Source organism: Anabrus simplex, chromosome 12, assembly GCF_040414725.1.
Source record: "Anabrus simplex isolate iqAnaSimp1 chromosome 12, ASM4041472v1, whole genome shotgun sequence".
Classification (NCBI taxonomy): Eukaryota; Metazoa; Arthropoda; class Insecta; order Orthoptera; family Tettigoniidae; genus Anabrus; species Anabrus simplex.
The window spans coordinates 51,327,021-51,574,057 of NC_090276.1; the positions used below are offsets into that span (position 1 = coordinate 51,327,021).

General features: G+C 39.9%; 2 protein-coding genes across 6 annotated transcripts; one reads left to right on the plus strand and one right to left on the minus strand.

Moving 5' to 3' along the window:
* Positions 1-13,702: 13,702 nt before the first annotated feature.
* jef (major facilitator superfamily domain-containing protein 6 jef) lies at positions 13,703-140,749 on the minus strand. The gene is made up of 11 exons (XM_067156047.2): positions 140,349-140,749; positions 63,004-63,361; positions 58,646-59,140; positions 53,654-53,809; positions 50,028-50,141; positions 44,080-44,176; positions 34,781-34,942; positions 33,381-33,511; positions 20,484-20,652; positions 16,950-17,065; positions 13,703-13,816 (listed from the first exon to the last, which is right to left on the minus strand). Exons 1-11 carry the CDS (start codon positions 140,747-140,749, stop codon positions 13,703-13,705), a joined length of 2,313 nt encoding a protein of 770 aa, XP_067012148.2.
* Positions 140,750-166,093: 25,344 nt separating this feature from the next.
* Positions 166,094-243,997, plus strand: LOC136884034 (stAR-related lipid transfer protein 7, mitochondrial). 5 transcript variants are annotated; one of them, XM_067156048.2, is made up of 8 exons: positions 166,094-166,559; positions 166,691-167,206; positions 171,645-171,799; positions 189,406-189,492; positions 196,596-196,756; positions 218,119-218,301; positions 236,644-236,728; positions 242,652-243,997. In XM_067156048.2, the coding sequence occupies exons 1-8, from the start codon at positions 166,537-166,539 to the stop codon at positions 243,203-243,205; spliced, it is 1,764 nt and encodes a 587-aa protein (XP_067012149.2). In that variant the 5' UTR covers positions 166,094-166,536; the 3' UTR covers positions 243,206-243,997. The 5 variants fall into 5 exon arrangements, with proteins under 5 accessions (XP_067012149.2, XP_067012150.2, XP_067012151.2 ...); XM_067156049.2 differs by having other exon boundaries at positions 171,648-171,799; XM_067156050.2 differs by having other exon boundaries at positions 166,096-166,597.
* The last annotated feature ends 3,040 nt before the right edge of the window (positions 243,998-247,037 follow it).

Here is a 247,037-nt window from a genome sequence, read left to right on the forward strand (position 1 = left end):
GTGAGCCCATTGTACTAATAGCCTATAAAATAACAGAGTGAGTCAAGGCCTTGGAAATGGTTAGGATGTACCCCAAAAGCAACCCCCGGTTCCTGGTGTGCTCATCCCATGTGAACTGTGGAAAAATAGAAAACAGTGGAGGTCCTTGATTCACAACCTGACCCATAAGAATGGAAACAGCAAATAATGAAGGAGAAGAAGAAGAATTGAATTACATAGATAAATAAATAAAATAATTAAATAAATAGAGTACAGCATTTCATGGTTTTTTTTTTTTTTGCTATTGGCTTTACGTCGCATCGATACAGATAGGTCTTATGAGATAGGAAAGGGCTAGGACTGGGAAGGAAGCGGCCATGGCCTTAATTAAGGTACAGCCCCAGCATTTGCCTGGTGTGAAAATGGGAAACCACGGAAAAACATCTTCAGGGCTGCCGACAGTGTGGTTCGAACCCACTATCTCCTGAATACTGGATACTGGCCGCATTTAAGCGACTGCTGCTATCAAGCTCGGTCATTTCATATTTAAAGATATGGAAATGGTCATACCCCTCAAACAGAGCAACTGGGCACGTGGTTTGGGTCACATAGCTGTCAGCTTGCATTCAGGAGATAGTAGGTTTGAACCCCATTGTCGGCTGCCCTGAATATGGTTTTCCGTAGTTTCCCATTTTTACACCAGGCAAATGCTGGGGCTGTACCTTAATCAAGGACACGATCGCTTCCTTCCCCACTTCTAGCACTCTCCTATGTCATCATCGCCGTAAGGCCTGTCTATGTCGATGCGACATAAAGTCAACTTACAGCAAAAGACACACCCGTTAATGTGGAGAAGTGGATTAATTAGAAGTAATTATGGATTCCCAATCCACTTTCTCAGCTAACAATGTCATGAAGCAAAAGTATTACACAACTCAGTACCTGATAGAGTTTAATTTGTAATAAAATTACAATCGATAAATTATTAACCAGACAGACTTGTGGTGGTGCTTGTCCTCCAATAGATTTGATGTTCAGAGTCGATGAGCTTAGTTCAGAAGTAACTCCACATTTATTGTTCTGCTTTAGAGGTATAACACCTAGACACCATTTAAGTACATCAATATTCATTCTAACTTCAACCAACATTACAAATAAAACATGTGCAATAAATCAAGTTGAATAAGGAACTAGTAGGAAGGATGAGTAAGTTACACTCTTAGTGACAAAAAACAGCTTGAACCATCAGAGAGGAAGATTAGGTGAGGCGTTGGACAAGGAAGTACTTTTGAGGGAATATTAATAATAATAAAACAACAACAACAACAACAATGTGTGAGCTCTGGATGTCTATAGGTGACCTGTGTACAGCTTTCAGTTTGTTAACAATAGCTTTTATTAAACACAACACCTGGTCTACAGCTTTGAACAAGGATGATGATACATGGTACAATACAATACCGTACACTCATATTTGCTACAGGAGGTGCTCCAAATGCCATTACAGGCTTAAACATATGCCATTATGAATGAATGGAGCCGTGGAACTGTCAAGGTTATTGGACTCAAAATATCCTTAAAGTTGGATATACAGTGGATCAGACACTTGGTAACACCACAGGAAAAGCAGACATTGAAACTCTAGTATGAATGTCCAGAGCCTGTTTCCAGTCATTCGACCAGGTCAGGAATGGAATGGATGAAATCCCCCATCTAGCGACGAAGATAGAAACTGTGCTGGCTGCTGACCCCCTTTACATCTCCTAGGGCAGTGATTCATGACTGACAGAGATGAAATGATGTTGGAGAGTGTTGCTTGAATGAAAGATTACAGGAAAAACCAGAGTACCCAGAGAAAAACCTGTCCCACCTCTGCTTTGTCCAGCACAAATCTCACATGAAGTGTCCAGGATTTGAACCTCAGAACCCAGCGGTGAGAGGCCGGTGCGGTGCCGCCTGAGCCATGGAAGCTCTACAGAACCTCTAACAAGGAAGATAAATGATTGTCTTTCATGCCTTTGTCTAGGTAATTTAGTCACCCCCTCTATTTTTTTTTTCTATATACCAGCTTGATTTATTGCTTGTATTCTGCCCTTGCTTGACAATCAACTAAATTTCATATACATTCACATAAACATTATTAACACATATAATCTCTTTGTAAAACTTAAGATATAAAACAACATTCTTCTTCAACAAGTTTTCAGCATATTGCTTCTTTCCCTTACATATATCATTCAGAATAGTTCTTTTAACACACAGAAGTTCTTCCTGATAAATTACTCTTTCTCCTCTTCTTAGTAAGTTAACTGTTAACAAGAATTTCAACCAGTGTATTTATATAGGTGAGACTATCTTATCCTGCTATAATAGATTTTTCCTTCAGTTTCCTGTAAAATTTGCTTAATTAGATGGACATACTTGGTAGAGGTGGTACTTAAGATTATTCTGGTGTAGGTTTTCATGGCCGATGTCAGCTGACAAGCTTTGCTTTTCTGAGGATAAGGTTTATATCAGGACCATTGAACAGAGCATTAATATTAGGCTGAAATTGTCACTGTCTCATTTAACTTGAAAAATCTTTTGTGAAATGGCATGCCACCCATTTCCTTGAATATGAAATAAAATCTGAAGAAACCATAGCTTTGTGTACTTTCTAGTAAGTCTTCCAGGTGTTTAATTATAATTCCATTCAAATTTTGGTAGCGTGCAGCTGTGAGCTTGCATTCATTGGTGTATCAAAACGGAGTGTCCAACACGTCTGTCAGCAATGGTGTATCGCACACATGTACTTGGCATTAGAACAGTGGTCGCTGAAAGATCCTAACCGAGAGGGACCTGAGGTCAATGTCCCACTTTGTAATTGAAAATTGGTTTCAAACCCAGCAGGAATTGCTGCATTCCTGTAATGCAGGCCCAGCGAAACAATTTCTGAAACAATGAGAGGAGAACTGCATGCGAAGAACATTTGGAGTTGAGTACCTGCAAGTCGTATAAATATTCACTTTTCAATGGCAAGAAATAAAGTTTTAATTTACCTTTTCTTAGTGCTTATCTTAGTTCCTAACTAGATAGGTTGACAGCCTTGTCTACCGCTCGACCACATCCTACGCGAGAAGTAAGTGAACAACAGTCATTTCGCGCATAGATTTTAGTGATACAAATTGGGATACATGGGATATGGTATTGATGGTAGCAAACCCTTTGATGTTGGAAATGAAGACACTTTAGCCTACCTTAAACCTCACTATATCGACAGTATGGATAGTAAGGAAAGAGGAGTGTACAGAAGTTGGAAATGAACTAACACTCAACTGTACAACAGTGACTTATCCCTCTCAGCTACGCACGACAAGTGTTCGTAAGTATTTTCACAACTTTCAACATTAAATATTAATACAGGTACATTCAATTGTCACTTTTGGAATTTACTCCAACTAAGCTCCCCAGATGAAAAATATGAATGGATTGGAGTGTAACACCTTGAAGATTTACCTTGTAAATATGAGGACTATTTTGTTTTCAAAGTCCAATTGGTTGGGAAATTAAAACCATAGTGAAAATAAAAAATCTTTTATTTGCAACATTTAGCTACACTGTCCACCTGCTTCTCTACATGATGCCCGCTCCTACATAGACATTTGTTGTAGCGTGCTACCAACTTTCCAATACCCTCATAATAGAACTCTGTAATTCGGCTTCTCGCTGTTTTGGTTTCCCAAAATAAATAAATAGAAGGCAGCTGCCTGTGCTTTCAGCCACCTCTCTATATTGGTTTACAGCTCACTGTCTGTGCCAAAATGTTGACCTTCTAGCCAGCGTTTCATGTGGGCAAAGAGATGAAAATCAGTGGGAGCCAAGTCCCCCCAAGTCTTGACTGTATGGTGGGTGATCAAACACTTCCCATCAAAAATGCTACAGGAGCATCTTTATTGCAGTTGTAGTGGGCAGCCATGCATTGTCATGAAGAACTGACGATTTTTTCAAATCGCCTGATCAACTCGCTGAATAAGATCATTGGTTGTAATGGTAGGCATGTTTACGTCCTCACTGTGCGCTCAGAACTGACAAGTGTGATGTGACAGGGTCGACGGGTGTACCAGAGACACTTCATCGGATTTTCACTGTGGTTTTAATTTCTTGACCGATCGGACCTTGAAAAAGAAATAGCACTTGTAGATTTATCTAAATAGGAATGAGGTAAAAATGATAGATGTATATAGAACCCAAGTCCAAATTCTTCCCAGACAAGTATCATAGTCTCTCATGTAGTGACCACTCTTATGAAATTGTTAGAATTTCAGCCCTACTTGACACTAAATTCTTCTCTGCTTTACTAAAATGTCATTCCCCAAAACTACCAGAGCATTGCTACTTTCGGGATGTTTGGACCAATCTGACTTTGATATTGTCAGTACTTTCAAATAATGCAACACAGTATAAAATATGAAATTCTTCAACAAACAAAAATCTTAAACTCTAGATAGGCTTGTCTAGTGAAGGATATCTTGTATTCTAAGTTCTAACTTAATTTCTATGTTTTCCAGATCATTGTACAGTAAAACTTTTGTCTATGTAATTATATGACAGTTGTATCGGCAAGTTAACTGAGGAGGTTTAAAGGTAAGATTACACACAGTTACATTTGCTATGCAGCTTTCGTATTTCACCGTTAAAGTTACAGTGTACGTTTGCAAATAACACTGAAGCAGCTTGCAGTATGCAGTTGTCTGTAATTTATAATCATGAAACTTGTAGAGCTGTTTACACATAAAGCACTGCTTTTGCCCAGCTGCCTTCCAGTGCAGTATTTTATCTTTTAATCCTGCACTATGACAGTGTTGGAAGTCCTAGTCGCAGCCCGCTTGTCTGTTATCTTATAAAAGATAAAGGAATTGTTAGAAAAAAGAACAGATTAGAAAACAAGTATATTCTAGTGTTATTAATTTCTTTTGGGAATTACATGAAGGAGATTAACCATTCAACAGAATGAATGATAGCTACCTAATAAGTATCAAATTGAGACACTTTGATGAGAAACAGTATAGCACTGGCTGAATGCTAAGTCTTAACACTACATTTTTTTTTTTTTTTTTTTTTTTTGGCAATGGGGTAAACGACATAATCATATTGTTTATTTGTCTATATTTATCTTTTCTTTCAAATATTCATTTGTTTCTTCTGTGGTTGTTTGTCTCTCACTGAAATTGTGATAGTCTGCTCTTTGGATATTCCATAAATACTGTATTCTTTATCACAAGCAGCACTAAAAGTTATCTCATCCGATGTATTCACCAACCCTAGATTTGAAAGTATCTCCACACTGACCCCCCCTGATCCCCTGTGGTTGGGGGTGGAAGAATAACACCAACAGTATGCCCTGCCTGTCATAAGAGGCGACTAAAAGGGGCCCCAGGTGCTCTCAACTTGGGAGCTTGGTCGCCTTATACTTGCTTGTGCCAAGCTCATCATTCTGACCTCCCTTGGCCAACTCTTGTTCTTTTCCGACCTCAGGGGTACTAGGTTGCGAACGCTAGGGAGTCTTTCATTTTCACGCCCTTTGTGGCCCTTGTCTTCCTTTGTCCAATACCTTTATTTTTCAAAGTGTTGGATCCCTTCCGTTTTTTCTCTCTGATTAGTGTTATATAGAGGATGGTTGCCTAGTTGTACTTCCTCATAAAACAATAATCACCACTACCACTCTCCACACTGTACTTGGTACCAACCAGATCACAATTCACTGGATCCAAGGGCACACCAGACATTATAGAAATGAACCAGCCATTTTTTAAAATGAAAAGTTGATTCCACAAGACAAAGATAATCACATATGATGAGTTGCTATTATCCCTAAGAGGCTTATGTACCTCTGGCAGCCAAGCATCATCTGTGCAAAGAGATTTCCGAACCCAGAACAATTAAGTTTATGCATGAAATACACCAGATTCTAAGCAAATGTCTTTCATTTGCACCCTCGATGTTAAGTATCCTGTGGTATACCCAAAAGGAAAAATGTGGGAGTTAAAAAGAAGAACAGTACACTTTACTTTCAAAAATTAAAATAAAATTGATGATTTATTCTTAGTTCCAATTTACTTTTGAGCTCAATTTATGGCACGTGTTAGCTGAATATTGCACATGTAGTCAGTCACAGCAAATGTTTTAAATAAATAAATAAATAAATATTCTTTTTTGCAGCATCTGCAACCTGTTTACACTCAGCTACTTCTAGACTGCACAGTAAGACCGAAAGCTGCAGGTTGCATGTTGCAAGCCCAAGCCTGTGATGGTGTCTGTGTTATGTACTTGTTGAGTAGTGCAGTATTTCTGGTTGTGCTGCAGCAAAAGTAGCTACGTGTAATTTTACCTTAACTGGATATAGAAAAACTGTCAACAACAAAATAATCAAACACCTCACATAATTGTTACATGTAGAAGGAGCTTCCATCTAGAGTCCCACAACATGTTGTGGTCCATTACTATATAATGACAAAGGTACATACAAGAGTAAAAGACAGAAAAGTGAGAGCCAGCCCATCTCAAACCCCCTTTGGCCACGACACTCACACAGACGTGCACACAGACTTGTAGGCACCAAACACAAAAACAAACAAATCATTCTCACTAGTCTCTCGATGTACAGAATGTTTAGCATAACACTTATACAATGTCCAACATTAGCATAATGTTGTCAGTATCTCTCACTTATATATGAAGCTCAGGTTACATAGTTGACATGGCTTATTCAGCTTCAACTTCAAGTACAATGAGACTTAATGATGGTTTGAGGTAAATATCACCCTTCACACTCATGAGTTAGGAATTTCAGTATGGTCCATATTGATAATTGTTCACTATCAAAGGGTAGAGAAATGTCCACCTATTCAATATCATTAGCTTAATATTGTGTCCTATATACCTAATTGGTTCTAGTTTCGACCCTACATACATTGGGTCATCTTCAGCCATGATCTAATTGGGCTCTTAAGTTGGGAGCATGAGTTGGCGGCCCTCAGCTGAGTCCTGACATTGTTTCCACTTGTGTCATGCTCCCTCCTAACAGTCAGTCTGGCATTGGTGTCCGTGTCAAGTGCATACAGTTGATTATGATGATGAATGTTGTTTAAAGGGGCCTAACATCTAAGTCATCGGCCCCTAATGGTACGAAATGAGACAAAATGTAATGACAATTTAAAAGTCCAAAATTATCCACCGACCAGAATTCAGAATATGATAACGAAGAATGAATGCATGGATATTAATTTAAAACAATCAGCGGATCCGATCCGCATGTCCCACATTTCCAGAAACTAGCGTTAAACAATAGCAGTACTGACCAAGGGACTGCTACTAAAGCACAACCCTGAATCTATGATGCTTGTAGTCTAAAGGGGTCCAAAATCCAGGTTATCGGCCCCTCATAATGGTACTTATCGCTAGGCAAGTAGAACCATGGTATTTGTCATGTTGCGGTACTAATCAAAAGTAGCGTAGACTTGTGGTATTCCACACATTATGGTACTACTCACAGGTAATGTAATACGCACATGTATTGCAGACCTATAGTGTTTCTCACATTGCAGTGCCATTTACAGGCAACGCAAACCATTGGTGTTCCTCACATAGGTGTACTAATAACAGGGAGTCGTACTATCCTGTGGTGCTCTTCACATAGTGGGTACAAATCATAGGCAAGGCAGATCCATGGTGTCGCTCATATAGTGGTACTAATCACAGGTACTGTAAAACCCACCCTGATTCACACACTGTCATTACTAATCACAAACCTTTTGTGTACCTAACATAGTGGTACTACGTGCAAGTAAAGGAAACCCATGGTGTTCCCCACGTGGTGGTACTAATTACAAGTAGTCTCATGGTTCTAATTTGATCATCCCTTGGTTGCCCCTTTTAGTCACCTCTTACAACAAGCAGGGGATACCGTGGGTGTGTTCTTCAACTGCGTCCCCCACCCACAGGGGGTAGTGCATACAATTTATGAAGAACATAAGGACATTCACTTCGAACTGAATTACACAATAGATCACTACTTCTGATGAAAAGGAACACTTAGATCAAGTTGTGAATGTCCCCTTCAAGCTACATATGAACCATTACTTACTATACTATTCAACAAGACGTAATTTATAAATCAAATGGCTCAACTATACAGATAAGAAATACCAACTCCCAGATCGACTCAAAAACACTTGGTTACTATAAGGACATTGACACAGTTCAACCACAGCAGTTTTAATGTGTCATTTTAGTTTCAATCGTCAATGTGTAGTCTGTCTTCATCAATGTTTTAGACTTAGATTTTAAATTAAGACATACCAAATTGTATTCTTTATTATTGGTTGTATGTAAACATATGTTTCCAATTGGATTGTGGCTGAAGATGACCCAATGTATGTAGGGTTGAAACTAGTACCAATTATATACGACATTACATTAAGCTAATGGTATTGTATAGATGGACCTTTCTCTACCCTTTGATAGGTATCACCCTTCAATTGTGTGATCTCTTTTTCAGAGATGTATAATTCCACCTTTTCGATACAAATTATGATTTATCAAATCACTAAAAATACACAATCATACTGTAAAGCACAGCTCATCTAACAGGGAAGTCCTCTGTTATGTCTGGTCAATCAACAGCTTCAAATTTTACCATATTCAATCTTTGTTCTGGAAAGATGGCCAAGACATGCACTGGAAAGATGGATGACAGGAAAGAGGGTACAAGGGAGACCAAGATTACAATGGATGGACTCTGTGAAGAACAGCATAGGACAATGGAACTTGGACTGGAACACAGTGTTGGATGAGGCATGGTGGGGAGACGGAATGAAGTGGAGAGGAACCTTATTTGCCCCCATCTGGTGTCAGCTGTAAAAGAGGAAATGATGACGATTACTTCAGATTTAGTTCCTTCTTACCTACTGCTACAGTAGGATCTTCAAGAACAATGCCGTTCAGTATCCTGCCAACAATGTTCTCATTTTCCACCATATACTGTATCATAAGCATATACACTACCTAAAAAAAAGTTATCCGTGCAGAAGGAGTGCTCCAGTATTATCCCATTTTGGTTCACAGGTTTACCATTGATGTATGAGTAAATGATTAGATTTACAAGGATCTGTCATGCGTAGAAATCCCACCAGAGTGCATTCATATGGCACTGTCCTGCTGTCGATAAGTTGTTACCAGTCAATTGCTGTGAGTCGGACAGTTAAGCAAGATGTGCAGAGAGGACTACATACAATATGAAGCACCCGCAATGCCTCGGAGACACGTTAGACAGCCTATCCTCCAACTGCACCATTTGACAGAGGCCGCATTGTGGGACTGCATGAGGCTGGTTGGTCGTATTGTGCAATTGCCAGGCATGTGGGCCATTCAGATGTCACAGTGGCCCGATGTTGGACTCAGTGGATACATGAGTGCACCCAATCACGTCGTGCTGGTTCGGGTCGACCAAGAAACACCACCCCGAGGGAGGATCGTCCTATGGTGAGCCAAGCATTGTGGGATCCCATAACTTCGGTACCCACCATCCGCGAACATGTACTGGAGACTCTACAACATCCTGTGAGTTCGCGCTCAGTGTCTCGATGACTCGCATCCGCCAGATTGGGGTCCTACCGCCCTATGCATTGGTTGCCATTGACACCAGAACACCAATAGCTGCGTTTAGAGTGGTGCCTTGCCCAGGAGATATGGACAGAGGATGACTGGCAACGCATCATGTTCAGTGAAGAGTTCAGGTTCACCATAACCTCCGATGGCCATCGTATGCAGGTTTGGCAGCATTGAGGGCAGAGGGCAGATCCTGCCCATATTGTGGAAAGACACACAGGCATAATCTCCCTGGCATCATTGTGTGGGGAGCTATAGGATATGCATTCAGGTCATCTCTAATAGTGCTTCGGCAGACTTTGACAGCACAGCGATGCGTCACAGACATTCTGGTTCCGCACATCCTACGCCTTATAGCACAGCAACCTGGGACAGTGTCCCAACAAGATAATGCACGTCCACACACAGCACATGTGTCTATGGACTGCCTAGAGCATGTTGAGATCCTACCTGGCCAGCAAGGTCCCCAGACATCTCCATCATTGAACACATGTGGGATAACATTGGAAGGGGACTCTGTCCCAGTACCAACCTGCGGGATCTAGAGGGACAGGTGCAACAACTGTGGATTAACTTGCCTCAGGAGAGGATCCAAAGGCTGTTTGACACCATTCTGAATCACATAAAGGCATGCGCTGTGGCCCGGGGGGGGATATCCTACTGACCTGGCGCCAACATTCCACCTGTAACTGCCAACGACCTTGTCTCTTTCATCCCATATTGTAATCAGTTCAGTAAAGGCACATGGTCTTTCAGCGTATGTAGTTTCATTCACTTTCAACCATTCCTTCTGGGTGCTTAATATTTTTTGTCAGGCAGTGTATATTCACAGTTGCTTCAACAGAGATTATTTTAATATCCAGTGGTGACTTCAAGACATTAATAGATCATTCTATCTTTGGAATATATTTGTCTTGTATTTCAATGTGTGTCTGAAGACAAAGATAGTGTTTCCTTCCATATCATATTCACACACAGTGCACTTTTTATATGCATATTTTTTATCATTGGAATTTATATAGGAAATTCTATGTAGCTGAAGATGCCGCAAATAAGGACAAAACATATCTTACAAAAGGAATTCAATATGACTGTGTTTTTTAAGTGATTTGATAAATCATAATTTGTATTGAAAAGGTGGAATTGTACACTCACAGTTGAAGAAGGTCAAATAATGACCATTATAGTAATTATAACTTGTTGGGTATTGTGAGTTGGCAAATATATACTATTCCATTTAAAGGAATAATTATTTTGTTACTCAAAATCAATACAGAACCAATATGATATTCATCAAATTTACATCTCTGAAAGAGTGATCATTCATCGTCAATATGGATCCAACATGCACGTGCAACTTCACTTGAATGGTAACCGCTGGATATCAAGACTACCAACAGAAATATATCCTGAGTTGGGATAACAAATAAAGATAGAAATCTAGGGAGGATAGGACCTCATACACCGGAGAAAACCATTACAGTGGGTCAGGCAGGCTAAAATGAGCAGAGGGAGCAACGGAAAAGAAGGATGATGACAAATATGAAAACTTATAAAGACAAGGACAAACTCCTCATTCCTCACATACTGTGATCTTTGTAGATGGGTTTTCCCATCCCCAAGCCCAGTTCCTTCATATATATTTCTTTCAATCTCATTTTTCTGCTTCCCGACTTTATCAGAGTGGCATTCTTGAGAATTCGTCTTTCTTAACATGGATATGTTATATTAGAAGAAAGCTGAATAAATACATATAAGAAATAATTTAGAAAGAACTGAGACAAATGAGCATTATTATTATTATTATTATTATTATTATTATTATTATTATTATTATTATTATTATTATTATTATTTTTTTTTTGCTAGGGGCTTTACGTCGCACCGACACAGATAGGTCTTATGGCGACGATGGGATAGGAAGGGGCTAGGAGTTGGAAGGAAGCGGCCGTGGCCTTAATAAAGGTACAGCCCCAGCATTTGCCTGGTGTGAAAATGGGAAACCACGGAAAACCATCTTCAGGGCTGCCGATAGTGGGATTCGAACCTACTATCTCCCGGATGCAAGCTCACAGACGTGCGCTATTATTATTATTATTATTATTATTATTATTATTATTATTATTATTATTATTATTATTATTATTATTATTATTATTATTATTATTATTATTATTATTATTATTATTATTATTATTATTATTATTATTATTATTATTATTATTCCAATAAGGAGATGGGTTGTCCCCTTTATTGTTTAATCTTGTTTTGGAAAAGTGATTAGGACTTGGGAAAAAGAAGTTAAAGGAATACGTGATTCTGTGAAAACAAAATTAGCTTGGCCTTCGCTGATGAGTTAACAGTGTTGTCCAGTAAAAGACAGGAAAACCGGGCGAGTTGGCCGTGCGTGTAGAGGCGCGCGGCTGTGAACTTGCATCCGGGAGATAGTAGGTTCGAATCCCACTATCGGCAGCCCTGAAAGTGGTTTTCCGTGGTTTCCCATTTTCACACCAGGCAAATGCTGGGGCTGTACCTTAATTAAGGCCACAGCCGCTTCCTTCTAACTCCTAGGCCTTTCCTATCCCATCGTCGCCATAAGACCTATCTGTGTCGGTGCGATGTAAAGCCCCTAGCAAAAAAAAAAAAGACAGGAAATGATTGCATCAGTCGAAAAACTCCATTAAAGTGCATCCAGAACAGGACTCCAGATCTCATATCAGAAAACTCACTACATGGAAGGATCTCTTTGGTACCTAGATGGACAACCAATGGAAAATCAATATGGTAAATTATACCAAGGGTCTAAATTCAAATGCCTGAGAGAAGTCATCCAACCTTCAGGACTGAATCATGAAGCAAACAAAGAAGGGGTCTCTAAAGTAGAAAGAGAATAGCCAGACTCTCTTGGAGCAGATATAATAAAAAATCGATATCCCAAAATGCAAAATGAAGACATTATAAGAGTGCAATCTAGCCTGAAGCACTATATGCATCTGAAACACTCATCATTGGGGGCAGATTATTGATTAAAGATGTAGAAAAGCAAGAAAGAAAAATCTTAAGGAAAATTTTTGGACCAGTCTGTACGGGGGGAATCTGGATGATAAGGAAATCTCATGACCTGTACCAACACTCAGAGAAAATCTCAGATGCATTTAGGAAAATATGTTTGGAATTTTATGGACACATTCACAGAATGAGTAATCAAAGATTGACCAAAAGAATTCTGAACCTTGCCCTATCAATGAAAGTAAAAAACAATTTGCAGCTCGAAGTTGGAAAAGTCCTTCAGGAAATAAGTATCACAGATATGACATTGTGTTAGACAGATCTATGTTCAGAAAATTAGTCGACAATCACAGCTTTAAACATCATCCCTGCATTACCACCAAGGAAACCTGGTCAGAAGATCGCAATAAACGCCACAGTGAGAAGATGAAGAGATTTTGGGAGAAGAAAAAGGCAATGACATCAGCTAAATAAGTTTAATCGTGCTCCTAAGTTGGGCATAATGAAGAAAGAAAGAAAGAAGATGTTTTAAGACCCATTAATTAACTTTATGGCTTTCAGAGAATTTTATCCCACAGGTGTTCTTTTATGAACCAGTAAATCTATTGATATTAGGCTGGCATGAGCCATATCAAAACCATGAAGTTGGACTGTGAAAGCCAGTGCTCTACCATCTGAGCCACTCAGCCTGGTGACAGCACTGTTTGAAGGTGTGGAGTTTGACCCTGTCATTATGTGTTTTCATGTACGTATTTTTAAATTCTTGCCATTGCTTCCTCTGTCCATGCTAGCGTGTCGCTGTGTTCTTCCCTGTACATATTCCAAACCTCCCTGCTAGCTTTCTATCTTTGATAATTTATGTAAGTACTTAAAAAGCTAATTTTAAGATAACAGAGCCACATTTTTGCCCTCCTCCTTGCAAGGTAGTTTCCCTGTCCTTAATCTCAAAAGTATGGCACATCTTAGGGCAACTTCCTCTACAGTTATATCTGACCTCATCCCATCAGTTAGTTTCTTCATTGTGGGTTTGAGATGGCTGTCCAAGCACGAAGGATTCACCATGATTGTATTACCAGTCGTAGGTTGCACTGGCTGGGTGTGGACCAGGTTGTTGGGTGTGCAGTCTGGTGATTGCTGGTGGGACTTTGGGTCCACTGTATTGGGCCAGGACCTCGCTGTACATCTGAAATATAAGACACATATAACTGAGGAGATTGAATCAATGAAATCCAGAAAAAATAACTAAGGACTGGATTTTTAAAATATATTTGCTTTACATCATACCAATACAGACAGGTCTTATGGTGATGATGGGATAGAAAGGGGTTGGGAATGGGAAGGAAGTGGCCATAGCCTTAACCTTTACATTGCTAAACTTGATGCAATATTGCAACTGCAGGGAAAGGCCACTACTGTGTTGCACCCGTAATATTACCAGCAAGACATACATCTGATTATAACTATGCAATGCTCGCAATGTTTACATCAGAAACCATTCAATCTTTGTGGCTGTATACAGCCATCTCTCTGCAGTAGATAGAAAGTTATGTAATGATCATTTGTCGATTTGTTCACGAGTTATTACTATGACACTGTTTTATCATCTGTGGGATGTCCAGCGCACAACCTGGCAAGGAACGCATCAGGGATAGGTAAGTTATGTCACCATCTGCCAGCAAAGAGCGCAATCTTGCAAAATCCGAAGTTATAAGGGTTTTATCCACATTGGAATCGGCAGATTAATTTTGATTTTAGTGATTTTGAGGATAATGATGATAGTAATGGCACTGATTATAATGAAAGTACAGATATTGACCAAAAAAATTTAAAAAAATAAAAAAGCCGTACCTATACTCTGATGTTCTAATGGTAGGATAATGTTTTTAGTCCAATCCTGTACGATTTTGATGACGCAAATAGTATTATTGCTCCAAGTCTGGTACAAGAATGAACCAACAGCCTAGGATATTTTCCAGTTATTATTTTGACTCATTCTTATACAAGAAATAGCCATTGAAACAGATAAATATTACAAGTTTGTCTTGGAGAAAACACTGCAGATATCAAAATCACGTTTGCAACAGTGGAAAGACACTACTCCAAACACTTTCAAAGAAGACATGCGTTTTTAAGTCCACATTCGCCCATAGTGGTTAATTTCTTTATGGAGCATTTTGAGGAAGAGGCTATTACTTTGGCGCCTGTCAAACCTATGATATAGTGGAGGTATGTTGATGATACATTTGTGATCTGGATAGAAGGTCCTGTGAAATTTCATTTATTTCTAAACCACCTAAATCAGCAACATCCTTCAATTAAATTCACTATGGAGATGGAATCGAACGGATGCCTTTCTTGGATGTTCTAGTAAGAAAGAAACCGGATGGCTCCTTAGGACATACCGTCTATTTTAAGCCTACCTGCACAAATCGCTATCTTCATGCAGAGTCTCACCACCATCCAGCACAAAAACAAGGCATTTTCACGACACTCACCATGAGGGTGAGATGAATTTGTGAGCTATCAAATATCCAGGTGGAGATGGGCACACTCAAAGTTACGTTCAAGGGTAATGGTTACAGCGATTTGCAGATTCATAGAGCCCTGCATCCCAGAGAAACGACCAAGCAAAGCTCACAGAAGGAAGAAGTGAAGGGAACTGCCTACCTGGCTTACATTCACAACACCACAGATTGAATTGGCAAGGTGCTCTGCAAACACAATATAAAAACCGTGTTTGGCACTGTCACTAAAATTGCTCACAGTCTGGGTAAAACCAAGGACAAATTGTCCCCACTTTTACATCCTGGGGTATACAAAATTCCCTGTTCTTGCGGTAAGGTTTACATCGTAATACCAATATAATGGTCCGTTATTGGACATTATAAATTTTCCGGCTAACTCATTCATTGGTTGCCTGCGTTTCGCCCTCGTGTGCTAAGTTAGGCTTGTCAGTTGGGACATAGCACACCACCCAAGACACAAGGCTAGTGCATACCGTGGAGGCCACTGCATAGGCTACTTGAAGCCACCAGCAGTGCCAATGCACTATGAGAGCTATGTCTAATTTCCAAAAATTGATGCCTGCCTGGCCATCAGATGATACAGATGTTGATTCCCATAGGGAACTTAAAATGAATGAGTTAGCCGGAAAATTTATAATGTCCAATAACGGACCATTATATTGGTATTATAAATTTACTCATTCAGGACAAATATTTTAAGTTCCCTATCGGAATCAACATCTGTATCACGGTTTACATCGACCGAACATGCCGGTCCATTGGAACTCATATCAGGGAACATGAACATAAAATTCGTCATAACCAGCCAGGCAAATCAGCAATAGCTGAGCATGCTCTATTGTCGGATCATGATGTTATGTTCCAAGATGCTCAAGCTCTTACCCATACTAGACACTACAGGTCCAGGATTATACAGGAAGCTGTGGAAATACATAGAAATCCTAACAATTTCAACAGGGACATGGCTATCAATTAAGTAATACCTCATTGCCAGCCATTAAGGATTTATGTAGGTAGTTCCCTTCCCTGTCACTTCACTATTGGTATTTCAGTGTTTTCCAAATTCGTACGTTCGTCATCACCAGGTGTTTCATTCCAGGCTTGTGTCAATGTCGTAGCTCCATATGTACATACACCTGTTATGTTATGTGATCCTCACAGACTGATTCTGATGGTTCCATCAGCTTCCACTTTGAACGTTAGCTCTGTACCACATCTGGGGAGCCATCTGGTGATGAATGAATGTACCATTTCCACTTCATTTATAAATTCTAAATTTCAGCTCATTGTTTAAGAAGCCTTTCTCATGGACAGTTAAGATTTTCTTCTGATGACACAGAGCAAAGTTCTCTGCAAAATGTAAAGAATTTCACTTTTTTTTTTTTTTTGACATGGCATAAGCCCAAAAGCATATATCATGTCCATAAGTACAGGCCGTGAAAGCATCAATGGCAAGAATAATAATGTTATTGGCTTTACCTCCCACTAACTATGTTTGTGGTTTTTGGAGAGACCAAGGGGCCAGAATTTAGTCCCGCAGGAGTTATTTTATGTACCGGTAAATCTACTGACATGAGGCTGACGTATTTAAGCACCTTCAAAAACCACCGGACTGAGCCAAGATCAAACCTGCCAAATTGGGGTCAGAAGGCCAGCGCCTCAACCGTCTGACCCATTCAGCCTGGCACTCCAATTAAGCTTCAGCTCTTATGTTTATGAGGAGTAATGAGTGTGAATGCTGTTGTGAAAACTACTGGGAAAGAACTGGTTTAAAGTCGCAGCAAGCCTTACCTGGAAGTTACGTCGTATGTATTCTTCCTCAGCACTTCGGGTGGACTCCGTGGGATCTGCATGTCGATAGCTATAGCCCCCACCACCGTTCTGCAGGAAGGGGTTTGTTGGACCACCTGTTATGAAGGAAGAATAGTGGTTGAAATACAAGGAGAGAAGAAATTAAAACTATAAATTAGATAAATCATTTGAATGTTTTAATGTATTCATCGATCCTTCATCACAGTCTTTTTCAAGAAAATTTTCTATTTATTTCTTTGGCCCATATTAAAGTGTGTTTTCACTAGTTTCCAGAAATATATAGTTTATACATGTTTTCTTGTTGTTTACTTTATTTGTGTTTGAGTCATCGGTCCATAGACTGGTTTGATGCAGCCCTCCATGCCAGCCTATCCTGTGCTAACCTTTTCATTTCTACATAACTGCTGCATCCTACATCTGTTCTAATCTACTTGTCATGTTCATACCCTCGCCTAACCCTATCATTCTTACCGCCTACACTTTCCTCAAAAACCAACTGCACAAGTCCTGGGTGTCTTAAAATGTGCCCTATCATGCTATCTCTTCTTCTGGTCAAATTTAGCCAAATCAATATCCTCTCACCAATTCGATTCAGTATCTCTTCATTCGTGATTCAATCTATCCATCTCACCTTTAGCTAGGATTACCACCTGTCCTATATTGTATGGGACATCCCGTATTTGAGGTGAAAATGTTGTTGTCCTGGAAAAAATCCCATTTAAAATCTGTATTTGATTTGAGTGCCATTGAAGTTCAAAGTAGCTCCATGATTTTTGTCTCTTTGGAGCCTCAGAAGAAGGAAATCTCATGATGACACCCCATTTGCTGGTAAAGCTGAGCATGCTGGGTTATTTATCTCGTCTTCTGCCGCCTGCTTCTGTAGGTCTTGCATTCAAATTTCCAACATTATTGTTCATGCTGTTTGAGACTAAATCTATGTAAATTACAAAGCTTCAAAGTTCATCGAAGACATCAGTGTTAAGATGTCAGATCCATTGTACTGTATGTACTGTTAAAAGAGTGTAAGGTAGTTTCTTTCATGCATTTCAATAATTATCTTATTCTGTTAATGAAACTAATTATAATCTAATTGAAATTGGTACCTAACATTTGATTTCCTAGTATTTATGAACTGTCCCGTATTTTTGTGAAAAATCCCATATTTTTAAGTAAATGTCCCTTATTTCTTATATCAAAACCTGGCATCCCTACCTTTAACATTTTTCTGTAACATCACATTTCAAAAGCTTCTATACTCTAAGCCAGTTATTGTCCCTGTTTCACTTCCATGCAATGCCACACTCCAGACGAAAATCTTCAAAAACATCTTTCTAATGCCTATATCAATGTTCGAAGTGAGCAAATTTCTTTTCTTAAGAAAGGCCTTCCTTGCTTGTGCTAGTCTGCATTTTATGTCCACCTTACTTCTAGAGAAATGAATTTCATTTTATAAGTCCGTATTGAACTTTGATTAAATCAAATAAAAATAATAAGTGGAATAACTCACTTATTATTTTTATTTGGTTTCACCTTACTTCTGCCATTGCTAGTTATTTTACTGCCCACGTAACAATATTCATCTACTTCCTTTAGGACTTAATTTCCTAATCTAATATTTCCTGCATCACCTGACTTTTCCTAGAAATGGTTTTCCATCTGTATTCTTTTCTGACCTCTTCATCTTTTGCATTCTTGTACTTTCGTCGTTCATCAATCAGCTCCAGTATCTCCTGAGTTATCCATTGAATCTTAGTTCATCTTTCCTTTCTTCCTAGCATTTCTTCAGTAGCCCTAGAGACCTCATTCTTCACAACTGGGTTTCTTTCAGCCTTTCCATAGTTCTTGTGTAACATGTTCCCTCATACTTTTTTTTTTCAACATGTCTAGATCTCATCTCCATTTATTTATATTCATTTAAATGATCGGTACACAGCTTGATATTTCTTGTTTGGTATTTCAATATTTTTTTCATTTGAAGGGCTGGAGAAAAATTTGAAGGGCTGGATATATTTGAAAGGTTTAGTTCTCATACTCAGAAGTTAGTTGTCCTGGTGGGTAGCAGATGGCAGAACTAACCAGGTTGTATTTTTGGCTAAATATTTGCATGGGAAAACACAGAATCCCTATGAATTGTTCAATGGCTTGTTTTGGCAACCATGTCCAAAGGGAAAATTTTAAGAGTGTTTGAGTAAAGTCCACCTTTACAATACTTTTAGGTGTAGTTTACTCAAACACTCTTAAAACTTAGTCAAGGTTGACTAATACGGATTAATTTGTTATCGGTTTGCACCAGACAAATTAGCATTTATTTTCATGAATTGGTAACACAGACCAGACATATTTATTTTACTGTAGTACTTACAGTTTGCAGTATTAATATTTAAGAAAGTTATACTATTACAAAAATAAAAGAAACATTTCCCTTTGCGAAAAGCTAATGATCATGAATATGTCTTTCAATAAATGAAATTCAACATTATATCAAGGAGAACTGCAACTCTACGTCAAAGGAACTCAACTAGTAGTTAGAGCATTTTTGGCGACCAAGACATACGGTAACGACTAATGTCATTACATAAAATGAATTTCATTGCAAAACCTGTCTTGTCGATAGTATACTTTTTAAGGGCACAGTAAAATATTGCACATTTACAAAACTAAAATATTGTGTTTAATTAGAATGATATTTTCAAGTTTTGGGACATGTTTCATCCTTCTTTTTGGACATCATAAGCCCAAAATTCTTGTAAGTAAAATAGAAAGGTCACAAATTGATACACATTAAAATATATTTCCGGATACCGAAAACATGAAGATAAAATACATAATATAATTTGAAAATGTTCTTAAAATGTTGAAGCTCAATTGCTTTTTTTTTTGTTGTTGTTGAATTCTGGAAGATAAAATAATTGAACACACACAATAGTTCCATTAAAAGTTGTGGTCGATGATTGAGTTCTTCTTGTATTGAGTTGACAATTGTGATGAATTGTTAAAATTCTTTTTTTAAAAATTATAGGGCAAGCGTAATATTTTACTTGAAGTGCACGAAAGAAGAAAGATTCTGCTGTAAATGACAAGTCCTAGAATGAAAAATGAGGGCTACTAGCAATGTTAAAAGTAAGCAAAATTGAAGCATCTTGTACTGACAAGTGGAATTTAACTAGTATTAAAAAAAAGAAAAAAAGATTAATGTGACGTCACTGATGGTACACTTTCTGTTTCAGCACACTCTAGTTACACAAGTCCATAGCCACAGCATCTTTGGCACCCAAAGCCTTCGGTAACAACTAATGTGATGTCACTTTCGTCACACATTTTGTTGCATCACACAAATTTTCGGATGACCCCCCAGCCATACGACATGTCAGAAAACAGTTTTCAAAATTTTCCTTCCTAAAATTAGGGTGAGGTGATCATTCACATATACTGTGTGGCGGAAAAATCACTACACACTTAAGTGAAGCATGTAGTGAATTTTGCACCATCCTGTATATGATAGATCTGCTGTACCTCCTGGCTGTGCTCCTGGAATGTCTAGGTTTCCGCCGGTGGTCTGGTACGTTGCTCCATATCCCCCTTGATCTCCGCCCAGCTCGTTGAGCCGATTACTCGACAGTGCTCGAGGCAAAGGGTTGCTCGGCACACCGTGAGGGGCAAGGTGGGCAGTTTCTTCAGCCACCTGTGAACAACAAATTAACATACAGTAGCAGCTAAAGTTTGCAACACTGGACAATTAGTCATACAAGAGTGAAAATGATAATGAATCATTCTAATATAGAAATATAATCCTACATATTTTTGTTTGTTTGTTTGTTTGTTTGTTTGTTTGTTTGTTTGTTTGTTTGTTTGTTTGTTTGTTTGTTTGTTTCAAAAGAGGCACCTGAGTCAATACTCATAATGGTGCAGTACAATTAATTACATTGGTCAACAGAGATGAAATTTGAGAATATCAGCTTCTAGGACAAAAATATACTGTACAATGAATTATAATATTAAAGTATCATAGTGACAGAAACCAAATACTTAATCAGTACTCTATAAGCTAGATATTTTTACTTTTCGAAAATTAACAAGCTTGGTTTTAAAAATTGGCAATTTAGTAGCTTCTCGAATATGCTCAGGAAGGCTATTGAAAATCTTTACAGAATAATGCCATAAGGAATTAGTGCCATACTTACTAGACTTTGATGATTTACAGTGAATTTTTGTAGATCCTCTTGTACTGTATGAATGTATATCAGAATTCAAGTTGCATAGAGTGTTGGAATGAGCTTGCCCATTTTTCAATTTACACAGCATGATAGCTGAAGCTTTTTTATGAAGACCATCTAGAGATAGCATGATACAATACTGGTAGACCTGTATGGTTGGTATTAAGGTGGGTAAATTGAAGAGTATTTTCAGTACTCTTTTCTGAAAGAGACTGACCTTTTCAAATTGTTCTTTGTTGCAACATGCTCATTTATGAATCATGTAATTCAGGTGGTTTTCAATTAGAGCATGATGAATACTCTTCAACAGTCCATGAGAAACTTTGTATTTTAATCAGCTGAGTACACCAATAGCAGGAGTCACAAAACATTGTGATGTGATTCTCCCATGTTAGTGACTCATAAATTTGGTTGCTTGAACTCGAGGTATCACCTGGTCATAGAAACGTAAATTGATGTCCAGAGGAGGTGTTCATATTGCTTTGTGAAATATGATATAGTTCGTTTTAGTATGATTAATTCTTAGTCAGTTGATAGTAAGCCAAGTCTGAATTAAAATTATGTCATGTTTCATAATTTCTTCAATATTATAAATACAATTCCCTACATAAAGAATATTTGTGCCATCAGCAAATAATGACAGTCTGCCAAAACAACGGTAAGTTCCCGATATCATTGACAAATACAAGAAATAATATTAGTCCTAGAACAGAACCTTGAGGCACACTGGATGTTATAGTCTGTAATGTGCTTTCTGCTCCCATACAACTAACAAACTGTACCCTGTACACTAGCCCAAATGTTGCAACATACTATAGTTCTCTCCATTCTTTTCTCTATGAAAGCTGCATTAGCAGTCCTTTTTGACATGCATTGCATGCAAGCTGTGGGAAAGCATTCTTTCTGATTATATTAGACATGTTTGAAAAATTAATAACTGGTTTGATGGAAGGCAGTTTGGGTTTAGGAAAGTTTATTCCACTGAAGCCCAACTTGTAGGATTCCAGAAAGATATAGCAGATATTCTGGATTCAGGAGGTCAGTTGGACTGTATCGCGATTGACCTGTCTAAGGCATTTGATAGGGTAGATCATGGGAGACTACTGGCAAAAATTAGTACAATTGGACTTGACAAAAGAGTGACTGAATGGCTGGCTCTGGTTCTAGAAAATAGAACTCAGAGAATTAGAGTAGGTGAAGCTTTATCTGTCCCTGTAATAATTAAGAGGGGAATTCCTCAAGGCGGTATTATTGGACCTTTGTGTTTTCTTATATATATCAATGATATGTGTAAAGAAGTGGAAACAGAGATAAGGCTTTCTGCAGATGATGTAATTCTGTACAGAGTAATAAATACGTTACAAGATTGTGAGCAACTGCAAAAGACCTCAATAATGTTGTGAGATGGACAGTAGGCAATGGTATGATGATAAACGGGGATAAAAGTCAGGTTGTGAGTTTCACAAATAGGAAAAGTCCTCTCAGTTTTAATTACTGTGTTGATGGGGTGAAAGTTTCCTTTGGGGACAATTGTAAATACCTAGGTATTAATATCAAGAAAGATCTTCATTGGGGTAATCACATAAATATGATTGTAAAAAAAGGGTTCAGATCTCTGCACATGGTTATGAGGGTTCAGATCTCTGCACATGGTTATGAGGGTATTTAGGGGTTGTAGTAAGGATGTAAAGGCGAGAGCATATTTGTCTCTGGCGAGACCCCAGCTAGAGTATGGTTCCAGTGTATGGGACCCTCACCAGGATTACTTGATTCAGGAACTGGAAAAAAATCTAAAGAAAAGCAGCTCGATTTGTTCTGGACGATTTCCGACAAAAGAGTAGCTTTACAAAAATGTTGCAAAGTTTGGGCTGGGAAAACTTAGGAGAAAGGAGACGAGCTGCTAAACTAAGTGGTATGTTCCAAGCTGTCTGTGGAGAGATGGCGTGGGAGGACATCAGTAGACGTGTAAGTTTGAGTGGTGTCTTTAAAAGTAGGAAAGATCGCAATATGAAGATAAAGTTGGAATTCAAGAGAACAAATTTTTGGCAAATATTCGGTTATAGGAAGGGGAGTTAGGGATTGGAATATCTTACCAAGGGAGATGTTCAATAAATTTCCAATTTCTTTGCAATCGTTTAAGAAAATGTTAGGAAAAAAACAACTGATAGGGAATCTGCCACTAGGGCGACTGCCCTAAATGCAGATCAGTAGTGATTGATTGATAGCTATGATGGTCACATCAAAGAAAAGTACAATAAGTTCCACCTTTTCAATACATTATATTATGTGACAGTTTTACATTACAGTTAAACCTTCACATTTTTATACACTCGGGACCGGTTTCGACAGTATACCTGTCATCATCAGCCAAGAACAATTAATCGAGGACAATAAACCTTATAATACTTCAGGTATGATATAACAGTGAATATAAAATTATACATTATCTATCTACAAAAAGGTGTGAACATGTCCAGGTAAAAAATCGCGATTTAAGAAAAATCATAGTCCTGTAGGGTGTACACTTATAAAATTTCTAATTAAAATAACGTGTTAAAAACCTGCTGTTATATTATAGCTATAGCAGAGATGTGTATAGGTGTAAATCTATGGAGTTTTGGCACTCAAGACATATAGCTATGTTTGACAAGTTAAAGTGTTCAAACATTTAGTTAAATGGTGTTCCACTTAGAATATGTGATACAGTTCAGCTGAGGTTATAGTAATATGTTTGTAGGCTTAGTTTTGGTATTTTTAACACTCGGGACATATAGCCATGTATGACAAGTTAAAAGTTGATAAAACATTTAGTTAATGGTGTTCCACTTAAAATATATGGTAAAGTTCAGCTGAAGCTACAACTTGGACTTGAGGAGCAGATAATTATGTAAAATATCAATATAAGTAGAAATGAACAATTTGAATGGGTCACTGCTTGTTGATGTAGATGATCAGCGAGTCCTATTAAACAATTATACATGTCGACATGTGGTTGTATATCATCTTGCTGAGAAGTAACAAAGGTCCTGGCTAAAATGGTGCTTGTAGATCTTATGTTGTAGGTTGTGATTACATAAATTGACTAGAAGGGATCCTGATCCAAGTCGGAACCTATAAGAAATAAAGCGCGATATAAAGTTACCGTATTTAAGAAACGAAAGGGAGTTAAATTTCGCGAAGTATTGGTGAATGAGAAACTCACCTCAGGTGCCAAGTTGATGGTAGACGGAACGTAGTGGAACTGACAAGCTGAGGAGAGACGAGGCCTAGAAGGGAGCAGGGAGGGGCGGAGTTACTGAGTTAGGGGAAGGAGGCAACGCGGTAGAGGCGGGACTGTGATCAGGTGGGCGCGTGCGATGGTAGGGGAAATATGTAAGCGTGTTGTGTATTGTTTTGAAGATGGATCGGTTTTTTGGTATTTTAAGAGTGTTCATTATTTTGATAAAAGTGTCAAAAAGTATTGTAGGTTTTTCGGAGAGATCGTTAAGGTTAAAATTTGGGTTATGGTATTGATCGAGTGAGATGTAGAATTGTTCGGTGAAATCGAGTATGGGGCCTTTGTTTATTATTTCAATGATGTCTATGTCGTTATTCATACCATAAAATTTATGTTTATAATCATGTATATGTTGGCCTATTGCGGAAAATTTTCTGTATTTTATCGCATTTACGTGTTCAGTATATCTAATTTTGAACGATCTACCGGTCTGTCCAAGGTAGGTGCTGAGACAGTCGTTACAGTGAAATCTGTAGACGCCTGATTTGTCAGAAGGGTTAGAGGTATTAATTGAGTTAGAATTGTATAGGATATCTAGATTTCTGTTATTAGTTTTGAAGGAGATGTTAATTTTCTGTTTCTTAAATATATTTGTAATTTTGTGAATATTACGGTTGTAGGTAAAGGTTGAAAAAGATTTCGGTTTAGTAGCTTCTTTAATTAGGTTCGATTTTGGGCGATGTCTGAATTTACTGATTATATTTTCTATAAAATTCTTGTTGTATCCATTATGAGCTGCGATATTGCGTATGGTATTTAATTCTTTGTTGAGGTCTGATTTCGACATTGGGACATTAAATGCTCGATGTACTAAGCTATTATAAGTGGCCCGTTTATGGCTTAGGGGGTGAATAGAGTCTTCTTGTATTGTAGTGGCAGTATGTGTAGGTTTTCTGTAGACATTATATTTGAAGGAAGATAGAAGTCTGGTGATAGTGAGATCAAGAAAATTAATAGTATTATTGGCTTCGGATTCCAGTGTAAATTTTATGTCTGTATCAATAGTGTTAAGGTGCGTTAAGGTGGTAGCTGCGTCTGTAGTGCGTTGGTCCATAATAATAAATACATCATCGATATACCTGGACCAAAGATGTATATTGCTAAATGTTATGTTATTGTCAATTTTTGTATGTTCTAAAAAATCTAAATATATTTCTGCTAAAATGCCGGAGGCTGGGGATCCCATGGCTAGGCCGTCTTGCTTGTATATTGTTTTATCGAAGGTGAAATAGTTGTTATTGATTAAAAGTTTCAAGATAGACATAAAGTCAGTGATCTCAAGTTGACTAAGTTGACTATGGTTATGCAAATTTTGAGGGATAATTTTAAGAAGTTTTTCTGGTTTAATACTAGTGTACATATTAGTGATATCAAACGAATGTAAAGAGTGGTATGGTTGAAGTGTAAAGTCATCCAGTTGTTTGATAAGTTGTAGTGTATTCTTGATAGATTTTCTAGACTTAAAGGTGTAGTGTCTTTTAAGAAATTGTTGAGTGAATTGTGCTACTTTGTACAATGGGCTCGGTCTGTAGTTTACTATAGGACGTATCGGGATATTAGGTTTATGTATTTTAGGTTGTGCTTTAACGGTGGGAAGTCCTGGGTTCATTTTAATTAGTTTGCTTTTTTCACTGTCGGTTAAAAGAAATGATGTGTTTTTAAGCGTCTGTTTTAATTGCCGTTGGATAGTTTGTGTAGGATCTTTGTTAATTATTGTAAAAGTGCTGTCTGTGAAAAACATTTTGGTTTTGGATACATATTCTGTTTGATTCATAATAACAGTGGTGTTGCCTTTATCTGCTTTCGTGACGATAGTATGAGTATCTTTAATTTTATTTTTAAGTTGAATGATTTTATTTCTATCTTCGAGTTGAGATTTGGTCATGTTTTGGGTAGGTGATGTAAAGGTTTTCTTAAGCTGTTTGTTGGCTTCGTGTCTGAGTTCATCTTGTATATCATGAGGCATTTTCTTTATCGCTGTTTCCGTTTCTACTATTAGTGTTTTCGCAACATTTAATGGGTTATAATTAGGCCAGTTGTGTTTAGGGCCTTTTGACAAAATAGTGATCTCTTCATCAAACACAACTGGCCTAATTATAACCCATTAAATGTTGCGAAAACACTAATAGTAGAAACGGAAACAGCGATAAAGAAAATGCCTCATGATATACAAGATGAACTCAGACACGAAGCCAACAAACAGCTTAAGAAAACCTTTACATCACCTACCCAAAACATGACCAAATCTCAACTCGAAGATAGAAATAAAATCATTCAACTTAAAAATAAAATTAAAGATACTCATACTATCGTCACGAAAGCAGATAAAGGCAACACCACTGTTATTATGAATCAAACAGAATATGTATCCAAAACCAAAATGTTTTTCACAGACAGCACTTTTACAATAATTAACAAAGATCCTACACAAACTATCCAACGGCAATTAAAACAGACGCTTAAAAACACATCATTTCTTTTAACCGACAGTGAAAAAAGCAAACTAATTAAAATGAACCCAGGACTTCCCACCGTTAAAGCACAACCTAAAATACATAAACCTAATATCCCGATACGTCCTATAGTAAACTACAGACCGAGCCCATTGTACAAAGTAGCACAATTCACTCAACAATTTCTTAAAAGACACTACACCTTTAAGTCTAGAAAATCTATCAAGAATACACTACAACTTATCAAACAACTGGATGACTTTACACTTCAACCATACCACTCTTTACATTCGTTTGATATCACTAATATGTACACTAGTATTAAACCAGAAAAACTTCTTAAAATTATCCCTCAAAATTTGCATAACCATAGTCAACTTAGTCAACTTGAGATCACTGACTTTATGTCTATCTTGAAACTTTTAATCAATAACAACTATTTCACCTTCGATAAAACAATATACAAGCAAGACGGCCTAGCCATGGGATCCCCAGCCTCCGGCATTTTAGCAGAAATATATTTAGATTTTTTAGAACATACAAAAATTGACAATAACATAACATTTAGCAATATACATCTTTGGTCCAGGTATATCGATGATGTATTTATTATTATGGACCAACGCACTACAGACGCAGCTACCACCTTAACGCACCTTAACACTATTGATACAGACATAAAATTTACACTGGAATCCGAAGCCAATAATACTATTAATTTTCTTGATCTCACTATCACCAGACTTCTATCTTCCTTCAAATATAATGTCTACAGAAAACCTACACATACTGCCACTACAATACAAGAAGACTCTATTCACCCCCTAAGCCATAAACGGGCCACTTATAATAGCTTAGTACATCGAGCATTTAATGTCCCAATGTCGAAATCAGACCTCAACAAAGAATTAAATACCATACGCAATATCGCAGCTCATAATGGATACAACAAGAATTTTATAGAAAATATAATCAGTAAATTCAGACATCGCCCAAAATCGAACCTAATTAAAGAAGCTACTAAACCGAAATCTTTTTCAACCTTTACCTACAACCGTAATATTCACAAAATTACAAATATATTTAAGAAACAGAAAATTAACATCTCCTTCAAAACTAATAACAGAAATCTAGATATCCTATACAATTCTAACTCAATTAATACCTCTAACCCTTCTGACAAATCAGGCGTCTACAGATTTCACTGTAACGACTGTCTCAGCACCTACCTTGGACAGACCGGTAGATCGTTCAAAATTAGATATACTGAACACGTAAATGCGATAAAATACAGAAAATTTTCCGCAATAGGCCAACATATACATGATTATAAACATAAATTTTATGGTATGAATAACGACATAGACATCATTGAAATAATAAACAAAGGCCCCATACTCGATTTCACCGAACAATTCTACATCTCACTCGATCAATACCATAACCCAAATTTTAACCTTAACGATCTCTCCGAAAAACCTACAATACTTTTTGACACTTTTATCAAAATAATGAACACTCTTAAAATACCAAAAAACCGATCCATCTTCAAAACAATACACAACACGCTTACATATTTCCCCTACCATCGCACGCGCCCACCTGATCACAGTCCCGCCTCTACCGCGTTGCCTCCTTCCCCTAACTCAGTAACTCCGCCCCTCCCTGCTCCCTTCTAGGCCTCGTCTCTCCTCAGCCTGTCAGTTCCACTACGTTCCGTCTACCATCAACTTGGCACCTGAGGTGAGTTTCTCATTCACCAATACTTCGCGAAATTTAACTCCCTTTCGTTTCTTAAATACGGTAACTTTATATCGCGCTTTATTTCTTATAGGTTCCGACTTGGATCAGGATCCCTTCTAGTCAATTTATGTAATCACAACCTACAACATAAGATCTACAAGCACCATTTTAGCCAGGACCTTTGTTACTTCTCAGCAAGATGATATACAACCACATGTCGACATGTATAATTGTTTAATAGGACTCGCTGATCATCTACATCAACAAGCAGTGACCCATTCAAATTGTTCATTTCTACTTATATTGATATTTTACATAATTATCTGCTCCTCAAGTCCAAGTTGTAGCTTCAGCTGAACTTTACCATATATTTTAAGTGGAACACCATTAACTAAATGTTTTATCAACTTTTAACTTGTCATACATGGCTATATGTCCCGAGTGTTAAAAATACCAAAACTAAGCCTACAAACATATTACTATAACCTCAGCTGAACTGTATCACATATTCTAAGTGGAACACCATTTAACTAAATGTTTGAACACTTTAACTTGTCAAACATAGCTATATGTCTTGAGTGCCAAAACTCCATAGATTTACACCTATACACATCTCTGCTATAGCTATAATATAACAGCAGGTTTTTAACACGTTATTTTAATTAGAAATTTTATAAGTGTACACCCTACAGGACTATGATTTTTCTTAAATCGCGATTTTTTACCTGGACATGTTCACACCTTTTTGTAGATAGATAATGTATAATTTTATATTCACTGTTATATCATACCTGAAGTATTATAAGGTTTATTGTCCTCGATTAATTGTTCTTGGCTGATGATGACAGGTATACTGTCGAAACCGGTCCCGAGTGTATAAAAATGTGAAGGTTTAACTGTAATGTAAAACTGTCACATAATATAATGTATTGAAAAGGTGGAACTTATTGTACTTTTCTTTGATGTGAATTCTGCTTCAATACGGAACCTAAATATGAAGTTCTTAACTTTAAAAAAGCTATGATGGTATCACATTGGGCAACAAACACAAAGGTAAATGAATTTTACTGGAGAAAGCACCCCGTTCCTTAGCTAACCTGAAGAGTTGTTCAGTGTTTTTGAAGCAAGTCCAGTCTTTGATGTTTTGGAGCCATGATATTGGTGGTCTAGCAGCTTCTCTCTTGCCTTCTATCTTGCCTTGTAATATAAGGTGTAGAAGCTCGTACATTCCACCTCATAAACATGGCCAAAATAAGCTGTTTTTCTAGGTTTGATTATGTTTACCAGCTCACGTTCAGCTCTAGCTCTCCTTAACACTTCACTATGGTTACAAAATCTGTCCAGGCTATTCTGAGCATTCTCTTAAGTAAGCACATTTCAAAGCCCTCTAATCTGTTCATGGAGGAAGCGTTGACAGTCCAGGTCTCTACTCCATAAAACAGTGTTGACCAGATGTAACATCTCAACAGCTTTTGCCTTTGTTTGAGGTTTAGAATATCATCACATAAAAAAATGACCTCATCTTTTGGAAAGATGATCTTAAAATCTCAGTATGGCATCTGATCTTTTTTGGGGGGTCCATATTGTCTGTTATGGTGCTGCTAAAGTATGTGAACTGACTTACTCATTCAATGTTTTGATTATTTAATGAAATGGAAGCAGTTTCATGGTTGCTTCTGCTAAACACCATAAACTTCGTTTTTCGTGGTATTAATGTTTAGACCTTCCACTGAAGTGAATTCTGCTGAGTAGTCCTTGAAGACCAGGGACCAAAATACTGGTGAAAATCCCTGGACAACCTCTGAAAAGTTGTAGGTAGAGTTTGCTTCCACCCTAACCGAACAAGTTAGCTCAGTGCATGTGTAACCCTACACTCAGGTCAGTTTGAGTCTCCCGTCACCCATCCTCGGAATTACTTTCTATGGTTTTTCATTTCAAATCCAGGTAAGTACTGAGTTTGCACCTTACACTCTTACACAGCAGTATATAGAGCTCACCTCCATGAGGTGTACAGGGAAAATCGGCTACAGAGCTGGTCAGGCAAACATGTCCTCAGACACTCCCTGCACTAAAAAATCCATACACTAAAAAATAAAATAAAATCTTCCACTTCGTATGAGATTCCACCTCTTGCTACAGTATGGCTGATGACACACGGAGCGGTTTTCACCGAGTCGGCAGCCGAGTTGGCGCATGTTTCTATTGTATCAGATGGGATGAAACAGACAGAGCGGTGCTCGCCGTCAGGCGGCAGATTTGCCGACTCGGCCTGTCGTGTAGCTGGCGGTGCAGCGAGGGTTTTGAAGACTTTGTGCGCGCTCTAGCGCCATAGATTTAATACATTCAGCTGAATCACGGCCGACTTGATGCTTCACTCTAGTCGGGCGTGGCTGAATTTACGCGGCGATTGCATCATTGGTAGGTATTCTTGTATTAGATATCATCAAGTATCTTTGAAATTCAATAATATACACGTAAAAGGACATATAGAGTAAGTAGACTTTCGGAATAAGAATAATAACAATCCTTTATTTTTCGGTAATTTTAGCTAGCTTCCTCACCTAACGTCACGCTCACTAATGTGTTTTGTCCACTGCCTGCTCGATACGCACCTGATGACTGCTTATAAGCAGTCATTTTAGATGCACTTCGAGCAGGCAGTGGTTTCGTCACAGTCGGCAAAAACCGCTCTGTGTATCAATCACAGGCGGCGGCCGACGCGGCTGCCGACTCGGCAAAAACCGCTCCGTGTGTCATCAGCCTTCTTGATGGATGCAAAATTTTGTCATATTTTTCTTGGCAAAGGTCATACATAGATACATATATAGATTATCCTTATAGACTGTTATGTCTTTCAGCGTTCAGTCAGCAAGTCTCTGTGAATTTACTAGACGTCGCCACAATCCTCTCTTTGCAACTAGTGCTGTGGCCTCATTTAGTTCTGCACCTCTTATCTTTAAATCGTTAGAAACTGAGTCTAACCATCATCATCTTGGTCTCCCTATACTTCTCTTACCCTCCATAACAGAGTCCATTATTTTCCTAGGTAACCTATCCTCCTCCATTCGCCTCACATGATCCCATCGAATTCATTCCTAAATTAGCATTTATATCCTCATTCCGAGCACCCTCCTCCCATTGTTCCCACCTGTTTGTACCAGCAATCATTCTTGCTACTTTCATGTCTGCTACTTCTAACTTATGAATAAGATATCCTGAGTCCACCCAGTTTTCGCTCCTGTAAAGCACAGTTGGTCTGAAAACAGTCCGATGTAAAGATAGTTTCGTATGGGAGCTCACTTCCTTCTTACAGAATACTGTTGATCGCAACTGCAAGCTCACTGCATTAGCTTTACTACACCTTGATTCAATCTCACTTATTATATTACCATCCTGGGAGAACACACAACCTAAATACTTAAAATTATCTACCTGTTCCAGCTTTGTATCACCAATCTGACTTTCAATTCTGTTGAATTTCTTACTTAATGACATCAATTTAGTCTTTGAAGATATAAGTTGCAAGAAATTGAAAGAAAAAAATGAGTGTATCCACAAAAGAGTTTCAAGAAAATGAAAGACGTTCTAGAGCTAGTAAATATAATACCAATCTAATTATTATTATTATTATTATTATTATTATTATTATTATTATTATTATTATTATTATTATTATTATTGAAAGAGCCTCTGTGGCTCAGGCAGCAGCGCACCAGCCTCTCACTGCTGGGTTGCATGATTCAAATCCTGGTCACTCCATGCGAGATTCATGCTGGACAAAGAGGAGGTGGTACAGGTTTTTCTCCAAGTTCTCCGGTTTTCCCTGTCATATTTTCCTTTGTTGGATGGGGGGCAGTAGACTAACACCCAGGATATCCCCTGCCTATCGTAAGAAGTGACTAAAAGTGGCCCCAGGAGCTCTTAATTTGGGAGTGTGTGTTGGTGACCACGGGTTCCTCAGCTGAGTTCTGAAATTACCTCCACTTACTTATGCCAGGTTCCTCACTGTCATTTATCATATCCGACTTCCCTTGGTCAACTCTTGTTCTTTTACGACCCCAATGGTTTTACATATGGAGGCCTAGGCATTCTTTCATTTGGCCAATACTTTCATTTTCCGAAGTATCGGATCCATTCCATTTTTTCTCTCTGATGAGTGTTATATAGAGGATGGTTGCCTTCATTTTCCAAAGTATCTGATCCGTTCCATTTTATATAGAGGATGGTTGCCTAGTTATACTTCCTCTTAAAACAATAATCACCAAATCCAGGTAAATACTGAGTTTGCACCTTACACTCTTACACAGCAGTATATAGAGCTCACCTCCATGAGGTGTACAGGGAAAATCGGCTACAGAACTGGTCAGGCGAACATGTCCTCAGATATTCCCGCCACTAAAAAATCCGTACACTAAAAATAAAATAAAATCTTCCTCTTCCACAGGCTCATTAGTGGCTGTGACAGTGAAGAAGCTACTAAGGTATGAGTGATTCTGAGTAATAACATTCCGAGCATGATAATTGAATCTGGATGATACAGAAGGTCTTGCTCATAGAATCTGTTGTGCTGAAATAGTTCTTTCTACCCCATTGACAATAGCAATGGCAAACAGCTTTCCTTGAATGTCTCATTACAGTGGCCCTATCGGTTTTTGCAATTAGCTTCCAGGCTAATGACTTAAAAGCCAAATATGTGAGTAATGTAGTTAAATGCAGTTCTGACCTGGTGAGGATCTTCAGTGGGTGGTAGTTCTGAGACAAAACCAGTGTCTTTACGATAGAAGTTTATGAAGACAAAGGCTGCCAAGACGAATATGCAGCTGATACCATAGCCACGGAATGTAGCAGTCGTACCTGTAACATGCCAGAAACAAAATGAACAATCTTGAAGCAGTATCTGTGTTAACCTACTGGTCTGCACCTCCTGCCTGATGACCATTAGCCTGTTCCAGTCCCATTGGTTGAAAAAAAATTCAATTTTAAGTTTAAACTGTAGTAACTTCCAGAGGGAAACTATAACACATTAAAATAGTAAAGGTCTATATGGAATGCCCTGTGAAAGTGTGCATGTATGTGTGTGTGTCCGTCTGTCCAACATTTGTCCCGTTTCTGTACTGAAGTGAGACGAATCTTTGTAGTAAACTTTCTTACGACCAGATGCCCTTCCTGACATCAGCTGTGACAGAGGAAAAATGAATTAATGAAATGAATTGAATGATGTGATATATGATAGTAGTAAGGGAGATGGTGAAACCCAGTGCCTTTCGAATAGCACCAAGGGGTCTGCTCAAAGTTTTATGTTCCCATCCAATGGACAAATCACCATCAATGGCATCACCTACCCTCACTCCATATGAAAGCTGCAGAGAGATTTGGAATTGAATCTAGGCTTTTGGCACGCAATCTAGTGATTAGAAATGGTATTACCACAAATGAAATTCTATTCTGTTCCATACTGAATCACAATTTTAAGAACAAAGAATTTGCACAAGGGCACGCAGCTGAAAGCTTGCATCTGCAAGATATTGGGTTCGAACCCCACTGTTGGCAGCCCTGAAGATGGTTTCCAGTGGTTTCCCTTTTTCATACCAGGCAAATGCTAGGGCTGTATCTTCGTGAAGGCTGTTTCCTTCCCACTCCTAGGCCTTTCCCACCCCGCCGTCACCAAAAGATCTATCTGCGTTGGTGTGATGTAAAAAAACAAATTGTTCAATACAGTACAACTAATTTAGTTATAAAATATGTGATTATGTGATTTAATCTCAAATTTGGGCATGTTTCAGTCCTTGTATGGACCATTTTCAGTCCAAATGCCCTAATTTCAGATGAAAATGCATAGTTTATTACTAAATTAGTTGTACACTATTGGAAAGGTGGATGTTTATTTAAATACATTATTTTTGTGGAAATTCTTTGTTCTAAAAATTGTATAGCACCACCTCTTCTACCATGCTGGCCAACATTCTGATGGATAATATTTTTTTTCCACCAACGGAACTCGAACCACTCGACACCTTAACTATCATGGCTACCAGGCAGGTTTATGTATCCTGTGAAAATGACTGGGCATACATTTAATGGAACTTGTCATCTATTTTACATCAGCTTTAGGATGTCTCATACCAAAGTAGTTGACGAAGATGCCTCCTATGACGGCACCACATCCTCGGCCCAGTCCGTGGTGAAGTCCTTGAAGTACTCCCTGAGCCGAGCTCCGCAGCTGCTGTGGTGTGTTGTGTGCGATGTACGAGCAGCAGGCGGCCCACACCGCAGCGTGGGTAATGCCTGCACAATACAATCATTGTCAGAGCTCTGCCAAAATGAGTATTATACTGAAATAAACCAATTATCTAAGATAAATTGATGGAAAGGCAATAGTATATTGTTTGATGCACCTATTTTGTGCTAGCCTTTTCATTTCTAAGTAGGTAATGGAATGCATTCTACGTCTACTTGGATCTGTTTGCCACATTCATCCCTTGACTATCCCTACTGATTTTAGCTCTTACACTTCTCTCAATCACCGGGCGAGTTGGCCGTGCGCGTAGAGGCGCGCGGCTGTGAGCTTGCATCCGGGAGATAGTAGGTTCGAATCCCACTATCGGCAGCCCTGGAAATGGTTTTCCGTGGTTTCCCATTTTCACACCAGGCAAATGCTGGGGCTGTACCTTAATTAAGGCCACGGCCGCTTCCTTCCAACTCCTAGGCCTTTCCTATCCCATCGTCGCCATAAGACCTATCTGTGTCGGTGCGACGTAAAGCCCCTAGCAAAAAAAAAAAAAAAAAAAAACTTCTCTCAAACAAGCCCTTGATTTCTCAAATTGTGTTCTATCTCTTCTTAGAGTCAATTTTCACCAAATTGTTTTCCTCTCACCAATTCCCCCTGAGCGTGGAGGCAGTAGAATAACACCCACGATGTGCCCTGCCTCTTGACAAAGGCAACTAAAGGGGCCCCAGGGCTCTTAACTTGGGAACGTGGATTGGCGACCACGGGGCCCTTAGCTGAGTCCTGGCATTGCTTCCACTGACCTTTGCCAGGTTCCTCACTTTCAACTATCCTATCCAACCTCCTTGGTTAACTCTTGTTCTTTTCTGACCCCAACGGTATTAGAGCATTTGAGGCTTAGGGAGCCTTTCATTTTCACGCCCTTCATGGCTCTTGTCATTAAGCCCCCTGAGGGTGAGGGACGCAGACGAAGAATACACCCACGGTATCCCCTGCCTGTCGTAAGAGGCAACCAAGGGATGATGAAATTAGACGCATGAGACTGCTTGTGATTAGTGCCATTACATGAGGAACACCATGGGTCGACGTTACTTATGATCGTTACCACCATCTGAGGAGCATCATGGGGCTACGTTACTTAGGAGAAATACCATTATGTGGGGCACACCACAGATCTGGGCATTACCATCGTGTGCATTCCACAGTGGCAGGTGAGCAGGTGCTCAGTGGCGTAGACTAGCGTCTAGCGAGAGTGGGTGCCGAATACTCCGCTCGAATGATTTGGCTCCATTGTCTTCACAATGGGTCTGCATTACCTACAAGTAATACCACTATGTGAAGAACACCAGGGGTCTGTGTTACCCGTGAGTGGCACCATTATGTGTGACATACCATGGGTTGACATTACCTATAATTAGTACCATCATGCAAGGAACACCATGAGTCTGCGTTACCTGTGATAAGTACCACTGTAGAAGAAATATCATGGTTCTGCTTTACAAGTGATTAGTACCATTATGAGGGACCAATAACCTGGATTTTGGAACCCTTTAGATAAGCATCATCACAGTAATTAAGGCATTGTGAACTGGATTCACTGATTGTCTTGGTTTCACAAACATTTTTTCATCATCATTCATTTTAGATTCTAGTCAGTGGATACATTTTGAAGTTTTCATTTTCATTTCATTGCACCTTGTACCATTAGGGGCTGATGACCTATCTGTTAGGCCCCTTTAAACAACAAACATCATCTTTCCTCAAAAACTAACTCAACAAGCCCTGGGTGTCTCAAATTGTGTTTTATTAATCTATCTCTTCGTACAGTTAAATTTCACCAAATTGTTCCCCTCTTACCTATCTGACTTCTTTGATCTGAACTACCCTTTCCACCTTCAGCATTTTTGGTAACACCATATTTTGAAAGTTTGTATTCCCTTTCTTTCTGAGCTAGTTGTTATCCATGTTTCGCTTCTATACAGTGCCACATTCTGCCTAAAAGGCTTCAGAAACATATTTCTGAAATGTGCGTCTATGTTTGATGCGAGCTATAACTTCTTTTCTTCAGAAACACCTTCCTTGCTTGTGCTAGTCTGCATTGATGAAAATGAAAACCTACAACCTATTTTCCAGTCGGTGACCAGATCAGGGATGTAATGAATTATATCATCATCATCATCATCAGTTTTCCACTCCAGTTGCCCGGATGTGGTTTACGAGCACTCTCCACTTCTGTCTGTCCATGTACCACTCTTCTCTCAAGATGACATCCTAGCTGACTCCTCTTGTTCCTATATCCTCTTTCACTTGGTCCAGCCAACTCTTCCTAGGTCTGCCTACCGGTCGTTTTCCGGCCACAACTGTGTGTAGCCATTGTTTTGCTGTCCTTCTATCGTCCATTCATTTGACATGGCCAAACCATTTCAAACGGGCCCTTGTCACTTTTTCATTCAGGGATGGGTACACACCAGCTTCCTCCCTTATTCTTTCATTCCTTAACCTGTCCCTTTTTGTCTTCTGTACCATAGTTCATAGGAACTTCATTTCTGCGGCTTGTAGTTTGCTATCCACTTGTTGGGATGTTGTGCAGGTTTCTAGGCCATATGTTATTATGGGGGTGAAGTATGATTGGAATGGAATCTGCTTTGATCTTAAGGGAACTTGTTCGTTCCAGAGGAGGTTCCAAACTTGATGAATTATATATAGGCTATTATTATGATGGGGTCGCCACTCCCAAAGTGATATATATTAATAAATGATAGATGCTACAAAATGATAATGGAGAGTGTTGCTGGAATGAAAGATGACAGGGAAAACTGGAGTACCCGAAGAAAAACCTGTCCAGCCTCCGTTTTGTCCAGCACAAATCTAACATGGAATGACCGGGATTTGAACCACGGTATCCAGCGGTGAGAGGCCGACACGCTGCCGTCTGAGTCATGGAGGCTCACTATCCTCCTTAAATCTACCATCTTTAGTTATGCTGCTATCCAAGTAACAATATTCATCTAATTCCTTTAAGATTCATTTCCTAATCTGATACAATCGAAACCGATTATAACGACTCTGAAGGACTGGCAATTAACAGTAATTATAGGCGATGGCCACATAAATTTGTTGTTGTTGTTGTTGTTGTTGCCAAAAATGTAATATCTGTAAGTTTAGGTTGCACATTTACATGGTTGATTAACAAGATAAAGTTACAACTTCAATAAACGTAAGTGAAATAAGTACTGTATTTGGAGTACAGTAACTTACTTGTGGAGTGGGACTGAGTGGAATTTTTCTTCCAATGTTTACACAGTACGAACAACAATAATATGTCAGCAAATTATACAATAATAAGTGAGGGAAGAAGTAGCATCAATGTAAATTGATGTAAATAAATAAGTGAATACTGGATTAAAGCCACTATATTTATTTAATGAAGCCGAACTTTCAGCCAAATTGCATTGGCCTTCATCAGGGCATGTTAAGTTCTTCTTCCGACAGTGAGCAAAGAAACGTGGAAGTCATGACCATACTATCCACAGCCTACCCCACTAATTGAACTGCTGTGATTCACCGCCCTCTGTCGATGGTTTCGTGAGTGTGTCCCGCTGTTCCATGCTGGTGTTACTCATGTATTTCTGCAGTACAGGTCTCCATGTATTTGATAACTTGAAGCCGTCTTCCCTGTTGATGTTATTTGGGCGCAGCTCTATCTCTATGGCTTCTCTCACCAGTCGAGCATAGAAGTCTTTTACAGGCACGATGACCTTTGCCTGGTCAAAGAGGATTTCATGGTCTGTGCTGTAGAAATGTTCTGCTATGGCAGACTGGCTTATGGCATTTTCCCTGGAGGATGAAAGAGCGACATTCTTTACCGACCTAATGTATTCTTTCACCCTGGTGCTGACAAGCCTTTTCGTCATGCTAATGTATGAGCAACCACAACCACATGGAACTTCATACACGCCCGGTGTTTCAAGATGTGGTTTTTCTTTGAATGGTCGAAACAGGGATTTGAGCTTCCAGTCTGTGGTGAAAACTGGAATTTGGCTGAAAGCTCGGCTTCATTAAATAAATATAGTGGCTTTAATCCAGTAATCATTTATTTATTTATGTTATACTATGAGCCATGAAGACCTACGTTCATTAATGTAAATAATAATAATAATAATAATAATAATAATCGTATGGCCTCAGCTACCGTGTGCAGACATTTCAATTTGACGCCATCTGGCTGTCTGCTCGTCAATTTCGACGTTCCGTTTTACTCTAGGCCCCCACTAGATGGCAGACCGAGTAAACCGAAACTCTCTTGGGCGTCTATGGCTGAGATTTAATGAATTTTGTCGGGTAAACACCAAATGTGTCACCAGAGATCTTTTACATGCCGACATCGTACGACATGGAGCATCGAATGGACTTTTTTCCGCCCTTCAAAAATCCGACTACCTCTGCCGGGTTTGAACCCGCTATCTTGGGATCCGGAGACCGACACTCTACCGCTGATCCACAGAGGCAGCTATTAATGTAAATTGATCTTGGCTAATATATAAGATGTTCTCTGTCCTTTCGAATTGTAGAAATCATTGAGTGTGATGCACCCAATTGTTTCGTGATGCTGACGTTTGTTTCCCCATTTTGTAATTGCCATATTATATGTGACTTTTCTTCAGTATTAAACACTTTCCCTTTCTTTTGCATCATTTTCAAAGCAATGCTTGCCTTCACTATTTAACAGACAGAATGATTTGAAATCTATGATCTCCTGAAAACAAGAGTTTGAAAATAAGCTTTACATTGTTGTCAACAATTCCCAAATATGTAACAAAAAACAATCAACATTGGATGTTATAGTGAATAGATTTCTCTGAAAATGTGATAAAAATACACTTTTTAATACGATATGTCATAATGAACCTACTAAGCAATTTTTTAAAATACAATGTTTAAGATGAGACAATTAGATTTTTGTCATTATATCCAATACATTGTTAAAAGGGATGTTGGAATAAACAGTTTTGACTATATTTCCTTCCATCTCCTGACTTTATTTGCCTGCATTCCATTACCTTTTTTGTCTTGTTCTCCTCTTCCAAGATGGTATCCATACTATTCAGCAGTTCTTCCAGCTCTTGTGTACACTTAGAGATAAAATAATAATATCCTCTAAATATCCCAGAATTTGGCTCCTTTTTGGATGGCTGATTCTTTCTCATATGCCGGGCTGAGTGGCTCAGATGTTTGAGGCACTGACCTTCTGATCCCAATGTGGCAGGTTTGATCCTGGCTCAGTCTGGTGATATTTGAAGGTGCTCAAATACGTCAGCTTCGTGTCGGTAGATTTACTGGCACGTAATGAACTCCTGCTAGACAAAATTCTGGAACCTCTGCATCTCCAAAAACTGTCAAATTAATTAGTGGGACATAAAAACAATAACATTATTTTTATCTTTCTAATTCCCTCAATTCTTATAATGCAGACTGATTTTTGTGAGGTTGCAGGTAATGCATTGTTCTCTATATTTGATCGCTGTTTGACCGTCATCGCCTTCAGAATCTCAAATAGCTTGGTCCTATCAATTTTTTTGGTGCCTTTTCTTGAACTACAAATGCCATGCACTTGATTTTTCCCTTCTTAATTCAATATTCTAAGATCAAATATACAATCAATATTGGTTGGTGTGTTTCTGCATTTCTTCAGAAGACAAACTGTTCTTCTTCCATCTTGGCTTTAAGTTGTCTCTCTATCCTTCTGTGTTATAGGATGTGTGATAAGTCATAGAAAAGAAACCAGTATAAGTTGTTGTTGGGAGTGTGGAAGAAATCTTGATTCAACTTCCTCTCATCAGAGGTTGCCAAGTAACAAAGTATGGTGGCAGCATTTAACAATTAGTGCTAGGTACAAAACAATGAGGTAGGTAGAAGGTAGGGACCCTCTTTGGAGGCAGCCATACCCAGAGAGTGGCGCCCCTACCTGTGTGAGTCCCAGAGCACACTGACCTAGTGTGTAACATCTGGTAAAGATCCCAGCTCAGGGTTACATGGGAAGACCTCAACGGCATCTTCGGCAGAGAAGGTGGACTTTGGTACAGTGGGGATGGCGGAAGAGGCGACCCTGGACTCAGGGATAATTACGAGTACAATCTAAAGAGGCAAATGGCTTCAGGCAAATGAGGCTCTTCAGGGAGCTGATGATCCCTTAGTGGAGGTAACACCACAAAATCCATCTAGCAGCATCTGAACTCCACGTAGAGGCAGCTGCAAAAGGCGTCTGTTTCCCCATATTAGGGGCGGCCTGAAAAAATTCTGGCAGTAGGTATAAAATGCCTTTGGGTTTGGTGAGCCCATCGTACTACCAGCTTATAAAATGACTGAGAGTGAGTCGAGGCCTCGGAAATGGTTAGCGCGTCCTACAAAAGCGATGCAGATTTCCTGAGAGATGAAGAAGAAAAAGACAAAACAATCAGGCCGTTGAAATAGGTCACCATGTAGACATGATACGGGTTTTTTGGCTTACACCATGTAAAGAAAACAAGGTGAAACTCTTTACTTGAGATTTTCTTCTGAAGACGCAAAACAAAGTTCTCTGCAAAACGTAAAGAGTTTCACCTTGTTTTCTTTACATGGCATAAGCCCAAAGTGCAGGCCGTAAAAGAATCACTGTTAACAGGTCATCATCAATTACTGAATTTAATGCTGATGTCGATGGCTGTTACTCGTGTCAAAGTACGGGATATGAATCCACTATTTCCCAAATGCAACCTTACAGCCTACATTCCTTGAACTGCATAGTTAACTCTCTTGGTCACACACAGTGCAATTCATACACAGACTTTTGGTGACTATCCTCTTCTTCTTTAGCATTTGTGTTGCTCCAAAATATGGTCCGCTACTTTGGCTCATGTTGTCATTTGATATGATCGTGGGCCTGATCAGAGAGTTACCGCTCTCTTGGTCTTCCTACTGATCTTTTATCATCAACTTAGAGTGCAAAAACCCTCTTTGCCACAGCTGGTTGCTTTGCTTGAAGCAGACGTCTTTTTCATTATCTCTAAGACCGGAGCCACTCCATAATACCTGCATACTCCGTCGTTTGTCACATGGTCAACAAGTGTCAGGCCAGAGGTCCACTGTAACATCCTTGTTTCCATCATAGTGAATCGTTGCTCCACTCCCTTGGGAACTGACCAGCATTCTGCACTGTATGGAGCAACTCGTCAGATGACAAAGTGGGGTATAATCTTTATTTATGCTTGTCTGTAAATTCCCATCACAGAGGACACTACTCGTAGTCTGCCATTTAAGCCAAGCATTATTTCTGGCTGAACAGTGCCATCCTCAGCAGTTGTCAGCTAAGGTATTTAAAAATCTTGGTTTTCAACAAGTTGATACCATTGATACTAACAATATCTTCTGCGTTCAAGTCTGTGGTAATGTATTCTGTTTTTTTAAAATTCAGCCACAGGTTAAAGTCATGGAGGCTGTTTTTCCACATTTGTACTTGTAGCCAAAGCTCCTGCTTGCTCTCAGTAGCCTCTAATATTTTATCAGCATTCAGCACAGGCCAGTGCATTTTTGCACCCATATTGTCATACCCTTTATTTTCTTCCATCCAAATGAGGAATCTATTTCTGAACTTTTGCCATTGAATTTTGATACTCACTGTATTTGCCCATATATCACTCACAGTCAGCTCTTCTCATCTGAAGCAATGTCCGACTCATTGGCTGAATGGTTAGCTTACTGGCCTTCGGTTCAGAGGGTCCCGGGTTCGATTCCCGGCCGGGACGGGGATTTTAACCTTCATTGATTAATTCCAATGGCCCGGGGGCTGGGTGTTTGTGCTGTCCCCAACATCCCTGCAACTCACACACCACACATAACACTATCCTCCACCACAATAACACGCAGTTACCTACACATGGCAGATGCCGCCCATCCTCACCGGAGGGTCTGCCTTACAAGGGCTGCACTCGGCTAGAAATAACCACACGAAATTATTATTATCTAAAGCAATTACTCCTTCCACTTCTATATGTGGACTACTGGGATGTCCTCCGTCATCAAGATGGTTTCAGTCACTACGTTGTTATAGAGCATCCTTGGTTCTGTGCGGCAAGAACTTTCCTATTCAGCATGTTACATCATGCTGCTTGACATGCCCAGTCCAGTGGAGTTTTCTCTGCTCCAGTTTCTCACTGATAACAGTGATTGTATACTCGGTTGGTCAAAGTAATGCCTGCAGACCACTGCAGCTTTCTCATTTCTGTGGCATGCATTTGCTGATTATGCCTGGCACAGTAGCTATAAACCATGCTTTTTTTTTTTCCCATTCTACTAGCACTTGCTCAGACTTATAGAATAACATGTATTTACAGTCTGACATCCTCAATCTAGATATTGGCAAAATTTTGGTTATGCTTTCATTTGTAAATAATCCTTGATGTGTTCAAAGTCATTGAGGATATTTCTGGTTATATGTATATTACTCAAAGGAAGTTAGTTTAAGGTTGCATCATGTTTATCACTGTAAGTAACCGCCCATGTTTCCGAAGTTGCTCTGGAAAACCCTACTTGTGTGTGTGTTGTTGTAAGTGAGCTCCAGAATCTTCATGTACCAAGGACATGTTGTATAATATTCCATATTTTTGTAGATATCTTTGGGTTATGTACCATACTGACAAACTTGTTTCAAGATAATTCTAGAGCAGGTACTCACCAAGGCCTTCCCAATGTTATCATAGAATCTGCCAGGTATCTTGTAGTAATACTGTATTGTAAGAAAGCAGAATTATCTAGAATCATAGCCAGTATATATTTATATATGAAGGGTGTTGACAGAAGGAGTGCTTGTTATACAGAGATGCAAGTCAGTCGATGATGTTATCATGGTAAAGCTGTTTTGATATCATGACAGTAGCAGATTAATCTTTTTTTTAGTAATCTATTGCCAGTCACTTGCTTATGAAGCAAGCAATCTTAGATCAGCCGTACCATATTGATACTGCTTTGTTGATCAATTATAAATTATTGTGTATATATTTCAAGATAGTGTTATTGTATCTGTGTTGAGTATTATATATGTAGCCAGTGATATCAGTGATAGTATTACTTTTACTACATTGCTGTTGGTCCATAACTACAACACAAAAGTTGAGATTCATTTATCATAGTGAAATAATCAAATGAGTGCATAAGAACTTACCCTGCATGAACTCGAACGGCAGCACCCACCAGGGCTCGGTCAGCCACGAGATATACAAGAAGCGCAGAATGTTGCCGACCAGCCCCAGGCACAACACCTGGAACATCACTCGCCAGCCTGCAATATCCCATTGTACATCTCTCGGTACACATTAATTAATACACTCTCTACACTGCCACGACTTTGGTCTTAAACTCTTAATATATTGTGTGGTTTTAGCTTTCTCTGGTTGGGAGTTTCCTAGTTATCTATGCACACCCTGGTTTCTCCTCTGAGCAAGGAGTTTAGAAAAATATAAAGAAGAAATGGAGGGAATGTCAAAACCCACAAGATGAAAAGATGTAGCATATTGGAAGCATTTAAATATTTTTATTTTACAAAACGGAGAAGAAGAATAAGGAAGTACTTCAACTTGCTATAAATTAAGAAGAAGGATGATCACATCAAAAACTTCACAGAAGACTTTCTAGGAAACATAAAATGTGTGAAAGAAGTGCAACTGGTTGAATATTTGTTATCAAGCTACCATGACACTGGATGCATCATGTCGATGGCGAAATTAAGACAATACAGTATTTGCAGGCTATTGCTGGCACTTGAAACAAAACAGGTCACAAGGTACATGCAAAATTAACCTCAATGAATGACATTTCAGTCTTGTCATAACTTTCCAGATTTGCTTTCTTGTGTTTTGTTGTATATATTTCCACTTTCAATGTGCATATGAATTATTCAATATGTTATATCAGAAGTAATTATGATACTTGAATAATTTTTCACATTGCAATTTAGTAATTATACTCAGAACTCACTGTAGAGATTAGATTTTCTCAATAGCATCAAAATGTGACACAACAAACTTTTTATATATGCTTCATAGGCCATAAATCAGTTGTCAAAAATCTGTTTGGTGCAATAATACTAAACAAATGAAAAAACAGATTTATTATCAACACAGAAATACATTGAGAGTTCAGTGGAACTACAAAGGATGCTCAAAGTGGGTTCCATGCTGTTCTAAGCAATCATTGCATCTTTTCAATACTGATTTACAAATTTTGTCGCAGATCTTCCAGGACTGTAGGTTTTCAAATTCTGATTGTGAATACCTCGTCGAGATGATGGTTGGGTGTTCGGACAATGTTCCACAAATAAATCACGAACATCACTTTAATTATGGTTATGTTTCCACCATATTTGCAAAACAAATACATGCTGTTCTGTAGTTAACTTTCTATTCATTGTTTCTCAGATAACAACAAACAATACAGTCTAAAACTGCTAGAGTCAACTGACTTATGGGTACTACGCCCTAGCCACGTTCACAACTGACTGCCACTACGGTGAGCGAAACAAAGTCTAAGGATTGCTAATGACAACTGATTTATGGCTCACCCTGCCCATAAATTATTTGTGTAAAAGCAATCAAAATCTTAAATATTTGATTTGCATATTTCTCACAAATTAATCCTAACAGAAAGAAACTGATTTCAGCACAGTGATCAACAACACCAATATTCACACATTTTTCAGAAGAGAAAAAAGTTTAAAATATGTAATCTAGCAATCAGTGACTTGGAAGGTATGAATGCAATTGGTGTTACGCATATAGCAGAGAAAACAGCATAGTTTACATTTTCAGAACAAGTTTCATCAGTAGAGGAGAGAATAAAAGTGCATTTGTTGTATTGACAGAGAGTCAAGGAAATGATGACTTTGGCTAGAAACAAGACTTCGGGTATTTGTAAATATGGTAAAGATCTGTCCTCAGCGGAAACTCAAGGGGCCAGAAATTTTCCGGCTGTATGCAGGATTCCGTTTCATAAAGGTGGTTAAAAAATAAAATAAAAATCATAAGTACGGTACATACCTCTGTTAGATAATCCAGCAGTAGATTTATATGGTTTTGTGCAGTAGTAGATACAAGAATGACACTATAATCTCACCCTTACAGTATATACAGTCTTATCAACACTCACACAAATCTAACCAAAAATATGGCTTCGGATTGAGATGGCTAAATAAAATTCAGGAAACTCAATCATCAAAAATTACCAGTGTTTTTCCCCAGTGCAGCATGGGCTCATCAGTTGGATACTGCACCTTCCCAAGGCACTGGCTGGCTAGCACACCATGGCCGTCTCAATTGGAAGCCATATTTTTGGTCGTACTAGCCCATGGGGGTGGGGGTGGGGTATTTATAACAAGTGGAAATGCAATTCTCCCCTAGTACGTCGGCACTGCATTGTGCTTATAACATGTATAGTTTGCAGAGGTGTTGCTACCGGTGTGCTAGCTGGCCAGTGACTTGGGAAGGTGCAGTATCCAACTGGTGAGCCCATGCCGCACTGGGGCAAAACACTGGTAATTTTTGACGATTGAGTTTCCTGTATTTTATTTAATTAACACAAATCTGTTCTTGCTTAAAGCTTCCAATAGTAATACTGTACAATAATGTTGTTTACTTCTTCCAGTAATCCAGAATTCTATGCTGGACTCAGCTACCGCTGGTAGCACACTTCTCAAATAAAATGCGGGCCTGGCAAATAATGTTGATCAATTTTGCATCATTTTTCATTAGCAATGAAGACTGAATGTCCTTATGACTGACAGAGCATGTTTGTAGGACTTCATGCTACATAAACCATCTTCTTGATCATCTTCGTTCTCGTCATCATTGCCATCAATTTGTTTTCTTTCTTTGGAGGTGATGGGTTATGAACTCTTTGATGTTTTCTAATGCTGCCTCTCTCTCAACTTCTAGATCAATGGCAAATTAATATCCTGCATTGACGTTGATATAATTACACTCTTTGAGAGTTTGCTGTAGCTCATCAGTATTTTTGTTTATTATGGTTCCTTCGGCAAGGTTAGATAAACTTGGCTTTGTGAAAGCAATGATGTATTGTATTTGGCGACACTCCTTTCACTGCTTCTGCGATCCAAGTTACAACAATGCTATCTCGGCCATCTTAGATCCATTCAGAATACTCATGTACTGAAAACAGTTAGGGAGGGAATTTACATATCTTTTTCATTACAGTAGGCCCTCACAAAATTTCCTTCCATTTCTATGTCAGACAGGTTCCACTAAATACAGATAAGCTTGCATGAATATTAAACCATAATTCATGTTATGATCTGGTGAATAATCTGAGGAACAAGTACAATCAAGACTCAATGAATGGAAAGTTAAGTTCCAAGAGTTCAGTCTCAAGATAAGCAAACTCAAAACAGTAGTAATTGCAATAAATAGAGAGGGACGACCAGCAAACATCATGCTAGGAAACCATCCACTAGAAAATGTGGAAAACTTCACGTACCTCGGCAGTGTAATATCTCAAGATACGTTAGCCACAAAGAAGGTGGCAAATAGAGTGCAGAAGAACTCTCACTTTTACCAGCAAGTACGAACACTCCTCTGGTATCCCAGTCAAAGCTGGTGATGTTCAATCGGTACTTCATACAAATCTTAACCTATGGTATTGAAACCCGCACCCTCACTAAGAAAGACTCATCAAAGTTGCAGGCATCCGAGATGAAGCTCCTTAGGTCCACAATTCAAAATACCAAACTGGACAAGTTAAGGAATGATGTGGTTAGGAAGGAAGCTGGGACTGTTACATCATTGTTGGATTGGGTGCGGTGGTTTGGACATGTAATGAGGATGGAGCCAACAAGGACAGCTTACAGTGTTAACTTGGAGAGACATGTGGTAGGAAAATGGATGGTGGGAAGACCTAGAACTCACTGGATGGACATTGTAAAGATGGACATTGCAGATTGGGGAAGGACACTGGAGATGTCACTAACAACAGAACATATCTCAGTAAGACAGAACGGAAGAGGCCAATAGTACCAGGGAAACTGGAACTGTAAAATGATGATGATGATGATGATGATAATGAATTCAAGGGACCAGGAATATTTTCTGGTATGGACAGTTGTCCGGTTCATAAAGGTTCCGCTAAAGTCAGGTTTTACTGTATAAGCAGTGAATAAAGTCGCTCTGATTGCTGGTCTGTATAAGAAATGGAAAGGAATGAACAAGTGAAGAAACAAGTCATATACAGATTGTGACAATAAAGTAGGCCATTCTTTGAGGACAAATTCCTCACATGTAGAAGAGGAAAATATGTTATATGAACATGGGTCCAGAAACTCTTTATTTCTATGTTAGAATTCATTTTCTACAACTCTACTTAGTACGAGGGGGGATCAAATATAAACAGGATTTTATTTTTTATTTAAATTCATGTATTGGAAAACACAAGGCAATTACAATTTTTTTTTTTTTTTTAAACATAGTTTCCTGCTTTGGAAATGTATTTGTCCAGGGTATGGGCAGCTCATCGTGAAAAGAACAGGGTCGTGTCACCAGCCAGTTGCGCACAAAGTCTTCCACACTCTCGTCATCTTCAAATCGTTGCCCTCCTAGAGCTTCTTTAAGTGGTCCAAACAAATGGAAATCGCAGGGCAATAAGTCCCGGCTGTAAGGAGGATGATCAAGTGTAGTCCAGTGCATTTCCTGTAGCTTGGAGACAGAGCTGCAGTATGGGGCCACGCATTGTCGTATCGGTTGGTAATACAGATGTTGATTCCCATAGGGAATTTAAAATATTTGTCCCGAATGAGTAAATTTATAATACCAATATAATGGTCCGTTATTGGACATTATAAATTTTCCAGCTAACTCATTCTTGGTTGCCTGCGTTTCGCCCTCGTGTGCTAAGTTAGGCGAAACGCAGGCAACCAAGAATGAGTTAGCTGGAAAATTTATAATGTCCAATAACGGACCATTATATTGGTATCGGTTGGTCTCGTATTTTGCGGCGATATGCAACCCTCGCCTTGTTCAACAGCTAGCAGTAGTAAGCAGCATTGATTGTGCATCGCTGATGCAAAATGCCTCGCCGATCGAAAAAACGGTTTCAAGAACCTTGCCACCTGACAGTCGAGTCTTGGCTTTCACTGGTGCTGCCTCCCCTTTCCTCTGCCACTCCTTATTGGCTTGTTTGAATTCGGGAGTGTAGTAGTGGACCCATGTTTCGTCACAGGTGACGATCTGACTCAGAAATGCATCACCTTCTTCCACAAACCTTGCTGTAAGCCTCTGACAGACCTCCAAACATACATTAATCATGGAAAACACACAGGAACAGAACCTGCCAGCACATTTAATCCCAGATGCTCTGATGTATCCCTGGAGTATTACATAGATAAAAGCATTTGAAAAGTGAATTTGGAGAAAGATGGAGGGGTGAGTTGGAAAGATAGTGTGAGAAATGAAGAGGTACCAAGAAGAGAGGGAGAAGAAAGAGAGATGCTACAAACCATACAAAGTTGAGAGATAAATTGGCTTGGACACTGCCTGATGACACATGCGATGGAAGGAGAATGAGAGGGAGGAAAAGGTTTCAGCTGGGAAACAACATTAAAGTGAGAAGAAGGTATGATCTACTGAAGATGAAGAAACGTGGAGGAACGACATTGAGAATACCTGCCATCTGGCAGAATGATGATGATGATGATGATGATGATGATGATGATGATGATGATGATGATGATGATGATGATGATGATGATGGTGGTGGTGGTGGTGGTGGTGGTGGTGGTGGTGATGGTGGTGGACCTCTCTGTATAAACATAACCTTGTTGCTTATTTTTACAAGCCCATCAGCCACAAGCATATTTCCTCATCTCCTCCACTGATGTTTCTACTGAAAGATTTTCACAAATGCATAGTTTTTCTTTTATGTCTAGGCTGTCAACCAAGACCTTAGTTGGTAAAATGTTATCCTCCATCCATTACTATGATTACTACATAAGAATGTATCAGGTTTTTTTTTTTTTTTTGAGTAAGAGTACAATATTGATACTAAGCCTGCCTATTTAGCATTTTTCTAAAATAATTCTTAACTTATTTCTATGGATAGGAATAGTCTTACCTTAACATGGCCAATTTGTTTAATCAGCCTAAAGCTGAAGAAGTATGCAAATATTTCCGAGATGTGGTTGATGACTGATGCGACACCAAACAGAGTCGGCGAACCTTCATAATCCTGTAAAATGGAGCAGTCTGGATTCAATCATACGTAAGTAAGATTTCCTTTTTTTTTACATTGACTTAACGTTGCACCAACTCAGGCAGGTCCAATGACGATGATGGGCTAGGACTGGGAAGGAGGTGACCAGGGAAATTGGAAACCATCTTCAGGGCTGCCAACCATGAGGTTCAAACCCACCATCTCCCAAATGAAATCTCACAGTTATGTGACCCAAACTGCATATCATATGCATGATCAGATCGATAGTATTACTTAATATATGGGGGTCATTTTATAAGTCTTGGCAAGTGGGTTATGTCGTCTGATAACGCTGAACCACAGAAAATCTGCAAGGACAAGGAAATGTGCGTCTCAATGGTAGCATCAAACGGGGTCGGGATACAGGAGTTAACAGAAGTGGGGGCTATCAAAAGACACGTACAAAGAATGCAGTGTTGTAGTATTTTCTTATGCACAACCTAAACACACACATGTGTTACAAACAGCTAACATCCTTCAGAATAGTCTCCCAGGGTGTCAATACATTGTTGCCAACTATGGAAAAGGCACTGAATATCATCAGTATATGGCACATAATACTGGTCTTACCATGCTGCTACCGGTATATGTTTGGACAATTTAAACACCATTGCCATGTCTTATCTACATACACGGTGGCACACAAATTCCTGACTCATTTACAAAGCAAATTACTTTTTAATCATAGGTCGAATACCATTCAACTTTCATACACATGGCTCGACTTTTTCCTGGAAAAATATGGAGAGGTCATTGTTGCAGACCTGATCGCCAACTATCTTGTTCCAGTTGTGTTTTCACCATGTCAGATTACAGTTGCCTAGAGCCTCTGTGGCTCAGGTGACAGCACGCTGGCCTCTCACCTCTGGGTTCCGTGGTTCATATTCCAGGCACTCCATGTGAAATTTGTGCCGGACAAAGCAGAGGTGGGTCAGGTTTTTCTCTGGGTACTCTGGTTTTCCCTCTCATGTTTCATTACTGCAACACTCTCCAATATTTTGATTTCATCTGTCAGTCATTAATCAATGCCCCAAAGAAATACAACAAGCTTTGGCAGCCGGTACAATTCCTATCATCGCCGCTAGATAGGGGCTTCATTTATTCCAACCCTGACCCAGTCAAATGACTGGAAACAGGGTGTGGATTTTCATTTTCAGATTGCAGTCACCTGTCTGTTCAAACAACATGCTAAAACTGTAGTGCTTTAAGCCGAGACTGTGCGTCACGGTGATACAAAGAAACTTTTGAGCCATATTTCAGGTTAAGGTTCAGATTCTTGTGACTTCTTTCTGTCTTGAACACTGGGACTACTACAAGAAGTTGGAAAATGTGAGAGTCTGCACAAGCGAATTTTGTTATTCCCAGATATTCCTCTGTACTCCAGACGACTTGCATCTTTTCCATTGTCCATGGGCTACTATTATTTTAATTTCCTGTTCACAGCCACCACTATCTCTCAGAAGTGAGCTTAGATAAATATACTCATGGACCACTACACTATGTCTGATAAAAATATTGAAACTTTCAGTACTGTATAAAAATTACTGTACAGAAATGAATTAACTTGTAAAAAATTTGTGTTGTTCTCTTGTTTCAAATGACACATTCTTGATTTTGCAGATCAATCCCTCCACTTCTTTAACCACAACTCATCCCTGGGTGTTGCTGCTGGATGTTGTTTGAAGCAATTCAGCGTGACCTCAAAATCTATCCTTGGCTGCAAAGTGACCAATCTTTTTGTTTCCTTCTTTATCTTTATCTTTGTTGTGTGTCCTGTCTTCATCAACATCAGCCTGGGAACAGCAGTAATGATTAGGTCATCGTTAGGCTCTTTGGGTGAAGCAGGCAGCCGGATATTCCAAGGTTGGACATGAGAAGGTGTACTGTACTGTACTTAGAACAACCAACAAAAACAATTCCAGCTGAACTGTTGTTGGTGAAACACCTACACAATCATGCTGTGCACAAACGCCACATAAATTTGATATAAAAGAAACTTGCACAGTATTTCAGTAAAATGTAACTTAAAAGATTTTCAGTCTGTCATAACACATAAGTTCAATATAAATCTTACACTATAACATACCTATCAAAAAAGCCCCCACGCTATTAACCCTTTCACTCCGGCATAGCGAGTACGGTGGCGTAACCCTCTGGATGTGAGCAGCAAGTAGCTCACTGAGCCCGCTGTGCGGAGTACTTGTTTCGCTCCGCTCTCCCATCCGCATAAGGCTCGCAACGTGAGGAGAGAACAGGAAGAAGTTAAATGTATTTTATTTTACTTTTAATGCAGAACTCCACCTGTAGTCATCTTCTCAGAAAAGTATCTATTAGTTCCTTGCACAGGAAAGTTATGATACTCATGTTAAAAAAATAGCTGAAAGAAACTTAACATAGTCCACTAAACTTTTCAGTCCAGAGTTAGCTGCGTCAAAATTATGTTTCTTTGGATTCACGTTCTTCTTTTTCCAATTTAGTTTCCTGCTCAGTGATTCAGGCACTGGTCTTCATCCTCACTATCCTCATCTTCAGTTGAATCGTCAAAGTAGGCCGACCTTTTAGACAACGAAGTGGTAACTGAAGTAGAAAACATGCCTGAAGTAGAAGGTGTGATTGAAGTTGTTCCGTCACCAGAATCAGATAATAAATCACTATCATCGTCATCTTCCTCAAAGTCGCTACCCAATATGAAGGCAAGTGCTTCCTCCACCATCAGGCCTTTCACAATTTAAAAGTAATTGAATGCTAAATTGAGAAGCACAAGCAGGTCAGCACAGGGGAGCAACTAGGCACAAAGTGAGTGCCATACCGGGCACGTAGCTTTTGTGTTTGAACTGGTTACTCCTGTCATCTGGTGATCATAGCAGTAACTATAGATTCCCAAGTCAGCTATGAGAGACCTCCAAGGCCAAACTTCCCCAGCAGTCTATCGTAGCAAAACGGAAAACAGCGGAAAGACGCACGACTTCTACAGCAGTCGACCGGCTATGAGGCACAGCTCCAGCACCCTTCCTTCCTCTCTCGAAGACGAATAAGAAGAAGCTCTCCGAGAGAAGGAAGGAAGGAAGGAAGGAAGGAAGGAAGGAAGGAAGGAAGGAAGGAAGGAAGGAAGGAAGTCAGCAGTCCACCAAGTGCGCAACTCAGCTCCCTCCTGCTAGAGCAGTCGACCGGAGTGAAATGGTTAACAAAGGAATAAAAATAGTATTTATAGCACATATTTTTATTCCTTGTTTAATAGCGTGTGTGTGTCTTTTTACATTTAACTGAGCTGACACTGGAAAGTTTGGCTTCCTTCTTGACATTACTTCAGTAAATAAAAAGGTGTTTAAATGCCTAAAAAGTGTATTTTTATTTCTTGTTTATGTAGAAATAAAGGTTTGTATTAATTTGTTTCCAGGTTATCCCAATTTTCATTAATGCAAATCACTTCTAGCCTGGAAAAACAAGGTGCATGTGAACGTAAGAAGACAAATGAGTAGAACTCTTACCTGTAAGTGCCAGAAAAGGAAGGTGAAGATCAGACCAATTCCAAAGCCCATGAACCAGGATACAAATAGGAAGGATGCACACTTGAGGTTTGCAAACTGTTTGAGGACCGTCACCCACTCAGGGATCTCACGCGTCGTCTGTGCGAACATCTTTGTCTGAAAAGGGCACAGTACTCATTTTTAGTTAAAGGTTCTGCATTTTTGAATTTGATGTCTTACAATATTTAAGTAAACAACTCCCTTAACAGAGCCCATCTACTTGAAGATAGTAGTGCATAAGATGTGAAGATTATCTTTGTCCTGTTGACATAAAAATCTCTTATGGCTGGGAGTCATCCTAAAATGTGTGTAATGTGATGGGGCAAAATGTGTGACAAAGTGTAACTATAGCAACCGTGCAGGCTGTGGTGTAAGGTATGGATGGATGGTCAGGCAATGTTACCTAGCAACCGTGCAGGCTGTGATGTAAGGTATGGATGGATGGCCAGACAATGTTACCTAGCAACCGTGCAGGCTGTGATGTAAGGTAGGGATGGGTGGCCAGACAGTGTTACCTAGCAACCGTGCAGGCTGTGATGTAAGGTATGGATGGATGGCCAGACAAGGTTACCTAGTAACCGTGCAGGCTGTGATGTAAGGTATGGATGGATGGCCAGACAGTGTTACCTAACGACCATGCAGGCTGTGATGTAAGGTAGGGATGGGTGGCCCGACAGTGTTACCTAGCAACTGTGCAGGCTGTGATGTAAGGTATGGATGGATGGCCAGACAGTGTTACCTAATGACCATGCAGGCTGTGATGTAAGGTATGGATGGATGGCCAGACAATGTTACCTAGCAACCATGCAGGCTGTGATGTAAGGCAGGGATGGATGGCTGGACAATGTTACCTAGCAACTGTGCAGGCTGTGATGTAAGGCAGGGATGGATGGCTGGACAATGTTACCTAGCAACCATGCAGGCTATGTCTTATGACTGGTTGCCATCAGAAATTAGCAGCCGCTGATGGATGTCATAACTGGGAGACATATTTACGATTATTTGATTTTCGCAAAGGGAAAAGTGCATTTCTTTTTGTTCCTGTGTTTCCCCTTGTTTTGCACACTCTGATGCTCCCTTTTTCCTCATTAACATGTCATTCTGTTTACCCTATTATGTGTGTGTTTTCTTGTTCCTGGAGAAACAATGTGAACCAGATATATGAGCATTAGAGAGATGGTCACACTGATAAATAATTTGAAAATCAAAATTGATATCTTGCGCCATTGTAATTTTATCAGCTGCTGGAGGTGGCCAATCAGATCGCTTCATGGGAGAATTCAAATGGGTTTTGCGAACCGGTCTTGTTAAATTAGCACGTGGATTAAAACAGGCTTAACAGCACCAGTCGAAGAAGAAACTTTGCCAGAGGAGAGATTTGAACTTGGACCTATGAGCTGACAAGATCCCGCCATAACAAGTACACTGGCTGAAACGCACGGTGTGTTTGTGTTGGACGCTGATTTCTCACCATGGCTCTGAAGCTGGTCTTAAGCCACATGCAGATTTAGCAACACTGCCTCGCAAAGCCCTTTTGAATTCACCTACAAAGTGCTCTCATTGGCTAACTTCAGCAGCTGATACTGAAATCAAACCATTAGATGGACACCATCACTTAAACAATAAGGAAACACAGCAGCTAATTGGTATTTCTACTGACCCAGAACAGAAAACAAGGTCTGTAGTATTTAAGATGAATATCTGACAATTATCACTGCAGGTCTTGATTCAGTTTGCCACCTCTTTACTGTACTAACTGTGTTTCTTCTGCAATAGCTATAATAAAGTCAAAGTAGAGAGCTAAACTCAACATCAGAAAAAAAATTGTGTTGCAATATCTACAAAACACCAAGGTACCACGAACTAATGAACATTCTTCTCATTCATAATTTTCATTTCCCCTTGTCCAGCTCCTGCCAGATGGGGGTGTTGATGGCACTTCTTCCACCATTCCTCTTCAGTAATTGTATTCCAGTCCAGTCTTCTTTTCCTTATACTGTTCTTGACAGAGTCCATCCATCTTGCTGTGGGCCTCCCTCTTGCCCTCCTTCCCTCCATTTTAACCTACAACACTTGTTTTGGTATCCTTCCCTCCTCCGTCCTCATAACATGTCCAAACCATCTCAATTTATCCTTCTCCATCCTGTCACTCAGTTTTTCTACCCCTATATCTTTTCTGACCTCAGCATTTCTTACTCTGTCTCTCCTTGTCTTCCCTATCATACTCCTCAGGAACTTCATCTCACTGGCCTGAATTTTACTCTCATCTCTTGCTGTCAATGTCCAAGTCTCTGATGCATACATTAATATAGGAGTATAGTACATCTTGTACATTATCTCTTTACATTTCATAGCAACTTCTCTATTCCACACCAGGTTTCTTACATTCTGGTAGAATGTATTTCCCACTAGTATCCTTCCGCTGATCTCCTTATCCAACCTTACATCTTGGATTATTTCACTTCCCAAATATTTGAAGCAATCAACAACATCAAGCATTTGTCCTCTGATACTACAATTGATTTTCCTTCTCTTTCTCCTCTTGTCATCATCACTGTTTTGCCCTTCCCTACACTGATTTTCATATCATATCATATTTCTCAGCGTTGTCATTTAAAGCCTCTAGTAGAATTTGCACTTCTGACTGTTGACTCCCCACATCACTACATATCCACAAACAATAATATTTTCTTATCCCCTTCTATACGTTGCCTTTGTTTTTTTTAGAATTTCATCCATAACCATTATAAATGTATTTGGAGACAATACACTTCCCTCTGTTAGTCCAGTTTGGTTTCTAAACCACTCTGTTCTTCCTACTGGAGTCTGGACACAACTGGAACAGTTTTTTTATACATTGCTTTCACTAGATCAAGGAATACCATCACAAGAGCTTTTCCATATCTCCACTGTTTATCCATCAGTAATCTCATGGTAAGTATAGTGTCTATTGCTGATCTGCTTAGCCATACTGCTCTTCTTCAAAATTTCTTTACACCCTTTCTCTCATTCTCCTTTCTATTATTCTCTCTAGTATTTTGGCTACTTGTGATAGTAATATATTTCCTTGATAACTGACACATACCTTCTTGTCACCTTTCTTAAATACTGGTATTATTACCAGATGTATGCATACGTTTTTGCTGGATTTTGTGGTAAAGGAAACACATAATTACAAGGGAAATTAATTTTTTTGTTTATTCAAAATATTGGCCATCGGCTTCTACACACTTTGCCCATCTTTCAGGTAAGTTATGAATACCATGCCAGAAAAACTGCTTGTCTTTTGCGGAAAACCATTCATTGAGCCATTTTCCAACTTCCTCGAAATTGCTGAAGTGCTGCTCTGCAAGTGCATGCTCCATTGATGCGAGGAGGTGATAGTCAGATGGCACCAGGTGGGTGTGGAAGGATGTCCCATCCAAGCGATTTCAAGGTGTCTGAATGGTTTTGCTGTGTAAGACGGTGCATTGTCATGTAACAAAATCACTTGCCATGTCTTCTGACCTATTCCGGTCATCTTTCAATTGATGTGTGATTTAAATTAATCATTTGTTGGCAATAGCGTTGTTCATTAATAGTTTTGCCGGGCTTCAAGAGTCTTTGTATTTTTGTGGTCTACCAGAGCGCTCACTGTCTTTCACAATGAAATCACCACGTTTAAATTATCAAAACCAAGTCTCACATGTTATAAACAATGGAGCGTGTTCACCATATGTTTCTACCAGCAAATGATGACTTTCTTTTGATTAAATTAGAAAAGCAAATGTTCTTTTTCAGGCACAAATGTCAACATGATCACTGAACGATACAACACAGACGCTAGCGTTTGGTGGACTTAACTTGTGTGTGTTGGTAGGTTAATGTCAGACGAACAAACTGACGTATGTGTCAAATTCATACGCTGCGTACTGTTCGCTAGCGCCATCTCTTAGTGAAACTGGAAAAGACTTATGCATTACACCTGGTACACTTTCACACCAACCTTCAGGCACTTCCATTTACCGCTATACACACCTTAGCAGCCTATATAACTAGAAGATATAACCAGAATTTAGAAGATGAACAGTACGGTTTTCGACATTCTTCTCATTATGTCTGTGAAATTGAATACTAATATACCACGGGTTTGTAATACCAAATGTTTTGTTTAAAAAATGTATAACTGACATTTTGCGTTTTATGAGATGAAAATTGTTGTTTGTTTGTTTGTTTGTTTGTTTGTTTGTTTGTTAAGAACTGTGATATCGAAGATCAGTGCACATGGCCATTTAAAAAGTCATTAATATCCTGTAGGATTTCTACATTAAATTATTTTTATATCTTTACGTTGCTGAAATTCACTTCTCTAACTAAAGTACCAGTCTGTCCAAAAATAAATACAAGAATCAGCCCCAAGAGGCACTGCTGGATATGATCAGCTGGGAAAGGAAGCTGCGGTGTCAAAAGTCTGAGATTTATGGGTTATATGGTTATCAGAACAATGAACCAAACGACCAGGAAAGACAAGATTAGAAATGAAGCAAGCAGGAAGGAAGATACAGGTTACACCGGTTTGGACATGTTATGAGGATGGACAGAACAAGAACAGCAAGGAATTACTTTGACAGAGAAGTGAAAGGGGAGAGTCCAGTAGGGAGGCCAAGGAATCGATGGATAGACACAGTGAAATTGGATGTCAGCAAGAGGAATGTCAAGTGGGAGAGGATAAAGGAATAAAAACTATTCTTTGACAGGAAGAACTGGTGAGTGCTTGTACACCACATCCAGAAAATTGGAGCTGGAAAATGATGATGATGATGATGGTTATAAGAAAAAAAAAAGAAGAGAGAACTAAGGCAAGATTAAGAAAGGAATCCAAGTGGAAAAACTTCATTGCAACTTATTATAGAATTACCCATAAACAAACAATCATTTAAACATATAGGATGTTAAAGATATAATTGAGATCACCTTGCCAACTAGTGGTGCTGTAGATTTGGTTTCAAGTGGAACCTTGGTTGGTTCAGCAAGCTGAGGCAAATTGAGTTGCTGGGCCAACTGTTGCTGCATCGTGTCCTCATACGACATCTCCGGAGGTTGTTTCTCTGGCTGTTCGATTGTCTGCTCCGCAGGGAAGTCATAGCGGAACGTAATCTGTGTGGCGGTAATGATGGCGCACCCCATGAGCACGGAGAATGTAGCAAAACATATCGTATAGTTCTTCTCTCGCTCGTCTGGTCCACATGGATGATCCGGGAAAGACGTGGAGTGGTCGAGCGCAATACCCACAAAGAACATGGCCAAACCCCAGCCCAGGGAGCCGAACATCCGCTGATGTCCATAGAGATCTGCGTCCTCACCCAGTAAGGTTATCACCGCAGAGTCCGCTAATGTTATAGCAGGAGCACTGAAGAACTCACCGATAATTACCAGAAGTAAAAGAAGGAAGAAAGCTTTCTCTATATCCTGAAAAAAATTAAATAAAAAATTTCATACTATTAATAAAATACAAACACAGATAAGAGCTGAAACAGACATATAATTTCTATCAAGTTATTTGTGACAACAGAAAATGCCATTCACCTCTACATAGAGGCTACCTAATGGAAAAAACATTCCATATATACATGTCTTATAACTAGGGTCTGGATTTTTATCTAATATCAAAGTGTGAAATATGTAGCCTACATAAAAATGTACAGGACCGGTCAAAAGTTTAGGACCACGTGAAGAAATCACGAAATGTCATATAGAACCTAATAAATTTTTTCAAAGCAGTGCCAAGATGGTTGATTTTTCTGTCTTTGTCATGTATGCCCCAAGGTCTCGGGGCGAGCTATCGGTGTCAGACTTATCTGCCGTGAGGGTTTCATTTGCGCTCTGCAGATGGCATCCAAGAACACATTTCTGATGCCGATAGTTCACACTGGGATCTATGACAAGAACAAGGAAAAATTGACCATCTTAGCACTGGTTTGAAAAAAAAAAACACTGACACACACAAAAATCAGTGCTACTTTTTTTTTTTTGCAATTTTTTAATTTATTTATACCTGTTGCTATTTCTACAAAAGAATCTTGGTGATGATACTTGCAACCAATTAGTTCTTATGAGTTTTGACTTGACATTTTAGCGCTGCCTTTTGGCGGAGGCTAAGTGAATTAATAAACATTTTTCTTTATGATTTTGCGTTCTTTTTATTAATGTTTTCAATATCTGCTTTCCTGTTCAAAATTAGCATTTCTGATCCATAAAGATATTCTGGTTGATTGACTGTATTGTAATGTCTTTGTTTTGTGTGCTTGGAGATGCATTTTTTGTTGTAGATATTTTGGGTTAGTTGGTATGCATTTTCCATCTTTTGGTGTCTAAATTCATTGGCTTTTGTATCGAGTCCATTTTCCGGAATTGTTTCACCAAGATTATTTGATATATTTTGTCTCCATGTAGTACTACTAGTAGTAGTAGTAATAGTAGTAGTAGATGATTCTTTTAATATTGGAAGACGTTAACCCGCCAGTGGTCGCTAGGATGAAAGTAACACGAATGGTCGCACATTGAGCAAAATGCTCACGGTATAATATGACGTGTTTACATGTAAAATACCAACCGATTTCAAGCCTAAATATATTAACACAATAAATGAACATAAGAATAAATCTCAAATGGTTATAAAGAACACTATAAATTATAAATAAAATTATAAATAGTAATACATCTCAAATGGTTATAACTGTATCTGGAAGAAACAATTCCCAACTTTCTAAAATAGTGTGTGCGTCTTTTGCAATGCCCTTTACACAAGGAGGGTAAGTCACTATATTTTCAGCCAGATTTAAATTTCTACCAGTACTTGGAAAAAAACGCGGATCTGCAAGGAAGGTAACCGTTATAATATGGAGGTGGACTGTAAAATAAATAACATTATTATGTTCTTCTCCTTTTTCTTCTTTCATTCTTTCTTATATTTTCAACACAAGTATGTGACCGTGGATTTCTTCTTGGTGGGTGTCTGCCCCACTTTGTCACGTTAACTTTCCCTGTTTGAACATTGTCACTAAACATGAAATTCTCATTTTCCTCCAACATATGTTGTTCATCAGCTACAGATTGCTCTCCAGGTACGGTTCCATCAGCACGTTCTTCGGGCTCGGCCTGTTCAGTATCCGTAGGCCTATCATGTTTGCTGTGTTCACTTTCACTATCCGAGTCACTGTTTTCGCCCTCGAGTTGATCACTAGGAATTTCATCAAACCAAGCTAATATGCCACGAGTTGAAGCCATCGTCACGCACTAATTACATAACACATTAATACAACAAGTTGCAAAGATCTGTTCTAACTATGAAACAACATACAGCAATAGCAAAAGTATAACACACACAGAAATTAGCGCCAACGTGACTGGTTGCGTGTGAAGCAAAATGCTCACCGTTGACAGTTGCTGTCCCTTCTCAAGGTCACAGATGTGCGTTTCAATACATCCGTCCCTCTCTCAAAACTGCAGTGCAAAGGTACATCTGGGATCAAGTTTGAAACTACATGCTGTATACAAGAGCAGATGATTTTCAATGACCATAGCATTTTGCTCATCTAGTGACCACTGGCGGGTTAAGCAAATAACTCAGTCAAGTCTTCAGTGGGTTCTTCTTCTTGTTCCAATAGGCTTTGATTCCTTCCGAGAAGGCTTGTTTACGTTCTGTACTGTTTTTGTTGTGGTTGCTCCCAATTGCTTACTTTGTGTCTAAAGATGTTCCTTGCTGGAATGTCTGTTGAACTTACGTTTGTGTTATTGAGGTCCTTTCAAAGTTCAGCAGGCCTGGGTGTTGAGTTCTTAAGTGTGGTTTAATCTATTAGCCCTTTTGTCAATTGATTTTCTGCTAATCTAGTGAGATGACTGAAGAATTTCATTCATATTTTCCTAAAGCAATTTTGATGTTTGAGAACTTTCCTGTTGTTTTGATTGATTGTAACCTGTAACCATCTTGGGTGTATCTTGCTCCTAAGGTTTTCCTAATGATCTTCCTCTCTTCTTTTTTTGATTTCTTCAAGTTCTTGTTTTCTGTTGAGTGCCAGTGTTTCAGTTGCGTAAAGGACTTTTGGTTTTATGACTGTGTTGTAATACCGAACTTTTGTGTCTATTATTATTATTAGCATTTCTTAATCCGTTTATCCTCTAGGGTTGGTTTTTCCCTTGGACTCAGTGAGGGAACTCACCTCTACCGCCTCAAGGGCAGTGTCCTGGAGCATGAGACTTTGGGTTGGGGGATACAACTGGGAAAGACGACCAATACCTTGCCCAGACGGCCTCACCTGCTATGCTAAACAGGGGCCTTGTAGGGGTAGGGGAAGATTGGAAGGGATAGGTATGGAAGAGGGAAGGAAGCAGCCGTGGCCTTAAGTTAGGTACCATCCCGGCATTTGCCTGGAGGATAAATGGGGAAACCACAGAAAACCGCTTTGAAGATGGCTGAGATGGGAATCGAACCCCCTCTACTCAGTTGACCTCCCGAGGCTGAGTGCACCCCGTTCCAGCCTTCATACCACTTTTCAAAATTTCGAGGCAGAGCGTGGAATCGAACCCGGCCTTCGGGGGTGGCAGCTAATTACACTAACCACTATACCACAGAGGCGGGCATTATTATTTTTTTTTAATTTTTTCTTTTTTTACATCATTATGCCCTACTCAGGAGCATGGTTGAACTTGGTTAGCTGATGTGTTGGCCTTCTTTTCCTCCCAAAATCTCTTCATCCTCTCGCTGAGCTTCTTCCTTCGTTCTTCTGTCCAAGTTATAATAGCTCTGGTGTTGGGTTTGTCTTCAAAGTGGTGATTGCCGATTTTGGTTCTGAATTTACATCTGTCCTGTACAGTGTCTTCTGAGATGTTGATTTCCTGGAGATCAATTTCACGAAGCCAGCTGTTCTTGGTTTTATTATTATTATTATTATTATTATTATTATTATTATTATTATTATTATTATTATTATTATATGTGTCCGACTCATTGGCTGAATGGTCAGTATTGAGGCCTTCGGTTCAGAGTGTCCCGGTTTCGATTCCCGGCCGGGTCGGGAATTTTAATCGTATTTGATAAATTTTTCTGGCTCGGGGACTGGGTATTTGTGTTTGTTCCAACACTTTCCTCGTCATATTCAGACACACTACACTATCAACCACCACAGAAACACGCAATAGTGATTTCATCCTTCTATATAAGGTTGGCGACAGGAAGGGCATCCGGCCGAAAAGCAGAGCCAAATGCACATGTGCGACACAGTTCGCACCTGATTTAAAGCAGAACCATTCAAGGATGCTGTGTCGTTGCTTACCTGTGTGCGGTACACAATGGAGCTAAAGAGCGGTGAGACCCAGCTCTTGTGTTCGTCCTCGTTGTAATTGGAAGCATAGCGCACGGTGACGGGGCTCTGCCCCACGGGGATGTGAGGTCGCGGCGAACGGATAGAGCGAACAAGCTTTGGGCTCTTGAAGTCGTCAATGAGGAAAAGCACAGGCGGAGCTTCCCTCTTCACAAAGTTGGCCTGGGCGTTGTCTGGCTCCCTCAGAACGTAGGTGAAGTTCTTCTCGAGCAGGCACGAAGTGGCGGGCGGCTGAATGAACCCTAGAGGTAGGGTGAAGATGATCCAGGCTGACAAGGATGCAAGTAACAGCACCTTCCCCTTCTGCCACCTGCAAACAGAAAATCACTGAGACTCTTCTCTTCATCGGTGTATGTATGTATGTATGTTGGGTATTCAGCCCGAAGGCTGGTTGGATCCTCAACAGGTCCACCATTAGCTGTCATAGATTGCCTAGGTGTCACTGAAGAGGCGTACTAGGGAAATGAGGAGTGAGGTAGTTTCCCGTTGCTTTCCTCGCTGGGCCAGAAGTTGCTATTGCATATCAGTCTGCCAAGCCCACTGAAATGCGTGCACCAACCGACCCTATGAGCAACATTTTCACACCATTCATAGCAGGGACTGGCTGCATAAGGAATGGCATTACTAGCATCACTCACACCGCAGCCACTTTCATATTGTCAAAGCCAAGGATGAGACTCAGACAGGTAAATGAAAGTAACAAATTTATTCTAGCCCAAACCAGAAGACATAGTGCACTGTAAACACTACATCGGTAATCAATACAATGTGAATGTGATAAAGGTAGAGGAATGAAGATCAGACAAATCTCCCTCACAAGAAAGTTGCGAGATCTTCCTCTCGGTCGGCGGGTGCAAAGTGAGTCTCGGCCTACACCCGCTGGTCCGTGGACGGACAGCTCTGCACTCCGAGTGGCCAACCGAGCAGAGGAGTGGTGGCCACGGCTGGTCCGTGGTCCGACAGCTCTGCACTCCGACCGGCCAACCGAGCAGAGAAGGGGTGGCCACGGTTGGTTCGTGGTCCGACAGGTCTGCACTCCGACCGGCCAACCGAGCAGAGGAGGGGTGGCCACGGCTGGTCCGAGGTTCGACAGCTCTGCACAGTGACCGGCCAACCAAGCAGAGGACGAGTGGCTACGACTCTACCGTGACTCTACGCCTCTGTATTTGTGAGACTGAGAGGGCTGGTCCCCACCGTCGGCTGCCTGAGAATGGTTTTCCGTGGTTTTCTATTTTCCTGCATTTTTCAGGACAGTTCCTAGCATAGGCCACGGCCGCCAATCCTCTCACCTTCTCCGATACAAATCTCTTGGCTTTTTAGAAGGCGTCACCGTCTAAAAGGCCCGTCTCCCCCTTCAGGAGAGGAACGAAAACATTTTAGTAGTACCCAGTAGTATCTTCCTCTCCTGCTGTGACCGCTGGCACCTCAAACTCAACCCCTGCAAGACCCAATGTGTTCTCTTCCGCCGTAAACGACGAAAAGCAGTAGCCCACCAGCAACCCAGACCAGCTCAAAACACCTCGATTCGCGCCCAGCCCACCTGAAATACCTTAGCATCCTCTTCGACCAATATCTTACTTTCCGTCCCCTTTTCCTAAACCTAAAAATCAAGACTGCCACTCGTGCCCGACTGGTTCGTTTGCCTAGCCGGCACTCGGTGGGGTCTTAACTCTTCCCTCCTCCTCGTCACCTACAAGACCTTCGTTCGACCTCCTTTTACCTATGTCTCACCACCTGGGCAGCCAGAGTCCACTCCAACCCCAACCTCTACAACTTTCTCCTCTCTATTGTACACCGTACCGTACGCCATGCCCTCTGGCTGCCATTCCTTTTTCATACCTCCGACTTCTACGATATCTTTCCCTTCCCTAAACTCGACTCCTATGTCCTAATCCACTTCGAACGTGCCTTCCTTCGAGCCCTCAACCGAGACCACCTCTCCCTTAACCAATTCCTACATGATCCACATCCTCCTTCCCCATACCTTATCCTAACTCCTCTACATCTTTATCGGTCCGTTCCCCCAGTCCAAGGTCATGTTTAACTGTGATCTGTGACGGAACGCCCTAAACCGTGTTTTCCTCCCATCTCTCGCCAAAAAGATAACAATATGATCCAAAAAAACAATTGTTATGGGAAACTTTGTGTATGAATGTAAATAGACACGTAAAACCAAATATGTATTATGAAACTTAAATTGTGAATATTCCAAACCATGCACTTTGAATAACAATAACAAGTAAAGAAATAAACTTACAAAATAAAAAAGAACAAATATGATTAGCCAATAGGCCAAAGCCCTCCTATCTCCTTATTTCCACACATCCCTTTCGCAACTCCTAAATACCTCTCTTCAGCTTTAACCCTCCTGGATCTCCTGGCCAGAGAGAAGGCGTTACCTTCTAGGTGGCCCTCCTCCCCCCTTCAGGGGAGGAATGATAACTTGCTTACAAAATATCTTGAAATACAGTACATGCAGGGCAGACTATGGCTAAATAGCTAAGTTGGGCCATAAATCTGTTATTACGAGAAAGAATGGATTAATAGTGGTAATTAGAATATTAATTATTAGTATTATTACTGTTGTTTTGTCATTGTTATTTACTTAATGTAATTCATTATTAAATTGCATGTGAATTTGTCGCCCAGATGGCACATGCCCAATCTGTTGTTTACCTAGTCTTTTCTTAAACAACTGCAAATAATTTGGAAATTAATTCTTCCGAGATTAGGGATGCCATACGTCCTGAAAAAGCGGGATTGTCCTGAATTTGAGCATGTGTCCCGACGTCCTGACTGTATTTTTAAAAATCCCTAAATGTCCTGAATTTTAAAAATCAGAGTAAATTATTTTTAAAAGTTCTCAAATGCTTTTGAAAGGGAATGTCTCATCTGTTACTTAAAAATCTATGCAAATAATATTGAATATTATATAATTTCGGAGTGGTCTGTAAAGAAGGTATTTTAGCCAACTTAAATTATGATTTCCTCATTATTTCTCTATTTGAATTTTAACGTTAACATCGTACCGGTATAAAAAGTGTGTCTTTTGGTAATGGATGGGATGATTCACATGGAATGACCAAAATACACTCGTGGGAACCATAGGCGCCAACTTTTGGTCTTGAGCACGGGGCAAGGACGAATATATCAAATATTTTTACGGGAGCAAAAACACGATTGCGTCCCCGTACCACTATATGCATGGGGGCAAGTGCTCCCGTGGAGTCGGCACCTATGTTTGGAACTTATCGATGTTGGTGTCCTGAATTTCATCCTGAACCTTATAGCAACCCTATCCGAGATGTCAGTACAGAGATAGCATGGAAATGACATCAGTGGACGAATCATTTCAAGTGGTGTTTTTAAAAGTAGGAAAGATTACAATATGAAAATAAAGTTGGAACTCAAGAAGACAAATTGGGCCAAATATTCGTCTACAGTGGCGTGCACTGAACCCCATCCACCCCAGCACTGCTAGGGTAAAGAACTTTGTATTAATATTTTCTAGTTATTCCTTAGAACGCTTTTTATAATGTTTGAAAAATTGCGAATATCTAAGCCAAGCCAAGTACAGCTGTCTCGAACGCTCCCACTACCGTAGTTCAGCTTCTCCAGCGCGCTGGGTTTCCTTGCCGGCGCAAAAGAGAGCTACCCCAGCGAAATTTAAGGTTGCCTGGGTGATGCATACACTTGAAGCTTCCTTGTCCTGGCAGCGGGGCGGAGCTGTAGGCCCTCCCCCGACAGCAATTTACGGCGACAGGCCAGCTAGATTAGGTAAGGTAATGTTAGTTTTAATACTTGACACTGGAAGTCTTCAACGCCACACACTAGAGACTGCAAGGAAAATATCATCATCTTAACAGTATAGCCACTTGCACATCGTCTTGCTAATAAAAATAGAGCCAGTATGTGAAATCAATTGTAATATAGAAGAATATATTTTAGTCTTGGGTTTCGGTATGTATACAGATTTTTCTAGCAATTCATTGACGGCACGTGTAGAATATGTGTTCCGATAGGCGCAGAAAAATATTTAGGTTGCCCAGCATGAACACAGAGTTAAGTACAAAATAAAATAAATTTGTATTTGGTTGTCTGTGATGGTGGTATACAATGAATTTTTGTAATGTTCCTCTTGGATTATAGGTGAAGGTTTCGCGAGTTCTGTGGCATTCTTCATGAATATAACGTGTGTTATACGTCGTGACAAATATTTTCCCTCGTTTGTCGTTGATACACGTGCACTCGGTATGCGAGTGAAACTATCAAACTTCAGCGACGGTAAAATACCAGTTACATTTTGCTGATTAGTTTAGATTAGGCTTTTGAAGTAAAAAACAAATAGTTAGTCCCAATGTATTTTTGTGAAAAACATGACTGCACTATTACGAAGCGTCACCGAATGAAACTGTAAGTACTTTGTTTAAAATCTGCTATAGATTAAGTTATGATGGTGTCTTCACTGCCGTTGATATAGATTTGGAAGTATGTGCGAGCGTGTGGTTGAAAATATTCTTGAAAGATCTTTCTCAGATACCTTTCCACGAAAAACGCAGCCTTATAAAATGGTAATTGTGACTTTAGAGAGTGTAGTGGGGCTACGATTGTTTATATTTAAAACACTTTTTTGCAGCTGGGGTAATGAATATGTTCACCGCACGCCACTGTTCGTTTATAGGAGGAGTAATTAGGGATATCAATGATCATTAACAAAATGTCTTATCTCTGATTCGATTTCCTTACTCATATCATTTATTTATATATACACTAGTGTCCAAAAGTTAAGCATAATCACTAAACGAGGCCATACCGCCTGATAGGAATGTCAGACGGATTGCTGAACAAACAGAAGCCGAATCACACACCATATGTCACGCAACTTTACCACAAAAAAAAAAAAAAAACCAGTGTCAGAAAGGTTCTGATAGCTAAGGAACACCTTTGACAACAACTAACAAAACTTGGCAATGTCTTCCACAACAAAATATGCTGTTAATAGGGTGTACGGTTACCCCTAACGGCCACACATGCTTCGCAGCAACGTGGCATGTTCTCTATCAGGTGGTCCAAGAGCTCTTGTGGCAGTCGATCCCATACCTCCGAAAGGGCAATGCGAAGGTCTTGGAGGGTCCTTGGTGGAGGCTGGCGGGAAGCAATTCGCCTCCCCAATGCATCCCAGGCATGTTATATAGGATTCAGATCCGCAGACCTTGCTGGCCAGTTCATGCGATGAATGTCTTCGCCAGCCAGAAATTCATCCACCAGAGCAGCGCGGTGCGGTCGGGCATTATCGTCCATTAAGAGGAAGTCTGCACCAACCGCACCTCTGAAAGAGTCGAACATGTGGTCTCAGTACCTCGTCCTTGTATGTCCGAGCGTTAACAGTGTTCCTCAGACCACCCATGAAGATGCAATGCAATTTTTTCGAATCGCCTGATCCACTCGCTGAATAAGATCATCGGCTGTCACTCGCTTTCCTCCATGACCGCCTGCATCATGAACGTCTGTACGTCCTGCTTTAAAGTTCCTGTACCATTGCCGCACTTCGCTGTCACTCATGACAGTTTCACCGTACATTTTTCCTTTGGTCGATGAATTTCGGCTGCATTGCACCCCTCAGCATGAAGAAATCGAAGGACAGCACGCACATCACACTTGGCGGGAGACTCTATTGTCCTAGGCATGTTTACGTGCTCACTACGCGCTCAGAACTGACAAGTGTGTCGTGATGCGGTCGACAAGCATACTAGAGACACTGCGCAACACATCTGCATAGCGCTTCATCTGATTCTCACTGTGGTTTTAATTTCGCGACAGATCGAACGTTGAAAAAAATAGCCCTCGTAAAATCCGTGGACTAGTGAAACGGACCTTCATTTTAAACAACTTTTGTAATGTAGGTACACAATTTTGTTTACTCTTCAAATGACGGAGAAAATTAGTATTTTCTGCGGGTTTCGTGCTCTGCATTGAGTGAACGACAACGAACCTACCGATTACCATGGCAACGCCTCCGGCTGCTTGCCAGTAGGTAAGTAATGTAATGCCGTTTTCGTCGTAATTCCTATAAACTCGTGGTTGGTCGTTGGGTAGAAGGCAAGAGAGACGCCAAGCTTCCATTCTGAGGTATACTTCTCTCTTTATAATGAAAACTCCCCATCTCCATTGTGAATGGTATTAGGCAATCTGCCGTTATAGTGGAAATTCCCGAACTGGATTGTGAATAGCAGCAGGAAACATGGTCTGTCATTATCATCAAAACTTCCCAATGAGCACCGTACATCGGAAGCAACGTATGCGGTGGTCCCGTGGTTTTCCTCGGATAATACTAAGAGACATGCAATTTAGTGTCATCTTTCTCACTGCGTGTACAGTACTGTAATTTGCGTTGAAATCCGTATACAATATAGAATATCGTAGCGAAGCACGGCTACATTTGCCAGTCTATGCTTTAGTCTATATCAGTTTAAAATAAATGTACAATTCTACTGCACTTTATTCATTCTTATTTTATTGTTACCTCTATGCGAATGCGATTTTTAGTTTCATGTTAATATTATACTTTTGATGAATGAACTCATATTTCTGTCTTTCTTCAGAACATTACAAAAAGCTCATTCAAAAATGTATAACCGCTAAAAAATACTAAATTTAAGACTTCAAAACGCAAATATATTACCAACCCCACATAATTATAATCTTTCCTGTTGATCTTGAATAATAAAGACGATGTTAATATCTTTCATATTCTGGTGGTGTTGGTGGCTATTGTTTTAAGAGGAAGCACAACTAGGCAATCATCGTCAATATAACACTAATCAGAGAGAAAAAATGGAAGGGGTCCGATAAGTCGAAAAATGAGGGTATCGGCCAAAGAAAGACAAGAGCCACGAAGAGTGTGAAAATTAAAGACTCCATTGGCCTTCGGAATCTAATACCGTCGGGGTCGGAAGTGACCAAGAGTTGGCCAATGGAGGTCGAATAGGATAGATGAAAGTGAGGAACCTGGCACCACAAGTAAGTGAAACAATGTTAAGACACAAAAGGGCCCCGTGGTCGCCAACCCACGCTCCCAAGTTAAGAGCCCCTGGTAATTTCATGTTCTTGTACAACAGTAAGATTCACAGGCTCTTACTGAAAAGAATGGATTAATTTACGGATACTGAATGACTATTGAAATTAAACGTAATAAGCGAGAACTAAAACCTGTACATATTATGTTAAAATTACGTTAAATTGAACATATGATTGCTTCTGATATAAGGTGAGAGGGGAACATTGTATGTAGCTATGTAAGAAAGTATTTGAATTTTATGGGGCATGCATATGGACTCTCGGGTCGATGAAAGCTTCGATACGGCCTGTGTATCACGAAGGAAGTGCTCTGAAGAACTGGAAATAATATTTCGGTTCAGTTTTTGGAAGCTTGATATGTCAGACTTGTTTCTAAGGAAACGTGCAAACTTATTATTGTCACAAAAACGTATTAATGTATGAGGAAATAGCAGCTTGTAATACATGCGATACATAGTCATCACTGATCATTGAGCGTGATGCACCATCTACAGGATTGAGATAGTACCACTACTACAGTAATTTATATCCTTAAAGGAATAGTCCAGAATAGAATGCGAGAGCAGGAGTTTCACAGCCCAATTCAACAATCTTCCGGTAGGTAACAATATAATATACGAGAGAAACTCAGTTCTTTTTTCTTGCGACCTTATTTCTTAGTGTAACATAATTTTAAGATCTGGTAGAAAAAATGGGATTGGGAGAAGTCTTCATTCTGCTCTATGATTACAACACATTCGGTGCACAGTCAACACCAAGAGACGACAGAAGCATACTATTGTTGAACAGGTCGTTTACTGTGCAGTCCGCATTCAGTTAATATAAGAAGGGTAAGGAAGATTTTCACTATTCCCCGTTCACCCAGCACGCGTCCGTAAGGATTCCGGGGGCGGTCAAGCGTGCTGACTCTTTGGATGGTTGCCACGGGTGATGGCGGGGAGGGGCCATCACTACGGGGAAGCCTGCTGCGATCGTAGCTAGTACTCCCCCACTGTACTTGTTAATATCGTCGGGGTGACAGCCGAACTCGACACGAGGTCACTGCTCCTCAGAACAGGGATTTTTTCTCTGTTTGAGGATTCAGTCCCGAGTGTCGGCAATGGCTGAAACTTCGAGGATATTAGCAAATACGCGGGATGAGGTGCGCGTCCGAAAGGATTCCGGGGGCGACAAAGCGCATCGACATACTGGATGGTCGCCACGGGTGATGGCGGGGAGGGGCCATCACCTCTACGAAAGCTTCCTGCGTTAGGTCAAGGAAGCAAGACACCCTCATCGTATCTGGTGGTGTCTTTGGGGTGACTGCCAAATTCCAGACGAGGTCAAGGACTGTTGATCTGTTTTGAGAATCAGTCTGCGACCGAGGCGCGGGGATGACTCAAGCCTCAGAGGCATCAGCAAATAAGTGTACCGTAGGGTTCAGATCCGAAAGGAAACAAAACGCAATCCCCACCCACTCTCTGAATGGTAGACACCATTGCAAATTGCTGCATTAGTTAGGTCAAGATTGAAAGAATTCTCCTTGGTTGATTGGATATGTCCTCATAACCTACTTCCTTTGGCTGCGAAACCGCTGGTTTCTTCCAGCTTCCTCCTAACTTCCACATTGGCGTTCGAAAACATTATGGGAAAAAAAGGCTCTGAATGTCTAAATCATCTCCACGGGTAAGGGCACGGACCATCTTCACAATGAAGACAGATATATCAGAGTATCTTTCTGTCACATCTTCCGGGTAGATCTGCTGAAAGGTGTTGTGTAAAATGTTTCTTCACTGCTTTTGTCTGCTATAGTTGCAGCTGCTGCTCTTCTGGATTTATCACATAGGCTACTACAGATGAGACAGAGGGATTTAGAAGTTCTACCCACTATTTGACAAGAGGGAAGAAACGTGCGCTGAATCGACAAAAAGACGCATGTTGCTGTGAAGAACTTCAATTGTAAAATTTTGGTATTCGTGGATGGTCATAAAATCTATGTATGGATAATTTTATCTATCCCTATGATCATCATCATCATCATCATCTAAAGGCTTCGCCTTGTCGCTGCAACCATTGATCTCTTCTCTCTGCGATCCTTTCCATCTCTCCATAACCTTGGCATCCCATCATCTCAACTACCTCTTCAATGATCTTCTTCCGTGGTTTCCCTCTGCCTTTCTTTCCCATCACCTTGCCTTCGAACAAGTTCTTTATGAAGTTATGCCGGAGAATGTGACCGAAAACTGATGCTTTTCTCCTTTTTATCGTTGTTATTAAATGTCTCGGGGTGTTTATGGATAGTACGTATCCCTATGATATTGGCTAAATAAAATTCAACATCACTGTTCTTAACTGCAGTATTCTTTAATATTCAATATATATATAATAACATGTACTGACTGACTGACTGACGGATTCATCATCGCCGAGCTAAAAGTAGGCTACTGGACATAAGAAAGGAAATGTTGGGGATACACTTACATTAAAGTGTAGGTGTTCACTAAGGGAGGAATATTAGATATTCCGACGTTAAGGGAGTGTAAAGGGGGAGAAAATGGGGTGATTTTTTTAAATGAGTGTATCTATAGCCTATGTCAAAAACTTGACAGTTTAAAAACGTGAAAGTTGGGTATTTGGAGTCTCCTTTAAAAATAAAGAAACACGTATTTTATGTTTTTGGAAAATCCAGTTAATGGGGGTAAAAATAAGTCAAAAAGTGTTTGCATCCTTTTTATGAGGATACTTATATCTCAAAAACTGAAGATGCTACAGACGTGACAATTGGTACATGGCATCTTCCTTAAAAATAAAGAAACACGTATTTTTTTGTTTTTCGAAAATCCAACTAAGGGGCGGTGAAAGGAAGTGAAAAATGAGTATATCTCCAAAACTGAAGATGTTATAGACGTAAAAATTCTCCTTTTAAAACAAAGAAACACACTTTTCGGAAAATCCACTTATGTGAGCGGAGGTGGAAGGACTGATAAGGGGGTTGAATTTCTTTTATTGGGATACTTACATCTCAAAAACTAAAGATGTTACAGACGTGGAAATTGGTATTTAGAATCTCCTTTAAAAATAAAGAAACATGTATTTTTTTTGTAGAGTTCTATGCCGCATGGTCATCTTAGCCCCAAAAGGCAATACCACAAACGTGGTTTACAAAGCTGTCCTGGGTTAAATGAAACTCAATTTTTCGGTGAGTTTTGGTACTTTAGAGATTTACCGCGGAACGATTTCTTATATCAAATTACGAATTCCACGCGAGCGAAGCCGCGGGTAACAGCTAGTCAAATATAGAAGGCTAAATATATTTACACTATCTGCACCACCCGTGGCTGATGGGTTATAGAAAAACTCACAACCAGAGGGTTAGCAGGAGATTTAAAATATAATAACCATCTCCCATAATCTCGGACACCAAATATCCGGGTGAGGGTATTGATTATTTTAATTTTCGATACATGCAGTTTACAAAACTGAATATTGTATAATTAAAAAACATGCAATAAAGCACAAATAAAAAATAACGTGTCCGGAAAATATCATGAATCAAAATTTAACATTTGTAAGTGATTTAGAAATGGAACAGAGAAAGAATGGCCTGAAAATGTGGTAGAAACATTATTGTAAGAAATGAAACTCCTCGGATATGCCATCGAGTTTCATTAAATATCCAGGAAACATGATCCCCAAAGAGGTCACCAGAGTAGTCATCCTCAGTAGCTGCACATCATGTCCGATTCCTGAAATGATTATTAATATTGACTATCGAAAGAAAAATAAAATACATGCAGATTAATAGAACTATGACGATAAAAAAATAAATGAAATGTTGTATGGCTTTTAGTGCCGGAATATCCCAGGACGGGTTTGGCTCGTCACTTACAGGTCTTTCTACTTGACTCCCGTAGGTGACTTGCGCGTCGTGATGAGGATGAGATTATGATGAAGACAACACATACACCCAGCCCCCGTGCCATTGGAATTAACCAATTAAGGTTAAAATCCCCGACCCGGCCGGGAATCGAACCCGGGACCCTCTGAACCAAAGGCCAGTACGCTGACCGTTCAGCCAACGAGTCGAACAAAAAAAATTATATTCTATAACTATAATCTACGTACCTAACTCCTCTACTTTTCAACAGTTATATTTTCTAGGCTGCCTTAGACAAAATTCTGTTACTAACTAGCATGTATCACTTCTTTTCTTTCAACGAATTTACTACTCCACATTCCCATAATAATTATTAATAATTTTGGAATTCCTCTGTTCAGTAACTTTACAATCGTATTACAGCTGATTTTCATTACCAATTTTCCCGTTGATTTTTTTCTATTTGTTTTACGTCGCACCGACACAGATAGGTCTTATGGCGACGATGGGACAGGAAAGACCTGGGAATGGGAAAGAAGCGGCGGTGGCCTTAATTAAGCTACAGCCCCAGCATTTGCCTGGTGTGAAAATGGGAAACCACGGAAAACCATCTTCAGGCCTGCCAACAGTGGGGTTCGAACCCACTATCTCCCGGAAGCGAGCTCACAGCTGCGCGCCCCTAGCCGCACGACCAACTCGCCCGCTCCACAGTTAGCTGTACAACTGGGTAGTCCCATAATTATTTTAGCAAATCTACTCGTAATTGTATCAAGAATATAAACTTTCCCTTCAACTCACCAGATCTCTGCTTTAAAATTTGTTTTATTCACTCTGTAATCAGTGTTGGGCATTTTTTATTCGAAATGTTAATAGCTGTCAGTGCTCAGTTTAGCTCTTTTTATTTGTTGTGACCATTTTCCATTTCCAAATATCATACCCAAATACTCTACTTTCTTGATAACTTCTAATCTCGTCTCACCCATCTACCATTTTTCATTTTTTGACAATTTATATCCTTTTATGGTTTTCTGTACATTAGTTTCTAATTCCACCCTTTACAGTAATTTACCACTTCATTTATACTTCCCTGCATGCTAGCGGGAGTCAATCGCAAAAATGAGACTTGGAATATCCTGCTTTTCATGACTTGGGTAAACCCTTTGACTCGAAGCCTTTCGGCTGAAAAATAGCATTTATCTACATAAATAAAGTTCTAGAGGGCAGGATGTCTGTGATTTCGTTTATTTTGCCCATTTTTCAGATATTCATCCTTTTTAGGCCAACTCAAGACCATATCAGTAGTTTTTAGTTTTCGTGTCTGTATGTCTATTCCACCATCACGGCAAAACGGCTGGATATAACTCCACCAAGCTTCATATTTAGAGTATACTCATCCAGGAGCAGATATAGGTATGCATACGATTTTAAAATCACGGAACAGACTGGAGTTTATAGGGAGATCAACGAGTTATTTGATATTTTCTCATACAACATTGATTTTCTGTAAAATCTGCAGACTACATGTGAAATTCCCCTTCATTTTAAATATATTTTATCTCTATAATTTCGCTTACTCTTCAGATGACTGATAAAATTACAATCCTCTGCGGGTTTCGTGTTCTATCGCAGGCCAACGAACCTATCGGTTACCACGGCAACGTCTCTGGCTGCTTGACAACAGGAAAGTAACATAATTTTCGTCATAATTCCTGAAAACTCGTGGTTATTCGTTGGGTAGAAGGCGAGAGAGACGTCAAGCTGCCATTTTGCAGAATATTTGCGGAATACCGTTGGAGGTTACAATCGTCTTCGAATAGCACTAAGGGTGGCCGTCAATATTTCAAAAGTACCGCAGAGTGTAGCCCATTGGCAAAAACAGTGGCTGTATTCGAGCCAAAGTTTATGATTTTAACTGTCACGTAAGTATGCAAAAAATAAAGCAATGTGTGAAAACTGTACCCAAATTTCACCTCATTAACGGTTTCTAACTCAATCAAACGCATAAATAGTGGCAATACGAGAAAATCTCATAGGACCAACCATGTCGATCACTAAAAGAGGGGTATGTTCAACAAAACTCACCAAAGTGCACTTTACATCGGAAAGAAGGTTTGGGGACCTCCCCGTGGTGTTTCCAGGATAACGCTAAGAGATATACAATTTAATAAAATCTTACTTTCTGCATGTACAGTAATTTACGTAGAAATCCGCATACAATGTAGAATACCGCAGCGAAGCACGGGTGGATTTGCTACTTAAGACATATTTGCCACTAGTATTATCAAAATTCGATCCTGGCTCAGTCCGGTGGTATTTGAAGGTGCTCAAAATACGACAGCCTCGTGTCGGTAGATTTACTGGCACGTAAAAGAAATCCTGCGGGACTAAATTCCGGCACCTCGGCGTCTCCGAAGACCGTAAAAGTAGTTAGTGGGACGTAAAACAAATAACATTATTATTATTAGTATTGTCAATTAGTTATTATAGGTACATCTTACTCATTTTCTAGATAATAGCAAAACATGAATTATTTTTTTTAATTCACATAAGATTTCAATACCATCTTAACTGACCTATAATATAGTTCTACATAACATAAAATAACACATAATAGCATAAAAGCTGCACAGTATTTGTCATGATTATACTTTATATGAAACATACTTACAAACGGCAATAATATGCAAACACTCACAGTCAAAAGAGCTTACAGAGAGTATAGTATATTTCATTTTCTTGAAGCTGAAGCTGTCTGATTCTTGTGTCATCAGCAGTCCTATGTTTGATTCTTGTACATAAGTTGTTGGATCCCACAGAACTCGTGGCTCGAATAAGTTGATGAACATCAAACTAGATGTGTTGTGTAAATACCTGTCGCATACATGTTTTTGCAAAAGCCTTGCCGTAATGACGCAGTAAGTGCTTTAAAGGCGACTGTAGCTTGGTATACGGCAAAGAAAAATCGACGATCACCCCTTTGACGTTCGTTGGGATGCCTAAAAGCAGAAACGTCAGGCGCGGATGACTCATCCGGTATACTATTAGAAGTATTTATGACGATATTGTTGCCGATTCATCTAAAATAACTGACAATTTAGAATCAGCTGCAACTATTTCCTCGCATAACATTCATACAATTAAAAGTACTGGAGGATGATACAAGACTTTGGAGGCCTATACCCTTTTCCAGTCCACTGGCGTACCGTACCTGTATATCTATTAAATTAGGGTATTTGTTATATCATATGAAATGCAGCATTTTGCTGCGCTGTATTCTTTACTGGACACTTTATTGGTATCTGCCTGCTGTGTACTGAGTTGTTTACCAGTAAGGTGTTGTAATTTCTGCTTCTCTGCAAGGTTAACTTTATCCGAGATTGTTCTGTTTGCATTTTATGATTGACATATTTTCTTCCCCTTTCTTGCTTTCACGTTCTTTTGAAATATAGAGCTCTGATTCTCTTTCAACACCCAAACCAAGTTCTATTCCCTTTTCGACATCCATAGGGTATGTATTCAGGAAGTTTTCTGATTGTTGAGCAGTGCAGTATTTTGGATATGAAGACAAACTTTCGCTTGCAGATGCTGCACAGTTAGAACAACAACTGGTATCTGAACTTAAATCACATACAATAACCACTTGGCCATCATCTCTAACTTTTTTTTGTGAGTAGGTTCTCCAGATTCCTTACAGTCCACCTGTTTGTTAAAATAACTGAACAAGGTCTTCTTCATCTTCGTGAAATAGACATCTGCTGTTTAAGTTAGCTTTTTATATACTTTATAAACTTGATCAAGACTCAAGATTTCCAGAAGCATAAATCCGACGCAAGCGGGATCAAGGAATGAAACAAAAAAGAAAGAAAGAAGGAAAGAAGAAAGGAAGAAAACGAAAGAAACGATACTACTGAAAACGGCTAGTATATTTTCCTGTTAATTTAAAAATTAAATGTTCTGCCACGTTTAGAAATTTGAAGTAGGTAATATTCAGAATCACGTATTCCAGAAATTTGATGAATAAGTGTAAGCAGTGGTGATTTGACACAGAAGGTCCTCACTATCGGACTTTGAAATACTGTGGGATATTTGAAACATTAAAATGTTATAAAAGAAAGAAACTTCAGTCAATTTAAAGGGGAATATGTTTCAGACTGCGTTCCTCCTTCCCAGATAGATTTCAAACTCCGTTCCGGCACCACTGCATCCCTGGTCACTCTTTTATCTAGTCCAATATCCCTCATTTTTGTCAGTAGTCTCCCATGGTCTAGCTCTAGACTATCATATGCCTTGGATAGGTAAACAACTATACAGTGCATTTGACCTCCGAGTCTAAAATATCTGTTATATATTACCTTGTACAGTAGTGGCGATTGGGTGTTAGAAGTGTGTGGGCAAAATATGTACAGACAACACATATCAAAACGAATAAAAAAGCGACAAAATGGTACCGTAAGTTTTTTATGCTCTCTGAGCGAACTTCGACGGAGAGGTAAATGTTGACAGTTTACCAACTTAAGTGCGGGAATAATAGTTTTTTGAGATTTTTATTCAATATTATACAATAAAACTTTCACCGAAGAAACAACATTACACATGTATTACAATTAAATAGAAGTATGGCGTGATTATACAATTAAACATTATTTAGTATTTGACTACACACTAAGAAACTAACAGACACTAAAGGGACTGCCAGACTGACGAATGCGCGGGGCAAGCGGGTGAATCATACAGTGGGTAAAATAAGTATTCATACAATGCATGCGCGGCTTGCCACATATCTTTAATACAACCACAAATACGCCATGCCCTAGTGTCAAGAACCACCTGCGGATAGAAATTATGCAGTCTTTACAACAAAACAAAATGAATATAATTTTCTGTCCGCAAAATTAATATTCATATATATTGAAATAATGTGTTCAAACACACGCAGTTTGACAATCAGAACTTTGTGCGCATTCCCTAGGCATCGATAACTGCTTGAAGCCTTCGTGACATGGAGCTTACAAGGTTTGATGTGCTTTTGGCATCAATTTTCCACCATTTTTTTCAGATGATCGAGAAAGCCTTCTTCCTAGGAGCATGTCCGTTTTCTTACTCTCCGCTCCACCGTATGCTTGGGATCGTTGTTTTGTTGAAAAAACAAGCGAGTCCTCGGGATTTAATTTCGCAACACTGACCAGATAATTATCACGGAGTATGTTCACATACGCAGTGGCAATCATATGAGGCGTTCAGAAGCCAAGCCGACTAACTCCAAAATGTTGACAAGTGCAAGTAATAACATGGTTCGGTAGCATCACTGAATATTTATCAGTGGCCAAAACAACTAACTCCACAGTTAAATGTTTCGCCGTCAGAACGCGCTATCTGCTCTGGCAACGGAACATTTTTCCAGTGGTTTCAGGGGCCAAAGTGATTAACTCCACAGCTTTTTCTTTTATTAAAGAAAAAAGGATGTAATGGACCCCTTGAAGTTTGTACCTCCTATTCATCACCACTACTATGAAAACTTGAAGACTGCCAGAGATGAGCCTGTCAGTGATGACGACTGCATCACGTATCCAGAATAGAGGCAAAGAATGACGTATTTGTATATTAGGCACTTTTTAAGCGTACGGTATTTTAAATACTACTTAATGACTTATAATAATACTAGTTCATTGTTCATGTAAAAGGGTTTTGTTTGTGCATATTTGTTTAATAAAATGTCTTGTATACATATCACTCAGAATACTGTGTCAAAACTTCCAGTTGGCAATGTGACTAACTCCATAGAAAGTGGCTTCTTCAGGGGGGGAAGAGACATTGAAATGTTTTTATATACTTATAAAGTGCTGAATACATAACCTTAATTGTAAGAATGTAAATGAGTGTATTGTAAATATGCTGAAAAATAAATAGAGTTTTTTTACAGATCAATAACTTAAACTGTTTGTACTGAACATTTGTATTTGATGGAGTTAGTCGGCTTGGCTTCTGAACGCCTCATATTATCCTCAACAACAACCAGTTCTCCCACCCTAGCGTAACTCGTGCATCCCCAAACCATGACATGAGCTCCGCCATGCTTGACAGTTGGTACAATGTTCTTAGGGTGAAATTCTTGATTTAGTTTACACCACACATACCTTCACCCAATACATCCAAGTTCATTGTCAATGTTGGGGACCAGCCATCCCGCCCTAAGAGGTTACTTTACGTTTATAGAACAAGTAGGCGTATGAAGGTACGCTCCTGTTGGCTGAATACATTGAATATATTGCTTCACTCCTATAATTCAGTATAGATGTCATTGCCAACAAACGGGGCACAGAAATATATCTTCACTATTGGTGATAAATTAATATGTAGATACACTTAAGCGAAGTCTATCTCCTTAGGGCTGGATGAACATAATTCAATGCGTGTAAGATTTCTGACGCCTTACCGAGCATATGACGTACCCGGTGAGGAGAAAAGAGCATCGTCCTCTGTATCCAACGCAGGGCGCTATCACGTGTTAGTTGGTGTGACGGTGCTGACGTTCTGCCAGTGTGCCAAATGCAAAAAAAGTCGGCAAGTGAAAGTGCAAGATTTTCTAATATTTTGAGGAGACAACTTTTGGAACACCCGGTGGAGCCACGCGCTTTCTGAATCCCATCCGACTCTCCGGCGACAGCAAGAAATTATTTTTAGAATGTAATCGTAGAGACTGGAAAATTCCATTTTAATTTTATTGGATGCGGTGGTCTGTCCAGTTTGAATTCTGCATGTTGATTGGTCATTGATTTTTACTGATCTGTGAGTTTGCCTGGTGCTAGCCGGGGTTCCTGCTTGGACGCTCGTGTTAGCGTGTGTTTTGTGGAACAGTCGAGTTCCCGTGCAGCGCTTTCGCCACAGCAAACACTGCCTGGTTCAATGGGACAAATAAGTGTTCTTGTTGACGTAAATATCCATAAACTTGCGTAACATGATATTGAAAAGTAATAATAATAATAATGTTATTTGTTTTACGTCCCACTAACTAATCTTTTACGGTTTTCGGAGACGCCGAGGTGCCGGAATTTAGTCCCACAGGAGGTCTTTTACGTGCCAGTAAATCTACCGACACGAGGCTGACGTATTTGAGCACCTTCAAATACCACCGGACTGCGCCAGGATCGAACCTGCCATATTGAAAAGTATGATTTCGAGAAAACCCTAACTAAACGAGATGCGGGCTTGTCCTGTGGAATTCCTACAAGAGGACTACTTGATAGAGAACTGGAAAAAAATCCAAAGAAAAGCAGCACAACTTGTTCTTGGTGATTTCCGGCAAGGGAGTAGTGTTACGAAAATGTTGCAAACTTCAGGCTGGGAAGACTTGGGAGTAAGGAGCCGAGATGCTCCACTATGTGGTATGTTTCGAGCTGTCAGTGGAGAGTTGGCGTGGAATGACATCAGTAGACGAATAAGTTTGAGTGGAGCTTTTAAAAGTAGGAAAGGTAAGGTTGGAATTCAAGAGAACAAATTCAGGCATATATTCATTTATAGGACGAGGAGGAGTAAGGAATTAGAATAAATTATCAAGGAAAGTGTTCGATAAGTTCCAAGTTCTTTGAAAATGTTTATGAGAAAAGTCTGGGTGAACAATTGATAGGGAATCTCCCACCTGGGCGACAGCCCTAAATGTAAATCATTGATTGATTGATTAACTGAATACAAGGCTTTACATTCTGGAAGTGTTCATGGCCAGTATGGGGTAGGGTTTGTGCTTAATTGTACTTCCTGTAAAGCCCTCCTCGATGCTGAATCTATAGAATAATCAAAGCACGTCTCTCAGCAACACTTGTAAGCCTGATTCTTGTGCAGGTATTATGCCGACGTCCGACAATGAAGGTGATGACACTGAAGAAATATACGATAAACTAGAGGAATTAGTCTAGTGACAATGTTATCAAAGGAGGATCTTGTTGTTGACGAGTATGGACGTCTTCTTGAATTTTGTGAACAAGAGGATTTTCTCATAACTACTACCTGGTTTAGAGCACCAAAAAGACGTAGATATACTTGGAAGACACCAGACACCTCACCACATAGGTATCAGATTGACTATATCGTTGTTAAACAATGGTACAGAAATAAATCAAGTGAAGAAACCCATGGCTTATCCTGGTGCTGGCACCTGTTCCGATCACGTATTCGTAATGATTCATTCATTCATTCATTCATTCATTCATTCATTCATTCATTCATTCATTCATTCATTCATTCATTTCAATTAATTCTAACAAGCCTGCAGGCTCCTACATAGGAATTGTACAGGACAATAAATACTGACGGTCACTTACATATCTAAATATAGTTTGTATATATAAAATTATTAATAAATAGTTGAGCATATACACACATACATTATATGAATTACGTACATCAACACTACGAGGATTACAGGAATTATTTCTGACTGTATTTACAGGGTATTTACATTACATAAGAGTTGTAGAGGTACAAGAATAGATCCGGACACTTTGCAAGATTGTTTGGGAGAATGATCTAAATGAAAACCAATATTTTATTTTAAACAACACTGTGCCTTTCCCACAATTAGGGCTTAACTCTTTGTTTGAATGTTGCCAATGTTGGTGCTGGTTTTACCTCCACAGGGATGTTATTAAATATTTGGATTGCAGAGAACTTCAAGCTGTTTTTACCATATTTATAGGAACGTACACTGTATAAGGCTAAGTCATTTGTGTACCTAGTGCTATATGAATGGTTGTCAGAATTCAGGGTATATGTAGTATTATGGTGTACTGATTTATGTTTCATTTTATACACGAGTATAGCTGTACTGAATTCTGTATTCATGCTTAGAGGTGGCCTCTTAGTACTTAGATATAGATATTTGATTGGTATTAACTAGGAAAGGTTAAGTATATTTCTAATAGCTCTATTCTGTACTACCATTAGCTCATTCAAATCAGACTTCTTACAGCGCATCCAGATAGCATTCAAATATTGTAGGTGACTATGAACTAAAGAGTAGTAGATCTGTTTTTGAAGATGTTGTGGAATAAAATACCTAAGTTTCTTTAAAATTCTTGCAACAGGTGTGATCTTTTTAGTTATATATTCAACATGGTCTGCTCAGTTTAAGTTTCTGTCAATTATCAGTCCAAGTATTCGCTAGTTTTTACTCAGTATTGTGATCAACGGGATAGTGAAACTTAAACGCAAGTACCACGGAAAATCATCGAAGAAATGGAACCTCGAAGCTCATAAAAACGAAGAGATTCTACAAAAGTTGGGCGAAAGAATACAATTTAAAAACTACCCTTCAGAACTAGGCAAAATCAATTACAGAGTATTAAAGAAATTGACTGGCTCTATAAACGTGTAGCGGAGAAATCTACATATATATTTTCTTCTTCTTCTTCTTCTTCCAGAATGGTGTGGTTGGACTCATTTGTTATCGTCCAGTCACGAAACCAGATTAATGACAATGACACATATATCACTCGTAATGAAACGTTAAAGGTATAGCTGATAAAAAAATAGGACTCACACAAAAACATGATGACCTCATATAAGACACAGGTTAACGTGATTTATATCCCACCAAAAAAATGACAAACATTTTGCAATGGAAGAGTGAGAATAAAGAGGCTTTTAAAGGATTATAATACAATATGTGCATCATCAAGAAACTGAGTTATGCTGTTAACAAGAGTAGGAGTTAGAAAGGATAGTAAACACGAAATACTTGTGGGGAAAGGGATGTTCATGTTAAGTAAAGAGGATAGGAAGCACTGGCGGGGAACATCAAAAGCAGGACATTGTAGCAGGAGGTGATTACCTTTTTCACAAAAGCAAAGCAAGCAAATGATGCCAAAACAAAGCAATCGTGCGATGAATAACAAAGGACGCGTTTTAATTCTTCTTTAAATTTAATGGGCTTCGCTGATAGCGGTTTACCCAGTCACTGGCCCTATAACTAAACACCTACAATGGAGGAAACTTTACAAACTTAGGGAGCAAAATTAGGCACAGAGGAATATAAATCTACCACAAATATACTATATACAGGAATTTCCCAAGGATAAAAGGTGCAGAGCTTCAAGCCGGAGCGATCCTTCTCGGCGACTTACTACCACACGAACATGACTGGTTCAACATACAAAGAGAAGTGATAAAATAAAAGTGTTGGTTTCATAAAGGGAGTTAGATAGAGCCACCGCCGTGCTGGGCGTAGGATGTATTAATCAACATGAGATTTGAAGAGATAAGGAGAAATGCTTCCGAAAAAGCGGCTTCAACCATTTTAATCAGCTAGCTTCGAGCAGCGGACATTGAAACTATATATAGTTAATTGTACCAACCAAAGTATTACATTTACATAGATTAGACTCTACTACTAACTTAATTTCATGCGATATAATTGATCAGGTATGCACATGTGATTGAGACGCAATCGAATAATATTCGTAATATGACGTCGAGAATAATAATGCCGTTTAAAACAATTTGATTTTGGGATAACTGGAAAAGCGTAAACACAAGCGTTTACAGGAGGGGTTACTCCAATCGTCTTGCCACAATTGTCTAATCGCATCTCAATGCGTTTCAGTTCCGGTCTTTAAGTCAGTGACAGTCTTCTGGAAACTTATCTGATAAGGCATGTATCCTACAGAGGTAGTAAAGAATACAGGGAGATGCGTTGGAGCTCTGGGAGTGAAGCCCAATGGCAGTGCTCTATATAGGGGGCGTAGCCGTATTTGGGCGCGAAACGCATGTTGTATTTTTGACAGGCAAACCCACCACAGCTCATTGAGGTGAACGCAAATTGTAATTGCGGGAATTTTCAGACGTGAACACGGCATGACACACTAAAACGTAAAATATACTAATATTAATTTGGTGTTGTAATGTTGTGTATGCGGTTGCACGAATCGGAAAATCAAAAATATTCCTAGAATAAAATTTCACAGCTAAGATTCAAAGTATGTAGTACGGTATATTATATTACTTCATTGTTATTGTGCTAGTATTTCGGAATCCCAGAATCACCGTCCGCATTTCGTAAGAATGTTTAGGTTACACTTACTTATCAGCTCTAAAATGTGTATCCCGTTGTGGATGTTAGCGGTAGAAAAATCCCATAGGATCCACTGCCTGTAGTAAAAGGCGGGCTCTTAACTTGGGAGTGTGGGTTGGTGACCACGGGGCCCTTAGCTGAGTCCTGCATTGCTTCCACTTGTGCCAGGCTCCTAACTTTCATTTATCTTATCCAACCTCCCTTGGTCAACACTTGTTCTTTTCCGACCTCGACGGTATTACGTATGGAGGCCTAGGGAGTCTCATTTTTACGCCCTTCGTGGCCCTTGTCTTTCTTTGGCAAATACCTTCATCTCTCGAAGTGCTGGACCCCTTCCATTTTTGCTCCTCTGATTAGTGTGAATAGAGAATGGTTTACTTGATGGTTGTATTTCCTATTAAAATAATAATCATCATCACCACCACCACTCTAAAATATGTAGTAAACGATTTTGCTGAGCCCAGTTTGGTGATTTATTTAACATTCCCTTCAAGCATTCAGATTGCGATATGCTGTTATAAATAGCCTACTCCTTGTCTTTACCGATACCTGGTGAAGATTTACATTTCCTATTTTCAAGATACTCATTTTATAGCACCGATAGTCAAGTAAAGAGAGAGTGGATTTAAGCCTGCGAATCGTGAGAAACGCTTCTGTATAGCTTAGTAAAAATCATTAATAGGTCTGTTTTGGCCAGAGAATTTTGTTACAGTTAATGGCCGTGTTATTTTGAAAAACATTACACACAATTGTGCCATTCGAAGTTACTCTACTCCAGAGGAAATGTCTTAGTTTGTATATACACACCGAGCCACTTAAGAACTGCCATGTTTTGTTGACCATAGGGGGCGTGGCCGTTGGCTTCAAGCGATAGCCGCATAGAGTAGTGTAGGGGGAGCTCCCTGTATTCCTTATTCCCTGATCCTACATGCCCATGTAACACATTATGCAAGGTACTATTCGAGAAGGGCGTGGACACTTCTGCTACCATCACACTATTGGGTGGAGGGTAGAGGTGTGACAAACGGTTATTTTTGTGTAACTGCTATAATAAAGTAATTGTGAAATGTAACCGTTAAAAATAACGTGCAACGTTACTTACCTTTTATTGGTCACAGCCTGGTCACGGCTTTAAGCTTGTCTCCTTACAGCTGTGTTGCCTAGTCCCATTCATTCACTCGCACATGCGCGCACGCATCACTTCACTGTTGAAAGTCGGTGCAGCAAAACACGTATTCATATTTCCTATAAAGTTAACGAGAGGAAGAGAAGGGATGAAATGAAAAGACAACATAGCGTCTTTTCTGAAATCTAGAAGAGTGAGTCTGACAATGCCCCGATCAAGGATAGAAGGCAAGAAAACATGATGATCTGTCTGCAAAACCACGACACGAACCGGTACAAGAAGATCGCTTACGGTAAGTAAAATGAAGTAATGTTATTTTTTTTTTGCTAGGGGCTTTACGTCGCACCGACACAGATAGGTCTTATGGCGACGATGGGATAGGAAAGGCCTAGGAGTTGGAAGGAAGCGGCCGTGGCCTTAATTAAGGTACAGCCCCAGCATTTGCCTGGTGTGAAAATGGGAAACCACGGAAAACCATTTTCAGGGCTGCCGATAGTGGGATTCGAACCTACTATCTCCCGGATGCAAGCTCACAGCCGCGCGCCTCTACGCGCACGGCCAACTCGCCCGGTGAAGTAATGTTATATTATCTATAATATCAATATGGAAAATTAGCATCCTAATTTATTTGTGGTAGAAGAAAAATTATACGGGTGTAAATTATAATAATATTACAATGTAGGTAGCTCTGCGCAATGTCCGAGTCAATGATTACCCCTGAGCAGTTGAATATGTCATAACAGTTTACACTTTAGTTACGAGATGACATCAGCAACTTAAATAAATACACTCTACAGTATATTATACCATTTTGTTATATTATATAGCGTATTTGACTTACGGCAATCTCCCACGAAAGCGCACTCACTTGGAAGAAATGCGTACTATCTGGACTCTGAAGGTCACATTCTGTGTCTGTAAGCTGCTACTAGTGACAGTTCCCACTTCCCAGTTACTGTTTTCACTAGTACATTATTCTGTTTTCGTTACTCAGTAACCTGTTATTTTTTGTCCTCGTTACATTTGTAACAGTGACAGGCATGTAACTGGGTGAGATTAAAATAGATTGAAAAAATATGAAATGAGATCATATGAGACAGTGGAAATATATGGCCACAGAACGAGAGACAAAAAAATTGTGTCAAATTTCTCTGTTGGAAAATCATATGATCATAAATATATAAATATGTCTCTCGGTCATGGCCTTCCATCAATGGTTGCTACGTTACACTTCCGTCACGCATTTTGTTACGTTCACTATTTCCGTTACACAAATGTTTGGGATTATCGCCCAGCTAAAATGCATATTTATGTCAATAGTGTCCGGAAACATTCTCCGGGACTCCAAAACAAAGGACAGAAACCTGGGACAGACTCAAATTTTGGGACGATTGATCACGCTAACTAAAAATGACCACAAACACCAGTTATGATCATATACCAAAGCAGAGTGTTGAGTTCCTTGGTAGTAAAAGAGATATAACTACTCTTAGGCTATTGGGTCATCGGAACTGAAGATGAATGTTTGCTGCGATCAATGCTTTATCTAGACTTCTTGCCTGTGACCTCATTCAGCGACCCTTCTTCGCGTAGTAGAAATTCCTTGTGAACAGAGAGGAGGAGATGCCTGGCTTCTTGCCAACTGGGATCATCTCACTGCAGTCTCTCATGCTGCAGAGATATCATACACAATAGGTGACCAGCGAATCTCACCTGGAATGACTGCAATGGGGAGCTGCCTAGTGGTTGAAGTAACTTCTATAATTTATTAAACAAGAACACAGCTGCTTCAGTATGGATATGTTTGGGTGATGGGGGTCTATATAGAATTAGCATGGGTAGTTTTGCGTTGACAGTTTTCCGACACCGCGGTAACCATGGCAACCAGTATACGTCATATACAGGGTGTTCCACGAGGAATGGTCGATATTCAGGGATATGATAGGAACGGCCATTTGAAGCAAAAAATTTCATATGGACATATGCCCCATTCCGAATGGTTTTCGAGATGGAACACATTTATTGTACATTTGTTTTTAGGTCAGTGGCGCGCACTTGTGTTGAATAGCCTATCCACGAAAAGGAAGTATATTTTTACACCATGTAAAAAACTTTCAGAAACAGTGTAGTTGCTAAATAACTACATGGAAGACATACAAACGATTACAGATTAGAACAAGTCGCATGCATGCACATACGTCGTTCGAAAGCTTGATTCGCCCTTCGTGTGGCTTGCATGAACTGCATGTGTTGTGACATGCACGGTATTTGCTACGCGTGATCCGTGAGCGATTTACATATTTATATTAGTAATTGCACCAAACATCGGTACGAACAGCTGATGGAGTTTGAAACAGGCTGCGAACGGAATGACTCGTTGTCGGGCTGTTCGGACACAGATAGTGTTGGGAAGGCCTGCTTACCGTAGCATAACAGCGAAAATAAATGAAACATAAATTACGTAACAATAAACAATTATTTTCCGGGATTAATTGGTTCTATAAAACAATCGCGTAACACAAAATTGCTGAAAGTGAATTGAATTAAGCTTGGGTGAGATGGAGAAGGATAAAAAGGTATGAACATCTTTCACCTGACTGCGAAATAAATTTTAATGAAAATGATTTAAAACGTGTTTTTGTTCTTCGGGTCATCAGTCCATAGACTGGTTTGATGCAGTTGTCCATGCCACTCTATACTGTGCTAAACTTTTCATTTCTACGTAATTACTACATCCTACATCTGCTCTAATCTGTTTGTCATATTCATACACTCCCATTTTTACCACCTACACGTCTCTCAAAAACCAACTGAACAAGTCCTGGCTGTCTTAAGATGCGCCTTATCATTCTGTCTCTTCTTCTTGTTCTCCTCTCACCAATTCGATTCAGTACCTCTTCATTTGTGATTCAATGTACCCATTCCACTTTCAGCATTCTTCTGTAACACCACATTTCAAAACCTTCTATTCTCTTTCTTTGTGAGTTAGTTACCGTCCGCGTTTCACTTCCATACAAATTGACTCTCCAGAAGGAAGTCTTCAAAATCATCTTTCGAATTCCTATATCATTGTTCGAAGTGAGCAAACTTCTTTCTTTAAGAAAGGTCTTCCTTGCTTGTGCCACTCTGCATTTTATGTCCTCCTTACTTCTGCCATGATTAGTTATTCTGCTATCCAAGAACTAATATTCGTCTACTTCCTTTAAGACTTCATTTCCTAATCTAATATTTCCTGCATCACCAGACTTCATTCGACTTCACCCCATTACATTTGTTTTGAATTTATTTATTTATTTATTTATTTATTTATTTATTTAGTTATTTATTTATTTATTTATTTATTTATTTATTTATTTATTTATTTATTTATTTATTTATTTATTTATTTATTTATTTATTTTCATCTTGTACTCCTACTCCAAGACGGTGTCCACAGGTAATTATTGGGCACGATGAACAAAGGCATGTGAAATGAGGAACAGCTATTAATGCAAACATTGCTATAAACAATAAGTTATTCACAAACAAACAGAAAAAGCAGAACAATAATAGAGCTTGTTTCTCAAACACATTTTTGAACGAGTCTTGTGTACGGAGTTCTCAAGAATATTCACAAGTAAACAGAAAAACAGAAATTAATTCATAAATAAATATTTTGAAGGAATGTTTTATGAACGAAGCTATAAAAATAATCGCAAGTAAAACAATTAGAACCTGCTTCATAAATACATTTTCTTAATAAATGCCCTATAAATGTATATTATGCATTTCATAATGCGAAATGTGAAAAGTTCTATTACCAGGTACCGCCGGAACAATCTCCATTGGGAATTGTAGTTCTCTGAAGGAATGCCCACTTTCTAACCTCATTTCTTGGTATAAAACCATCTACTACCTTCTAACGCCTTAGCAGCCTACGAAGACTACCTCCCACACTCCATGTTTTAAGGGGACTTAACATCTAGGAGGAGAATTTTTGTAGGTGAAAAATGGATATCTGATGGACGGAAAACACACTGCCGGCCAGTCCCAAAGTCGGCGCCGCTGTGTGTCCATTCCATTAAGCAATTTATCCAGAACTACTGCAAACTCAGATAGAATAATAATTTCATCGGTAAAAAACCCACACATTTTAATGTCTCTTCTGCTGCCCTCCATCTGCACTAGAAGGCACTTCTGCTGAAATTACAAATCTCTAATCCTTCAACGACGGCTACTAACAGCTAGTATGATATACTCATTAAAAAAAACGCATTCCAAAATTACGAGAGCACAACACCAAACATAACCTCACGCCATAGCGTGACAGGGTTACAATGAATAATGAATAAAACTCATATGTGACTACAGTGGTAACAACTCAGTGACCATTGATCACTCGGATGTCGCATGTCGACCTACACGCCATATGGCTCTGCTTGCCAGAAGATCGATAGCAAGGGGTCGAGATATAGGCCAGCGAGCACAACACGCTGTCAAACATCCACACTCAATTACAGGCGTACTGTGAACGTAAACTGGAAGAGATGCAGGAATTTTCATTATTATAGTAAGGTTTACTGCTATCACACTTCATCTATTTGAAGGTTCAATAATATCTAGGATAACATATTGCGAGATGCTCAGTTTGTCTCATAAAACCGCAAACATTTAAATGAAAAATCCACAACAATTCACGGTAGCCTAAATTTCGTATCGCTAATTCCAGATGAGCCCTGGTCATAAGACATATTTATGTCAAAATAATTTTATCCGACTTTACTATCAGAGGAACTCTCACTTACCCAAACAACAAATTACCAAGGGTTTATGTTCGGAGTTTTTTTATTAATAATAATGTTATTTGCTTTCCGTCCCACTAACCACTTTTAAGGTCTTCGGAGACGCCGAGGTGCCGGAATGTAGTCCCACAGGAGTTCTTTTACGTGCCAGTAAGTCTACCGACACGAGGCTGTCGTATTTGAGCACCTTCAAATACCACCGGACTGAGCCAGGATCGAACCTGCCAAGTTGGGGTTAGAAAGCCAGCGCCCTAACCGTCCGAGCCACTCAGCCCGGCAGTTCTTTTATTAACATTACGCAAGTATTTACGAGGGTTGTAAATAAAGTAGTGATATTATTTACGGAACACAATGTTTAATGAACTGAAAGTACAATTGCATTACACTCCTTCAAGTTAGTCACTCGCAAAGTCCTTTACCTTTTGCCAAATGTCTGTAAGCCGTTGTGGACCGTTGGCAAGGCGTTCTTTGTTGATGACGGTGACGGAGCGCCCTAGTGCGCGGAGTACAGATACAACGTCTGGAAATCGGTGGCCTCGGAGGGGTTCCTTGAACATCGGAAACACGTCGAAGTCACAAGGACCCATGTCCGGTGAGTACGGAGGGTGTTCCAAGACCTCCCAATGCCACCGTTCCAATAAGAGCTTGACATTGCAACATGACAACGTGCGTTGTCATGCAACACCATAGAGCGATCGTCTCGCATTAAACGCCGCATAGCCGGACGCAGAAATCGGCAATATTAGTCACTGTTGACGGTTTGTCCTTCAGGCACAGTATGGGTAAGAATAACACCCTCGTAGTCGTCGGCCACAATCAACATAAGATTCACCCCACTGTGTTCGTGTCGAAATTTCTGTGGATGTGGCGAACCTGGGTGACGCCATTCATTCAATTGACGCTTTAATTCAGGTTCGTGCCCACATCATATCAATAGCGACAATGCGCTGCAGAAATGCGTCTCCTTCGTTGTGGTATCTATCCAGATGGATACAGCCAGTGCATACCGGTGTTATTTCTGTACGTCGGTGAGTTGATGTGGAACACAACGGGGCGCGGTTTTCCTCATGTTAAGATATTTCGTCAGTATATGCCACACTGTTTGGTGACCGACACCGAACCCTGCGGATAATTCCAGGGACAGTCCATCGATGGTTTACGGAAACGAGACCATTCACGAAGTCAATCTGATCTTGAACAATGGACGGCCGACCTGTGCGGTGCAAATCCGCAGCCTCATTCCGACCCGCAAGAAACGCCTTGACCCATCGTGCAACCATCGTATACGGTAATGCTTTCACGCCACACGCATCACGTAATTCTCGATAACATTCTGATCCATTTTTGCCATGGGCAACCTCGATTTTAATCCATGAAAGCAGATCACCTTTTGAAAACATGCTTTCGAGCGGTGAAATCGACACTCTTCACTTCAACGCCACACAGCAACAAAACTCCAAACTGGATGACCGTCAAATACACACTACACATAGACAGCAGCATCACCGGACCACTCCCATATCCTATTTGCGCATGCCCGATCTCCTGCGAGTGTCTGGACTACTTTATTTCCAGCCCTCGTGCAATGTGTTTTACCATTACTATTTTATTCCAACAGACAATTGTTATGAACAGGGGACGTAGTGGCCATGCTAGGTGAGTAAATCAAATCAAATCAAATCAAATCAAATCAAATCAAATCAAATCAAATCAAATCAAATCAAATCAAATCAAATCAAATCAAATCAAATCAAATCAAATCAAATCAAATCAAATCAAATCCAATCCAATCCAATCCAATCCAATCCAATCCAATCCAATCCAATCCAATCCAATCCAATCCAATCCAATCCAATCCAATCCAATCCAATCCAATCCAATCCAATCCAATCCAATCCAATCCAATCCAATCCAATCAAATCAAATCAAATCAAATCAGGGATGCTATAATTACTACCAAACAATTTGATCACCCTTACACGATGAGAGACGTCGTCAGTAACCAACAACTCCAACTGGTGTATTGCAGATGACATGATTTCCCGTTAAGCTACCGGTCTGTGATTGCCATCAAGGAATCTCGTGGACTACGAGGTCAGCCGCAAGCCAAACTATATTATGTGTGCAAATCCCATCAGAGCAGATACGTTAGCGTGCTTGTAGGTCATCTGCATGTCGGAGATGGAAGATTGTGATAATTTCCGCGTTGCGTGCCTCCCACGTTTACACCCCCCTCTCACACACACACACACACACACACACACACACACACACAACTCGACCTGACGTGATTTCTCCCTCCACGTGTCGTTAAATGTCATATGGACGATGCAGGACGCTAATCGCGATTGTTCTAAATACCGAATAATTTCTCTCTCCCCCAAACTCACCGAACCTAATAATAATAATAATAATAATAATAATAATAATAATAATAATAATAATAATAATAATAATAATAATAATAATAATAATAATAAAACTACCAGAAAATTGGACAAACGCCCTCCTCGTTCCACTTCACAAAAAAGGTGACCGAACAGATGTGAACAATTACTGGGGAATTTCCCTGGTGCAAGTCACATACAAAATCCTCTCTGCAGTCCTCCTCCAAAGAACACAGGAACAACTAGAACCACTCATAAGCGACTACCAAGCGGGCTTCAGGCCCCACAGATCCTGTGCAGAACAGAAACTCAACCTGAAAACCATCTTGAAACTACGACACACAAGAAAACAACCCACAATCTGCACCTTCGTGGACTTCCAGAAATCATAAGACTCCACTGACCGGCAATCCCTCTTCCAAACACTGAGTGAGTACGGACTGGACAACAAGACTCAATAAATCATCAGACTAACTCTCACCAACACAACCTCCCAAGTAAAATTCATGGGAAATATATCTGAAAATTTTCAGACAAAAACCGGTATCCGACAAGGAGATGGACTTTCCCCACTACTCTTTAACATAGCCCTGGACAAAATCATGAGAGAATGGGAACAAGCTCTAAAAGCTCAAGGAAATTGGTAACCATTAAGTATGAGAAGAAAACATGTAAAAATCTCCTGTCTCGCTTCCGCAGATGATCTCGCGATCCTTGCAACAAACGAACAACAGGCAATCAGCCAAATCGAAATCCTAAAGAAATGCTCAGAAAAATTCGGCCTACAAATCTCCTTCTCAAAAACCAAGGTCATGTGCAATCACTGCAGCCTCCAGAATTTGAACACGAAATTTGGCACAATCGAAAAAGTAACTGAGTTCCGATATCTCGGAGAAATTATAGTACCAACAGGAAAAGGACAGAAGGCCCTCGAGGTCCGCATCCAGAAAATGAAGAGAGCCTTCGGCCGAATGCAAAACATTTACAACAAAAAATGCATTTCAATCTTCACCAAAATCGACATTACAACACTGTGATCAAACCTGAAATACTACACGCGAGTGAAACACTGGATCTCCGCAGGGAAACAGTACTCGAAGACAACCTGAAAGAGGAACGTAAAATCATCAGAAAAATTCTCGACCCAAAACTGACTGACGAAGGATACCGACTGCAATCTCGTACAAAAACCGAGGAGCTCTCAAACCTTGCGGCCGACATCAGAAAAAGACGCCTGAAATTTTACGGACACATCAAACGCCTTCCAGAAAACAGACTGACAAGAATCTTACTTGAGACAACAGAAAACATCAAAACAAATAGGTGGACAACGGAAATCCGCCAAGACCTGGAAAAATCAGGAATCAAAGTGGCCGACATCGCTAACCGAACCTGCTACAGAACGAAAATCAGCAAGTGGAAGTAGAGTCAGAGAGAAACCAGAAGAAGAAGAAGACGGGAGCTAAGTGGACAGAAGAACGAAGAACCACGATGAGGGAAAAAGTGAAGGCTGCCTGGCAAAGAAGGAAATGCACAACTTCTAAGTGAGCTTTGCGTGATCAGTTTTCTGGTCTTTTTCGCATCTAATAATAATAATAATAATAATAATAATAATAATAATAATAATAATAATAATAATAATAATAATAATAATAATAATAATAATAATAATACACATTATATTCTCTGATGATACCGGATGGACTAAAAAACCGTTTCGTTTATTATCTCCAAAATTACAGCCAAACATCCAGCCTGTCATTTCGCCTCCAGGATAAGGAGTGTTGCGGATGCAACAGTTCGAACATTACGGTAGAATGGGTAGCCTCTTCTGTGTGTTGCAGGCGCTCCCAATTGCGCGTGGGGAAAATTTGAACGAGGTGCATAAATAACTAGGCCATTACTACTAAAAATGTTTTAATTCCTGCCCTGGAGGGGGAGGCTGGCCTCTTAGACGGTGACGCCGGGGGGTTTTTTGCGGTGAAGGAGATGCTCAGAGAAAGTGAGGGGGTTGGCGGCCTTGGCCTATACGAGGAACTGTCCCGGCATTCGCCTTAGTGCAGGAGAATGGAAAACCACGGAAAGCCATTCTCAGGATAGCCTACGGTTGGGGCCAGCCCTTTCCCGTCTTCCGAATGCAGGGGCGTAGAGCCACGGTAGAGCCGTGGCCACCCTTCCTCTGCTCGGTTGGCTGGTCAGAGTGCAGAGCTGTTGGACCACGGACCAACCGTGGTTACTTATGGGCCGGACCCACTCTACATCTACCGACCTTAAATAACCCTATCCTATTCTGTATGTAATGAGATTACCCTCATTATACTTTTCTGCATCCTCAACAACAATATTCCTGTATTGCTTTAGCGGCTTGAATTCTCCACCGCTTGGTGGCAAGGTTTGCAAAATATGCACTTGGCGCGCTAGGAAGTAAAATATTAACAATAAAATTGACTGGATACTTAACTCCAAAATTGAGCATTTCCAGATATTAGCAAATCATAAATATGTCTTCCAATAAGACGTGTGACGCGATGTTACTTAGCGCCAGAGTTGCCAATTCATCCATTTCATAGCTATTTTGAAGTCATTTGCTACAGAATTTTGACATTAGCTATTAGCTACAGTTTTAGCTATGAATTTTCGTTACATGGACTAATTTGGCTATCCACCTTTTTTAATGCTTTTCTTTAGTAATTAATGTACTTTTGTAAATATTCACGGTGAAGGACACACGAGTCGTACTGCATGTTCAAATTATAGGCGACCTTTAACGAAATGGTGCAACATCACTCATTACACTTTGGTTTGAAGACTACATTGCATCATCATAGGCTACCAACCAGTCCATCACTCAGTAAACTCCTGACTTCTATCGGTTATCTTCCTAGTTGGGTGAAAGTCTCATATTCAGATTGAGACGACCTTTAAACAACTGCAGTTGTTAAATTAGTGAAGTTAACGACTGAAAGTGGTGGTGAGTAGTGTAGTTTTGATAAATAATGAAAATGCCTCCTAAGTGAACGCAACAGTATAGAAAAGAGTGGTAATCTTGAGCGAAATTTAAAGGGTGCCTTCAACCTGTTTCTAATGATAACACTACCGGATTACCGAAAATGCCGGACTATCGGGCGGTACCTCTTACTACGATACAGGTTAAGGCGTACAGCGAGAACAGCTGTAACACGGCGTTTTGTAATAAAATGTTGATCAGCAGAATCATTAGTTTAATAACAAACTCCTATTTTCAATCGTGTTGTTTCTTATTGCCATTCCATAATAATGCCGAAATTCATCGATGTTTTTATCTGTAAGTCTCCCTTTGCCATTTAGCGTCTTTCCATCTACAACTTCTCTTTTTCCTCTGTCCGCTTCAGTTTTTGAAGGCATGTTCCCATCCGTTTTTGAACGTGGCCCATACATTCAATTTTTGAAATCTGTTTTTTTTTTATCATATGGTTGGTATTCCAGTACTCAGTGTAGCACACAGCCTTCCAGACTGAATATTTCCAGTGATAGAGATATTTAAGTAAGTCAATGCATACCAACTGGATTGTATCAGATACATTTGCATTATTAACTTTGAAATAATAAAAAATACACTTCCACTGCTTTCGACAAATAATGCATCAAATTGTTCACGAGAGATCATTATTAAGGGATAATAACATTTAAAAAATCCTGAACATCGGACGTTCCGGACTGTTGGATGCCGGACTAATGGAATTCTTCTTCTTCTTCTTCTTCTTCTTCTTCTTCTTCTTCTTAATATGTTTACCCTCCAGGGTCTGTTTTCCCTCGGACTCCTACCGCCTCAAGGGCAGTGTCCTGGAGTTTCAGACTTTTGGGTCGGGGATACAACTGGAGAGAATGACCAGTACCTCGCCCAGGCGGCCTCACCTGCTATGCTTAACAGGGGCCTTGTGGAGGGATGGGGAAGATTGGATGGGACAGGCAAGGAAGAGGGAAGGAAGTGGCCGTGGCCTTAAGTTAGGTACCATCCCGGCATTTGCCTGGAGGACAAGTGGGAAACCACGGAAAACCACTTCCAGGATGGCTGAGGCGGGAATCGAACCCACCTCTACTCAATTAACCTACCGAGGCTGAGTGGACTCCGTTCCAGCCCTCGTACCACTTTTCAAATTTCGTGGCAGAGCCGGGAATCGAACCCGGACCTCCGGGGGTAGCAGCTAATCCCGCTAACTACTACACCACGGAGGCGGACCTAATGGAATTCTACTGTATGAAATACAATCAAAGTTGTTTGATTTAAGATCACATGCACGACGCGATAAACAACATAAGTGTTAAGCTCTGGAAATACTTATGTTGTGTGTGAAATTGTATATGATTATGTTGGGTTTAGAATGTTAAACTAGTAGTATTTCTTGTAATATTTTCTCTCCGTCTAATTGATTGTTGTATTTTTATTGTTGTTGTTGTTGTTGTTGTGTAATTATGTTTTAATTTTGCCGTATTATCACACCACTGATCTCGACAGCTGCAGTCGCTTAAGTGCGGCCAGTATCCAGTATTCGGGAGATAGTAGGTTAGAATCCCAGCCGGGACAGTTCGTAGTGTAGGCCACGGCCGTCCACCCCCTCACCTTCTCCGCGCATCTCCTTCACCGCAACAAATCTCTCGGCCTGAGAGACGGCCTAACCGTCTAAGTGGCCCGCCTCCCCCTTCAGGGGAGGAATGAAAACGTTTCGTAGTAGTAGTAGTAGTAGTCGAATCCCACTGCTTGCAGCCCTGAAGATGGTTTTCCTTGGTTTCTCATTTTCACACCAGGCAAATGCTGGGTCTGTACCTTCGTTAAAGACACGGCTGCTTCCTTCCCACTCCTGACCCTTTCCTATCTCATCGTTGCCCTAAGACCTATCTGTGTCGGTGCGACGTAAAGCCAATTATTGTAAATATATATATATTATCACAGTATTTTAAGTTTCCATTACCACCGGGATATTTCCCAATTGCGATGTATTTTTAATAATAATAAAATATAAGATTGGCCAATCGGTTCGCCTGCCAGCGTCAGTGAACAGTAGACTTCCACACTACAAGCCAATTAGGCGTACGTGAGGCAGAAAGTAAAGTGTTTTTGTCCGAACATTGTGCTCTTCTCGCTAGTGGCCGCTTGTCGGAGCTCGGTGAGTTCATTTAGCCTTTTTTAAAGCTTTTTTAGTCTGTAATTTTAACAATTTTTAGCTATACGTAGGTCGAGTCGTAAGTCATGGCAACTTTTTTTTTCTCACGAACAGGAGACAACACGGAAAATCTAAGATGTGCATTTGGAAACGTATGGTATGTACTTGCGTATGATGCCACTAGATGGTGTATGTAAACAACAGTGTGGGTCTAAGCATGCCCCCGAGTTCAGTGTGTGAGTGAGAGCGTCACAAAGTAGAAGTCAACAAACAGGAGCAACGATCGTATATTAAAATAACAGTTTTCCGCGGCACAAATGCACTCCAATGCCATGCAGAGCTGCGGGAAGCATTAGATGTGCACGCCATGCCCTATAGAACAGTGGTGAGGTGGGTGGAGATGTCAAACGGAGTAGAGTATCAACGACCGATTTATCTCGCCCAGGCCGTCCAGTGTCCATGAAACAAACGTCCAGATCTTTTGGACAACGCCTTAATCCTACATGATAACGCGACAGCTCACACATAAACCATCGTTATGCGTCGCTTACAACGGTGAGGATGGGAGGTTCTTTCACACCCGCCGTACTCTCCTGATCTGAGCCCATGTGACTATGATCTAATCCCCAAAGTCAACAAGCCATTACGGGGACAACGGTCTGCTATCAAAGAGGACATCGTAACAGCATTTCGGAGAGAGGTGTCACACGTTAGCGATACATATGCAGCGAATGGTATTCAGCGCCTGCCCCACCGCTGGCAACGCACAGTGGAAACCTTGTGTGATTATTTCGAAGGTCTGTAACCAGTGGAGACCTGTCCTTTGTACGAAGTCTTGTGTATTTGCTGTCTATACCATAATAAAACAAATGTTTACCAATGGCCTGTGTTCTGTCACTTTCCTACGAGAATCTCCTGAAGTCAGAATTTGTCTTCAGGCACTATGCATAAGTACATGCCCTATATTTCCAAATGCATATCTTAGATTTTCCGTGCTGTCTTCTGTTCGCGAGAAAAAAAATAGTTCCCATGACTTATGACTCGACCCTCGCATATTTAATACAGTTTAGCTACTTTTTGTGTTCATGAGTTGGCAAAACTGGTCCAGGCTGTAGACGGCCATGACATACAGATCCACGGCCTGGCAGCTCTCAAGGTACTGTTGCTAGGTAAAAACACATTTTGTCGCATGATATTAAGGTAGAGGAGGGTAAGTGTGCGCACTTAAGGTTTAAGCCCTTATAACATTGTTTTCCATAAATATGTTTGTAACTTTAATACATATTTTGGTAGAAGGGAACATGAAGAATATTTATATATTTTTAAAATAATATACAGTGATAATGATTTATTGTGACATACGAGTTTAGACAAGTTTACGTATGCGAACACTTAGACGACATATGCGGGTAAGTGTGCGCAGGCTGTAGTCTAAGTGTGCGCATTTGTTTTCTCATTACATTTCCTTTCATTTCGCTCAGTCACAATTAATTATAACAACTTTTCAACAATGATCACAAACAAATCCTCCATGTCCTCCATATCAAGTGCACAACTCATGCCACCATTCCCCAAATTCACTGCATTGTACCCAATCATCGTCTTCACATGATTCTTGACACTCAGAACAGATGTAGACATCCGGAGATTGTTCACCTCTGGATGTGCGAGGCATGTTAGCTTTTGTGAAGATGAATGTCTTGGACGGACACCTTCATATTGTTTACCATCTCTTGCAATTTTAGACATCTGAGAATTTATTTTTGCAAGTTGTTTTTCAGTTCTTGCTTTCATCCTTTCTTCCTGTTCCTTAACATTTTGTTTCTCCTCAAGGCAATTCTCATAAGAAGACGATGTTAAAATCTGAGATTTCTGACCATTCCTTTTCCTTTTGTTGTTATTTTCACACTTAGGTAGGGGTGAATGTTTGTGATTGGTAATTGAGGTGACTCCTGGTTTGTTCCTTGGTCGTTCGTAACTACTTCCTCTCCTTACTTTTTTTTTTTTTTTTTGTCTCCATCTTCGTCCTGCTGATCACCGCTTACTGACTGATCAACATGTTCACCACCTCGTAAGGTCGAAATAGATAATTACAAGATGAGGCACCGTAAACTGAGCTTCTCATAACAGCAGCCGTGTGGCGGCCAAGTGTACGCACGCTCGAATTACGTACGCACACTTGCCCGGCTGTTAATTTCTTTTGTTTGATTCACAGTAGATGGCACTAGTGATACTATTTTTAAATGTGAATGATGGAATCCTAACCAACATTAATAGCATACTTCACAGCATTTAAGTCAAACAGGTGCCGTTATTATGGGCAACTCAGGGGCTTATTTTACTTCATTAAAATATTATAGTACGTTTCGCGAAAAATAATGTCTTACCTTTTCTGAATTATGATCGTACAGATAACTCATCCAAGTTGCTGATACCACATCACCACACTACACTCTCAGCTGTCGACCAGTGATGCCAAGGGCTGAAAAAATTGACTGCGTATACTTAGCCGCCTGCGTATACTTACACTCCACCACCTTATCTTGTAACACAAATTTTTGGATGACCGCCAGCTATAAGATATATTTATGTCAAACATATTTATGCGTTCCACAGTGCATGAACACAGCAGAACAACATCATGCCATGCAATAACAGATGGAACTTTGGAAATGAACTTAGTCCATATGGTTATTTCTCCTGCACTTGATGTTGTAAATTTAGCGATAACGTGTTTTTTTACATAACTTGCTTTACGTCGCACCGACACAGATAGCTCTTATGACGACGATGGGATATGAAAGGCCTAGGAGTGGGAAGGAATCGACCGTGGCCTTAATTAAGGTACAGTCCCAGCATTTCCCTGCTGTAAAAATGGGAAACCACGGAAAAAAGTAATATTTATCCAAATTCAAAGGAATATTATGTGTAAAATAAGTCTGATGGCGAACATACATAGTAAAGCATTTAACAAAATCGCACATTGCTCTCAAATTTATATTTTAGACGACTATCCCTCTGTGAGTGGGGGCGGTAGAACAGCACCCACGGTATCCCCTGCCTGTCGTAAGAGGCGACTAAAAGGGGGCTCTGAACTTTGGAGCTTGGCTTGGCGACCACGGTTCCCTTAGCTGAGTCCTGACATTGCTTCCACTTACTTGTGCCAGGCTCCTCATTTTCATCTATCCTATCCGACCTCCCTTGGTCAACTCTTGTTCTTTTTTTAGGAACTTGCTTTACGTCGCACTGACACAGATAGGTCTTATGGCGACGATGGGAGAGGAACGGGCTAGGAGAGGGAAGGAAGCGACCGTGACCTTAATTAAGGTACAGCCCTACCATTTGCTTGGTGCATAAATGGGAAACCACGGAAAACCATATTCAGGGCTTCCGTCTATGGGGGGTTCGAATCCTTTATGTCCCGGATGCAAGCTGTCAGCTGCGCACTCCTAACCGCACGGCAAACTCGCCCGATAACTTTTGTTCTTTACCGATACCAACAATATTAGAGCATTCGAGCCCTTTTATTTTCAGTCCTTTCGTGGCCCTTTTCTTTCTTTGGCCGATACCTTCATTTTTCGAAGTTGCGGATCCCTTCCATTTTTTCTCTTTCATTAGTGTTAATAGAAGATGGTTGCCTAGTTTTACTTCCCCTTAAACAATAATCACCGAGCTCGATAGCTGCAGTCGCGTAAGTGCGGCCAGTATCCAGTATTCGGGAGATAGTAGGTTCGAACCCCACTGTCGGCAGCCCTGAAAATGGTTTTCCGTGGTTTCCCATTTTCACACCAGGCAAATGCTGGGGCTGTACCTTAATTAAGGCCACGACCGCTTCCTTCCCACTCCTAGCCCTTTCCTGTCCCATCGTCGCCGTAAGACCTATCTGTGTCGCTGCGACGTAAAGCAACTAGCAAAAAAAAAAAAAACAATAATCAGCACCACCACCTTTAGATGATGCCAAGTTACGCCTGACAGCTGATGGCGTAGCCATTGAGGATCCGACCGCCTACTGTTTACTACAGGCTACAATTTTCTGCAGAAATGTTAATGCTATGCAAATGTGATTTCTGTGTATTCACGGATAAATCTAAATAATTTCAGATGTGTTCCCTGGGTGCTCTATTGAAACTTGGGAGGAACTTCAACTCTTGTGTGGTAAACTAGACACTGGGTCCAACTTCGTCATTAATAAAGGCCTTATGTATCTTTAACTGGGCTGATGATCGAGCAGTGGCCGGGTCCTATACAATATTCCTGGTAGAAGGTGCATCCAGTAGGCACAGGATGGCTTTCTTGGTCCTACAAGTTAAGAAAACCGACATTCGTTGTTTCAGTGAAAGATATGCAGTACTGGACCTCATCTTGAAAGGCAAAATTGAAGAAGAGTGAGGGGTAGGCAGAAAAAGAACGCCATGTCTCAAGAACACTGAAGACTGGACTGGAGTAAGAACCGTCGAACAATTCTACAGTGCTGCCGAAGATTGAAGGACTCTGTCCATATTGATCGCGAGTGTCAGCAAGACTGAGCACGGCAAATAGAAGTAGAATTTACATGAGGTCATTTCTTTCTGCGTATCACTTTGATATGTCTTTGCTGGCAAGACCTAATGTTTACAGTGCACTATGTCTTCTGGTACGGGCTAGAATTTCATTCTCCAGTCTCAGCTTTGACAGTATGAAAGTGACCGAGGTATGAGTGATGCTAGTAATGCCATTTTGTGTGAAGCCAGTACCTGTTATGAACGGTGCGAAAATATGGCTCATTTCAGTTAACTTGAGAGATTATTTAATTTCGTTTGGCTATTTCTAGCCGAGTGCAGCCCTTGTAAGGCAGACCCTCCGATGAGGGTGGGCGGCATCTGCCATGTGTAGGTTACTGCGTGTTATTGTGGTGGAGGATAGTGTTATGTGTGGTGTGTGAGTTGCAGGGATGTTGGGGACAGTATAAACACGCAGCCCCCGGGCCTCTGGAATTAACCAATGAAGGTTAAAATCCCCGACCCGGCCGGGAATCGAACCCGGGACCCTCTGGACCGAAGGCCAGTACGCTGACCATTCAGCCAACGAGACGGACAACTTGAGAGATTGAGATGTATTAGCAACTTCTGTCTCAGGGAGGAAATCAACGGGAAACTACCTCACTCTTCATTTTCCTAGTACGTCTCTTCAGTGACGTCTGGGCCATCTAAGATGGCTGATGGCAGAGCTGTTGAGGTCCAAATCAGCCTGCGGGCCGAGCGCTCAACATACATACATTACTTTAATCTAAATTCATTCCTGAATTTTTTGCTAGCGGCTTTACGTCACCGACACAGATAGGTCTTATGGTGACGATGGGATAGGAAAGGGCTAGGAGTGGGAAGGAAGCGGCCGTGGCCTTAATTAAGGTACAGTCCCAGCATTTGCCTGGTGCGAAAATGGGAAAGCACTGTAAAACCATCTTCAGCGCTGCCGACAGTGGAATTCGAACCCACTATCTCCCGAATGCAAGCTGACAGCTACGTGACCCAAATCGTGCGGTCATTTGCTCGGTACCCGTTTGTTTTCAGACCAATTCTGCTGTACTGGTGTGAAACGTGTGTGGACTCAGGAGGATATCTTATTCTTAAGTTAGAAGTAACAGGCATAAAAGTAGCGACAATCATCAATGCTACAAACAGGTGGGAACGATGGCAGGAAGGAGCTGGTAATATGAGGTAAATAGTAAGCTCAAAATTAACTCGTTTGGTGAAGCTGTACGCATAAAACGGCTTTCTCGGTGGGGTTATGTGAGGCGAATGGAGGAGGATAGGTTACCTGGGAGAATAATGGACGGATACTTTAAGAAATGTTAAGCTAGAAATTCGAAAAAACCGAAAGTGAATGGATATTATTTTTCATAAAATGAATGCATCAAACTGTGTCAATGTAACTAAGAAATCCAGGATGTCAAAATTGTGGTCTGAATACCAAAAATTGTTTTTAAAAATACCATGAAAAATGATATTTTAAAAAATCAAAATTTAAGAACCAAAGAAGTTCTGAATTTCAAAAGTTTGGCATTGTTACATATTTACATGATAAAGAATATTTCAAAATTCGGTTGAAGTCGACTTAGTAGAAGTAAAGTTAAATGTTAAATATTAAAAATATTGTAAATATTTTTCCTAACAGCCTATTCCATTTTCAACATGTCTTTATTGAACAGCTTCGTCTGTGCGTAAGTTCTAGAGCGCTGACCCCGGAGGGTGGTAAAGGCTAAGGTTTGGTCCTGCATTATTGTTACACGCTGTTCGATCTGTCTACCTCATGCCGCTGCTCATATTTAGGCCACACTTCACCTCTGGCTTCCGTTAATTTGCGCCACTATTGTTCTGCTATTTCCGCACCGTTCTTAGTTATCGATTCTGCTGTCTGCTGGTGGGACGATGCCTTATTAATGACATCCGAGCACTAGACGAGAGAATTCAGCACAGGTGTGTTCCATGAACAGGCTAACACTACCTGTGTAGATACGTAATTACAGGGTTGCAAACTGACAGGTAATTTTATGAGGTCTGAATATTTTGGAGAGTCCTGTGAAAAGTAGGTATTTTTCGGGCATTCGGATAAATATTAGGTAATTCAAAAGGTAAAGCAATGCACACACTTCTGTACACAATAATTCTACAGTTTTTTTAATGCGGAAATGTGGTTGGGAACGTATTAATTCATTTATTTATTCCTCTGTGGATCAATGGTAAAGTGTCAATCTCCGAATCCAAAGATAGCGGGTTCAAACCCGGTAGAGGGAGTCGGATTTTTCAAGGGCAGAAAAAAGTCCATTCGACACTCCACGTCGTATGATGTCGGGATGTAAAAGATCTCTGGTGACACATTTGGTGTTTACTCGACAAAAGCTCAGCTCTAGACGCCCAGGAGAGATTCGGTTTACTGTGCCATCTAGTCGACCTACGAGTAAAACGGAACGTCAAAATTGACGAGTTGGCAGCTAGATGGCGTCAAATTAAAATGTCAGCACATAGATAGCTGAGGCCATATTTATTTATTTATTTATTTATTTATTTATTTATTTATTTATTTATTTATTTATTTATTTATTTATTTATTTATTTATTTATTTATTTATTTATTTATTTATTTATGTATTTATTTATTCGCTGAAGCCATCAGGGACCACGTTAAATCTTGTTATATTTGGCAGTGAATTTTGCTTTCCTTTGAGCCCAGAATTCCCTCATTTTTCTGACATTATTATTATTATTATTATTATTATTATTATTATTATTATTATTATTATTATTATTATTATTATTATTATTATTATTATTATTGGTGTGAATGGGTGGACTGTGAAAGGATCAAAGTACAAGTTAAAGCACTGAAATTTTATTTCTTTTGTTTCCTTTTTTTAAAATTTGTTATATACTCTGAATGAGCAACAACAAATTAACATTAACAATGAGCTCGTTAGCTCCCACAATAACAATGATTTAAAGTAAAAATCACGTACAATAGAGAAAATTATTGACACAATAAGTTGCAAGGGGCAATGCGTGTCCATTCTAAATGGCCTTAATGTACAAAATAAAAGGTTTAAGACGATTCTCCATGAACAAAAGGCTAGGAACACTCTTGACGGGAGAATGCCTGTACACACCCCAATTTTCATTGGCTGGAGAAATATACACAAAAATTCCTGATTGTTTAATAACTAAGGAAGAAGGAAGCCGCAGAAGTGCTAATAACTTCAGCACATTAAAAAAATCTACAAATACTTAAGGTTTGCAAATATTGAAAATAGAAAATTCCCTTAAAAGATAATTGTCCGTAATCCCACCAGAGGGGGGGGGGGGCACATAGGCCGATAGTAAAGACATCTAAAGGTTAAAGGTCCAAGAAGCCAGTGATACATTGTGTAGGACTCACAGCACAGATGGCATTCTAGAGGGCGCGCAGTTCAAAGGGAGGGAGAAGGTGTACTCCCGGTACAATTATTATTATTATTATTATTATTATTATTATTATTATTATTATTATTATTATTATTATTATTATTATTATTATTATTATTATTATAAGGCCAGATTAATGCACTATTTTTAGAAAGTTGTTCACGACAATATAATATACATACATAACTAAATTAAGATGATGTTATTTATTGCTGCACATGAAGGAGCTTCATATGCTGGCATCAGTGCTACCTACAATTACACAATGACATGATCAACACTGCTAGGTCATAAATCTATCGGGCAATGGAGATATTGTGTAGAAAAGTGTTAATCATAACTAGAGCCTGAATTTTTAGGCAGTAATGGGTTAAAATGCAAACCAATATGGTTAGAAGGAAATGTAGACCAGCCTGCTCTTCCGTAATGTAGCAAGAGTAACATAATTTCTGAGGGTTCTAATAGGCCGCGCCCCTAATGTTTATGCAAATCTCGTAGCAGAACTGTAGTCCGGGCTAGAGATTATGACCAATGTATTCGTGGTTTTCGGTGACACAAGGATGAAAAAGGGCTAGAACAGTGATGGTAGCCTTAATTAAGATTTCACTGGTGTGAAAATGGGAAACTACGGAAAAACACCTTCAGGGCTGGCGGCGGTGGAATTCGCAAGGTACCTGACGCGCAGGGTATTTGAGAGTTTCTTTATATTCTTTGAATGTTTCCCATCCTAATCCGCATAAAGAACGGTACAATTGAAGTGAGATTATAGTAGAAATGATGGAAGGAAAATGGCAACATTTGAAATGTTTTAATTTACTAATTAATTAAGCTACAGTGAATACGCTTTTCCAGCTGCGTAAAGGACCTGATTCTTGGAGGCATGTGAAGTGATACATCCAAGCTGTGGCCGGAAGGACCTGGGGAACTTTATTACTTTCTGAACCAGTGGAGTGGAGCGTGTCTCTTACGTCTCGTGGTATGTCCCAAGTGAGCCTGAAGCAATTTGCCGGGATCTCCGAACAAAAGATGTGGATGAGTGGCTGTCGCGCAATATATTGGACGGAAAGAAAGGCTTTTGTGTTGAACTTCATGAAGCAAAGAATAAAATAATAATGGGGATGATGATAATACATATACGCTGGCGGAAAATAAAAATCACCAAGAAGATATTAGTTTACAGGATTGCAGTTTAGGCTAAGCAATATCTAGGCATGGACGTAGCCAGAGGGGAATTACTGGGGGTTAGACCCTCACCCCATGGACATTTGACAAACAGAAAATAAACAGAAAGTGACAACCAACACAATAAATAAACATTCAGACACATCATTCTAAGACCTTGAAAACTGTTAGTAATTTCCGATACCTCGGCATCGTTCTTCAATCTAATGGAATCTCTTAGAGAATACACGTCACAGAAAGAACGGCAGCAGCTATACGAGGAATCTACGACATAGAAAACCCCACCATGATCTCACTAGAAACAGCCATGCTTCTCTTCCGCAGCAAAATTCTCCCTATTCTTACCTAAGGTATTCAGCTCATTTGGGACCACCTTACAATGACCGATGTAGAAACCCTAGAAATAGTAAAAGCCAGATTCCTGAAAAGAATACTGGGGATAGCAAAAACAGCGCCGTCTAGACCAGAAAAGAAGATTTGAGGTACATCCTACAGCTACCGTCTACGCCAGAAGCAGACGAAGTCCTTAGGAAAAGAAGACAAAAACAAGAAGAAATACGGCCAGAATTTTTCACAACAGAGACCATGCTAGACCGAAGATTGAGTGGAGCAAACCAGGTTTTGCGAAGTGCCATCACAAGACCATCTGTCCAAGGATTTCATCATAAGATGTGCATGAAAACATACTTCCATGACTCACGTGAAGACTGCTTATGCAAACTATGCAACAAAGTGTGTGAGCCATATCACTTTAAAATTTGTGCAAAGAGGCACAAGTCTCTAAATGAATATAGCAAAAAATAATGTATTTTGTATCTATTTGAGCATTGTATGCTAATTTTATGCATGTTTGTGCGCGCTTTCCTTAATAATAATACCTAATAATAATGATGATAATTCTAGAACTAACAGATCAGTTGAATGTATTTTCTAAGAAGGCTCGAAAGTTAGATCTTAGATTGTAAACTGAACATACCATTCGTTGAAAAACGGTTGAACTTGAACGTATTGTTCTTTTTTGTATTTTAATATAAGATATTGTAGAATACCAGTACTGCAATCTGAATGTCAAAAAATTAATGCCACGGCAGCTTCTTTCCCATTCCTAGGCCTTTCCTGTCCCATCGTCGCTATAAGACATATCTGTGTCGGTGCGACGTAAAGCAAATAGAAAAAAATGAATATCAACATAATTCACTTACATGCGCGCATCACACTCACACAAACACCTTCATTGTGTTCTATCATCATTTTGTAACTATAACCTCCCCCCCTCAAAATCGGCCAATATTGGCTACGTTAGGGTGTTGATTAAAGTCTCGTGGCCACAAGCTCAAATGTGCGCAAGAAGACATGTGATGTGGCGTTAGATTAATAATCGTTGTAGTCGCCGCGATTTTGAATGCAAGCATGTGCCGTATGTCATTTTGTAGGATGGAGTTTCATGCCTGTTTCACTTGGTCGGTCAAGTCAGCAACGGTTAATACTGGTACTGGATGACGCTGGGTGTCGTCCCACAACGTCTCATACGTGCTCAATGGGCGAAAGGTCTGGTGATCTCGTAGGCCAAGGCAACTGGTCGACACTCCGTAGAACAGGTTGGGTGACAGCAGCAGTTTAAGGACGAGCGTTATCCCCTTGAACACTGCTAATGAATGACAGCACAACCAGTTCAATCTGACGTACAAATCCGCTATCAGGCTTCTTGGGATAACGAGGAGTGTGTTCTTGATCTTAAAGGCAACCGCTCCCCAGAGCAGAACTCCTAGTGAAGGTCCACAGTGTCGACGCCGCAGACAGCCTCGTTCCGAGGGTCACCTGGCCTCTTCCTCACCTGCCTACTGCCATCGCTGGCACAAAGACAGAAATCACACTCCCATCTGAGAACACAACACATCTCCTTTCCGCTCTCCAATGAGCTCTAACTTGATACCACCAAGGTCACAGATGGCAGTGATTCGGAGTTAGTGGCATGAACGCTACAAGACGTCTCGCTCGAAGTTGTCCCTCAAATAATCGATTTATTACAGTTCGCTTTGTCACTCTGGTACCAACTGAAGCTCTAATGGATGAAGCAAATGCAAAACGATCCACCACAGCCATGCGGCGAATACGGTCTCTTCCCTCTCCGTAGTGACCTGTGTGTTTCTGGACCCCGGTCTTCTTCAGACAGTGCCTTCCCGTGACCATTGCTGCCCACACCGATGCAGATAAGATACATCACTGCCAAGTCTTTCTGCAATATCGCGGAAAGAACACCCACCTTATCGTAGCCTTATTACATGGCATCGTTCAAACTCAATAAGCTGCTAACATTGCCTTCTTCCTCTTCTTGAAGGCATCTTTAACTCAAACCTGCCTCACAACGTCAACACCGGACGATGTGTACTGCGAGTAACTTGCATTTCAAGGTCATAGTGGCGCTAGTAGCACCACACTTCGTCGACTAGCCCGCAAATTTAAATAACTGTCAACTTTCAGATGTGCAAACACGCCTGCTGAATTTTGTTTGTCTAGAAAACTCCTTCTTGGTGCTGGGATTTTATTTTCCACCAGTGTAGGTACATACATTTCAAGTACTACTCACCCACTGATCACCATATTTAAGAAACTACCAAACTGATGACAGTTAAAATTGGCGTACAGGTCCCTATAACTAATAACTAAGAATTAGAATTCGAATCATGGATACGTTTTTGGCTTAGAAGACGGGAGAGCGACTACAGATTCTCCAAACACAGAAGAGATAAAGAGTCTCGACAAATCCAAAGAAATATATAGCATCAAGATCTACGTCCAACAAAATGGTCGCTGATTTAGCGCACCGTTGTATGGTCATAAAATATTCCCAAGATATGTATTATGAGAAATAATAAATTGTATCATCCTTCCGCAGTGTTCCGAATTTTAAATAACGTTTTCCTGTTAAAAATAATTCGCCACTGTTTTGTTTACAGCCCGGCTTTAATGTCCAACATCAACATCTTACAAAAAATATGTCTTTCCGTCCACCAAAATCGCATCGTTCTTACGCTACTGTCGGCGCAGAAAGTATGTGCGGTCGAGTTTAAACGCTAATAAAATTTAAATCAGTCCACCAATCTAGAATATAATCACACCATCGGATATCTTGTTTTATTCTGCGTTATTTGGTGGTATTTTCATATTTTTATTACGTTTCTTGTGAAAGTTATATTAGGTGGAATGCAAAAGTACATATTTTCTTGCCCGTTTTTTGTAAACAACAAATTTGTAGACATGATATAGGCTTTTGGGCTTATGCCGTGTCAAGAAAATAAGGTGAAATTTTCTATGTTTCGCAGAGAACTGTGCTCTGCGTCATCAGAAGAAAATCTACTGTCCACGAGAAAGGCTTCTTACATTCACAACATCACAGATCGAATTGCCAAGGTCCTCCGGAAATACAATATAAAAACCGTGTTTGGTACCGCCACTAAAGCTGCTCACAGGCTGGGTAAAACCAGCGACAAATTGTCCCCACATTTACATCCTGGGGTATACGAAATTCCCTGTACTTGCGGTAAGGTATACATTGGTCAAACATGCCGGTCCATTGGTACTCGTATCAAGGAACATGAACGTAATATTCGTCGTAACCAGCCAGACAAATCAGCAATAGCTGAGCATGCTCTATCGTCGGGTCGTGATGCTATGTTCCTAGATGCTCGAGCTCTTACCCACACTAGACACTACAGGTCCAGGATTATACGGGAAGCTGTGGAAATACGTAGATATCCTAACAATTTCAACAGGGACACTGGCTATCAATTACGTAATACCTGGTTGCCAGCCATTAAGGTTTTAAGTAGATAGTTCCCTTCCCTGTTCACTATTGTTATTTAATATTGGTGTTTTCCAAATTCGTACGTTCCTCATCGCCAGATGTTTCATTCCAGGCTTGCGTCAATGTCATACACCTGTCAATGTCATATGTTACGTACGCATGTGATGTGACCCTCTTAGACTGATTATGATGGCTCCGTCAGCTTCCGCTTCGAACGCTAGCGCTGTACCGCGTCCGGCGTGCCATCTGGTGACGAATGAACGTACCACTTCCACTTCTATTATAACGTCTAATTTCAAAAACTCATTGTAGTTGTGTTTAAGGACCTTGATTGTAATAAGAAGCCTTTCTTGTGGACAGTCGAGATTTTCTTGTGATCACGCAGAGCACAGTTCTCTGCGAAACATAGAAAATTTCTCCTTATTTTCTTGACACGGCATAAGGCCAAAAGCCTATATCATGTCTTTAAGTACGGGCCATCAAAGCAACAAATTTGTAGTACCGTTACATGAAAACGCACGGTCCGATTTTCATGAAATTTAGGTAGATTATGGAATGCACTATTTTAAATGTGTTTCTGAATTTTAATTACTTTACACACTTTTGCAAGCAAGTTGTTACTGTTTATGTAAAAGGCTGTCTGGTTGATAATGGGCGGTCCTCTGAAATCGAGATTGAGTTCTTCAGAAAGGGTTTTTCTGTTTCAAATCGTTGTATACCGAAAACGTACAACGATTTCTGTTTTTTACACAGATTTTTAATGAAAGCGAGCGATAGATGATAGTTGCCTGGTTCCGGTGTCGATTTGTCGATGTAAAACAATCGATGCTAAATTGCTTACGCTAATTTCAGACAGACACATATACACGTTAATAATAATAATAATAATAATAATAATAATAATAATAATAATAATAATAATAATAATAATAATAATAATAATAATGGGGAGGATGACCTTCGATGTTAGGCCCCTTAAAACAACAAGCATCAGCAATAATAATAATAATAATAATAATAATAATAATAATAATAATAATAATAATAATAATAATAATTTGCCGATGATATTGCTGTTCTCTCAAACGACATAGAAACCGCTAGAGCTCAAGTTGAAATTTTAAAGGAAATTGCCGAACAAACTGGTTTGCAGATATCGTTTGAGAAAACAGAAGTAATGACTAACATCAAAGAGGCTCCACCAAAACTCCATACAAAATACGGGGACATCACCCGAGTAGACAAATTCAAATACCTGGGTGAGATCATCATGAAAAATGTACTGGACAAAGAAGCACTTCAGGCGCAAGTACGCAAACTGGAAATAGCCTACCAAACATCCCGCACAATCTACAACAAAAAATGCCTTTCCCAAAACACCAAAATACGTCACTATGAAACAGTTCTGAAGCCAGTAGTTCTATATGCAGCCGAAACCCTGTCTCTAAATGCCAACAAAGGACTCCTTGAAGAACTGGAGAAAAGAGAACGCAAAATTGTGAGAGGAATCTTGGGATCAAAGTACAGAAATGGAATCCATCAAAAGAGATCCAACAATGAAGTCTACAGCAAAATAGAGAAAATTACCGACACAATCAGAAAAAGACGGGCACGATTTTACGGTCATCTGAAAAGAATGGACGGAAGAAAGTTAACTAAAGAAATCTTTCACTTTTTTGATTCATACCCCAAAACCACAATTCCCTGGTTTAGAAATACCAAAGAAGACCTGCAAATGCTACATATCTCAGCTGAAGACGCCCTTAACAAAGATCTCTTCCGCAAGAAAATATTGACGAACGGGCTAAACCGAGACGAGCAACCGAAGAGAAGACACGGTGCCCCTTGGATAGAGGAGCGTAAGCAGGCCCACTCACAAAGAATGAGGGAAATTTGGGCTCTAAAGAAGGCCAAGTTCAGTGTCAAATGCAACAAGACGTAACGTGGTCCTTGATGGCTCCAGCGAATTATATATATAATAATTTTAGTTATTTCGTATGGCAGATCAGTACACTGTTACGAAAGTACAAATATGTGCAAATTAGTAGTAGGTTTAAGTATTTACAAATTACGACTGATCGATGAAGCAAGCCACTGAACAACGCTGTAATTGCACATTTTTTGTCAAGTAGAATGTATGGCCGAACTCTGACGTATAGAGCATTCTGCGCACCCCGATGCATGAAACAAGGTAGGATGTTATTTACAAGCACCTCAATGCGATTGTATAAGTTTGTCACCAGGTGGAACACCGCTGTAACGGCACGGTGGAGCGCGAGAGATTTTGTGTTGTGTCCTAGTAGTTAAAATTGAAAATAATTGATAAAGAGATTCAACCTACTCAATACAAAAGAATAAGAAATGTAGTGAATTACATTCCCATTTAATAATTGGTAGAAATGGTACCGGTTTCGACCCTAGTCCAGGTCATCATCAGCCGATTAAGACGAAAAACAATGCATAGGATCAGTAGAAGAGGCGATATAAAAATGAAATGGGGGTAGACACTGTAAAACTTAGAAGAAGTAAAATGCAAATCACTCAAAAGAAAACAGTGCGCAATTCTCTAAGCGGTAGCATAGCACACGCAGCACTAGGCAAAGTCCCACAATGTTTACGAATAGCGGAGAACGGTTAAATTAGCCAGTTTTTAAATACTGTCAGGCATAACTGTTCTAAGAATTCTATAGGAGCACAATTACTTATTCAATTATATTGAATTGTGTTATATTTATCTATATACTTACTTTCTCGCGACCGAGGAAAATTACTGGATCGTCAAGCTTTTCTCCATTTTACTTTGGGCATTTGAAACCACAGTGCCTGATACTGAATGCGTCGCGCTGATCACCGGGAGCTGGCAAGTTGCTTCAATGGATCTACTCATCTTCAACTCCTGCACGATTACGGATCTTCGTACGTGTTCTATTGTGATGTGACTTTATGGCTGACAGTATTTTAAAACTGGCTCATTTAACCGTTCTCCGCTATTCGTAAACATTGTGGGACTTTGCCTAGTGCTGCGTGTGCTATGCTACCGCTTAGAGAATTGCGCACTGTTTTATTTTGAGTGATTTGCATTTTACTTCTTCTAAGTTTTACAGTGTCTACCCCCATTTCATTTTTATATCGCCTCTTCTACTGATCCTATGCATTGTTTTTCGTCTTAATCGGCTGATGATGACCTGGACTAGGGTCGAAACCGGTACGATTTCTACCAATTATTAAATGGGAATGTAATTCACTACATTTCTTATTCTTTTGTATTGAGTAGGTTGAATCTCTTTATCAATTATTTTCAATTTTAACTGTAATATTCTTCAATACGGAACAATGAAATTTTTAACTTTAATTGTCTCCTAGTAGTTTAAACGGACCGAAGAGGTCAAGAAAACGTAAATTTAGTGCAATGATACTAAGCGCAAAACATTGGGGGATTAGGGGAAGGCATATATAAGTATACATTGGAGGAATATCCCTGACTAGCAAGATACCCGTGCTTCGCTACGGTATTATACTGAAATTTATAATTGAATGCTTATTGTCTTAGATATATAATCCACCGAAATTCGCGATCTGATTCGTTTTCTGCGAGAATTCACCAAAATTCCCGATCTGACTCGTTTTCTATTAGATTACGGCACGTTTCCTCCCATTTTTCAATCTTCCTTTCCAGCAATCGATTTCGTACTTCCCGGGCTAGGCTCAGGTATTCCTCCCGGTCAGTTGGGTCCGTAAATCTTTGCCATCTTTTCCTATAACTTTTTAAATATGGATGAAATCCTTCAGGAGATCCGGCGTGGTGTCATATTGGGTGACTTGGCGGCACTGAACCCGCGGCCGGACTGCATTCTTAGTCATTACCCGTCCAGGAGCCGTTTCCAGCGCGGTCCGCACATTTGACGACGGTCCAGAACATTATTATTATTATTATTATTATTATTATTATGTGTTGCTGGAATGGCTGATGACAGGGAAAACCGGAGTATCCGGAGAAAAACCTGTCCCGCCTCCGTTTTGTCCAGCACGAATGTCACATGGAGTGACCGGGATTTGAACCACGGAACCCAGCTGTGAGAAGCCGGCGCGCTGCCGCCTGAGCAACGGAGGATCCTTATAAAACCATTAAGAACAGTAAAATCAGTTGGTCTCACCTCCTTCTACCCCCCACCGCCGTTAAGTTTATTTACCGCCACCCTCCCCCCCCCAAAAAAATACTAAAAGGAGGCTTGTTTCTTTATGTTTAAGGGAGATTCCAAACACCAATGTTCACGTCTATTACCTTCAGTTTTGAGATATAAGTATCCCCATAAAAATAATTTACTTTTTCACTTCATTTCACACTACCCCCCCCCCCCCCAAGTGAACTTTCCCCCAAAAAATACTTGTTTCTTTAATAGTAAAGGGTCTTCAAAATACTAATTATCACGACTCTAACTTCTTCAGTTTTTGTTTTATTTGTCCTCATGAAAGGAATTCAATTCCTTTACACTCCCGCCCTCCAAGATGTGTTCCTCCCAAAACGCGTTTTTGTTTTTTGTTTTTAAAGGAGATCCAAATACGAATTTTCACGTCTGTAACAACTTTAGTTTTTATTAGATGTATGTATTCTCATACAGTTAAGTCAATTTTTCAATTCTTTCACCCCCCCCTACCTTCATTGGATTTTCCGAAAATACGTGTTTCTTTACTTTTAAAGCAGATTGCAAATATCAAATTTCACGTCTGTAACATCTTCATTTTTGAGATATCAGTAGCCTAATTAAAAGAATTCAACACCTGTGTCAGTCACTTTTACCCCCCCCCACCACCACCACCAAAGTGGTATTTGCGAAAACTAAAAATACACGTTTCTTTATGTTCAATAGAGATAAAGATAACAATTTTCACTTCTGTAACATGTTAAGTTTTTTAGATATACTGTAAAAATTCTCATTTTAAAATTTCACCCCTTTTGAGTTCCCCTTAAGTGGAGTTTCCCAAAACAAATCACCTATGTTTCTTTACATTTACAGGAGATTCCAAACACCCACTTTTTATGTCTGTAACATTTTACGTCTCCAAGATATTCTGTAGATATAGTCTTTCAAAAAATTCACCCCAATTTGTCACTCCTGTTTAACCGCCATTAATTGGATTTTCAAAAAACTAAAAAATACGTGTTTCTTCAGTTTTAAGGGAGATCCCATATACAAATTTTCAGTTCTCTAATATCTTTCGTTTCTGAGATATATGTATCCTCATTAAAGGCATTCAACAAATTTTTCACCCTTTTACACCCATTGGTATTTAGAGGAAACAAAAAAAATACTTGTTCCTTTATTTTTAGAGGAGATTCTAACTACCAATTTTTACATCTATAAATTTTAAAGTTTTAAGATGTAGACACACTCATTTAAAAAAAACACCCCCCTCCTTTTCACCCCCCAATATTTGCATTTTCCAAAAACGAAAAAATACGTGTTTCTTTACTTTTAAAGTAGATCCCAAATACCAATTTTCAGGTCTGTAATATCTTCAGGTTCTGAAATATAAGTAGCCTCATTAAAGGCATTCAACCCATTATTCACCCTTTTACACCCTTCCTATTGGGATTTTCCGAAAACAAAAGAATACGTGTTTCTTTACTTTTAAAGGAGATTCTAAATACCAATTTTCACATCTATAAACTTTAAAAGTTTTGAGATATAGATACACTCATGTTAAAAAATCACCCCCTTTTCACCCCCTATAATTAGATTTTTGAAAAACAAAAAAATTTGTGTTTCTTTATTTTTAAAGGAGATCCCAAACACCCATTTTCAGGTCTGTAATATCTTCAGTTTCTGAGATATAAGTATTCTCTTTAAAGGCATTCAACCCTTTTTTCACCTCTTTTCACCCCTCCTATTGGGAATTTCCGAAAACAAAGAAAGACGTGCTTCTTTATTTTTAATGAACATTCTTAATACCAATTTTTACATCTGTAAAGTTTAAAAGTTTTGAGATATAGATGCACTCATTTCAAAATTTTACCCCCCTTTTCACCCTCCCATTAATTGGATTTTCCAAAAACAAAAAAAAATGCATGCTTCTTAATTTTTAAAAGTGAACAAAAGTTCCAATTTTCAGGTCTGTAATGTCTGCGGTTTCTGAGATATAAGTACCAGTATCCTGATTAAAAGGCATTCAACCCCTTTTTCACCCTCTTTCACCCATCCTATTGGGATTTTCTGAAAATAAAAAAATACGGGTTTCCTTATTTTTAAAGAAGATTCTAAATATCAATTTTCACATCTGTAAACTTTTAAAGTTTTGAGATATAGATACACTTATTTTATAATTTCACACCCCCTTTTCACCCCCTTAGCGACGGAATATCCAAAAATCCTCTCTTAGCGAGCATCTACATCTTAATATGAATATATCCTCAAAATTTCATTCATTTATGTCCAGTAGTTTCGGCTCGGCGATGATGAATCAGTCAGTCAGTCAGGACAAGTTACTTTATATATATATAGATAAACAGCATCCCAGCCAAGTAAATGGAACAACACGGTATTGTTTCTCAACTGATGATTCCTATCCAGTGGAGTACGCGATTGGGGAAGCATCTCTGAACAAACCATTCACAGTGGCTGAAATCCAATAGACTGATTTTAAGGATTTAACTGAGGTCGAACCATGCATAAACTGAGACTGTGGACTAAAATTAAAGAAGGTTATGTGGCTAAAATTGTCCAGTGACGATTCAACTGAGCAGGCGCTCTGCCATATAATATTCCTGCCTGATATGTAAGTCCACTTCCCATCACCAAAGAAAAGAAAGAAAAGGTTACTAGACATGTGCAAGTATCTGAACACGGATACAGGAATTTTTAAGAAAATCTCCTCTCTGAAGACTAGTATTGCTTTTTTTACTTCGTGCACTACTGTGTATCTTGACATGGTTGCATTCTTTTATTTTTATTTGTTTCTTATCGGTGATGAATGACAGTTTAATGATTTAGTTGTCCATGTCTATTTCATTTTTCCATTTTAGCCAGACACTTTTTTTGAAGTATGACGATATTTTCAATTATTTTCAATGTAATACAACCTGTGACAATAAAGTTCGGTGAATGAAGTCAGAACGGTCGATCCAGCAAAACTGGCGACACGCAACGCTGCACCTGCGTAGCAGCAGGTTTTGATCACCTGCTCCGAACGTTGTTCAGTTGACCATCGTATGTGTGCCGTGTAAGACCTGTTTGACACAGTGCGTGTTGTTTAGTGCGTTGGTTCTGAACTGCGAACAGGAACATGAACGACCAAAAGAGCAATGTACAGTTTTGTTTTAAGCTTGGCAAGACACCGAAAGAAACGCATGCGATGCTGGTACGTGTTTATGAAGATCAAGCACTGTCCTTGAAGTGTGTGTACGAGTGGTTTGCCCATTTTCGAGGAGGCCGGGAAAGTGTTTCTGACAACCCCCGTAGCGGAAGACTGGCGACCGCCGTCACTGACGAAGACATTGAGAAGGTGAGGACATTAATCACGAACGATCGGCGATTAACTGTGCGCATGATAGCGGATGAACTGCAGATTAACCGTGAATCCGTGCGACAAATAGTTACCCAGAAGTTAGGGAAGAGGAAAACGTTCTCGCCTTGTGCCTCATCACTTGCCTGACGATCAGAAGCAGGCACGTTTAGAGGCTTCACAGGATTTTGTCGAAACGGCGGATGCGACAGCAAATTTCTTGAACTGTATTGTCACTGAGGATGAAACCTGGTGTCTGAGGTACGACACTGAAAAGAAACGGCAAAACATGGAATGGCCAGATCTCAATCCTACAGACTTCTTCCTATTCCCACGACTCAAACTCGCTTTGAAAGGGAAGATATTTCTGACATCCAACGAAACGTGACGAGCCATTTGACCACCATCCCAAAGAAAGCCTTCTTGCAAAGTTTCCAGGACATGTATCGCCGACCTCAGCAGTGCATAGTTATGGGAGGGGACTATTTCGAAGGACAGTAAGGTCACTGTCGTGCATTCTTCATCTATGTTGATAGTACATGACTATTCCCCGAACTTTATTGTCACAGGTTGTATCAACAATTATACCAGACATATTTAATATTAACCGATAAATATAGTGCAGTATGTATTGGGTTCATGTAATAAAAGTATTTTCTGTGTAATTAAGTACGTTAGAAAATGAGTTCTAATATTATGTTCACGAACGTTGTGTCTGATATGGAACAGCGCTGTATGGGCAGTTGTATACAGCATTGTTCCACAATACGGAGATTTGAAACATGTGTTGCACAGTCACAAGAGCAGCATTATGACATCTGGTAGTTGAACATTATGTGTTATTCACCAATAATTACGTTTAATTGTTTTAAAGTCGAAAATGAATATATGTGCCATGAAGAAACTTTTTTCCTGTACATTTTTATAAAAGTGCCATACAGCATTGTTGAGTGGCGTGCTTCAATTAAAGATGAATATCCAGCTTATAGTTTCATCTGTGGCTTCGTGGCTTTCCTTCATTGTGCTATTAAATTTACGGAATGGGCACTCAATGACGATCTTCCATTTGTGTTTCCAGAACTTACATCTGCCATCTGTTAAGTGGCATCCCAACTTTCCTTGGTAAGCTGAAATCAGGAACTTGCTCAGCTGGATCCAAGATTAGACCTAATCTGTCTGGGTTAGAAGCTTTCCACCTGCCGCCCCATGCTGCATTTTAAATGTATCTTGAACCAGTCTCTTGCTTAGTAGTCAAGGAGGTATCTTAGATTTCAGCCTAAGATCTTCATATGAGCAACATTGATGTAGCTTTACTGAGTGTGGTTTCCTCGCAGATACTGGTATATGTGTCCTCTGTCAGTTCTGGTGCTGATTTCAGCAAGATAACATGACTGCTACAATTGTACATAAACTAACTCATCAATGAGCACAAGAACTATTTCTTCTTCTTCCCTCTTCTGACTGTTGGTTGTAGGAAGGCTCTTACTCGCTCCGTATCGTAAAACACTATTGCTAGGCTCTGTTGTTAGCAAGCTCCACTCAGGGAAATAGGTCAAATGCCTCATAACTCTGGCATATTAAACAGCGGAATGACTGCGCGCCTCAATTTCCATTCTGCATTGTGTTCGTCGTCAGCCGCGCTCGAGAAATTATCTTGGTAACTTCATCAAGAGTGCAATAAGACGGGTTCAAATGTCAACATTACTTCTATGACTGAAAAAAGATTAATAGGGTCACACTTTACGATGTAAATGTATTCCAAAGTGGAATGTTATTACGGATTTATTGCTTACTTACGTATGTAGCCTACGATGTGGTCTGAGGAGAGAGAAATATAAACCACTTTTTCCTTTGCGAAAATCAAATGATCATGTATATGTGTCTCAGTCATGGCCATCCGTCAACAACCGCTAATTTCAGATGGCAACCAGCCATAAGATATAGCCTGCGGTTGCTAGGTAACATTGTCTTCGCCATCCGCCCACACCTTACATCACAGCCTGCACGGTTGCTACGTAATATTGTCTGACCGTCCAACCATAATCTTACATCATAGCCTAAAAGGTTGCTATGTTATGAAGAATCGAAAAAAATTCTTCGGGGTTTTTATTACAAAAAATACATATATAATATAATCATATCGGGAAATAATTTCATACAAATGGTTAATGAAGGAATTTCAGTACGAAACTTTATAACACTGCAGGGAAATTTTGCTCTCCTTTAAGACAGCCAGATGTGCACTTGATAATTCCGAATTCCTTGAATAGATAAGTTTTAACAGAAAGAAATCTAATTTGCAAGTACGTGAAATAACTCCTTCTGAACAAAATTCTGGCATTTCGGCGTCTCCAAAACCCTTAATAAGTAGTTATTGGGACGTACAGTCAATAACATTATTATTATTATTATTATTATTATTATTATTATTATTATTATTATTATTATTATTATTATTATTATTATTATTATTATTATTATTATTATTATTATTAAATCTACCCACACGGGGAAAGTTTAGTTGATAACTTTCAGCACTCTACCACCCGAGCCGCCTCAAGCCGGCTCGTGATATAAAGGGTAGCAGGTAGCCTTCATTGTAATACAGTAAAAAATGTCTAAGTCCTAGCCATGTAGTTCACTGTGCGCTAACCCGGACAGGCAATTTCCCATCCACCACTGAGGAACAAGTAGTCTACCTACTCAAAATTTACATTAAAGGAACACCGTCAAAACAGTTTCTAAGTCCTAGCCATGTAGTTCACCGTGCGCTAATCCGTGCAGGCAATTTCCCATGCATCACGGAGGAGCGGGTAGCCTACATGGTCAAAATTTAGAGAACAGTGGAGCTAAATCTTCACGATGCAGTACACACGCAGGTGGCCGTTCGTGAATAACAGCCGGGAGATTATCCTTTATAATACAACTGCTCTGAATACAACTACTCTGTGTGTAGTTAGAATATACATCACATCCAGCGGTCAGGGAGGAGAGAATGGCTAAGCCTGACTTCCTTAGCTCCTAATTCTCCCTTCAGCTGGTATAACAATGGAGCCTCTGGCACGACTCCCAGGACGCAATTAGTAAAGTTACCTCCCCCCACCATATCAGATGCAGTCGATAATCCAATATCCAGCCAAGAGCTTATCGAGCTGTGCCCGAAGTCATTGCTTCGAAATGGGAATACATTGGAGGTCGTTTGTTGAAAAATCATAGAGCACATATTGGGTGTACTTATTGTTGTTGTTGTTTTAATGGATAGAACAACTAATTCGTCATCATTTCCTAACAAGAAAGCTAGAAGCCTAAATTTTTGAAATAATGAAGGCGCTGGTTAAAGAAATTGAAGAAGCGTGAGAGACTCGTTAGATTTCTCGAAAGATTCGCACTGTTGAGATCAGAATAGAAGGTGATGCCTAGAGCACGGACACTTAGGCATTCATATTTTAGAATGCAGACATACTGTACTAAGCGACAAGTATATTCTAACCCGGACAACGGTTCTGCTATGAGAGATTTGTACAAAACATTAGGTCCCGGCCTCTAAAATCCCCTAAAAGTTATGTTACTCTCGTTACGTTACGAAAGAGCGGGCTAGGCTACATCACCTACTCGCCAATTTAGTTTTCATTCTAACCTATTACTGGCTAAATATCTGGGCTTTATTGATGTACATGAAAATCGGGTCAGGAATGGAATGAATGAAGCTCTCGTCTAGTGGCCAGGATAGGAATTGTGCCGGCTGCCGAAGCCTGTTGCACTCCTCCCGGTCAATGATTACAAGACTGACAAATTAAATGAAATATTGGAGAGTATTGCTGGAATGAAAGATAACAGGGAAAACCGGACTACCCGAAGAAAAACCTGGCCCGCCTCCGCTTTGTCCAGCACAAATCGTACACGGAGTGACCGGGATTTGAACCACGGAAACCAGCGCTTGTCACGCTGCCGCCTGAGCCACGGAGGCTCCTTTAGTGATGACGATGATGATGGTGATTATTGTTTTAAGTACAGTATAATAACAATTAGACAAACATCCCGTTAATATTCCAGTAGTGATGAATATTATTATCGGTGTGCGTCCCGGTAACTATTTTTACGGTTTTCGGAAACACCGAGGTACCGGCACCAGACTTGTGTCCCGCAGGGTTTCTTTTATCTCCACCGAGCTCGATAGCTGCAGTCGCTTAAGTGCGGCCAGTATCCAGTATTCGGCAGATAGTAGGTTCGAACCCCACTGTCGGCAGCCCTGAAGATGGTTTTCTGTGGTTTCCCATTTTCACACCAGGCAAATGCTGGGGCTGTACCTTAATTAAGGCCACGGCCGCTTCCTTCCCAGTTCTAGCCCTTTCCTGTCCCATCGTCGCCATAAGACATATCTGTGTCGGTGCGACGTAAAACCAATAACAAAGTAAAACTTTTAACTCCCGGTAAATCTCCCAACAATAGGCTGGCGTATTGAAGCACCTTCATATACCACCGGACTGAGCCGCCAATTTGAGCTCAGGAGGTCATGGAGTAATGAAAGGATTTTCTTGCACCATTCAAAAATCCGACTACCCTTGCCGGGTCTAAACTCGCGATCTTGGGGTTCGGAGACTGAAACTCCGCTAGTGGGAGCTATTGTATAAAATCAATAATATTTTTTTTAATGCATGAGAAGTTGCCTCCGCCATCTCTCAAACGTCGAATATATCGCTGGCATTATTTAGAACATGTTTTGACAAGTGCAGTCATTTTTTAATGTATGAGATGTCTCCCGCGCGGGCTAACCAACTGTGAACTGCTTCGCAAGCTTTTAGAACAAGTATTGGGAATGTAGGCTACCCCCTGCTCTTCCATGCATGATAAGTTGCCGGTGCGGTCTATCAAACGGCGCCCTGCATCGACAAGATCCCACATTGAAAATACAGGCTACCCGCAGCTCTTAAATGCATGAGAAGTTGCCTGCAGAGTGTATCAAACGTCGAACTCCAATAAGATCTTGACCATTACAGTATTTTGACACAGTTGCTCTTCCATTCATGAGTAGTCTATCGAACGAAGGGCTTTATCATTATGATTAGAGTGCGGATTTCAGAAGACTGATAGCTTGGAATGCAAACTTATTTTAAGGAGTAGCAAGTGACTTCTATCCTACACAACGGTTCTGCTGTAAGATATACATCAACATTAGGGATAAAACGTATTAGATTCCCTAAAATGTATGTAACTTACCTACGTAACTGTACAGCGGAATACTCAACAAATCGACAATCATCTGTCATAGCTTTACTGGAGAGGTGTGCTAGGAAAATAAGGAGTGGGGTAGTTTATCCTTGTTTTCTTAACAGAACCCAAAGCTGCTGTTACATATGAGTCAGGCAAACCCACTGAAATGCATACACTAGGGGACATTATGACAAACAGTTTCACACTATTCATCACAGGAACTGGCTGCATAAGGTCTGATGCGACGTTGTAGATAGGGATGGGACAGATGGTTACTACCTAGTATTATGTCCCTGTGTATCCGTTCCACTGTAGTATTAGGATATAAAAGTAACATAATACAGCTTGCAGATCAATTTTAAGTAGTAACATTCAGTATACCCGTTACCTCCTATAGCCCCTAACCGCACCTTAGCAAGTACTTATAAATAGAAATACTATATCTTCATCTCGCTTTCTTCTCTCCCACTATCCCTTTCGCCAGCTCGTCACTCAAACTCTTAACTATTCCTAGAAAGTTTTTTGGAATGACCCATTTACACTCCGAGAACTAACACTTCGAGACCTTTCATGAAAAGCACCGTGGCTGTTACGTAGCTCTGTATTCCTAGGCGTACAAGATTCTATAGTTTAACAGACACTGGGACCCGAAATTATAAAATATGTTGATGATCAAATCTCATATGCAATTCAGATGCTGTCTGAATGAGAGATACTAAAATAGTCCTATCAGGCAAGACGTCATCAGAGTTCCCAGTACTTCATTTTGCTACTTGGTCTTTCTTTTACGTCGTACCGACTAATGATTTTACGGTGACGATGGGATAGCATAAGGCAGGACTACGACGGAAGAGACCGTGCCATGACTGAGGAGCATCCCCAGTATATGTTTTGTGTGAAAATGGGAAACCACCGAAAACCATCATCAGCACTGCCGACAGTGGGTTTCGAACCCCTATCTCCCGAATAAAAGATAACAGCTACGTGACCAAACCGTGTAGTCAACTCGCTCTGTAAATCCAGTATAGGTAAGGGTTATTCTGCCCGAAGGCAGGTCCGAACCTCCGCAGAGGTGTTCCTGAGCCGGAGTTTACGTGCGGTAGTGTGGCCAGTTCCTTTCCGCTCCTCCATTCCCTTACCCCCAACCAACAGCGCGTGGCAACCCATCCAACTCCTGACCACGTCCAATGTTGCTTAACTTCGGAGATCTCACGGGATCCGGTGTTTCAACACGGCTACGGCCGTTGGCAATCCAGTATAAAAGGGTCCAAAGTCTTCGTCTTCCACTATAGAAAGAAGGGTCGGAATATGCGGTGTAAGTGGGTTGTCCATCGTCTTTTCCTGTATATCATTCCTTTTCCTTTGTACTGGCAAAATTCATTATAGGAGCTGTTGCTGCACTACCTTACAGGTTGCTGGCTTTTCAGCACCTAATATTTGAGTACCATGTACATTATCAGAACTACATGAACTGTTAGATTATTTTAAAATTATATTTTATTATTATTATTAATATTATTATTCCTATATTATTCTTATTTTTATTTTTATTTTTATTCTTATTGGGTACCTTCTTTCAACGCGTTTCCGCGGAACCGTTTTCCTGACATTGAGTTTTTGTCCACATAAATTGTATCGTGTCTTGTGCTTATTGTCCAGAGCACGGAGTGAAACACGAGATGCGAAGTGGGAAGACCACGCGTAATAGTTTTGAGGAACTTTGAATAAGTAAAAAATATCTGTAACTCGCCAGCAGGTAACAGGTTAGGAATATCAGTACTCCCTCTAAATTGTTACAAAATTGTCGCTCGCACCTGCACCAGAGTGCGCGCGTAAAGCGAGCTTCTATGCTCCCTAATATCCGTTAGTCAATCAGAAACTCCTTACCCTTCCCTTGATTTCACTGTAACAGTTACTTTTTTATTAGGATTTCCGGTGGAAGATAATGTTTCTCGAACAGCTTACTATGATGGAATTAGGTATATTATCATGTTACGGTATGTAACCCCCTTCTCTAGTTTTAGAACAAGTATTGAGAATGTAGGCTACCCGCTGCTCTTCTATGCATGAGAAGTTGCCTGTGCGGTCTATCAAACGGCGAAATGTATAGTGTTCGAGAACAAATTGTTACAGCATATTGGAAATGTAGGCTACCCGCTGCTCTTTATTGTATGAGAAATTGCCTACAGAGTCAATCCAACGGCGAACTGCATCGATAAGAACATACAATATATTGACAACGGCAACTCTTTCACTCATGAGAAGTCTATCAAGCAAAGGGTTGTGTCATTGTGACTAGAACGTGAATTCTAAACATTAATAGATAGCAGCACTGATACCTCTGTCAAGGATGACACTCAGGGAGATAAAATCGGCGGAGGCGTGAAAACGTCTGGTCTGGAACACTAAATGCCGACCGACCGACCGATCGACCAGTATTATCGATACTATCGTCCATTCCACAGGCGCACTCGATTTTGGGTCCCATTTTGTTTCCAATTTATTCCTCTTATCAATGGTGTAGTCGTTGTTCAAAATTGGGCTTCATGATAATTTGTCGAATCTTTCACAACATATTCTTTTCAAAGAGACGTCCGTCGTTTCCGGCTCCATAAACTAAAATTATTATCTTGTTTTGTAGGATATTATATAGGTTTCCAAAATCATACTAACGGTTCAGAAATTAGAACGATTGCCTTTGAGCGTGGTACCGCCAAAATGGGATCTTATTTGGTGACCAACTTATTTGACTTTTAATAGTTCTGTTTGCAACAATACAAATATAATTGCGATATGATTAATAGATGCACAGATTTCAGAGGTGAAAAATAGCGCCACATTTTGTAACGGGCGTTTCAGCGCTAGAACACGCGTCGGACGAAAAAGAAAGACGTTTTCACGTCAAAAAACAAAGTAACAAATTTGATCGAGACCATACCACGACATACAGTCGACCTTGCCTCTGCAAATTGTATTTCTGGACTAGACTATCATGCGATATGTTGTGTCTGTATGTTCATTCAAACAACGTACTGGAATATTATACTTGCACCTGTAGGTTACCCGCTGTTCTGCCATGCTTAAGGGGAGTCAAGACTGAAATTTTGAACTTATACAATTTACTAATTGTGAAAAACCAATTTTAAAATAAATCCCATATTAATAAGATATAGCCCCACACAATTTGGAGCTGATTAATCAATTATTGACAAATAATTTTTAATTTTATATGTTGAATGGAAAATACTCCACGCGGCAACGTTTTCATTTTTTGGCTATAATTTGGCAAACTTGCGAAAAATACTCACAAATTTAAGAAACACTCTGGGTTTTGTAGTCGGGTATAAACTATTGGAGATATCATTTTCAATTTTACATTATTCATTAAATAGCCTAATTTAGGAACAAATTATAATAACATAGAGATCTACTTTTAATTCCTGTACACATTCAAATGCCGTCTTAAAATTTCAGGTGAAACTGATAAGACTGCATCGCAAGAAGCATTTTATAAATGAAAGTTATAAAGTAATTGGAAAGTTTTAAGAAACTTACTACCATTAAAACTGCCCTGGGTTGTAAATAACTCCCTCAGATGTCTTTCTCGTCTTATGCACAGTGTAGGCCTACTACAAGATAAATATATTCCAGCGGTGTTATTGAAATGGTAGACCGAAAGAATTTTGAAGGTAATGTTATCTGACAGCGTGAGTGAAAGTGGCGTGGGCTTGCTCTGTATCCGCCGTACTCTTACCATTTAAACACAGCATTACTTAGATATTTAAAAATGGCGTTGGGGAAAAGCTGATCACGGGATTGAACAGAGGAAGAATTTGGGGATTTTTTAAGATTAAAAATTGAAAATTGGAACTTTTTGGTCGAAAATGTAACATTTCAGTCAGAACTGCCATTAAATATTTGCAAGAATCATCTATCGACAGCGTACCGTGTCTGTAAGATTTGGAACAAGCGTTTAGACATTGTAGTCTACCCCCTAATATACTGAATACAGCTGAAGGGTTGCATGCGATGTTTAACTAATATAATGCTGTCAATTTGAAGTTAAAATCAACTTGGAGGATACTGACACTGAACGGTCTAGGGACATTCGTTTCATGGACCATAAGTCAGTGGAAGGAAAAGGGGGAATTTTTGACGTTTTCCTCTAAACAGGTTATCTTGTGATAAGGGAAGGAAAATATGTGAACATATATCTTCTAATCGTTACCGGCTACCGCTATGGTAACCAGAATTCTTAAAATCCACTACTTTATGTGCAAATCACGGCCTGATATAAATACATTTATATTCTTCTAGTTGAATCAATCCATGCTAAAAGAGCCTCAGCCTTAAAATTAGTTAAGGCTATAAGATTATTATTATTATTATTATTATTATTATTATTATTATTATTATTATTATTACTAAAATTAGCTAAAACGATTTAATTCAGAAAACACGTCCTGGAGGAGGTTAGATGATTCATTTTATGCTGAAAGACTTCGATCTGCTGCGTGTTTAGCATAGAAATAGCATGTAAACAAAGTTTGTTTTAATTTTACAGGTAACTGTAATTCAACGCAATTACTTTTAAGCACACACACATATATATAAACACATTTGGGGGGAGGGGGGAATCGGGTGACTATTTGGAATTACCGGCATTAGTTTCCAGGACACCATTGTAACCATGGTAACCAGTCAGTAGCTTATTTTTCTCACTGTGCGCTTTCTTTCTGTAACTAAGAGCTTGAGAAAATCTCGTACCAAGTGAAACCCGTTCTACTGCTCAGTCAGAATTAAAATCCTTGAACTGGCCGGAAAACGAACCCATAACCTGGGATTAAGAGACAGGCAGTCTACCTCTACACCAGAAGACTAGATGATGATGATGATGATAATAATAATAATAATAATAATAATAATAATAATAATAATAATAATAATAATAACATTATTACTATTATTCATGATGTCATAATTTTGTCGTGTCATTAAAATATATAAACTCACTCAACGCGCGTTTCAAAAGGTACCTTGTCTTTCTTAATGAGGAGAAAACAGAAAACGGAAACACGATGCATCAACATAACAGGCGTATCGGACTCCACCGATCTGATAAATCAGCTGTTGCTGATCATTCCTTAACACCTGGTCATGATGTCATGTTCCAAGGAGTGGATCTTCTAGTCCGCAAAAAGCAATATCGCCTCAGAATCATCAGGGAGACGGTTGAAATACGTGAAAATCCAGATACTGTCAAGTATCAGAACCATGAGAAAGTGATTCTTTACTGCTGCCATTTGTTGTCCCTAGCATGGAGCTAAGGTGGCGTCCCTATCACATCTTAGGGCACTATTTTAAGTTCTCCGTTGCTTTCTCTTAGCAACCATTGACGTGTCGTGTTTCCGTTTTCTGTTTTCTTCCAATGAAGAAAGACAAGGTACCTTTTGATACGCGCGTTGAGTGAGTTTATATATAGATAAATAACACCGCAAGTGTTGCATCATGCACAGTTACACGAGCAGTGATAATATTAAAGTGTGACCTCGATATATCGAATCACCTCGGGAGATTTTCGAGCCATCGAAATGTCGAGATACAGAGAATACCGTTTTTGAGCATGTATAGCACATAATTGAATCATATGTATCTACGGGCTTATACTGAATACATTATTTTTAACAGTACAGGTATTTAAAATATACAGACAAACTCTATTTTAGAACATAACTTTAATTATAACCCTTATTACAGTCACTTTTTAGAAGACAGGATACAGTACATACAGCAGTGGAGCAAGAAACATACCTCGGTTAACACCTTTGGAAAAAAATCTGATAGTTTCTTCTGTTTGTTACGGTTAACCTTTCCTCCCTTCACGTTGAAACTTCTCGGCAGTACCACGCAGCCGAGATTCGTAAATGGAGCTTGTCATCCGCGACTTCGGGGGTTGGTTTTGTACGTGACCGATAATTAATTCGCACCGGAGAAACAGGGAGGAAGCTTCGCCGATTTTACGATCACTAAAATTTTCATTTTTTCTGTTCCCGTCATATTAGCTTCCAGCATCACTGTAAACGTTTATTTACCTGTTAACTGTTTAACACAAACCACAAATACCGTATTACACAGTTAATGTTGTACAAAATTCGAGTTGCAATGTTTGCTTCGAGAAATCGATAAATTCGTGTAACCGAATTTCGAGAAATAGAGAAATAAATACAGGTGAAGAGTAGGACAAACGGCCGGGAAATTTAGGTTACTTCGAGATACTGAAAATTCGAGTCATGGAGTTTCGATATATCGAGGTTTGAGATATCGAGGTCCAACTCTATTATTATTTCACTTTCTTACATTTCACGAGTCTTACCATTACCTTGTAGATACACTCATTTTCTTTTCGATTTATCGCAACTCTTTACATCCCCTGCATCTCGTAGGAGGCTACTAAGAGGGGAGCAACCAAAAAATCTGTACTCGCTCTCTCGTCTTTTACAGCGAAAAACATATCCACGATTCTATGCTTTTCCGTGTACCGAAGTAAATGTGCGAGTACGATTTTTTTACTGTACTCTTCCCATTACTGGAGCCCCATCAAGAGCCGAGGTTACGGATAGTGGAATCCTTTACCTTCCACCCCTCCACGGGCCTCTATGGTATGGGGAATGGAGAAGGCTGCATACACACCGAGAGTGTATTACTCATTTTAAGTTGCGTGTAGCGTGAAATGTCATGCACAGCACCATATTTGCTTCCTGTTCATATCGAATTCTTTCTGTCATGCAGTCATCCTAGGCTAGCACGAGACTGTTAATTTGAAGGCTTTATGAATGGATGTAATCATTGCTTGAAATTCAAATGTAGGAAGCAGTTCCATGACCTTAATAAAAATGACAATCCACAGCCTGTTTCCAGCCATTCGACCGGGTCAGTAATGGAATGAATGAAGCCCCCATCTAGCGGCGAAGACTGGAATTTTTCCGGCTGCCAGAGCCTGTCGCACTGAATTATCACTGACAAATGAAAATAAATGATATTGGAGAGTGTTGCTGGAATTAAAGATGACAGGGAAAACCGGAGTACCGTGAGAAAAACCTGCCCCACCGCCTCTTTGTTCAATACAAATCTCACATGGAGTGAGTGGAATTTGAACCACAGATCCTAGCGGTGAGAGGCCGGCGCTTTGCCGTCTGAGCCACGGAGGCTCTCCTTGACCTTAATGAAGAGTAAAATTCACTTGGAGGAATTCAGAATGCGTATAGACCTGTAAGAATTAATGAATTTATTTATTTATTTATTTATTTATTTATTTATTTATTTATTTATTTATTTATTTATTTATTTATTTATTTATTTATTTATTTATTTATTTATTTATTTATTTATTTATTTATTTATTTATTTATTTATTTATTTATTTATTTATTTATTTATTTATTTATTTATTTATTTATTTATTTATTTATTTATTTATTTATTTATTTATTTATTTATTTATTTATTTATTTATTTATTTATTTATTTATTTATTTATTTATTTATTTATTTATTTATTTATTTATTTATTTATTTATTTATTTATTTATTTATTTATTTATTTATTTATTTGCGATAGCATGAAGAATTATACATTAAAATATTATTGATTGCTACTGGTTTAACGTCGCACTAAACATCGAAGGTTTTCGGTGTCGGAAAGGTGGGAAAGGGCTAGGATTGGGAAGGAAGCAGCCGTGGCCCTAAATAAAATACAGCCCCAGCATTTACCTGGTGTGAAAATTGGAAACGACGGAAAGCCGTCTGCGGGGCTACCGATGACGCGATTCAAACCCACTACCTCCCGGTTGTAAGCTCACAGTTACGCGATTCTAACCGCACGGTCAACTCTCTCGGTGAAAGAAGGAACATTTCTCTATAAAAGGAACTGCGCGTGTTAAATGAATCAGGCGGCTATTGCATCATCCACTCGCCCAGACACGGCACAGCGAATAACCAGCAATTTGACCAAGGCTCGTACTGTACATTGCGAAGCGCTTTCGAGGATATTGTCCAGCCTGAAACTACTCAAGAGGCGAAAACTCACATAACTGAAAAAGCTTCAGTCTGTCTGCCTCAAGGCGCACCTTGGCTGGTTCATTCGGCCAATGAACGTAACTTCGAAAATTCGAGGACATTGTTCTTACGGATCTGGCGAGAATTTTTTAACATACTCGTGTCCCTATAATTTCATGAATGGTTGAGAGGGGCTCACCTGGAAGGAAATATTGTAACCAGTTTGGTGATTTGGTCATAATTGCAGACAGTGTGGAAAACCTGTAATCTAAGATCTTACAGCTTGAAAACAGGTTCAGATCCCCGGTATTTAGGAGTTAATAGGTCGGAATGCACACTAATTTGTGGAGTAGGAAGGGTAGCCTAGCCCGCACAACACTCCTGCAATGAGATTTGCATAACATTATTAAGTTATAATGCGAACTTACTGAAGCAAATAACAAATACAGCCTAGCCGCACAACATTTCTGCTATGAGATTTACATACATACACATTAGGGGTTACTGCCTATTAGAAAACCCCAGAAATGACGTTATTCTCGCTATATTTCATAAGAGCTTGCTAGGTGACACTTATTACCAATCAAATTAATTAATAATAATCTCACTGACTAATTTTACGATTTCCGGAGACGTGAGGTGCCAGAATTTTGTCCGGCAGGAGTTCTTTTACGTGCCATTAAATCTACCAATACGAGGCTGACGTATTTAAACACCTTCAAATACCACTGGATTGAGCCACGATCGAACCTGCCAAGTTGGGGTCAGAAGTCCAGCGCCTCAACCCTCTGAGCCACTCGACCCGGCACTAGTTATGTTTGTTTGCATCCCAAACTATTACTGCCTGAACATCTGCCTGTAATGATATCACTAGCAACATGTCCAAGACTAAAATGGTGTGTGGGAACACCGTGAGTCAACGCTTCTTGTGATTAGTACCGCAACGTGACAAATACCATGGTTCTACTTTACTAGCGATAAGTACCATTATGAGGGGCCGTCGACCTGGATTTTGGACCCCTTTAGACAACAAGCATCCTCGATTCAGCAGTATTGTGCTTTGGAAGCTGTCCCTTGGCCAGTAATACTATTGTTTATGATTGTTTCTGGGTCGGATCCACTGATTGTTTTAAATTCATATCCATTTCATTCATTATTCATCATCACGTTTTTTATTCTGGCCAGTGGATGATCTTGAACTTTTTATTTCGTACCATTAGGGGCCGATGACCTAGACGTTAGGCCCCTTTAGACAACAAGCAGCATCACAGGACATCTCATTTATTAGCCAAGACCGTGTGCGACATTATTGATCAATTTACAATGTTGCTACTTCCTTCCTCACTTATTATTTCATATTTTTCTGACAAATTATTGCTCTACGTACTCATTTTCACTCCACAAATACTGTACTGCAGATACAGTGGTCATTTCACTTACGTTTATTGAATTTTCCACTATATTCCGTTAATTAACATTGTAAGTGCGCAGCCGAAAACTTACGGATATGACATTTCTAGCAACGAAAAAGACCGATTTGTGCGACAATCGACCCTGCGGACTCGTTATAACTGGTTTTAACTGTATTTGTCTTTCTCAAATGAAGGTGTGTTCATATCGCAGTGTGCAGGAATCAATCTTGTCAGCGGCGGTGACGTAGGAGAGAGACAGGGAAAGTTTGATGGGAGCTGGAAGGAACATTACAGGAAGTTACGAAGTTTGCTGGCAGAAGGGAAACAGAGTTCAATGAGCCGGAAGTGTAAATAACCATAAACCTTATGTTGTATTATCTTTAGAGCGGCGTTTCTCAAAGTGTGTGACCCAAAGTTGCCTGCCTGTGTTGTGAAATAAATAATACATTGGAAAAATATGAGCACATAACGACAGGCCTGTGTGTTAATTATTTTAGTAATGTTATTTGTTAATTTTTGAGAACTGCGAAGATTTAATCGAAACCGAAGCACGTAGAAAGTTATGTCAGTAATTTAATTACTGTTGTTGATAGACTTAAATACAAATTGACCTTAACAATTTACTAAAGAGTATTCATCATGCTCTTATTCATAGTCATATACTTTACGTAGTACATATTTGGGAGGGGTTGGCAGTAAAGAGCTATTTCAGACAGTTAAAATTCTACACGAGAGAGCATTAAAAGTACTTTCTAAGCTACCTACATTGACGCCAACAAAATTTGTAATGTTCTTCCACTTGAGGCTTTACGTCAGGCTGTGATGGTCTATAAATTAATGTGTGACAAATTCTGACATTCATACAATACAAGAGGTATCAATAAAATTCACGTTGACTTAATTAATTCAACTAAATATGGCAACAAACCCGTATGGTACTACTCCGCACATGTGTACAACTCACTTCCCGAACATATTCGACAGGCTGCTTCATTTTCTGTATTTAAGCACAAACTTGTAAAATATTTACATAATATGCTGTGAATATCTCTGTTATCTGAACTATGCAACTTGTATAAGGTAAATATTTTGCACCTAGATATGTACTTTAAACTCTCTGTTATCTCTTAATTCTGTTACTTGTACGCAAGGTATGCACTGCACATATATGAGCCGCGGCTCGGGTGCCCTTTACGAGAAAATAATAAAACATATTTTAAAAAGTGGGAAAGGTAGTAGTGTTTACATTTTAACAATTGCTCAATACAGGGACGAATCGCAGACAAACACACCCGTAATTCGTAATCAGCAGGAAGAAATATCTTCCGTTTCTTATATTAATGTTGGTCAGTGCCGAAAATCCTTAGGCAACAGGTACGATGTTCAAAACTGAAGTAATAGTCTGTACACAGGGCTGACTGAACTACTAATTTATTCATTTTGTTGTTGTTGCTAATTGCTTTACGTCGCACCGACACAGATAGGTCTTATGGCGACGATGGGAGAGAAAAGGCCTAGAAGTGGGAAGGAAGCGGACGTGGCCTTAATTATGGTACAGCCGCGGCATTTGCCTGCTATGGAAATGGTAAACTACGGAAAACCATCTTTAGGGCTGCCGACAGTGGGACAGCTGATTTGCATTTAAGGCCGTCACTAAAGTGACAGGTCTTCGTGGGTCAGTTAATCCTAGTATCAACATATTTCTCTAGAGTTTTAGTGGTTTGTATACTTTCTGGTAAGGTTCATGACCTATAAAAATTATTCCCTAGTGTCTCAAAACCTTCCGAATTAAATGGGATGTGCCACAATATTCCACAGGGCGAAATAGTATGCCCTGAAGAAAAGAAGCGAAGACGCCGAGGTGCCGGAATTTAGTCTCGCAGGAGATTTTTACGTGCCAGTGAATTTACCGATACGAGCCTGACGTATTTGAGCACCTTCAAATACCACCGGACTGAGCCAGGATCGAACCTGCCAAGTTGGAGTCAGAAGGCCAGCGCCTCAACCGTCTGAGCCACTCAGCTCGGCATATTTTACTTGTAAGGGGCGAGGAACAGCCTACTAAAACATTGGACAAAAATGATACATAGACCGTAAGATTTTGAAACTATTCGGGGTAACCAACAAGTCTCAGGCAAGAATTTAAAGGAGATTTAGTCTCGAGAAATGTTTATGGAATGGACAGTATTAATTAAAACAATTAAATTCGGTACAGTGTATATAGTATACAAATCACAATACATTTTTAAAAACCGAGCTCGATAGCTGCAGTCGCTTAAGTGCAGCCAGTATCCAGTAATCGGGAGATAGTGGGTTCGAGCCCCACTGTCGGCAGCCCTGAAGATGGTTTTCCGTGGTTTCCCATTTTCACACCAGGCAAATGCTGGGGCTGTACCTTAATTAAGGCCACGGCCGCTTCCTTCCCATTCCTAGGCCCTTCCTATCCCATCGTCGCCATAAGACCTATCTGTGTCGGTGCGACGTAAAGCAAAATAGCAAAAAAAAATTTTTTTAATGACACGGTTCTTAGTATTACATGCTTCAGTTTTATAATTGGCTTTACGTCGCGTCGACACAGATAGGTCTTGTGGCGACGATGGGATAGAAAAGGGCTAGGAGTGAGAAGGAAGCGGCCGTGGCCTTAATTAAGGTAAAATGGGAAACCACGGAAAACCATCTTCAGAAATGCCAGCAGTGGGGTTTGAACCCATTATCTCCCGAATGCAGGCTGATTCCGACGTGACCTAAACCGCGCAGTGACCTGCTGGGTTTGTACATTTTTCTATATGCATTATGTAGGCAGTAGTGGAAAAAGTCTGAGGTAAAAAGGAAATACGTTGAATTACAATCACGTGAGAAATATTTTATCAATTATAATTACAAATTACTTTTTCAACAAGTAATCAGTTAAATAATGATTACAATTACCTCACATAACGCGAGTCTTTAGGAAATGATTGGCATTTCTTTACGCGTAAGTTACGTAAGTACATACATACATAAGGACACTGATTTTTATGTACTATAATTATGGAGAGATAGGTTAAAAGCACAAATAAGCATTATTCACTTAGTAACGACTTCGCATCTTTGTGAGTTTGTTTCGATTCCGACCGCATGATGTACCTATGCAAAATTATCCAGAAAGTGTTTATTTAATGTGTGTTAACATTGTGAAAATCTATTAGCCTGTTATTTACCTCCAAACTTTAAGGATTCTGTTAGCCTTCCTTACGTAAAATTATTAGAATATATATATATAACGCGTGTCGTGGTGTGTTTTCGGTAAACAAATTCTTGTAATATTTTAATTGATGCTTTCACCGCCCGTATTAATTTCACATGATAATATAGCGTTTGGGCTTTTGCCGTGTCAACCAAACAGGGAGAAAATCTTTACGTCTCACGGAGAATTTTCACCGCATCCTTAAAAGGAATAGACGTCTGTCCACGTGGAAGACTTCACTAAAAATGAGTAATTATATTGACAGCCAAATAAAACTGGACGTTTTGTAGCTATGATCACGATATTAACAATCACCAATGCAAATTTACTGACGGGTGCAACGAGTGTATGCCAGCCCGGACAATTGTTCTGTGATGAGGGTTGCATAAACATTAGGGGCCTGGCCTGTTAGAACTCCTGTAAGTTAGACTACTCTCCTACGTTACGAATGTATATAAATTTCTGTAATAATTTCTCTCTTCTATAAGTATAGGTACTCAAAATAAAAAGAGATGATAATAAAGTAGCATATATTGAAATAATGAGAGTATGTTTGATTAGATGTCATTAACAAATCACAGAGTTATTGGACAACAGATATTCTTATATAAATATTTCAAGAGAGTGATAGATAATCCAGAGTTTCTTCAGTGTTAAAATCGTTAACTTACGCTTCCATCGACACTTCTACTATATTGCTTCCTCGTCATTATTTTATAAAAATTCACCTGTTATAAGAATGTGTGAGATTTTTTTTCTAGTTGCCTTTACGTCGCACGGACACAGATAGGTCTTATGGCGACGATGGGCAAACAAAGGCCTAGGAGTTGGAAGGAAGCGGCCGCAGCCTTAATTAAGGTCCAGCTCCAGCATTTGCCTGGTGTGAAAATGGGAAACCACGGAAAACCATCTTTAGGGCTGGCGACAGTGGGATTCGAACCCATTATCTCCCGGACAAACTCACAGCCGCGCGCTCCTAACCGCACGGCCAACTCGCCCGGTGTGAGAAATTTGATAGAATGGTAATGCACTCTAATGAATTTGACTTTGCGGCACCTTTTTCTAAATATCATTTTCAATTAAAGGAATGTTTTCAAAAATAATGGAGAGCAGCGGAAGAGGTTGAGCATGACTACACGTGGAGCCGTGTGTTCAGGCAATTGTAGGTTAGAATGAAAGTATACTGACGGGAATAACAAGTATATAGTAGCCCGGACAACACTTCTGTTATGGGCAGTGTTGCCAACTTGGCGGATTTTCCGCTAAATTTGGCGGAATTAGAAGACTTTCGGCGGAGAAATATATCATTTAGCGGACAGCGAATTTTTGGGCGGAATTCTAGATTTATTATAGCGGAATTTAGTGTTTTGTCCATTTTACGTTTTTTTAAATTTGTACTCCAGTCTGTCTCCGAGCTATTCCGTATTTCTTGTCAGAAGCTAGCAGTCACATGAGGAAAACATGTTATTTGGATTTGATGTTATGAGATCATGGTATCATAAATTTGTAATCCGTGGGGAAAGGTTGCTTATCTCTTAGTTGACGAATGACGACAGATAATGAAACTGTGAGAGAGTAGCATTTACATTTCTGTGACTTGGTTCTAAAAGGACCAATGTCAAAAAACCTGTTTTTGAGCTATGAACATTTGAAGTTTTGCTTATAGTTTTCCAATTATTTTTTTCAGCAACTAACTTTAAATAACTTTATAGATTGTTTGTGGAAGGCACCTTATTAAACGCTAATTTTTCTATCGTATTCTTTAAAAATTGCCAGGTCTCTAATCTTTATTGGTAATCTAACATTATTGACAAGGGCTTGTTTATTTAAACGTTAACTGTTCGTTTAGTTCTTAACAGAGACATTGGCCCTTTTAACATGTTGCAAGCCAAGATAAAACGCGTTTGTATCAGTTAATATCTCAATTTCGATAAAAAATGACATTGGCCCTTTTAGAACCAAGCCACAGATTTATCCTACGAAGGAAGACCGTTTAATGCACTGGCCTGTTCTGTGTGTGGCCCTTGAGGTACGGGATTCACTTAGTTTGCACCCGGCAGTAAAACGCCTACAAGTTTTAGATCGCCGGCTCACAGGCAGGGGGTTGATCCCAGTGAAACTCACAGATCAGGTCAGTTGAGACATTGATTATTATTATTATTATTATTATTATTATTATTATTATTATTATTATTATTATTATTATTATTATTATTATTATTATTATTATTAATGCTCATGTTATTTGAGATCGGATTTCTCGGCGGAATTTTAGCGGATTTTTAGTAGTATTTAGCGGATCTTGAAAATACAAGTGACAGCACTGGTTATGGGGTTTGCATGAACATTAGGTATACGGCTTATTAGAACCACTCGCTACATTACATATGAGCTGATTAGACGACACGTCCTACTAGCCTAATTGGTTTGCATGCTAACCTATTACTGCCTAAATATCCGGACTCTATAGACGTCTAGGTGACATTGGCGTGTACTGGTAACGTAACCAGATAGTAATTGTTGTTTCAACTTCTTTAATTTAATATAGTTTGGTCTCTTTGAATACTTTTATTTCTTTACTAATATGGCTCCTTGGCTGAATGGTCAGCCTAGTAGCCTTGGGTTCAGAAGGCCCCGGATTCGATTTCCGGCCGGGTCAGAGATTTTAACCGATTATTTTCCCTTGTCTCGTGGAATGGGTGTTTGTACTATCCCCAACATTCGTCCAAAATACACACACACAACACTACAAAAACAGACAGTTCCCATACACGGCAGATAACGCCCACCCTCGTCGGAGGGTTTTGCATTAAAAGCGCGCTGCACCAGGCGAGCTGAACATGTCCTAGAACACTCCCGACACTAAAACCCGTACATTAAATAAATAAATAACAGATAAATAAAATCGTTATTTTTGTTTGTTAAAAACATTGATGTATGGTACGACATTTAAAATACAATTTTAGCAAATTTGACAAATTTATAAGTCATATGATTAAACTCCTGATAATGTTCTTGGGGATAACAGTTGTGCTTTATAAATTCTTAAATGATCACTGTTGTGAATAGCACTCTTGATGTTTTTGAATGTGTCTTGCGCCAATTATTATTATTATTATTATTATTATTATTATTATTATTATTATTATTATTATTATTATTATTAGAAATGAAGCTGTTAAAGCTTGTTACATGTAAAATAGGATCTGAACGCGTCAGCTGATTATAATATCGCCAAATTAATATTATAATGTCAATAGGACGTCGTGAAAGTATACGTATTAGGATAATATATATATTTATGTTTATGGTATTAAATAAGTCATTCTTAGTATTGCTGTTAGGCCTATTTACTATTATTTCCGTAAATGGTATATTACAGAAATTAGTATCTGGTCTGACGGACAACATTATGAGCAGTAGTAAAAGAAAAGTGGGTTAGACGATTGAAAACAGTTTTCCCGTACAAAGGGTTAGGGAAGAGGGCTTTGAGCTGTTCTTGTAGGAAAGAAACATTCAGTAGGGCTGTAGGAAAGACTCACCTATCAGCCAGGCTGCCCCAGAACGGCGCGGACAAGAACTCTACGAAAGGTCTTGACCCGATGAGTAGCCCACATTGTCCTGGATTCATTCCCATCTGTTTGAAGTACACTCCCATGAGCGGGAACAAAGAACCAAAAGCAGAATAGAAGAAAAAATAGAATGTCTTCACAATGAGTAACTCTTGATCCACAACGCCACATAATAACTCTAATACGTCGGATCTGCCTCTGATCTTATGAGTAGCTTCTTTAGGCTCGGGATATAATGTAGGATCGACTTCTCCTGTAGCATCAGGATCCACTTTGGGCCGTATGCCAGGCTGTTGTATTGGTGGCACTTGGTATTGTTGCTGTTGGGGGTAGCTACCCTCTTCGCTGACCATTCTATCCATACCCACCATTGCGAACGTGTGTCTGTTGGTGCCTTGGCTAACACTACAGCTCGTGGAAGTGAGAGAGACACGCCGGCTGAATCAATACAACAACGAGAGCAGGTCCTCTCACTCTAGCGGAGTGTGGCCTGCTGGGAGACCAAAATGGAACCGACCCAATCAATACACAGCCATCACATACTCCCACACACTTCAGAAACCCGTGTCAGTGCGTTCACAGAATGTATAGACACAACTACACACGTCTACAATGAAACGATGACAATATGTGAACGTAAATAGAAGTCAGAGGGCGGAGACGGCGTGATAGCAGATTATAATAGCAGCCAGGTGTAGGCCTAAATATTCTTACCTCCAGGGGCGTGACGAGTGTGCAAAGAGAATCGGGCCCCCTCAAATAAAACGCAAAACATATAAATAACTAGAGTCGAAGTCCGTTATAACGACACTCGTTATAGGCGATAGTCGGACAATCCGGTCCTTTTGTTGTTGCTAAAAACGTCATATCTGTAAGCTTTAGGCTGCACACTTACATGGTTAATTAACATAATTAAGTTCAAATTTCAAGAAACGTACGTGAAAAAAGTACTGTATATGCAATACACTATTTGTGGATTCAATCAATCAATCAATCAATCAGTCAATCAATCAATCAATCAATCAATCACTCACTACTGATCTGCATTTAGGGCAGTCGCCCACATGGCAGATTCCCTATCTGTTGATTTCCTAGCCTTTTCTTAAATTATTGCAAAGAAATTTATTGAACATTTGCTTTGGTAAATTATTCCAATCCCTAACTCCCCTTCCTATAAAGGAATATCGGCCCCAATTTGTCCTCTTGAAATCCAACTTTATCTTCATATTCTGATCTTTAGTACTTTTAAAGACACCACTCAGAAGTATTCGTCTACTAATCACATTCCACGCCATCTCTCCACTGACAGCTCAGAACATACCGCTTAGCCCAGCAGCTCGTCTCCTTTCTCCCAAATCTTCCCAGCACAAACTTTGCAACATTTTTGTAACGCTACTCTTTTGTCGGAAATCACCCAGAACAAATCGATCTGCTTTTCTTTGGAATTTTTCCAGTTCTTGAATCAAGTAATCTTGGTGAGGGTCCCATACACTGGAACCATACTCTAGTCGGGGTCTTACCAGAGACTTATTTGTCCTCTGCTTTACATCCTTACTACAACCCCTAAATACCCTCATAACCATGTGCAGAGATCTGTACCCTTTATTTAAAATCTCATTTATGTGATTACCACAATGAAGATGTTTACTTGTATTAACACCTAGGTACTTACAGTGATCCCCATGAGGAACTTTCACCCCATAAATGCAGTTTGGAACTGACAGGAATTTTTCTTCCAATGTTTACATATTACGTACAGCAATGACATGCCAGCAAAATAATAAGAAAGGAAAGAAGTAGCAATAATATCGCACCTGCTCTCTGTCCTTCCAAATTGTACGTAGGAATCGTTGAGTATGATACAGCCAATTCCTTCGCGATGCTGAAGTTTGCCATTCTCTATTCGCCATATTATGTGCGCCTTTTTTTTTCAATATTAAACAGGTTTCTTTTCTTTTGCGGCATTGAACAGACTGATTTGAAATGTACAATCTTCCGAAAACAAAATTTTGAAAAAAAATATTTACATTATTGTCAGCAGTCCCCAAATACTCAATAAACAAACAAACAAACAATACATACATAGTCAATACATTTCTCAGAAAACGTGATCAAACTACAGCGATTTATCCAACATGTCGTAACAAACGAGTTAGATTTTGTCGTTATATCCAATACCTCGTTAAAAGCGATGTCGCAATAAACGGTTTCGACTGTTCATTACAGCAGATAGATATTATGCAATATCTTGCCAAAATACATAAACAGTACTGTTATTTTGCTTTACGTCCCACTGAATACTTTTACGGTTGTTTTTTTTTTGGAGTCGCCGAGGTGCCGCAATTTAGTCCCGCAAGAGTTCTTTTACGTGCCAGTAAATTTACCGACACGGGGCTGACGTATTTGAGCAGCTTCAAATACCACCGGACTGAACCACGATGGAACCTGCCAAGTTGGGGTCAGAAGCCCAGCGCCTCAACCATCTGAGCCATTCAGCCCAGTTAAATTATACAAACAAAGGGATAATTCATTATTGTAGGATTATAATTGTTAATAGACTTTATTTGACTGTCTCGGTGATTTAACGGCTATGCTGCTGAACCATGCACCGGTTAGTTGTTCGTAGTTAAAACTGGTTTTATTTTTCATTAACTACGGAACTATACACTATATAACTGATACCGAAGCACTAATCAATAAAAATTACTTTCAGTGGCTATCTTGGTATCCAACACCCGTTCTAAGACAACTTAAACATGTTGATTCAAAAGTTGCAAACTATTTGTCTCTAACACCCACCATTCTTGAGATATACGACACCAACCATTTAAATACACTGACTGACAGAGCAAATGCAACACCAAGAAGGAGTGGTCAGAACTTTATGCCAATTGCAGGGTAGACTGACGTCACTGAGGTATGCTCATGATGTGAAATGCGCCGCTGTGCTGCGCACGTAGCGAACGATAAATGGGACACGGCGTTGGCGAATGTCCCACTTCGTACCGTGATTTCTCAGCCGACAGTCATTGTAGAACGTGTTGTCGTGTGCCACAGGACACGTGTATACCTAAGAATGCCAGGCCGCCGTCAACGGAGGTATTTCCAGCAGACAGACGACTTTACGAGGGGTATGGTGATCGGGCTGAGAAGGGCAGGTTGGTCGCTTCGTCAAATCGCAGCTGATACCCATAGGGATGTGTCCACGGTGCAGCGCCTGTGGCGAAGATGGTTGGCGCAGGGACATGTGGCACGTGCGAGGGGTCCAGGCGCAGCCCGAGTGACGTCAGCACGCGAGGATCGGCGCATCCGCCGCCAAGCGGTGGCAGCCCCGCACGCCACGTCAACCGCCATTCTTCAGCATGTGCAAGACACCCTGGCTGTTCCAATATCGACCAGAACAATTTCCCGTCGATTGGTTGAAGGAGGCCTGCACTCCCGGCGTCCGCTCAGAAGACTACCATTGACTCCACAGCATAGACGTGCACGCCTGGCATGGTGCCGGGCTAGAGCGACTTGGATGAGGGAATGGCGGAACGTCGTGTTCTCCGATGAGTCACGCTTCTGTTCTGTCAGTGATAGTCACCGCAGACGAGTGTGGCGTCGGCGTGGAGAAAGGTCAAATCCGGCAGTAACTGTGGAGCGCCCTACCGCTAGACAACGCGGCATCATGGTTTGGGGCGCTATTGCGTATGATTCCACATCACCTCTAGTGCGTATTCAAGGCACGTTAAATGCCCACCGCTACGTGCAGCATGTGCTGCGGCCGGTGGCACTCCCGTACTTTCAGGGGCTGCCCAATGCTCTGTTTCAGCAGGATGATGCCCGCCCACACACTGCTCGCATCTCCCAACAGGCTCTACGAGGTGTACAGATGCTTCCGTGGCCAGCGTACTCTCCGGATCTCTCACCAATCGAACACGTGTGGGATCTCATTGGACGCCGTTTGCAAACTCTGCCCCAGCCTCGTACGGACGACCAACTGTGACAAATGGTTGACAGAGAATGGAGAACCATCCCTCAGGACACCATCCGCACTCTTATTGACTCTGTACCTCGACGTGTTTCTGCGTGCATCGCCGCTCGCGGTGGTCCTACATCCTATTGAGTCGATGCCGTGCGCATTGTGTAACCTGCATATCGGTTTGAAATAAACATCAATTATTCGTCCATGCCGTCTCTGTTTTTTCCCCAACTTTCATCCCTTTCGAACCACTCCTTCTTGGTGTTGCATTTGCTCTGTCAGTCAGTGTATGTTTAACTTTGCATCAAGGAAAACAACTCACAGATGGAAGTTTGACTAGGGCACTGATTGCTACACGGAGTACTAATGAGCATGGCTCTAGCTAAGATTAGTGTAAATGTACCACATGGCACATACTGGATTTGTTTGTTACACAGCCTCACACGTAGCAAAACAGATCTGGTGAATCTATGCAAACTCTGGACCACATAAGGTCCACTGTCACTGAAAATAAAGAAGAAGCAAATGAAAATATTCCACTTTGCATGAAAAATAAGTGAAAACTATGAAAACAAATCTCGATGAACGTTACTCTTAAAAAATAAAACTTTGTAGCATCTTCAAAATCTGACGTGATAAAGCAAGATGGATTTCGAATTTAAAATCAGCATGAATAAGTGCGCCGGAAACAGTAAATATCATCTCATATATCTAAATCAATGTAATTTATTCGATTACTACACGTAAAATATACGAACAAAATTAAATCAAAAACTGGTCAAATTAAGTTTGAAAATACCAAACAGCACAACTGATAAGCCTTCGCGCAGGGAGAGGTCGTTCCAAGCTTAATTCACTGATTGTTATCACACCTACTTCTTAACTTAGCATTCCACATTGCTGTCGAATAAGTGTGTGATGGAAGTTAAATGTTCAGCAAAGTTTGTGCATAATACGATCTCAGATGCACCACACATCAAAAAAGCATCATTTTCTAACTAAAATATGCTATTTTGGTATCAATTTTCATTGCTGTAATTATCTATATAAATCAAGTTGTAAGCGGTTCCATGTCTGTAATTTTGTTTGTTTTGCCAACTTTACGGATTTTAGGTCAACTCAAGACCACATCATTGTTTTTTAGCTTTCGTGTCTGTTTTTCTGCCCGTCTGTTCCACCATCACGGCGAAACGGCTCGATAGATCTCGACCAAACTTCATATTTTTTAGAGTATGATCATCCTGGAGCAGGTTTATATATGCATATAATTAAAAATTCACTAAATAGACGGGGGGTTTATACGAAACCAGAACAGTTCTTTTTTTTAAATTTTCTTTTATACTATTGCTTTTCTGTAAAATCCGTATACGGTATGTGAAACTTCTCTTCATTATAAACAACTTGTGTCATGTACATAATTTCACTTACTCTTCAAATGACGGAGAAAATTGCTTTCTGCGGGTTTTATGCTCTGCATTGAGTGACCGACAACGAACCTACCGGTTACCATGGCAATGTCTCTGGCTGCTTGCCAGCAGGGAAGTAACGTAATGCCATTTTCGTCACCATTCCTGTAAACTCGTGGTTGCAGGGCGAGTTGGCCGTGCGGTTAGAGGCGAGCAGCTGTGAGCTTGCATCCCGGAGATAGCGGGTTCAAACCCTACTGTCCGCAGCCCTGAAGATGGTTTTCCATGGTTTCCCATTTTCACACCAGGCAAATGCTGGGGCTGTACCTTATCTAAGGCCACGGCCGCTTCCTTCCCACTCCTCGCCCTTGCCTTTCCCATCGTCTGTGTCGGTGCGACGTAAAGCAACTTGTAAAAAAAAGAAAACCTCGTGGTTATTCGTTGCCTAGAAGGCGAGGAAGACGTCGAGCTGCCATTCTGCGGGATATTTTCGGAATACCGTTGGAGGCTACAATCGTCTTCGAATATCACTAAGGGAGGCTCTTCATATTTCAACAGTACTGCGGACTGCAGGCCATTGTTTCGCACCGTAAGGTGTTTTATGGTATTTGCTATAAAGTTTACTATATTTCTCGTCTACTTCCGTTCTCTCCTTTTATTTCTTGCCTCTTTAGGCTTAAGTAGCAACACCACAAGTCATTTTCTTATCTGACAATCACCGCGCCAAAAATGTTTCCTTTGTTACGGCTTAGAGAGGGACATATCATTCTTTCAATTCATCCACTTGGTATTTACATATTTGTCCAATCCGGTCGTCCTCAGTTATTATGCTATCTTCAATTAATGTCAACTTTCTTCCTTAACTTCTCCGTATGTATGCGAGTGCTAATCCCGAAACCTGGACACTTGTTTTGAGAAAAAAATCCAAGCTGTACAAATGTGTAACTTTTGGCCCCGAAAAATATCGAAATATTTGGCAATTTTATTGACGGTGCAGACCTTCCTTTCGGGCTATTGGTGGCTGAATGGTAAGTCGTATCACATAACAGATAGCACAACCGTTGCTCAATTTGAAGAGTTCTACAACTTTCGTCTTATGACTTTTGTGTTATCTCGACCCCTTATACGTTAGCTAGAGCTGCATTTATCGATTATAATCAAATCTCTACAACTCGATTTTGTAAAGCATTAGGAAAAGATGCCTGTGTTTATAATGAAAACTTCCCATCTCAAGCACTTTTTCTTTAACCTGTGCTGTGTTACACTCAGCACAATAAACTTCTGTTACAGATGCAACCAAATAACAATTCCTCTACGTCCAAATTGTCTAAATTTTAGACTGATTCTACAAAACTGCCGTGGAGAGTTACATTGGGCTAGATATCTATTGTGTTTATTATTTTGCGAGGAGTCTGCCTGGTCCCTTAAAGGCCCGGGCCCGCCTCCATTGCAGCCCCTAAAGTTACGCCCCTGCTTACAGCCCATCAATACTATTATTTGATAACACTGGTCAACAGTAAAACATGTTTCCGAATTAAACCAGCCAACTCCTATTCATTTTGATGTGAAATAAGCAAATATGAAGTCTTAAACGCTTATTTAGATCTCATTCCCTTGAAAAACAGGAATTTGGGTTTTACGTCCCACTAACTACTTTTACGGAGACGCCGATGTGCCGGAATTTTGTCCAGCATATTCAAACACCAGCAGACTGAGGCAAGATCGAACGTACCAAGCTGGGCTTAGAAGGCCAGCACTTCAACCGTCCGAAATATAATGACAATTTATATGTCCAAAACACATTTACTGACCAGAATTCAAAACGTGATGATGAAGAATGAAGGGATGAATATGAATTTAAAATGATCATCGGACCCAGCTAAAGTTAAAAATAATTCCAAAATTAATCCACTGACTAGAATTAAACAAAGAGGCGACGAGCAATGATTATCACACCTTCCCAGAAACTCTCTTAAAACAATAGTAGATACTGACCAAGGGGCTGCTTCCAAAGCACAATCCTGAATCGATTATGCTTTTTGTACATATCGCTAGGAAAGTAAGAGTCATGGTATTTCTCATGTAGTGGTACTAATCTTGAGTAACGTAGACCTACGGTGTTCCACACATTGTGGTACTACTCGCAAGTAATGTACTGTACGTCGCACAGGTAACGCAGACCTGTGGTCTTTCTCAGAATGGTACTAATCACAGGCAACGCCCAGATGTGGTGGTGATTATTGTTTTAAGAGGAAGTACAACTAGGCAACCATCCTCTATATAACACTAATCTGAGAGAAAAGATTGTAGGGATCCGACACTTCGAAAAATGAAGATATCGGTCAAAGGAAGACAAGGGCCACGAAGGGCGAGAAAATGAAAGTCTCCCTTGGCCTCGGGAACCTAATACCGTCGGGGTCGGAAAAGAACAAGAGTTGACCAAGGGAGGTCGGATAGGATAGATGAAAGTGAGGAGCCTGGCACAAGTAAGTGGAAGCAATGCGAGGACTCAGCTAAGGGCCTCGTGGTCACCAACCCACGCTCCAAAGTTCAGAGCCCCTGGGGCCCTTATTAGTCGCCTCTTACGACAGGCAGGGGATCCCGTGGGTGTTATTCTACCGCCCCCACCCACAGGGGTTACAGATGGTGGTGGTGGTGACTACTGTTTTAAGAGGAAGTACAACTAGGCAACCATCCTCTATAGAACACTAATCAGAAAAAATCGAAGGGGCCGACACTTCGAAAAATGAAGATATCGGCCAAAGGAAGACAAGGGCCACGAAGGGCATGAACATGAAAGACTTCCTAGACTCCCTAGGGTCTGAAAAGAACAAAAGTTGACCAAAGGAGGTCGGATAAGATAGATGAAAGTGAGGAGCCTGACACAAGTAAGTGAAAGCAATGCCAGAACTCAGCTGAGGGCCCCGTGGTCGCCAACCCAGGTCCAAAGTTCAAAGCCCCTGGGGCCCCTTTTAGTCGCCTCTTACGACTGTCAGGGAATACCGTGAGTGTTATTCTACCGCCCCTACCCACAGAGGGAGCAACTCCCAGACCCGTGCTGTTTCCCACAATGTTACTAATCACAGGCAACGCAGACCTATGGTGTTTCTCACATTCCTGCGCCACTCGTAGGCAACGCAAACCTATGGTGTTCCTCACATGGGTGTACTAATCACAGGGACTCGTACTATCCCGTGGTGTTCCTCACATAGTGGTACTAACCACAGGCTACGCAGACCCACGGTGCGGTGTCGCTCATATAGTGGTACTAATCACAGGCAACGCAGATCCACGGTGTGGTGTCGCTCATATAGTGGTACTAATCACAGGCTACGCAGATCCACGGTGTGGTGTCGCTCATATAGTGGTACTAACCACAGGCTACGCAGACCCACGGTGTGGTGTCGCTCATATAGTGGTACTAATCACAGGCTACGCAGATCCACGGTGTGGTGTCGCTCATATAGTGGTACTAACCACAGGCTACGCAGATCCACGGTGTGGTGTCGCTCATATAGTGGTACTAACCACAGGCTACGCAGATCCACGGTGTGGTGTCGCTCATATAGTGGTACTAATCACAGGCTACGCAGATCCACGGTGTGGTGTCGCTCATATAGTGGTACTAATCACAGGCTACGCAGATCCACGGTGTGGTGTCGCTCATATAGTGGTACTAACCACAGGCTACGCAGATCCACGGTGTGGTGTCGCTCATATAGTGGTAGTAATCACAGGCTACGCAGATCCACGGTGTGGTGTCGCTCATATAGTGGTACTAACCACAGGCTACGCAGATCCACGGTGTGGTGTCGCTCATATAGTGGTACTAACCACAGGCTACGCAGACCCACGGTGTGGTGTCGCTCATATAGTGGTAGTAATCACAGGCTACGCAGATCCACGGTGTGGTGTCGCTCATATAGTGGTACTAATCACAGGCTACGCAGATCCACGGTGCGGTGTCGCTCATATAGTGGTACTAATCACAGGCTACGCAGATCCACGGTGTGGTGTCGCTCATATAGTGGTACTAACCACAGGCTACGCAGATCCACGGTGTGGTGTCGCTCATATAGTGGTACTAACCACAGGCTACGCAGATCCACGGTGCGGTGTCGCTCATATAGTGGTAGTAATCACAGGCTACGCAGATCCACGGTGTGGTGTCGCTCATATAGTGGTACTAACCACAGGCTACGCAGACCCACGGTGTGGTGTCGCTCATATAGTGGTAGTAATCACAGGCTACGCAGATCCACGGTGTGGTGTCGCTCATATAGTGGTACTAACCACAGGCTACGCAGACCCACGGTGTGGTGTCGCTCATATAGTGGTACTAACCACAGGCTACGCAGACCCACGGTGCGGTGTCGCTCATATAGTGGTAGTAATCACAGGCTACGCAGATCCACGGTGTGGTGTCGCTCATATAGTGGTACTAACCACAGGCTACGCAGACCCACGGTGCGGTGTCGCTCATATAGTGGTACTAACCACAGGCTACGCAGACCCACGGTGCGGTGTCGCTCATATAGTGGTACTAACCACAGGCTACGCAGACCCACGGTGCGGTGTCGCTCATATAGTGGTACTAACCACAGGCTACGCAGACCCACGGTGTGGTGTCGCTCATATAGTGGTAGTAATCACAGGCTACGCAGATCCACGGTGTGGTGTCGCTCATATAGTGGTACTAATCACAGGCTACGCAGATCCACGGTGCGGTGTCGCTCATATAGTGGTACTAATCACAGGCTACGCAGATCCACGGTGTGGTGTCGCTCATATAGTGGTACTAACCACAGGCTACGCAGATCCACGGTGTGGTGTCGCTCATATAGTGGTACTAACCACAGGCTACGCAGATCCACGGTGCGGTGTCGCTCATATAGTGGTAGTAATCACAGGCTACGCAGATCCACGGTGTGGTGTCGCTCATATAGTGGTACTAACCACAGGCTACGCAGACCCACGGTGTGGTGTCGCTCATATAGTGGTAGTAATCACAGGCTACGCAGATCCACGGTGTGGTGTCGCTCATATAGTGGTACTAACCACAGGCTACGCAGACCCACGGTGTGGTGTCGCTCATATAGTGGTACTAACCACAGGCTACGCAGACCCACGGTGCGGTGTCGCTCATATAGTGGTAGTAATCACAGGCTACGCAGATCCACGGTGTGGTGTCGCTCATATAGTGGTACTAACCACAGGCTACGCAGACCCACGGTGCGGTGTCGCTCATATAGTGGTACTAACCACAGGCTACGCAGACCCACGGTGCGGTGTCACTCATATAGTGGTACTAACCACAGGCTACGCAGACCCACGGTGCGGTGTCGCTCATATAGTGGTACTAACCACAGGCTACGCAGATCCACGGTGTGGTGTCGCTCATATAGTGGTACTAACCACAGGCTACGCAGACCCACGGTGTGGTGTCGCTCATATAGTGGTAGTAATCACAGGCTACGCAGATCCACGGTGTGGTGTCGCTCATATAGTGGTACTAACCACAGGCTACGCAGACCCACGGTGTGGTGTCGCTCATATAGTGGTACTAACCACAGGCTACGCAGACCCACGGTGTGGTGTCGCTCATATAGTGGTAGTAATCACAGGCTACGCAGATCCACGGTGTGGTGTCGCTCATATAGTGGTAGTAATCACTGGCTACGCAGATCCACGGTGTGGTGTCGCTCATATAGTGGTATTAATAACAGGCTACGCAGATCCACGGTGTGGTGTCGCTCATATAGTGGTACTAACCACAGGCTACGCAGATCCACGGTGTGGTGTCGCTCATATAGTGGTAGTAATCACAGGCTACGCAGACCCACGGTGTGGTGTCGCTCATATAGTGGTAGTAATCACAGGCTACGCAGATCCACGGTGTGGTGTCGCTCATATAGTGGTAGTAATCACAGGCTACGCAGATCCACGGTGTGGTGTCGCTCATATAGTGGTAGTAATCACTGGCTACGCAGATCCACGGTGTGGTGTCGCTAATATAGTGGTAGTAATCACTGGCTACGCAGATCCACGGTGTGGTGTCGCTCGTATAGTGGTAGTAATCACTGGCTACGCAGATCCACGGTGTGGTGTCGCTCATATAGTGGTAGTAATCACAGGCTACGCAGATCCACGGTGTGGTGTCGCTCATATAGTGGTACTAACCACAGGCTACGCAGACCCACGGTGTGGTGTCGCTCATATAGTGGTACTAACCACAGGCTACGCAGATCCACGGTGTGGTGTCGCTCATATAGTGGTACTAACCACAGGCTACGCAGACCCACGGTGTGGTGTCGCTCATATAGTGGTAGTAATCACAGGCTACGCAGATCCACGGTGTGGTGTCGCTCATATAGTGGTATTAATAACAGGCTACGCAGATCCACGGTGTGGTGTCGCTCATATAGTGGTACTAACCACAGGCTACGCAGACCCACGGTGTGGTGTCGCTCATATAGTGGTAGTAATCACAGGCTACGCAGATCCACGGTGTGGTGTCGCTCATATAGTGGTATTAATAACAGGCTACGCAGATCCACGGTGTGGTGTCGCTCATATAGTGGTACTAACCACAGGCTACGCAGACCCACGGTGTGGTGTCGCTCATATAGTGGTAGTAATCACAGGCTACGCAGATCCACGGTGTGGTGTCGCTCATATAGTGGTACTAATCACAGGCTACGCAGATCCACGGTGCGGTGTCGCTCATATAGTGGTACTAATCACAGGCTACGCAGATCCACGGTGTGGTGTCGCTCATATAGTGGTACTAACCACAGGCTACGCAGATCCACGGTGTGGTGTCGCTCATATAGTGGTACTAACCACAGGCTACGCAGATCCACGGTGCGGTGTCGCTCATATAGTGGTAGTAATCACAGGCTACGCAGATCCACGGTGTGGTGTCGCTCATATAGTGGTACTAACCACAGGCTACGCAGACCCACGGTGTGGTGTCGCTCATATAGTGGTAGTAATCACAGGCTACGCAGATCCACGGTGTGGTGTCGCTCATATAGTGGTACTAACCACAGGCTACGCAGACCCACGGTGTGGTGTCGCTCATATAGTGGTACTAATAACAGGCTACGCAGACTCACGGTGTGGTGTCGCTCATATAGTGGTACTAATCACAGGCTACGCAGATCCACGGTGTGGTGTCGCTCATATAGTGGTATTAATAACAGGCTACGCAGATCCACGGTGTGGTGTCGCTCATATAGTGGTATTAATAACAGGCTACGCAGATCCACGGTGTGGTGTCGCTCATATAGTGGTAGTAATCACAGGCAACGTAAGCCCGTGGTGGTCCGCATATAGTGGTACTAATCACGGGCACTATAAAACACATACTGATTTACCCTCTGTTATTCATCATCATCATCATCATCATCATCTGTTTACCCTCCAGGGTCGGCTTTTTCCCTCGGACACAGCGAGGGATCACACCTCTACCGCCTCAAGGGCAGTGTCCTGGAGCTTCAGACTCTTGGTCGGGGATACAACTGGGGAGAATGACCAGTACCTCGCCCAGGCGGCCTCACCTGCTATGCTGAACAGGGGCCTTGTGGAGGGATGGGAAGATTGGAAGGGATAGAGACAAGGAAGAGGGGAGGAAGCGGCCGTGGCCTTATGTTAGGTACCATCCCGGCATTCGCCTGGAGGAGAAGTGGGAAACCACGGAAAACCACTTCCAGGATGGCTGAGGTGGGAATCGAACCCTACTCAGTTGACCTCCCGAGGCTGAGTGGACCCCGTTCCAGCCCTCATACCACTTTTCAAATTTTCGTGGCAGAGCCGGAATCGAACCCGGGCCTCCGGGGGTGGCAGCTAATCACGCTAACCACTACACCACAGAGGCGGACACCCTCTGTTATTATTAATCACAAACCTATCGTGTACCGAACATAGTGGTATTACTCGCAAGTAAAGGCGACCCATTGTGTTCCTCGCGTGATGGTACTAATTACAAGTAGTCTCATGGTTCTATTTCAATTATCCCTTGGTCACCCATTTTAGTCGCCTCTTACGACAGGCAGGAGTTATCGTGGATGTATTCTTCGTCTACGTTTTCGGACTATAAGGTAAGAGTTATTCTTCCCGAAGGCAGGTCCGAACCTCCGCAGAGGTGTTCCTGAGCCGGAGTTTACGTGGGTGGCCAGTTCTTTTCCGCTCCTCCATTCCCTTACCCCCCCCCCCCAACACCAACAGCGCGTGGCAACCCATCCAACTCCTGACCACGCCCAATGTTGCTTAACTTTGGAGATCTCACGGGATCCGGTGTTTCAACACGGCTACGGCCGTTGGCTTTTCGGACTATAGTAGGGATCTAATGAGAGAAGCCTCAGATGTAGACTACAAACGAAAATCAAAGAATCAGAAACGCCCCAGTGAATAGGAAAATGGATCAGATTGCATGGGGTTGCGTTCAATGCATACAAGTACACTGCCTGAAAAAAACAAAAAACATGCAACATCCTCAAGGGCTGTGTTCAATGGTACCAGAGTATATGTGTGCATACTGAGGGCTTGTTGTCTTATGTAAATATGCTCCCATGATTACAGCTGTCTTTAACCCAGGGACCAGGGGAGGAAAGACTGATAAGCAACACAACACGAGAAGAAGACGATGGCAACTCAGCCAGACGGCCAAGGACGAATCAACCACCGCCGCCCCCCGAAAGAGACATGGGAGCGGAACATCAGCCCGCGCCCTATAACGAAGACAGCAGTAATAACATAGTTACTATTTCGTGTCCTTCTTCTATTACTTAGGTAGAGCACTGGACGTGAGCGCAGGCAAGCAAGCCGGCACTCCAAGGAGCACCTGTATATATATATATATTTATTGTTCTAATAACCCTAGCATAGTTGCAGATCTGCAGTGACAAGTGTGTTCCAACAACACCGCACAGAGGGACATCGCCAGGCGGAAGAAGAAGACAGCCCCTTGCACCAAGTAAGGCTTGGCTCTCAATCCCCCACTCCAAACGGAGACTTGGCACTAGGGACCACTGGCTGCTGGGCAAAGGGACGATCCTGTGGCCCAGAGCCCAGACGCTAGTGGACCCGAGCCGTCCCGGCAGTGACAAGATGGACTGATCCCCATAATAACAAACAATGGCAAGGAAATGGTTATGATTGCATGACACATCTTCCTAACTAACACAACCTCTGGACTTTCCAGCCCACATCCTTGCATGTGCTATCAAAAGTTGTCAGGTTTTACACGTAGGCTCTCTCTCTTTTCTGCCTATGTGGTTTTTCCCTGACCCTTCAATACCACACTTCAACACCACCTTACCAAACACAAACTGTTGCCGTGGTAGCGAGTCTAACTCGGAAACCGGCAGATACTCCTTGTATCACTTCCCACTCTTCCCTGCTATCTCTTTCTTCTTAGAAAGTAATAGCATGTCGGAGGCCATGTAGATTGAGTCGATGGTCACGGCGGGGGAGCGAGCTACGGGGGCCCCCCGTAAAAAAAAAAAAAATTGTTGTCTTAGTGGTTCATTTGTAACTGACATCGACGATCAGATGGAGCTCAGGAAGCCTGTCCGTGCGCGCTGTGTTCTGACTCTATAGTAATTGCCACGTAAGGTAATACCCCAGAAAGTAAATATCGCCGCCCGATGCTCTTCTTTTCTCTTTTTTGTAATGGCTGATCACTGCTGCCAACCTGCCTGGTTACATATTAAAATCATCAGACATAACCATAACAAACTAACCTCAATGTAAACACCGATAATGAATGTTTCCCTACCCTAGTAAATGATAAAAGATAAGATGAAATAAATCAAGATAATTATGAATATCTCCTCATTGAGGAATTAAGGAAATAAACACACGTTCTCACTTAAATTATCTGTCTTTATTTTGATATACAGTAGGCGTACTATAACCATATTCTTGAAAAGAGGGGCGTGTTAAACGATGCAATTTATTTAATAAGTCTTTGCAGTGTAATTTTCGAAAGTTGCAGACATCCAATGACTTCCCTTTCTTTTGCGCGAATATTTCCTTCTCTCTTCAATACCGGTAACCAGTAAGGAGAGAGATTATTGGGCATATTTCAGCCTGCAGGCTGGTTATATCTTCAAGCTTATTAGGAAACATATAGGAATACTAATGTGCCAAGCTCCGTGAACGGAATTTAGGTCAGCTTTCAAGTTCACTGCGGATTTGAAAATAATAATGTTATAAGTTCTACTGCCAAAATTTCGTCCCGCAAGAGTTATTTCATGTACCGGTAGATCTAGACATGAGACTGACGTATTTGAGCACTTTCATCATTTCACACAAACTATGTTATTAAATGCATTATCCGAACATGCCACAATCCTACTTACCTGGTATTAGCCAAATAGATTTACAATCCCACAGGAAAAGAAAATATGCTTTAAATATTCTCGCAAATGTATCACTAGTGACTTTAACGGCAATGCGGTGGCAACACGCACTCCACGCTAGAGCAGTGATTGAACGTTGCCAACGTAACAGATTAACGGTAAATGTAAGACGTCGTATCGGCAAGTAGGGTCCCTAAACTGTATGGTTACCGACACTGAAAAAGACCCAACAGCAAGAAAAGTAACTATAAATCAATATCTTAATATTACAGGGGAGAAAGGCTAAGGTTGCACCCTTAGGGTACGTCCTTACACGGAGAGGACTAGTAATTGCCACGTAAGGTAATACCCCAGAAAGTAAATATCGCCGCCCGATGCTCTTCTTTTCTCTTTTTTGTAATGGCTGATCACTGCTGCCAACCTGCCTGGTTACATATTAAAATCATCAGACATAACCATAACAAACTAACCTCAATGTAAACACCGATAATGAATGTTTCCCTACCCTAGTAAATGATAAAAGATAAGATGAAATAAATCAAGATAATTATGAATATCTCCTCATTGAGGAATTAAGGAAATAAACACACGTTCTCACTTAAATTATCTGTCTTTATTTTGATATACAGTAGGCGTACTATAACCATATTCTTGAAAAGAGGGGCGTGTTAAACGATGCAATTTATTTAATAAGTCTTTGCAGTGTAATTTTCGAAAGTTGCAGACATCCAATGACTTCCCTTTCTTTTGCGCGAATATTTCCTTCTCTCTTCAATACCGGTAACCAGTAAGGAGAGAGATTATTGGGCATATTTCAGCCTGCAGGCTGGTTATATCTTCAAGCTTATTAGGAAACATATAGGAATACTAATGTGCCAAGCTCCGTGAACGGAATTTAGGTCAGCTTTCAAGTTCACTGCGGATTTGAAAATAATAATGTTATAAGTTCTACTGCCAAAATTTCGTCCCGCAAGAGTTATTTCATGTACCGGTAGATCTAGACATGAGACTGACGTATTTGAGCACTTTCATCATTTCACACAAACTATGTTATTAAATGCATTATCCGAACATGCCACAATCCTACTTACCTGGTATTAGCCAAATAGATTTACAATCCCACAGGAAAAGAAAATATGCTTTAAATATTCTCGCAAATGTATCACTAGTGACTTTAACGGCAATGCGGTGGCAACACGCACTCCACGCTAGAGCAGTGATTGAACGTTGCCAACGTAACAGATTAACGGTAAATGTAAGACGTCGTATCGGCAAGTAGGGTCCCTAAACTGTATGGTTACCGACACTGAAAAAGACCCAACAGCAAGAAAAGTAACTATAAATCAATATCTTAATATTACAGGGGAGAAAGGCTAAGGTTGCACCCTTAGGGTACGTCCTTACACGGAGAGGACTATACAGGCAGTAACTGTGCTGAGGTGAACAGTGTTTGCAACATTCATTCTAGGGTGCAGCCATGCCCCGCTGACGAGTACGTGCTACTGTCGAACAACTGCAGCTATTTGAACGGGGTTGTATTGTAGACCTGCGGGAAACTGGTTGGACGTATCACATGTTGGGCACAATGTATTGGTGGTGTGTCGCTGCTTTCAGCAGTGCTCTCTGGAACATTCCCATACCCGTAGACCAGGCTCCGAGCGTCCGCGTAGTACAGACGAACATCAAGATCGACGCATTTTGCGAGCAGCGGTGGCCAACCGATCATCATACAGGAACGAAATCCTGTTACACGTTACACTTGCTGTGTCACCAAGCGCCAATGGGAACCATCTGCTCGCAGCAGGATTACGATCACGTGTGACTCGGACTCAGCGAGGGAGGCCACCTCTACCGCCTCAAGGGCAGTGTCCTGGGGCGTGAGACTTTAGGTCGGGGGATACAACTGGGAAGGAGGACCCGTACCTCGCCCAGGCGACCTCACTTGTTATACTGAACAGGGGCCTTGTGGGCGATGGGAAATTTGGAAGGGATAGGAAAGGACGAGGGAAGGAAGCGGCTGTGGTCTTAAATTACGTAACATCCCTCTCGACGCTGAGTGGATCTCGTTCAAGCCCTCATACCACTTTTCAAATTTCGTGGCAGAGCTGGGAATAAAACCCGGGACTCCGGAAGTCGCAGCTAAATCACACTAACCACTAAATCGTCCGGCTTCGTGGCTAAATAGTTAGCGTGCTGGAATTTGGTTACAGGGCTCCTGGGTTCGATTCCCAGCATGATCGGGAGTTTTAACCATAATTGGTTAATTTCGCTGGCACGGGGGCTGGGTGTATGTGTCGCCTTCATCATCAGTACATCCTCATCCTCATTACGTCGCCTACGGGAGTCAACTCAAAATACCTGCATCTGGCGAGCCGAACTTATCCTCGGACACTCCCGGCACTAAAAGCCATACCGGTACGCCATTTCATTTTTACCACTACACCACAGAGGCGGATCTAATTATAAGTTACTAAGTAAAAAAATTGAGCAGGTGGTGGTGGTGGTTTAAACTTACCCCTTTGCAAAAAAAAACTGATGATCATGAATATATCTTTCAATAAATGAAAGTCAAATATTGATAATGAACGATTTATTTGCACCATTGAACAGAGCGACTATGGCCTACGGCAACGACTAATGATGACGGACGGTACACTTTCTATTTCAACACACTCTATTTATACAAATCGAAAAAGGGCCGATGACCTTCGATGTTAGGCCCCTTTAAACAACAAGCATCATCATACAAATCGACAGCCGCAGCATCTTTGGTCACACAAATTTTCGGATGACTCCCCAGTTATAAGACATATTCATGTCAAAAAATAAAAAAATAATAACAGACAGTATTATTGGTTCAAAGTAACAGCACTTCGTACACGGTATGAAGGCCCATGTTATAGTGGAAGGCAGCACACACACACACGCTGAACTTCACCGATGCTCCGAGTAGGATAATGTAACCACCTCTGTGCTCGATCCCTTTCTACTTTCCATTGACCTGTACCGGTACCTCTCCGGAAGTGGTGACTTCATTTATAAATGCTTCGGACTCTCTAACGGAGAACCAAACCACTTCCTTCCGCTAAATGTAACTTGCTTTTCAGTGGCGGTGGGCTCTCAGGAGCACATGAGCACGTGAACACCCAGTTCAAATGCATATTCACATGGATAGTTCAAAAGGTGTTTCCTTTGTTTCTACCTGATTTTGTCAATCGATCGAAAGTATTCGACTTATATCGAAGCTGTTCGTTTCGACTAATAATGCAGAGAGCACACTGGAGATTTTGCTACGAGCCTGAAGACTATACGCATGCGCATGGAGATGAAGTCATGGTTTATCCACAGATATCTCCATAAGCGAGGAGCACCGTAAAGTATGTGCGTTTCAGTCTACATCTACTCTCAAACAAGTGATAGTATTACAGTTGACCACAAGGGTCCGCTACCTCCCTTTTAGTGTTGGCCACAGCTCCCAGAAGTTACTATTGCATTACATCGCAGGAAGACTGCGCTAGTAGGTAATTCTGAACAGGGTTCGTAATCACGGAAAAATGTTTGATTTACATTGTGGGTGGAGAATCGTTTCAATTTCAATTAATTTGAGTACTGGTAAATGTGTTAAGTGCACGCACTATGTTTATGCTTGTTGTCATACTTAGGTGAATTTTGTGCTATCTAAATCCAAGAATATTGTTCGCAACTTTTAATATTCGCTACAATACAGCACTGTAGCAAAGTTGCTGTGAATTTTACTTTTACCGAGCTAAGTATTGAACCTGCCAACTTGGAGTCAGAAATCCGCCGAAGCCACTCAGCCCGGCAGTCGTAATTTTAGTTTTGTTTTATACTCACTGATTAGTCTTGGAAAAATGCATCCTCGGTTATACAGGTTCTACCAAATTATGTGTGGAGAAGCAACACTACAAGGAACTTTTAGTGAAATAATTCAAGTAAGTTATTTTGTACTGATTTGTATTCTATTTTGGTATATTTGAAGACACATTTTGTTGTGAACCCCCTGAATATTTTGTCACGAGCCGCCACTGTTGCTTTTACAGCTTTAAAAGCCAGCACTCAGATAGCTCACCACTGTCATCTTAAGGCCGGTCTCCACTGTTTAACATTTAACACCAACATGTTAAATTTAACATTTTACAGTTGACATGTATATTGTGATTGTGTCTTCCAATTGACTTTGCATGTTAACTCAGAATGTTGAGTTAACACTTTTAACATGTTGGCGTGTTTTCCGCTCCAAGTGGAAAACATGTCAAGTCAATTCGTTGTTCGTGCGTTGTCGGCACAGGTTCGGCAACTTCCATGATGTTTCCATGCCAACACATAAGCTAAACGATGCAAACGACGTGCTCCTCATGAAGTAGGATTATAATTACAACACTCCGCAATACTCCTTCTCTTTGTTATAAGCTACAAATACCGTACACGCATGTGTGTCGTTCTCTCTGCACTATACTAAAATGTCAGAAATGGGGTAGAATAAGGAGATTACTCTGGACTTAATTAATGATATGTGGGATGTCTCATCAGAGGAATACAGATATAAAGCGAAGAAAACCGACAGTTTCCAGGAACTCGAAAATATCTATAATTGTTCCCGCGAGTAAATCGGAAAAAAAAACTAGCGTCCCTCCGCTCCCAGTACAGTCGAGAATTGCAGAAAGTTCAGAAAAGTCGGTAGTCGGGAGCGGACGAAGTTTATACCCTGCACTTCAAAGTGGTTTGTTTTTGAAGCTATGAGCAGAGTGAGGGGAGGAAATGTGCCTAATAAAACTGAATTTCTAAATCATAACAAGAAGTAACAGTGGCAATAACAAAGGCCAATTTCTCTTCATCTGAGTCCATTGTCCTTATTTAAAAATACTAGACACCATCTAAATGTATTACCATAAATTGATATGATGAACTACCTGTATATAAAGAAAGGATGTCAAGTTTAACATGTTTATTAAGTGTGGATACAATGTTAAATGAAACAGTTTTTGACATTTAACATTTAACATGCTGATGGTGTCACCAGTTAACATTTAACACTTTTAACATTTAACATGTTGTTGTTAAATGTTAATCAGTGGAGACCGGCCTTTAGGCTTACGTACATAATGTCTTCTGAACATCAAGGTTAACGATTATGAGTAGTGTCTACTACCCGCACAACGGTTCTGTGGTGAGATTTTCTTAAATAGTAGCGATCTGGACTATCACAACACTTAACATGTATGCAGCTCACCGACATAAGAGTACAACGGCTGGATGACACTTGCACGTTTGCATTGTAACTTATTCATGCCTACGTTAATGACTAATGATGATACGTCACTGACGTTACACGTTCTATTTCAACACACTCTATTTATTCAAATCGACAACTGCAGCATCTTTGGTGACCAAGGCCAACGATAACTACTAATGATGATACGTCACTGACGTTACACTTTCTATTTCAACACATTCTATTTATACAAATCGAGTTCTTAAATTGATGAAAAAAAAATTCTGAACCACAATATCTCACGCAATGCTGCCACATACAAAAGTGCCAAAGGTCCAAGATTTTATAGAACCTGGTAGCCATTTCGTCTCGAATATTCAATCATTTTTGGATTTAGAGCTGTTACCCAGATGGTAAATTCCCTATCAAGTGTTTACCTAGTATTTTCTTAAATGAAAAGCCTGGCGCAAGAACCAGACAGCTCCAAAATATAAATATTTTCAGGAGACACAAAAAAGCATAATCTTCAGAAAACACTTTCCAGTAGCGATAAATCCATATATGGATTCGATAATACCACAGCACACTAAATATAGAACCAAAATATATAGGAGTCTAGATATATTTCAGCTTCAAAATGATCAAAGTCAAGTTCCAGATATTATACAAGAGATTGACAGGGGTAACATAAATGACGCAGTAGTAAAAATTGAGATTATCATTAAAAACGCCATAGTAATAAGGAATGACTGTAACAGAAAAGCCAGACCATGGTTCGATTCAGCATGTTTTTGGCTAGAAAAGAGACGATATTGGCCTTACATAATGCAAGAAAGTCTAGTTCTAAGGCAGACATATCAGAGCATGCTGATAAAAGCAAACTATATAAGGCCATCATAAAGGAGGCCAAGACTAAATTCTTCCTGAAAAATGAAAGGAAAATGCTAGAAATGGCAGAAAAAGATCCATTTTCAATATATATCGGCATGGATACATGGGAAACATATTTTTCCACAGTATTGCAGTCTAAGGACACTAGGCCAGAGATTATAGTCAAACCAAATACAGTAGAGAGAATACGCGACACTCTGAGAGATATCGAAGAATAGCGATTAGAGCTCTGTCTAGCGGAGTGACCTGGGAGTTACTGGTTCTGTCATAAGAGCACGTGTATTTGTTTGTGAAGTTTTTGGCGTTATTTATGCGTTTGCATAAGTTGACATAAGCAAATAGTAGCATGTGTCATTCCTTTATATCTCCCCTTAATATGAGTGGAAAGATATATGCTGTGTTTGGCTGCAATGACTATGAAGTGCAGAAGGATTCGCGGTCGTTCTTCCGTTTCCCTCGTGACAAGAAAACGTAAGCAAATATTGTGTTTGCATAGATATTCTTCCAGTTACAAAGAGATTTGTGTAGTACTTCCAACACTTCTGACCTGCGCGATACATATTTTAACTGGTTTAAAATAGAATGTGCTTATTTTATTGTATAGTGCAGCAGTTAACCTTCAATACCGATGTGTTGTTGTAAGTGTGATCTGTGGTTTTTGATTTAATTCAAGAAAATGCATATGCATATGTGTGTGGCTGGTCGTGTTCCAAGTTACCCCATTTGGAATGCCGTAATGCGTTGTCAAGCACTGAAGGAAATATGGGTAATTTAAGAAATGTACATATTTTGTTGAAACAATATGACGATGCAAATTTTCTTTACCCTAATGTAATGGCAAATATTGCTTATAGGGAAATTTTGAATCTCCTTGAGGGTAAATTGACAGATTTTCTTTCTGTTAGTAGGCTTGAAGTTAAAAGGAAAATTGTCCAGCTCTTAAATATAAATTCATTGAACCATGCATGTAAGGAATGTGCCGATATTTTTATTGACAAGTGTCTTAATGTGATTATACAATGCTTTTAAATGAGAAAAAAGACAAATCTAGCCGTGAAAGTTCAGGTAGGAATACTAAAGCTAAAAAAGTACTGCATAAATGAAAGATCAAGCCTTTCACAGCAGTCCATTTCACATCTCGGTTATATGTCTAATTTCAGTCTTTAAATAATAACCACCGAGCTCGATAGCTGCAGTCGCTTAATTGCGGCCAGTATCCAGTATTCAGGAGATAGTAGGTTCGAACCCCACTGTCGGCAGCCCTGAAAATGGTTTTCCGTGGTTTCCCATTTTCACACCAGGCAAATGCTGGGGCTGTACCTTAATTAAGGCCACGGCCGTTTCCTTCCCACTCCTAGCCCTTTCCTGTCCCATTGTCGCCATAAGACCTATCTGTGTCGGCGCGACGTAAAGCAAATATCAAAGAGAAAAGAAATAATAACCTGTTAAATAAATTTTCATTTATTTATCCAGAATTGCTTTAGTAACTTTGAAGTTAATATCTTAGTAACACTTTCTTTCTAGACGTAATTTATTAATCCATTTCCGTATATGCATTTCCATTGATGTTTGAATTTAGCGTTAATTTTCAGATCACGCCACTAGGAGCGCCACTTGCGAATTGTCTCCCATTTTAACAAGGCTAAATCCGGAAGTGTCGCGTATTGTCTCTACTGTATTTGGTCAAACAAGCCCCTGTACAACTTAAACTATTCACCAAGAAGGAAGTAGAAACCGTAATACTTCAAAGTAAGGACAGAAAAATCGGCGGACCCGACGAGATCCTTAATGAACATCTTAAAGCTAGTTGGCCAGTACTCAAAGAAGTTATAACATGCCTGCTAAATCAATGCCTCATTCAAGGAACCATACCAGATAGATGGAGAGAAGCCACACTTAAAGTATTATATATAGGAAATGGAGATTCAAGTAACCCTATCGTAGTATAGTCCTTGAATGTGTATTACTTAAAATCCTGATGAAACTCCGTGTAAAATGATTATTGCTAATTGCAGATCCAATTATTCCGGAGGAACAATTTGGTTTTCGTGTAGAAATATCTACACTACAGGCAGTAAGATGTTTACATGACGAGATTAGAAAAACGTTAAGGCATCCACGAGGAAATCTCTTTGCTCTACTTATAGACTTCTCTAAAGCATTCGACTCCATAAATAGGAATATGTTGCTGGGAAGACTTCAAGTAGTTGGTATACCGTCCTACATCACTTGAATGCTTAGAAACATTCTATCAGAAAACTATCTAGTTTAGATGATAACATCACGACCTCTATACCTTTACTACAAACAGTTGGATTGCGTCAGAGTGATCCATTGAGCCCTCTATTATTCAATATAACGACTTATGATGTGGTAACAGCCACGAGAACTGAACACGTAACAACGTACATATATGCAGATGATGTGACCTGAGAAAGACTTCAGGAATCCTTCAATAAACTGATAGATTGGACAGCGAAAAATGATATTTTGATCAATGACAAGAAAACTGTGACCATGGTGTTTAGGAGATGTGGAAGACAATACAGAGACGATGTTATCCACTTGAAGGGAAGAAAGCTGGAATCAGTGAATCAATTTAAATATTTGAGCGTCACACTTCAATCCCTTAGGGAGTGTTTTGGAGTGCACATGTGGAAGAGGATCACAGCTGCAATTATAGCAATAAATGACATCCCTCGCCTAAGACTTTTATATGTAGAGACTGCGATCAAGTTATTCAAACTCAAGATAATTCCAATAGTTACTTATGGTTTAGAACTCACGTGGGAATTCTTAACTAAGAACGACGTAGCAAAGCTGGAACAAGTTAAATCCCTTTATTTAAAGAGAGTTCTATGTGTCTCAAAATATTCCCGGGCAAGATTGGTATATGAGATAGCAAGGGAACCGTTCTTCTTCGAGGAGTTGAAATATGAAATGACCTTGCCGTGTACACAGCAAAGCTTCGCACTATTACAGACTCTGTATGAAAAGAAGAGGAATATTCCTATAGAATTCTACGCCACAGATGCTATGGCATCTAATGAATGGAAAAGCACTACCGGTAACTATGAATTGAGGCATACGATTACCCGTTTTGCGGTATATGGATTTCACATCAAGTTGTGTACAAATATAAAATTCCACGACCCAACTTCAGATTGCAAGTGTAAATGGTGCGGTGGACAGTGTGACAGATAACTCAATAAGGCAACTTTGTAGTGAGTAATAGTAGAATTGCATTAATAATCATCATGCACATTGTGCGCTTTGTATTTAATAAATAAATATGTCATTTAATGTTATGGATGATTATCGTTTTTGGTTGTAATGTGTTGTGTTCGTTTTACAAACGAATATTAATTACTTACATTTTGTCATTGTCAAATGTACTGGGGTAGGGTTATGTAATTTGGTCGAATACTTGTTTTGATTTTGGTATATTATTTTAAACCGTTTCGCGTTTTTTAACTATGAAAACATGATTTCTATTTCATATACCGGTACTAATTCTTTTTTACAAAGATTATAACGTTATCAGCGTTAGTTATATTATTAGCAATTAATGGCCAGCTGCGTCCCACAACAGACAGTGGGCCCTAATTTTCTGCCATGTTGGATTCTGCATTAAGATCTGTAGTTCTTCTTGATTGGTCTGGTTGATCCCCACCATTTATACATCCTCTTAGCCAATTTGCCTGCAAAGAGAAAATATTGGCATTGGCAGTCAATACAGCAAAGAATATTTACTACATTTTCTGCACCTTCGTGCACATTTCTGTTGTTAAGTAATTACGATGTAAAACTAAATGTTTTTTACTGGAAAATTATTTTTGTTTAAATTTATTTGTTACTTTCGAAAATTATCAGGAGATACAATGACAATTGTGTATCTAAGAATTGTCTAGATTTCTTGAATTACCTTTTCCTACTCTTCTGAAGTTCAGAATGTGTTCGATATGTTCACCAAGTTATAAAATGCTCTTTCAAAATTTCGTAGAATGAACTGGAAACAAATGTGAACAATTTAAGAGCATGCCGTATTCGTAAATATTAACGCACGTCTTTCGTCTCTGATATGGCCCATGGCCTTCAAGATGAGAGGAAGGAATTGTCATGTCTTTGAGGTGTGCAAGTCTGAAACTTTAAAGTTTATCAATGAAGTAGTTCTATGAGTTCATTAGCTACTTTACAAATCTGGGCGGATGTAATCTGTTAATAGTAGGGAAACCAGAGGAAACTGAACGCTGACTGCGGTGCGGATTTTCGGTAGCCTTTTGTTAGTTGCCTCTGTATGGTTCATCACAGTGCATTGAGGTTAGCTGAAGTTGCTATAGCTTTTGCTTTACATTCAGGTGGTTTTCATTTAGATATCCTTAAATTTACATTGTAGCATGGATTTATAAACTTCATAATATATGGTGGAGGTTTACTTCATGTTCTTCTAGGTTAGAAATGTATTCCGGCAATGTCACAAGAGTACTAGTATTTACCCAACGAAATTGTTTGGTTCCGTCCAGAAGTAAGCACTTCATGGATGATGGAACTTACCAGAGAAGGCATCAGAATAGACTTTTGGTATTTTGCTCGTTGTTCGTAAGAAATATATCTCCAGCTCGCAAATTCGATTGCCTGTCGCGAGGGTTAAGGTCTGTCTGTGTTCAGTACTCAGTTCTACGGTTTCTAAAGAATGAGGTATTGAAAATTCCCCTGTTTCTTAAAAGACATTCTGTGCATATTGTAAGGACGTGTACCCAACAGTGTGAGTGTGTTGTTGCTCATCGAATAAGAAGAGGACAGCAAATATTCAGTTTATACACAAGACTTTGGGATGAAAGAGCTCTGAAGGAACTAGTTGGTCGAGTGAGACAACAGCTGTCAAGAAGAGGCAAATTGGTATTTTGGGGAGCAATGGGTATAACAGCTTATAGTGGAGAGAAAATCTCTGATGAAGAAATGCAGAGGTATGTATTTTATTTCTTGTAAGAAATTGTGTTTGTGCTCATTCTGTTTATTTAAGTAGAAACAACTCTTGATTGCAAGGTGACTTTTATCTTGAACAGTTTACCAGTTTCCCTTGAACATACCAGCTGTTATTCTTCCTAATTTCACATGTGTTACTTCCATTTTATGTACAAGGTATCCACAATTCACCCTGCTTTGTCCATACAAAATATCAGTTTGTGAGTGGTTTGTGATAGTTACAGGCTTGAAGTGCATGTATTTTAGTATTACTTTCTTTTGCCCTGCTCTTGCTACTTGACTTTTGCAATTCAGATCTTGTTCTCCATGAACATTCACAGTATTAGGTTTGTCAGTTTTGGTGGGGGCCTCATTTCATTACTATCCATAGGCTTTATTCTCTGCCTCATACTCTTTACTTGAGGGATTGGTATACAGCTCCTTCCTCCTTCGGTTCTCTACCTTATGATGATGATAATAATAATAATAATAATAATAATAATAATAATAATAATAATAATAATAATAATAATCACATTTAAATTAGATTGATAATAAGGCTTCAGTATTGACCCCCAAGTTTAGTATGTTGAAACATATGAATCTTACCTTTTATTATATGTAAGAAGGATAGAAGCATTCATTGTCAGTGCTGACAAACCCGCCTGCTCTAATAAGTATATAATTTTTATAGTAAACTACTGTGCAATATTCGACATTTCCAAAGTAGCCAGTTGAATGAACACTACTATTGGCTGAAATTAATTAATTGTGGTGTCATTAAAAGTTGGTCCCTTGTTACCCAATATTCACCACGTTCACCTATGTGAGGAATGACTTTCGTTTGTTTACTTCTCGTGGCCTTTTTGCGGAGGCCGTGGTCGGGCGGTCGACAAGGCTGCCAGCCTGTCTAGTTAGGAACTAAGATAAGCACTAATTCGAAAGGTGAATTAAAACTTTTCCTTGCCATGCGGGCAGTATGCGCCGTGGCCATAGATAAAAGCCTCTCAAAAGGAGTGTGGCTCCATACTTCTGGGGACGGAGTGGACTGGTGGGTTCCTGGACACCTCAATGAACACATCTCTCCTCTGAAAGGAATTCCAAGTAAGGTTGCCAGTGCTGACAAACCCATCTGCTCTAATAAGTAGGCCTATATAATTTTTATACTAAACTATTGTGAAATATGTGACATTTCCAAAGTAGACACCTGTCCCTCGCTAAAGAAGTTTCTGTATGCCGTTCAAAAGGAACGACGCTGATTGATGGTTCAGCCACTCTTCCACAGGTGCTCTCTCCCACAGTTGGTAGTCGTCCGTGACCGGGAGAGAAGAATATTCTCTTCATTCACACTCTTCCACTGCATCAGGAACCGCTGTGGTGAAACACTTATTCTTCAGGGCTTTATTCAGCAGACCAAAGCCGTGTCTGTCACAAGCAGAGACACTTGACATTATGGCGGGTGAAAATAGTGCCAGCTGCTCGTTGCAGCGATGGCAGCGTGTTGATGTGCTTTAGCACAAGCAAACTTCATTACAGTTTTTTCCATTTAAATATACGTTTCTACAGAAGAATTTAATTTAATCAAGGCACGTTGTATTCGCTTGGATGAAACCATTGAACATCGAATTTCTTATTACCTAAAAATCAAAATATATAAAATATATTTTTTATCTCAAATATAAAAATCTTTCTTTAATAACAAGGGCAATGCGTCCTCCTGTCACCCGGCAGCCCTGGGTTCGATTCCCGGCCGGGTCAGGGGTTTTTAATTGTAAATTATTAATATCCCTGGCCTGGGGACTGGGTGTTTGTGTCTTCCTTAATGTTCCTTTCCTCACATTCGACGCTTTACACTTCTGCCATTTACGAAATACACGCAGGTTCCTCACAAGTAGGGGCAAAAGATCTTTCTAGGTTGATGCCCCAAACAAATAGTATTTTTTAATTTTAAAAAAAATGCATAATTTCTACTTCCTGACAATGTTACAAACCTTGGGTTGCCACGATCCTTAGTTTGTGCTTAATGTGGACCCACGGACACGCCCCGATAAGTATTCTTACTTTTATGTAGGAATTAAAATAAAGATTATGAAGAGCGAAACTGTCCTATGTGGGCAACAGCATGAAGTAGAGGATTGCCTGTAGGGGTGACTACGTGTGCCCCATGACCGCTGCTGTAGCTGTTTTAGATTTAAGATTTCAACATAAATGTTTATACTGGTACATTTCTAAATATTTTGAGTGTTATTTGATAGAATCTTAAATCTAAAACAACCGGGCGAGTTGGCCGTGCGCGTAGAGGCGCGCGGCTGTGAGCTTGCATCCGGGAGATAGTAGGTTCGAATCCCACTATCGGCAGCCCTGAAAATGGTTTTCCGTGGTTTCCCATTTTCACACCAGGCAAATGCTGGGGCTGTACCTTAATTAAGGCCACGACCGCTTCCTTCCAACTCCTAGGCCTTTCCTGCCCCATCGTCGCCATAAGACCTATCTGTGTCGGTGCGACGTAAAGCCCCTAGCAAAAAAAAAAAAATAATAATAATAATCTAAAACAGCTACAGCAGCGGTCATGGGGCACACGTAGTCACCCCTACAGGCAATCCTCTACTTCATGCTGTTGCCCACATGGGACAGTTTCGCTCTTCATAATCTTTATTTTAATTCCTACATAAAAGTAAGAATATTTTCAGCTGCAATTCTGTTATGTTTTCTTTCTCAGGCAGTTTCGACAGACTGAGGAACCCAACAGTTAAAAAACTCCATATGAACAATGAATGAGGTTGGCAGCTTATAGCTTTGTGTAACATCTGTAACTAATTGGAACCCCAAGAACTCATTCTAACAGAAATTCGTACTCTGGGCCTATAGGCAACATAAATGCTTTTGATTGCTTGTGGTAACCTACCTCTGATCCCATAATCCCATAGTATGGCCAACATTTTTCTTTTTTTCCTCAACTGTTACTACTTATAATTTTATGGTCTCTTCTCCTACTATCTCATGTTAGCTGCTTTACCAATGAAAGTTCTCACTTACAATAGGTCCACAGCTCCTGTTTAAAACTGTATACTCCATGGCACGTAAGTCTATACACTAAGGGTACAACGTTACTCTTTCTCCCCTTAATACTGAAGGTAGTAATTTTTAGTTATTTTCTAACCGTTGGGTTCGATTCAGTTCTCTTTTCATATAGGGCATTATCAACTTTTGTGTAAGTGAACCTATTCCAGAGTGGACAGGCATATTCTGCTGTTGAGAAACAGGGACCCTACTTGCTGATAGATGTCTTACAGTTACTATTAATCTGGCATGTTGGCACTAAACAGTCATGGTTTATTTCCTGACTACCGTTCAGCTCCATGGCTAAATGGTTAGCGTGCTGGCCTTTGGTCGCAGGGGTCCCGGGTTCGATTCCCGGCAGGGTCGGGAATTTTAACCATCATTGGTTAATTTCGCTGGCACAGGGACTGAGTGTATGTGCCGTCTTCATCATCATTTCATCCTCATCACGACGCGTAGGTCGCCTACGGGAGTCAAATCAAAAGACCTGCACCTGGCGAGCCGAATATGGCCTCGGACACTCCCGGCACTAAAAGCCATACGCCATTTCATTAATTTTTTTCCTGGCTACCGGGTGAGTCAGCCGTACAATTAGGGGTGCGTAGCTGTAAGCTTGCATCCCGAAGATAGTGGGTTCGAATCCCACTGTCGGCAGCCCTGGAGATGGTTTCCCATTTTCACACCAGGAAAATGCTGGGGATGTACCTTAATTAAGGCCATGGCTGCTTCCTTCCCACTCCTAGGCCTTTCCTATCCCATCATCGCCATAAGACTTATCTGTGTTGGTGCGACGTAAAGCCACGAGCAAAAAGATAATTCCTGACTTGCGAGAATTACATATTGCCACTGCTATATTGTTAAAATCACTGTTTGCTGACTTAGCCTTTGTGTATTCTTATTGACTTACGGCATATGTACATGTAATATATTTGCTTGTGTGTATTATTACAGCGTGGTTTCACAGAAGTCCAACAAGTAATGGCAAATTTCAAGAAGGGAAATGAATTATGTACACCAGGCAAACACTGAAGAATACTGTTATAGTATTGCATATATCAGAATAAGGGCAGAAATATATAACATTAAATTAAGTGTTGAGGGATTGTGTATATTTCCTTAATTTCTCATTAAGCTTGAAAACAGACTTAATTTTGAATATCTTGATTGATTATTTACCTAGTGTAAGGGAACATCCATTATTGATACATTGAGTTTAGTTTGTTGTTTATGTCTCATGATTTGAATATGTAACTAGTCAAGTTGGCAGCAGTGATGAGCCATTAAAAAAAAGAAATAGGGCGGTGATATTTGCCTTTTTAGTGTATAGCCTTACGTGACGATTACTATATAAGTAGTTTTATTCGTTCTCTTTCCTTAAAGCAGTTGTATGGAGGAATTGGAGTTCATCTACAACTTACGAGATTCCACTATGACGTGTAATGATTGCCATAAGCGTCAGGTTGTGGACATTCAGATTCCCAATATCATCTACTGTCAGTGCCCTGGATCGAAACCAGTCGCCGATAAGAGTCAAGGTGAGTGGGAAAAATTAAATGCTAACTCGTATAAATTGCTTCTATTTAACAATTTCCGAAGAAATTACGTAACATTACCCTCCGATCTTTGGAAGCTGTTACTTCAGTAATGATACAAGAGATAAAGTACATAGAAGACTAAATTTCACCTCATATGACATGTGGGAGAGATATAAATGTTAAGTGCTACTGCGGGGACCGACCAGCCCTCCCTAAGTAATATCTTTACTTTTGTAGTAAAACATCATGAAATGAAGATCATTTTCCAAAGTAGTTGTGTGAAGGAATGCTGCTGCTGTCTTAAGTTATTGAATTACTTTACTTTTTCATGTCCAGATATTTCTTTTTGAGTCTTTCAGCCTAGTGTTGAGGTACCTCAACTGCTGGGTGGTTTCCCATCCACAGATCTTCAAGGGTACACTGGAACAGGCATAGAGGGCAGTTCAGAATGTGGTTCATATTTTGGACTTGGCCACATTCACAGAGGATGTCATTTTGCTTGGTTAGTCTTCCCTAGTGCTATTCCTGTTCACAGCCAATTTGAGTGTTCTCCATATTCGTTTATAGGAAGGGAAGTTAGGGATTGGAATAACTTACCAAGAATTATGTTCAATAAATTTCCAATTTCTTTGCAATCATTTAAGAAAAGGCTAGGAAAACAACAGATAGGGACTGTGCCACCTGGGCAATTGCACTAAATGCAGATTAGTAGTGATTGATTGATGTCTTCCAGTCTAGCTCTACACCTGCAGACACATCCTCTTGAAGTGGATACCAGATTGGAGTTTCTGCGCTTCCGTCAAGAAACTGCTTCTTAATTTCAACCTTCTTGGTCTGCCTAAATTTTTCGGTCTGCGTATCGACCGATCTTCGGATGTTTGGGGGAGAGACACTTCTTGCTCTGTAGATTTTGTCTAGAAGTGTAGCTTTCATGCAGCCGGTTATCATGCACCACAATTTTTGTGTAAGCGAACCTATTCCAAAGTGGGCAGGCATATTCTGCTGTTGAAAAACACAAGCCTCTCCCTGTTGTTTTCAGGACAGTGAGATTTGTACCTACGTACTGCATATTCATTTCTTCAGGATGATGTTTCTTGCTGCAACTTTCTTGGTTGTATATCTGCAATCGGTTCTTGTGAGTGACCGATTGAGAATTATGTTTAGGTACTTGGGTAGATCTAAGTTATTTCCGTTAAATCTTGGCCCTTCCCTGACACATTCAGTTTTTGTTTGTTGCTGGAATACACTCTATTTAGTTTTTAGAGGGTTTGATTTTAATGCATTTTTAAGCGTGTGTTGATATGATGGACAGGGCTAGTGAGAATTTCTCTGTAACATGCTCAAAAGTTTAATCCTTTACTGCAAGAGCAAGGTTGTGTGCATAAAAAAATGTTGATCATTTGTGTACAAATTAAATAGTCTTGGTGCTAGTATACCCCCTTGTGGTAATCCATTCTTCTGATTCCTCCACTTGCTCTTTGTATCATTGAATGAGACATAAAACCTTCTATTATGATGTATTGAATGGCCAACTTGCACTCTGTGTTAGTCCGACGAAGTATTATAGAAATTGGCCAGTAGGATTTTGATCTATTGTGTCACAGGCGGCTGACATCGTTTAGATCAACACTTGTGACTAGTTTCTTCTGCAAGCCTTCCTTGATATGCTGTTTCAGGTTGAGAACCTGGTTTGTACAAGATGTGTGTACAGCTAGAACCTGGTTTTTACAACATGTGTATACAGCTTATTGTGGCATTATACCTGAGATTCAACTGGGGGCCAGATTATTTCGTATATCAGTCTCTCGTATGCCTGGTTCCATGGCTAAATGGTTATTGGGTAGGCCTTTGGGCTAAGGGGCCTGGGTTCGATTCCCGGCTTGGTTGGGGATTTTAACCTTCATTGGTTATTTCCTATGGCTCATCGACTGGGTGTGTTTGTCGTCTTCAGTATTAGAATTCATCATAGGTAGGGCTCCATCCTCACAGAAGTGCAGGTAAGCAAGGAACAAACACAAATATCTGTTATGATTAAGTTGCTTTACGTCGCACCAACACAGATAAGTCTTATGGCGACAATAGGATAAGAAAAAGCTAGGAGTGGGAAGGAAGTGGCCATGGCCTTAATTTACGGTACAGCCCCAGCATTTGCCTGGGGCAAAAATTAAAAACCACGCAAAACCATCTTCAGGACTGCCGACAGTAGGGTTCAAACCCACTATCTCTCGAATGAAAGCTGATAGCTACCTGACCCAAGCCGTGTTCAGTGTTAAGTTTATTATTAGAATAAGGCATCAACTGTAAAGACCTGCACAAGGCCTTTCCGGGGGCCATATACCATTTGTGACAGACTCAAGGCGATACCACATGCTATCTGGCGGTTGTTGTAACGTCTATGTATGTGTTTATGTAGAGCCTGAGTCTGGGGGATTGTTAATAAAAGTACTAACTTGTAATAAACATAGTGTTTTACTCCACAGTTTTGGTGCCAAAACGCGGGATAATTTTGAGAGTTCACACGAACCATGATTACTGTCAGCTTCCGAAACATAATTGGTCATTTCTGTGAGGAGAAGGCAGTGACGTTAAGTTTACTTCTTACAGATTATTGAAAAGGGAAAATCACTAGCCTAACGTTTAGCTTCAACACGACAGATAAGTACAAGCTTCACCCTCTTAGTGAAATATAATACTTACTGGCATTCAAGCAGGGCTTGGCTCAATAGGTTTTTTTTTTCTTTAGTACCGTAATGATTGGTTTAGGTACGCGTTTAGTTGTATGAGTGCTTGAACCTATCATTTAATTCTGAAGGCACCATTTTGTGGCAGAGAAGACTTGATACCACAAATCCACACTGGTCATCTTGACTGGTGCTGCCATCTGTCACTTCTCTAGGAACTAAACCTAATAAGATGATTCGTCATTTTTACTCTAAATTACGTACAAGCGAGAATCCAGTATCAACAAGGAGAAGATTGCTAGTGATCTTATGTACAAAACAGGAACCAAGAGAAACATTCTTCGTGCCACCGCCCAGTTCTACGATCCTCGTGGACTTTTCGCACCAGTAGGAATTGTTGCTAAATTAATCTTTCAGGATACCTGGCTTAGAGGTTTAACTTGGGAGGAGTTACTACCTCTGGATATAGCAAAGGATTGGCATTCATGGATTAGCAAACTTCACTTCTTGTCATCTATAAAGATCCCCAGATGGATCAGGACGGGGCAAACAAATCACGAATCACATGTGCACATATTCTGTGATGCATCTGAGAGGGCATACGGAACAGTTATTTATGTGGCGTCAACACGGGACTATACCACACCCGCTCGTATAGTTTGCAGCAAAAACATACTAGCATTAGCGAAGAAGGTGACGCTTCCAAGATTAGAGTTGCTTGCCGAACTTATAGGCACACGCCTCCTATACTATTCTTGCGAGGAAACAGGTTTCGACCTCAACAGGGCCACTCTGTGGAGCGACTCTACAGTGACGTTAGTATGGATAAAAAACGACCCAAACAAATGGAAGACCTTCGTTGCCAAGAGTCCAATGGAAATTCATCACGCCACGGGTGGCTTGGTGGGGAGGATTTTGGTAAAGGATGGTCGGTTCTACCAAACGATGCCTGAGGAAGATTCTAGGACGCTCACAGCAGAACGAGGAAGGCTTGTACACAACACTTGTCAGCACAGAAGCCGCCCTTAACAGCAGACCGATCACAGAGGACATAAATACTGCCGATGTTCTGACCCCATCTCACTTTCTAGTCGGAAAAACGTTAACAGCCATCCCATTTGGAATAGTACCCACCATAGGGAAAAATTTGACATCAGAATTTAAAACGAGACAGGGAGTTCTTCAAGATTTTTGGAAACGTTGGAAAGCAGAGTATCTTCTCCAGCTGCAAAGCTACCACGAGGTGAAAATGCCACACAATCAACACGGTATGCCAGGGATCGGAGACGTTGCCCTCATCCAAGGGTACTCTAGGCCACGACACGTATGGAAACTAGAGGAGCTTCTCCCAGGGAGAGATGGAAAGATCCGAACAATCATCCTACGCCAGCCAGACGGTTCCAGAATCAGTCGACCGGTGTAGCTGGTCGTTCCTCTGGAAATCGACCAGGATGTCCAGGATATGTGACGGACTCAAGGCGATCCCGCACGCTATCTAGCGGTTGTTGTAACGTCTCTGTATGTGTTTATGTAGAGTCTGAATCTGGGGGATTGTTAATAAAAGTACTAGCTTGTAATAAACTCAGTGTTGTTACTCCACAGCATTATTATTCTCTCATATAGTTTTTAAAGGTGACGTAGGAGGGATATAGGCAGTATAGGCTGGTAGTTACTGGGAATGTCTGGATTTTAGGAAGACAGCTACTTATGATTTTCTCCACAATTTCGGGATGTTGCAGGTGCTAAGGCATTTGTTAAATAGTCCTAAAACCCCACTGTTTGGCTATGTTTGTGAAATCTGTTTTATGCATATGCATATAGCTGCTTTGCTATTTTTCATTTTTTTTAAGACCATTATTAAACTGTACCATATTAAGGAAAGTTGGACAGCAAAGGTATCTGTTTTGGTTTTGTGTTTTATGTAATATTTTAGGTTTGAAAAGTTTTCCACAGGCCTTTACATTTAGGAGTTGGTGTGTGATTTCATTTGAAGTTACTATACTGTACTACCTGATGGGCTTTGGTTCACCATTTTTACTTCTTTAAGTTCTATACAAATTTGTTACTATGAGTCTTGTCCAACTTCTTGAGAGTTTCAGTTTCTTTTGCCTTGTTTCACTTATTGCTTGCATTAAAATTTCACCACCTTCTATAGTCTTGTTGCAGAAAGGATTTTCTTCGTATAATTTACAGTGTCTGTCCTTTACTGCTCTAATATAAAGTGTCATTCCAGATTAGTATTCTTATTTATGGCTGCTTGGAATGTGTTTATAGGAGATATTTTAGGCAGCTGAAAAACTTACCTAAATTTTGTTGTGTGGCACCAAGGTCTTTTAAGGCTGCATCAGGATCTTTCTGAGGTTGAATGGAAAGGAATATAAGTTGTTTTTCAAACTGAACTAACTCAATAGCTAATTGGTTAATTCTGTAATTTGGGAACAATATTTTCTACGAATTTAATGCAGCAGTCCTCGGTGGCACCAAGGTCTTTTAAGGCTGCATCAGGATCTTTCTGAGGTTGAATGGAAAGGAATATAAGTTGTTTTTCAAACTGAACTAACTCAATAGCTAATTGGTTAATTCTGTAATTTGGGAACAATATTCTCTACGAATTTAATGCAGCAGTCCTTGATGGTGGAGATTGTGAAGCACAGGTCAGGGTTGTAAACACGTTGTCATGCCCTGCCATTGGACGAGTATTGGAGTTTCTCATCATGTATCAAAGTCAGATTGCTTTCTTCAACTCTCAGTCCATCTGTGTTTGTTTATCCTTACGATGTGCTGTAGCTATTGAAATCTCTTGCTATAAACTTGGTTGTATGCAAAAGTTATTTGGTGGATGGTTAGTATATGGATGTAATGATACAGTTCTCAGGTTCTAGATTCATTATCTCTGTTGTCTTCTTGGGTTGCATCAACTGATCAAATGTTGATTCCTCTTTTTAACATAAACTATTCTACCATGTTGAGAATGTGGCATATAGTTATTCAAATTGATGCCCAGCACAGTCAGTTTGTTGGTATTCTCATCTACTTTTATGTATGTTCTTCCATTTGTTATAGTTCATATGCAGATTTTTCAAGTGTTTCGTTTATAACTATATACGATTAATTTGTTCATGTATATTTTTCATATTCAGTACTTACCTAGGTATATTCAGAATCTCTTTCTTGCAAATATTGCTACCTCTGACACGAATTTTAAAAAATCTACTTGCGTTTCCTGTATGCACGGTTTATCACGGCTGTTTTTCCTGACAGTATGTCCTGCTGCTTATTCTGTGTTCTCGCCTTTATATTTTATACCCAAGACAAGATTTCAGGGATGTTTCTGAAAAGAACAATTTTTGTAAATCATCTTCTCTTTCACTTGCCTGTTGGTGAAAAGATCAGCCTTCAGTGTTACAGTGATTGACTCTATTCTTTCTTGTACCCATTGTTATTGAATAACACATGACTCATGGTTCCATACGGATAATATTTCATTATATTTCATTACTAACTGCGGAACACTAAAATGTGGGGATGTGCACGACTGACGCCTGTGTGTTGACTCCATCCGATTCCGAACACTGTGGTCCATTCACATGAAGCCTCGCGACTCCAAGTTTACTTGAAGCTCATTTTGCAGCCATGTGCATAGCGAACCGAGGGAACGTATCGTGGATAATACGATGCATTTTTATGCTCATTTCCTCTGTGGGATTTTTAGGTGTGTTGTAAAATGAATTATCCTTAAATAAAGACGATGGGCAAAATGATTTACTTTAAATACAATGAGTCAAGTCAGGAAGTGTTGGCGTTTAATTTCACATCGTTAATTATGGAGATCAACAAAATGATAAACAGATATCAACTGGAGCCAGTACCTCACCATCGGGTAATCATGTAGGTTGAGTGGACCTCGAACCACCCCTCATATCCAGGTAAAAATCCCTGACCTAGCCGGAATTGAACCCGGGCTCTCTGGGTAAGTTTCAGGCATGCTACCCCTAGACTGCAGCTCTGGTAATTATGATGCACAATAATTGGTCAAATATTTGTTGTAAAATTATACTATAAGCACTCTTCAGTTTTTCTGATTTATGTCAAATTCATATCAACGATTATTTAAAAGTATACTGTCAGATCATCATCATCATCATTGCCAGCTGTTACATTAACAATAATAAAGATAACAGTATTTCATATTTACTGGTTTATAATGTTCTCTCTGGCAGTTGAGGCGTTGGCCTTCTGACCCCAACTTGGCAGGTTTGATCCTGGCTCAGTCCGGTGTTATTTGAAGCCTCGTGTCGGTAGATTTACTGGCACGTAAAAGAACTCCTGCGAGACTAAATTCTGGCACCTCGGCATCTCCGAAAACCAAAAAAGGTTGTTAGTTGGATGTAAAGCCAATAACATTATTATTATTATTATTATTATTATTATTATTATTATTATTATTATTATTATTATGTTCTTGCATTTTTTACACCACAAGTTATTAGGGAGGGATGTGAAAGTATAAATCCAATTCAACTCTTTGCGACTTTGTTCACAACTCATTCCTACTAAAAGCTTTTGAACGACACTTGTGAATGTATCTGCTGCTACTACTACTATTATTATTATTATTATTATTATTATTATTATTATTACATGGCACTTCCATAACGGGGGCCTGGAGGCATAGGGGTTGTGCTGCCGGGATATACTAGAAGCCTGTACACTGTTTCACGGCAGCTAACCTGGGGGCCAAAGCCGCGGGACCATTTTTATTCAACGAATAAGTCTGGGGCCAATGCCTGTCACTTCTTAAGCCTAACCAAAGCAGTCCAGTGGTCTGTTCCTTGCCAAATCTAAGAAAGGCTCTCCAACGGTTTTGTCACTCGCTGGACCTAACCAGAGCAGGTCGATGATCTTCTCACGCTAGTCACACTGTATGTCCGCACAACAAGAAGCCATGTGTTCATTAACCAGTCAGTGTAGAGTGCCACCAGTGCTCTTCATGGAGCGAGCATCTCCTGCAGCAGAGTGAAGAGCAGCTCTGCTAGGAGGGTACTCGCGTGAATTGCACTGGGATCGAGTGGTTATGATCAAAGCTGTTTGTATTTTAATTCATTTTTCATTTATCACGGTATTTATTTCACATAAAATACCCTTGAACAGAAACAATTAAACAAGGGTCCACTATACAAATCGAGTCTTATTAATTAATTTACATCATTGTATCCAGCTCAACATGTCACTTGGGGTAGGTTGCATTATTTTTTTTCTTAGTATTTGCTTACATCCCTATTTCATCAATTATACCACATTTATGTAATTCTCACTTTCTTATTCACCTAGTCTGTTTTTAAGCTACTTTATTACCAACGAACTATTGTTCGATTGAATGCAGAACGACTACATATCTTCTGTCATCAAGATGGGATACCAAGTTGAAAGAATTTTTTAATGTTGAGTTGTCTTTGTGTTCTTTCTATGTGACTACCAATTTTCCATTTTTAATGTTGAGTTGTCTTTGTGTTCTTTCTATGTGACTACCAATTTTCCATTCTCAGTGGTACTCTTTCACAATCAAGATCAGCCAGTTTCCTTAATATGGGTACTTTTGTATAAAAGTTTCTCTTCATTGTTATGTTTTCATATTTTAAACATTTTCAATAGTTGCCTGTATTATAATTTATTCTTACGGCTGAAGAAGGCCAGAACATGTATAATTTTTTATATACAATGAGACTAAGGTGGACTTTGTGTGGTGTTTTTTTTCTTTATGTCGCACCGACACAGATAGGTCTTATGGCGATGAACTTTGTTTTTTAATTGTTTCCTTTCAAGGGAAATTTATGTGATATACAGTCAGTACGGAACAATAAAACAAAATTAATTAACCGCAATATTATTTATTTAGCGTACGGCTTTTGGTGCCAGGGGTGTCTGAGGACATGTTCCGCATGCCTGATGCAGGTATCTATTTGATGCCCATGCTCAAGGGGTCCACTCAAGGCTTAAAGTTCCCATCCGACGGACAGATCACCATCAACAGCATCATATGTCCGTTCTCCATATGAACCCTGCAGTGTGGTAATTAGAAATATTACGACCTCGCCTACCCTGCCGGCTAACATTCTGATGGTGAAAGATTCCATCTACAGGACTCGAACCGGCTAGCCATGGTGTCAGGCCGTATAGACTTGATGCCTTACTGATCTCGGCCACTGGGTGGGCATTTCCTATTGAAGCAAAAGGTTTGGGCTTTTGAGTTATATAGCTTGATCCCTATTTTGATAGTGTTTTGTTCATTGAAATTTGAGTGATATTCCAAGGACACTTCTGTGCACACTTCTTGAATATTCCTTTCTTTGCCTCCAGGGGAAGGTCCAGACTGTCAAGATAAGCATAAATTCTGTCTACTCAGGGCTCTCTTGATGGTTTTCTCCCAATCTATTTCCTTATCACCAGCTGTCAGTTCAGTTGTGAGTGGAGATGGCTTCTACAAGCAAGTGTGCGTTATCGAGTGGGGAAATGCAGGATGTTTTGGGAGAACAGTTGAATGATTCTGACGAAAGTTAGATTCAGGTGGTGATTTGAGTGATGTGGATGACATTGCTGTAAGTGAAGTCCTTGGTTCGGAATTGCATACGAGTGACAGTGCGTGAAAAGGTTATGTGCTTGTCATTGCCAGTACATGTTTCAAGATGTTCCTCACCGAGCTCTACTATAAAGGTAAGATTGCATCACATTTTATGAAAGAATAGTGGTTTTTTGACAGGTATGTGTGAAAGTTAGTATTCAGATACGTAAAATAGTACTGAAGTTACGCTGCTTTAAAGTCCTGCACTTGTCTGAGAAAATGTAAGTACTACCAGGCTTAGAACTTCTCCCACAGCACCGAGATGACTAGGCATTGAAATCCAACGCGCTGAGCGGTCAATTCAACTTTGGATTGAAATAATAACATTAAGTTATTTATTAGACCACCTAATCAATACAAAATCGTCTTGGATGATTTACATAAATTTGTTAGCTAATAGTGGGACATGTTTCGCCTTCCCTGAAGGCATCATCAGCCACAGTCTTAACCTTAAATTAAAAATAAGCGTCTAAATAAGATGTAGTGATGAAATGAATTTTAAAATCTTGAAGAGATTTGAAGTAAAATAACATTAAAAATAACAATGATGGTTTGAAAATACAATGTGATGAGATACAATAGTGGAAGTATTAACAAAATTAACATTAGAAGGCTGTTAAAATAAGTACAATGGATAAAACAACAGATTGTTATACAACAAGTAGTAAGATTGCATAAAAGTAAAGTTGATAGTCATGGCGGTTATAATTAGACGATGGCGAAAAATCTTATATAATCAAAGTAAAGAGGAGAGAATAAAAGTCAAAGTTAGTCGAGAGATCCGAAGTTAATTATGATCTTGAAGATAAAAGAACGAAAATCAGATGCATATGGTGAAGTTGTAGAACACTTTGTCAAGTCTTAGACATAGAATGTGCTACGTTGCTTAATGCTGAGCGTTGGCAAGTCTAAAGGAGGGTACAGACTTGCAAGCCGAGAGGCTCATGAGCCTGTCATTAAAAAAAAGTCCAAGCCTCTCATGAGCACATCTTGAGCCATTGCTCACAAGCAGAATCAGTTTGTGTGTTGACTCCATGCAAAGATGTCTTTTGAACAAGAAACCCTGCTTGCTATGATGGTAGCAAGTGGCACAGCTATGATAATAGCCTAGGAAAAGAAACACTATTGGTATTGGCTCACTGAACTGTGCAAAAAATGGAGTGGGTCTGAATTAACGTTGAACATGAAGTTTCAGAGTGTTAGTGTTCAGTACAAAAATTTCACTAGGATGTCGCCTGTTGATTTTGATAATTTACTGAGCAGACTAGGTCACAAAATTTCAAGACAGGAAACATCTTCACTCCCCGACTGCGGCTCAAGACAGGTTCGTACTTCTTTTTTCTCTGAACTTTTTAACCAATTTTTGTATGTATATATATATATATATATATATATACACATCTTCATTGTAGACTGTTGGAAGATGTATGCATACTAAAAAAATTATTTGGGCTGATGACCTAGATGTTGGATCTCTTTAAACAACAAGCATCATCACTAGTCTGGTATGCCTTTCAGCATTCAGTCTGCAAGCTTCTGTGAATTTACTAAACGCTGCTATAGTCCTCTATTTATAACTAGTTCTGTGGCCTCGTTTAGTTCTGTACCCCTTATCTTTAAATTGTTAGAAACTGAGTCTAACCATCATCATCTTGGTCTCCCTCTACTTCTCTTAACCTCCATAACAGTCCATTATTCTCCTATTGTCATGGAAAAAAAGTATAGACACCAGAGTTCCCTACTGTGCAATGAGTGGATGTTAGTTTAGTCAGTTTATTGGACTAGTGCTCGATATATCGATAGAATTATGTAGTATATCTCACATTTTGTCCCACATCAAAACAAGCTACAGAAAAATTTAGCCTACTTTATTCTACATTTAATTATGTGAACTAGGAATTTTTATTGCACCCAGTTAAAATTCTAATGCAGGTTGAATAAAAAAATGTGCTGGTATTTTTTCCATTTCCAACGGAGTAACTTAAAAAGTATTAATCTTATCAGTACCAATCCTTAATACATCAAAGTAAAGTAACTTATTGTTGATCTGTATACAAAGTTTTTATTTCATCTGTTATTTGTGAAAAAGTTGGTTGTAAATTTTGTGAAACATTTTCTCGTTACTGGGGGTTCATAGCCGAGCTTGTTGTGAAGCTCTTGAGAATCTCAAGCTAAAATGAAAACTGCTTTTTTTGCCTGCACGCAGTTGTTGATTTTATACGGATTTATATTTAATTGGGTGGTTGTGTGAGGAGAAAGCAGCCTACGGCCAGTGAGGACAATGCACTTGGCCCTGGAAACCCTAGCGACGTTGCTGGGTTGAACATCAGTTGGGTGTTCCCTACTGTGCAATGAGTGGATGTTAGTTTAGTCAGTTTATTGGACTAGTGCTCGATATATCGATAGAATTATGTAGTATATCTCACATTTTGCCGCATGTTCTGGCTTATGAGAAGGACCTCTTTGTTTAGTTAGTGATTAATGCACTTCTCAGAATGATTTGGAAACTTACTTTCCTTAGAAGTAGAGAAGAAGTCATTGTTTCTTCAAAATATATCATTTCTATGTGAACTTTAGTAAGAGGGTACAGATTACACTGTTGCTAACAACTCCGGTCAGCTGAGTATGTGGAGCACAGTAGCATTCCCTCCACAGCGAACTCTCATAGCGTGCACGTAATTTAATATGATAAAGGTCGAAAACCATGTTTTCTCTAGTTTTTTTAAAAGAAAAATACCATTTCCCGTAACCTTTTCTCATGAGGGCTTTCGAGCACCAATGTCGATTTAAAAATGGCATGCCAGCTGAAACGCTATCGTCATACTATAATACAGTATTTACTAGTTTTCACTGCCTATTTTCCAGAGTTCAAACTTTAAACATAAAACATGAAATCAAATGTTTGAAAGATTTAAAACGCTCCTTCTTCAGTAATCAGCGTGATCACTGTCTGATGAATTAGATGAACTGTCGTTTAATTTTTTTTCTTTACGTCGCACCGACACAGATAGGTCTTATGGCGACGATGGGACAGGAAAGGCCTAGGAATTGGAAGGAAGCGGCCATGGCCTTAATTAAGGTACAGCCCCAGTATTTGCCTGGTGTGAAAATGGGAAACCACAGAAAACCATCTTCAGGGCTGCCAACGGTGGGGTTCGAACCCACTATCTCCCGAATACTGGACACTGGCAGCACTTATGCGACTGCAGCTATCGAGCTCGGTTAAATTTATTATAACTGGATCAATTGTAGGGAGACGTCTTCTGTGAACACATCTGTCTTCCTATAATGTTTTTCAATTTTATTGGTGCATGCATTTTTTCCATAGCTCAGGAGTAATGGACCTCAAGGCTTCCTGGCACAGATCCCACATCACCTCCTTTGACCTTGCTCGCCCTGCCTGGTTAGACATATTCACTTTAGCTATTTTATGGTTTACATATATATGCCCATAACTCTATGGGATTAAGCTCACAGTGAGCGACATTCAGCCCGATGAGTTCAGCGTAAGGACGAATATGCTTGATGATCTGCTCAAGTTTTTTTTTTTTTTTTTTTTTTCGGGTGTCCGGAAGTGCAGCTTGACATGAACAATGAGCTCCGCTTTAGACATTTTTTAAAAATTCTGGATTCCTGGAGGAAGTCCAATGCCTCTAGCTGTGATCCATGAAATAATTTGATTTTTCCTCCAAGACATCAAAGGGCTTTCTTGTGTCAGGATCAGCCATCGTACGGCGCCTGATCAATCACAATAGCAGACTTTGCAGATAAGAGTCAACACTTTTCCAAACCATCTTGATAATGTGAAGAGTTCATTTTGTTGTAGTAGTCGCCGGTGTTTTTCTTGCTGATAATTCAAGGTTCTGCTTCAGGTAAAAACTAGTTTTCACTTCCGATATGGAATATTATTAAATGTTTTCCTGCACCTGATGGTGTTTTGAGACTACCTCGCCATCATTACAAGTAATAAATATCATTGTAGACCGTATTGGACATCAGATTATGAACATTAAAAGAAGAATTAATCATTTGCACCACCTTTCCAATAAATTGTTATTCTTATTTTAATGTTCATCACCTCGCCATCTGTAAATTTCCTCTATGTGACCTCTGCACTGGTCATTGTTCTCAAAACTGTTGTTCAGAGCATCTATAACATATTCTTGCCATCCGTACTTCATTGTATGATTCTGGCCACACCCTGTTTCGTCGGTATAAAATATCTTGCACCCTGCCGAGCGCAGATTGCTCAGTTGCTGTAAATATGAAGGCTGTGATGCAGCAACTGTCACAGACGTCATCGAAACAGGCATTTTGTACAGTTTTTTTTTGAAAAATCCTAAGTTATTCACATTGTTTGAAAGAGTTGTTCTTGACATTTCTAGAAAATCAGTCATGGTCTCAGTGAGTTTTTGATGGAGGTTTTGAATTGTAGGGAACATCTTGTTAAGATAGAAGTTGGATGTACTCCTCCTAATAACTCCAAGAGTAAAATCGTCCAGCTTTATTTTTGGCCATCCTGTCCTCACGCACATCTCATTCGGTTCGCATTCCATATCCCTGCATTTCTTTTCATTGAAGTGGCACATCACTTCACTGTTGCTAATGACCTTCCGACACATTCAGACACTTTCTGGTAAGCCGGGTACCTCTTATTATTGATCTTTTCACTCTCACTTCGAAAAAAAAAAAAACATATTGCACTGATGATCATGGCATTTTCTGCTCCCAGTAACTGTGGTTTGGCTGGCGCCTTGATCGATGTGTGAGCAACAAGAATCGCAGGCAAAATGAAAGATACTGTGAGAATTTTCACTGCTCGGTTCTGAATGGAATGTGATGGTCGCGTGTGTATCCTTCATCGTTGGTTTTTCCCGGGCAGGTAAAGTTTAAGCCCCTACACCACGTGTCAAAACATCCTTTACTGTTTGTCAGACTTGGTAGCTGAATGGTGAGAATGTTGGTTTTCGGATACAAGGGTCCTGAGTTCGATTATTGACCAGGTCATTGAAATTAATCTTCACTCGGTGCTAGGTAATAGGGCTTAGTAGAAGTGAACTCTCTCTTCAAGGTATCAATAATAGTGATGGTGGGTTGTGTTCAACTTTTGAAACTTCTTGTAGGTATTTAAAGCTCCAGGTGATTGGGGGGGAAATATCACTCTTCGCCATCTAGCATGTTACACCCTTATTCCACTTTCTCACCTCACCCCACAACGCATTCATTGTGAAGTAGCTCTACGTGACATAAAAGCTGATACAGAGCAGTGACAGAGTTCAGTTGGAGCAGCCAAATGGACACCACCACTCGGACGATACACTGCTTTCTTCTCTCAAAACCACGCGGTTAAATATAAATCAATATAAAATCAACATTCTCATGAACTTCATAACATTTTGTGCTGGCTTGAATCATGAGACAGATGTAACTGAAAAGAACTGCATTCACTAAGAAATACTTTAGTACAAGTGATAAATATCTGGAAACAAAGAAATTAAGTTTATGCTGAATATTTTTATATAAATTGAATGATTTGGAAAGCCCGTTCCCACAAGGAAAAAGTACCTTTCAGTTGGGGAATGCTAAAAACATAAGTACATATTTATTCAAAGATCATTCTGTGTTAATATAGTGTATTGTAACAGGTATATAGTACATTTCCTCGTAATTATCAGCCCGTAGATCAGTGATATTTGCAGTGATAGCAGACTGAATAGTATGCTCTATATCGGAAAACCTTTGCTGCGCACTTTGTCTGCGAAGGTTTGTACATCCTGGCTGCTGTGACTCGAGATGGCATAACATTTTTTTAAGATCATAAAGTTATTTGCTCTTTTACCCACTGCAGTCAATGCTTGTCTGAATTTTTAAAAAAACCTTTCCTTCAATAGTGGTAAATGATCTCAGGTTCTTGGTGCACATTTCCATGCACTTGTCAACCAGCAAGTCTTTCTTTGTCATCTTTAAAAGTATTTACAGACTGTGGCTTTGGTCAAATTTTCAGACATGTTGTAACATATTTGAGGTTTTTGAACTAGTTTACAAAAAAATGCTCTGTGAGAAACCTACTGGTTTATTTGATACCTGCTCATAACCACATGTTGGACTAGGGCCCTCGCTTTCACTACTGTGCCCGTAATATTAAAAGAAGGGTTTTGATAGGTAGCGCTGGATGGAGCAGCATTGCATGTGCCATTGCACAGTGTTGCCACATTCCTGCATTCTTTTCTCCTTCTCCTTGCTACCCTCATGTTCAGTCTTTCAAGCCGAATTGTGTGCTATACAACAGGCAAAATCAAAATAACAATTTTAATTAATTGTTATTTTGATTACAATATCGATACAGAATGAAGTGGATAGTATGTAATACAACAGGCAGTTATGTGGATTAAAACACACAGTTGTGCTGCGCTAATATTGAGTGACTCTCAGGCAGCTTTGAGAGTAATCCAAGAAAAATATAACTTTCATCCGGTAGCTGTTAATATAAGATCACACATATTAGGCTACAGTAACCATATCGCCGGGCTGAGTGGCTCAGACGGTTAAGGCGCTGGCCTTTTAACCCCAACTTGGCAGGTTCGATCCTGGCTCAGTCCGGTGGTATTTGAAGGTGCTCAAATACGACAGCCTCGTGTCAGTAGATTTACTGGCACGTAAAAGGACTCCTGCAGGACTAAATTCCGACACCTCGGCGTCTCCGAAGACCGTAAAAGTAGTTGGTGGGACGTAAAGCAAATAGCATTATTATTATTATTATTATTATTATTATTATTATTAGTAACCATATCTGCATGAAATGGGTCCGAGGTCATGACGGAGTAGGAGGAAATGAGAGAGCTGATGAACTTGCCAAAGCAGCTACTACTTCTTCTGATGCCTTGTTGATATATGAAAAGTCCCCTATGTCTCATGTACAAAAGGAACTGAGGGAGTATACACAAGATATGTGGAACAACCAATGGATCACCAGCACTAATGGCTGGCTAACAAGGAAGTTGTTCTTTCCAAATATTCGAGACAGACTGCAAAGTAGGTTTTTGCAACATGAACATATTATAACTCAGTTTTTGACAGGACATGGAAAGTTTGGATCATACTTCAAGAGGTTTGGCAGAAGCCCTATAGCTGTACCTGTGAAATGCAACAAACTGTTCATCTTTTATTTGAGTGTCCGATTTTTAACAGAAGTAGATATGAATTATTAATGCATTTAAACATGTGTAATATAGAATACCAAGCACCTCTCACTATGGTATTTCAGAGAAGATGCTGTTATAAAGTGTTTGTTAAATTTCTCCATCTCATTTATAAGTCATCTCTATTTTATTTCAATTGTCATGTATTAACTTAGTCTCACTATATAGCCCTAATATACTACTTGTAAAATAGGATTTGTAATGGGAAATTCAATAACAATAATAATAATAATAATAATAATACCACCAAGCAACACAAGCCAGCCAGCAGGCTTATCTCCATGGCAACCGTAGTGGGACCCGCCCACTTTTCCATGGTAACCATAACCCCTACTCCCTTCTCCCCACCCAGGCAGGTAGTAAACGGACCTCCCTCTAAGAACTGTCAAACGCATCTTTCAGTATTACGACTATAGTATAAATTCAGCCTTTCTTAATTTGTCATTAGTTTCCTTTATGGTTTGTTTCTTCATTTTCCTGTTGTTTGTACCGCTAACAACTGAGCTGCACCAAACAAAAATGTAACTACACTAGCATATTGACACACTCATTTCTCATTGATGGCAAACTTCATGTATGCACATACGCTCTTGTCAAGTCCAGATGGGTCACCTCCAAAGTTGGCAGGCTTGGTCCAGGTTGAACATTGTGTGCTCAGTATTCATGCATTCTTGCTTTGCTGATGACGCGCAAGCTAAACCGCTTTCTTTGTTACAGAGTAGCTCTGGTCCCTTATTTTACTGCAGTCAAAGATAAATTTATTGGAGTACTGGTGATTCACAGTTTCATCACTTTTGCATATGTTTTCCTTACCCTGGGCAGGAATCTTTCAACGAGGTAGTGATACAAAACTTGTGGTTTTTTTTTTTTTTTTTTTAATTCTACTTTCAATATAATGTCCTCATCTAAGATAGGCAGAATATAAAGGGCATGACATAGTTTGAAATAATTGCTTTAAAAGAAAAAAATTACCAGCCTCATACTTCATAATAATGAATAGCTCAGCTACTGATTGCAAGTCCTCGACTACATTCAATCCGAGTGTTCTTGTTGAGTCTAATAGTCTATATTTGTTTGGTAAATAAGCACTTAATCTTTGTTTTCCAGATGATTCTCAGTGGATTCCATTTATTGAGAGACAAGATCTAATTGTTTGGCGGAAGATGGAGGACCAGGGCCATTATTCTTACAAAGGTAAAGTTACAAGTAACTATTCTCAGGTGGACTTATAATATTGTAATAATACTTGAGACAAAGGTAAAGTTGTCAAAGATTTTGAGCTATTATAATTACCACCATCACCATGTAAATGCTGGGGCTGTACCTTAATTGAGGCCACAATTGCTCCTTTCCAGTCCTAACCCTTTCCTTTTCCATTGTCTCCAAAAAACCCTAGTTGGTACAATGCTGGAATGTTAAACCGCTAGCACCGGGCAAGTTGGCCATGCGGTTAGGGGCGCGCAGCTGTGAGCTTGCATTTGGGAGATAGTGGATTCGGAACCCACTGTTGGCAGCCCTGAAGATGGTTTTCCATGGTTTCCCATTTTCACACCAGGCAAATGCTGGGGCTATACCTTAAGGCCACGGCCGTTTCCTTCCAACTCCTAGTCCTTTCCTATCTTATCATTGCCATAAGATCTATCTGTGTTGGTGTGACTTAAAACAAATTCTAAAAAAGAAACCACTAGCAAAAATAAAAAGCAATTCAGATCGATTTCATGCTTGATATGGAGAAGGTGAGGTTATTTTGTACATGGATATTTTCAGAATGCCACAGGATATTTTTTTTATCATCGTCATCATCATGGTAGTATATGATATGATATATATGCTGTGCAGTGTATATATACAGAGAAAATGTCAGATTATTAGACTCTGTGCAGTATGTTGCTAGAAGAAACCTAGTTTAACCCTTCGTGGGCGGTGATAATTCGTGGTCATGGGAGGCAAAAAAATTGAATAATGAACAATGCATGTAAAATTTTCAAAAACTTTCTAAATCAATGAAAATATGCCCAAATTAATCACACGCCGTGTTTAAGTGTGCAAACCCAACTCTGAAGTGGTTTGAAGGCAAAAGAAATACAGTCTCGTCATTTTTTGCTGGAAGAATGGCACAAGGGACACTCCATGATACGATTTGACAATGGTTAACTTTAAGCACACATTATTCCTCTGTATATCTACACTTTAGTCATATTTCCTGATATGGGGATGAGGTGCATTTTTACAGCTGGATGCCCTTCTCGATGTCAACCTCAGTTGAGGAGCTAATGAAGAAAATAAGGAAGGACAGAATTAGGAATGATCAGATAACGAAGAGACCTGCAGGTCAACCTGCCCATGGAAGAAAGGCTGAAGTGGCTAGAGCACGTTAAGTGGATGCAGATGACTTGAACACAGAGGAAGTATTTTGAAAAGATCATTCCAGGACGAAAACCAATTGGACGCCCTAGAAAAGGATTATTAGATCAGATAAGAGAAGAGAGGAAAAACATGGGATGCCCTAGATAGAAAAGAAGCATACCAGGAGGCACATTGTTTTTAAACACCCTACCCGGCTCGGATTTCTTGACGAGATGAGATGAAAAGAAACAGCTGTGGCCTACGAATAGGAATTGTCCTGGCATTTGCCTGTATGTGAAAATCTATAATCTCGGAAAAATCATTTAGTCACAGAAGTTGAACCCACGCTCCTCACAAATAACATAAATGAATATTCTATAGGGTGTGGTTCAGTAGGCTATCAAAATTTGACGGCAACATTAGCCCTTAATCACTATTACGAACGGGAATAATAGTTGTAGTTCCGGGTCACTTACGTCCCATCCACTCTGTCAGTGTCACTTGTGTGGTTGTTGCTCTCAGATGAGCTGGAGAAAGAATTTTTGACTCCAGAGCCACATACACTAAACTCTGACACTTTTTTGTCTGTGTCGTCCAATATGACAACTTCGCCGTGCAGCATATTACACAACCATTGCTAACAGGAGAAAACGGTTTTGCAAGATACTGAGGGTATTTCCCTCTTCAGTAGTATTGAAGAAACAACTTCTGCATCTGTGAGCATATTTGTGTACTTCCTCGACTAGTAAAGCTGTGAAATTCGACCGGAACATACGTATTTATCTGCCCTGAGAGAAAGAAATGTAGAGCATGCACAGTATATACGTTTCTGTCCACGAAGTGTTCAAGGTGATATAGATGGTAATTTCCACAGGGAACCTGAAATATTTGTCCTGAATGAGTAAATTTATAATACCAGTATAGTTGATAGTATATTATTGGACATTATAAATTTTCCAGCTAACTCATTCCTGGTTGCCAGCATTTTCCCCCAGTGTACTAAGTTCGGCTAATCATTTAGTAAATAACAGCTACCAAGACGCATGGCTAGTGCATACCGTGGCTCCAGAAATTCATAACTTGTCAGGAATGAGTTAGCTGGAAAATTTATAAGTCCAATAACAGACAAACTATATTGGGATTATAAGAGTTAATTGGTTAGGTTTACTTTGGGACGATCATGTGCTTCTTCATCTCACCAAGCACTGTCTTCTTCTTCCACATATGCAAGCAATGTACAGATATTGTTACAGCAGTACTGCCCCCCGTTATTCCCGGTCGGCTCAGCCGGAGAGCGATGGTCCCAGACGTGGACCGTTTGCTTTCAGGCTTTGCTTATTTTATAAGGGCAGGTAAGACTTAAGGACTGATGACAATTGAAAAAAAAACATCTAAAACAATAGTTTTGACATTTATTACAACTAGCACTTAATATAACACAAAATAACAAAATTTAACAAATTAATCTTGATGATTTTGACTCAGATTCTTCTCCAAAAGTTATCTGATACACTACACCTTCATTCTCCAACCATACCGAAGCTTGCATTTTACTGTAATATAAAATAAATTACCATTAGCCCACATCTGACTTGAATAAAAATTAAAATTATTGTAGGAGAACCTCCTCCTGACACTGGTCGGATTATCAGCAAATTTAAAAAAATTAACAGTAAGTTATTCTAGGTTTCATAAACTATCCTAGGCTATCGCGATAGCGTCTACCTTTACACAAAAAAAAAATTACAATTTTTAATTTAATAAAGAAAATTAATTAATAATGGCATTATTAAACCTTGCAAATATTATCATAAATATTACATCATTATCTTTCTTATTCGTGCATAGATTCCATCAATATTACTTCGCCTTTCTGGTGTGAATTCAACTGAACTATGCTCTTAAAAATATTTTCAGTACGTAATTTTACTGAATCATGTCTATTCAAGACCTTACCTAAATTAGTTACATTCACAAGAATTATTATTTCCACAAAACTCCCTTTAAACTGCTTTGAATAATACATAACATTAATTCATGTTACTCGATGCCTTGAAAATGAATTTTACAATATTTACAATTTTTGTACTTTGCTCATATGATTTTGAAGTAACATGCACATTCATTTTTGGCTGGTACCTTAACGTCATGTTTGTGTAAAATTCAAGTAAAATGATGAGTACTTGGCCGGGCCAGAACCACATTTCAATAAATCACAGAAAAATATTACTACTAACTGCTGCACTCATTCCACAATCACACAAATGAAACACGATTATTATTTACATATTTTACAATCGGATTCTGGAATTTGAATATTAAGTTTTGGATTTTTATTCTCCTATCCATGGAATATTCAGATGACCGTATCGGATAAATAGTAGCACACGGCACTGCTAAAAATGTTGTTAAATCTGGGCAATCACTTGTAAAGAAAATAACAGAGTTAGCACAACGTTGATCATCGAGAAAATCAGCGATTCGGTATTCAGAATAATTGGTCGACTAATAACACACACATAAATATTGGTTAAACATTAATATCATCGGACATGTGGTTCAAGAGTCTTGATAAATTATTACCCCTCCTAAGTCTCATCCACATTATTTAACATGTGCTCCAAAATTCGCAGAAAACATGGTTCTCTAGACACATACTTCCCAAATAAGATTACACAATTAACCCTTACCACTCGTCTGTTGGGGGAGACTCGACATGACATTTTATCGCCCACCGCTCGTCTGCCGTCTCGTAGCGGACAAAATTCACGATGATATACTGTACTGCCATCTTTTGGCTCAGGGTGGAACTCTGTAGAATCCAGATACTATTTGACAGTCAATCAAAAATCTATTATTTAGATGGCAGTGTAGCCGTCAGCTGTCCACTCACGCACACGAAAGCTCGAGCGATAGTAAACAAACATGGTCTCCATGTGCTCTTCTAGTCATATATATGTTGTATATGTCAGGGAACACACGAAACCACAGTATTTTCGCACCTCTGCCCCTAATGAATATATATAATAATAGCATTTCATGATGCCTAAAAGTGAACTGAAGATGGTCAGTTTGTGTACCGTAACCCAACATGTACCTGATGCTGACGGCTGGCATAATTATAAATCAACAGATCCAGATTTCAAGAAATCACCGTTTACAGTGGTTTTAGCCTACAAACTACCACGAGGTATGAAATCACAGACAGAATAGTGGTTTTTAGTTGATTTTTAGCGATAATCTGTACACTGAAATTATTAATGAAACCGATCGTTATGCGATGATAATAATAATAAAAATGCAAAATAATTTGTCTTAAATTCCACATATTGCTTTTATTTGCTTCAGTATAGCTTGCTGTAAACGTTTATGGGCTAACTACATCATTTAAAAGCAAGTGCTATCTCCAAAATCGTGAAACATGAATACAAGTCATGTAAGATAAAAATTTACTTTTAAAATACGAGTAGTAGAGACAACACAGGGAACTTTAATTCGAGGGGTAAGGGTTAATCCCTCAAGATCCGCCGTATTCCAGGTTCATAATCCACTAGTAGAGCACACATCAAACATAACACAATAATAGCAAATAATATTTACCACTCATTACTTAAATTTCAGTTTAACCCGACCTTAACTTTATTATTAGTGCTGACTATTAATTTCGCCAAAAATCTGAATTCGACACAGAGTCTGATGACACTACTTTGCATTATTCCAATGAAGTGCGTAAGGTGAAACGTACTCTGAAATTTAACATGTCAGGTATGATGTAATTTTGTCCCACATTCAAAATTAATCTCGCATAAAATTATCTTTTATCGGAGAGGTCTATGATTTTTACATAGCATTCTAATCATTCGGAGGGACATTTAGAACAATATCAGAAGACACTCACTGACTAACTACGCTAATAGAGTCCAACAAATCATTCACTCACAATGTAACAACACTACCATTACCCATAGGAAAGAAGAATGGAAATATTGCCAAAAATTCTAATCTAACAGAAATACTATCATCAATGAATAAGCCAGTGCTATTTATACAAAGTTGAAGAGGAAAATTATTATTAAAAAGTACTTGAAATTTCTGATGAAATTGGATGTCGCCGTCGATGAATGAAACTGCTCACGTGGTGATCTGCTTACATGGCAGTCTGCCTCCAGTTGTTATCTCCCCCGTGTCAGACATTGCCTACATTTTAACACTGCATGTTGACAGCAAAGTCCATTTCCAGATTCTCGTAGATCGCTCTTTCAGAAGATGGGTGAGACATCCTGGTGAGGAGAATTGAGTATGTAAAGGTTCTCTTCTCTCCTGTCTTGATAAGAGCTGAAACCTGACACAACCACATGGAAATTATCGTAGAAAGATACGTAACTTGTCCTCGAAAATCTGCTGCACTCAAAGAACGTTGCAATAGGAAGGGGCGTTTATTCCTGAAGCACAGGTATTTATGCTACACCGGGAGGTGTGTCCTTATATCGTGTCGTAATTGGACATCATACCCTTCACCTGATAGGTTCTCATAGTTCGAGAGAGTACCATATCGAGAACATTCGCCACGCGCTATCATTTGGAGCGGCCTTGAGAAATTCCAAGTAGGTCACCTGACTACAGCTGGACAGTCGATTGAAAAATCAATACACTGTCCACCCTACCTGTTCAAACCGATTCTCTGTGTGAAGACACGACTGAGTCGAATTAAACTTGTAACATGTCACCCTTAATGAAAGAATGATAACTTCCCTTTGCCACATACAATAAAATATTCATTTTAGGCCAAATTTGAAGGGGACAGTACCCAGGCACATGGGGAGGACAGAATGGTTTCAGAATGAAACTGGACTACGAAAATGAATTGTTCTGTCACCACTGTCATTTATAATGGTTGTGGATGAAATTGTGAAGGAAAGAAAGGTAAATTATGGGGACAGGGAGCTGAAGGTATTGCTGTTTGTATGTAGATAATACGTGGTGTGGGGAGCAGAGAGGAAGTACAAAGGTAACTCGACGTGTTGAGCGAGATTATTGAAAATTATGAGATGAAAATCAGCGGAGAAAAGAGTGAGACTTGAGGAGAAAGGAAAGAAAAATAAAGGACAGACCCTTGAAATTGTGGAAAGGTTCAAGTACTTGGAAAGCAAAATGATGCAGGGCTGAACTTGGAGACCGACAAAAGGATTTTACAGAAAAATGCTTTCTATCAGAATGTGAGAAGTCTGGTACGAGGGGGGGGTACCAATGAAAAGCAAAGAGTGATGTATAAAATACTACTGCCTTATACTGACATAGGTACCGGAGACCTGGAAACTGACAAAAAGACAGGAGAATGAAACCCAGGCCAATGAAATTAAATTTTTAAGAATCGGAGGAAAGACAAGAAAGGACAGAGTAATAAATGAGGACGTCAGGTAGGAAATCAGAGTGGAAAAGCTTAACGGCAGAATGGAGAGGAATAAACTTAGACAGAAGGTTGCAGAAGCGGGTGGAGAGCCTGATACAAGAAAGGAGGGCAAGACAGAGACCCAGACTACAGTGGTTGAAAACAGTCAAGAATAGCAAGAAATCTGGAATGGAACACTGTTAAGGAGGAACAGTAGGGGTTGGTTAGAGGAAGTTGCAAAGGTGCCATAAACATTCCAAAGCGATGGGAGCTGGACAAGGGAAATGGATGATGATGGTGATTCTCAGTTGGTGAAAAAAAAATTATCTGGTTCAGTAATGAATTGTAAGTTAAATTAAGTGTAGATTACCAGTGTGAAATGACACAGCTATCACTAACTTGTATGAGGATGAGTAAATGACTCTTTATCCTCAGCTGTTCATCCCTGTTTCCCTTTTCCATCACCCAAAAGTATACCTATGTTGGTTTAGATATGTGTGTTAAGATTTATTTCTGCTTGTAAAAAAAGCTTATGTTAGTTGACTTTGTGTATGGTTTGCAGTGTATGGAAAATATGATGATGTAACTGCAACAGATTTCTTCCAAGTTCAGATCGACACAGATTACCGCAAAGAATGGGATACGACTGTAGTTCAGTTGGAGGTTCTGGAGTCTGATCCACAAAACAACAGTGATGTCATCTATTGGGAAATGCAATGGCCAGTAAGTTAATATTCTCTATATCTTGATTTATTTTTTTATGTAGAATACATTTTTTTGGAGAACTTTTTTGATCAGAAGCAACACTCGGATAGCATTGTCAGGGGCCGTATGGCGTATGCGTGTACGTTAGCTTGGTCGTAGTTACCATAAAGCATTGTTAAATATACAGTAAAACCTCATTGGCATGACCTTGCTGAAGACGAACATGCACTTAACAGGAATTTCGGGTAGCCCAAAATACAGGTTTTTTTTTTTTAAATCCCTTGAGCTATTTGGTATTGTTTACGGCAAATTCTGTTCGTAAGCATCTTATGTATTTTAAGTCAACATTGCAACATCCCTCAGAAAGCAAACATGTCAAGTATTAGCAGGCAACGATGACACACTTGCTGCCTTTGAAGAAACCTCCGCAAATGCTCACTAATGTTATTCCCACTGGCTAATGGGTACTGTACTCTAGCACACAATAAAGCTCAACGGGCCTCAAACACAATAATCATGTCTCGGTTTTTAATACATGAATCTTTCAGTAGTGGACATTCGTCAGGAAGTACATTATTGCGTACTAACAAATGTTATTCACCGCTGGATACCGTGGTTCAAATCCCGGTCACTCCATGTGAGATTTGTGCTGGACAAAGCGGAGGCGGGACATGTTTTTCTCCGGGTACTCTGGTTTTCCCTGTCATCTTTCATTGCAGCAACACATCTATCAGTCATTACTAAATCACTTTGGGAGTGGCGACCCCATCGTACTAACAGCCTATATATGATTCATTCATTACATCACTGACCCAGTCAATGACTGGAAAACAGGTGGTAGGTTTTCAACAGATGTTATTATCGTTACTATGTGGAATAGCAAAACATCACTTTCTCTAAATTTTTTGTTGCTCATAGCGAGTAGGTAACACTCAAGCGATTTTAATATTATCCGGAAGAATAAAATACAGTATTAACCCCTTTTAAAACAAACTCACGATTTTATAGTCCCTTCAAGTTAGTGTTAACAAGGTTTTGTTATCTGTGTGTGCATTTTAATAGTAGTAAGTCTTTGGCGGAAAGCAAATTGCTAGCGGATCACAGGCGCTGCGCCGAATTGGATTAGACTGAGAAGGATCAGGATAGGTTGTGGAATGTGCTGGAATTCTCACTGCAAATGGAACATCATGTCATCTCCAGAATGTGACTATAAAACCCCTCGTCAGACTATTCTCCACATTGGTAACAGAGTGTGAATATAAGGTTCATTCAAATAGCTGGGAAGACTTGCAATTGTCAACAGCAGAAGCAGTACCATGAATTGAGAAACTGGATATTCAGTTATAGCACACTAATGTCTGATCTGAATACTTGTTTTTTTTTTTGTTATTGTGTATATATATTGTATATAATGAACATACCATATTTACGCAAGTAATCCCTGCATATTTAAAAAAATAAATTTGGGCTCAAAATTGGGGTGCTGGTTTTATTTGCGTCAGGGTTGGCAACACGCTACTGGTTCACGTACTTTTCGATGTTGGGTGTACATTTATGATTTGTGTAACAGCAAGTGGAAGAAAACTGCACCTATATGTCATATTTAAACAATTCAGACTTTTGATTCGGAACTGCCTTTACAATTTCAAAAAGGAATATTTTACAGAGTAATTTAAATTCAAATTTTCTCGGCGTCACGATAGAATGAGTCTTCTGGAACGTGCCGGGGTAGATTTACGCACTTTCACTCACTTTGGTGTGTCTACAATGTGTTTCATAGTTGCTATTTTGAGTGAAATCATAATTAATTTGTATTCAGCGTTTTAAGGAGCGCCACATCACGTAACGGGCAGTATGTGGAGCAGCAGGATCCGTGAACACTGGCGAGGCCGACAGTTGGCGAAAGAGCGTGGTTCATAATATAATCAATTTGTACGCACCGAACAATATTGTCAATGCCGATGAAACTGCATTTTTGTAATGCCTAGATCAACGGACTTAGGGTTTTAAAGAAGATGGAGTCAGTGTACTTTGTTGCAATGCAGACAGAAGCAAAAGACATCCTCCCCTAGTCATAGGAAAGTTCTATAAGCCACGAAGTTTCGGTGCGGGTACAAGGCATCTAAAAATGTAAACATACAGTAATCCATGAAATAAGGCACTTGCAAAAGGGAGCCAGAATAATTTTCCCTCGTCTTTGAATATTGTTTTTTTTTTTTTCTTTTGTTGCATTAATTTATGTTTGCCAGTGATTTATCCAAGTGCTTTATTCGAATAAGGTAAATTCACCTTGTTGGATACATTTCGGAAATATTATTTTCCATGGCATTTGAAAGGTTTAACTGTGAATCAATGTTAATTGCTTGCAGTAACAGGTCTTAGAATATTTTGTGACGCGGCAAGGGTTGGCATTTCTGAATTACAAGTTGGCGGTTAATTCGAAATCGTATAATTCAAAGTCACATTTTTGCGTCCTTACGACTTCGAATTAACAAGGTATTACTATATCGCAAAACTAACAAACAAGTTTGCAGGTGTCTATTGAGAGTGTGTACATTGCACGTAAAGAATTATCCACCACTGGTCGGGTTACTATCTGAGTAAAAAGGAGACCGCGTGTGAGAAGTGTGTTAGACGTGGAGTGTGACGAATTTGAAAGTAATTAAGGAGAGGATTCTAGTGGCGCAAGAGAGAGAGAATTTTTCGATCTACAGAGAATCGAGCTTATTGCAAGTTCAGATTAATAAAATATCTGTCGCGTAAGAAGGCCTACTTGCTAATTATCATGGCAAATGTATTTTATAGCAGTGATGATGCATTTGTATCATCTCAGATATGTTCGAGCAAAGTAGTTATATCCGTCATGTTCATATTTGCGTAAATACAACGTGGAGCTTGAGGAGTGATATAAAATGTTTGTTTATGCCTACGCTACTCTTTCAGTGGAAGGAATTTTAGTTCATTCCTTTTTTTTTTTTCAAAATAATCCTTCCTAAAATTATGGAGCGGGGATTATTCGCGTAAATACAGTCATTTATTTGCCATACACCATATAATACCATATTTATTTGCATTATGGATGCACCCAAATCCCTTTAAGTTATTTGGGGAAACTTCTTTGTATTTTATTTTCAACAAACGTTGTCTTGATTTATTGGGCTCTAGCTGTACTGTGCTTCGTCTTGGTGGGCGAATACTGGACCACGGAACTGTTCCGTTGTCTCGCTTTACTACGTAATTGAACTTTTCCTCAAGAGATGGCATTTGTGATTTGTGTAGCAACTCTTTCTCTGTTATACGCTCTTTGCTAATATATATTGATAGTGTGCTTGGTAATATTAGTTGGAAGTGGGCTATCTCTCTAGACTTCGAAATTCGCTTGTAAACAACATGGCTGCCAGTAAAGGAGTGAAAGTTACCGATATACAATCCCATTTAGAAATTAATGATGATTAGGAATGTAATTTTATCAGTAAAATTAGTACAGTAGATCCTCGATTATATGTTCCCGGAAATTACGGTTTCCCGTATTATTCGTTCAAATTACGTGGTCGGTCCCGCGAGCATCCTAATTAAATTACGTTGTAAAAATCCCCTATTATCCGTTCCTCGAAGAAACTATTTCCCGGATCAACCGTCCAGAAATTTCAGTCCCATCAACGCTAAATCCTCGATCACGCGTTTTTTAAGAAACTGTATCTCACCAAAGGACGGCTACAGCATACTTACGGATCTTGGTGTTAATGACCCATCATTGTGGTAATTTGAGGAAGTACTGTACCGTACTGGAAAAGCGATCGGCGGTGAACTTGCATAAGGGACCATCTTAGCATCGCATTCGAGTGTTAATGTGTTAAGAATCCTCGCAAATCATAAAGCAGTGTGTGTCCACAACAAATGGAAAGAGACAGAGCCCATTTCGGCAGCTCTACTTGAAGACGGAACGAGTTTCGTCAAATGTTCATAATTGCAAAACATCTGCGTTATGTCTAGGGTTACCGGTACATGTTAATTTTTTTTACTTTTTTCGAGTGTATCACCTCACAGGTTTCTGGCACTTCCCTCAGGGCACTGTATAGTCACTGGGCTTTCAGGAAGGAATTGAAACTGCTCCTTCTTAAGTAACACAAATTTAGTATTTTAATATTATCATATACCAGTACGATTATGTTATCGAGACCAGAACAGATGATGCACCTTACATCCTGTACATAATAAAGTCATGGGAGGTTTTGGCATTGCCTGTTACTGTTTTGGTCCTAATATAAGACTGGGAATTTCACGTTTTGTGTTAAAATGTTTGCGCACGTTATATTTAAAAACTTGGTATCATTTCGCAGTCGTACCGACCTGTACAGGGAGCGCGTTTTCCAGCTGATTCAAGGTCACGAATAACCATAATTTCGGAAGTGTTAATGATTTCTCTTACCAATTTGATTGTGATTAGTGGCGAGCAGAATTGAATATAATATATTCGAGAACTTGAGGATCGATACTTAGATTCAAAACCGTATTCTCGAGTTCAACATAACCTTTAAAAGTCGATGTATGCCTAATTTACGCAGTACAAGATTTCCATAAACTGACTACGGTATGCCGGTGACCAAATTACAATGGATGATTTAAAAAAAGGAATTTTGCCACCATGTTGGTCGCTTTTGTATATAATGTGCTTTACTTTATTAGATTAGAGAATTAAAAATTACTTGTGGTCGATTGTTGTTTGGCGTTACGGGTATTCGATTTTTTGAAGAGTTCGGCTGATCAAAGTTGCTGAACTGAAAGAAGTTTTCAGAGGAAACTGACGAAGTTTTCCTGGTAAAATTTTATATAAAGTTTCAAGATTTTAAAGTCGCGTACCGGTAATTAATGTTTGAAGCCTGCCCCGTGGTCTAACTTGCCTGCCTCTCACCCGGAGGACCCGGGTTCGATTCCCGGCCAGGTCAGGCATTTTTACCTGGATATGAGGACTGGTTCCAGGTTCACTCATTACACGATTACATTTAATTGAGGAGCTATTTATTGGTGAGATGGCGACCCCGGTCCAGAGAGACAGGAATAACGGCCGAGAGGATTCGTCACACTGACCATGCATCACCTCATAATCTGCAGGCCTTTGGACCGAGCAGCGGTCGCTTGGTAGGCGGAAGGCCCATTGGGGCTGTAGTTTGGTTTGGTTTAGGAGTGTTTGTAAGATTATAAGTATACATATTTAATTTTTGTGATGTTAGCCAAATTGTTGATGGTTCATTCATTCCCGGATTTTCCGTTTCCCTGTGTTGTACGTTTTTTTTTTTCGTGGTCCCTCCAAAAACGGAGAATCAAGGTTCCACTGTAGTAGTGTAAGTAGTACTAGTAATGGTTCTGATGAACAAAATGATGTGGAAATTGGAGAAAAAGTACAAGGAGTTGACCGTGTTACCACCCCACCAAACGGACCGAGTATGGACCCGTGTTGCTAATAAAATAAATGTATTCCTTGTTCTGTGGTTTGTGGTGTGAATGCTGTTGCACATGTTCTTATTCAATTCCTATGTTGTATACCAGAGTTTTGTTGGGATGCACTACACTGATTTTAAAGTAGATGTTGCTGAAGAATCATCAGCTGTGTCCGGTGCAGAGAATTCCAGGGAGACCTTCACTAGCTGATGACCCCATTAGGTTGAAATCAAGGAACTGGGTTCATTTTCTGGCTCTTATTTCTGCCACTGTGGCACAGCAATTCCCTCCAGAGCCAGTAAAGTTAGTGCAAAACACAAGAAGAGAGCTGAAATGACGTGGTTCTGCCAAAAATGTCAGGTTCCCCTGCATTTGGAAGAGTGTTTTGAGGCTTTCCACACACTTTACAGCTACTGAGAAGAATGGCAGATGTGATGTACCATTGATTAATTCTTAATATGTTGTTTTCTTGTATATTTAAATCTTTAATGCTCTTGTAAGTAAGAAATATCTCATTGAGTGAAGCATAACTATTTCCTGCAAAATAATCCCAGCCCCAATGCAGTTTCAATCCAAGAAATATGCAGGGCTTAATGGGTTAATACTTAAAATCAGATGGATTGCAGTATGCAATAAAACCAGAAAACTAACATTAATGACTGCAGATTGGAAAATACTTAGTTTTGATACACTGAAAAACCTTACTTTTCAACATGATCGTGACAGTGTATACTGCAGAGGCTGCTATGAACCTCTAGAGATTTATGCTTGCTTACTGAACCACCTCTCTGCCTTCTCATCAGACTTTAGAAAGTAATTCAACCCTTGTGATGCGGCTCTAGGAGTCTTAGTGTATGATACAGATTTTGATTCCCATAGGGAACTTGAAATATTGTCCTGAATGGGTAAATTCATAATTCCAATATAATTAGTCCATTATTGGAGATTACAAACTTTCTAGCCAGCTCATCTTGGTTGCCATTATTTTGCACCAGTGTGCCCAGTTAGGGTTCATCAGTTGGAAATTAGCACACCTACCAATTAGCATGCAGTGAAGGTCACTGCACAGGCTACTTGGAGCCACAGGCTGTCCCAGTGAACTATGAGAGACTTGATCTCTTTTATAAAAGTTGATGCATGCTAGGCAATCAGATGATTACCATATTTCTCTGAATCCAAGATGTTTTTTTCCTCAGAATTTCTCGTGAAAAATTACCGATTGTCTTGCATTTGCGATGTAACAGTCGGCAGTCGATTGTACTGTGCTTTTGTGTAACATCACTTGTTCTTGGTAAATAGTGAAGACAGAATGAGTGACATTCTACTAGCCTTCTTTCTTGAGCTGATTGCAACGTCGGCCATAATATACTGTAACAGTAAATATGGTACTTTGACGAGCATGAATTAGACGCAGGGCGTGTACTGTTCTGATTGAAGTGCTTACAGAGGAAGAGGGGCTTTTTTTAAAAGTTCTGAATTTATTAACAAAGTTCAAAATTATATCACCTTCATACAGCAAATATGCAGGAAATGGTTCTTTCCTCATCTAGGTTGGTGATGTACTCGAAATCCGGCTGCTCTCCTTGTACTACCATCAGTCTCCTCTCGGCAGCATGGAACCACGATTTCTCCCATGATGGAAATTATAGAAGTTCTGGAATATCCATACGACGTCCAGAAGATCGGGATAACGTAGTAATGTGAGCATTGAGATTTGGTTGCACGGAGAATGACTTATGACTGTACACGTTAGCACCTGGGACACAGAAAGAGTTTCTTGAATAACAGATCTGAATGTTGAACAAAAGACTCACTCGTAGTGTAACGTAACCAAATGCCAATAAAATTGCCTAAAGAAAATGTGGTACTTGAAACAGTTTGCAATTATCACACACGAAGTAACTGTTTAGGGTATGTGCAATTTTAACTCAGTCACTTGAAAAAGAACATGTTTCATTCGTCAACCGATTTGGTTCATTAATTTGAAATGAAATGAAATGGGTTTCACTCTTCCACAGTCCGTGGTTTGATCACACAATCTATTGAAAACCCGTAGTTTAAAATGCATGCACGGGAAATTTTTCAAGTCCACACATAGTGTCGTAAAGTTTAAGTCGAAGACTCGGCAAAATAAGACTATCCTTGTAACTCGCTGAAATATAAATATTTCAGTTAGAATGTGGAAGCAGCCAACCAGGCAAAGTCGTTAGCCAAAATGAAATTCCTATGTTTAAATTAGAATGTGGAGTTTGTCTTGAACTCGGTGAAATGAGACTATCACTCGCGTAGCGTCGTGGTCCCCACGAGCCGACCGACTGTGGCATAGAGGATCCGTGTTCTCGTCCGCTGCTCGCCACACGAACACCACACACACTCTGACACACACTGTTCTGCTTAGGGAAGCAGCTCTCAATTTATACCCGAACCAAGCCAAAATATGTCTTTACATTTCGCTCAACAACTTCGTTGTCTCTTGCCGGATTTTTACCAAACCTTGTAGGAATGGAGATAAAATATGGGGCTACATGATGATGTTGTTGATTTTATCCAACTATTACTGTGAGGAAGGTTATTAGCCGAAGAACCTTTCGAACATTCCATATTGACTTAGGCTCTCCCTGGGTCACGGGGAGGCAGGCTGTGACGTCATCCCGCTCTACATCACGCACACAGGTTGCTAGCTGTCCCTGGCTGTCTTCTGCTCCTGAGCCGGCACATAGCGCAAAATTTAAGTTTTAATTGCAGGGACTTTGTTCCATACCGCCGTTCTTGGTACAGTACCGGACTTCTGAGCCCCAGCTGGGTAGGAAATGTAATTCAAATTGGAATAGCAAGGATGCGACCCTTAGAATTCTTAGGCCATGATTACTCAGTAATGGAGTTATAACGTGTCTACTGTACCTGGCGCTTAATAAAAGTAACCGTTTTATAGTCTGCAGAAATATTTTTGCGATGAATCGTCAAAATATTTGGGAAACGGCTATTGCAGTAAAATTTTCAACGGGTTCTCATCAATATTTTGCCGCCAATTTTAGGTTAATGGTTATTAAACCCGGGAAATGAAGAATAATTGTGCAGGTGCAGGAAAATATGGCATAACTAAAGCCAAAGTTTGGCGTTAGCGCAAAGCCGAAGATACCAAGATGCGTACTGTACAAAAAATGCATTCAGTGGCCCGCAATAAGGATGCTTTACAGAGGTCAGTTGAAATTGTGAGGTATGTGCGCAAAAAAAACAAGGGCGGAATGGCCATATCGCGGCGAACCCAACTCATTGACCTTCACCGTCCGCAACTTTATTATACTGTACATCGCTAGCCGCTGAAGCCGGCAAGTGAGACGTGTGTCTAGTGGCAGCCTATTGTACCCAACACCTAGTAAGAGTTTTATAGATAACAGGAATGCTTTTATGATGGATCGTCGTATTGTAGAGACACGTGGAACAAGTATTGCCGACAAATTTTCAGCAGTTTCTCTTTGATATACGATGCCGATTTTAAATGAATGGTTATTAACCCCTTAGCTTACCTTACCGTCGAATCGACAGGGTGCGCTACCTTGGACTCGACTTGCGCAGCCGCCAAATCAACGGGGCAATGTAGTGCCCTGTGTTAGCGACGAAACAAGTGTCTTAAAATGCTGCTTTATATTACAAGGAAGTCTCTTATTGCTGTATTTATAACATCTTTCAGTGAATAACCGCTGTATTTGAAGATAGCTGAACAGCTGTCGTCGCGATTATTCAGTCAGTAAAGATGAGTGCGCGCAAAGCTATAACCGAGCGGGAAGTTGTGGATATTTTACTACATAATGATTGTGATGAAGATTATGATATATCTGAAAGTTCTTCTAGTGAATGAAGTGGTGAATACACCTTATCTGTGCTTAATGATAATGATACAAGTGATGAAGCAGACATAAATATTAAAACTGTAAATGTTCCCGTGCACCGTAACAAAAAACCAAAGTGAAAATCTATGTGCCCATTACAAGATATTCCTACAAAAGAGCAATTTACGGGAATTCCTGGGGTAAGTCCTATTTTTCAAAACATTGAACTTACGGCTAAAAACATTCTAGATCAGTTTCTCGGTGATGACTTTTGGTAAAGCGTGTGTGATGAGGCAAACAGATATGCGTTACTAAGTGAGTTTATTTCCTACAGTATATTTTTTCGCTGTAATGTAGCAAATTTCAATGGTAAATTGAAGGTTCAGGGCACATGTTTATATAGTAAGCAAAAGGGTTAAGCACGTGGAAATGAATAATTGTGCAGCCTCAAGAAAATGCCCCATAACTAAAGCCAGTGTTCAACGTTGGCATGGAGACAAAGGTAGACTAAAAATGCATACTGTACAAGAAAGGCATTCAAAGCCCCGCAACAAAGGCACTTTAAAGAAGTCGAACATGAAATTTTTAGGTATGTGGGTGATAAACGAAGGTTGAAATGGCCATAACACGACATGCGATACAAATGTGGGTTCACAAATAGGAATTCCTTGAACTTTCAAAGGCAGTCTCATATACCTCTAATGAAAATGAGTAGGGAAGTAGGTAGGATTTACATAACATTATTTATTTATTTATATTTATTTATTTATTTATTTCGATGGCCTAGAATGAAAACCTCGTATCTCACAAAGTTCTTCCTATCCATTACTTCCCTTAAGACTGGTTACGCCTCCCAGCCACAGATTAATACGCAGTCCATCAGAACAATGTTCGTTGTGTTCTTTATTCCTATGCCGATGTGTGAAGGAAAACGAACCTTATCGTACCGTACTATAGGAAAGTATGTCTGCGTGACGTATTTACTGACTCCTACAGTGTAATTTTATAAGGTTCATTTTCCTTTACGTATCAGCATAGGAAAATAAACCCAATGAACATTGTTCTGATGGACTGCATATTCATGTGTGGCTGGGAGGCGTGACCAGTCTTAAGGGAAATAATGGCTAGGAAGAACTTTTTGAGATACGAGGTATTCAATCTAGGCCATCGATTTATTTATTTATTTATTTATTTATTTATTTATTTAATTAATTAATTTGAAACTTGTTATAAGTAACATTATGATTTCACAAAGCACTTTCAAAGCTGGATTTAATTTTTTAAAGGAAAAAAAGTAGGAGTCATCTTGGATTCGAGGAAATACTATTTTGATTCTCAAAGGGAACTTGAAATATTTTGTCTTGAATGAGTAAGTTCATAATTCCAATATAATTGAATTAGACATACTGTCTCTGAAGAACCAGAGAAACTTGGAAATGCCTTTTGGCCCCAGTTTCAATGACTGTGAAATCCTGACATTCACCTCTCCATGTTAGAGAGGGAGCAACGGTTGTATATATATTATATACAGGCTGCTAACGAATGCAGGGACCGAGTATCTCCCAGTATAAGGAGATCACCTTCTACCAACTGCCACCGGCCTCGTAGGAGGGCGGATGAGCGGGTAGAAGGAAGCTCCCTTGCCCTTGGAGTAAGAAACTGCTCCTAAAGGTGGAAGAGCCACTCAATGGCCAACGGCATAGGATGGGGAAGGGAATGGGAAACCACTGCATTAAATACCTGGGTGGGTATCCCAAGCATCGGTTGGTTGAGAACCTTGGGGTGTGTACCCATGGCGAGTAAGTGTACTGCTAAAACTCAAGAAATATTTGGCTGGCGGACCACCTGCTATACATTATAACCAGCAAATCCTATTCTAATAGAAGGGGTGAGGGCAAGTACCTGGCGCCGTAAAACTGGGACTTCTCTGCTAAAGTATGCAACCCGGATAGAAAAATCTCTGGCCCTCCAGGTTGGGGATTGCACATGGGGTTAACGGCTCTGTTGCATAAAAATAAATTAAAAAATTGTTACGAATATCTCACATTTGCCTCAGATGAATAAGAATGGATTTGAAATGGTTTAACATATTACTGGTGAACTGCCATGCCCCCACAAACGACAAGGATGATCATGTTTAAGGCTGCTTTTATGAGGATTTGTTAGAACTGTGGAATAAATTACCCAAGCATGATGTCAAAATGATTTGGGGTGATTTCAATGCAAAAGTTGGAAAGGAAGAAATTTTTGTGCCAACAATAGGAAGGGAAAGTCTGCATGATGAAAGCAATGATAATGCCATTAGGCTAATCAATTTTGCTTCATCCGCAGACATGAATGAGCAGAGTACCACCTTCCCACATAAATACATAAGGAAGCATGGTATTCTTGTAACAGTAAGACTGCTAATCAGATAAATCATGTACTGATTGATAACCGGCATAGAAGCTCCATAACTGATATCAGAGCTTGCAGAGGAGCTGAGATGGGATCTGACCACAATATAATTGCTTCTGTTAAAATTAAATTGAAAACCTCTTGTAAGTTACAGACTGAGGAAAGATACATAGTTGACACTGAGAAACTGAAGCAGGAGGATGAAAGATTAAAGTATAATGTGGAAATTACAAACAGATTTGCTTTTCTGGAAGAAGATCCCTTAGAAGACATTGATGAAACAAATGACAAAATTTGTGAACAAATGTGGAATAACGCGAAACAAATCATGACAACAGTAGCAATGAAAGTTATACCAAAAGCAGTAGCGTAGCCAGGATTTCAGTTTGGGGGGGGGGGGGCAGGCCAATCATCCAGAAATTTTTTTTTTGATACGTGTCCAAACTTCCAGAATTTAGGTGGTGTAGAATACCTAAAAAGGAAATGAGTGTCCTTGGATCCAAGTAAGAGTGGCAGATTCTGGAAGCTAATAGTAGTCTTCTTCTACTTCCCCCGCTTTTCTCACATCTGTGGGATCGCGGGTTCGAACTGTGACACTCGTGTGGATCTGGTCCGGTTTCACGGCTAGATGTCCTTCCCGGCGCCAACGCCATCCCTATATGGAGGGGTGTAATCACTGTTGTGTCTTTGTCTGGTGGTTGGTAGTGTAGTATGTTTTCTGAATATGAAGATGCGATTAAAATCCCCGACCCGAGCAGGAATCGAACCCGGGATCCTCTGAACCGAAGGCCTCAACACTGATCATTCAGCCAATGAGTCGACTCCGGAAGCTAATATTAACATACGTTATATATAAAATGCTTAATAAAAGTACACTCGTTAAAACTCCTGGGGTGACGACACCCCCCCCCCCCCCCCCCCCCCCCCCGGCTATCCCTGTTATTCCCATCCCAACATAACTGCAGCATTTCATATATTCCGAGTACAAGTGAAATGAATGCAAGAATAAACAGTTTGAGTAAAGATGCAATATTCTGGTTTAAAGTAAATTCGGTAATTTTATTATAATAATGGTCATGTGATAAGCAATAAAGAAGTGGCATTTTATACAAATAATGCGACAAAGAAATACACACACACACATCGAATGCAGGTTTTTTGCCCTTCATGTCCATGGCTAGATGATGAAGCCAAGAGAATGATGGCCCAACGTGACTCGTTATTTTGACATTATAAACAAATCCTAGATGACACAGACTTTGAATCTTACCGCATCTTAAGAAATCGCCCAAAGCAGTTAATCAGAAATAAAAAATATATATATTTCCGGAATTTAGCTAACAACTTAAATTCTAATCGCACATGGGACTAACTTAGAGCTCCGGGAATAGGAAAACATCAACAGAAACAGACAACTCCTGACATTCCACTTCACGAACTGAACGATTACTTTAGTGCCGGTAGAATAAATATTCAACCTACCCCAATTAACTGCATCGACTCACCGCCCTCCCCTCCAGCCAATCCACCATTCACATTTCGCAGTGTCACAGAAAATCAGGTGAAAAAGGTTCTGAACTGGATTAAATAAAATACTACAGGTGTAGATGATATTCCTATTACTTTTATACATAACATTACGGGTGCTGTCCTGCCTATACTGACGCACATACTGAACTACTGTTTACTAAACGGAACTTTCCCTCCTGTCTGGAAAACGTTCAATATTATACCGGTACCTAAGAGTTTAGACCCACAATCACCCTCTGACTATCGTCCTATGTCCATACTCGCTGCGCTTTCTAAAGCCCGTTTAATATACGAGCAAGTTATGGAATACCTAAATAAAAATGCTCTTTTGGATCCTTTGCAATCTGGATTTAAGAAGCATCACAGTACCGCGACAGCACTTTTGAAGGTTACTGAAGACATTAGAAGCGCTATGGACAAACGGCTGCTCATTATACTTACCCTTCTTGACTTCAGTAGCGCTTTTGACACTATAGTAATTCCGACTGTGATAAAAAAAATGGAACTGCTAAATTTCGTTGTGGCTGGGCTTAAGGTTTTTAGTTCTTATTTGAGTAACCGTCAACAGCGTGTAACAGTAAACAACAAAGCCTGTAAATGGAAAATGAAACTTAGTGGTGCCCCACAGGGCAGTATTCTAGGGCCCTTACTTTTCTGTATTTATATCAGTGATATACCATCTGTGACAGGAAATAACATACACCACCTCTATGCTGACTATCTTCAAATATATCGACACTGCAAAACAAGATAATAACAATGACCTCTGACGACTCAGTGTATATGCACAACGAAACTCTCTTATACCAAACTGCACAAAATCTCAGGTCTGATCACACGAAAATACGTAAAAAGATTTTTGGAGTTCTTCACCCTCTTAAACGGCAGAGGGATGTATTTCCATTTGAGCTACAGGTCAGACTAATATAGACAATCATTCTCCCTATTCTTGATTATTGTGACGTTGTTTTAGTTGACATGACAAGAGAAGAGACACTTTTAACTTCGAGCACTGAATTCCTGCCTGCGATTTATTTACAACATCAGGTTCATATCACCCCATACTATCAGGCTGTCTCATGGCTGATGTCTGATAAACGTCGGCAGCTACACACTTTAACGATGGTGTTTAGAGTGGTAGCTGAAAGTCAGCCACTGTATATTTCTTCTAAATTCAACTTTTTATCATCATTTCACAACTTAAACACACGTTCTAGATTCATTCTTTCTATTCCACTGCATCGCACAGATAAAATTAATAATCATTTGTGGTGACTGTCACCAGATTATGGAATACCCTTCCAGCTCAGGTCAGAAAATCTAGATTTTTTTAAATCACGATTTAAGGTCACCTGACGAGTACCTGCTGAGGACAGCTGACTGAATGGTTGAAGTATGAATGTGTGCATGCCTGAGGATTAGTCACTTTTAAGAGATTTGAATATTAATTTGTTTTAATATTAATTAGTAATTTATATAAATTCATTTTCAATTCTATTAATGTATGTAGTTTTTTATAACTATTTCAAGTATATTAGTATTTTATTTAAGATTCTGATTAGTATGTGGTTAAGTGTATGAGGGGGGCCTGGAGCCCTAACTTCACCACTGTGCAGAAGGCACTAATAAATAAATATAGAATGTAAACCGTATGGGTATAGATATTTTGTTAGGTGGTAAAGAAAAATACACGTCACAACATATGTTATGTAGGGTTTACCTTGTCCTATTAGTTTCCCTTGTGGTTAGGACCACGCAGCTGTGAGCTTTTATCCGGGAGATAGTAGATTCGAACCCCACTGTTGGCAGCCCTGAAAATGGTTTCCCATTTTCACACCAAGCAAATGCTGAGGCTGTACCTTAATTATTAAGGCCACGGCCCCTTCCTTCCTACTCCTAGGCCTTTCCTATCCCACCATTGCCATAAGACCTATCTTTGTCGGTGCGACGTGAAGCAAATTGTTCATTGCTTTCCCTCGCAGGCCTGGGATACAGAATATAGTACTGTAGTATAACGTTACAGTTTTGTGACTCTGATATTCATATGTATAATTTTTATTAACATGCCAGAAACCAACAACACAGAGCTGTTGCCGTTTCAACACCGTTTTAAGGGCCACCGACCCAAGCCGGGATTTGAACCTACGGACTCAGGTCAGCGACTCAACCAACTGAGCCTCAAGAAAAGGAGGCATTTGCGGTTATTGTTTTAAATATGTGCAGTTAGTATTTTTTTACAAAGGTTTTATGAATAGCATTTATTAAGGCGTACGTTTTCCAACTGTCCTAAATGCACGAGGCCGGACGGAAGAACTAGCTGGAAGCTAAAGAGCCTTGCAGAGGTGTCGCTTCCTTCTCTGTTCACTTTTCCAAACCAAACTCCATGGCATAACAGCCCCGAAGGGCCATCGCCTACCAAGCGACCACTGTTCAACCCAGAGACCTGCATATTACAAGGAGTTGTGTGGTCAGCACGACGAATCCCCTCCACCATTATTCTTAGCTTTCTAGAACGGGGCCGCCATCTTACCGTCGGATAGCTCCCCAATTATAAACACGTAGGCTGTGTGTACCTCGAACCAGTCCTCAGATCCAGGGAGAAATCCATGACCTGCCTGAGAATCAAACCCGGGGACTCTGGTAAGAGGCAGGCACGCTACCCCTACACCACGGGGCGGGCTGGTTACTTTTAGGACTCCTTATTTTAGAATTTAAATTAAGACATCCTGCATTCGATTCCCGGCACTGACACAGTTAAGAAAGGCATGGGACGGGGAAGATACAGCCTTGTATTTGGGTGCAGTAGAGTTGGCCTTGAGTCTCCCATAATCGAAATATCTACGACCTGGAAGGTAGTCACCTTCACGGGGTGTAGTACCAAAGTGGTTCCTTTTTATAAGAAGAAAAATTAAATGAAGCTTCTACTTCCTCACAAACGAAGAACGATATTACCAATTTTACAAACAGTTTCAGTAATGCAGCCGGTTTGTGTTAAGAGTACAGAAGCTATGATTGTACATGGTAACAATCAAAACCGAAGATCCGTCACCGCACTCGGTAGTACTGGGTTTCTTTTCATATCCACCGGGAGAGATGGCCGTGCGGTTAGAGGCGCACAGCTGTGTGCTTGCATCCGGAAGATAGTGGGTTCAAACTCCACTGTCGGCATCCCTAAAGATGGTTTTCCGTGGTTTCCTATTTTCACACCTTAAGGCCACGGCCACCTCCTTCCCACTCTTAGCCCTTTCCTTTCCCATTGTCGCCATAAGACCTACGGTGCGATGTAAAGCAAATTCTAAATAAAAATGAAAATATCTCTTCACTGCCCCTTCCAAGGAAACGTTGTGTCCATACTACTGGCCTGGACTTTTACCCCACCCACTGAAATTATTTTGTGGATACGCCACTGCATCTACTCACCATTTAATGTACAAGGTAAGCCCGATGAATGGTTGGATACTCAAAATACACCACCATTTGCGGTTATGACTCAAAAGTATAAGGATAGGTAAGGGACAGGATCTAGTGTTTTAAGTAGAATCCGTAACAATAGAACGTGACTTCCCATTTTAAAAATATTTCATGCAACGACTGTGATTCAAGCTTGGGCTGTCCTGGTGAGAAGATAGAACCATTGGAACTGAATTATCACGCCCGCCAATTACAAAATAGTTTTGATAGTGCCATTTGAGATTCTAATCAGTTTCCTAACGTACCTATAGGCCTACCTATTGAACTTAGGCATGCATCCGTGATTGTCTTGCTACATTCCGGCCCCTTACTGAGTAATCCCTTACTAATTGCCCCTTTTCTCATGTCATGACATTTGTCAACACACGGTTGCATTCCCAATACTGAGGCCTCTACAGGGAAATATCCCCGCGCATCACAATCCTAAGTGTTTTCCTTTCATTAAAGCAGTGCAAATATGGAGAATTATGTATGGCCCTATTGAGCCTTGCTAGTAGATTCTTTGTTGCTATGTTAATTTAATATTTCGGGCTAAGTTTTTAAGTTGTTCGTACCGTTCGTAAAACAACGGCTGATCCTCACTCTAGTTTCAGGAAACATTTGGTTACACCAGTGACCAAAAGGTGTTAGTAAGAAAAAGAAATGGTTCGATGAGGCATTTCAAGATGCAGTTAATGAAGTAGCAATATGGCGTAACAGGTTGCTGCAGTCTAATAAGAATATAGATGTTGAGGAACTCAACAGAGAAAAACAGAATGTAGTAAATTAATGTGTAGAAAGAAAGAAATCTGCCTGACACAACAAATAGAATCAATCAAAAATTACTACAGAAACAGGCACTAGATGTATGGAACTGTCAACACAATTTAGAAAAAGAATTTCATCCAAGATAGAATATTATGAGAGATAAGTCTGGAAATTTAATTGCTGATCAGGAAAAATTATGAAATTACTGTAAGGAATACTTTGATTCCTTGCTGAATTGTGCAGATCCAGAAACCTGTATTGGTAAATCATCTAGTTCCCCATCAGAAGAACAAATACCGGAGCCGTCATATCAAGAGGTATTACAAATTATTATACGTTTAAAAAAACATGGTATATCTCTTGTAAACACAGCCTACAAAATTCTGTCTTTTATTCTTTTACAGCATTTAAAACCATTTGCTGAAAATATTATTGGGGACTATCAGAACGGTTTTCATAGTAACAGGTCCACTACGAACTACTTAAAACTAGTAATGATAAGGTGTGGGAACACAAGGAGTTGATTCATTATCTCTTTATAGATTTCTTTGCCGGGCTGAGTGGTTCAGGCGGTTAAGGCGCTGGCCTTCTGACCCCAACTTGGCAGGTTCGATCCTGGCTCAGTCCGGTGGGGGCACCTCGGTGTCTCCGAAAACCGTAAAAGAGTAGTTAGTGGGACGTAAAACAAATAACATTTTATTATTATTATTATTATTATTATTATTATTATTATTATTATTATTATTATTATTATTATTATTATTACTATTATTATTATTATTATTATTATTATTATTTCTTTAAGGCATATGATTCAATCCATCGAGAAAGGCTGTGGAACATCATGATGGAGTTTGGCTTTCCCATAAAATTAACATGTGTATGGATGGTAATGTTAGCTGTGTTTTGCTCGAGGGTAGAAAATCAAGTTCCTTCCAGAATAAAACTGGTCTGAGACAAGGGGATACACTATCTCCTCTTCTATTCAACATTGCACTGGAGAAGATTATCAAGAAATTAGCTCTTGTACCTGCTGGCATCATATTGGGGAGACAACATAAAAACCTTGCACATGTGGATGATATTGTTCTTATTGGCCGCAATGATTTAGAAATTAGGCAGTTATTTGTGGAACTAGAGGAAATGGCAGCAAAAATTGGCTTACGGGTAAACAATAAAAAGACACATTACATGGTTGTACAGAGACTGAATCATGAGGAGGTTGACAGATTGCCTTTGAAGATTGGGAAATATATATTTAAAAGAGTAGAGAAGTTTAAATTCCTTGGTGTATTAATCGATGATCAAAACCGAAGGCAACAGGAACACCAAGCTAGAATTAAGAATGCAAATAAGGCATTTTATCTATGAGCCCTACATTAGGCTCCCAAGTTTTTAACGAGGAATGCAAAAATGATAACTATAATACAATCATTCGACCAGTACTTCTGTATGGTTCCGAGACATGGAGTAGAACCAAGAAAGAGCAGCATCAGTTCCAAGTCTTTGAGAATAAATTTTATAGAAAAATATTTGACCCATGGTTCGATCTGATCTCCCAAAGCTGACAGAAAAGTTCTAATTGTGAGATTTACACCCTCTCTCAATGACACACTAAAATGGGTCTGAAAGAATCCAACAGACTGCGCTGGGATGGACATGTACTGAGGATGCAGGATAACAGAGCACCAGGAGATCTATAGAGGGATCTCTTAATGGGAAAAGACCTTCAGGAAGACCCCGAAACACCTGGATGGAGATGATCAACATGGTATGCCACCCTCCAAATTGATAACTGGGATGAGCGGGCTCAAGATTGAAAAGAATGGAAGAGGATTGTGGGATTGGCACGAGAACTTCACGTCTTGCGGAATGTGTGACGTGACTATCGGTCCAAGTAATATGGGACTTATGACGGCTAAAACTAATTTCCTGAAACCATCGGTAATGACGGGAAAGCTTGACGGTTGTACAAATCTCTAGACTTCCACCCTCTAGTGTAATGGTTAGCACTATTAGCTGCTTTCCTTGAGGGCTCAGGTTTGATTCCTGGTGCTGCCAGAAATGTTGGATTGACAGGAGGCCTGTTATCTGGTTTAGTAGGTGCGTGCAGCTCACCTGTATTGGGGGTGTGCCTGGAATGAGGACACAAATTTACTTTTACCAACTGTATTAATGATCACTGGATGAGTTAATGCTCCTAATGAGAACTAGACTATCGTTCAAGGTAGTCAGAGTGTGTTTACTCTCAGTGATACATGCGTGGCTTTCTTGTGTACCCTTGTGTTCCACCAGTGGTGCAGTAGAACCCGGCTTAACCGAAATACTTTGGCAAAATTGTATTTTAATATTTTGTTTTTAGCCTCTCGTATTTAGCTGTCGATATGAGTAATTCTCTTGCTATATGTGCTGATAGTTACTAAGCAAACCCTATTTTTATATAATGGCTTATGCCGGAATGCACGTGTAGTAGCATAAAACAATACAGTTTCTTACCCTCTGGTTCGTTCCATGATGCATTTTTTTTCTTGAACAAGCAGGAATTATTATCATAATTATTATTATTATTATTATTTTATTATTATTATTATTATTATTATTATTATTATTATTATTATTATTATTATTATTGTATTATTCGTCATGAAGATTATGCAGACAACTCCGACCTTGACAATAGCAGTTCTGAGAATCGAGTTACAGCAGATGATGTATTTAATCCATTGGAGGGATTGATTTCAAATTTTTATTAAAATACAGTACCACACGATTTAATTTCAGTACTGTAATAAAATTACTGTATACTGTATTCAGTTCGGTAGTAACAAAAGTGTTTCATTATTTCAGATTGCTTTGCGCTTTATTAAACAAAGCAATGAACCTACACAAGCTGATGTATTGTTGATTAAATGGTGGCGCGACATCGCTGCACGACAGCGCTGCGCCGAGAAAATTGAGAAGAATATTGCTGATTTCATACAATGAGTGGCATTATGTAAACATTTTAATATTAATATACAGTATACACCTTTGCTTAACAGAGTTTATGCATTTTTATTTCAACATTTAACTTCCAAAATCATTTACCTTGTGTCATCTGAAAAAACGCGTCAATCGAAGTGGCCCCGTCCCCTTTATTTAGGATAAACGGGGCTCTACTGTATGTAGAAAATAGGTGGATATGCACTGGAAATACACTGTCGGTCTGTTGAAAGGACATAATATGAAAATGAAAATGAAAAATGAAAACCTACAACCTGTTTTCCAGTCATTGACCGGGTCAGGGATGTGATGAATGAAGCAGATATAGGCTATTAGTACGATGGGGTCGCCACTCCCAAAGTGATGTATTAATGAATGATAGATGCTATGAAATGAGAATGGAGAGTGTTGCTGGAATGAAAGATGACAGGGAAAACCGGAGTACCCAGTGAAAAACCTGTGCCGCCTCTGCTTTGTCCAGCACAAATCTTACATGGAGTGACCGGGATTTGAACCACAGTATCCAGCGGTGAGAGGCCGACGCGCTGCCGTCTGAGCCATGGAGGCAGGACATAATATATTTTCTTATATCTACTGCAGGGGTTTTCAACTTAAAAAAGACCAAAGGGCCACAATTGTACCCAGGAATTGAGTGACCAGCTGCAAGAAGTGTTTTTTTAATAAGGAAAGGTGGAACACAAAGCAGTTTCAAAATTTATAGATATATTTCACAGTTTGTACGGCCACAACCATACGCAAGGGTGAAAAATTCCACTTAACGGCAGAGAGGAGGATTAGTAATATTGAGCTCAGTCATGAACTTGTTAAGATGGAAACCTTTTTGCTTTCCATTCCTTTGTGTTCTGTTGACATGTTGTCACTTTCCTGGAATGTCTCGTTTGTCTAATATATCGGTGTGGTAGGAAGTAAAATTCTGTGTGATGTGAGATGCAAGATATTAAGAATTATGATTGCTTTTTACAGCGGATGTTCAGCAACCGTGACTACGTATTCAATCGACGCTACATGGTGGATCATGAGAAGAAATTGATGGTGCTGGCAAACAGGGGGACGGAGCACCCTAAGCGCCCTGTGTCTAAGGAGAATTACCGTGTCACTCACTACTATAGCTACATGGTGATCAAGCCTATTAACAGCTTTGAAGAAGTGAGTATGTTTATGCAGTTACCGTAATATATTTTTCATCCTGTGTATTGGTTGGTATCCATAAAGTTGAGTAAATACTTACGAGTTGAAGCATTTACTAAAAGTGAATGGGCAAGCTAAAAATAAATCCTTGAATCTGTATGTATAAGACTTTGCTGTTACAGTAAAACCTTGTTAATTCGAAGTCGTTGGGACTAAAAAATCGGACTTCGAATTACGTGATTTCGAATTAACCGCCAATTCGCAATTCAGAAGTACCAACCCTTGCCGCGTTACAAAATATTCTAAGGCCCGTTATAGCATGCAGTTAACCTTGATTCACAGTTTATACCTTTCAAATGCCATGAAAAAAGAACTATTTCCTAAATGTATCCAAGAATGGTGCAGTTACAGTATTCAAATAATGCACTCGGATATCTCACTGGTAAACATAACCTCAAGCATCGAAAGAAAGAAGAAAAAAAAACGATTCAAAGACGAGGAGAAATTTATCCTAGCTCCCATGTGCAAGTGCTTTATTAATTGGATTACTATACAGTATGCATTTTAGATGCCTTGTATTTACACAGAAAGTAACAGATGCTCTTAAAATCGAACTTTCCTACAACTATCCTCGGACGATTTCCCGCCATGGCACTTCTCTCGCACTTCAGAAATGTAAACACTTGCAGCTTCACAAATATTCTAAGACCCATTAATACATGCAATCACCTCGATTCACAGTTTAAACCTTTCAAATGCCATGGAAAAAACTATTTCCGAAATGTATCCAACAAGGTGCATTTACAGTGTTTAAATAATGCACTTGGATAAATCACTGACAAACTTAACCTCACGCAACGAAAGAAAAAAATCGCACAATTCAAAGACGAGGATAAAATATGCCGGTTCCCCTGTGCAAATGCATTATTTTTTGGATTTCTGTACTGTTTGCATTTTTAGATGCTTTGTACTGGCATGGAAAGTGCCCGACGCCCTCAAAACATTGTAGCTTATCGAATTCTCCTATGGCGAGGCGATAAAGTATCTCGCGTCCATGTGCACTACTATGACCCCCATCCCTCACCCTTGTACGATTTCCTGGCTGGCAATTTCTCCTTTAAAACCATAAGACCGTTTGGGCTCGCATTAAAATAAAGCAATGCAGTTTCACCGGCAATGAAAATATTTGTGATACAATTCCTTTAGGTTTGCCAATTGCCACCTTTTTAATACAATAAAAATATATTATAAACTTACATATTGATTATGATGTTTACATGGTACATGTTTCGCTCCTTTTCGTGAGCATCATCAGCCAAACTATCATTAATCTAAGATAGTGTAAGATCATAAAACAATTCTATTGGTTCAAGATTACTCTAAAAAAACTAATTGACAATCTTATAACATTTTAAGTCATACAACAATAAAATTATGTCTTAAGTTAACACTTTTTGTCTAAAATCTTCTTCAGTCCAAACATTTTATCGCCGAAACTCATCCAATGAACATCTTTTAAAATTGTTTAAAAAATAAGAATAAAATAAAAAAAACTTTGAAATCTGGCTAGTTGTGTTGGTTCCCGTTGCTTAACTTGTATAATTATCATTAAAACTTCATAACAGTATTGAATATTTTCTGCAGTTGATAATTGTCATTATGGTCGATAGATTTGTTCTCGTTGCTGGAGTAACATTTATAAAATGTGTTACCGAGTTTTTGTGGTAGTTAAGCATGAAAGAAGGTGCTGGGTGGTGAATAGGTCTCAAGCTACTAAAGAGAAATTAAATTTTAAAATTTAACAAGGTTATATTTTCTTTTCAAAATTAGGTAACAACAAATAGAACAGGTACTTAGTAGCCGAAATACAACTTGAAATGTACAATTACAGGGATTAAAGAATTTGGGCTTCGAGCCCTGAAAACACAATTCTTGAGCAACTAGCTCAACTTTACGATATACCAATTTCAACAAAAGGGGCAGAAGACCCCACTCAAACCCTGGAGCCCTTGCTCCAAATTACACAGCAAAGCCTCCTCGAGGCATACAACTCTCAGTTTTAGAAAAGAGCCACTCGCTCTTAAAGTTAAGCCTCTCCCAGGCCACACCAAACTCAACTTTCAAGTTGTCCTCAAAGGACATATACACAGGGGTAAAATACCCAACCTACTGAGGTCTATTAGGTGAGAAAAGATTAATACATGACCTCTAAAATACAACTTGAGAGGAGGCGAACTTGCACTCCTAATACACTTTGCTTAAGACCTACTTGGCACTAGGCCGTTAATACAAGGGCTAATCCCCTACTACAGAGGTGACTTAAAGGCAATTTACATTACATTACGGGAGAATTGGTTGAGAAAAATAAGTTCACCTCAAGACGATGTGAGTGGGAACTCGAGAGGGTTAGCACTCTCTATCCCATAATGTAGCTTTACAAGAGAATAGAAGAAAAGAGTAGTTACAGTTTAGGAAAAGGTTACATGATGGAAAACGCTTCGAACCCGCCGCGAGAGTTAAACTGCCGACCTAGCAAGAAAAGAAGATATTAATAGGCCATTACCTGGTAGTAGATCGCTGCCGAGGAAAGAGGCGCTTCCCGCCTCCTGCTATGTACTTAATACACTGAAAGATGGAACAGAAGTGGCCCGGAGACCCTAAAATCAGCAGTTTAAATACTCTCGCAGAAAATTCTAGGCGTTAGGGGAAAGAAAACACCCTCCCACAAAGATTTTATTGGGTAGGACCCCGCAACAGATACAAGATGGGGGAAGATACCCCTGATTGGTCAGAAATTCATTGAAGAAATTCGTGATTGGATACATTCAAAGCAAGGGGAAGAAAGGGGTAAATATTGCCAACTTAAACAATGACAGAAAGAAATTTAACAAAGAACAAACTCCTGAAATTAAATTTTCTCCAACAAAATAGTTCTTTGACTCCGCACTAGGTTGCACTATTGTTGATCTACAGTAGTGTCCTCTAGAAGAGAAAGTTCACACTTCTTAATACAAGCAAAACAAAAGTACGTCGAAAATGACACAGTTCACAAACTCAAAATTTTCCACGTGGTGACATCTTCTGAGAAAGTAGAGAATTAATAGAATAGATAAAGTTCAACCTTCCTCCAGAAGAGGAGTTTCAACTGGCGCAACTTTTAAATAAACGGTGTAGAGGTGTACCGCCCGGTACAGACCTCCCCCCCCAAAAGTTCCTCCAGGGGTGACACATGAAATCAGTTTGAAACAAAGTCCAAGTAATGATGTTGATACGAAGATAGATAGCAGAAGCATTTACAAGATTTCTTAATTCAGTTTCAAAATGTTGTTGTTGCAGGTGAATGAAAGTCTTTATGTTTGTAGAATTTGAATTTCTGAAGATAAACTTTTAATACTTAAAGGTGAAGAAAAATTTTGCAATGTCCACCAAATATTGTAGTTGAATTCCCAATTGTAGTTATTGCTTATGGTGACTGTCCATGTAGTTGATGTAGATTGAGTTGAATGGCGGACCGGCCGTTGCAGCTTGCGTCCAACGGAGGCCGCTCGGACCCCTCAAGTACCCTGAGATACCGCTCGCCCGCACTATGAGGGGAGCAGAGGTGTTGAAGTACGCCGCGCCCGCGGTGAACAGATACAGGCTGCGGGCATGTAGTAGGTCGTGCGCCGCACATCAGCCTTGGCCGGGAGGAGAGTTCCGGCTCGCCGTGCACATGTCGTCCTCGCTGGAGAGGAGGGGGCCCATCCCCCTCCCCAGTCGCTGCACGGTGCTGCGCGGCTGCGGGGGCGCTGAAACATTAAAGCTAGGCGGCAGAATTGTGTTGGACAATCATTTTCTTTGAGGGCACAGGCTTGTAGAGAGAGTGAGGGGCCAGCGGCGTGCAGATATTCATGGCATTTACTATTATGAAGCCACAGTGTAAGGTGGAGCAGGAGACGGGAGCGTGGTAATGGCCGTGGCAAGAACAGGATGGCAGTTTAATGGGTCGGGGCAGGTTTCACAAACGTGCTTACATCTAAAACCAAAATATTACAGAAGGGGCAGAATGCCTTAAAGTGAAACTCAAAAAAAAAATATAACCTTCATATCCTTTCAAAATACTATGAAGCAAGTTAACACAGAAATTACACCGGTTTCACCTGGGACAGGTGAACTCTAAATATCCTCTCGGTGGCTGGATTACTTAGCAATAAGGTAACCGGCGTAAGAAAATCGAGAATGATACAAGGCCCATGAAATCTGGGGGCAAGCTTGCCCGCGGGAACAAAATTTTTGACCATAACCTGGTCACCTACCTTCAAAGTGGTGGGTCTCCGTCCACGATCATACCTTTCCCTAACCTTTTCATGAGACACTTGGCTTTAGCCTTCTTCCAAAGATCTTTAATGTTGTCCGGATCTATTGTCTCGGGCAGAATGTCATTCAGAGACCAGAGGTTAGAGAGCGGCGTGTTGGGAACGAACTTAAACATCAAAGAAGCTGGAGTAAATTTGTGAGATTCATGAACCGCCGAATTCAAAGCAAAAGCTAACCAATGCAGGGACGTGTCCCACCTAGAATGATCTTCATGATGATAGGCAATAAGTGCGGACCTGAGATTACGGTTAACCCGTTCAGCCAGAGATGGTTGAGGGTAATAAGCAGATGTAGTTACATGAGAGATGGACAAGTCAAAACAGAATTTACGAAACAGATTAGATGTAAAAGCCTTAGCATTATCAGATACAATATATTGGCACGGACCAAAAGAAGCAAAAATAGAATTTAGGCAAGTAATGGTGGACTGAGCGGTAGCCAGCTTAGTCGGAAATAACCAGGAAAATCTTGTAAAACCATCTACACACACAAAGATGAACTTGTTAGCATTGCCCTTTGACTGGGGGAAGGGTCCCACATAATCAATATACAGGCGTTCCATGGGGCGCGACGCTTGATGAGAAGACAAAAGGCCTACTTTAGTGGACATGGTGGGTTTACTGATCAAACAAGATTTACAAGCTTTTACGAGTTCCCGAATTTCACCGTCCATACCTTTCCAGATGAACATTTCACGAATCTTTTCACGAGTTTTAAAGATACCCAGATGCCCTCCTAATGGGGTCTCATGATAATACTTGAAGATCATAGGTACAAGAACCGCTGGAACAACAACTTTCATCAACTTATCATGCCTCGAAGGGCAACATAGAACACCATTCCTCAGAACATAAGGGACAGCATGTTCCCCAGAAGAAAGGGTTTCCATTATAGGAGCCAGCGTCGGATCTTCACGTTGGTATTTCTCAATATCCCTAAAAAGCATGGGAGCATCTGTTAAGATGGCATTAACACCAGATAGTATGGACTCGGAAGGTGATGAACTGTCGACCGGTTCGTGGGTCTCTACGTCGTTATGAAACATACGGCTGAGTCCATCGGCGACAACATTTTCAGTACCTCTGATATGCCGTACATCGAATTGGAAGGCAGAAATACGGATGGCCCAACGGGCTATACGACCTGTACGACGCGGCCTACCTAAGACCCAGCTTAAGGCTTGATTATCTGTCTCCAGATCGAATTTGACGTGTTCCAGATAGAGACGGAACTTTTCTAAGGCGAATAAGACTGCCAACCCTTCGAGCTCATAGATGGAATACTTGGCTTCTTGAACCGATAGAGTCCTAGATGCATAGGCGATGGGACGCCTCCCTAGTTCAGTCTCTTGAAGAAGGACTGCAGCTACAGCTGACGACGACGCGTCCGTTTGGACGATGAATTTCTTCGAGAAATCAGGCATAGCAAGTACAGGGGCATTACAGAGAGCTAATTTAAGATCTTCGAAAGCGGCTTGTTGAGAAGGTCCCCACTCGAATTTGATGCCTTTCCTACGAAGAAGGTTTAAGGGCGCCGCTCTATTAGCAAAATTAGGAATGAACTTCCTGAAGAAATTCACCATGCCAATGAACCTGGCGATACCTTTAATGTCCTTGGGAGGTTTAAAATCACGGATGGCCTGTGTTCTAGAATGATCGACTGCTACACCATCAGGTGACACAATATGCCCTAGGAATGACATAGAGGGCTTAGCAAAGGCAACCTTGGACAACTTAACAGTTAACCCAGCCTTACGAAGGCGATTGAGAACTTCTCGCAAATGATCTAGATGTTCTTCAAAAGTCTCTGAAAATACGACGACATCATCCAAGTAGTGATATAAGTACTCAAATTTGATGTCGGAAAAGACCCTATCTAGTAGCCTAGTGAGCACAGCTGCCCCCGTGGGGAGCCCGAAAGGCACGCGGTTGTATTCATATAAATTCCAGTCCGTGGCAAACGCTGTAAGATGTTTAGACTCTTCGGCAAGGGGAATTTGATTATAGGCCTGATTCAAGTCCAAGATGGTGAAGAACTTGGCCTTACGAAACCATGAAAAGCAAGAATGAAGGTCGGGAAGGGGCACAGATTGCAACACCACCTTCCGATTGAGAGCCCTGTAATCAATGACAGGCCTGAAGCCTCCTTGGGGTTTCGGGACTAGAAAAATAGGCGAAGAATACGCTGACTTAGAGGGCCTAATAATACTATCCTTCAACATCTGATCGATGATTTCTTTCAGAGCCTTCATTTTAGGTGGAGATAGCCTATACGGTGGAAAACGGACAGGAATCGAGTCCGTGACCTCAATTTTGTATTCAATAAGGTCAGTAACACCAAGAGTATCAGAGAACACCTCGGGAAACGACTGACACAGTTTGCGAATACTATCAGCCTGCTCCTCAGGTAGATGTCTAAGGTCTAACAACATCTCATCCTGGGTAGGCGAAATAGATGAACATGATACAGAATTACACTTTAATAGTGGGATTTTATAACTAGAAGCAAATTTGAATGTGCACGACCTAGACCGGAGATCGAGCACAAGACCAGTGTGAGAAATAAAGTCAGCTCCCAATATAATGGGGCAAGACAATTGCTTGGCCACAAACAATTTAACTTTCCATGTAAACTTAAAAACACGAATTTTGACCAGTAAGGAACCTAGAATTTCTAATGGAGATGAATTAGCCGAAACGTATTGAACAGGAGAAGAGACATAGTCAGGGAGTTTACAAACAGATTTCAATTTAGAATACCAATCAGCCGAAATAATGGAGCAAACACTGCCTGAATCTAAGAGAGCTGTTATAGGCTCGTTATTTAACTCAATCTTAAGAAAAGGAACAGGTGCGGGGGTATCCGCCGCAATCCTAAGACACTCTCTGGGGCATTCAAAAAATGAATTTGAAGGCTGGTCGATCTCTGCATTTACAACCTGTTTACTAGGGGCTAAGTCTCGGGAAGAGGGATTAGTCGGCTCAGCCGACGCCACTAGTCACTTTTTATTATTGGCATAGCTGGAATTTGCACCAGAAGTTGAGCAGGAGGGGGTGCTATTTGAGTTTGGGCAATTCTTGGCGATATGTGAGAAGGCCCCACACTTAAAACAGCCTTGTGATGACCCTGCTCCATTCCTTGTCCCACTTGACTTGATCAGAGGACACTTATTCCGCAGATGGTCAGGCGACCCGCAAGCATAACATTTACGGGGATTGACTGGTCGGCGAGGTGGAGGCCGAGTGTTACTAAAGGAAGGCGGGGGTTCTTTCGCGACACGCAAAGAATCGGCGTATCTAACTCCTTCCGCTGAGACTGCCAATGCTTCAAGTTCCGAGAACGTTTGCGGGCACGCCGCGAAACACAAATATGACCTATAGGATGGTGAAATACCTTCCACAATAGCTTGTACAATTTGATCCTCAGGGAAGTGAAGAGCAAACACCCTAGTATAAAACTTAATATCTTGGATGAAGTCTGCCAGGTTTTCATCCAAGCGCTGTACCCGATAATAGTATTTCTGAATAAGGGAGGACCTGGCCCTAGCCGGGATGAAGTTAGCTAGCAAATGGGCATGGAAATCCTCAATAGAAGATTGCTCGGCAATGGCTCTAACTATTTTGTCAGATAGAACACCAATAGCATAAGGATAGATAATTTGCAAAATTTGACATGGGGAAAGAGAAAACACAAGGGCATGATCCTGAAATTCCACTAGAAATCTTAAAAATGAAATTACGTCACTGGTGGTGTTGACGGAAAACTTAGAGATACCTCTAAGCAACATTGCCAATGGATGAGGCAAGCTGCTGAACCCAGGTGACATAGTCGTTAAAGGTTTCAAGGGCAAAGAAGTTAATTCAGAGCGGATGTTACTCAATGACGCACGGCGTTCAGATTCGTTGTTCGATGGGGCAGAGATAGTTTGAGCAGCAACGGTTATCCTATTGACTTCTCCCTGAGGAGGCTCTTCATCACTACCTACGTTCACTATGGCGGGTTGATCAGTTTTGGGAGGAACTTCGCCGGTTAGCAATTGAGTAACCTTATTAGACAATTCAGAAATAGTTTCAAGGAGCGTATTAGCGTCCTTCCTCTGAACGTCATTCACCTTTAGAGACAACAGATCATTAACTCTATTTGCAAAGTGATACAGCCTGCCTTGCACCCGCTTAATTTGATTAGGAGATGGATCGTTTTCATCAAAAAAGCTGACTACCGATGCTAGCCCAGTAATATTCTCGACGATCGTGGAAAGAGAGTCATCAATTTCTTTCTCTCCCAAATTGGGGATGGAAATGGGCAAATCAAGGGACTCTCTAAGCTTGTTAGTGTCTATTGCAACCGTGCCTCCAGATTGAACGTTTCTGATAGTTAACTCATATATCAACTCCTCTTTGCGCAAGTAGTTAAGGAGGAGAACATCGCGAGGGCCGGGCATGATGACAGAACAATTTTGAAAAACTCAAAAAATTCCAGCAACTGAGAAAATTGTTAGAGTTCGAATTAAAGCAATGTTTAGCCGTCAAAAGGGGCTAAATTGAGACCCATTCAACCACGCTCTGCTACCACTTGTTACCGAGTTTTTGTGGTAGTTAAGCATGAAAGAAGGTGCTGGGTGGTGAATAGGTCTCAAGCTACTAAAGAGAAATTAAATTTTAAAATTTAACAAGGTTATATTTTCTTTTCAAAATTAGGTAACAACAAATAGAACAGGTACTTAGTAGCCGAAATACAACTTGAAATGTACAATTACAGGGATTAAAGAATTTGGGCTTCGAGCCCTGAAAACACAATTCTTGAGCAACTAGCTCAACTTTACGATATACCAATTTCAACAAAAGGGGCAGAAGACCCCACTCAAACCCTGGAGCCCTTGCTCCAAATTACACAGCAAAGCCTCCTCGAGGCATACAACTCTCAGTTTTAGAAAAGAGCCACTCGCTCTTAAAGTTAAGCCTCTCCCAGGCCACACCAAACTCAACTTTCAAGTTGTCCTCAAAGGACATATACACAGGGGTAAAATACCCAACCTACTGAGGTCTATTAGGTGAGAAAAGATTAATACATGACCTCTAAAATACAACTTGAGAGGAGGCGAACTTGCACTCCTAATACACTTTGCTTAAGACCTACTTGGCACTAGGCCGTTAATACAAGGGCTAATCCCCTACTACAGAGGTGACTTAAAGGCAATTTACATTACATTACGGGAGAATTGGTTGAGAAAAATAAGTTCACCTCAAGACGATGTGAGTGGGAACTCGAGAGGGTTAGCACTCTCTATCCCATAATGTAGCTTTACAAGAGAATAGAAGAAAAGAGTAGTTACAGTTTAGGAAAAGGTTACATGATGGAAAACGCTTCGAACCCGCCGCGAGAGTTAAACTGCCGACCTAGCAAGAAAAGAAGATATTAATAGGCCATTACCTGGTAGTAGATCGCTGCCGAGGAAAGAGGCGCTTCCCGCCTCCTGCTATGTACTTAATACACTGAAAGATGGAACAGAAGTGGCCCGGAGACCCTAAAATCAGCAGTTTAAATACTCTCGCAGAAAATTCTAGGCGTTAGGGGAAAGAAAACACCCTCCCACAAAGATTTTATTGGGTAGGACCCCGCAACAGATACAAGATGGGGGAAGATACCCCTGATTGGTCAGAAATTCATTGAAGAAATTCGTGATTGGATACATTCAAAGCAAGGGGAAGAAAGGGGTAAATATTGCCAACTTAAACAATGACAGAAAGAAATTTAACAAAGAACAAACTCCTGAAATTAAATTTTCTCCAACAAAATAGTTCTTTGACTCCGCACTAGGTTGCACTATTGTTGATCTACAGTAGTGTCCTCTAGAAGAGAAAGTTCACACTTCTTAATACAAGCAAAACAAAAGTACGTCGAAAATGACACAGTTCACAAACTCAAAATTTTCCACGTGGTGACATCTTCTGAGAAAGTAGAGAATTAATAGAATAGATAAAGTTCAACCTTCCTCCAGAAGAGGAGTTTCAACTGGCGCAACTTTTAAATAAACGGTGTAGAGGTGTACCGCCCGGTACAAAATGTATTGATATTAATTTACATTATCAATGCGGTAAAATTGTTCGTGAAAAACTTGATAAAACACTTTTTGATGTGATATTGGATTTAAAATGTTCTCGAACGTTCCATAATGGCTCGTTGGTGTATCTGTAATGAAAGATAAAAATTATATGTTTATGGTTTTGGTTGTGTTTCTGTATAACATCTTATTGGAAGAATTGTCACTTTCCTTTCTGCTTTGTAATTGTTTGGTGTTACTCCTAGCCTCTTGAGAACTACTTGTTATCCTGTTTGCACTTCTTGTGTTGTATGAGTGAGTGTGGATGAGTTTACGTTTTGGCGGGGAGGGGGAAGGGGAAGTTGAGGTAGGCGGCGCATTGGTAGCTGCAGTAGACTGTGGAGGGGATAGTCTAGGGGAAGTGAGGGGAGGAGTTGAGTTGAGGAGTTGAGAAGTTGAGTTTGTTTGTGTCAATAAGCCATTAACTTTTATCGGATTAAAATGTTTATAGAATTTATTTATATCTGATTTGAGTATTTGTATTAGTTCCAGTAATTGTAATAAGATGGGATTCTTTATTTCTATTTCGTCATTTAGGTTTTTATTTTTATTGTATTGTTGATCTAAATGAATGTATATGTTTTCCAATTCCGTCATTTCGTTTCCTTTTTCTACTCTTCTTAAGATTTTTAAATCCCTTTCAATAGTTGTAAAACTGTGTCCAGTTTCTTGCATGTGTGTACTCATTGCAGAATGTTTCCTGTGTTTGGCTGCATTTACATGTTCTAGATATCTTATTATAAAGCTTCGGCCAGTCTGGCCAACGTATGAAAAATTGCACTCTGCGCACGTGAGCCTATATATTCCAGATCCTTGGTATTGATTACTATTTGTATTAACTTTATTGTGGTTGAAGAAAATGTTTCGGTTCGTGTTTTGGGTCTTGAAAGCCATGTTAATATTTTGTTTTTTGATAGTATTAGTATTAGTGATTTGACCGTAAATGTGAAAGTTGCAAATTTGGATTTTTTATTTTTATCTGGTACAAGATTAGTGGCCAATTTTATTTTCACCTTATTAATGATTTTGTTAATCATTTCTATTTTGTGACCGTTATTGAGTGCTAGATCTTTTATAAAATCAAGTTCTTTCTTTAAATTCTTGTTTGTTTGTTAGTGGAATTTTTAGGTCTCTGTAAACCAAACTCAAAAATGTTGCCTGTTTGTGAGAGTTGGGGTGGAGTGACTCGTTTTTGATCGTTACTGGAGTAAACGTCAGTTTTCTATAAATCTGGAAGTCAAATTTGTTTCCTGCTCTCTTTACATTTATATCTAGGAAACTTAATGAATTGTTCCTTTCATCTTCCTTAGTGAATTTTATATTACTGTCTAATTTATTTAAGAAATCCAAAATATTATCACTATTGTTCAGTTTACTGTCTATTATAACAAACGTGTCATCACGTATCTCAGCCAAAGGTTTAGTCCATCTATGTTATTTAAAATTTTAACGTGTTCTAAATGATCCATGTAAATGTTAGCTAGTATACCTGATGCAGGGTCACCCATTCCTAAGCACATTTGCTGATATATCTTTTGATTAAATGTGAAGTAATTATTATTTAAAGTAAATCTTAATACATTTATGAATTCTTCTATTTCACACTTACTTAATTTACTATGATTGAATAAATTTATTTTGATTATATTAATGGTTTCGTTGATCGGTATGCAGGGGTACATATTAGTTATATCATATGAACACATTTTATGATGTGGTTGCAGTTCGAATTTATTTAGTTTTACAAGTTGTCCATTTCATGACCGTATCGATGTTTAATCAAGAAGTAAGTATAAATAACCACCTAATCGATACTTTACTAATGCCTCAGGCAAATTGAATAAAATTAAAACTTACAGGACATGTTTCGACCACTTAGTGGTCCTCTTCAGCTGTATAAATAAAGAACTGGAAAGAAAAACATTATGAAAATAAGCACAAATAAAAGTTCTTTGGAGACTCCTTTGATAAAAAAAAGTATCGATTAGGTGGTTATTTATACTTACTTCTTTATTTAGTTTATCACAGAATTCTATTGAATTATTAATTGTAGAATTATTGTAAAATTTATAGTGCCTTTTCAAAAAATGATGTATATATTTAGAGATCTTATATGTTGGGCTATTCATGCAGTTAATTATAGGTCGCATAGGTATGTTAGCTTTATGGATTTTACGCATGGCTCTGGCTGTTGGTATTTTGGGATTCATATTTATCAGCTTCTGACATTCTAGATCATTAAAGAGAAAAGACGAATTTTTAAGTAATTTCTTTAGGTTTCGTTGAATTTTGATTGTAGGATCTTTCTGTATTATCGAATAGGCTCCATTTGAGAAAAATTCTTCTGTTTTCTTAATGTAATCTTGCTTATTTAAAATAACTGTAGTTTCTCCTTTATCAGCTTTGGTTACTATCATGTTGCTTTCGTTAATTTTAGTTTTTAGTGAGGTCGGGATTTAAGTTGTTATTTATTTCTTTTACTAAGGTTGGAAGTTTCTTTTTAACTTCGAATCTTGTATCACTTTGCGATTCTAAATAACCTGCAAATGAAAATATTGTTCGGTGCGTACAAATTTATTATATGAGCCACGTTTTTTCGTCAACTGTTGGTATCGCCAGTGTTCGCGGATTCTGTTTTCCCGCACACTGCCTGTTGCGTGATATTACGGCTTTCCTTAAAAGGTTGAATACAAAAGAATTCCGATTTCATTCAACTTAGCAATCATGAAGCACACTGTAGACCCACCGAAGTGAGTGTAAATGCGGAAAGCTACCCCTCCACGTTCCGGAATGCGCGTTCTATTATGACGCGCAGCGGATAAATTTCGAGTTGAAATTACTCTGTAACGTACTATTGTTTTAAAATGTAAAGGCAGTTTCGAATTAAGATTCTGAATATCGGTAATGGGGCCGACATTGTACTTCGAATTACGAATTATCCGTATTTCGAATTAAACAATTGAAATAACATGCAAAACTGTATCTCATGTTTCCGGGAACGAGAGCTTCTTCGAATTAGGCGGGATTTTGAATTAACCGATTTCGAATTATCGAGGTTCTACTGTACTTGTAAGTAATGACCTCCTGAGCTCCTGAGGAGGCTGGGCGATGGAGAGAGGCTCATCGGTGGGCTAAGAGAAGCTGAATTTGGAAGAGCTGGGATTGGTGGGGAGAATACCAATCTACTTTTAGATTTGGAGATTGTCCTTTTGCTTTTTCTTTCTTTCTATTTCTTCCTCTTCCCACACTGACCTATTGTTATATTTATGCTATTAAGTGTTGCTATTGATGTTTCTCTCATTCTGTATATGGCTTTGTCAAGGTGGCTGTGCAGTTAGGGTGTCGTCCAGCTGTGAGCTTTCATTCAGGAGATACTCGGCAGCCCTGAGGATGGTTTCCCATTTTCACACCAAATGTGGGTACGACATAAAACAAATTGTAAAACAAAACACTGTTACGTTAACTTCTTCCTTGGTTCACTGCTGTTTGTCCTGTAATCTACCATATACATGTAATAAAGTTTGCTTTCTCTTCAAACTGAGCTGCTCTCTACGCTCCAAAATATTGTACAAGCGATTTGATAATGCCAGTGGATGGACCCGCACTTAGTTTGCCCGTAGCAGCTTTTACGACCTACAGGATCTCGTGGCAAAACAGAACAGCCAACTTTAGCATGCAGATGTATCTGCCAAGAACATAGCTTTAAATATGTATAGTTCATTTGAAACAAAGAATGGTAACATTTATGAAGTCGAAGGTATATGTTATCTTTGTACGAGTGGAATACAGGTTAAATATTTTCTTTTTGACTATAAATGATTCTGTTCAGAATGTATGGGGTGTTACTACTTTAACCCATTAATGCCTGAATTTTTTCTAAATGTTTATTTGTTTTTTACATTATTATGACTCTGTCCCCCATAAGTCCAACCCCTCATCCACGTCGTGGGGGACGGGCAGCGGTACGAAGTAGGAGATAACCTGTAAGGGTGAAGTACAGCGGGGACCTTGTGTGCCCCAGGACCGCTACGGTAGCTGTGAAGGCCTTACAGGAACCCTGAAAAGTAACGGCTAACGGGGCTAACATTTTTTAACCTTCTAAATGATAGTCGATAGGGTACTAGAGGTGATAGTACACATTTCCTAATCATTAAAATGCGTGTCAAAAGCGTGGGTTCTATTCCAAATCTATCCGCGACGCACATATGGAGTAAAGGTATACGACGTTGTTCATGGCGATTCGTCCGTCGAATGAGGATGTTAAGGAGGTTATATTTCTTTTACTTCATAACAACTTGCTACAAAAGTATTTACGCTAAAGTGAGATAAATGCTTGCGAGTTACTATTCTCACATTGTATTGAAAAGAAAGAAACTAACTACTTATTCAATGAGCAAACAATAAATTGAATTAATAATAAAATTAAGGATCCTTTGCTGGATCAGTGGCATTAATCGCGAATATAAACTTTACTTTCGCCATAACGCGCATCCTCGTAAATAGTACTACACAAAAAAAATACATAACCTGAATCTGAACTTTTGCGTCCAGGTTACGTTTTCAGTGTTTTTATTTTCTATAACAGTTTCAGTTTCGCTATACAGTTAATTAATTTTAACATTTCTTCGTATGTGTATATTTCAGTCCTAATTCTGTTTTTGTCCTGAACTTCCACATTATAGCTTAATAGAGTCTGATACTGGATTCTAGCAATACAATTTCAAAAGGAATAGAGCTAAACAAACGAAAACACCAGGGAACACGTATACCATCGCTCTAAATTTCACTATAGTTTCAGTAACCTTATTACCAACCCAATAAAAATGTTACTACATCTTCCGCATTACAATACCATCGTTAAAATCCGTTGGTAGTACGCAAGAAAATATTAACTTCTAGTTTGCAAAACTGCAGCCTACGTATCAGTCGTAGTACAGGCCCTAAGTAACACAAATACACTGGGGGGGGGGGGGGAATTAAATGTTATTCATCACTCAGTTTTGAAAATATTTGCTGTTACCGTATGGCAACGCTAGGCGCTTCTACTACCTACTTATATTGGGTATCACTTTGATTAAAAATTTGCACTCTGAATCATCAGCAGGCTACTGTTTTACATTATTATTATTATTATTATTATTATTATTATTATTATTATTAAACGTAATACTACTAAAACGCAATAACAATTAGAACTTCACATTCGGTATATTACACACATTTCTTTCTTTGTTCGTAAAACCACACAGTCTAGCCAGTATGAAAAAGAACAAAACAGTCAATGCGCAGTCCCACTCCACACTAAAAGCACATTGTCCTCACTGAATTTACAGTTTTCCTCTTCTTTCCTTCTGTGTACTGAACAAGGTGGTCAGTTTTATCAAGTCATACAGAATCTGATGTGCGGCCGCTAAGAGAGGTCCATGAAGCTGCTGGTCTTCCAGCTCGTTTTGGTTCATTCTGATATCTCTGGAGATAGATTGTAGCTATTTCTCTTTTGAGATCCAGCTGAGCAATTTTTTGTCTTCTCCCTTTATTGTATAAAATCCAGCTGTTTTGAACAGCCACATCTAGCATCCACGTGAACAAAGGCCAGTACCATTTTTTGCCTCGTATCCCAATGTGATAGCAGGCAACATTCTGATCCATCTGGTCAGTGCCTCCCATAAACGTGTTGTATTTGGCGACCAGACTTGGCCTTGGAATCATTACATTTTTCTTCTGCTGCTGTGAGTATCTCTTCACTTGACCAACGTCTTGTGCACCACATGAAGAAGAGATCATTGTGACCACGGAGTTATCCATCCACCGGCCATAAAGCAGTCCATCATTCTTCTCTAATGCTGTCTCATAAGTCCCACAATCTTTTTTGGAAAATATTTGCTTGTTTTCCAGAGGACAACCTTTAGGAATTAGATTTTCTCAAACAGTACCAATGGCAGAATAGCCACAATACTTGAGAAATGAGGAAAGTCGTGCACTAGAAAATAAATTGTCCATGAAGAAGGTGTAGCTTAGTTCCCTTTTCTCATCTGGAACTTCCTCAAGCAGAACAAGTAGGGGACTTGCAGCCCTACCAAATAATTTGTCATAGTCAGCATTAGATTTTGGTCCTTTACCGTGGTACAACTCAAAATTCACTAAATATTGGTCCTTGGTGTTCAGGCTCCAGATCTTGTACCCAAATCTAATGAGCTTACCACGAATGAATTGTTTGCACCCATGGCGGCTAAAATATTTCACCATACATTCATCAAATGATAAGTGTTCCTCGGGTATGAAATTATCAATACATCTCTTCTTTAACTTTTCCATGATAGGCCTTATTTTCCATATCTTATCATTAGGATCTATTCTAGAGTTGTCTGCAAAGTGCAGAAACCTACAGATTGGACGAAATCTGTCTCTTCTTATTGTATATCACAAATATTATTATAATATTTATAGATCCACCTGTTCAGTACAATACAATACATGTACATACATGGAACTCTTCTTATTGACCAAGAAACTGCCAGGTTCTTCAAGTCATCATTCGAATCCCAGAAGTGCCTTTTAGAAGGCATGTTATTGATTGTAGCCACTGACACATAGAATGGCAATGAAGTAGCGTATTTCTTCTGCTGTTACCTTTGGGTCCTGATAATTCAAAAATAATGCATAGCATCTGGTTTCCTCCACTAAATGTTCTATGAATTCTTTGTCTATAAACAATTCAAAAATTTCAGTTACTGACAAGTGTTCATATCTTGAATAATCTGGAATGGGGAATGCAGTAGGTTTATCAATGTCGAAATCAGCTCCTTTCTCCCATCGCGTGTCAGATGTTTCCCTCTCAGCAACCCATTTGATAACATTTTCAGATATTGGGGTAGATATAATTTCAGGTGAAGCTGCCTCTAGTGTGGGTGGCTGTACTGATGGGCTGTACTAGTTTTCGTCCACACCTATTCTTTCTTTGTTGGATAACTTTATTTCAGTGTTAGCCAGTAATTGACAAGATGTCAGATTGTCAGCTAATCCACCTTCATCCTCATTTCCAGAATCCTCATCTGTGTCTATATTTGGTACCGGTGGTTCAGTAAACACATCACCCTCAATATCATCATTGTAAATGATGTCCAGTGTTTCAGCAAGTGAAAACGCGCTCCTAAAACAATAAAGCAAAATAGACATCTCACTGAGTATAAATGCCTACCGTTACCATATGGTAAACTTGAAATTTGGAAGCCATAACTTCACATGTTTTTAGTAAAATCATTTATATAATACCAAAAAATAATCCATGTAATAATTATAAGCTTATTAAAATGGTCTTACTCGAAGCAGATGTCCATTTTTGCTGCACATTCAGTGATAGCAATTTTTGAACTATCTATATGTTATTATTGTAACAAACATGTCAGTAAGCGCTATATTGTTGTTAGCGCGGTTCCCTTACAGAGCGATAAGCAGTGGTACCAATCCTCCAGCACAGCTTTTGAAAGTACAGTAACAGCTTTAATAATGTGGTACATGTGTTACCATATGGTAATGCTAGGCATTAATGGGTTAACAGGAATGATCTATTGAAATGGTCATGTGCTTTTAACCTGTATGATGAGTAACATATTGTTCCTATTTGTGAAATAGGTTTCCTGAAGTATAGTAACAAGCAGTAAAAAGTCCTTTATTCGCCACCTCTGCAAACATTGAAGGCACTATATCGCACTACTCCCGAGCCTCAAGACCAATATCAAAAGGACTGCTCTGTTCTTGATTGTCATAATAATTTAGGAACTTGAGATGATCCTTTGTCAGCGTAATTTTTCATTTCCATTTGTATCCATCTCTATATATGCAGTATGTATTTGTTTTTTTCCTAAAAATGAGTGTTTTTCTGTTTCATGTTTCCTGATGTACAGCCTGGTATAGAGTTCAGCTTGACATATTATGACAATCCTGGTGTGTCCATCCCTGCTGGATTATCTTCGTGGGTTGCCAAGAATGGTATGTAGCTGGAAATATTTATTATTTCAAGTTGTGATGTTTAAATATTTTATTCAAAATTATAAATGACATTAGTATGAAGGAATGTATGTATTACTGTAACTAAATTCTGTATGTCATTCTGTTCGGATAGTACAGCAGAGTCCTGCAAACTCGACTCATTGTGGGCTGAGAGGGTGACGAGTTACCAAAAATGACAAATTTTACAGACTCAGAGATGGAATATTCATAACACATCATATTGAATTGTTCTGTACACTAATCTGTGATTAACTTTAAATCATTCAGAACTTAAAAAGATAGTATTACAAGGGAACCCTTCCATCTGTAAGTCTCCAATCTGATTGAGATTTGGTACGACGACTTCAGTAGGAATGTTTTATTGAGCCATATCAAAATTAGATGCCCAGTTGTGTATTTAGCATCTGTATTGGGGTGTCAGAGTGAACTCATTTAAGCGCCACATAGACAGGAGTGAGCAGCAGAAAGCAGGTGGGGCAGGGTGGCCAGTTCATGTGTCACGCTCTCACTCTTTCTCTCTCGCTCACACATTACTGCCCTACCTCTACCTGCTTCCCGCTGCTCACTTATTTCTATGACGTGCTTAAATGAGCAAAGTTTGACACCCCAAAATAGGTGCTAAATATACGACTGGGCATCCAATTTTGATATGGCTGGATAAAGCATTCCTACTGAAGTCGCGTACCAAATCTCAATCAGATCCAAAGACTTATTGGGAGGGTGGAAGAGATAAAAGCAACTTACTTGAAATGACTAGTGTTCTCTGGAGAAAAATTTCTGATGCTGGGTTGTCTTTCACATTAATTTCATCTTCACCCTGCTACATCACATAAACAACAGAGAAATGGAATGTCCATAGATCCACGAAATAAAGCAGATGCCCTTAGTCCGTCACTATTGGCGATGGAAGACGTTAACACCTTTTCTTTTTCTTGAAAGTTACTTAAATATCCTGGTCCACTAGCTGGCCTAATGAAGTCACGTTCGGAGGATGAAACATGACTTACTGTAATCTCACAGCTGTTCAGTGTCAGAGTCTGATGGGGTGTTGTTGAGGATGAGAGGTGCTTTCTGCAACCACTTTTTAATTGACTTGAACATATTCTGGCCTGTCTGATGTGACTGTTGTTCTGGAATTTTCTCACTCTGAATGTTGTAAAAGTGGTTGAGTCATACACAAGGTGTATAAGCATTGCATATTAAAGCTTGTAATTTGAATTTGCATTTATAAAATATAAGGAAGTGCTGTCACTTACTATTTGGACTTAAAAGACATTCATATATAGCATATCTTACAATGTGTCAAATATCTAATGTTTTGTGTAAAAGGCAAATTTGTACAGTATTTTAATGCAACAACATAATATAATGCAAGAACTAAGGCCAACAGCTATTTTAGACTTTCAGTGTCACAAAGTACATTAGTCACACTTCATAACAGTTTAATGTGAATATGTAAAATGTTATTGAAGTCAACACGCAATTTAGCCTACTAAGTACATTATCATACTTTAACATTTTAATGTGAACATGTAATATAACATTTTATCAACATGCAACTTTAGTTAATTAGTATATTTTACTGGTAGCTCATTGCTATAACATTCACAAATATAAACAAAGCTCCCCTCAAATATGACTATACATTTGTAAAATGGGGCTTATTTCAACTGAATAGGCAAAATGCCTATGGTAAACATTTACACTCAATAAGCTTAAAGACGAATTCATTCCGCTACAATTGCATGTGTATATTAAGATATAAGCTTGTTTTGTCACAATTTCAGTTATGATGTAATGTTTTAAGATTTTTAGCAAGAGTATATTAAAAAAAACTTTTTAAATAATATTCTTAAACAATAGAGTATGCCATAAAGACCTTTATGAGGCATAAGGTGAAAATGCAAATAAGATTCTAATGTAGCTGAGGATGACCTTGTTAGAGGTCGAAACCGGTGGAAAAAAAAAACTAGACATGTGATAATCTGGATTACATGTAAATAAAAAGTATTGATCAGGTGGAACTTTCTTTTCCTTCTATGACAATTGGTAACTATCAATACGGAAAAATGAAATTTATAAATCGAGAAATATCGACAGTTCGATAGCTGCAGTTGCTTAAGTGCGGCCAGTATCCAGTATTCGGAAGATAGTAGGTTCGAACCCCACTGTCGGCAGCCCTGAAAATGGTTTTCTGTAGTTTCTCATTTTCACACCAGGCAAATGCTCGGGCTGTACCTTAATTAAGGCCACGGCTGCTTCCTTTCCACTCCTAGCCTCTCCCTGTCCCATCGTCGCCATAAGACCTATCTGTGTCGGTGCGACGTAAAGCAACTAGAAAAAAAAAAAAAAAAGAATTATCGAGGCAGTTTTAATGACTGTGCAGACCTTTGTTTCGAGGCAAATGGTGGCTAAATGGTAACTCGTATCGCAAAGCAGATAGCACAATCGCCGCTCAGTTTGGAGAGATCTACAACTTTGTTTCTATGACTTTGTTGTATCTCGATCCCTTATATGATAAAGCTGCATTTCTCGACTTTGGGTAAATTTTATACTTCTGACACACAAAATTGTATAGTTTGACCCACTTATAAGAATGCTGGAATCATCAAAATTGGCATGCACACTCGCGCCACCAGTGGCCATATGCTGGCCCGTTTGTGATTCCAGCTGCTACATAAGTACAGTAAGACCTCATTAAGATGTTTCTGTAGGGGACAAGGAAAAAGTTTGTTAAGCGAGAAAACATACTACTTAATACACAAATAAAAACTATCCAACAGGGAATGGCATTTTATGCCATGTATCCGTGGGTACAGTGAAAACTATACCTACCCTTTCTAAAGATGAGCGAAGAATATTAAAATGTGTGAAAAACACGAGAGAACAAATATGGAAACCTTTTCCACCGGGGATTATAAAATAACAACAGTGCACTGAAAGGTGTAGCTGCCTCTGTGGATCAGCGGTAGAGTGTCGGCCTCCGGATCCCAAGATAGCGGGTTCAAACCCGGCAGAGGTAGTCGGATTTTTGAAGGGCGGAAAAAAGTCCATTCGACACTCCATGTCGTACAATGTCGGCATGTAAAAGATCTCTGGTGACACATTTGGTGTTTACCCGACAAAATTCATTATATCTCAGCCATAGACGCCCAAGAGAGTTTCGGTTTACTCGGTCTGCCATCTAGTGGGGGCCTAGAGTAAAACGGAACGTCGAAATTGACGAGCAGACAGCCAGATGGCGTCAAATTGAAATGTCTGGACACGATAGCTGAGGCCATACGATTATTATTATTATTATTATTATTACTGAAAGGTGTTAAAAACACCAGACAACAAATATGGAAACATTTGGACGGTGGCCCATAAAGGTATCAAAGTATTCTTGCAGATCACATTATTTCTAAAACAAATGGTTGTAGAAGACTTTTATTTCGGACCTGTGGGTTATTAAACATTACTTTCTGGTCACACTCTTCGACAATGAATTGGAGGTTACACTCAACCTCGACTAAACTTCCATTAGGCCAACTCGAATGATTGAGTCGAAATTTGAAGGTGCCACCTTTGCACGCTTAAAGATGCAGGTGCCAGTCTATTTTCTGATAGATTTTAATCTTATCTTAATTCGTAAGGAATTTCACGACTTTTCCGAATCCATAACTATGCTGTCACAAAACAAATATGCACCACAATAGTCATTTTCACTCGATTATGTTCCTAATCCAGATGTAGGCTATCAGGCAGTAAATATTTGCTACCCTTCACTGTACCACTCAACACAAAATAAATTTCTAATTTAAGAATGGAATGCGAAATACACGCACAAATAGGCTCACTGTTTTATTCAGCCATATTGCTGCTAACCGGCAAGCAAAACCGAATATTCCTGAGGCTAACGGCCTGCTCCCCGCAGTTGCAACGTACCCTGTGAAGTTCAGGAATTCAAGGTCTTTTCTCGTTATCATGCAACTGTGGTGAGGGCTCTTCATTACCCAAGTTGGAAATCACGTTTCTTTCACGGGATGAGAAATAACGTTTCCGGGGCTTGAAAAATGTGATCGTACTAAGCTGTATTAACGAAAATTCGTGACGTGGTAAGAGAGGTACTTTTATACAGATTTAATGCGATGAGAATCGGGACCTCGAATATACAACGTGCTAAGTGGGAAAATGTGTTAACGAGAAACGCACTAATGGGGTTTCGCTGTATGTGAAAAATAAAGCAATGTGTGAAAACTGTACCCATTCAAAATTAACTCAATCTAACCCATAAATATAAAAAATACGAGAAAATGTCATAGAACCAACGATGTAGAACACTAAAGGAGAAATTTTATAGTGCAGTTGTTTTGTCGATATGTCGTACCCTTTAGCAGCAGTTAATCTCGAAATGAAGGTTTGCAATAATACATGTGCATATAGTTTCTTATATCTATGTATATAAGTTACATTGAAATCGATTTGCAGTGATCTAGAAAAGGGGGCGGTGTGTGTCTGCCAGTATAATTAAAACTCTACAAATTGATAGTGACTGTTAGTAGGAGAGGTGTGTCTGATTGTAATCAAAACTCCCCAGCTCAGTTGTGAATGGCAGTAAAAAAGGGGGCCTACCATTATCACGACTCTCACCTTACATGGGAGAAAAGTATGAGGACCTCCCCATGGTGTTTCTAAGATAACACTAAGAGGCATGCAATTTAATAAAATGTTGCTTACTGCGTGTACAGTAATTTACGTAGAAATGTCATACAATATATAATACTGTTGCGAAGCACAGGTACATTTACTAGTAAATTATAACTATAAAGAAACTTGATGTATCATTATCTTCAATAGTACAGTCCAGCGAAGTTTCAAAGTCTGCTGGTGTCTGCCTCTGCATTACCAGTTTTCGATAGTAATACAAATTTCCCTGTGTCAGACTGATAACAAATGTGTGAAAATCTTTTCTTCATAATTGGCTAAGAGATGTTGTATCATGCTAGTTTTTCTACTAAAACTGAATTAATTTCATTCAAAAACATGCGTGAGCCATCCATGGCTACCTTTACAACCTGTGATTTTTAACGTTCTTGCTATTGCTTTCGACAGACACATTTCACTTGTGACTGCACATCTGAACAGTCTCATTTCAGTCATAATTTTGCATATCCTGTTTTTGATTTCTGAAAACCTTGCTTTTTGTCCAAGAAGTGCCCTGCGGTTACTGTTTGTTCAAGATGAGCTTCCTTTTTCCTCCAGTCACGTATCATACTTCTTTCCCACAGCACGATTGTCAATTGCTGTGCCTCTTTAGTAATATAGAGCTTTTCTGTAGCTGTGAATGACCTGTAACGTCACCTTACCACGGACCACCTGTGTGCTACTACCTAAACAGACACCCTCCAAATGCGGCAGGCTTGCCACTTTTGGCAGAAACTAAGTTGCCAACAGAGTGGTTGGAAAAATACCAACTTCCAGATTTCTGTATGTCGGGAGTATTGTACCTAATTTGACATGAATATTATCTGTTCCCCAGACTTTTTTTCGCCACCAGGTTTTGAAAAAAATATATGGGGATTATTCACGTTTATATATTATCTGTGATGATTACTCCAGTCAGTCAAGAACCCCAGAACTTCAAATACTATATCACAATGTCCAAAATTGCCATTAACCATGGCAAAAGCAATAGCTAACAGTTTTGTACTTACAGGATTTTGCTACTAATATTTCATTATTCTAGACATTTTTGCTGTGGTGAAAGGTGGTTTAATTTTGTGCAATGGTGATGCCTTGATTCTACAATTTATTTCATTGATATATGAAAGGGATCAGAGCAAATCATGAACGTTATTTTAGTGTAAAATACAGAGGTTATTTGTGTTACTTGTATTTCATGTTTTGTTTCTTTGCATAGGACTACCAGATTTCTTAGGTAGAGTCAGGATTGCAGCCCGTCAGTTGGCCTGTCGTCGGAGGAAGGAGGAATGCGGCGATTTGGCAAGTTTGATGCCTGTTTTTAATATCCCGGATGAGCTGTCGGAACCCAAGACAAATTTGTTTGAAGGGGAACCAGCAGCAGATGGAGATGAGGGAACCAAAATAGAATCCATTCCTGAACGGATCAAGACTGCTCCCGAAACCCTTCAAGAACCAGCATCAGGTGATAAACCTTCATCGGAATCTCCTCCAGATGGGGATCAGGCTCCCAGTCCTCCAGAGTCAGGTGCTAAGTCTGAATTAGAAGTTCCAGCAAACAATGAAACAGAGCCATCTGGAAGGGAAACGTCTGGAGGAGACGCTTCTGGAGAAGACCATTCTTCAGAACTGGGTCAAGATGAATGTTCGCAGGCGGAGCCCAAACCCAGAGATGGTTATTCAAATAGTTCTTTTTATTTCACTTCATTCCCATATCAGGACCCACCAGATGTAAACTGTTTGCAGTTTCATACAGCCAATTTATTCACTTGACATGGCTAAGACCACATTTAGTGTCGCTTATCTGGAGCATTTAATATTGTAGTCGTGGACTAGATTGACAGATTAACAAATAATGTTTGTTTTAATCATGTGTACGTAATATTTGAAGCAAGGTAGGCAAGAGGTACAGTCGTCGTAAATGATGCATTTGCTACTGCTCGTAGATGTTGATTGGTTGCCATTTCATCAAGAAAGTCTCGTTTCATAAAATTATTAATGTTCAGAAACCATAATACTATTAAAAATGTAGACAGATATTATTCAGACCCCATGCATTTTGTAAAAATAAAGGAAATGGAAATTTGTTATTTATGCTGGCCATAATTTTTGTTAAGTAGTGTTAGTTTTGCTTGTAGAGCCGCTAGAGAAACAAGGAAATTGTTTTAAGATATTATCATGTGAACTAATATTTTTTTTACCCACTTCTGTTGTGAAGGGGTCAGTGTTGGAAACAAGACATATTTTTGCTAGTCCAGTTAGAATGAAGGCTCATATTATAAAGTCCTTCGTACTTCATCAACAGCAGTCACTTTTAAGCATTGCTAAATGTAATATCTACTTGCTTCGTGCCAAAGAGTTGAAGAAAGGTATATAGCATGATGTAATTTTCTTAGACACTATTGTTCTGTTCTGCAAAAGGATTTTAACACAATTTGAAGAGCTGTTTTGTAAGCTGACTGAAACTTGTTGTTCCTTTTATGTAAAATCAAGATACGCATGTATAAAATGTTTTATAGATACTCCTTTTTAAATGATGTACAAATAAATGTAAAGTTTATGTTATGTATTTTGTTTTAAGATGTGACCTAATATTCTTTTTACTAACTTCTGTTTCGAAGGGGTTATTGTTGGAGACAAAACATATTTTTGCTAGTCCAGTCAGAATGTAGGATTATCATTATGCAATGGAAATTATATCCCAGTTGTAAAATTATGATGTACAAGCTGTTTTTACCTAATGTCACCTGATTGATGAATGTATGGCCCTAGCTTCTTCTGTGGTTTGGTTGTAGTGTTGGTCTCTGCAATGGTGTGCGTTAGAAAATAATTAAGTGTTCATGGTAAGAGTAGGTTGAATTTTAAAGTACCTGGCCCTGACAGTTTGCTGGCAGTTCTGTAGAAACTGAAGGAACTGTGTGATTCTGCTGCTACCTGACTGGCAGACTTCTTAGAAAATGTTGTAGATTGCAGCCATACGCTAGTGGGTTGAGCTGCTAGTATTACAGTGCCAATATTTTAACTTTAGCCAAACGTTACAAGTCTTTGTCCAGAACCAGTCTACTCCCGCATGAGCGATAGACGTGTTTAACCGGAATTTTGAATTATGCGCTTTTGTGACTGTATATTTCCTCTTAGGGTTGATATATTAGCCGATAAATGCCAGGAGCATATAGATAGTACCTTTATTTAGGCTAAACACAGGGATTTCGAATTTTAAAAAGGGTGTTTGTTCCGAAGCGCAGTTCCCATGCTGGTGTACTTCATAAAAGTTCGTTGACATTGTGAAAGTTTGTGTTTTGCCTTTTCTAGACATTATGTCGTGGAAATATATTCAAAATGAGAGTGAAATAGTCACATTTACCATGTTTACCCGAATAATGCCCGCACCCTCATTTCAGAAAGGCTCATTTTGAAAAAAAGAAACAAACTAAAATTCCTTTCATCGGAAGAGTAACTTCGGCATAAACAAATATTTCGTATCACTCCACGAGGTCCACGGTGTCTTTACGCAAATATCACTGTTATGAAATATATTTTCCATGAAAATGAGCAAGTAGGTCTACTTACATGACAGATATTTCATTAATCTGAACTTGCAATAGGCTCAATTCCCTGTAGATGGGAAAATCATTGTCTCTTGCATCACTAGAATCCTTTCCTAAATTACTTACAAGTTCATCACACTCCACATCTAACGCCCGTAGGCGGCTGGAATATCTAATTGAAAGATAAAATTACAGTGACTAGTAATATGATCAAGATTATGTAATTAATAAACGTCCTAGATGGATAAAAGAACGTGCGATATATTTCCAGGACTACAGTATGACGACTCTGATTTTCAGACACATTTTAGGTTATCTAAAGCTTCCGAACATAACCTGGAATTCCCAACACATAGGTAGGCCTACAATGAATTCTCGATTATAGCTAATATCTTGTACGGTACACGACTGGGTGACTTTTAAGAAGAATGAAGGAAAACCGACTTATTTTTTGAGTGACGTACAATGTGTAGGCTATAATTGGTTTTTCTTATTCCCTTTGTTAATGCTTTCTGCCACCAAGTTCAATAACAATTCACTCTCTTGGAAAGTCATATTAGGCTTCTTTCTCAGTTTCTGCTCAATAGCGGACATAATTTATACAAATTATTTGCAAACTCCGAATGGAATCAAAAACTTGTTTACAATTCGATAGTGGCGGCAGCACGTAGTCATTTGTTTTCTGTACGTCAGTATGAAAAAATGCGGTTCAAACTGAGATTGAAACGAAAACTTAGTTTTGGTAAATCGAGATAATACCGTAAATTCTGTGGTGAATACGGAAGTGAGCGTTGTCCGAAATAATGACATATCCGAGTTTTGAAAATCTAAGATAACCGCAAAAGTTACCGACATTGGTGAATACGGGCCTAAAACACTTCTCACACGTGGTGTCTTTTTACTGGACAGTAACACGACCGATGGTGGATAATTCTTTTTGTGCAATGTAAACACTTGAAATAGACACACCGGCAAAATCTGATGTTAGTTTTGCGATACAGTAAAACCTTGTTAATTCAAAGTCTTTGTAATACAGAAATCAGACTTCCAATTATGTGATTTCGAATTAACAGCCATCTTGTAATTCAGAAATGCCAACCCTCGCCCGTTTTTTGCGGATTCTGCTTTTCTGTGTGATATTGTAGCTTTCCTTAAAACGCTGAATACAAAAGAATTACGATTTCACTCTATTTTCAACTGTGAAACATACCAAAGTGAGTGAAAGTGCGGAAAGCTACCCCTGCAAATTCTGGAAAATGCGTTCTATCGTGACGTGGAGAAATTCTGAATTTAAATTACTCTGAAGAATACGGTACTATTTTAAAAAAATGTAAAGTCAGTTTGGAATTAAAAGTCTGAATTGTTTTCTGTTTAAATATGACGTATGGGGACAGTTTTCTTCCATCTACAGTTGCACAAAGCAAAACTGTACACTCATCATCATCATCATCATCATTTCCCAACTCCAGTTTCCTGGGTGTGGTGTACAAGCGCTCGCCATCTCCTTCTGTCTTCATACATCCTCTGATTCAATACATCCTCCCATTTGTATCCTCTCTCCTCCACATCTGATCTTACAGTCTCTATCCAACGTTTTCTTGGGCTTCCCTGTGGTCTTCTTCCTACGAGATTAATGTCGAAATATTTTGTGGCAGGTCTTTCCCTGTTCATTCTCATTATGTACCCATACCACTGAAGTCTGCATTTCTTTGATAATAGGAACCTCAATACCAGGTACTTTCCTATTCACTTCATTTCTAATCTTGTCCTTTCTGGTTGTTTGGTTCATGGTTCTAATGAATCTCATTTCAGTTGCTTGGATTCTACTGAAGTCTTTGTTTGGTAGGGTACATGTCTCTAAACCGTATGTGAGGACTGGTACGAAGTGTGGTACATGATTGTTTTCGCTTTCTGTGGTATTTTGCAGTCCCAGAGGAGATTCCTGACTTGACTGTAGAAGTTTGATGCTTTCTGTGTCCTGCTGAGTATTTCCTGCCTAACAGTGTTGTCTTTCGATATTGTGCTTCCGAAGTACTTGAAGTGAAAAGCTGATTCTA

What these genes read in the sequence shown, in the direction of transcription:
- jef (XM_067156047.2), bottom strand. Translation starts at nt 140,749, where the DNA reads ATGGTGGGTATGGATAGAATGGTCAGCGAAGAGGGTAGCTACCCCCAA. An exon ending in CCATTGTGTACCGCACACAG is followed by an intron (nt 59,141 to 63,003) that starts GTAAGCAACGAC and finishes AATTTTTTTCAG; the next exon opens with GATATAGAGAAAGCTTTCTT. An exon ending in GCCGTTCGAGTTCATGCAGG is followed by an intron (nt 34,943 to 44,079) that starts GTAAGTTCTTAT and finishes TGTATTGTGCAG; the next exon opens with GCATTACCCACGCTGCGGTG.
- LOC136884034 (XM_067156048.2), top strand. Translation starts at nt 166,537, where the DNA reads ATGGTTCATCACAGTGCATTGAG. An exon ending in GGGCCATTATTCTTACAAAG is followed by an intron (nt 189,493 to 196,595) that starts GTAAAGTTACAA and finishes TATGGTTTGCAG; the next exon opens with TGTATGGAAAATATGATGAT. An exon ending in TTCGTGGGTTGCCAAGAATG is followed by an intron (nt 236,729 to 242,651) that starts GTATGTAGCTGG and finishes TTCTTTGCATAG; the next exon opens with GACTACCAGATTTCTTAGGT.